A 288,358-nucleotide genomic window follows, 5' to 3' on the forward strand; every position below is an offset into this window, starting at 1 on the left:
CACAAGACACTACTTTTAACTTGTGAATGTACTGCCCTACTCTAAGTTTTTGGGTAATTCCTACACTAACCATGAAACCATATATATGTCAGTTCCTAGAGAGACCATAATTATCTCAGCTGGTGATCCTGGGTTATGTCATTTTACAGTCTTTTGTTTCTGTTATAACTTAAAGAATAATTAACCCTTTCCCATTAGATAACTCTTAAATGTTAACTGCTGGTTTATTAGATTGCTTAGAATTGTTCATTATTTGCACAGCTGAGCTATGCATCTCAAGAGAAGAAAAATAAATACGCTTTTCCTGGGTAAAGTCAGTGACAGCCTTTTAGCCCTAGTGATCAGTTTGCTTTGGTTTGTATCATTTTAACACTTTCAAGGTTGTTTTCACCAAATGGGCTAGACACTTGCTTTTTAAAAGGGAAGCTGAGGTGGTTCTTTATATTTCTAAGTTATTCAATTCAAGAGTGCCAGTGCTGTCTCTAAATGCCATGTAGGGGGAATGGAGATCAACAGAAATCAGGGGCTTGTTTTGTATTTTTTACATAAAAATTCATGATACAAAGGATGCAATAAACTAAAGCAGCTGGAAAATGTTTAATTACAGGGAGGGCATGTTAATGAATGAGACCCACAAAGAGTTTCAGTTGCTAAAAAATTATATTCTAGGCAGTGCAGGTAACTACACCTGTAATTAAAGTTGCCTAATGCTTTCCATTATAAATCCCTCTTTTTAATTGCTTATAACATTCCCAAAGTTTTAACTGTTGACACTGAAATTTCCCATGCTGGCTTGCTGCCTGAGGCTGAATTATTTTTTATTTATTCTTAAATATGTTCAGCTAAACCAGGTCAGCCAATTTTCAGAACAAACACAGTGAAAAAATAAGTTCATGTTAAACAATCCTTACAAACATTTCATTCAGAAGCTCCAGCCTCTCTCTGCTTTGGAACAGGGACTTGGAATTTTCCAGGGAGACTGACCTGATGTCACAGAGGTGATTTTTGTCATCCTCTGTAAATCCACCCAAATTTGGCCCTGATAAGCCTCCAGAAATTGCAGTTCAAACTTGCTCAATAGAGACTTGTTAGAGTTTGGAAACTAAATTCTCCAGAGATTCTTTGTGCCCTGAATGTGCTCCAGCCCAGGCTGCAGGAGCTGAGCAGAACCATCCGTGCAATTGCTACCAGAGCTGCTATGGAGCCAAGCACAGGAACTCAGAGTAGGAAGACCATCTTTCCTATACTCTTAATGCTCCCTCTGCTGGCACCCAGGCAGTGAGGAGGAAAAGGAAAAAGCAGCCTGATTTGAAAGCACAGGGGTGATAAACTGGGCCTGAGGATGGAGATAATGAAGGGAATAGGGCTAGCCCTAGACCAAATTGCACCCAGGCGAGAAGCATCTTCGGCGCCCCCTCTATTTATTAAACTTGTGAATACCTTTATTTTTTTTATTGCATTTGGAGCCCATTTCACTAATTTCATGCACGATTTGCATGCATGATTTATCCCTGTCATATAAGATGATAAATTTGCATGTTAGAATCTGTACATTTGTATTTATTCATGCTATATATAATCAAATAAAAAAAATTGTTTCCTCTAAGCTTATATAAACTTTAAAATTTTAAGAATAACTGAAATGTACTAACATAAAGAAATTGAACTGTGCACCAATTTATCCGATGAGCCCCAGAAAGCCAAATTATTCTTTGCAAGGAAGAGGGTAATTGAGATCAGATGCTCAAGCATGTTCCTCCAATGCTGGTTTCTACATTAATAATGAGCTGGTTTTCTGCATCTATGCATTTATTCAGCTTGAGCCTGGACTCGACCTCCATCCATTTGGGTAGGCAATAAAATGGCTGTGATTTTTTTTTTTTTTTTTTTTTATGTTGCAGAGCATCAGGTAAGCTATGCCAGTAATTGTACCCAGAAAGCGCAAGCAACGATTTGGCATTCTTGTAAAATATTTTTCAACAAAACCAGAACACTTTATCGGTTGATTTCGAGTAAACTAGCCAAAGCCAATTCAGTTTCTTGCCATCCTCAAGCACTCTTTCACAGTGTGACTTTGAGAAGTGTTGTTTCTGCTCATTTACAGGAAACGTCATATCCTCAATTTTGTCCAGTGAATTCAAAATTGTATGATCGGTATTGGCAGAGTTTAGGATCACCGGCCATAAAGCAAGATCTGATATATTGATTTGTGGTGTGCAATTTTTCTCACTGCTGTTTCTCTGATCATGTGAGGCTGATTTTTCTTTATCATTTCTCTCCTTTTCACGTAAACCAGATTTTTCTTTGCCAATACTCTCCTTTTCATGTGAGTCACATTCTTCTTTATCATCACTCTCTTTTACACCACTAGGAACACTGGACGATTGATTCTCCATCACTTTCCTCACATTTCCATTCCTTTATCTTCAGGTAAATCTGCTAATTCCTTAGTAGTAGGATTTCCATCATTTACACGCTGCTCCTCAATTTCTTCCACACTGGGACGATTGCTATTGCCGAAAGCCCAGTCTGTGTTATGCTGTTTCAGATATTTTCCCATCAAATTTTCCCCTTACTGAAAACTAGATTGCTATTGAGCTTTTTGCTTCCTATCCTGAGCTCCTGAAAGCTTCTTTGGGGGCATCTTTTATTTTCTACGAGGGAAAACAGACAGTATTAGGATGAGAAAGTCTATGTTCTGCAGTTTTAGAAAGTCATCAAACATTACATGTTAAGCATGGCAAAAGAATTAACAGTATTTCTTTTATGTTGTGTAGCTAGGAGTTCAATAGATATCTCTGGTGTCTCATTAAAGATGTCCTTTGTTAGTTGCTACTTACAGTCTTCAGGTCTTAAAATACGAGTACATTTTCACAATTACACAATAAAACAAGGTTCACGATATCACAGCTGGGCTCTCACTTCATTTCACTTCATTCTTATAGCTCATTGACTGACTGGCAATGCGCTGCCCCTTATATACCCATGAGGGTATAGCTGACAATATTCTAGGAGGTTCAAGGAAAATGTAGTGCTCAGAAAAAATCTGGAAGGTTCCACAAGATTCTACAAAAGTCCAGAACATTCTAAGAGGTTAGTGAAAAAAGAATCCACGTATGTAATACCTCAAACATTTTATTTTCCCTTTTGACGCTAACAACAAAAACAGCTCCCCAAGCCTGGCACCACAGGTGGTTGCCTGCCCCTAACTCAGCCCTGGAGGGGAAGACTGTGTCCAGGACCTGGGTAGGACTGGGGGATAGTGACGTGGAACCAAGATGGTGATGAAGGTGGGGAATTGGGATGTGGATCCAAGGAGATGCTGGGCTGGGGAGCTGAAGGGGTGTGGATGGAAGAGCCTGTGACTGGGATGAGGACCCAAGTAAGGGTGAGGGGAGAGACTGGGACAAGGACAGGCTGGGCAGAAGCCTCAGGTTTGACTGTGGCAGGAACAGAAGGGTCTGTAAGCACTAGATACAAGGCCCTCAGAACCCGAAATAGAATCCAGGATTCCTGAGTTTCAACATTGATCTGCTGGCATCAAACAACTGTGAAATCCACTGGAAAATGTGTGCCTCATTCCCCTCCTCTCTGCACTCCCCACCTCCCCCATCTAGTGGCTGGTCCACACAGAGGATAACAGACAACTACTACTATCAATTACTCTGTTACCACAGGTGGCCACTACTTGTATATTTCCATAAGTCCTGAGCACTCACAACTGCAACTGAAATCAATTGGAGCTGTGCTTTGGACATAAAACATGCTATCAAAGTGCTAAGTACTCTGAAAAATCAGGCCTTGGGAATCTCAAGTTGGGCACTTGAGATTAATGGACATCTTTGATAATTTTGGCCTTAATGGCTCTGGACCTCAGTTCTCATCTGTAAAATGGTGATAATACTATCACCTAATTTCACATGGTTGTTGTGAAGAGAAAGTAGCTAATGTCTGTGATGCACTCAGATACGATAAGAACACCATAAACACCCAGGAGGAAATTAATATTGCTTTATTCAGTGCAAGGTTTGTATGGTATGCAATAAATAGGCTACACGCTGAATGAAGACAATAAAAAGAAATATTGAATAACTACCAATTCACTGAATGAGGCTGGGATCCTGAATGAAGCTGGGGAAAAAACTAGTCCCCATGCCCCTGCTGCTACCCAGCTCTCTCTCTTGTCCCCTCTGCATTCAAATCTCCACACTGCCTGTGCTCAATAGGGGATCACAGAGAGCACAGGAGAAAGTAAATAAAAGCAGGCTCCTGAATGTAAATAGCAGTATAACAAAAGGAGAAGCTGGAATGCATCTTAGCAAGGCAGGTGTGTGTCTGAGAGAGTGGAAGAAAAGCTTCTAAAGTGGAGCCATGAAATAGGAGAAAATGTAGATGAAATAATTTAAAATGAGATTGGGAAAGCCCTGGAAAATATGCTGTAAGCGACAATACATTGGCAGGGAGAGGGGCTGCACAACAGGACATAACAGACAAACATTTCAGTAGGCATATCCAAATGCAGCGGCAAAATGTGTAGGTACTTTCATTTGCCTATGGTTTGTGCTTGCAAATGTAGGTTTTTGGGTGTGCAGATTGTGGCAACTGTAATTTTGTGGCAAAAATAATTTTGCAGACATATTTGCTGATCCCCTACTAAAAATTTCCTGTTTGGTTCTTGTCCAGTGCTTCTCCAGCATCTGTAGGCTGCTGATGTTATTCTATAATCCTCACCTGATGCTTTCTAAAAAAAGGTTTATATCATTCAGACACATAGGTCCCAGTTCTGCTCTCAGTTACACTGGGGTAGTTAAATGTTGCTACCCCAGGTTGACAGCAGTATAAAATGAGATCAGAATGTCCTGAACAGTAACCAACTTCTGCTCCCAACCCCACAAAATGAGCCACCTTCCACTGCAGTCAGGCAACAGGGGGACCTGGGATTCTAATCCAGATGGTGATCTCTAACCTGGCTCTTGATATGTTGTGCAGAGGGAGAACTGTTCCATTTTCCAGAAACTGTATATGCATTTTTCCAAAAGGAGCCCCTCCTTTTCTCTTTTCATCTCTTTCTCAGTCAATGCTACACCAAGACCTCCTCCCAATCAGGCAGAGAAACTGCTCTTGAGAAAAGAAAGAATCCTCCCCTCTGCTTACAGCTGCTGCCCCCTGAATGACATGCACCGTCTGTTCTGAAAGCTGCAGAAAGCCAGTGGCCCAGGCCAGTGCATAGAGGCGCCTGGCGCCTGAAAACCGACTCCCTCCCTGTCTCAGTCTTCCTCCTTTTGGTTATGGCTTGTGGAGGGGGCAGGGAGGAGCGAGCAGGAGATGAGGGAAGGTACATTTCTTCCAGTTCACATCCTCTTCTGGGACTTTAGTTCATAAAACCAGATGATGTATTTGTTTTGGAAAGACGTCAGCTATTTACAGCTCCTGTTCCATTTGGGGTGAAGGCCCAAAGCCCCACAGGAACTGCATACATACAGATAGACAGTGATCTAGAGGCAGATTTGGTGTCCCCTCGTTACAGTCAAGCCTACTGTATTCTAGTGTCAGAGAGTCCTCTGAAAAAGCTGTGCGCCTGCAGTCACGTGCAGCTATCATGCTCTGCTTCCTCCCTGTGCACACCGGGACCTGCTCTCTCCTGTTTTGAAAACAGGCCTTGTAACACTTTCAGATCTATCCCATAAGAATCCCTGTAAAAACCAGAATATCTTTTTGAGCCTTTGCCAACATAAACTGGAGTATTTTTCTGGCCCCTAAAGCAAAATTTCAACAGGATTCTCCTCATAAAAATACATTGACTAGAACAGAGGCTTTATGATTACAAGTTAGGTTCAGAGAGTGGTGAATTTTATGAGCAGCATTAAAACAAAAAGGGCATATTAGCCACCTCTTGAACAAATGTTTTGACACCCAAGAAATATAACCTAGGGGGGTTGGTTTGCATAGATTAAAATAAAGATCCAATACAATTTTGTTTTGTTTTTAAAGTAAAACTCTACCAGTCTAAAAGGACTAGGCGATATCACTATTTAAACAAAAACCAGATGGATATTCTCAATAGGCCTGAATCTCCACTGCTTTTCAAATGGGGTAGTCATGTATGGGCCTGAGTCTTCACTCACGTAAATCAGCATAACTTCACTGACTTAAATGGAGCTCTGCCAGTTTATACCAGCTGATGATCTGGCCCTTATATATTTGCACATTGATTGTAAATGCCATTGTTCTGATTTGGTGGTGTACTACACCCACTTTGCATTGTGCATGGATGTAAATAACTTTACAAGAAGCAGGGCAGTGGAGAATCAGGTCCACTATGTTTATATAAATAAATAACAATAATTTTCTGGACAGGCTTACAAGAGGTCAGCTACTGAAAAGTCACTGAAAGATGGAGGGCTCTCACCTGAGATAAATCCTCTCCTTTTTAAGCTACTTTTAAACCCAGATCTATCTGTTATTTCTATGTATGTATTTTTTCTCTTTTTCACCCCAGTAAACTCAGTGAATTTACCAGATTCCAGCTGTGTGGACTGTGTTTTCAATTTGAAGTTGTAGTTCTTTGATGATAATTTCTATGACATAAGTGCAAAGCTAACCAAGTACACAGTTCTTAAAAAAATCTGTAATAGCAACTTTCATCAACTCCCCATAGACCATACCTAGCACTACAAAAATCACATTCCTTTTGAGTTATGGATAAGGTGTTAATATTCTTGGCTGAGTGGAAACCCAGCAAATACCTTTTGATATCTACGTTGGCTGAGTTTCTTGTTGGATTTGCCAAGCATTCTTCCTATGTCAAGCTCTAGGATTTATATGCTGGGAAACACATAATATTTTGAGGTTGTAGAATTAACCAGTTTTGCACAAAGTGCACTAATTACATAATGGTAATTTTTCAGTGAATTTAGTGCTTATGGAAAACGCTAATGACAGCACTGGAAATGGAATGCCTCTATTTATCCGTAGAATTTGTACAGGGTGTGCAAGGCAAGTTTCCCCACCCTAATGTGATACTGTGCTTCAACCCTGACCTGGAGGGCTCAGCTGGAAGTTGAATGGCTAATTGGATTTTTATGTCTACTTTGCTAACAAGTGTGTCAAGCATTTGTGGTGGTGGGTTTCTTTGGGTGTTTTTTTTCTCCTCCATATTAGATGCTTGGTTAAAAATGTGGTTTTCAAAAGCTTTAAACAATTAAATAGCACAAAAACTTTACATCTTAAACTAGAACACTCCCCATTTCTCTTCCCTTGATCAACTCAAACCAAAATTCCATTTATTTTAGTAACCTAACTCGGGTGGGGACTTGTTGTGACATGGCCACCCGACCACTCAGAACTACACTAACGTCGCCAGTGCAATGTTGCCAACCCCAAATGTTAAAAAATCCCCTCAAAAATGAAACTGACTTAAAAATTATGGGATTTTTTTTAAAATAAAATTGGGGGGAGGGGCTCTCTTTAATTGCCTTTTAGTTTTTGAGTCTCCAGAGAGCGCTTGGGACACATTTTCAAGCATTGCTCTGCAACCATGAAGGATAGAACCTAAAAACAAACAAACAAAAAAATAGCTGAGATTCTTGCATAATCATACTTCTCCAGTAGTTTTAAGAAAAATGTTGACCGTCTCAAAACTCGGGTAGTGCTGTCCCAAAAGGATGGGTAGATAGCCTTAACTGCCTCATTACCTGTTAGGTTCACTCCCTCTGGGGTACCTAGCATTGGCCACTGTCAGAGGACAGGATACTGGACTGGATGGACCTTTGATCTGACCCAGTGTGGCCATTCTTATGTTCCTGCAAAATGACTGACTGAGGACTCTTGCTTTATGCATGGCAGCATGTTCCCTGCTGGTGTGGAGGTAGTCAACACCAATCAGGAGTGGCAGTTGGGGTTGGTTTGTTTTTTTGGTTCACTGATTGGAGATTTGGGGGGGGGGATTACTAATATAATCCCCCAAAGTGTTAGTGTGAATTTTTAAAAATTAGAGAGATGGAAACTTTAATTATGATAACAAGCTCAGGAAATTATTTTTTTTAGAAAACTACAGTGCAAGGCCAACAGCATATTGGGCTGTATTAGTAGGAGCATTGCCAGCAGATGGAGGGAAGTGATTATTTCCCTCTATTCGGCACTGGTGAGGCCACATCTGGAGTATTGCATCCAGTTTTGGTCCCCCCACTACAGAAAGGATGTGGACAAATTGGAGAGAGTCCAGCGAAGGGCAACGAAAATGATTAGGGGCTGGGACTCATTATTTACGAGGAGAGGCTGAGGGAACTGGAGTTATTTAGTCTGCAGAAGAGAAGAGTGGGGGGGATTTGATAACAGCCTTCAACTACCTGAAGTGGGGGTTCCAGAGAAGATGGAACTAGGCTGTTCTCAGTGGTGGCAGATGACAGAACAAGGAGTAATGGTCTCAAGTTGCAGTGGGGGAGGTCTAGGTTGGATATTAGGAAACACTATTTCACTAGGAGGGTGGTGAAGCACTGGAATGGGTTACCTAGGGAGGTGGTGGACAAAGCCCTGGCTGGGATGATTTAGTTGGTTTTGGTCCTGCTTTGAGCAGGGGGTTGGACTAAATGACCTCCTGAGGTCTCTTCCAACCCTAATATTCTAGGATTCTTTTATATTGATAGGGTCCCATTCATTCTAGTATAAATACCCTGTGGCAGGCTCCAGGAAACAATCTGCATGAAAGTGAGCAGTGCAGACCCAGTTGCAGATGCTGTGGCTTGAGGAAGATGTGAGCCTTTTTCAGGAATGCGATTATTTCAGAAAACAGCTTCTTCCAAGAAGTTCAGAGATTTAGAGTTTTCAAAACATTGCTCATATCAGGGAAAAAGACAGCATTTCGTCTCCTGACATTCCCCAGGGGTCTTTTGTATCCCGCTGCGGTAGGGATTTCATACAAAGTATGAAATTAATGAAAATACATATTTAGATCATGGAAAATAACACAAACCAGTCCTGTATTTGTTTGGAGAGGAGCCCTGAGGTTTATTGTGCTAATAGGTATCTAGGCATTCTTTCAAACACCGCAGTCTTTATGCACACATAAATACTAATTTTGGAATGGGTGCTCTGTGCACAGTTACATCTGACCCCTGTGAGAGCAGACAAGTGTGGGAGGGCTCAAGAAGATTGCCTTCCCATTGTTTCTCCCCTTCACAAAGATAGCTCCCTACTAGTATAATGACACACCCCATGGGTCACAAGCAGGGCTTTGAACCTGGGACCTTCTGCACCAAAAGCACAGGCCTCAACCAAAAGAGCTAAGGGAGTAACAGCTATTAGGAGGCAGCAGTGGTCTGTTGCTCTCTATGTGGACTAGCTACAAGAGGAAAATGTGACATACTTTTGCCTAGTGTGTTATAATAGTGTCCTCTGGGCATTAGCCACCCTAAAGTGGATAGGAAATACGGGAGAAGAAAGAGGACCATGACCTTGTCCTTGTTCTACACTGTTAGCATCCAACAGGGCGGTGCGCTTTCTCTGCCCTTTGGTGCGCTCCAGATGTCATTGTGCCTCCCAGAGCTCTCTATGCCTCTAAATGCCCCCCAATATATGCTAGCCCTTAATGTGCACAGGAGCTACGAATGCTGATCAACAATCATGCCATGCAGACAACTTCCAATGAAGCCAAGAAGAATTTGGCATGAGACAGGACTGAGTAGGAATAGCATGTAAATTTATATTTTTTGAGTGGTTGCTATGTGACTACTTTTCAAAGTGAACTGTCTCAGCTTTTTATAGTCCTCCCCCTCCCATCTAGCGAAGAACGCCATTGTGAGCTAATCTCTCATATCTGTGAGAGAAGACTATGATTCTTTTTTAATTTCTGGAAGAAAAAAAACCCACTGAAAATATGCCAAGATTCAGACAAGAGTGGGATTTTTAAATAGCTGTTATAAACCTCTTAAAATAGGGGTTTATAGTGGACCAGACAGACCCTTAGTGGCATTGCCAGTTGTCACTAAAGTGTATGTAAGACAAAGGAAAGAATTTTTCTGACCTTTTTTATTTTTTTTATTTTTATGAAGAACAGCTTATTCTCTGACAGCAGCTAGGGGAGTTGACATGGAGGGAACCGTTCTTGTCATACACTTCTCTGAATTGGGCTGAGGATCTGACTGCAGTCGTTGTTGAAGTGGAATTTAAAAACACAATGTACGAATACATCCCTGCCTTGAAAAAACAGAATTGAAATATTACTAGACAGTTTCCAAAGAGGAAAATCTCCATTTTTAGCTGGATGTGGCCCCACCCTGTATGTATCATTGTTTATTTGTAAGCTTGTTTCCTTTTCTTCTTATCAGAATCTTTCAGCTGTAAATTAAAATAAAGATCCAAGCTATGACGCAGTTACAGGGCTCTTGACTAAGTGATGTGAGGAGTTCTTCATGCAGAGCTTTGAAGTAGGTTTCATTAGATTAATAGTTGGATAATTAGTGACAAAAGATTTCTATGGTTTTGTGGGATAGTTTAATCTTGGTGTAACTCCACTGAAGACAGTGGAATTAGACCAAGGATGAAGTAGGCCCAGTTTACAGTAAATAATTTTTATATATTGCATTGCTAGAACACCCTTCATGCTTTGGACGTGAAAGTGATGTACAAATGACGACCACCCCCACGCTCACCTTGAGCAGAGATGATTCTGTACTCATGGTTTGTGGCTGGGATGTAGGTAGGCATCAGGATTGTTTCCTTTCCCTAACCCCATAGACATCTTCTTTTGGTGAATCCAGGGGGTATAAGATCTACATATTTGGAGGTAGTGGGGAGGGCAAAAGCTAGGGGCAGGAGGGTGCAAGCTAGGAGCTTGGCCAAGCTCTGCCAGATCTCACAGCCGAGCATATGGGCCTAAGAAGGATCCATTATTGAAGTCTACAGTTTGTGCCCTCTGGGGTTTGTAACTCTCCTGCACCCACCAAGCTAATAAATGGGTTGAGGGGGATTCTGAGACTAACCAGCTCTTGGGGAGTCAGGCTCCTGCAGAATCTGTGCTGTGCAGGGTAGTACAAGTGAGGGGCTGGTTGGCAAAAGAGCTTCCATTAGTCTCCTGGGGTATGTATGGTTCTCGGGGCTCTGTACATTTGAAGGTTGGAACCTTCAGCTTCTGTGAGTGGGATCAAACTCCTGCACCTGACAGGAGACTTTGTAGGCTACAACTCACTGTGTGCCCACTCCCCGATGTGGGTTGTGTAACAGGCTGACCGTGTTTTCCTGATACATTGCACTTTGGTAGCAGATGTTCAAAAGGATAAATGGGTTCTGCTTACTCACTGAAGCAGTGGCTTGATTACTCCACTTGGATATATGGTAAGTGGGCATGACTTGTGGGGGCGGAGAGGATCTAGGGTGTGGGCAGAGCAATTCTGAGCAAGGTACTCTATGAGCAGCCAAGTGTGGAAGAGAAGATTAGAGCTAAACTTTGTTATCTTATTGTTGAATTCTTGATTAATAAAGGCAAACCCCAGTAAAGGGTCAAGTTTGTATTTATCTAGTGCACAGGAATCTGCTTACAATACAGCACAATGGAAGCACAGCCACCTCTGGGGGGGGAGGCTGGCAATCAACCTATGCCCAACAGTGCAGGAGAGGAAACTTGGACTGAAGATGCTGGGGTCAACCATTAGACTTACTGAAAATGCCATAATGGGATCTTCAAACCCTTCATTTTTTAAGAGTAACCTCGCTCAGATTCAGTGATCACAGATAAAGATGGAATAATTTGAAGGAATCATAGGACTGGAAGGGACCGTGAGAGGTCATCTAGTCTAGTCTAGTCTCCTGCACTCATGGCAGGACTAAGTATTATCTAGACCATCCCTGACAGGTGATTGTCTAACTTGCTCTTAAAAATCTCCAATGATGGAGATTCCAGAACCTCCCTACGCAATTTATTCCAGTGCTTAACCACCCTGACAGTTAGGAAGTTTTTCCTAATGTCCAACCTAAATTTCCCTTGCTGCAATTTACACCCATTGCTTCTTGTCCTATGCTCAGAGGTTAAGAAGAACAATTTCTCTCCCTCCTCCTTGTAACAACCTTTTATGTACTTAATAACTGTTATCATGTCCCCTCTGTCTTCTCTTTTCCAGACTAAATGGTAAGCATTTGCTCAAGATACCCGACAACTTGGCCAACACAAGCAAAGCGTAAGCAGACATACAAGTTGAAAATAATTCACAAATTGACCCTGTTATTGACCATGAGATTAAAAAGTCTGTTACAGACAATCCAGAGGGTTTGCAATATAGCAGATCAGGAAAATTGCTGAAATGCCCTAAGAGACTGATTGAGATGTATTATGGTTGTATTTGAGCAATGTGAAGGGTTGTTAAGTCAGTTATTGTATTTGTAATAGTTTATTAGTTTAATTTAATAGTGTTTTTTTTAGTTTAGTCAGGAAATTTAGAAAGGGATCTAGAAAAGGGAAGTTGTAACATAGAGTAAGTCCTCCAGGGAGTATAGAGATGCCAAATTTCCTGAACACTCCAGGTGCAAACTCTGGTTTCAGGTGACACATTTCCTGCTGAGGCAGAAACAAAGAAGCCCAGGACAGGACAGTTGCAGGCTGCAGCTACACAGAGGAGTAGTAAGTTTTGTTAACTCATTTCTGTGCATAGCTCCTGTTCATGATAAAGGATTTATCTTGACACCTGTTTGATCATCAGTAAGATACTTCAAGGACCATCCCCACGGAGCTCTGTGCCTCCAAACTGGCTGCCAAACATTTGCAGCCTCTTCTGGCCATCCATCAGCATAAGTCCTGCAGAAGTATCCTACACAGGCTGTACTGTTGACCTCTCCTCATATGAGGTTAGTTGATAGCAATGAGGTGATAAACTATTAATGTATCCCAAAAATTCCATGAGATTATTATGGAGGACAATGCCACAGCTGCAGAAGTTAAAGAAACATTGCAGTCCTGTGACTAAGAGAGAATCTGGTGCACCATTAGAATTATGCATCAGAATATGTCAATATTCACACAGAGCAAAGAGGACCTCAGCTTTGAAAGCATCATCCAGTGATCCATGTACAGTGAACACCTTGGAATTCCATCGATCTACTTGGAGAATATAAAGGGCTGAGTCAACCCGGTAAGGACGTGAATCTATGGTTCCTGGGACTCTAGACTGAGTGACTATGAAGGTGTTTCATAGATTTTAAGGCGAGAAGAAACCATTATGATCATCCAGTCTGGACTCCTGCATAACATAGGCCATACAACCTCATCCAGTAATTTCTGCATCAACTTCGTAACTTCTGTTTGAGCTATAGTGTATCTTTTAGAAAGACATCCAGTTTTGATTTAAAGACTTCAGATGATGGAGCATCTACCACATCCCTAACTAGGTTGTTCTAATGGTTAATTACCTCACTATTAAAAAGTTGTACCTTATTTCTAGTCTGAATTTATTTAGCTTCAGCTTCCCAACACTGGATCTCATTAGGCCTTTTTGTGATAGATTAAAGAGACTTCTGCTATCAGAAATGTCTTCCCTCTATAGATACTTGTAGACTGAAGCAAGTCACCTCTTTACCTTCTCTTAGATAAATGAAATAGATTGAGCTGCTTAAGTCTCTCACAGTAAGGCATGCTTTCCAGACCTCAAAATCATTTTTGTCTTTTCAGAACCCTTTCCAATTTTGCAACATCCTTTTTGAAATGTGGACACCAGAACTGGACACAGTATTCCAGTAATAGTCTCATTCGTGTCGTATACAGAAGTAATACCATCTCCTTATACTGAAAAACATGTGGAGAGTGGGGGATGGAACTGACCCTGATTCTTTCCTTTATTAAGTTGCAAGTGCTGACAAGGTTTGTGAAAATACTGTGATTTGTGATACATTGTGATTTTCCTACCTAAAATAATGGGGACAAATTCACTGCTGTATTAGGTCAGCACTGCTCCTTTGATTCCACTGCTTATGGCAGTGATTATTTAGGCCCAGGGGCAGTGTTCCCTCTAATTTTTCCCACCCACGTGCAGAATGAATTTTGTTCTATGTACCAATATGGAGGTGATATGTGACACATCACCTCCATATTGGTGGACATAACAAAATTCATGTGGCGGGGTGGGGCCGAGGAGTTCAGAGTGTGGGACAGAGGGTTGGGGTGCAGGGGGGTGAGGGCTCCAGATGGAGGTGCGGGCTCTGGGGTGGCGCCAGGGATGAATGGCTCACGGGTGGGGCAGAGGGTTTGGGTGTGTGGGGGAGTGAGGGAGTGAGGGCTCTGGCTGGGGGTGCAGACTATGGGGTGGGACTGGGAGTCAGGGGGTTGGGGTGCAGTGAGGCTCCCCGGGGCTACAGTGGGGAGAGAGGACTACCCCCAGCAGCACCTGGGCTGGGGGGGGAGAGGCACCTCTCCCCCGGCCGCAGCAGGCCTGGGTTGGGGGGGGTCAGGGCTGGGGGAGGGGCGTCTGTCACCCTAAGGAATGGTTCATAGGCGGCCTTTGTTATGTGGAAACGTTCTGCAAATCAGGACTCCTGTGCCAATAGAGACAACAGTTTTTCCCCTTGTTGATTTTATACCAATTAATACCCATCACATTTTACACTCTCACAGCTGTCCGATTAACATGCATGGATGCACGTTAGCCATCCTTTGCACACCAGGACATGAATTGGATGCCCCATAATTAGAGAAATCTGCTATCACTTTAAGAGTATCACAGATTCTGAAGTTTGTTCCAATTGCTTTGCTAGCACTGGCTCTCATAAAACAGTTTATTCCAATCAGGGAAGCATCTAATGTGGCTTCATAAACCAATTTGTTCAAGGTAGTGAGTAAATAATATCAGACATATGCATTTCTCATCCTTGGGAAGAACAGGCAAGCTCACTGTAAGCAGGGCGCACACAGTCTGACCAAATCACAAACCGTCATCTTCCCTGTGGGTAATTGAGGGATTTATGAGTTATTGACATCACTACCACTGTCGTCCTGTCTTCCTGACAGTATAGCCTAGTGATGATGTGAATCATGAGCCATGGAAAATGGCAGAAGTGAGGCACTTCTAGCTACACAAAGGAAACTTTTATCATCCCAGCTGGATCTGGTCCTCACTATGGAATTGCTTTTCCTGGCAATCACTGGGCTAGATTGTGGCTTGGCATGTGTGACCACAGGAAGGAGTTAAGGAGCTATAAAGCAACCCGTTACTCTGTTGTGCTAGCTATCCAGATTGCAGGTAGCAGGGTAGGGAGTAAAGCAGCTTCTGTGGGGCTGCTGCATTCCCCCAATGTTCAATTGGAAGGGAGAGGACAGGATGGGGTGAGTGATATACCTATCTCATAGATCTGGAAAAGACCCTGAAAGGTCATTGAGTCCAGCCCGCTGCCTTCGCTAGCAGGATCAAGTACCGATTTTGCCCCAGATCCCTAAGTGGCCCCCTCAAGGATTGAACTCACAACCCTGGGTTTAGCAGGCCAATGCTCAAACTACTGAGCTCTCTCTCCCCCAGAAAGTGTTAGCTAATGTAGCTATACTGGTGCTCTGGGGGAAGTATGCCGCACCAGTACAGACCAGGTATAAACCTGGTGCAGACTTCTTCCTCCTAGAAGCAAGGGGGACCTTGAAGAAAACTGAATCACAGTCTGCCTTCTGATCTGCTCCGGTCACTACAACAATGTGCTACCACTTGCTCAGGGCTCATGGCAAAACCATGACTGAGCCCATAGTGAGTGCAAAGGGATCTATTTCCAGATATCCAGGTTGCTGTTGAAAACTATCCATTTTGAGGAGCTAACCACTGACTGGCATTGGTTAGGTGCCGCACATTGCATTTGTTTTAGCATTTTGGCTAACCCTAAAATATACCCTTACTAACTGGACAGAGTGTTGCAGGTAGAGTTACTTCATTAGCAGAAGCATCAAGAGCCCTGAAAACTTGTAACGGTGGAGTGCAAACACATGAGGCTGAAACCTCTTTTGCCTGAGTTTTGATTATAACCCCTCATATGCGCCATGCTGGTTTCCCCCCTCCTTTTTAAGAAATGGAAATGACTGAATTTAATGCTGGTTAAAGATGCTGGCCTGACAGCCTTGGAGGTTGAAGTTCAGAATATGCTGTGGCAGTCCAGACTTCCCCGCTCCTTCGCCAATGTGCCTCAGTCCTACTCTGAAGGGAGCACTCTAGGAGCAAGAGACTAGTTCAGTCACTGGCCTCCCTGCTCAGACTGCCTATAATGCTACTAATTAATGCCAATAGTGATGGTGCACACTGTGACATGTACACCTGGGTGCTAGGAACTGGTCTGTGGCCATCAGCCTATTTCACACAAACCACCAACTAGTAACAGCTTCCATCTACTTCTTATTTAAGCCAGGTTAGAATCTTTTTCCTAGAGGTGAAAGGCTTTAGAGCCCATTACCAATCCCCTGAGCCTTCTAATTGCTGAAACGTAATGAAAAGTGATCTCAGTGTAAGGACCATGCAAGCAAGAGAAATACAGAATACACAATAGTACTTATCATGAGCTTATTAAAGTATATTTTTATTGTTGGCTTACACTGCACTCATAAGAGTAACAAATATAAGGCATCTGCATGCCCAAAAGCATAATGTACAGCTATGCATCAGGTAGTCACCATTTCTATTATTTGCGAATTTACTTTTTTCCTTTTGGGTCACATGTCTGGAATAAGGTACGGCTAGTACATTTTCAGTCATAATAAATAAATACAGAAATATACAGAACAAAAAAGAACAACAAATCCTGAGGACAAATCCCACCAAACAACGTTCTCAAGGGACTTCCCTTTGTCACCTTTTTTGACATTTAGAGTCTTTTACTGTTCCATTTTATACTGTATTGCCTGTATGTATGTTTTCTCCTTGACTGTTCAGCTGTATATTCCAAAAGAGAAGACCATGCTGAATAAGATTCCTGAGATTTAACCGGAAATGCATAGATCGTTTTCCCTATTATCACTGTGAGCCTGATCCATAGCCCAGTGAAGTCAGTGGGAATCTTTTAATAGGTTTTAGATCAGGCCCTATGTGCCATACATATGAGAACTGATTTGCGTGTGCTGGGAACATAGAAAATTCTATTCCGTTATTTTCCTCTTTTAAAAGGGGATATGGTCTGTACCAGGTTCCTTTTTAAAATTGTTTTTACAAAGTATATCCTAAGTACAATTTCCTCTGCTGTACACATAGCTGGTGTTTGTTTCAATATTCTTTCAACAATGTTTATAATGCTGGGGGCAGAGACATAATATGTTCCTATGAACTCTTTCTTTTACTCTCTTCAGCAATTTTTGGCCAGATTCTGATCTCAGATACTTCTGGAGTAACACCACTGAAGTGAAGTTGATAGATTTACTTCAGATTTGCATGGGTGTAACTGAGTTAAGAACTTGGCTCCTAAAAGTCAACCTTGTCCTGTCCTAGTCTCCATGGACAGGACAAGGTTGGAATGTCTACATGATCATGTATTAGATTGTTATAAGCTGTGTTTGCATACATATAAATAATTTCTTACATATAGTGCTATATATTTTTAGTCATTCCTTTAATTCTAACTGCATATTTTACATTTCCCCACATCGGGGAAACATCTTTTATGTAACCCAGTCTTTTGGTTTTACTCAATATTGGATCAAACCCCTAGATCTAATCACCTCCAATCTATAGGAAATGTCTGTAAATGGAGCCCATCACAAATGCAATATATATTTTAAATAACCATATGAAATCTTCAAGTGAGTTTCAGACACTTGATGTACAAGTGAAATCCACAAATGCCCCCTCACCATCCCGCACACCTGATTTCCCATCTTGAAATACTGGTGTCAGATTCTTTCATCATGTACAAAAGCCACTCTTCTATTCTAAGCTTCCATTTACTGGAGATAATTGAACCACTCTAATGCATTGATCTGTAAAGTGCTTTGCAATATCTTTGGTATGAAAGGAGGCAAAAACCAAATTCTGATCTATAAACTACTAAAAAAGTTCATCTCTTTGGTGAGAGAATAATGATTCTCTCACCAAATCTCAGTTTTCTTGCCAGTGTCTTACACATGGTAACACATGGGGGCTGGAAGGATTTTTGGGACTGGAAAAAACATCAGAGACTAAGCTGGCTGAGAACCCCCAATTGACAAGATATCCCTTTCCCACCAATCATATCTCCTTTTAAATATTTCCTGATACACATCTCGATCCGTTCCTGAGAGCAGATGCCTTTTAAAAAAAATGGATTATATTGCCTGCAAAGTGAGGAAGGCTTCTGTGGTTTATTATAAAACCCAAACTCTTCTGCATTGCTTTTACCACAGAGGTTTCCTGATGGATTTGGAACTGATCCTTGCAGAGGCCTAGCATACAGCATGGTATTAGCCAGACAAATAAGGACACAGATGCTGCTAGCTCTCCCACCAGCAGTCACGGGTTAGAGAAATTTCAAAAGAAAACATATAACATATGCAGGTGAGATGTCAGAATCTGGCTTGCTGAAGGATTTTCCATTGGCCATTGTTATTATGGACCCTGAGATGCAAGGCCCGATTCACTGCTTCATTACACAAGTAAGACACCACTGATTTCAATGGGTATAACGCAGGAGTGGGCAAACTATAGTCAGGGGGGCCACATCTGGCTCTCCAGACGTTTTAATCCGGCCCTCGAGCTCCTGCTGGGAAGTGGGATCCGGGGCTTGCCCGGCTCTGGCGCTCCAGCCGGGGAGCGGGGTCAGGGTCTTGCCCCCCTCTGCATGGCTCCTAGAAGCAGCGGCATGTCCCCTCTACAGCTCTAACGCATGGGCAGCCAGGGGACTCCGCACGCTGCCCCTGTCCCAAGTGCCACCCCCGCAGCTCCCATTGACCAGGAACCACAGCCAATGGGAGCCGCAGGGGCAGCACCTGCAGACAGGACAGTGTGCAGAGCTGCCTGGCTGCACCTCTGGGTAGGAGCCGGAGGGGGGAATGCCACTGTTTCTGGAAGCTGCTTGAGATAAGCGCTGCCCGGAGCCTGTCCCCTGATCTCCCTCCCGCCCTCCGAGCCCCTCAGTCCCAGCCCAGAGCACCCTCCTGAACCCCAAACCCCTCATCCCTAACCCCACCCCAGAGCCCGCATCTCTAACTGGAGCCCTCCTGCCCTCCCGCAACCCAACCCCCAATTTCATGCGCATTCATGGCCCACCATACAAATTCCATACCCATATGTGGCCCTCAGGCCAAAAAGTTTGCCCACCCCTGCTATAACGGACTGGTGAACCAGGCCTATAGCCTTCAAATCCTGAGACGAATCCTCCAGGCATTCTGAATAAAGCAGCCTTCCAGCAAGTGGATTCCTGGAGGGTCAATATGATCACTGTGTGTATCTTGCTTGGTTGTTGATGCTTTTTATTTTTCAGAAGACAAGTGTATTGGGCTAGAGAGTTCTGAATTGAGCTACGCTGTGGTGGGGCAGATCCCCAGCCACATCAGGAAGGCATTAAAGGAGAACAATCAGCCCCAGCCCAGCTTGTTGAACTTGGAGGTGGGCAGGTTCTTAGGCAGGAGGATCCCTGCTCAGTGCAGGGTAGCACTCTGAAGAAGCAAACTGCAACTGAGAGCTCTCTAGTTCCCAGCTCCTGGAAGAAGGTGTTGCTGACTGGTGATATAGCTTGAGAGCCTTGTCTGCCCAGGCCCTCTCAGAAAGGAGGAGGGCTGGTATTTTTTTTTTTCTTTCTTGTGTGGCTTCCTGAAGGCCCAGGACTCTCCTTTTTATGGGTAGTGGCAGCATATGGATGCCCTCAACCCCAAGTCAAGAGCAGTGCCTACCCTCTCCTCAAGAGGGTGCTAGAAAGGTACATTATAGGAGGTTTTTGTAAAGCCATATGTTCCCTAAGGTAGGAATAGAGCATTGTGGCCTGTTACTACTCCAAACTCTTACCTTTCAAAATGATAGTATCTGCAGAAATTAACCCCACAATTAAGACTTAATTATGCAATGCAATAGCTCACTTAGCCTTGTAATGATGATATGTTATGATGAAAGAGTTCCTAACAGATGGCTTCAATTCTCCAAGCTCTGATGCATTGTTAATTTCAGACGGCTTCCGGAATTTAAAAGCAAATGTCTCCCTACCTTGGCAAGTCTGATAAAGCAGTAGCAATCTGCCCTCAAACTATGGCAGGCAGGATTTGTGACAAATCCTATGCACAAAGTGCTGCCAAATGCACAAACGGCTAAAGTGTGACTTAGACTTTACCCTCACGCCAGGGAGTAAGAACTGTTTACTCCTGCTTGGGATACCCAGACCTGGGATCCAGACACACAGGAATAAATTGGGCTATTGCCCACTTATGCCTTTCCCTGGAACAGGTGGATGGAGAGGATCAGCAAATGAGTGGACTGTATTCAGTAACTCCTCACTTAACGTCGTAGTTATGTTCCTGAAAAATGCAACTTTAAGTGAAACAATGTTAAACGAATCCAATTGTCCCATAAGATTTAATGTAAATGCGGGGGGTTAGGTTCCAAGGAAATTTGGGGGGGGGCAGACAAAAGGCATTATACTGTACTGTGGTTGGGAAGTGCCCCTGGCTTACCCCACACAGGCACAGCCCGCTGAAGGCAAGGACGCTAGTAAGCACCTTTGCAGCAGCAGCGGCAGCTTCCCCGGAGAACAGGCTCGGATATTGCCAGGAATGCTCCAGGCCCGCCTCTTCCTGTCCCTGCTCCACTCCAGGCCCACCTCCTCTCCGGAGCACGCCACATCCGCGCCCCCCCCCCCCCGCCCAAAGTCCTAAGCGCCGCCAAACAGCTGTTTAGCGGTGCTTAGGATTTTCTGGGAGGAATGGAGATGTGGGGCTTCCCTGCTCCTCTCCCTCCCTCCCAGCACTTCATGCTTAGGACTTTCTGGGAGGGAGGGGCAGGAGCGGAGAAGCGGAACTTGTGCAATGCTCCCTTGTAAAGTCACTGCTCTTCCACAGAATCTTACAAGCAGGCAGCCAAACGACGTTATAAGGGAGCATTGAACAACTGTAAATGAGCATGTTCCCTAATTGAGCAGGGACGTAACATTGAAACAACGTTAAGTGGGACAATGTTAAATGAGGAGTTACTGTATTTGACAGAGGGTCCTGTGGCACCTTTGAGACTAACAGAAGTACTGGGAGCATAAGCTTTCGTGGGTAAGAACCTCACTTCTTCAGATGCAAGACAGAAAAATTCTACCCTATGATGAGCTGGGACATATGAATTTTCAGATCCACTAACGTATGTGTCAGGGCTGGCACTTTAAAATGTATAATGGGATGTTAGGGCTTGTCTAGATGGGGACATCCAGAAAAATTTATCTGAATTAACTAAGGGTGTGAATTTGCACCAGATTCGTTAAACCACATTAAATTCCTGTGTGAACACCCTCATTTGGAATTAACATGGCCTTAATCGGGTTTATTTTAAATTCAAGGCTATGTTAATTCTGAAGGAGGGTGTGCACACTGGGATTTAATGTGGTTTAACTAATCTGGTGCAAATTCACATCTTTAGTTAATTTGGATTAATTTTCCTGGATGGCCCCGGGGATGTAAACTCTTAGTTTCAAGCATCATTTATGGAAGGACTAGCTTCTCTCCTTTATGCCGGAGTTTCTGAAACTGTGGTCCATGTGATGATGTGTGGAGCACTTGGTGGTGGTTTGCAAAAAACTAGCTGGACACAGGGTGCTGGCTCTCCCTCTTATTCCTGGTTGCTAAACTGTTTTCAAAGGAAGTTAAAAACAAATTGTGTACACTGGTAACATTATTTTTTCATGTTAGCAAATGCTGTATGTACAACAGTGATATTGGGTAAAACTTTAAAAAGTGTCAGTGACGTATGAACCCAAGTCCCATTTTCAAAAGTGACAGAGGAATCAAAGTCCCATTCACTTGTACGTTGACCTAAGTGCTTAAGTCACTTTTGAAAATGGATTCCTAAGCCACATAAGCACCTTTTTGAAAATTGTACTGTTATGAGATTGCAAATGGGAGAGGAGTTTGATCACTAGACAATCTTTGTATGAAAATATGGCTCTGTGGTGTATTGAAAACTATTAAAGCTACCAGTTTAAGGGCTTTCCTGGTCATGATGGCATGCTGTAGAGAAGCATGTGATTTGCATCTTCAGCCATCAGTCTGTAAACTCTGGAGCAAGATGGAGTGAGTTGTGCCTTAGATAGAAAACTACACTCTCTCTCTCTTTGGCGATTGTGTGTTAGAGTTCTGTATTCTTAGAAATAAAGTAGTTTACCTTAAAGCCTTTCAGGAAGCATGTTTTGTTTTGTTTTGTTTGTAACTCTGTGTGTCTGCCATGAACATAACAGGTTCAACTATTTCATAAAAGCCTGTGAGGGATCTCTGCTAATTGAGGAGATGGGACTTTTCAGAAAGCCTCCCTCAGACTTTAAGGCTTTGATCTTGCAAACACCTAAGTTTGTGAGTAACTTTCTTCATATGAGAAGTCCCACTGAAGTGTGTCAATGTCTGCAGGAGAAGAACCTTAATGTGATGACATTAGTGATAATGAGGAGCTTGCATGTTGCATCTCAAGTGAAAGCTCTGAAAAGCAGACCAGCTCTTTTTTGTGTGTGTCTTTTAAAAATCACTTAAATAATCCTTACCTGTGTTACTAATAAATAACACTCATTGGGCCCTGACTCTGCAATCAGGGCCGGCTCTAGCGTTTTGCCGCCCCAAGCACCAAAAAAAAAAGAAAAAGCTGCTATCGGCGGCAATTCCGCGGTAGGTCCTTCGCTCCGAGAGGGAATGATAGCCTTGCCGCCAAATTGCTGTCGAACGGCCGGACGTGCTGCCCCCCCTCTTCATTGGCCGCCCCAGGCACCTGTTTGCTACACTGGTGCCTGGAGCCATCCTGTCTGCAATTGGTTCCATGCATGGGCTCAAGGGTCCATACACAGAGCTCCACTGAAGTCAAGTGGGGCTCTGTACAGGCAAAAGGGTCCAGCTGTGTGGACCTGAATGCAAGATCAGGGCCTAGATGATAAAAACTGATGGCATTTAAAAACATTAATTTACTTTTCTAAACTGCTTATGCTCTTTATGCCAAATCCTGACATCCTTACTTGGCTCATACTCATCCACAATTTCCATGAAACAAACAGGAGTTTTGCCTGGGTAAGGACAGAATAAAATCTGACTAAGGTGCTGATGTTTTCATTCATTCTTTATTTCTTGTTTTTCACCTGATGAGGATGATTGAATCACGGTAGTTAAAGTTTCATTTTTTAGCTCTCCTGTACCAGCCCGGTGCCATAACTTTGTTTTTTCCAACACTGTAGTAGAAAGCTTAAAACCCCCGCAAAACTTTTCACATTAGTTGCGTATCTCCACCTGCTTCTGCTCCCCTATCTGCTTGTATGTGTGTGTTCATTTTTTTTTTTAACAAAGCCTAAATTTGGGGCCAACAGCTATTTTTAGGTGTTAGTCCCACCACTTTTAGCTGACAGAAGTCTAGTATGGCCAAACACAAGAAGAGAGAGAAGTTGCTGGACAGCAAAGGAAAGCTGCACAAAAAGAATCACAGGGACTTCACATGGAGTCAGCCAAGTGCTTGTGTTTTGTTAACTCACCTCACAATTTTCTACTTGGAGCATATGAGAGAAAACCTTGCTATAGTGGCACTTCCCTGTGTCACTTTATCTTCCATAATGTGGGGTCTGATCCAATCACAGTTGCCCAAGAAAGGATGTTTTGAAGGATGAACATTATAAGATATCTGGCCAGAAGCATTTCTCATGAAATACATAAGATATTAGACCCATTCATGGAAGTCTAAGACAGGCTTCTTTACCACTTGGGGCCTGTATAACACCCAGGTGGGACCCGGAATGCTTGCATTACCTTTTTATTTACAACCTTGAAAACAAGTTAATGCAATGACTGCATGGGATTTTCAGTTAGATTCTCCATATGTTTGTTCCAGCTCCAACTAAAGTGTCTCTCATCCACTCAGCAGGGCTGCAGGAACATCTCCTGGCACAGAGAACACAAAGACTCCTGCACTCTCAGTGCTCCCCCAATGACTGCCAACCTGTGTGGTGCTGGAGGGAGAAAGCAGGAAGAAGACGACTGTGTGCCTCTGCGTCTCCTTGCTGAAAGGTGTAGACGGGCATTTCCCTGAGAACAGGATGAGATGGAGAGAACAGGTTCTCTTGAGCCCTTTTCCCACAAGCCTTTTTCCCCAGAGTCCCTGTTCCCTTGTCTGGACTCACAGGACTCTCACAAATGTCAGTCCAAGGCACTCTTTATATACAAAGTATAACGGTGGATACTTTAGTAGTCTAGTCATTCGCCAGTAGCTGATGTACTTGAACACTATCTCTAGCACATAGGCTGGTGGGCCCTTAGCTCAGTGGGGCCTTACTGTCGTAAGTCTGAAAACCACTGCACTAAGAGGCTGATTCCACTGTGTTCATTAGACCAACCTTCATGCGGCACAAAGCTGGTGATAAAGTTCTGGGTAAGGGCTGGTTTAGGGAAAAGAATGAGATTGACGATCCTTCCCTAAGGGAGGGCAGGGTGTCCATTTCTGTCGAACAAGCTGCTGTTAGGTCAGTGTGTGACAGTTTGTGACCTTATGTTTACCAGTTTTACAAGACTATGATAAATTCTGCCCAAAGTATGCCTGGTGAGGTATCACTTGAAAACTTATAATCTGCTGAACATTCTTCTCCTGGTAAAATGTGTGGCAACACTGTATGTAAAGTGTTAAGATTCTAGTGTATGACTTTATGGAGACATATTCCAAGTTTAGAAAAGCAGGTACAGACCAGTTCCTCAGAGACAAAAGGCAAACTGACACCTCAGCCAGGTGTCCGCACAATCAGATGGACTATCACTGGATTAAGTGGCCATTCTTTGGCAGGAAGAAGGGTGGAGCAAGAGATTTATGTCTTGGAAATGGAACAGCAGTGGGTTCTCGTTTAAACAGATTGGCTGTCACTTGAGCTGGAGATTTTCAAAGAGGAGGAAAAGATATAAAAATGAGGAACAGAGGCCCCAAATCACCTCTCGCCCCTCATCTCTACTCATGGCATCAAGGACATTTGAAAGACAAAGAACGCATCATTGAACTGGGGGAGGGATCCTGGCTGAACTGTAAGCATATGGAGAGAGAAATCTTTTCGCTTTGAATTCACTTAGGTTGATAAGTTAGGTTTTAGTTTGCATTTTGCCTTTTATTTCTTTGTAACCAATTCTGACTTTTATGCCTCATTACTTGTAATAATTTAAAATCTATTTTCTGTAGTTAATAAACTTGTATTGTTTTATCTAAACCAGTGTTTGTTTGGACTGAAGTGTTTTGGGAAGCTCCATTTGAGATAACAAGGTTGGTGCATATAATTTTCTATTAATGAAATGATGAACTTTCTATCAGCTTGTGTTGTCCAGGAGGGTGCTGGGCAGTGCAAGATGCACATTTCTGGAGACAAGTCTGGGACTATGAATCTGCTGGTGTTACTCTGCAATATAATTCAGGAGTGGCTAACCTTGAACACTCCTATAACTCAACTGGGAGTAATTTACATGCTAGACGGAGTGTGAGCAGGCCAGCCATGGTAGTTCTCACAGCAAAGCAGTGTAAAAGGCACCCCAAGTTGGAGAACTGAGAGGACACAGCTGTCAATCAATCCAGATTGTACCCAGGGTAATGTCACCGTCTGTGGTCAAGAAATGCCCTCCTGATATTGTCTGTCACTTTGCCTCTAATCCATCCATTTCAGACAAGATAATAGACAATGGTAGCAAGGCAGCTCTGGCATGATCTGGAATCTCTGGGTTTCTGGCTTGGAGATAATATGGAGACAGTGTTAGTTTGTGTGGTTGTCTATTGCTAGGAGATAAACACAGACCGATGTTTTTGTTGATTTTTACATTTGCCAGCAGCCTTTGATATCACTGACTGCAAGGTTTTGGTGAGTTGACCCTGAAAGGTGTGGATAGGATTGCGCTTTTCTGGTTAACAAAGGAAGGGTGGCCTTGTAGCTAAGCACTGCACTGGAACTCAGCAGTTTGGATTAAATTCCCTTTCTGCCAATCAGTACCCATGTGACTTTGGATGATTTATCTGGGTGAGATCCTCATCCCTGCTCCATATTCTTTGTACCATGTAAAAGAGCCAGAGTGGTATCAAGGGGCCTGAAAAGCCCAGTATCCACCAAGGGAGGATTTCTGTTGGTCAGGAACTGTGGAAGACCGCTGTAAGGCTGCCTCCCAGGAACCCTCTGGCAAACCCTAGTGTAGGGGGTGTGACAGGAGTGAGAACTGGACCTGCAGCCTGGAAGGCTATGATGCTACTGTAACTTAGACTGGGGCAGTGCCATGGGACAAATGGCTCTTTGATGGGAAGAAGGGCCTGGTTACTCATGACAACCATCTGAACTTCACCTTGGAGCAACTGGGTACTCCAGGTCTAAGTTCCCTCTAAGCTACGTGGCCATGCAGCTGTCTATTAAGCCCCGTGCAGGGGCTCAGGGATGCGGTGGGGAGAGATGCCTGTCCCCCAGCACAGACCTGTCGCGGCGGGGAGAGGCGCTCCTCCCTGCCGGCCCCAGCACAGACCTGCCCTGGACTTGCCACGGCCAGAGGAGAGGAGCCTCTCCCTCCACCCAGTCCATCCCAGCCAGAGCTGCTGCAGCCGGGGAGAGGCGCCTCTCCCCCGGCCCCAAGCTGCTGCGGCGAGAGAGGGCTGGGGGGAGTCCTCTCTCCCACTGCACCCCCAGGGCAGCCTGTACCCCAAATCCCTCATCCCTGGCCCCACCCCAGAGCCCACATCCCCTCGTACCCCAACCCTCTGCCCCAGCCCTGAGCCCCCTCTCACACCCCGAATCCCTTGGCCACACCCCACCACATGAATTTTGGTATGTGCACCAATATGAAGTTGATTCTGCACATGGATGTAAAAAATTAGAGGGAACACTGCGTCCAGGTGGTTGTTTATTGGCCAGTTAGTAGTGGAGTGCCTGATCCCTCTAAGAAAAATATTTGAGCAGTCTGGGGGCAGGGGAGTTCTCCAGGGAGGAAGTGCCTTTAGAGTAAGAATAGGCCTGGGTGAAAGAGAAACTGAGGCACGATCCCAGGATGGGCTCTTGGACAGGCAGAGACATACCCTGAAACAGCCCTGGTTATGTCTACATTGGCTATCTACTCATGTTGCTGAAACCCGTGCTGCTGTATTTTCAGTGCTATCTGTAGCCATGCTAGCTTGGGTAAAGCTAGTGCAGGTATGCCTACCCGAACTGCAATCACACTAAATTATGCTGGGGGATGCTGCAGCCCAAGAGGGGGCAAGAGTGGCACAAAGGCACTATAGGCATGGCTTCCCCTGGTCTGAGTTTATTGAATAGCACCCTCTGTGCCTAAAATGCTCCCCTATTTGACAGGGTACTGGATGGAATATTAATTAATTTACACTGGATTATCAAATGCTATGGTGTGGGGCCTGTGTAAGTACATAGAGGGAGATTCACATTGTAGGGGTATTCCTGGATCCCTGATTGATCCTACAGCCCCAGGTGGCAACAGTGGCTAGAAGTGTCCTTTTTCATTTGATTCTTGCTCAAAGACTGTAACTATTTCTCTTTTATATGGACCTTGCCTGTGTCATTCAGGCCAACGAGATTAAATTACTGATATGTACTCTACATGGAGCTATGCTGGAACAATACTTATTAGGTGATGCTGAATGCAGTGGTGTGTCATCTTAATGGCCTTGCTTTAGGCAGATTGTTACACCAAAGACTGCATTGGTTCTTATTCACTTCTGGGTGTAATTTAATTCAAACGTTTAAAAAACAAATTGTAAACAATGAGTGGGGAACTCATTGCCACAAGATACTATAGCAGGCATAAGCTTAATAGGTTTCAAAAAAAGATTAGACATATATATTATAAGAACAGCTGCAACTACATTAGACTGGATAAAATATTTGAGAGATATAAACCCTTATGCTTGAGGCATAAGTCAACCACTAACTGATGAGGTTTAGGAAGAAATTTCTCCTTTGGGCAGACTATTCCATAATTGTCTAGAAGGGATTTTACTCTGAAGCACTGGGTACAAGCCACTGTTGGAGACAGGGTACCAGCCTAGATGGATCACAGATCTGATTTCTATCTTTCTGACTTTAAAAACTGGGGTGATGAGCCTACATACAAAACTAGAGTCTGTGGTAGAGAAAGGAATCTTGTGGGAAGTATGAGCCACTCATTTGCAATGGTGACACAGACTGTCTACCCATGGGCATACTGAAAACCCAGTCAACAACTTTCCCAACAGTCATCAGGCACACTTGGTCAAATTAAGACTATCACTGGTCATTTTTGACTGTTGTTATTCTCTTAGTGCAAAGCACCATAAGGTCACAGCACCATGAACAGTAACCACAACACATGGGATTCATTGGCCAGCAATCTTCCTCCATGCCTTGCAATCTTTGCACAGCTTTGAGTTGTGTGCCATGCCACATCCCATCCAGTCAGCCACATTATCAAACCACACTTGTTGTGGGAACACCCTGCTGCTGGCCCCTGGCCCCAGTCCCTACAAAACTAGCTTCAGCAACCTTCCTCTGCTCATCCAGCCCACATATCCCACAAACTTTGTTTTCTTTCTTTTGGTGATATTGGATATCACTCCAGTTATGCTGTAAATTCAGGTGATTACCTATTTGTTAGTCATGTGAAAGGTATAGCTAATGCTCAGCAAGTGCCTGTAGCATTTCAATTTGGTAGGGCCCTAGACATAAGACATTCACCTCTTTGTGAGTGCCTCCTGTTGGGTGGGTCTGGTGCTGCAGTCTTTTTTTTCTCCTGACACCCCCTTTACGTTGTCAGCCTCATTAGGCAGATCTTCAGTGGCTCAGTCCTTCAGCCAAGTGAAATCAGAAAGCCTCTTTTATGTCCTGTTTCCTTAGTGTCCATGTCTTGCTTGCCTATAGCAAAATGCTGAAGACAAGAGAGTGCATCAATTTCATTTTACACTTCACAGTAATACTTTTGCTTCTGCAAATTTGGCTGACTGTTGCTGGAATAGCAGTCATGAGTCCAATTCTACGTCAGATCTCTAAGTGATCTTTAGTGTCACTTGTAGTCCTGCTACCCACATATTTGAAGTGCTCAATACACTTCAGTGCCTCTTCAGATTTGGGTTGGTATACCTTTGCTATTTCAACAGACTTAGATGTCACCATTGTAAATTTGTGTTTTTGTGTGATATCTTTAGATCTAATTTCTCTGCTTCCATTGCTACTCTTTGTCGCAATTTCTGTACCTCTTCTTGCAACAGTCCAATCAGGTCAATATCAAAAGTACAGATGACTAATTTTTCATTCACCAATGGGAACACACTCCTGTAGGATTCCATTAGTGGCTGCTCTTAACATTCCTTCAAGATAGCAGTTGAAGAGTCAGTGAGAGCATGCATCTCTGTCTGACTCCGATCCTCAGATCAAACCAATTATTCTGCTCACAAACACTGAAGCTGTCATGCTTCTGTAGAGGATTTTGTCTCAGCCTTATTACATTTTCACTTGCTCTGACCAGCCATAAGATTGCCTAGATAGATTTGTGCCATATGCTGTCAGATGCCTTAACAAAATCCACAAAGACATGCACCACCTTCTCATCATTCTCCACACTTTCTCACCTAGCGCATGCAGATTGAATATTTGCTCCACCCATAGTTGAGCTATGTGAGTTGAGAGAAACAGAATCTTGAAATGTGCTGGATGCTCTTGCCCACTCTCTTTCATAGATTACACATTCATTTTTTTTGCACTGCCTACCGGCTTGGGAGCTCCCAATAGCTGGTTATTAACATTTTAATCTCTTATCCTTTAAACAGTAACAAACATTATTACATCCCTCTATTCGGCTTGTGCTGTTTTATCACACAAATAATACTAACAACTTCCTGGCTAAAATCTATGCTTTATGAATTACTGAACAAAATCCAACTAACTGAGTTCACACTGATGCCTGGCAAAGGGATATTAATAAACCCAGTAACTTGTATAAATACACTAAAAGTGAAACTCACAGGCTCTTGCCCCCGGATTGTATATGAGGTTTAGCATTATAACCCATACATTGTATATAAAATGGCCATTAACCTAATGCAGGGGTTCTCAATATTTTTCTAACCTCCCCCTCCCCCCCCCCCCCCCCGCAACATGCTATAAAACTCCATGGCTCACCTGTGTCACAATAATGGGTCTTCTGCATATAAAAGCCAGGGCTGGCATTAGAGGATAGCAAGCAGGGCAATTGCTTGGGGCCTCATGCCACAGGAGCCACCGCAAAGCTACATTGCTCAAGCTTCAGCTTCAGCCCAGGTGGCGTGGCTCAGGGGCCGGGCTTTAATCCCATGCGATGGGGCTTCAGCTTTCTGCCCTGGGCCCCAATACGTCTAATGCTGGCCCTGCTTGGTGGCCCCCCCCTGAAACCTGCTCATGGCCCCCAGGGGCCCTTGGACCCCTGGTTGGGAACCACTGACCTAATGGACTGTGTCCCTGATCCTCAAAGGTATTTAAGCTTCTAACATTAATTTAAATCAATGGAAGTTTGAGGATCTGGGCCTGTGTGGTGGAGGAACTGTGGTCAGGCTGGTAATCTGATACATAGATGCTGGAACGGCCCAAAAGTTAGAAGATTTTGGCTTGTTGTAGAAAGGCAATGCAATTGAATTATAAACTAATCTTGAGAAATCTCCCATGTTAACACAGCTAGTGGGCAAAATACTTTATTATATCTTTTTGGTCATTAGTTCTTTGAATTATTATTCCTGATGACTGCGGTAAAAGCAATGCTTCAGAGTCTGGACCAAAATTTGGGAAGCTTTAACCATGTAAAACAAATCAACAGACTAAAAGGGGATGTATGCAACAAGTACTTGAACATGTGGTTATCATGTTATAATAACATCATTATTTAGGGTCAGATTCTTCAGATCTTAATGGTGCAAAACTCCCATTAAGCTGACGGGGAATTTTGCTTTGTCAAACATTGTAAAATTTAGTAGGGCTGTTAAGCGGTTAAAAAAAATTAATCTCGATTAATCACGCAATTTAAAAAATTAATCTTGATTAATTGTGTGATTATTTGCACTATTAAACAATAACAGAATATCATTTATTTAAATATTTTTGGATGTTTTCTACCTATGCAAATATACTAATTTCAATTACAATACAGAATACAAAGTGTACAGTGATCACTTTATATTTTTGATTACAAGTATTTGCACTGTAAAAAAAACAGAAGAAATAGTATTTTTCAATTCACCTAATACAAGTACTGTAGTGCAAACTCTTTATCATGGAAGTTGAACTTACAAATGTAGAATTATGTACAAAAAAACTGCACTCAAAAATAAAACAAGGCAAACTTTTAGAGCCCGCAAGTCCACTCAATACTCTTTCTTGTTCTGCCAATCGCTCAGACAAAAAAGTTTTTGTTTACATTAGCAGGAGATAATACTGCCCACTTCTTGTTTACAATGTCACCTGAAAATCAGAACGGGCATTCTCATGGCACTGTTGTAGTCGGGGTTGCAAGATATTTAAGTGCCAGATGCGCTAAAGATTCATATATCCCTCCATGCTTCAACTATCGTTCCAGAGGACATGCGTCCATGCTGATGACGGGTTCTTCTTGATAGTAATCCAAAGCAGTGTAGATCGACGCATGTTCATTTTCATTATCTGAGTCAGATGCCACCAGCAGAAGGTTGATTTTCTTTTTTGGTGGTTCGGGTTCTGTAGTTTCCGCATCGGAGAGTTGCTCTTTTAAGACTTCTGAAAGCACCTCATCCCTCTCAGATTTTGGAAGGCACTTCAGATTCTTAAACCTTGGGTTGAGTGCTGTAGTTATCTTTAGAAATCTCACATTGGTACCTTCTTTGCATTTTGTGAAATCTGCAGTGAAAGTGTTCTTAAAATGAACAACATGTGCTGGGTCATCATCTGAGACTGCTATAACATGAAATATATGGCAGAATACGGGTAAAACAGAGGAGGAGGCATATAATTCTCCCCCAGGGAGTTCAGTCACAAATGTAATTAATGAATTATTTTTTTTTAAATGAACGTCATCAGCATGGAAGCATGTTCTCTGGAATGGTGGCTGAAGCATGAAGGGGCATACAAATGTTTAGCATATCTGGCATGTAAATAAATACTTTGCAATGCCAGCTACAAAAGTGCCATGCAAATACTTGTTCTCACTTTCTGGTGACACTGTAAACAAGAAGAGAGCATTATCTCCTGTAAATGTAAACAAACTTGTTTGTCTTAGCGACTGGCTGAAGAAGAAGTAGGACTGAGTGGACTTGTAAGCCCTGAAGTTTTACATTGTTCTGGTTTTGAGTGCAGTTATGTAACAATACAAAATGTACCTTTTATAAGTTCCACTTTCACGATAAAGAGATTGCACTACAGTACTTGTATGAGGTGAATTGAAAAATACTATTTTTGTTTATCATTTTTACAGTGCAAATATTTGTAATAAAAATAATTGAAATCACAGTGTATATTACAACACAATTGATATGGCTACTTCCACCTTTTCATGTTCTGTATGTATATATATCTCCTTACTATATGTTCCATTCTATGCATCTGAAGAAGTGGGCTGTAGCCCACAAAAGCTTATGCTCAAATAAATTTCTTAGTCTCTATGGTGTCACAAGTACTCCTGTTCTTTTTGTGAATACAAACTAACATGGCTGCTACTCTGAAACACAGAATACAATATACATGAAAATGTAGAAAAACATCCAAAATATTTAATAAATTTAAATTGGTAGTCTATTTTTAACAGTGCAATTAAAATTGTGATTAATCCCAATTTTTGTAATCTCGATTAATTTTTTTTTTAGTTAATCGTGTGAGTTAACTGATTAATAGACAGCCCTAAAATTTAGTCCTTATATTGAAGGAAATATGGATTGGGAAGCTCTCTCTTCTGTTCAATTTTTTACACTGAGTCAGATTCTGTCAACCTTACTCAGCTTGACTAGCATTTTACTCGGCAGGTATTCCATCTGATTTCAGTGGGACTAGGTGGGGGATGAGGTTCTATTTGGCATGCAGAAAGGTGGCAAAACTCAATTCTTAAACTGTACAGTTTATTTCACTTTATTTCCTTTCACTATATATGTAAACTTCTAAAATGCTCTTTGTTCCATGTGACCTATTCTTTTTCATAATGGTCAGCAGGTTGTGAGCTAAGATTACTGCTTTTTATGCACAATAGGATCATTTTATTGTTACCTCATCTTCCCCTTTGCCTATTTTATACATCTGTTGTGTCTTGTCGCACAGTCGGCTTGTCAAATCTCTGGGACAGGGATGATCTCACTACGTGTTTGTACACTTCATATCATAACAAGGCTCTTGGGTTGCCAACTTTCTGATTGCAGAAAACCAAACACCCCTGCCCCATGCCTTCTCTGAGTCCCTGACCCTACCCCGCCCCTTCTCCAAGGCCCCACCCCTGCTCACACCATCCCCCCTCCCTCCGTCGCTCATTTTCAGCTTGCTGGGGCAGGGATTTGGGTACGGGTCGGGGTGCGGGCTCTGGGCGGCACTTACCTCAGGCACCTCCCAGAAGTGGCTGGCATATCCCTCTGGCTCCTAGGTGGAGAGGCAGCCAAGGGGCCCTGCACACTTTCCCGGTCTGCAGGTGCCACCGCTGCAGGTCCCATTGGCTGTGGTTCCCAGCCAATGGAAGCTGCAGGGGTGGCGCTTAGGCTGCAGGCAGGGGCAGCGCACAGAGCCCTCCTGACTCCACTTGCACCTAGGAGGTGGAGGTGTGATGGGAGCTGCCACCTGATGTGTCAAGACTACTTCTGCCCCTGCTTCCCTGCCTTGTCAGCTTAGGACTTCAGACTAGCAAGTCTGGCTCAAACCAGGCAGGGCAGTGCTGCAAACCCAGACCCAGGTGTGAATCACATCCCCTAACACCTGTAGGCTTACCTGAAAGCAGCTAACAGAAGTGTTCTTGTCTTTGATACTCAGATGCCCAACTCCCAATGGGGTCTAAACCCAAATAAATCCATTTTATCCTATATAAAGCTTATACAGGGTAAACTCATAAATTGTTCACCCTCTATAACACTGATAGAGAGATGCACGGCTGTTTGCCCACCCAGGTATTAATACATACTCCAGATTAATTAATAAGTAAAAAGTAATTTTATTAAATACAGAAAGTAGGATTTAAGTGGTTTCAAGTAGTAACAGACAGAACAAAGTAAGTCACCAAGCAAAATAAAATAAAACATGCAAATTTATGTCTAATCAAGCTGAATACAGATAATCTCACTCTTAGAGACTGGGTATCTTCCAGGCCTGGGCACAATTCTTTCCCCTGGTACAGCTCTTGTTCCAGCTCAGGTGGTAGCTAGGGGATTCCTCATGATGGCTCTCCCCGTTGTTCCATTCCACCCATTTATATATCTTTTGCATAAGGCGGGAATCCTTTGTCCCTCTCTGGGTTCCCACTCCCTCCTTCTCAATGGAAAGACATCACATTAAAGATGGATTCCAGTTCAGGTGACATGATGACATGTCACTGTAAGACCCAAAGCCTTCATTCCTCCCAGCCTGACTCACAGGAAGGCTTGCTTGCAAACAGAGCCATCCACAGTCAATTGTCTTGGTTGATGGGCGCCATCAAGATTCCAAACCACCTTTAATGGCCCACACTTTGCATAATTACAATAGGCCCTCAGAGTTATATTTCATATTTCTAGTTTCAGATACAAGAGTGATACATTTATACAAATAGGATGACCACACTCAGTAGATAATAAACTTTGTAATGATGCCTTACAAGAGACATTGGAATATGCTTAATGCAAAGTTACATTATATTCGCTCATTAGCATATATTTATAAAATCATACAGAGTGCAACATCACAGGAGGGACACGTTGGCCTCTTCCAGGAGCTGTGTGGAGCCAGCTGCTGTGGCCAACCAGACTTTTAGCGGCTCAGTCAACAGCACTAACCAGAGCCACCAGGGTCCCTTTTTGACTGAGCGTTCTGGTCAAAAACCAGATGCTTGGCAACCCTACAAGGCTCTCACCCCTGACATGCTACTGTGCTGTAAATAAAAATACTTAGTTCTGATATAGTACTCTAGTTGTTGTTTTAAAATATTCCTGTCTCACCAGAGTTCCTTCCCCACATTGTCTGTGGGGCAGGGCCCAGCGCTCCCCCTGCTCTGCGGGGATAGCCAGGTATTTTTCCCACTCCACTTCCACTCCTAAGAGGCTCAGCCCTCCAGCTGGGCCTGGATAGTCCACTCTTCTGGGGTTGGAAATGAACAGAACAAAAGAGTAATTAATACAAGTGAATCATCCCCAAACTGGGTAAAAGAAGCTCTCTTCCTTCAGCGGGTGTTCAGCAGGCTGCAGTCCTAAGCTGAGTTCACAAGTAAATAGGAGGGTTTAGTCCCCACCCTGGGAGAGTCAGTCTCAGGTCTTCCCTTCTTTCCTGAAGAGGCCATTGGGCAGTGGTCCTCCCAGGTGCTCCTGCCTTCAGCTAACCCCCTTTCCAAGCACTGAGGACTGAATTCAGCTCTCCTCTCATGTCTGCCTGAGCCCAGAACCCTTTTATGCTCCTCCCTCCATTTCTGACCTCTCTTACAGGAGTGATGGGGCAGGGCCAGCTAAGCCCCCAGTGGCTTGTTAACCCTGTTTTGCCCAGCATGGGGGTTGCATGTCCCCTCACACACCTTTCAAGGAAAATGATGGCCAGCTTGTCCCATGCCAGGAGGCTTAGTGGTTTAAGATAATGTAATTTCTGTTTGGTTCAGACAATTAAACTCCTTCCAATTGTGGCAGAATTGGTGAGATCTGAACACACATCTCCCGAGATACAAGTGCTTGCACAAAGTCGCTGTGCTCCCAGTCCCTCCGCTAACCACTTGCCCAATACAAAAACAAATACCACAGGCTGATGCTCTGGCTGCAGGTAAGGAAATTCACCACCACCATCACAAACCTGGGTAAGATGCATACCTACCACCCAGCAGTGAGGTTTGCGAAATTGCAACTCTCCTTGCCTGAGTCCACAGAGTGTATGCCCTACATGCCAAAGCATCTCACTGAAGAAAAAAAAAAGCATCCTTGTGGCACCTTAGAGGCTAACACATTTATTTGGGCCACAAGGACTCCTCCTTGTTTTTGCTGATACAGACTAACACTCTGAAATTGTCACTGAAAATCAGTGTCCCCTGTTGCAATGGCGCTAATTAAATTACCTTTAAATTCCCGGTGACCTCAGCCATTGCGAGGGAGGCCAATGCACAACCTGTGCCTCGGAGCAGCAGCCCCACGCCTTCTCGCTCTGCCTCCATGTCAGGCAGGTTGTGAGATATGTTCGTGTGCCCTGTTCTGCTTGCATCACCTCGCGGCTCACAAGGAAGGAGAGGGAGGCCCGGACACTCGGGTGCGGTGCGTGTCACGCAGCCAGCGCTGCAGCAGCGGGGCTTGCGGTTCCGCTTGGCCCAGTGCAGGGCGCTGGATTTGCTGGGGAGGGGCAGCGAGAGAGGCGGGCGCTTGCGTTCCCACCCCCTGCCCGCCTGAGCGAGCGCGGGGCGGTGGTGTGCGCGCGCTCTCCCCGCCCCCTGGCTCCCGGCTCAGCGCAGCTGTCGCTGTGCAGGCGGAGGGGGCAGGCTGCGGATTCCTCCAGTCACTCCCTTTCGCTCCAGCCACTGCCCGGAGTTGCCAGCTCCGGCCACCGCTGCTGCATCTCCCCCCCACTCACCGCTGCGGAGCGGAGCCCTGAGCTTCCCGGGACGGGAGCGGCTCCCCAGCCAGGAGAGGTAGGGGCTCTCGGTGCGTGCGGACAACATGGCACAGCCATGATCGACTCCCCCGGCCCCCAGTAAGAGTCCTGCCCCCTCCCCACAGGCAGCAGGGAGGCATGGCAAAGGCCGGAGGTCGGGGGAATGTCACCCCCCATCGGGAAGAGCACAAGGAGGGGACAGTAAGGCTGGGAAGGGGGAAGTGTGTGCATCTGATGGGGTGGGGGACTGCAGAGAAAGGAGGCGACGGCCTCTGGTGCACCCAGCTGAGTCTCCCTCTGCAGAGAGAGGGGAGTGAAAGGCTTTTCCCCTACCGGGGCGGGGGGGACGAGGCCGTGGGCTTGCCAGCCCGGCTGGAGATGGTCGGTGTGGGTGCGGGCTGCGCGCACCCAGCACCATAACAGGCTCCATCATTATATTGCAGTAGGATTATTGTGCCTCCTCCTCGGGCACTAACGCTGTCTGGTTTGTGCGTGGACAAGGGGATGAATGGGTCCAGCAGCAAACTGGGCAACGACGGGGGGAGCGGATGACAGCAGGTGGCTTAAAACCCCCACCCCACCCCAAATCCCCGACCGTGGGAGCCTGACATAGGTGGCTGCCTGTAACGGTACTGGGGATGCAAACAGGCGTGGTCGGGAACTAGCTGTACTGCTGCTGCCTCTCCCCCGCCGCCCTTCTGTCTTCTCTGGAGGAGACCGGTCAATTTCCCCTCGCTCCTTCCCTCCCCCCAGTACTTCAACAGGTTTGTCTTTTAGGGTTAGATGTGGATCTTCCAGGTTCCCTCTGTTGGTATAATTGGCATCTTCCTTACGTATTGGTTAGATTGCGGTAAAAGTGCCTTTCCAGACAATGAAACCTAATCAGATTTGAATTTATCTGTGAGAAATGATAGGGAGGCGTTTGCTCTGTTGCAGTATTTATATTTGGGAACTATGTGTGTGTAAATCATGCCTGCGTTATTTATTGTTATGGTTTTCCCTTTCCTTTATGCCTGAGGAGAAATGATGCAGCACAATGCAGTGATCTGACAACCTTTATTCGGGTCTTTCCGGCTACATTTTGCATGATTCCCTTATGCACTGTCAAAACCCCACCCAACAGGAAATCGAGATTGTTTTTTTTCCCCGGGACAAACGCAATCACGGCCCTATCATTCTCATGCCTTTTATGTTGGTTGTTTGTGACTCCGATCAGTGTGTCGTGGAGGTGCAGATGGCAATTGTGCGTTTAGGGTGTGTGTGTGTTTGCTTGCTCTTGGTCTCTGTAATGAAGGGGGAGTTATGCGATTGCAGTTCTGCAGCTCTAATGCGGTCTGATGGAGTCCAGCCTGCAGCTGTGGAACATTAATCTGATACTACAAAAGTAGCAGCATTAGGGAGGGGTTAGAGGAAGAATGTTATTGTAAATGAGAGGAAACGGTGTACATTTATATTGTACGAGATAGGCACCTACTGTTCATGCACCATTTAAACGCAGACTGTATGTAAATCAGATGGATATAGTCAAACTGGTTGTTGATATTAAGTGCCCTTTCACATTATGCAGGAGAGCACGTTAGACCACCTGGTATTTCTTTACCTTATACCTGAAAGGTATTTGTGCTGTCATCACCCTTAAATCTTTAAATTCTCATACTGTACTTTGCAAAACACTAACATTTAGTGATCTAAAAATATTTTCTGCTCTTTGAAACGAATTGCACTCCAATCTCTATTTAATTGAAATCTACAGTCATGGTCTGTTTTTTGCAATTTCATTAGTCTCTGTTCAGATTGTTACACTATTCTGTTGTTTATATTTACAGAAGAAACATTTGTTTTATTTGAGTGTTTAAATTCTGACTTTTAAATGATTAGCCATATAAAGTTCCAACTTATTGGTTATGAGGCTTTGGCTTAATTTTTTTAATAGGCTGAAAGTTTTATGGACCTGAAATGCCTGTATTACTGAAGTGAACACATAACTAAAAAGGCATAATGCATGGACTTAAATTAATTGTCTTCCAGATCAGCAGAGTAGTTTGATGTCTACAGGCCTGTTGTAACAAAACAAAAAACAACAAAAACAACAAAACAAAAAAAAGGGGGGGGGGAAGCAAACTTCTGCCAAATATTGCAAGACTGCAGTATCTCTGAAAAAATCCATCTTTCATAGCAGTGGAAAGTGGCATTTTAAATGATTCTTTTAAAGTCATCTTGATTTTAAACATAGATCCTTTGATTTTGAAGTACACGAAACATTAATCTATTATAAAACTTAACTTTTACGCAAAAATGGAGTGAGCAATTGAATATAACATAAATTCCATTCCAGTCCTCTAGTTCTGAGGAAATGTGTATCCTTACAGTAAGAAGAGTGGGGCGGGAGGAAGAGATATTTCTTTCTAGATAATGTCTACAGAAGATTCTATGCTTTCATCATGAGCTTGTCCATAGACATAGATTTTGAATTATCAATATCAAAAGAAAAATTCCTGTAAATGAAAAATAAAACTACCAAGGTTTGAGATTTCTTGAAACATTATGTACAAGGGTTTGTTGATAGAATTGTGGCTATTATGAAGCCTGTTCATTGAGCTAGGTGACTGATTTTTTGATTATTTCTGGCCTGTGAGTGAAATCATGTGTTGCATAAAGACATACTGGAAACATTATTCCCAATAGTCTTGAAGATTATCTAGGCAGTTGGTGTTTATTACTTTATTAAAGAAATATCAGCAGTGTGGAAGCATCACAGGAAACTTAGCCATTTTGATTTGTCAGCCAGTGTGCAAAACTTCCAGCCAGAAAAAGGACTTGAATATACTGTGAAGCCTCTAGAGCAGTCATATTTACCATTGTGGGCTGCATCCACACAATATATATACTAGCTGTATGGGCCTGAGGATGTCACATGGGCTGCAACTGTGTGCTGATTGGGCCGAAAGTGGCCCGCGGGCTGAGAATCACTGCTCTAGAGTGAAAGATGTAAGTTTATGATGGTAATGGTGATAAAGAGCAGTAGGTGGCCAAAGAATTAGTTGCTTTTACTAAATTCACTTCTACTTTTCAACAGTTTAGTTGTCAAGATGGTTGACTTTTCTGGAGAAAATTTGCAAAAATGGTTGTTGTGATTCCAGTGTGACAGCAATTCTTGGTGATTCGTGTTTGGTGGTTACTGTGTCACAACTGATACTAGGAAGACACTAAATAAAATGAATAAACTATAGTATTTTTGCGATATTAAACTACAGTTTATTTTCATAATGTAACAAAGTTGGTACTAAATCTGGTAGTAGAATAGTAGCATTTTTGCATCTTGCTGTAGAACAAGTTCAGTGAAGTAACTTGTATATGGTAAAAAGTAAAGCTTTTGATGGAACATAAATTAGTAGTTATGTGTCAAAGTATTGTAGAATCCTATTTCAGCTATAGTGTGGGATGAATCCAGAAAACCTTGCGATTACTATGTGCCTGCTCCCAAGGATGGACCAGACTGACGATGAAACATTCGTGCTCACACTGGTCATGTTGTACACAAACCAAAGCACTACCGCATGATCTAATTTAAGGCCTACCTGCCTTTAAATTGGACATATACCCTCAAAAGAAATGTGGTGAAAGCCCTTTTTTCATATAAATACTTATAGAACTAAGTCTCTTTTATCAGGGGCCTCCACAATGCTCACTGACATTACATAGGCCTGGGGAAGTATTTTATATGGGTCAGTGTGACATGAGTAGGGCCCTACCAAATTCATGGTCCATTTTTGTAAGTTTCATACTGGTAGCATTTTAAAAAATCTTGAATTTCACAGTTTCAGATATTTATATCTTAAATTTCATAGTGTTATAACAAAACATGAATATGTATTTTAAAAAGGCAAAATATAAACATGTAAACCCCTTAAGACTGTTTCTCAAACTGGGGGTCCAGGCCCAAAAGGGGGTCACAAGGTGATTGTAGAGGGAGTCACAGTATGGCATGAGAGAGCTGGGTGCCCAGCTCTGAAGGCAGCACCACCGCCAGCAGCAGCATGGGAGTAAGGGTGGCATACTTTGATACCCCTGCCACCCACAATAGCTTTGTGACCCTCTTTTGGGTCGGGACCCCCAGATTGAGAAACGCTGTGCATTTTTGTTTACTTTTTACCCTATAGTATAGGGTACTTCTATAGTACATAGTAAAAATACACAAAAGACCAGATTTCACGGGGAGACCAGATTTCATGGTCCATGACACGTTTTTCATGGCCGTGAATTTGATAGGGCCCTAGACATAAGACATTCACCTCTTTGAGAGTGCCTCCAGTTGGATGGGTCTGGTGCTGCAGTCTTTTTTTCTCCTGGCACCCCCTAGAAGTTGTCAGCCTCATTAGGCAGGTCTTCAGTGGCTCAGTCCTCCAGCCAAGTCACACAGTTGATATGAATGAACCCCTTCCAGGGTAGGGAAAGTCCAGCAAAACTATTTGTCCTCACCAGGGTCTTCTGCCCTGTCTCTGGGCGTTTACATCCCAACCTTCACTCAGACTTCTAAGCAAGCCTTGTCTCCTTTTCAGGGCCTTACGCCGCTTTCGCAGGGGCTGGTGTGGGTGCAGAAAAGGACCTGGAGATTACAGTGGACGAGACGCTGAATATCAGTCAGCAGTGTGCCCTTGTTGCCAAGAAGGCCAATGGCATATTGGGCTGCATTAGTAGAAGCATTGCCAGCAGATCGAGGGAAGTGATTATTCCCCTCTATTCGGCACTGGTGAGGCCACATCTGGAGTATTGTGTCCAGTTTTGGGCCCCCCACTACAGAAAGGATGTGGACAAATTGGAGAGAGTCCAGCGGAGGACAATGAAAATGATCAGGGAGCTGGGGCACATGACTTACAAGAAGAGGCTGAGGGAACTGGGCTTGTTTAGTCTGCAGAAGAGAAGAGTGAGGGGGGATTTGATAGCAGCCTTCAACTACCTGAAGGGGGGTTCCAAAGAGGATGGAGCTCGGCTGTTCTCAGTGGTACCAGATGACAGAACAAGGAGCAATGGTCTCAAGTTGCAGTGGGGAAGGTCTAGGTTGGCTATTAGGAAAAACTATTTCATTAGGAGGGTGGTGAAGCACTGGAATGGGTTACCTAGCGAAGTGTGGAATCTTTATTCTTAGAGGTTTTTAAGGCCTGGCTTGACAAAGCCCTGGCTGCGATGATTTAGTTGGTGTTGGTCCTGCTTTGAGCAGGGGGTTGGACTAGATGACCTCCTGAGGTCTCTTCCAACCCATATCTTCTATGATTTTACTCGGGCCCTCCTACTTCTCCAGGTACCAATCCAAGGACCCTATAAACAGCAGCCATGTATCACTGCCTCCAGTTTGCTCTGCTATTACCTGGGCCTTTTTCCACGTAGCCCCTTTCTCTTCACCTGTTACCTTAGGGTTACAATTCTCAGGTCCAGCAAATGCAGCCCATTGAACTCCTTTGGCCAGCACAGAGCACCCATCATTGACTCTCTGGTCTCATCCAGGAACTGACCTGTTCAGGCCCTGCGTCTCCTTTTAGCTGAGCCTGCTGGCCTCTGATTGGCTGTGTATGTGCAGCCATTCTAGGCAAGCCTGGAGGACATACCTTCACTGCTCCTTTCCTGGTGTGGGGAGGGGTAGGACCATCGGGCCTTCAGCAGGCGGCCTCAAAGGGCCTGGGACACCCGGTCACCATCAAGTTACATGAATATACATGTGTGCAGTTTGATCATTTGTACAAAGTATTGTAATTCATTTGTGGGAAGCCTGTGCTACACAGCTCAAATGAAACCATTTATTTATTCAGATTTGTGGGTACTACACACAAATTAAAAGCCGGTACAGTAGTTTACCAATGGCCCAAACATCTTCCAAATCTAAGTCCCAAGCAGTCTCTGGCCCCCAAACTCTCCACTCCATAATTGTGGGAAAACCTTTGCAAAAAGTTGTTGTATTTTGGGATCAGTTGGACCAAAGTGAGGAGCCAATTCTGGAGCTGATGTATTGCCCCAGATAGTGCCCTATACCTGTCCTATTCCCATTTAAACCAGTGAGCTGTACACGAGAGCAACACAGATAGTCACAACTGTTGCAATATTTCCTGTGGAGAAAGGCAACCTTTTAGGGCCTGATCTCCACTGTGCAATCAATGGGAATTTTCCCTACAGTACCCATGACTCAAATGATCAGGGATATTTTTAAAGTCAAAACCAACCCATAGGTCTCCTCCTGTTCCTAAATAACAGCAATGGGAGCTTTGCCTCTGATGTAGATAGGAGCATTACCCAGATGTGTAGCTCTGTCTAGGCCCAGCTTGACTAGATTTGACATCAACAGTTAAACCAGGACTGACTTTGGCCCATTGGTTTTAAAGTTTATTTGACAATCTAATGCCATCTCCTTGTTTTTGTTGTAGATTTATCAATTCACTTTAAAAATCCTCTTGTGGTTGTTTGTAATCCCTATATAACAATCAACGGTTGCCTCATGAGGAGAGTGCTAGACTCTGAAGGTGGAGTGTATGTACTATCTACTGTTACACAGGTAGAATCAACTTTCTGCAGATATGTTGCACCAAAGATGACCTTCTCCTGTGTTAATTTTGTTTCAAATATGATTTTAATTTGTCAGATTTTATTACAACTCTTTTAAATGATCTGTTGTGAATTTATTTTTCTAATGAACATGGATACTGTGTAGCAGCAATTGCTTCTGGACCTAACAAAGTTTTACTTTTCTTTAATGAAAAGTAGCGTTACATAGATTTCACACATGCAAAATTTTTATTATGCATAGCTATATCCCATCTGATTTACATAACATCATTCTTGTTGCTGTTTAACTCATCCTATGAATTTAAGTAGTCTAATCTTTTTAACAATTTTGTTGAGCTTTGGCTATTTTTAATTTATAGTTAAGTGCTAGAATGAATTGCTCCTGTCAAATCCCCATAGAAAATGCATAGTTTTGCTGCAGAAAATCCTATGTACAATTAAGAAATGGTTGAGTTTATAGCAAACATTTTTAGTTTTTTTTTACCACAGGTTGAGAAGGTGGATTTTTGATGTGTGTTTGTCTGAAAGAGCGTGATTTCTATATGGCATTTAATATACGCTATAGGAAAAAGATCTACAGTCATATGTAATCTTTGCAGTCCATTGGTGTCTAGCTTACTGTGCCCAATGACAAATTAAGGCTGAAGAGTAACTTGAGCTGTGTTCTTTTAGCGCCATTGACTGTTTTTCTCTGACCATTCCCCCTTATTAGTAATTTTTTCTTGCACTGATGACCTTTCAGATGTTTCTGCATTTATGTACCTTTTGTTTTCCTTCCATAATTTTCTTATCTTCCACACAAATTTAGATTTTCCTTAAGATCTCTATATTTTTTCATTGTACACAGGACTTCTTTTGACTTGTAACAATCGTCACTAGACTGGAATGCCTTATGCTAATTTATAGTCACTTTTTTCATTAATTCCTTTGGAAATGTGTCAAGCATTGGAACTTTTATTTAAAACATATATTAGTTTGACTTGTTCAGCAATCTTGGCACATCAAGAAAACAGCATGAACTGAACAAAAGGGCCACTCTGTGTGAAAAATTTAGGCCAACAAATGCTAATTCACACCTGTCAGCTACCACAAATAGATTAGTGGCTAATACCAATTATGCCATTGAACCAGAAGAGGTGTGCCATTAATCTGCAGTTCAGAGACACTAACTGCACTGCAATCAATCTGTTCACAGGTAAATTTTCCAAAGTAAGTGGATTTTCCATTTACTGGGGCCCTAGTAGATCTGAAAAAACTGCCTGGGTGCAAAGTTTATCTGGTCAGATCCTGGAGCTACACCTGTTTATACCAGCTGAGGATCTGGCTTGCCATCCACAAAGCATAATCACCATTTGTTCTGTAGAAGATATTAAGCTCTGGTAATGTGGGATTTGCCTCCTGTTCTGCCCCACATAGCCCAAAGCTCTGGGCAAGAATGTTCTCGGCTCTCATCTTTGTTTATATAGTGTTTTTTTCAGTTGTAACCTGAAAGAGAAAATGCTAACCCCAGCCCATGGAGAGGGTTTCTTCTTCACCCTCAGTAGGAAAAGAGATGGATAAAGAAAAGTTAGAAAAATAAAAATGAATAGAAGCCAATTCAGCTGTCAAATATGCCAGTTTTAACATGATATAACTCTATTAACTTCAATAGTGCTAAAAGTGATTTATGCTGATATAAGAGGATAAGACTGAGTCCTACTCAGGGATTGTCAGACAGAGATCTACTGAGTAACTAAACTAGTTTATTTTAGGATTTATGCAGCATATTCATATTTTAAAGTAGAATATGCAGTTCTGGAAGAACAGTTTATGACTGATGAATCAGTGGAAGGGATGATCAAAAGTGGAAATATTTATTGGAATTTTTTTTTAAAAAAAGGTCTCCCTCTGTCTCTTCATATTCCAGACAAACTAAATAACAGACTGGTTAATATATTTGTTTAATGTTGATACATAAAGTCCATTGATAACAGGGCTTTCTGTATGGCATTTAGGTCTATGTGCACCATCTGTTAGGTAAATCTTGTAGAAAGCAGTTGGAGTACATTGATGTGCAGCTCCTACATAGGAATAAGTCACAATTTAAGACCTGATCTTGTGAAGTATTGAACATCCTCAATTCTCATTGACTTCAGTCCCAACTTCCCATTGACAAAACGGGTCAGACAACTTCCCATTGTTTTCACAGGGGATTGAGAGTACCTCAGCACCTCACAGGATGTATTCAGCACCTGGCAAGATTGATACCCCAAACAATATTACTGTCCCTTGTCAATGGTAGAGATATTTACCTGTACAATGCACTCTGAAGTACATTTCAGGTTCTTCGACAAAAAATGAACTAGTGTCATATGGTAAATTTAGACCCATCTGTACTTCCTATTACAGCAAAGATGCTGACATTCGCTAGTGAGTTAATGTTCCCATCATATTAACTATTTTGTATTTCTTTGAGGAGGGAGCTTAATTGTCTTAATCACCACTGGGTGGGTTCTACTGTAGTATGTTACAAATCACCTGCTTTATGACACTTGTTTCTTACTGCCATGTTGGTAAAGTGGAACCTTGTTTATAAGATGATGATAGACCTAAATATGCCAGCTTCCTACAGCACTGAACAAAAAACCTAGATTGACTAAATATGCCTAAAAACTTAATTAGAATGGGCTAATTTATGATCATTGTGGCCATTAATGTAGAGTAGGAAATATAGTTTTTATAAAACTTGATTGAATTTTTATTTTTTCCAGCTGTAAAATGTAATTTTGTTAGTGCAGCGATGCACACCGCAAACATTCCATTTAATTATGTCAAGTGATTCCTTTGTTTTTACATTAGAAGTCAAAGAGAGCTATGGAGGCTCAACACCTCACCTTGAATATGAAGACACTTATTTGGGTGCTTTAATATAGGTTTAGGTGCCTGACTTCATGCATCCATGTTTGAAAATGTTATATGTAGCCTGAAGTAATTGAGACTTGTTTCACAAGGACTGTCTCTGACTTTTCTTTTAATAAACAAATACACCTCTACCCCGATATAACGCGACCCGGTATAACACAAATTCGGATATAACGCGGTAAAGCAGCACTCCAGGGGGGCGGGGCTGCGCACTCCGGTGGATCAAAGCAAGTTCGATATAACACGGTTTCACCTATAACACGGTAAGATTTTTTGGCTCCTGAGGACAGCATTATATCGAGGTAGAGGTGTGTCTAATAAATGTATTTAAAAATCTATTGTCAGTATCTGCAGAGGGAATGCCGTGCAGCAGTGTGTAGTTGTGGAGCAGGTATTCTGCTTAAGTATGCATTTATAGCAACAAGTGGAATACGGCATGAGGTTAACCGTTCTAGTTCTTGAAGAAAGCAGTTTTTGCCTTGACTAGTAAGTTATTGATTGCAGTGGTTTTGGAAGGGCACATTGGATCTGAGGGGCTCTAATGGAAATCTAGTGGGTGTTTTAATACTGAATTCAAGAGGATCATTAGCAGGTGCTGAGCCCTTTATCAAAAGCCAGTATCATCCAGTAGACAGGGCGCTGGAGTGGAAGCCAGGAGATCTGGGTTTGGTTTGTAGCTCTCCCACTGACTTACTGTGTGACCCTGCACAAATCAGGCCAAAGTTTTCACAAGTAACTGTTGATTTTGGATGTTTCTGTTTTTGGGTGCCCAACATTAGATGTCTTAAAGGGGCCTGATTTTTTTCCAAAATGCTGAGTACCCACCCTCTGAAAATTAGATGTCAAGTTGGGCTATTAGAATCATTATTTGCTCTTCAAAGTCCTGGCCTTAACCTGCTGTGCTTCATTTTCACTTGAAGATAACCATAGAATCATAGAATCATAGAATATCAGAGTTGGAAGGGACCTCAAGAGGTCATCTAGTCCAACCCCCTGCTCAAAGCAGGACCAATTCCCAGCTAAATCATCCCAGCCAGGGCTTTGTCAAGCCGGGCCTTAAAAACCTCCAAGGAAGGAGACTCCACCACCTCCCTAGGTAATGCATTCCAGTGTTTCACCACCCTCCTAGTGAAATAGTTTTTCCTGATATCCAACCTGGACCTCCCCCACTGCAACTTGAGACCATTGCTCCTTGTTCTGTCATCTGCCACCACTGAGAACAGCCGAGCTCCATCCTCTTTGGAACCCCCCTTCAGGTAGTTGAAGGCTGCTATCAAATCCCCCCTCATTCTTCTCTTCTGGAGACTAAACAATCCCAGTTCTCTCAGCCTCTCCTCATAAGTCATGTGCTCCAGACCCCTAATCATTTTTGTTGCCCTCCGCTGGACTCTTTCCAATTTTTCCACATCCTTCTTGTAGTGTGGGGCCCAAAACTGGACACAGTATTCCAGATGAGGCCTCACCAATGTCGAATAAAGGGGAACGATCACGTTCCTCGATCTGCTGGCAATGCCCCTACTTATACAGCCCAAAATGCCGTTAGCCTTCTTGGCAACAAGAGCACACTGTTGACTCATATCCAGCTTCTCGTCCACTGTGACCCCTAGGTCCTTTTCAGCAGAACTGCTACCTAGCCATTCGGTCCCTAGTCTGTAGCAGTGCATGGGATTCTTCCGTCCTAAGTGCAGGACTCTGCACTTGTCCTTGTTGAACCTCATCAGGTTTTTTTCTGCCCAATCCTCTAATTTGTCTAGGTCCCTCTGTATCCGATCCCTACCCTCTAGTGTATCTACCATAACGATACTTTCCCTTGTTTGTAAATTGCTTTGAGATCTATGTATGCTAAGTGCTAATTGTCATTTTCACAAGGATGATGATACTGATGCTTATTACAATTTTTTTTGTTTCTATGCTGAAATAATTAAATTAACTCGCATTGGGTTTATTTTATAATTTAAAATACTGTAATTTGCTGGGTATAATAAAGCTCACTGTAAGATTCCCATTTACAACAAACAGTTTTGACCATTTCACAGTATCCTCCTTTTGGAGTAAAATATTCTTATTGTCATAGTAAGCACATTTACAAAACCATATTCTCAGGTGGTATAAATCAGTATCTGATTTCAATGGAGCTAAGCTTATTTATACAAGTTGAAGATCTGGCCCAGAGCCTATAACTTAATGTTAAAACATTTGTTGGAATCTATTTTAATTATGGTCTTTATAACTTGGACTTTCGGAGGAGCTTGTTCCAAATGTTTTTCTCATTTGTAGGCTAAGATTGTGCAAAGTGACCTCATGCTAGTAAGGGTGGGTCAGTTATAATGTGGAAAAATCTTAGTCAATGTGTCTTAGAGATAAGTGGGACTGAATCCCAACTAGAGCTGTGCATTAAATACTGGAATGTGTTGGAGACGTGCCAGCAGTTTGGAAGCAGGACTGTGTGACAAGTACTAATGCAATCACACTATACCTTAAAATAGTACCCTGGATAACAAAAGATCGGGAAAGTGGTCACTTTACCTCATTTTAGCACAAATTCATTCCTTAAAATAGATTAGAGAATGAGTATATATTTTTTCTAATTTATGCTCTGTTTGCTTTTTATAATTTACAGGTCCTCAAAAACCTTTAACACAGGGCAGAATTGCATTGCAGGAAAGAAGGAAAATAACTATAACTTTAACACTGGGGCACAAGTCCTTGATTAGGTAAAACAATCAACCGATACCTGAGTAAGGACTAAATAAGGATCTAAACCTTTGCTAGGAACTAGTGTGGTTTTCTCAAATTTGTCTTCAACTGTAAGCAAGTATTGAGGCAGAGATAAGTCAGTCACACTGGCACAGAGTTACATGGAGGCAGGATTTGGACTCAAAATTCTGGATGTGAGCAAGCAATATTTGAATATTTAAAATGAATATTGGTTTACCACCAAGCTTTGTTCAACAGTAAAAATAAGTTTATAGAATTTTCAGCTCCATGTCAAATTTGTCAACAGAACAGTTTGATCCTGCTTTTTATTCCTTGGCATAAATGTTTTAAAAACTTAAAACCTGTGATGCCTAAAGTAGTTTGTTATGGAAAGAGGATGAGTTTGCTTCTAAATGGGCACTAGGGAGAAAACAAACGTGGGGGGGGGCTGCTCTTTTGGAACAGCTTGTGCTATAGAGCCAGTATGTGGTTCTGGTTAGCGTTGGTGAGAATCAGCTGTAGAAAAGCATGGAATGAACCAACCATTCTCTTAACACATATTTGTGTTACTGTGGGGACCAAAACAAGAAACACTGTAATAGGAAGAGGAGAGTGGAAATAAAATGGAACAGTGAGGATACAGAATGAAAAATACATATGTAAATCGTGACCTTTGGATTTGTGCAGGTCTCAGGACTAAAAATCTGAGTTGCATTTTTTTTTAAATGACACGGCTTACTTCATTTGGGGAAAATATACAGCACTTTTGATCTTGTTTCATATTTGGAATCAAGGCGACAGCTCTGGCTGAAAAGGAAGGGCCTGCTCCTTCATTTTGTTCACCCGCATTGAAATCCTGGTCCCAGGACAACGGTCCTTTTGAGCTGGGCTCAGGGCAGGACTCAAGTGTTGGGAAGAGGCAAAAATGGCTTTACACCACCCTTGTGCTCCCACCAGTGGTGGTGCTTTTTTTAGGGTGGGGGTTTCATTCAGCATGTAGTGTAACTTACAGAACCCTCAGGGCTGCTTTAAGTAATGCTAGCTGGTAACAACCCCCTAAGGGTCATTGCAGCAGCCAGGCATAGGTTGGAGCAACAGTGGCACTATGACTATGCCTTCTCACCTCCAATGCTGGTTCTTGGAGGGGGTGTAGTCTACCAGCTACACCAGTTCTGCACTACCTGGGGATTCCCCAATCCCAGCTGGCCAGCTAAAATAGCTTTAAGGATTTGTATTGTTGGAGTGTTGCTAAGCATCATTGTTACGTTTGTATAAAACGACTATAGTGGAATGGAGAATCAAATTCAAAAATTTCACTCTGAGTTTCACTGAACTTTCCATTTTCCCAGTCTTGTGGTCTTTCAGAAATTACATTATTTAAAAAGCTATTTGAGTCATGACTAATAAAATATTAGGTGGCACTGAGTTAAAGGAGCAAGTAAATGATGGTAGTGGATTATTTTCAGAGAGATACTTCAAAGGTATGTTTAGCCAAACAAGGATAACATAAATTCTGGGTAAATGAAGCATACACCGAAGAGGATTAAACATATTTGACCCCGGCAGGTATTTAAATAACACCAATACAATAAAGAATATCTGCTAGTTATTAATGAAAGTCTCAGCTGGATTCTTAAATTTATTTAGTCATGGAAGAAAAGAATGATGTTAAACCTAATGTTAATAGTAGCCTAGCTGCAGTGGAGTGATTTTTCTTTTCCTGCTGGGCTTAAAAAATGAATTGGACAGATCTTCAGCTGGTATTAATCTACATTGCTCCACTGAAGTCAGTGAAGCAATGCTGATTTCACCAGCTAAGCATCTGGCCTGAGATTTTTAATTCTCTTGGTATAAAAAATGCAAATGACTTTATTTGGGATGCACATTGATCAGTTAAATTTTTAACCAGTGTAAATAATCTGAATCAGGATAGGAAAAATTTGTTAACAAAAGTGTCCATAAATCACTCTTGTAGATGATGATAACCTCTGTATGGAGAGGTTTGAGTGACACAGAGCTCTTATCTGTGTTTTGAGTCTAAAACAAATAATCCTAAAGTGTAGTAAATCCTGTGTTGGATTATGCTACTGAAGTATGTGAAACAAAGATCAGCACTGATATATCTTAGAGAAGAAATAGATTCTCAAGATGCTTGCTTAGGTAATACTTTATGGTGACAGGGCAATGTAAAACTAGGAGTTTAAATTGCTTTGACCACCATTTTCTTTTAAACAAGCAGATGAGACATTATGGAAATCTAAGGAGCTGCTCACTAAAATGGAACTGACAGGTGAGGACCACATGGACATACCAACAGTAGGTGGAGCAGTGAGTTGGTGCATGATACGCCAGCCATTTTAGAGATGTTTCTACAGCTGTTGTCAACTAGCGGAAAATAATGTGAATCACTTGGGATTGCTGTAGCTGGGCTTGCTGAGAGAGTTCAAAGAGTCACAGAGTTCCTCAGATTCCTGGCATGGTTCTGTGAACTTACATGTCACTTTAAGGGCAGTTTGCAAAGTCACATGTTCACGTTGTTTAAGAGCATCTTTAACAGTAGTTGATATAGTACAGCTGTTTTCATTTTTAACTTCTGGGTGTCATAAGCAATGGCAGAAGGCCAATGAGCCATTGAAGGGATTTGGGATTGAAATTAGTTTTAGCCAAACTGGATTATAGTGGCATCTACTAGTACTCTTTTATAGTTAAAAGTTTTGTGCATATTTCTCTGTAAAACACCAGTCCTTTGTAGAGCGTGGTAATTTGCCTATTAAATTACTCTGTGCTGTAATTTGGAATATTAGGTAATACAAACTTTTGATTGTTTACAATAAGTAGAAAAATGCATCTCAAAAAGAGTTTTTAAAAAATAATTTAAATGTTTTGGGTTTAAAATATTATTAGCACATGATCAGTCTGTAAAAGATTAATGTATCAGATGACCAAGATATTAATTTTGGAAAGTGGCTGTTAGGCAGGCAGCATTACTACTTTATTAGAAAGATGTTTACAAATTGTATTACAAACATGTTTTTTTGCAGCATTAAAGTGACCAGGGATTCACCTGTGGTCTAACGCCACTGAAATTGTGTTTATGTTTATGATTGTTGCAGCTCATCACTTCTGTACATTTACAGAAATAATTTCTTATCCCAATAACAAAACAATTTGAGAATCAGGTAAAAGGAAAAATAACAGAATCAAGCCCCGATCTGGCAATTTATTCTGGATGGCCACAGGACACAACTTGCAGGATTGGAGCCTTAAAAGTGAAACTCTCTTCTACTGCTTTGTGCTTCAGCATTGTAGTGCCTATAAAACAGCCCCCAGTGTCACATGCTGTTCTGAAGCATTTGTAACACCAAATTAAGAGCTCTCATAGCAAGGTATGTGTTTGTACTAAATTCTTGTGCTCCTTCCCCCCTCTCCCCCCCGTTGTGTTTACGCATTAAGCTGATGTCCAAGGGTCTGTTTCTGCAAAGTACTGAGCACCTCATGTGGTGAGAGCTGGGAGCAATCAGCACCAGTCAGAAGATGCTCATTATCTCGCAGGCTTGGGCCCCAAGAGCTCAGAACATATCTGGAGACTGTGTGACTTCACAATGCAGAATGCTATCTGCTTATAATAATTAGTTACGTTATTGTAACAAGTGCCCAAATTCCAGCCCTGGTAATTCTGCAGGATGATCTAATAATCTTCATCTGCAATCAGGTTCTCCTGTCAACCCATATTACCGTAACAGGAGTGGGCTGATGGTGGAAGTTGGTCCTTATTTTTTTTTGGCTCTTATCAACATAAATAACTCTGACAATCTATAAACCATTACACATGTGAGTAGTCATTGGTGACTTCAGTGGGATTACTCATGTATGGGTTTGTAGTATCTGCCCCAGTATTACAGTTTACGGCATTGCTTCACCAAATAGAAAACACCTCAGACTTAAATATCAAAACCAAGTTTTGTTTTCATAGCTGAACATATTCTAGTTTGGAGACTTGAACAGTCAAGGTGATACATATAGGAGGGACACTTCCTCATTTTGAAAGATTTTTTTTTTTTTTAAATCCTGTTACTATTCCACCCTTCCAAATCGTGGAGGTGAGATATATGTGTGAAATTACAGAATCATGAAATTTATTATTTTAATCTTCATCACTCTATTATTATGCTCTCTGCTGCCAATCCATCTCCTCCAGGATTTACTCCAGCACTCCCATCTCCTGAATTGCTTCACAGAGTTGCCCCCAAAACAGAAAAATCAGGCTGCCCCAGAAATATTCCTTTCTTGTTCCCCCCAAAATGTGGAATTACTCCAAAAATTACCCAGGAGTGAGGCCCCGATTGGGCAAGATTTAGTTCTGGATCAGTAACGGCCTCTGTAGACATCAAAATTGTGACAATTTTGACGTTTTACCTCATGACCCTGCAGGAGAAGAAACAGGAGTTTGATATCATTTGGAAGGGTGGACAGATCTGAAATATTCTACTTTGAAGTCATGACTTTTTAATGTATAGAAGAGCTATATTATGTCTTTTTTATGGTTCCTTCTGAAACCGGTATGATTGGACTTCTAAGGCCTGATCTTGCACCACTGAAGTCAATTCCAGTGGGAGGTGGTTTATAGCAACCAAGGTACCTGACATTTGAGGCAAAGGGATATGATAAATAGTTCCAGGAAAAAAGGTTAGAATTCTTTAAAACATTTCTGATTTTATTTTTATTTATTTATTTGGTGACACATACAGGTAGTACAGGGGATGTATTAAGCTTTTATTTGAATGTGTTTGGGGTGGCATGCTAGGTGTAAATCAGGCTTCCCAAATTCATACTGAGAACACCTCTATGTAACATCACTCTATCGTGTATCATGTATATTTATATATGAATGAGAGGAAGGGAGAAAGCATAGTTGTTCTCTCTTGTATTCACTCTTTAGGAGATTTTCAAATGTTTGTTTAGTTTAATTTTTTACAACTTAAATCTTGCTATTAAAATCACCCCACTCTCATTTGAAGTGACTGTGGATAGGGAAATGGTTACATGAATCTGACCAGAGAAGTTCTTTCTTGTGTATATTTTAATATTTCCTTTTGTCCCATTCAGTTTCCATAAAAGGAAAATTTCTGTAAGTTATATGGTAAAACTAACAAGCAGTGAAATGGACATATTGTTTGACAAGCAGCAGATAAAGGCACTTTGTTACAAATATTATCCCCCCCCCCCTCCAAGTATTTGATTTAAATAAAGGGTCAGCTCACCAGGGGATTTTATGGTTGGTGGCCTCATACACATGTAGCATATTTAAATGTTGAAGCTTTTACATAAATAACTGTATACACTGTTTATGCCCAGTAAGACTTTGGAATAGTTCCCTTCCTCTTTTAATAGTGTAATGATGATCTGTAGGTTTCATTGGTGGAAGTTCTTGAAAAATACACTGAAAAGCAGAATTTTCAAGTGGGCTTTAAATAAAAAAACAAACAAAAAACCAATTGCTGCTTTATTAACAGATTTTACACTTGGCTAATCAAAATTGTGGATTGCTGAATGATGATGTTATATCTTGTACAGATTACTCATAGTGCATGTAACAATTTTTTCTCCAAATTGATCTTAATGTATGGCAGTATACGACAGCACTTTCTACTTTGATTCATAGAATTACAAGTAGCTTCCCATTTTTTTTTATTGTCATTGGGAGTGATGAATTCTTGTTCTCTTTTGCAAAGCTGTCCTTCCTCTTTTTGACTTTCATTAGCTAGTGCCTGGAAAATACTGGTATTTCTTTTCAGCTGCACTGGAACTCTGTCAACATTCAACCTGAAGGGCACAGTATACCTTTGGGAAATGCTGATGGAAGATTAGAGCATGCTGAAACTGGAATGTCCACAACTTTAGCACTGTCCAGAGCTGATGTTTCCCAAAATAAAAGCCAGGAAAAAACTGCACCATTTCATTAAGACACTGGATAAAACACTGATTTTTCAAGTCAACAGATTTCATGTGTGCATAAAAATGGGCAACTAGAACTAGTACCATCTGATGATATGTGGTCCTTTTATAGTGTGACCAGATAGCAAGTGTGACAAATCGGGACGGGGGGAGGGTCTAATAGGAGCCCATATTTAAAAAAAAAAAAAAAAAAAGCCCCGAATATTGGGACTGTCCCTATAAAATCAGGACATCTGGTCACCCTATCCTTTTATAGTAGAGCATCTAACAGCTGATGTTCTCAAAATTATTTAGAAAAATCCTTATTGCTCCCCTCTCAGATACGTAAGTAGCAATATCCCCATTTTACAAATGGAATCACAGATGGGTGATATGACTTGTCCAAGGTCACACAGTGTGTATCAGGTAGAGCTGAGGTTACAGCCCAGAATGTCTGACTCTTAGTCCTGTGCTCTAATCCCTAGACAATACTCTATGTTAAGTATAACTAATAGTGTTTGTATTTTTTAGTAGTGAAAATGCTGATTTAGTGATAGCTTTCAAAGATTTCATCTTAGAAGTCAAAACCAGGTGGTCTAATCTTTTGAATAATAAAAAATACAAATGTTGTCAATCTGTTTAATGCTCTTAAGTGCTGATATTATATTAGTGGAATAACCTGAGAAAACAGTGATTGCAATGCTGTTTGCTGAGAAGCAGGGATTTGGGGTTACTGATGTATAGGTGGATGCAGCAACTTCCAGAAAAATGACATGTTCATGGAAATGATGTAGTGTACATGTTTTGGAGATTAGCACTGAACTGCTTTGAGTGTTGATTGTTGAGAGGGTTTCCTGGCCCTTTTGATAACAAAGTGTTATCAAGCAAGAGATTCCACCTCACAGTTTGAACAAGAGTTTCTGTTCATGATAGTCTAGTGGTGATGCAACTTTTCCTTGTGAGAGATTGTAGGAAATGGAATAGGTTTGATTTGCATGGTCAACAGTATAATTGGCTTAATTAGTATTAGCATTGAGCTTAGCAGCATATTGTTTAAAGCTGTAACTTCCTATTAGAAAAAAAAGTAAACTTTGATGGCTTATTCCTGAGTTTCTGGTTTCAGAATGGAGGCCACAGGCCATCTGTAAGATGTCAACTAAAAAGGGAGATGGGCTTGTAACTTGAGAACCCTCGCTCCCCCCCCCCCCCCCCAAATGCAGGGGAGAGGCAGATGAGCGGAATTTTTGTGCCTGCTAGTAGTTAACATTAGCTGTTTTTCTTTCTCTATTTTTTTTTTTAAATTTATGAATGAATGTTTGGTGCTCATAAGTGAGAAACCAATAAGCTTGGCTAGAGACAGGCATGTTGCAAGTTTCCACCATCCAGTTCTACTGTTGTACCTCAATGTTGACCTATAATACCTCTGCTACTCTAGTTCAAGGTTTCTCAAATGTGGCCACCAGGAGATTCCTGGGTGGTGATGGGAGGGGTGAGGGGAGAGGGGGAAGCAGCGGCCCCTCCCTCAGTGCTGCCAGCAGTGGTTTGGCCCTGCCCCTCTGGAGCTGCAAATGCCAGAGGAGCAGGCAGCCGCGTAAGTTCCCCACCTTCCCAGGGATGGCGGGGCTCGGGCTTCCAGCTTCAGCCGTGGGAGGTGAGCTGCAGGCTCAGGCTGCATGGCATCGGGATCTGTCCCCCACCTGCAGCGGGGCTTTGGGCTCTGGCCCTGGGCTCACCACCCCTCCATTGCTCCTGGCCCCCACTGCATCCCCCATCTCCGGTCCCTGACTGCAGGGCTTTGGGCCCCCACCACCTCCCTCCGCACCCCCCAATTTCCCCCAGCATCCCCCTCTGTTCCCTACTGCCTCCCCATCCAGGGCTTAATTTGTCTCCCAGCTTGCCAGGGCTGAGTAAGTCTGCCGTGAAAGTGGTATTTGTATGTTTGTTTGTTAATATCACTTTTCACTGCCTCCCAACTAGCTAGCAAGTGTGCTGCTGTGAAAAGTGATATTAACAAATATCACTTTTCATAGAAGCAGACTTACTAGTTAGCAAGTCAAACAAACAAACAAAAAGCAACCAAAAGGCAAAATAAACAACAAAAAAGTCAAGAACATCAAAGCACCTTATTTATATTTCTCTTCTGTTTAGGTCCAGTAAAGAAGAGAGACAAATTTACATTATATTTAATATTTAGTCTGCAAAAAACCCCAAACCGTACATAAATAAATTACTATGATTTGTACATGTATATGTAAATATTTATTTGTTTTTTCTAAAGTTAATTAAGTATTTTAGGAAAAATTGTCAGAACGGCCAGCAGCAAGAGTTGGCCGCATTCTGAGGCCACCAAAAAAAATTGTTGTGAGAACCTTGGTTCTCTGAAGCAGAGAGACTGTCAGTAGTGACTGACTAATGCTTATGCTGTGTTATGGCCTCTTAGTGAGACTAGACTATTTCTCCCAAACTCTTTCCATGTGTAGTCCAAAATGGGATGTAAAGTCTAGTCATTAAAGGTGAAAAGATGGTGCATCTAACCCACTGTACCACATTGCCTTCTCCTGGCTGTCTCACCTTATTGTAATACTGCAGATGGCAGTCACCCATAGATTTATTTGCATTGGAAATCTAGTATATTGATTTTAAAGATAAACAAGTGCTTTGGTCTCTCTTCATGTGTCAGTCCCTTAGCTGAAGGGGGTCTGCTTTTTTCCTAGCTCTGCAACTGGTATCCTGATACCGTTTAGGTCTTGAATGTGAAATGAAATTCTGGGTCATGGGAAGTGCCAAATGGCAGTGGCAAGAGTGTTCAGTGTCGCAGCAGCTAGTGTAAAGGATTCCTTGCTACATCTCAACAGCTGTACATTGTGACCTGAGTCACAGCTTGTTACTTGAGTCCCTTCAGTTTGGACACAGTTGACTTGTGGAGTCTGAGTGGGTGGGATTGAAAGATGGTTGTAGTTTTGGGTAACTCGTTAGGGAAAGTAGTTACTCGGGTAGGGTGTTAGTCACACTGGAGAGAGAGGGTGAGTAAAGGGACCCATGAAAATAGGGGATCTGATACAGACAAGTTGGGGCAGGCACCTTCTGAAACGTTGTTCAGATGATATTTGTCATGTGCTGCGCTGATGTGGCTCTCCTGGGAAAGTTCCCTCCTGCAGTGATTGAAAGTTCCCTCCTGCAGTGATTGAAAGTTCCATGTACAGTGCAGGAGATGCTACAACCTGGTGAGCTGCTTTGACCCAGCGCATACGCCGATGAGTAGCACACAACAAATACCGTACATTTACATATTGTCTCCCATCTGAGGATCTCAAAGCACTTTACAATGGTCAGCCCTATTCCTGTTTTTCTGATTGAAACTGAGGTATATGGGGTGACTCACCCATCATCAAACAGCAGATCGGTGGCAGAGCTAGAAGTTTAACTGAGGTTTGCCACCTCCTGTTTTCCAGCTGTAATGGTTAGACAGCACTGCCATCATCTGAAGTGTCAAGAAGAGAAAGATGGGGGAGAAGGAGAGAGGAGGTGAATTCAGGGGAAAGAGGCGGGAAGAGAGTAAAAATAAAATGAGGAACATAGGGAGATCATAGAGAGAGAAAAATAAATACATAAAAAAAAATGCATCCTCCCAAAACCAGGGTTGGATAAAGGCAGGGTCCTGGTTTGTATTGTGGTGCTTTGTGCAGATGGAGCTCAGGCAGAGCAATGAGAATCAGAGCAGCAGGCAGTGGAGCACTCCACTAATTGCTATTGGGAGGCCACCTGTTGGGGTGGGTGTGAACTGGCTGGGCAGCTGCACTGGGGAAAAAGGTCAAGAACTTGTAAAATCTGAACGTAAATGAGGAGCCCTGTGGAATGATGCCCTCAGCCGATGTGCTGTGGGATTGAGCAATCCAATTAATGTGGATTATTTAAAAAAAAAATGTTCTTGTAGATTAGCTAAAGGAAAAGTTAATAATAAAAATGCAGTTTCTGGAAAAGGTTTCTCTAAACTTGCTGTGGATAAAAATGTGCTGGAAATGAGAATTTCGTCTGAGATGAAATAGAGAAAAGAAAGTCATACAAACAAAAATGACCAATTTGTATTTAATGAAAGAAAAAACAATTTGCTTTCCCTGTGATTCAAAGGAGCCAAGTACACCTTAGTGTCATCAATGAGAGGAGGGAGGAAACCACCCAGTGCACAACTTTTATTAGTGCAGTGGAGTTCAGAAAGGCTTTCAACAAATGCTGTGCAGCCAAAATGATTTGTCATCTGCTGCTCAAGGAAATCTCAATTTTCCTTCTGATTATGTTGGACCAAGTGAATGATGGTAGTGCTCTTGTGTTTTAATTGTCCTTGAATTTCAAAGTGAAAATGGATCCTTTTTTCTATCCCGTTTTCAAGTTTGACTTTTGTGGATAAGGGTGAGACTAGCAATATTTTGTTTATTGGCTTAGTTTTAAAAACAAAACAATAGCGTTCCATTTGAAATCAGATCAATGTTCAACTTAGTTGACTTGCATATTTAGCTGTAGTCCACTTAAAAGGTAAAAAAACAGAGGAGAGAATTTCTTAGCCGTTCCGCCCCCCCCCCCCCCCCCCCCCCCCCCGCAGATGTTTAGCTGCCAAGAGCACATCAACATTGCAGGAAACTGTAGTAATAATGCCCAGGCCTTACATAGCACTTTTCATCCACGTCTCCCAAATCACTTTACCAAGGTGGGGAAGCCTTATTGGCCCCATTTTGAATATGGGGATACTGAGGCACAGAGCGGCGAAGTGACCTGCCAGGACTACACAGTAAGTTGGTGGTAGAGCTGGGCTCCAAACCTGATGCCCTGTCCACTGGGCATGTGGACTTCTCACTGATAAGTGTGTGACCCTGCAGCTGAAACAATGCCTGGTGCTCCTGACACATTCAGAGATGGGCACTCTCTGGGTAGTGACTGCTGGTAATGTGCCAGATTTGATCCTGAGAACAAAAGGCTTTTAAAAAGGGGGATGAATTCTGCTGTCTGTTACACGAGTGTAAATCCAGAGACTCCTCTCATGTCAGTGGAGTCACTCCAGATTTGCACCAATGGAAACTCATACACCTTTTTAGATGGGATTATGTGCACTTTTATACTGGCCTCCAGCTGCTTGCAAAGGGGCATGATAGGACTATATCTCCAGCCAGCCCACCCATATTCTGTTGGGAAATGGAGCACTGTGGCAGTGCTGCTCTGGTCTCTCCCCTCCCCTTTACCATAAGAGAGCACAAGCACTGGCATTGGGGTTGCTTTGTGTATAAAGTGCACAGGGAAGGAAGGGAAGTAGTCTCTGTCTGTGTCCTCAAACTCAGGCCAGGTCTACGCTACAAACTTACATTGGTATAACAACATTGCTCAGGGGTGTGAAAAATCCACACCCCCACACCCCCGAGCGATTTAGTTATACCTATCTAACCCTCAATGTAGACAGTGCTGTTGATGGGATTGGTTCTCCTGTTGACATAGGTACTACCTCTAGGAGAGGTGGATTAACTGTGCCGATGCTCTCCTGTTGGTGTAGTAGCGTCTTCACTAAAGCGCTACAGTGACTCAGCTGCAGCACTGCTGAATCACTGTACCTGAAGACAAGCCCTCACGTTTCATATCAGCTGAGGAGTAGCAACATTTCAGACCTCTTAGTTTACAACTGTTTGTCTATCAAAACAAAAACCAACAACAACAAAAGGCGGCAGCAGCAGTAGAGCAGGCTCCTGATTGTAGAGGAAAAACAAGCAGGGATGGTGTCATTCTCTGTGTTAGTACAGAACCTAGATAATGGGGCCCTAACCCAGATAGTTGGCCCCAACTCTGCTACCATAACGTACATAATAAGTTCTGCTGTACTTTAAAAATCAATTTATCTAAGTAATGCCAATATCATTTATTTTTCAGGCAAGATTTCCACTTGGTGTAAACAGGTACAGCTTCAATTAATTACACCATCTGTGGATCTGTCCCCCTCCTCCTCCCATGTCCAAATACTTTTGACCAAATTCATCCCAAGGGTAGCCCCCTGTGCTTCCATGGAGTAACCCCAGGGATAGATTTGGGCCGCTAAGTAACCAGCCTTTCATATTACCAATGAACAATGTGGAATTTACTTGTGTAGTAGCCTGCCTTTGGAAGGGAGTACTCAAAACAATAGCTGGTTGATTTTTAAATAAAGTTGATTGTGTAGATGGAATAAAAATCAATATTTCATCATCAATACATCATGCTAAACAAAGGACCAGTCCTGCAAACTGTTAGTAGCACTACAGACATCTTTATTCCCTCCCACATTTAGTTATATGGACTATGTTTTTTGTAATTTTTTGACCTATTAAATGCAAAATTAGCAACTTTAAAAACAGTTCTTAGTTTTTATTTTAATTAATGAAGTGCCTCATTATATTTCAATAATACTTTGAAAACATTAATGTTCCTGCCACTGTAGTACTTACCCAGGCAAAATTCCCATTGGATTATGACTACAGAATTGGATTCCCAAGGAGTTTTTTTTTTTTTTGGTATTTTTATTTTTCTTGTATGGTTGATGTTTTATTTACCATGAAGAAGAAGATGGTTGAACAGGCTTGGCTTTGGATAGTACAGAATTATGGCTTATTCATTTTCATGAATATTTGATGAAACTGTCAAGTTTCATCGTAATATGTCTTCAGATAACGCATCCCATGTGTGTAACCGTTGCACCACTTTCTTCATTTGACATCTACAGCATTTTCTTTTGTATGACTCATTTGAACATTGGTTGTGTTTTGGAGGGGTGGGGGAGGGAATGAGGTGAAAAAACCTGGGACATTCGAGATGATCCTGAAGCCCATAAAGCTGGAGAGCTAGCAGTGTGTATGGAATACCCTTACAGGTTTGCTGGAATAGCTACCTTAAAAAAAGGATGATCTTAGGAAAACTGGACAGTTGGCAACCCCAAATAAGTATGTCTAAGGAGGTTGTATAGAGGAAAATATTAACAGGAACATGTTAAAAGAAAAGATTTTAATAGTTTTATTCAGTTTTACTTTCATAGCTGAATGTTACTTTTGAAAACTATCTGGTTTTATACAATGGTTCTGTACAAATACAGTGGTCATCATTAAAATGTCATCATTTACTCATGTAACCACAGTGATATCTGAATATTGCAGTTTTTCCAATTCTAAGAACAGGAAAAAAATGCATTATCTCAGATCCCACAGGGTGGAATTTGATTTTAACTGTTTGGTTTTCATTGGCAACCACTGTAATTCTGTTAGAAACATTAATAAGATCTTTTTTTTTCTGAGAAGGAGTCTCAATTTCTCCTCAACAATAATTCAATAACAGAAAAACAGTGGAAAGAAATAATCAGATAAGTATTACCTATATTACCTAAATTTTAAATAGTAGTTTCATTCTTCCCACAAGTTTAAGCCGCAGCCTGCAAAGACTTATGCACTTGCTTAACTTTAAATTTTGAACTCAAGACTATTCACATGCTTAAAGTTAAACATGTCTGTAGGTCCTTGTAGGATCAGAGCTTTATTTGTAATTGACTGAATCTGGGGTTCTGATTTATTTTTCCTGCATTTCTTTTAAAAAAATAACAAATTTTTCTTTGATGGAAGCAAAGTCTGTGATTACCTTGAAACCTGCTTGTGAAGGTCATGTTTCTAGCACATTCAGTGGTTTTAAAATACCCTTATTAGTTGTCTAAAGGTACAAGTACAAAAGTAAAAATATCAGTTTACCTCAATGTAGCTGGATTGATACTTGACGGAGAAACTCAAACAGGTGTTGTGAGGGGTGAAAAAAAATCTCCTTTTCACATACCTGACTTTTTCAACTACTATAAAACCAAAACCAGCTTCATGAAGGTGAATGAAAAATGGAAAATATGGTAAATAAAATAGAACAGATTTTCTTTTGAAAGAAATGGGAGGTAGTTTAAGATGCAGATTTGTGCCTTTTTCCAAGACCAACTCATGGGTTCCCTACTCAGTGCTTCCTCAGACAGCTCTCTGGCTGAAGTCAGTGAGAGTTTTGCTTGAGGAAGGACTGAGAGCCAGATTGGCCCTTATGTGGGGAAACCTGCACAAGGGCCAGGAAACCCCACGCTTTAGCTCATATAGTTTCTGGTCCACCATAATTGAGGCATCAGACTAGATTTGGCCATTCAGAGGGCCGGATAGTTCCTGGCCTGGCCTGAGTTTTAGGAGGTAGGAGAGTATAAGCACCCTTCTCCTGCCCTTTGCACACCTCATGGAAGAGGAGGGACAGTCACCGTCCTGATGCTTAGGAGCCACAGAGACTTGTTCCCTACTAGTGTCTGAGGGGTGGGGGTGCACAAGTACCTCTGTGAGGGATGGGGAGGAGGTAGACCCAGTATCTGGTGGAGCTGGCCATGTACACCGGGGGAGCAGGCTGCACTATCCTACGGTCCTCCCGTTTGCACTAGGGAGCTGAGAACCAATCCTTCCTGAGCTCCCCCTGGAGCAGTGCAGCTCTGCACTGTCCCTTACCCAGGGCTGTGGCTCATACCAGTCTGGCCCAGAGTGAGAAGGGGCAAGACCTGCCACACACATGGATCCGGTGGACCATAGAGTGTGAGAGAGTCAGCCATAGAGAAAATCTACCGAGCCAGCCATAAAATCTGGATATTTACTTGTAGACTCCATGCCAGTCAGTTACTCCTTGGGCACCTCTCCCTCATGAGCTATTGCACAATGGCCTTGCTGCTGTTCAAGAAGCTCTCCCCGGTGGAATGGGAGGTACTGTGTATAGGGGGACAGTGAGGAATAAAAGGTTGGTAGGTTTAGCATTATCTTCTGTGAGAAATCTCTGAGTGTTAGGTGGACTAATACTGCAGAGAACCGCCATTTCCTGGCCTCTTAACCCCTCACAGAAGAGCCTTGATCCCGAGGGATTGGAGCACAGAAGGCTTCTGCAGGATCAGAGGGGAAGGGAAGCGCATGCTATAGAGACAATTTTTCCCCTTTCCCAACCTGAAACCATCCCTACCTCCAAGGTAGTTTCTGCCAGGTTAGGTTGACCCACTCAGGTTAGTGAGAGGAAGTATATAGAGAGCAAATTTTGCCTCCTGGGTTTGATCTTCAGAGGTACTGAGCATCCACAAATACAGTTCAAGTAAATAGTAGCTGCAGGTGGCTGACACCTCCTGAAACTCAAGTCCCTAGCATCTGGCTGTTGGCAAAGTGTTCAAATGCTGGTGTCTTCTAATCTATTTCCAGTTTTTGGTGAGACAAAATTAAAAAATTGTGGCTTTGTTTAAACCTGGATGGATTAAAAAAATTGTTTCTGGTGTTTTTAGCCACCACTCCAGTACTGAAAATATAATAATTGTCATGATTTGTAACCAATTAAATGAAGTGGTTGCTGGTTTTGTTGTGCTTTCTGCTCTTGTGCAACCACACAGTAGCTCTTCAGTTTAGTTAAGAGAGTATTCCCAAACACTGTTCCATATACTCCTGCTGACTTCGATTATGCATTTTTGAACAGGTTTTCATTATTATTATTTAATCATTTCATTTAAAGAAAATACAGAGGTAAGGAAAAATGTTCATGGCTATGTTTGTTTGTTTCTTTTCTCCAACAACCTACTGAGAGTTTGATTCTGATGTAAGTCATTCTGACTTTTTAGACTAGTATAACTTTATTTTCTGCAATGGAGTTACTTTTGATTAACATCTGTTTAAACAAGATTGGACCCTTGATCTAAAGTAATTTAAATAGGAGGTAGTGTCATCGTGCACTTTTGGGAATAAGATAGATTATTAATAAAGACTGATTTTTGTCTTATGAAATGTCAAATCCTGTTTTGATTTGTTTGGGAGGTAAGGCTATAGCTGGCAACTATTAATTTATAAAGAATTCTTATGAATGTCGGAGCCTCTCTGTAATTTCCTCCCACTCCTGGATTCCCTTTCCTTTCTGTAACCCACACCCTCACACTTGTTTGTTCTGGTTTCAGTTAGTTTGGAGTAATTCATTATGCTGCATCTAGCATTATACAGCTTTCCTTAATATCTCAAATTCATCCTAGATGTAACTCTGTTGAAGTCAATGGAGTTACACTAAAGTTTAATTGGCCCATTTTGTTTGTAGTAAGTTACAGAAACACTTCAGGATCACAGGCCTGGTTTAAATCAAAGGCCATATTCAGTGTTTTTGTTACTTTCATGTGTATCTGTTCCCAGAATTGTGTCAGGATTGGATATTCCCCAAAAATGTGATAGTAATTGTCTAGTTCTTTCCCCACCCATATGTACTGCAATGGCTTCTTTTAATCTTGTGCTTCACAGGGTTATGAAATAATCTGATAGCAGCTACTAATGAAGTGAACAAGAAAAGCACAAAGAACTTTTGTGCTATGTGCCTTCTGTCATGTGTTTTGGGACATTCAGCAGCTTTCAAGAATGTGGAGCCTTTATTTTAAATTAGTATTTCTGTTTAATCTTTAAATGATTACTTTGTCCTTCCTGGATAAAGTCAGATAGTAACTGATAATTTACATTGGAAGAATCTAGCACCAGGATTAATATTCTTAACCTCTTTTGTGTTTGGGGTGTGGTGCATAGAAATTTATTGTGGTGGGTTCCTAGCAGGGCTGGCTCCAGGCACCAGCCTAGCAAGCAGTTGCCTGGGGCGGCCAATGAAGAGGGGGGCAGCATGTCCGGCCCTTTCGGCGGCAATTCGGCAGTGGGGCTGTCACTCCCTTTGGGAGCAAAGGACCTGCTGCTGAATTGCCGCCATAGAATGAAGCGGCGGTAGAGCTGCCGCCGCGATCGCGGCTTTTATTTTATTTTTTTTTGCGCTGCTTGGGGCGGCAAAATGCTAGAGCCGGCCCTGGTTCCTAGTGGCACCAAGCAGAATTAATTTTGAAAAGCAGTTTCCATTTTGATATACAGAAAAGATGTTTATGTGGTATGCTATAAAGATTTAATTGTCATAGTTCATTTGAGCCTGTGCAACTCAAGTAATTCAGCCATGGCAAACTTATGGTAATAAAACAATCTTTATACTTCATCATACAGTTCACCTAATGTATCCATATTGAATATGGTTTATTTAGTTCTGTTCTTTCTCAGTCTGTTTTGGGTGGATTACATTAAAATTTTTGGTCACTCATAATTCTTCTCTTGATGTTTATATCTTGCATACCAAGCACATCCTTGTTAGCTTTGTAGTTTGTATTTGGTAGAGATGAATATGGTAGTCAGCACAATATCTTTTGTCATGGTTAACCGGACTCTTTTCACAGCCACAGCACTTTTTTAACAGTTAGTGAGTTTAATGCAGTGTGAAACATCTCAATGGAGGGACGGTACTGCAGTCAATTTCAAAGTAACAAGCGCCAAAATAAATGGTATAGTCTTTCTATTGCCTTGTGCTTATTTTCTGTTGACCTACCATTAACCTGGAAAGACTCAGTTCTCTTTGCCTGGCACATGCATCAGTTTTGGGGATCCTTGGAAATGAATATTTAAAAGAATTTACTGACTGATTTATATTTTGTCTCTATCAGTTTGTGTAAATAGTAAACATTCTCTTAACTGTTTGAGGAATGAAAGTGCATTGCAGTAGCATAAAAATAAACTACTTGCGGATTTTGTTGGTAATCTTTTCTGTTGGCATCTTCCCAAAACCAAAATGATGCAGTAAAACGCATTTTCGCAAGTACAAAGGAAACAAATATGACTGTAGCCCTACTTGCAGCTCCTGTTTCAATGGAGCCCAAAATCTTGCGTCATTAACTCTGTATTGTTGGCATTACTTCTAGTTAGATGGATCACTGATTCAGAGCAATCTGGATTGCTTGGTAAACTGGATGCAAGCAAACAATATGCATTTTATTACAGCTAACTGTAAATATATACATATACGAACAAAGAATGTAGCCATATTTACACAATGGGTGACTCTGGGGGGGAAAAAAAAGGGGTTTGTGGTGGACAGTAGGCTGAACATGAGTTTCCAGTGTGATGCTGGTGGCCAAAAGAGCTAATGTGATCCTGGGATGCATGAGCAAGGGAATCTCAAATAGGAGTAGAGAAGTTATTTTACTTCAGTATTTGATACCTGGTGACCACTGCTGGAACACTGCCTCTAGTTCTGGTGCCCACAGTTCAAGAAGGATGTTGGTAAATGGGAGAATGTTCAGAGAAGAGCCACGAGAATGAATAAAGGATTAGAAAACATGCCTCATAGTAATAGTCTCAAAGAGCTCCATATATGTAGCATAACAAAGAGAAGGTTAAAGGAGGACTTAATATTCATAGTCTATAAATATCTACATAGTGAACAAATATTTAATAATGGGCACTTCAGTCTAGCAGAGAAAGATATAACATAATTGAATGGTGGGAAGTTGAAGCTAGACAAATTCAGACTGGAAATAAGATGCAACTTTTTGACAATGAGAATAATTAACCATTGAAGCAATTTACCGAGGGCTGTGGTGGATTCTCCATCACTGACGATTTTTAAATAAGAGTGGATATTTTTCTAAAAGGTATGCTGTAGGAAGTATTCTGGGGAAGTTCTATGGGCTGAGATATCACAGTGGTCCCTTCTCGCCTTGGAATCTATGAATCTAGTTTGCGTATTTGTTTTACAATAGCTCAGTGTCAATGTCTATATCTGTCTTCATTTCATATACATAGATTTGGCTATCTCATCATACAGGTCCCCAATGAGAATTGGTCTGGGAAATCCTGCTCCTTCTCACACCCCTGTGAGCATTAGCTACCTGAAAGGTAGTGGGATGGGGATAGGATCATGCCTGTTCTCCTTGCACAGATAGCACAGATGACCAGGCAAGATAGGAGCATGTTGTGCCTTCCCCAAGAGTGGTGTAGCTGCTGTGCCTGTGTGTATTGTCTGGCAGTCTGGAGGAGGAATTCTGGTGTGAGTCCATCAGAATTGCTCTGGGGGACTTTGTCTGCAACATGGCAGCTTGCGCTCCCTCTAGTGTCCTTGAGCACACCATGGCATGAGAGATACTTATCTGCAAACATAGCTCTGCTGCTGCCGTAGATGCCAACTCCATGGGGGCTTCGGGGCTGGAGCACACATGGGAAAAAATGCTAAGCACCCAGCGGCAACCCCCGGTCAGCTCCCCTCAGTCCCCCGGTACCTCCCACCCGCTGGCGGGCCCTGTGGATCATCATCTCCATCTCTCTCCCCACGCCTCCTGCCTGCCGCGGATCAGCTGTTTTGCAGTGTTCAGGAGGCTCTGGGGGGAGGAGTGAGGACACGGTGCACTCAGGGGAGGGGGAGGAACTGGGAGGGGAAGGGTGAAGTGGGGGCGGGGTCCGGGGCATCCCCCCTGGCACTTTGGAAAGTCGGTGCCTGTCGCTGCTGTGATGTCTTCTCTTTTTATTTATTTTTTCAAATGTTCTGGAATAGTATCATAAGTCATGGGTGGGCAAAAACACTAGCATCCATCCCAGTGATAGTCTATAAAATTCAACACACTAATGTTTTGTCTCCCTTTCCCCCTAACCATTTTTAAGGTCTCCCTACTTTTGCAGCTATATGCTTTAGGCGGAACCATTCCAGTTCCTAGATCAGAGAGGTACTGCTGAATCTGATGTATGTTATCATACTCAGGAGACCAAGGAGACTAGCTAATTCTGGCCTTAAAATGGCTGAATCCTTTTGTGGCTCGGTGGTACTTCAAGATGGAGTCAGCCAAATTGGTCATTCTGGCAATGAGTCTGGGCAATTTTGCTAGCATTGCTGAATTTATCTATTTATTTATTCCATTTGCCTGATGTCAGCCCCACTAGCAAATACTTAACAAGACCCTTTTACCTTCAAAACTGCACACTCCATGCTACTCTGGCATGCCAAAATACCAATAGTATTTCCCCAAATAAAGATTGTAATAGCAGCAGGCTTAGGAAAAGGAGGGACCAAGCAGTGATCTTGTATCTCTTTAATTTTAACCCGTTGGTATTCTCAGAGTGCATGAATTTTTAATGGAGAGGTGCAATTACAAAAAAGCTAACATAACGTAATCCCAGGGTTTATACTAAAGCTTCTTATGAGCGTTTCGTGCATTTCAAAGTACTCAATTAATTTATTTACTTTGGAAGAAGATGCACAGATCCAGATGTTCCTAGTATATGCTGGTACAACTTAGTACCCCAAACAAGGTTGCTTTAATTGCTGTTGACCTGATTAAATATGATTCCATTTAAAGTATTGATTGCCACACACTGGTAATGTTTCTGTTTCATTTATTTAACTGTTACCCTCATTGAAATCTATCCTCAAAACTTACTTCTTTTTTTCTGATGCCCAGAGGAAGGTAGTTTTAATGTATTTATTGGAAGGGAAAGGACTCTAGATTATCCCCTCTTCAAGGTTTCAAAATGTGTCCTGTTTCTCTGTGTCTAAGGCACAAGCCAGACTCTCTATCACTGGTTCTGATCTACTTCCTTATGAGCTGTCTGAACCCAGCTACTATTTCTGAATGAAAGCTAAAATGTGGATTGTGTGCTATTTTTGTGGACTTGAAACATGGAAATTAGTCCTAGTTGGGATTTATAATTCTGGTTAATAGATTCAATCCAGTCTAATATCTTTCTTTTCTTAGTCCTGTTCTGATTCATGTTTGTTTCTACTTTGGATTTTTAAAGTACATCTTAATTGCTTTGCATAAAAGGTGCTTTTATTCTTACCTTGTAGTGCCTTGCATTATATGAGGGTACAACTGACAAATATTGTGTACAAAGTTAAGACAGCGACACTGGGAATCAATTCAAGTAATTAAGAAGTCTAGATCAGGGGTAGGCAACTTATGGCACGTGTGCCGAAGGCGGCACGCAAGCTGATTTTCAGTGACACTCACACTGCCCGGGTCCTGGCCACCGGTCCAGGGGGCTCTGCATTTTAATTTAATTTTAAATAGGGTGACCAGACAGCAAATGTGAAAAATCAGGAGAGGGGGTGGGGGGTAATAGGAGCCTATATGAGAAAAAGACCATAAAATCGGGACATCTGGTCACCCTAATTTTAAATGAAGCTTCTTAAACATTTTAAAAACCTTATTTACTTTACATACAACAATAGTTTAGTTATATATTATAGACTTATAGAAAGAGACCTTCTTAAAATGTATTACTGGCACGCGAAGCCTTAAATTAAAGTGAATAAACGAAGACTCGGCACATCACTTCTGAAAGGTTGCTGACCCCTGGTCTAGATGAACAAACCCACACAAGTTTGTGGAGGATACCAGGCAGGGATATTTGCAAGCGCTTTGGGGGACTGGATTAGAATTCAAAATGATCTTCACAAACTGGAGAAATCGTCTGAAATAAAAAGGATGAAAGTCAATAAGGACAAATGCAAAGTACTGCACTTAAGAAGGAATGCAAAGTACTGCACTTAGGAAGGAATAATCAATTGCAGAAATACAAAATGGGAAATGATTGCCTAGGGAAGGAGTACTAGTGGATCACAAACTAATTATGAGTCAACAATGAAAGACTGTTGAAAAAAGTGAACATCATTCTGAGGTGTATGAGCAAGAGTGTTGTAATCAAGATACAAGAAGTAATTCTTCCACTCAAGTCAGCACTGAAAAGGCCTCAGTGGGAGTAGTATGTCCACTTTTGGTTCCACACTTTGGGAAAGATGTGGACAAATTGGAGAAAGTTTAGAGGACAGCAACAACAATGATTAAAAATAGAAAAAAAATAGGTTTCTTTAGTCTGGAGAAGAGAAGACTGGGGGAGGAAGGAGACACATAGCAGTCTTCAAGTATGTAAATATTTGTTATAAAGAAGACGGTGGAGATTTTAAAGAAAAGGTAAGAGTAGGCTTGTCGGGTGTCCGGTTTTCGACTGGAATGTCTGGTCGAAAAGGGAACCTGGCAGGGTCCCGTCAGCACTGCTGACCAGATACTAAGAAGCCTCTGGTAATTGGCTGAGCCTTAATCAGTGGGCGGGGCATTCACCCAGGCCAGGGCTTTATAAGGCAGCACACAAGCTGCTTTTTAATCATTAAAAAGGGGATAGAGAATAAGACTGAGAATATATTATTGCCCTTATATAAATTGATGATACACCCTCATCTCGAATACTGCGTACAGATGTGGTCTCCTCATCTCAAAAAAGATATACTGGCACTAGAAAAGGTTCAGAAAAGGGCAACTAAAATGATTAAGGGTTTGGAACGGGTCCCATATGAGGAGAGATTAAAGAGGCTAGGACTCTTCAGCTTGGAAAAGGGGAGACTAAGGGGGGGGATATGATAGAGGTATATAAAATCATGAGTGATGTGGAGAAAGTGGATAAGGAAAAGTTATTTACTTATTCCCATAATACAAGAACTAGGGGTCATCAAATGAAATTAATAGGCAGCAGGTTTAAAACAAATAAAAGGAAGTTCTTCTTCACGCAGCGTACAGTCAACTTGTGGAACTCCTTACCTGAGAAGGTTGTGAAGGCTAGGACTAAAACAGAGTTTAAAAGAGAACTGGATAAATTCATGGTGGTTAAGTCCATTAATGGCTATTAGCCAGGATGGGTAAGGAATGGTGTCCCTAGCCCCTGTCTGTCAGAGGATGGAGATGGATGGCAGGAGAGACATCACTTGATCATTGCCTGTTAGGTTCACTCCCTCTGGGGCACCTGGCATTGGCCACTGTCGGTAGACAGGATACTGGGCTAGATGGACCTTTGGTCTGACCCGGTACGGCCTTTCTTATGTTAAAAGTCCAGTTGCCTGCAGTAACTGGCCTCTGCCACTGGGGGGGTGGGCAGAGCAGCAGCTGCTGCTGGAGCCTGGAGGAGCACTCAGGGACGCTTCGGTGGAGGGAGGTACAGGCGTCTCCCACGTCCTGCCCCAAGTGCGGCTCTCCCTGCCCCACTCACCCGTTTCTCCCCCCCCCCACCTCCGGAGCGTGGCTCTCCCTTCCCTGCCCCGTCCCAGTCAGCCCCCCACCCCCAGAGCCGAGCTCTCCTTCCCCTGTCTTGTCCCAGTTACTCACCCCCAGACAGCCGGCTCTCTCTCCAGTGTCCTGCCTGACACCTCTAGAGCCCTGCTCAGCTGGCAGGGGGAGCAGGGCCGGCTTTAGGCCGATTCAGCCGATTTGGCTGAATTGGGCCCCGCGCCAAGAGGGCCCCGCGCTGCAGCTGTCCATCCCGCCCCCAGCTCACTTCCCCCTCCTCCCCTCCCCTGAACGCTCCGCCCCCTCCCCTGCTTCCCGCAAATCAGAGATTCGCGGGAAGTCTGAAAAGAAGCAGGGGCGGGCCGGCAGCACAAGGTAAGCTGGGGTGGTGGGGGCGGGAGAAGGGCTCGGGGAGGCGCGGCCCGTTCCCGCAGGCCCCAGCGGCTCTGGCCCGGCTTGGCTCCAGCCCGGCCCCCGCGGCCCGGCTCTGGCTCGGCTCGGCCCCCGCGGTGCGGCCTGGGTCGGCTCCGGCCCGGCCCGGTCCCCGTGGCTCGGATCCCCCCCCGGCGCGGCTTGCGCGGCTCGGGTCCCCCCGTCCCCCCCCCGCGGCGCGGCTCGGGTCCCCCCGTCCCCCCCGCGGCGCGGCTCGGGTCCCCCCATCCCCCCTACGCGCGGCTCGGGTCCCCCCCACTTTATCTGAAGTGGGGTGTCCCTAATGCTATTTTTTGCCTTACTATGTTATTCCCGGTCTTCATAATTTTTTCTAGGATAAAGGATTCATGGTGTAGGCCAATGAAAATTGTTAATTCAGCAGTGTCAGCATAACTGAATATACTTCCACTTCCCTAGTTGTGGTCACTCTCAAAGATATCCTTAGTATAGCATGTGTGTAAAATAAAAGCCACAACTGAGTATGGAGTTCATACATATGGTACATTGATATTTTGACTGGATGAAAGAGAGACATCCAACTACAGATACCACACACAGAAGCTTGACTTGTGTTCTAACACAGCAAGTATCATTTATAAATGTTATCATTCCCAGGCACTAGGCTACCTGGAAACTCTGGAGTTTTGGAAGGGCAGTGTTATCTGGACCCAGGGACAAAGTTCTTGGCTTTGGTCCAATAAACGTCTCCTTTGGGAGGAAGACAGGTGTGAATGACTTAGTAGACAGCCAGTCTTGTCTGCTTCACTTTTCTTTCTTTGGCTGGAAGTTGGAAGGGAAGAGTTGAGGTTAATATTTGGACATTTCATAACAGAATCAAGATTTGCCTCTCCACAACAAAACCAATTATGAATATTGGCTTCCATGCACAGCTGTATTTGGAGATAGTGGCCAAATTCGGACCTAGTGTAAATAAATTTGACTCTGTTAAGGTCAGTGGACTTGCACCTGCATATATCAGTCTGAACTTTGGTTTAGTGCATCTTAACAAGCTTTTGGGAATAACTAAGTAGCACCTATGGTCCTTAGTTTCTGAGTCAGGGGGTAAAGTCACAAATAATTAAAGTTGTACACTTGAAAAGAATGAAAAATCAAATTGAACATAATGAGGAGGACAGGCCATAAGCCTATGGGTTGGAAACAGAGGAAGCATACCAGGAACTATTCAAGGAATAGAGCCAGCAAGTAGTGAGCGTGATACATGAAGAAACTGGAGAGGGAGTGCAGTCATTTCTCAGAAGCTAAGAACATTTGCATCAGCTCTTCACAATGTAAAATGGAAGTTTTCACTGGTCCTCTTCATTTTTTACCTTCTTTAAATCTTTAGTGTTTTCCTGTCTCCTCAGTGTCTCCTCTCCTTTAGCATAGTATTAGAAGCCATTTAGGGTAGGGTAACTTTAGACAAGCAGGGTAACTTCCAGGACTGTCTTTCTGGTCTGTGTTTGTACAGTGCCTAGCACAATGGAGTCCTGTTCCATGACTAGGGTTCCTTGGGTGCTAGCATAATGCAAGTAATAAATAATAATTAATAATTTTGTGAATCAAAAGGCAGGGGCATCCTTAACTGATGAAATCTGTAGCACAGCTCTGGGCAGAGTGGGATATTCCAGGTCTCTACTAATTCTCTTTGCTGGACCTCCAGATTTAACAGAGCTGCCTTTTTTAGATGGGAATTGGATTCATAACTCCCATAGGCCCCTTTGAAAATCCCAGCCTTTAGATCATTTGAGCTGTGTGAGTACTTCATAGGAAAGGATGAAATCATTTTTCAGGAAGAGTGTATCGGCATGCTGTGGACTGTGGGAAAGATTAAAGAAAATGTCAGGTCCTCCAGCAGAGTCACAAACTGTTCCTGGGGTGATGAGGGAGGGGTTAGAGTGGGTACTGTGTGACTAACCGTGCTACAGCAAATGACTGTGTTCACACAAGTAGTTCGCAGAGACGTTCTCCTGCATTGTATATTACTGTGTTTGATTTTCTTCGGTAAATGCCTGATGTGGGTGTTTGGATTTTTTTGCGAAATATCAGCATCCTATTTTATTACATTTCCTTGCCATTGTATGTTTGTGTAAAGAATTGAAAATATCATTTGAAATGTACGAGGTCCTTGCCACTAGTTATACAAAGTGCCAGCAGACTCTCTTTATATTTTCAGCTTACTATTATTTACTGTGAATTATGATGCACTGAAGATTTCAAAATTCCTTTTGGAAAATAAGTTTCATAAACTAAATATCAGATTTCTAAAACCTAATCTTTTAAGAACTGGATTACTAAAGTAGGCAGATTAACCTGGATTTCATCAGGAAGGCTGAAGTTCAGATATGTATCTGTATGACTACTGGAGAAGTGAAGTTCACAAAATATACTGAACAAATACAGTTCATATTTCAATAGAGAACTTTGTTTTATGCTATGTTATTCTGCATACCATGTAAGGTCACTATAAATCTGTTAAGTGTGTCTGGTGGTGGTGGGGAAACTCCATAATTGTGCAACTAGATGAGCATAGTATGTCAGCACATAGTATGGTTGACGTTTACTAAGCACCCCCTCCTGGCCAGGGTCGCTTTGCAGGCAGTCTGCCTCTTTTAGCCCCTCCTACATGCCCCTTAAGAACAGAAATTATTCTTAACAATCCTCAGGATCGCAAAATAAAGTCCACACTAAGTCCATAAAGTCCAGCACCACACAACAAGTCCATACTAAGCTCTGATGTCTTCTCTGTCAGCTGGAGCTCTTCTTTTGTCGCAGTCTGTTCTCACAGCCCACTATTTCAGCTGGGGAGCTTAGCCTTCTGGTGCTGGTCTCTAGGCCCAAACTCTGCCCAGGATTTCGCCACTGGTGCCTTCTTCTCCCCGGGTTCCTCTCTGTCACAGCTCACTTTGTCTCAGTGTCTTCCCTGCTACACTTTCTCTATGCTTCCCCACTTCATTGCAGTCTCCAGCTTTATAGTGCACCCACCCTCGTCTCTCCCCTTGTGGCTCATTCTGTAATCAAGAATAGCTAGCACTAGCCCTGCAACCCGTAAGGGGCCAGCTGCTCTCTTACAGAGCACATACTAATAAAGTCCATTTAAAGTCCATGCCATTTAAATAGCATAATTTTTGTTTTCAATTCACTGCCTTTGGTGATTTTGATTAGCTGTTTTATCAGGAATTCTAAATAGATTTCCTTTTGAAATGTGATAGGTTTAGTGTTTGGGAAATTAAATAAAATGAAGTAGTGAGGCACTGATTGCTTTCAGAACCTGCCAGATACTGAAAACCAAAATCGAGTTCTTATTTAAATATGGCATTGATAATAAATGATATCTACTAATCCATAAACAAAGTTTGTTACTGAGAGAAAACAAGTGGAGTTGAAAATGTAGTTATTTATTTTTGAATGAGAAATTCTAGAATATTCTTCAAGCATAGCATCCATAGTTAACTTATTAAAAAGTCAGAAAGCAAACAGGTGATAGAAACAATATGTGAGATACTGTCCAGTGAGTAAAGCTTCATAAATCTTAACATCTGTACTCAATTATGAAGCCTCTATGGATGTATTTTTTCCTTAGTCCGCATTTCGCACTATGAACTAATAGTACATAATAATAAAATCTTGGCTATCTGCCAGCACAAATAGATTTTTGGCTAACTTCTAGAGTGTTTGTGGAAGTAGAAAAGCAATGCAGCTGTTGGGTTGGGTACTTTCCAGCTGAGGATACATTTTCCAGACCAAAAAAAATTCAAATCAGAATGGAGTAATACTCTGATATTTTGTGGATCTTGGCTTTCTGTTTCTTTTCAGTTTGTCCTGCGTTAAATGTTATGGCTCTATAGTGTTTGTATTCAAGGTATTTTGCTGTGCTTCTTACAGCCAAGGAAACCAGAGAAAAACTATAAGTGAGTTGTTTATTTTTTCCATGAGTATTTTTTAGGGAGACAAACTAAATGTATTTTGACATCTCCTTTTGTCTTTTGAAGTTTATAGCTTAAGCCTTGTATCTGTGTAAAATAGTCTAGGTTCTAAATATATCACCAGTGTTTTTCTTTGTGTGTTCACTGCAAAGAGCCATAAAACTCAAAAATAATAAACATGGAGTATGTTAGATGAAATATGCATTAATCTTTTTTTTTTCTAGCCTCGAACTGAGTTCCACTTAATCTGTGTAGTCGTAGGTCAATGAAGCAATATTCACTTGTGGTTAGTAGCTGTTTATAGTAAAGCACCATGACATTCCCAATGATAACAGTAGCTAGATATTTAGATAGAGCTTAACTCATTTTGTTTATTTGCCTGTTTTGTTCAGTTGTTTAGATACCTGTGAAGATACTGAACGAAGATAACTAGTCAACCATAGAGGTTTTCTTTGAAATATAACCTAGGTTATGGTAACTAGCCATGAGTTTTTGAGAGAACCTGAGTTCCTAACAGAAGCAAGGAAGAAGTCTGTCACTGTGCTGTCTGGTGTTCCACTAATGGAAGTGGTGACCTGGAAGAGATGCTTTCATGCACAACAAACTAGCAAGGCAACTCCCAGGTCAGCATGGGCTTGAAGCACTGCTTTAGCTCGGGGGGGGCGGCAGGGAGTGGCTTGTTTCACCCTATAGTCACCCTATGACTGTTTCAGAAGACTAAGTACTGCACTCCTCAAATGAATGGATGGCTCTTGAAACACCATGACAGCGAAGAGGGAGGGAGTAAAATTAAAAATGGAGAATGGAACTTGGAGAGCCCTCCAGGATGACTTGGGAAAAGCTAGGGGAAAAATGTCCAAGGCACCGTCTTTCATGTCCGATAAAACTTTGTGGTTTAGATTACTTATGGCCCAGTCACTTTTAAAAATGCATTTATTAGCCTTGCATTGTGTACTTTACAGGACAACACGAAGCATTTGTGGAAACGTATTGTGGTGGCCTTTAAAGACTGGCCATTTGTCTTAGGGTACGTCTATACTTACCTCCGGGTCCGGCGGTAAGCAATCGATCTTCTGGGATCGATTTATCGCGTCTTGTCTAGACACGATAAATCGATCCCGGATCAATCCCGGAAGTGCTCGCCGTCGACGACAGTACTCCTGCTGCGCGAGAGGAGTACGCAGAGTCGACGGGGGAGCCTGCCTACCGCGTGTGGGCCCGCGGTAAGTTAGAACTAAGATAGTTCAACTTCAGCTACATTATTCACGTAGCTGAAGTCGAACTATCTTAGTTCGAAGTGGAGGGTTAGTGTGGACTAGCCCGTAGATACCTAAATACGTTATAAGTGTTCAAGGTACTTCCAATAGTAAGTGTAGGGGAGTACAAGGGAAGGTTACAGATACGATTCTCAGTATCTGTTTATTTTTGGTAAGACAGGCACATTTTTAAGAACCATGTGGTATCATATAAAAAGAGATAAATGCCCACATTTCAGATTAAACTGCAGAGGAGAATAGGTGCAAAAATACCCACAAAAGACCTTGACCACTGTTAAAACACCAGAAAACTACATGATTTACCCAAATTATTTAAGATGTAGCTTTTCTGAACTATTCCTCCGTCTCCTTCACCCTGTCTCCCAGGGTGTTGAAGCACAGTGTGCGTGTGTTTTTCTTTTCAGGCTGCCTCAAACTGTTCACTTATAATGCACTGAAAAACAATTTGACTTAATCTAGATGACATTAAATCTCCTAACCCATCCCAAAGGTCATTGGAGACCTATAGGCGTGCATCTAAAATTAAGGCAGTAATGATATGTATTTCTTTTTCTTGACTGAAGAGGCCTAACTATTTTATCTGTACATCAGATGGAAGTTTAGGGGGAAAGATTTCTGTCAGTCTTGTCAGGAGTTGGCTAAAAGAATGTGAGGAATGTAGAAAGGAATCAGCAGCTGGGGTCCATTAAAAGCTTCAGTATGGCCGAATATAGCCAGTAAGTTTAGTTTTACCTGACATCTTTCTCTGTGAAGAATTAGTTTAGAGAGGCCAAGAAGAGCAGGATGATGTGTGCTGCTTTCCTTTTGGGACAATGAAACAGAGTTAATATTCTTTTTGAGGAAACATTGGGCCAAACCCTGCTTGCCTGTTGACGTCAGTGAGGCTACTCAAGCAAGGTTTGACTTGGGGGTTTATTATTGTTATTCCTGATGCTTTTCTTTCTTATCTGAGGATTTTTTCATAAGGTTCTCTATCTTGCTTCCATTTTTGCATACACACAAACATAACCCCATGTTTTGCAGGCGACACATATTTAAGAATTTAAAAATTCTAAAAACTGGGCATGCATTTTTTTCTAGTGCAGCAGTTGTACACACAAGTTTCAATTCACATCCATGAGCTTAGTGAGTACAAATTGACACTTGTGCATGTAAGTGTTGCTCCAGTGAAAATGTTGCACCTGCAAAGTGCAGACACACGCAGAGGCTAGGATCTGAAATTTTACTTCCTTGTCTAAGGTATTTTTTGGGCCCCCATCATCTCAGTATGTAGGTGCCAGCAGTATCCTGTAGGCTCTTTGTAAAGAGAGAGAGAGAAATTTGTGTTCCTGAAAAGCTAAAGAGAAATTGCTAGTGTAAAAGGCAGAGGTTAAACACTAGAGGAAATGCTGCAAAACAGAGGTTCTTTCTAGTTATTGCACATAAATGTGATGTGGACACTGAAGATGAATACACTAAAGATTGTGCAGCACTCAGATATGGATGTAATGGGGTCATATTTGAAACAGACATTCTTGGCCTAATTCTCCAAAATGCTGAGCACTTGCAGTTCTCATTTTTGTTTAATTTTTCAGTGGTGGGTCCATAGTAACTAGGGTGCGCAAGCAGTTAAAAAACTTAATTGCGATTAATAGCAAACAAATAGAATAAAACTTATTTTAAATATTTTTGGATGTTTTCCACATTTTCAAATATATTGATTTCAATTATATCACCGAATACAAAGTGTACAATGCTCACTTTATATTTATTTTTATTACAAATATTTGCACTGTAAAAACCAAAAGAAACAGTATTTTTCAATTCACTTAATACAAATACTGTAGTGTAATTTCTTTATCATAAAAGTTGAACTTACAAATGTAGAATTATGTACAAAAAATAACTGCATTCAAAAACAAAACAATGTAAAACTTTAGAGCCTACAAGTCCACTCAGTCCTATTTCTTGTTCAGCCAATCACCCAGAGAAACAAGTTTGTTTACATTTGCAGGAGATAATGCTGCCCGCTTCTTGTTCACAGTGTCACCTGAAAGCGAGAACAGATGTTTGCATGGCACTATTGTAGCCGGCATCGCAAGATATTTACATGCCAGATGCGCTAGAGATTCATATGTCCCTTTATGCTTCAGCCACCATTCCAGAGGACATGCATCCATGCTGATGACGGGTTCTGCTCGATAATAATCCAAAGCAGCACAGACCGACCCATGTTCATTTTCATCATCTGAGTCAAATGCCACCAGCAGAAAGTTGGTTTTCTTTTTTGGTGGTTCGGGTTCTGTAGTTTCCATGTCAAAGTGTTGCTCTTTTAAGACTTCTGAAAGCATGCTCCACACTTCATCCCTCTCAGATTTTGAAGGCACTTCAGATTCATAAACCTTGGATCAACCTCGGTCTCGAATGATATTCTTATCGATAAACTAGGCAAATACAATTTAGGTGAGGCTACTATAAGGTGGGTGCATAACTGGCTGGATAACCGTACTCAGAGAGTTGTTATTAATGGTTCCCAATCCTGCTGGAAAGGCATAACAAGTGGGGTTCCGCAGGGGTCTGTTTTGGGACAGGCTCTGTTCAATATCTTCATTAACGACTTAGATATTGGCATAGAAAGTATGCTTATTAAGTTTGCGGATGTTACCAAACTGGGAGGGATTGCAACTGCTTTGGAGGACAGGGTCATAATTCAAAATGATCTGGACAAATTCGAGAAATGGTCTGAGTTAAACAGGATGAAGTTTAACAAAGACAAATGCAAAGTGCTCCACTTTGGAAAAAAAAATCAGTTTCACACATACAGAATGGGAAGAGACTGTCTAGGAAGGAGTACAGCAGAAAGGAATCTAGGGGTTATAGTGGACCACAAGCTAAATATGAGTCAACAGTGTGATGTTGTTGCAAAAAAAGCAAACATGATTCTGGGATGTATTAACAGGTGTGTTGTGAGCAAGACACGAGAAGTCATTCTTCTGCTCTACTCTGCTCTGGTTAGGCCTCAGCTGGAGTATAGTGTCCAGTTCTGGGCACCGCATTTCAAGAAAGATGTGGAGAAATTGGAGAGGGTCCAGAGAAGAGCAACAAGAATGATTAAATTGAGAACATGACCTATGAAGGAAGGCTGAAAGAATTGGGTTTGTTTAGTTTGGAAAAGAGAAGACTGAGAGGGGACATGATAGCAGTTTTCAGGTATCTAAAAGGGTGTCATAAGGAGGAGGGAGAAAACTTGTTCACCTTAGCCTCTAAGGATAGAACAAGAAGCAATGGGCTTAAACTGCAGCAAGGGAGGTTTAGGTTGGACATTAGGAAAAAGTTCCTAACTGTCAGGGTAGTTAAACACTGGAATAAATTGCCTAGGGAGGTTGTGGAATCTCCATCTGTGGAGATATTTAAGAGTAGGTTAGATAAATGTCTATCAGGGATTGTCTAGACAGTATTTGGTCCTGCCATGCGGGCAGGGGACTGGACTCGATGACCTCTCAAGATCCCTTCCAGTCCCAGAATCTATAAGTGCTGGAGCTATCCTTAGAAATCTCTAGGTACCTTTTTTGTGTTTTGTCAATTCTGCAGTGAAAGTGTTCTTAAAATGAATAATGTGCTGAGTCATCATCCGAGACTACTATAACAATAAATATATGGCAGAATGTGGGTAAGACAGAGCTGGAGACATACAATTCTCCCCCAAGGAGTTCAGTCACAAATTTAATTAATGCATTCTTTTTTTAATGAGCGTCATCAGCATGGAATCATGTCCTCTGGAATGGCGGCTGAAGCATGAAGGGGCATACGAATGTTTAGCATATCTGGCATGTAGGTACCTCGCAGTGACGGCTCCAAAAGTCCCATGTGAATGCCTGTTCTCAGTTTCTGGTGACATTGTAAATAAGAAGTGGGCAACACTATCTCCCGTAAATGTAAACAAACTTGTTTGTCTTAACGATTGGCTGAATGAGAAGTAGGACTGAGTGGACTTGTAGGCTCTAAAATTTTGCATTGTTTTGTTTTTGAGTACAGTTATGTAACAAAAAAAACCTACATTTGTAAGTTGCTCTTTCACAATAAAGAGATTACACTACAGTACTTGTATGAGGTGAATTGAAAAATACTGTTTCTTTTGTCATTTTTACAGTGCAAATATTTGTAATAAATATAATAAATTAAAGTAAGCAGTGTACACTTTGTATTCTGTGTTGTAATTGAAATCAATATATTTGAAAATGTAGAAAAACGCCAAAAAATATTTAATAAATTTTGATGGGTATTCTATTGTTTTAACAGTGCGATTAAAGCTGAAATACTCATTCATTAGCCCATTCGTTTATAAGCCGACCCCCCAAAAAGGATAGGTAAAAATAGCAAAAACTGTATGACCCTTTCATAAGCTGACCCTATATTTCAGGTGTTGGAAAACTTTGGCTCCCGGCCCGTCAGGGTAAGCCGCTGGTGGGTTTGGACGTTTTGTTTATTTGAAGCATCTGCAGGCATTGAGCCCCTCAGCTCCCTGCGGCCACAGGCACTTCCCACAGCTCCCATTGGCTGTGAATGGCGAACTGCGGCTACAGGGAGCTGAGGGGCTCCATGCCTGCAGACGCTCCAGGGAAACAAAATGACAATGTATTAGATTATTCAATTCAATGATTCCATAGAGTTTAAAATCATCAAATTTTGGTGTAGACCCGTTTATAAGCCAACCCCCGCTCTTTGAGTCACTTTTTTACCGAAAATATTCGGCTTATGAACGATTATATACGGTAATCATGATTAATTTTTTTTATTGAGATTAATTTTTTCAGTTAATTGCGTGAGTTAACTGCGATTAATCTACAACCTTAATAATAACATGAAAATTATTAAGATTTTCTGATAAATGCAGAAATTATAAGAATAGGTTTTTTTTAACATGTATCTGTGCAAAGGAACCATTTTTATTCAGACTGCCTTGTTCTTTTCTTCATCTTACTTTGCAAAGTGCTTGGATATAGAGAGAAACTCTACTTCCCACTGGTGTTTTCTAGAAAATAATTGTGCCATCAGCCTCTTTGAAGTAAACTTGATGAGGCAAAAATTACACGTCTGTCAGTAACTCTTATTTCTTTGATAAGTTAGTAACTAAAAAATTGTACAGTCCTTGAAGCATGCTGTGACCCTGAGCCAGTTTCAGCCAATGGGCAGTGAGGCTCCCCTGTTTTGGGGCTATCGCTTGGGGTCAAACACCTAGAGGGAAATTTTAAATCTGGAACTGTCTCTGGTGAGCCTTCTCTGAGTTCTGTCTAGGACAGCTTCCTTTACTAGGTCATATCCTGGGCAGTTGTTCATATGAGACCAGATAAATTAGGACCTGAAAATGACCTTCAGGTCTAATGAGCTCAGGACTGGGGCTTGCAGTAGGAGCATCAGGTGCACTCAGCTCAACAGAAGGGACATATCTAGTCGGATGCTTAATGAGGTGCTCTTGAAACTGCTACTGGGCCTGTAGTTACTCCTTCATAAATTGCTGCTTGACCTCTTGGGCTGCAGCCTGGGCCTGCTGCTGCTCAGCTGCCTATGCTTGCTGCTGTGGAAGGGTTGCCAATTTTGCTGGGATGGATTCCTGGAGGTTTCATCACATGACATAATCTTCAATTAATGATTAATCTTTAATTCTTGGAGACTTCAGGCCAATCCTGGAGGGTTGGGAACCCTATGCTGCACTTAAATATTTTAATGTTTCCTCCATTTACCCTTTTTTTTTTTTTTTTAAAGGAAGTTCGCAAACCAAAATCTTACCAGCCATGGATATAGCTGGCTGTGACCCTGAGCTGACATCTCTCAACTGGCCTTTAAATTGCTTCCACCAGCTCTGCCCTGAGTGGTTGCGAAGTCTCTCAAATACACTGAACTTGAAACAAAAACCTTCACAAATTATCCTTTTCTCCCCCCATGCCTCTGCTGGGTGGGATTTCCCATTGCTCCCCCACAATTTGAAGGCAGAATCAAAACAATTCAGGTTCATTCTCCCTGGCCTGGGAGATGTTAGCAGGCAGTTCCTCTCTTATGAGGGAAGAGGCAGATTTTAGGCTATCCTCCTTTTTAGTACTTGTTCATATTGGCTGCCCTGTCCTACACTATAAAACTTCTGGGTTCTTAAATGAACAGGCTGGGTTTTTCCTGACACCAAATGTTACCCTGGGCCCACTTCCTTTCTCCGAGTGTCTGCACCTGTCATTTTCTGGGTCTCTGCCCCAGAATTCCTGGAACAGGGAAGCCTGGCCCCCAAGACTTCTCTTTCTGGTCTTAAATGGCCAGTATACCCTTACAGTCCTCTTTTTCACAACCATAACAGAAAGTCACAGACCAAGAGGGCACCAGGAACAGACAATTAATGATCAATTCTACATACCTATCAGACGAGGCCTGTCTCCTAAATGTGGCAGCAATCCACTTGATGGATGATTGTAACACTACAGCAGAGCTAGTGTCAGGAGAAACAGATGGACTGGCGCTCGCAATGTGTGACGAGGTGGTGGCAATTTGTAGGATTGTGACCTGGATGGGAAAGTTGATTTTTTTTTTTTTTTTTTTTAAAGCAGCAATTGAAAGTGAGTTATGTCTTTCAGTAAAAGAGCCACCCACTGTGCTACAATCCCCTTTTGAGTCTGGGAGTGAGACACAGGCAGACTCAGGCAGGGAATCAAGGGAGCATTAGTATAACTGCCATTAGGCTGGGCTTTTGCCTTCAATTCTAAAGAATTGTGGCTGTTTATCAAAAATGTGTCTGTGTTTAAAAACTGAAATTAAAACTTCTGATTATGAGAGTCAAATACTAATTCTTTACAAAAAATATTCTTTTGTATCCCAGATCCTGCACTCTGAAGGTTATTTGCCTAATGGTCCATTAATCAGTCCATGGTATTGTCCCTAACTCACTCAGGCACACAGCAGGTTATCCATTTTCTTAATAATCAAAGAAAGTTGGAAGAAAAACTTGTAACTCAATTAGGTTGGGGAAGGGTGAGAATTCAAGAGTGGGAGTATAAATGCTAAAACTACAACAATTCCTGAGCTAGCAGAATCCTCAGGCTTGTTTATTTGGCAGTGTTCATATTGCAAGGAGGTAAGAGTTATCAGATTTCAGATTCCAAGGAATTTGACCAGACTACAGGGAATTACACTCTCTAGCTTTAATTCAGCTGATCCCATGTTTAAAACTCCCTCTTACCAGAGCCACTTTTTCATTAGGCTTCTACCAGAGCACACTGGAAAGGCAGGTCTGTTTATCCTCCTTTGGGAAAAGTTATAATAGCCACTGCTAGATTTTCTTGTCAGCTAGAAGAGATGGGACAAAGATCTCTCAGGAACACTCTCATTCCTGCATTTCGTTTCATGAAGCATACTTCAACCTCCTCTCCATTCTCCCCCCCCTCCCCCAGTTCTCCTTCTCCCCTCAGTGATTTTTCTTTAACAAGAGAATAAAATAGTGCTTTAAACACATACCTGCTAATCATAGGAGTATTTTCATTAATACCATGACAGTGGTCACACTATTGAATGGCTGGAATAGTTTGTCATTGGAGTGAAGCTCTTTGTCTTTCATTTCTTCTAAGGAATGACTCTTCTTAGGTTTTATGCCTTACGCTGTAATCTGTGTTGCAGTCTAAATGTTGGGTAGAAACATGGTCCTTAGTGAGATTAGATGTCGCCTTTTGATGCCCTCCATGGACTGCTGCTGAGAAAAGTTCACAAATGTGATCAAGACTTTCTGGCTCTTCCATTCTTCTCCATCTACTCACAAATTTATGCCTTCGCCCATAGAAGAGCTAAACTCCTGGCAGCTATTACTGAAGCCAGTGGGAGTGCGAATGTTCAGCCCCTCTCATGGTCAGTCCTGTAGCAACTCAAGGCCAGTTTTCAAAAAAGCAAGTTAGATGTTCTCTTTTTCATAAGCTGACTATAACAGAATGGTAGTCAGAAAACCGGAACTCTCCTCCAAGGTCAACTGTATTTTATTGAAACCCAGAAGACCCATGAGCTAATGTAGAATATTGAAAGGGTTTTTAATGGTATTGAAAGACAAAGGTTCATACTACTGTAAAATATTGCCCCATATTCTGAACTTCTTTTGGAAGAGCCTCGCTGAGGGACTGACTCCTAAAACAATGAAGTATTAAATGTTGGCATTTAGAGCACTGTGGAGCAGATATCAGGTTTCTCAACATTTTCCCTCATTAATCTTCATCATAAGCAGCTAGTTTACCATTTTACTTTAGCATAAATTTGCATGGGTGCATGAGAAACTCTCTCATTTAAAGTTTATATTCTGTTAATTGAATCAGTTATATTTAGCTCAGTCTTTTACATTTCATATTCCAATCCCTATTTAGTTTTAGATTTATAGAATAGCAGGCCTAAGAAAAGTATAAATGCCTCTAATAAAGGCTGGATAACATAGTGTTTCCACCAGGGTGATGCGTACCATCAAGATGCAAAAACGTTCCATGAGTGAAAAGGCAGTATTGTTTGGACATACTGGAGACAGTGTAGAAGGAATTAATTGAGCAGCTTCATTGGAGGTCTCTTGAAATATTTGTGTGATCACTGATTAGATGTGCCTGCCTGCCTGGATCTCCCCTGAACTGTTTTTTGGCCAAAATGTCCTTTAAATACCCAATGTATTCTTCCTTTAATATGCTCTCAATTGGCTTTAGAAGTGGATGGGAACTACATACCTCATTAATTTCTGAGCATTCATCACAGGGGTAGCCGTGTTAGTCTGTATACACAAACACAACGAGCAGTCCGGTAGCACCTTAAAGACTAACAGATTTATTTGGGCATAAGCTTTCGTGGGTAAAAACCCACTTCTTCAGATGCATGGAGTGAAAATTACAGATACAGGCATAAATCTATATTGGCACATGAAGAGAAGGGAGTTACCTTACAAGTGGAGAACCAATGTACTCAGGCTTTGGCTTCAGACCTGGGTGGCGGGGCTTGGAACCGCAGGCTTCAGCCCCATGTAGTGGAGCTTTGGCTTTCTGCCCTGGGCCACAGCAAGTCTAATGCTGGCCCTGCTTGGCGGACCCCTGAAACCTGCTCGGGGGCCCCCAGTGGGCCCCAGCCCCCTGGTTGAGAACCACTGCTCTAGATCACCCTTTTTTCTCTTTCCATGTGGTGTTCATATTATCACTTGATGTGAAATTTGTGTTGATAGCACCCTTAAAGCATGTCCTAAGTATGTCCACCATCATGATTATACCATGTTTGATGCTTTAGGTTGATTTGGTGTACTTAGAATTTCTGTTTTTTGCAAGAAACTCTTCCCAGTGAACTCTGAAGACCTACAGGCATTTACTTTGGAAGGAGCTGATCTCCTTATCAATTTCTGTTGTAGATTTCCATAGTTGCTCCATAAAGGAGGAAAGACATTATGCTGGTAGTAAAAATTCATATTTTTGTGTTAGTGCCAATCATGCCACTTTTCCAAATCTTTTCAAGTTTATGAAAGTTGTTTGCTGCTTTTGATATTCATTGTGTGACATCAAGCATGTTATCACCATCATTGCTCATCTCATTCAATAGCTAGGTAAAATGATTTACTTCTTCTAGTGTTTCTTCATCTACTCTGATTGTTGCTTTGGGGACCTTGATAGCCATATATTGTGCCTTTCCAGTTTTCACCTTCCAGCATCCAGACAAGAAAACCACAGCAACAGAGCATTTTGAGGCACTCAGGAGTGCAAGACAGGCAGTGACACAACCCCTCACCAGTCTGGATTGCACCCAGAACGTGACAATGGGGTTACCAGTCCCATACACAACCTTAGGTCTGTGGCTCCATATTAATTATTTGGAGCTGACCATAAGTGGATGCTCCCTCATCCTACAGTTGGTGGTTGGGCTTGGTAGCTTTGGATGCCCCCAAACTGACAGTGACTATTTAAAAAAAAAAAAACATAACTGATAAATACTGGAAAAGATGTTGCATAGTCTGAATTTTGCATAAAACCCATAATAAGGACTTAATATTATTCCAGCCCTACTCAAGTGAGAGTATTCTGAAATGGCCTTAATTACATATTTCTTGTGCGGTCTATGTGCATTCATGCATGTGTCAGCATTTGGTGCAAACTGTACAGCTGAGAAATGATGCCTTTGCTGGGATCCCTGTAGATGTTCATGTTCTGTGCAGAGATGGAACAACATGGCTCACTAGAAATGCATTAAATGGCTGACTTGCACAGCTTTCTGTACCTTGCTGCAGCAAGCAGTTAGGCAAACAGTATTTTACTTTAATTTATTTAAAAAAAATGTGGTTAGTGTTTTGTCTGTGTAGAACCATGCTTAGGTTGTAACTATGATAACTTTCCATTCTGAGCCAGATTTTGTCCTCAACCCTGATTAACTCTCTCCCCCCCTTTCCCCCCAAAAGGCTACTTTCCACCTGAAATTTCTCCCTACTGGTTTTCCTAGCTTGAGAGGATTTTTTAAAAAGTGAGTTTACTTGGAAAAGTTGTCTTGTAGATATGAGAGTTTGAAAACTGATAAGCTTCTGTTATTGGAAAAATCTTCATGCATTCTTTCATGCATTCTTTGGAATATAGTGGGCCAGATATCCATCTCACTGGAGCTATGCCAATGCACACCACTTGAGAACGTGCCCCATATCTCAAATGGCTTGTTCTAGAACCTCCAGGACAAAATCCTGAAATCCTTACTGAACTCACTGAAGTCAATAGGACTTTTGCCTGAGTGATGGATGACTCATAGGTGTTTCAGTGCTACAAAAACTGAAACTCGTGGGCTAAAGTACCTAATGTACTATGGTCATTTCCTGGGGATACAATAACAACAAGATTTTCTGAGGAACCGTAACTCTGAATTACCTGGCTTTCAGATGTTTGTGTTTTGAGCCCTGGCATGCCAATTACTTATATGGGAACATATATTTGTAATTTTATGACCTATACACACCCTTCCTGCATGTAACTGGAAGAAGGAGATTTCAGTCCTATTTTGCAAATGTATACATTAGTTAAGTGTTTGTGGTGCATAGGCTGATATCTGGTCTGTACCTAAATCATGGGGTTTCTGAGTAATGCTAGAAAGGTAAATGGGGTAGAGTGAAGTATCCATCTCATGGAGGGTAGTGGATAAAGACGGGGTCTTGTATATGTGGACCATAAGTGGAGGTAGGTATTTGTGATGTAGTGGTATCCAGATTGCACCATGAGGGCAGTAAGGATTCTTATCTCCAGTGCAGAATGCATTCACAGGTCACTATTAATTTTTTTTCTGGCCTGGATAAGTGGGCAGGACTGTTACTGGTCTGTTCAAAATTAAATGTTGCATTTGTCAGAGTAAGGAAACCAAGTTAAGGATGATGTTGGAAATGTAACTGAATCTTTTCAGATTTTGTAGAATTGGTTTTTAAGGTCTCCAGTTTTTCAGGTGCATATGTTAGCATGTAGTTAACTAACTGCCAGGTTGTGGCCCTAAATGTTTATTTTTTTTTTAAAATTAACTGTAGCAATTTTAATAATATTGTTTTTAAATTAATTTAGATCTTTTTACAGCCTCAACTTTCTCCTAAGGTGTTTCTAAATCATTTGGGATCAGGCAACTTATATGTATCTTGCAGAAGTAGAAGCCAGTCTGTGAGAGTGCCAAGTTGTAGAAACAAATCCAACATATGTTTTGTTATTCTTGGATGAAGGGAGCTGAATATTACTCTTTATAAATATAAAGTCTAATTGCTATTCAGCTATTCTTTACAAAAAATTAAAAATGGTAAAGTGAATTTATTGTTAAGAACCAGACTGACAGCCACAGAGGCTGATGTCCTCTGTACATCAACACAAGAGGAACAATATGGGCTAGATAAGTGCAAGCTTCTTCCTGCCATCCTAGATGGACATCCCATAAGCATGCGAGGATAGTTCAGACTCTATGCATATTCAGCCTTTGGCGTCTCTGGGGAGACTGCCAGCAAGAATACCAGTTATGATGTTGTTTGCTGTGACATATACATCTGACATTTAGGAAATGGATGGAGACCACCAGATGTATGATAACAGTTTTTGGTCACAGTCAACTTTGGCTAAATTTATTCTGGTAACCTAGAGGTGGAAGTTTTTGTATCTCATTTCCAGCCCTCTGAGCCATCCAATCTACATAGCTTATTGTAAGAATGTCAAGCAAATAAAATACGGTGAGCAGTGTGTTAGTCAGGGAATAGACAATTTGCATAAGTAATGAGATCATTTGAGATGGTTCTTCAAAAGATAACTAGTTATAGAATAATAGAATCATAGACTTTAAGGTCAGAAGGGACCATTATGATCATCTGGTCTGACCTCCTGCACAACGCAGGCCACAGAATCTCACCCACCCACTCCTGTAACAAACCCCAAACCTATGTCTGAGTAATTAAAGTCCTCAAATCGTGGTTTAAAGACCTCAAGGTGAAGAGAATCCTCCAGCAAGTTACCCGTGCCCCATGCTGCAGAGGAAGTCGAAAAACCTCCAGGGCCTCTGCCAATCTGCCCTGGGAAAATTCCTTCCCGACCCCAAATATGGCGATCAGCTAAACCCTGAGCATGTGCGCAAGACTCAACAGCCAGTACCCAGGAAAGAATTCTCTGTAGTAACTCAGATCCCACCCCATCTAACATCCCATCACAGGCCAGTGGGCATATTTACCGCTAATAATCAAAGATAAATTAATTGCCAAAATTAGGCTATCCCATCATACCATCCCCTCCATAAACTTATCAAGCTTAGTCTTGAAGCCAGATATGTCAGATATGTCCACTACTCCCCGTGGAAGGCTGTTCCAGAACTTCACTCCTCTAATGGTTAGAAACCTTCGTCTAATTTCAAGCCTAAACTTCCTAATGTCCTGTTTATATCCATTTGTTCCTGTGTCCACATTGGTAGTGATCTTAAATAATTCCTCTCCACCCCACCCCACCCCCGATATTTAGCCCTCTGATATATTTATAAACAGCAATCATATCTCCCCTCAACCTTCTTTTGGTTAGGCTAAACAAGCCGAGCTCTTTGAGTCTCCTTTCATAAGACAGGTTTTCCATTTCTCGGATCATCCTAGTAGCCCTTCTCTGTACCTGTTCCAGTTTGAATTCATCCTTCTTAAACATGGGAGACCAGAACTGCACACAATATTCTAGATGAGGTGTCACCAGTGCCTTGTATAACGGTACTAACACCTCCTTATCTTTACTGGAAATACCTCGCCTGATGCATCCCAAGACCGCATTAGCTTTTTTTAACGGCCATATCACATTGGCGGCTCATAGTCATCCTATTATAGTCAATACTCTGAGTTAAATCAAAATCTCTTGATAATCCTTGGGGAATAAGAGTAACTTGAAACTGACTGACTATATAGTTTAGGACATTTTACATAGGAATAATAACTCTTTAAAGTAAAGTTAAAATAAAGTAAAATTAATTTAGTCGTAATAAATTCAAGTACTGTATTAGGAAGTAAATCCGGATGTGGTTATGACAGAATTATTGTCACTATAATCATATCCTATTAAACACAATAGTGTAATTCACAGTGAGTAATCAATGAGTTTCTTTTAAAATTAATTCTTTCCTCAGATCTGAATAAAATTATTTTCTGTTATCTGATAAATAATGCATCGGAATCCAGTATATTTATGAGAGTAAATACAAAAGTTCTTCCCCTTGGAGGAAATAGTCTTTAAAAGCTGTGTGAGAGAAATGCTGTCTGGTAGTTGATTCTCTTTTATAAACCACTTAATCTTTTTGTAGATAATGTCAAGAACAGAGAAACTCTTTTTATACAGTATATTTTAAAGAATGCTTTGAAATTAAAGGGTTTGATCTGGTAATTATGTGAATGCTGGAGTAGACACCATAGTGTTACATTAGATCATCAACTGTTCTGTTAGTGTGGAAGCACTGTACCCTTAGAGTTCTGTGTATTTGGCTACTCACAGTGTATGACAGCTAAACTTGATTTTCTGTTCAGTACACAAAGTCTGTTGCATTGTTAAAATTGCTATTTCAGCTTAAAGCCAGGATATTTTAAGTCAAGTAAGTTGCATTTTTGAGCTAAATCTTTTCTTTATCAAAAATACTTTTTAGTATGTGCCATATATTATATAGTGTATTTCTTGCAAGTGTTTTACCAGGCACCTTACACATGACTGGAGAATGCTACAGTAAGCTAATGATAAACAAAACAAGTGTGTCCTGCTTTGTGCTGACTATATAGTTCAGTAGAGCAACTCTGCACTCACAAAGATCTTGCTGAAATCATCAAGCAGCGGATAACTGAGCAAATACCATTATTGAGCAGAACTTCAGTGAAGGTAACATGCTGTCACTGAAAGACATATATTTAAGTCTTTTCAGCATGCATCTGTGATGTGTTTGGAGAATATTATAGACAATATATCATGCTTTAAGTAATTAATGGTGATCACATACTTCTATTTGGGCATAAGCTTTTGTGGGTAAAAAAACCCACTTCTCTGTGCATCCGAAGAAGTGGGTTTTTTACCCACAAAAGCTTATGCCCAAATAAATCTGTTAGTCTTTAAGGTGCCACCGGATTCCTCATTGTTTTTGTGGATACAGACTACCCCTCTGATACATAGTAGGTACTTTTGCAGCTGTAAAAGTATTGTCAAACATATTTTTCCCATGTTATATTTATTTGTCTTAAAGATACTGTGTCCAGTTTTTGAATAGGGACAGGCATAATTTAGGAACGTGACTTAAGATTTTAGCTAAGGAGAGCTACAGGGATTCCTTTTCTAGAATAAGAAACCTGAAAACTTCACCTGATTCTCATATTGACCTTCCTCTTGCTCCCCCAGAGCCCTTAGTGCAGTATTTTTCAAACCATGGGTCAAGACCCACTGTTGGGTCGCGGCATGTAAGGCACTGAGTCACCTTGCTCTGGTCAGTACCGCCGACCGGGACGTTAAAAGTCCCATTGGTGGTGCTGTCCAGCTAAGGCATGCTAGTGCTTACCTTTTCCGACACAACGCTATGTCCCAGACGCGGCCAGCAGCAGGTCTGGCTTCTAGGCAGGGGGGCCACGGGGCTCCGTGCACTGCCCCTGCCCCGAGAACCAGCTCCAATGGGAACTGGGGGGGGGGACGGTGCCCACGGGCAAGAGTCACACGGAGCTGCTTGCGCGCCTCTGCCTAGGAGCCAGACCTCCTGCTGGCCGCTTCCAGGGTGCAACATGGTCCACAGTGCACCCCGGCTGCACTGCTGACTGGGAGCCGCCGGAGGTAAGTCCGCGCCCCAATCCCCTGCCCCAGCCCTGAGCCTCCCCCAAACCTGGAATCTCTTCCTGCACCCCAAACCCCTCATGCCAGGTCTCACCCCAGAGCCTGCACCTCCCACCCAGAGCCCTGACACCCTACCGTACCCTGAAGCCCTCATCCCAACCCTCTTCCCCAGCCCTGAGCCCCTCCCACATCCCAAACCCCTCATCCCCAGCACTGTTGGGTCACGTGCATCAACAATTTTCTTCAGCTGAGTCCCCAGAAAAAGAGTTTGAAAACCACTGCCCTAGTGGAGCAGTATTGGACCAGGGCTGCAGCTGGAAACACAAGAAGCTGCAGACAAATATACAAGGAAAAACAGGAGACTTCCCTGGCCCTTTTTAGGCAGACATGCCAACTCTCGCAAATTGATTATGAGAATTGTGATGTCTGAGTAAAATTAAGACTCCCTCATGTGCTCCGATAGAACTCTCAAATGTCAGGATTTTTTTTTTTTCAGCTGCAGCACATTCTTAAAATGTGTTTCCAGTCAAAAAGGAGATACCCCACCCTGAACAAAGCAATGTGATTTCTCCACTGGGCAGTTACTTCCAAAATACTTTGAGAGACCATGAGAATTAATTTACATATCAGATAAACAAAGCTATCAAGCCAACAAGTTCAGAGAAGAGACAATGTAGCTACACCCCAGCAGGGAAGAGAAACTTCATCTGCGGTATAAAGAAGAGGGGAAGGGTAGAGCCCTTCAAGGACACAAAAATGTGGATCCGCATCTGATCTGCATCCGCCAGTATCAACCTGCGATCTGACTCTCGATCCTCTAGCTGTCTTCTACCTGTATCCGCACCCGCAGCAGGAAGCCATCTCACAAGGGCTATGGGGAGGGGAGGGAGGAAGGGAGCGAGTGGGGTCTTGCAGGGAAGAGGCAGCGCGAGGGTGGAGACTGGGGGTAAGGGACAGCGCGAGGGTGGGGTCTCGAGGAGAAGGGGCGGCGTGGGGGCAGGCTGGGGGAAGGAGCAGCGCATCGCGTGCTGCTTCCAGGGGCTCGTGAACAACGGTACATGGCCACAGCAGTGCATGCTGCAGCATAGTGGGGCGGAGGGGTGGGGTGCTGGGGCCCCGCCCGCTCCAATCTCTGTGTGGGGGCGGGCCCTGCTGCCCAGAAGCTGGTGAGCTGGGGCCAGGACTGAGTGCGGCCAGTGCTGCCGGGCTATGGTGGGGATGCTGGCGCTACCCGAGGGTCCCAAGCTGCTGGACAGGAAGCGGCGCGGTGAGTGGGTGCTGGACAGCCCTGACTCCGATGTGCCGCCCAGCCGCAGCCACTGGCCCCGAGCGCGCTGCGCACCCCAGGCTGCCTGAGCTGGATGCCGGGGGGCAGGCGCCGCTGGTGAGTAGAGCCCTGTGTGGTTGTATCTGTTGTCAATCTGCTATCCGCAAGAATGGTCTGTGAATATCCCTGGATTTTCATGGCTCTAGGGAAGGGCCAAACCTCAAATAAGCAATTGAATCAACTGGGAAAAAAATCCTGACATATGAGAGCTCTAAAAGTGAGGCTTAATTTTACTAAGCAATCCTGTCCGCCTCCCCGGGCGCAGTCAGGGCTCCAACTGTCAGCTCCAGGCGGCTACTCCCCTGCCAGCCTGGGATGTGGGAGCACTTCCACCAGTCCTGGGGAGGCTGAAGAATCCTTAGGAGCAGAGGTGAGGCTGGGGACTGCGGGGGGCTGGAAGTTAGACAGATGAGGGCTGATGGGGTGGGGGGCTGTATTGATGGTGGGTTCTGAGCAGATGGGGTGCGTGCTGGGAGAGTGAACTGAGGGCAGTGGGGGTTGTGGGGTAAGGGGGCTGAACTGATGGGATGGTGATGATGGGGACTGAACTGGGGGGGGGAGCTGAATTGAGGGGGGTTGGATGGGGACAGAACTGATGGGGGGACTGGGATACAGGATCAATTGCTGGTCCAGAGATGGGCACAGGTGGGGTTGAGAGCTCCTACATTAGGGGCCAAAGTCACCGTATCCAGTTAGGGTTGCCAGGCGTTCGGTTTTCAACCGGAATGCCCACTCAAAAAGGGGCCTGGGTGGTTCCTGTCAGCATTGCTGACGGGGTGACGAAAAGTCCGGTCAGTGGTGCAGCAGGGCTAAGGCGCAGACTTCCCTGGCTCTGCACAGCTCCCAGAAGCAGTGACATGTCCCTGCTTCCCCTAGGAGCAGGGGCAGCCAGGCGGCTCTGCGCGCTGCCCCCACCCGCAGGCGCCACCTCTGCAGCTCCTATTGGCCTCAGCCCTCCCGCACCCCAACCTCCTGCCCCAGGCTGGTGAAAATGAGCGAGTGAGCGAGAGTGGGGGAGAGTGAGCAATGGAAGGAGGGGGATGGAATGAGTGGTGGCGGGGCCTCAAAGAAGGGGCGGGGTAGGAGTGGGCTTTGGGGAAGGGGCAGTGCAAGGGTGTTTGGTTTTCAGCAATCAGAAAGTTGCCAACCCTATATCCAGTAGTTGAATGAGAGTGGGCAATACTAATTGTCACATGCACACACCGTGGGGATGGACAGGGGGAGTTCAAAAATCAAGAAACGGATCTAAAAAACATGATGTACTCTTTTTTTTTTTTTTTTTTTAAATGTCATGATTTTTGGACCAATTTCATGATTTTTTGGAGTATGACTCATAATTTTTGATCGCTTGAAGTTGGCAATACTGTTTAGGTAAGTTCTGTATTTTTTTCTGAAGGATTTTTGTGGATTTGTTTAGAGTGGATATCCTGAAAAACATACTGAAATTCTCTAGAAAGAACTGTGGAAACCTCTAGCTGTGGCTTTGATCTCTACAATGTCTGTTCCCTGGGTCTCTGGCTACAGCTCTGAAACTTCCTGTATTGATACATATGATTAGGCTGACAGTATGGCCTCCTTCTGCTTCATTATTTCATATTTAAAAATTTTAGTGCAAGACATTTAAAAGAAATAATTACTAATAACTTAGTCATGGCTTATGTCAGAGCAAGTGAGGGAAACGATTTCCACGAAAGCTTATGCTCTAATAAATTTGTTAGTCTCTAAGGTGCCACAAGTACTCCTGTTCTTTTTGCGGATACAGACTAACAGGGCTGCTACTCTGAAACCTGTCATAGTTATCAAAGTCTCTCCTGCAAAGCACTTATTTTTTCTCTGCAGTCTCTCTCCTCTACCTGCTGGTCTGCCTGTCCCCATGGTACTCAGTCTACATTCCAGACATAAGCACTTCTTTTAGAAATGCTTATTTTCTACATCGATCTTCTTGGAACAGCAGGAAAATGCAGGTCGTCCAGTCAAGCAGGTTTGAAATAATGGACCAAGTGCATCTTTACCAGGAATGCACCAGGGATGGATTGGGCCCACGGAATTAGAAAGGAGAATAAGGGAATAGGAGGGTTACAGCTGTTTGGTATACACATCTGTAGATATAGATGATATAGAAATAGGTTCCCATAGGCCACTGAGTTCATCTATGAGAAATTAACCGGGTTCAGTCCTTAAGGTTCACTAATTTTATTTTTCCATTCTGAATTGCTTCTTTTCAAAAACTCCATTTGAAACTTCAGGGGGAAAGAGTCATGATTCTTAGTGGATCAGAAGGAATGTTGTAAGTTACACTACACATTTCATATCAAAGACATCTGTGATTTTGCAGTTAAGACTGGTCTAATCTGATGCTGTGTAAAAGATATGAGGCCTGATTCTGGTCACAGTTATGCTTGTTTTACACCAGTGTAACTCCATTGACTTCAGTAGAGTTATTCCTGATTTATGCCAGTGTACAGGTCTGATCAAAAGCATATGGAAGTCAATGGGAGTCTTTCTGTAAACTTAAGGCCTGATCCAGAGCCTACGTAAGTGAGATTAGAATCAGTCCCCTAGTGCTACTGCAGAAATGTTCCTACCATGTAGTGTGAGGACTAATCAGGCTTTTTTCATCCTTTTCTGTGTCTGTTTATTGACGTGGGCAGAAACAGCTTTAAGTTGCTCAGGCTGAAAAATATCTATTTTCAGAGTTTTCTGCTGGAAAGTGTTGGCCCCAAAAGGTAAAATGCCATAAATGAGGGAGTATGATTTTTTTAAAAGGCCTTCCCAGAACAGCTTGTTTCATATTCTTTCATCTGTTGGCAGCTTAGAATAACAGAACTGATTCCTTCCCACCTTTTGTAAAGGTCACATAGCTCACAAACATGCTCCAGTAACAGTATCTTATATAACCACTAGCTATCTCTGTGTAAAATAAGGAGATTGTGCTGGAAATCTCCAGGGATTGGTGGGGGAAATTAACCACACTTTTTATTCTAGGATATTTGGCTGGAAAGCAAGCACATCTCATTCAGAGAACAGTAAAGTTCAATTTGTGTTCCATTGAGATGGATTTTTTGTCAGCTGCAAAATGTAAAATGCTGATGGAATGAACCTGGACTCAGTAAAACCATACATCTATCCTTTAAAATATATATAGCAATAGGTTTTGTAACTTGAACTCAAGGTAGGTTAATAACAGTGCTTTGCTCTGATTGCTATGCTACTGTATTCCATTTTCATTTGTCAGTAGGTGGCACCAGATAGCTAGGCCAAATCCAGACCTTGTCTTGAGTTGCTTTTGCTTTGCCATTAGATTGTTCAAGGAGTTTTTGTTTGCTGTACTGGCCACTGGCTGTAGGTGTTGCGTACTTTATTAATGACCACTATGCTGTTTGGGATCCTTTATTGTGTGATAATGATTTAGCAATAATGACAGTCAAACTCTACTTTGTCATATTTCTCTGTAGAGCTAAATCCTCATATAAACATCCTGATGCCTAATGTTGCTTTTGTTATGGCATGATAAGCTTTAAAAAATGTAAGATATGTCTCTATGTCATAGTCAGGTCTTGTGTGTTTAAAATATTGGGCCTGATCCTGCAATCCTTACTAAAGCCTATTGAAGTTAATATGCAATGCCTGAGAAAGGACTGCAGGCCTCAGTCCAAAATCAGTTTGCTATGTAATGACCTGTCTTGTTTTATAGAATTTGTGGAGGGGAGGGGAATCTTTTTATTTTTATATATATTAAACTAGATTCTTTAAATTTGTTGACATTGTCTATGCCTGTGTAGTACATATTTTATTGTTTGTATTTAGGGTGACCAGACAGCAAGTGTGAAAAATCAGGACGAGGGTGGGGGGTAATAGGAGCCTATATAAGAAAAAGACCCAAAAATCGGGACTGTCCCTATAAAATTGGGACATCTGGTCACCCTATTTGTATTGGATTTCCTCATGCCCTGACCCTCTTTTTCATATTTTTATGAGTATAGCTTTTATCAGTGTCGTTGCTTTATGACGGGAAATGGTGCACTTGATTTTATATTTATTTTTTATCCTGTACATAATTATTTAAAGGCTTACAGCAAATATTTTGGGCCCAGTTCATTAGAAATATTCAGTCCACATATGCACAGTTTGTTTGTAACTGATGTACTTTTCCCTAGCAAAGTACGGTACTTTTCTTTTCTAATCAAGAGCAGATGTTACATCTGCATCTCCCCAGAGGTGCAAGGCAGCACATCCACAGAGAGGCATAAATGAGAAGTAAGAACCTGTTTATATCCCTGCACAGTCTCCCTGGGCCTTAGGTTTGGGTGCACAGGGGTAAACTGTTACTGCAAACTCAGGACTCCAGCCCAAGTAGGTGGGCAGGGGAGTGAGTAGAGCCTGGACTCGATTACCCAACACTGTGGCCACTGACACAAGGTGCGTAATAAATATGCTGTTGGTATAGCACCAGTAGAAAATTATGATCCCGCTCTCCCTCCCCCCGCCTCCCCCCTTGCCTATGGAGGGCTGATTCCTTCCTTACTTTGTTCCTGTGATGGCATCAGTGAGCTTGTGTTAGAAGTATACTGCAGACCTTAGTCATGCTTGTAAAATGTTTTAAGATCCTTGGATGGAACACAGTAGAGATGTGCTAGATACCATCCTGCTGATTGCAGGATAACAGCCTAATGGATTATTTATAGTACGTAACGATTGGTATGCTACCATTTTGTTGCTGAAATAAGTACAAGGAAATGGTGGTTAGTGCTGTATGTCACTGGACAGGATTCCAGGTTAATTCCCTGTGATAGTCATTTGATCAGACTTTACATATGCAGAAAGTAATGTTTCTTCATCTTCATATTAAATATTCCTGCTTGTCAAAACACTCATCTAATGAGTTTACATGAGTGTGTTTTTACTTTTTGACATGAGTCTGCACCTTTTTGGAAATGTGTCTAGGTCTTTTTTTGCACATTAGGTTTTTTGTACCTAACACATCTAGAGTTCATGTTTTACAGTCATGTTTCACAGCTGTAAAATGCAAACAAATTCCCTTTGAAAATAACTATGGAAATATCTTATTGTGCCATTTAGCATGTTCCATTCCCTTTGTTGTGAGTCATGATGACCCTATTTATTTTTTACTGGAAGTAAACGTTATTCAGTGGATTTCAGAAGGAGTGGTAGGCTGCTAAGACTTCTGAACTATATTGGAGCCGTTTCGTCGGTTTACTGAGTGGAAGCCAGTGACTTTGAAGCCGAAAGTCCTGAGTTTGAATCTTATTGCGTCTTTTCAATTTATGCGTATAGTTCTAAGCGACCACCCTATTTTTTCCTTTCTACAGAGCTGTTTAAGGAGAAGCTGATGCCAAGGATAGGTTAAGAAGGTTCAAGATGACAACAACAGTAGCGACAGACTATGACAATATTGAAATCCAACAGCAATACAGTGATGTGAATAACCGCTGGGATGTCGATGACTGGGACAATGAAAATAGTTCTGCACGACTGTTTGAGCGATCCCGTATTAAGGCTCTAGCTGGTAAGCATTCAAGTGATGAGAACTCAGTGCAAGTAGGTAACAAAAAAAGATTTCCATTCAGTAGAAATCTGATGTGATACGAGTGAATTATTGCTTGTTGTGATACTCCAAGGTTTTTAAAATATTCCTCCTTGAATTTTGCATGTATTTGCCCCTGTTAAAAACATTATATTGTCAGCCTGAAAGCACCAAAGCCCAAGACTCAAAACTCTAATATAATTGAGTAAAAGACCTTATTTATTTAATGTGTAGTGTTTTGGGAGGAGAATACTACCATTGTAGGGCCTTTATGACATGCCCTCAGCAGTGGGTCCCACTTGGAACTACAGTTCTTCCTTGCCATGTATGAACCCAGTCCAGTGCTTAATTTGTAATAAAAGAGATGCCAGGGCTAAAGCAATTTTTTTACATTCATAACTGATGCAGCAAGCCCAGATGTGCCGGGGCTATGAACTGCCAAGCCTGGAGGTGCCGGGGCTCAGCCCTGGCAAACTCTGGGACAAATTAAGCACTGACCAGGCCCATTTCAGAACAGTTTCCTCTCCAAATCAGCCCATAAAAGCTGGCATGGAAACAATACCCCTCTCCAACCTCTGCTAGCCTGAGGAGTAGGAGATTGAGATTCAGACTGAATAACTGACATACTGAGGGTCAGATTCTCTGCTCATTTTACACCCATTTAACCTGCTTGATTTCATTGGTGTTGCATGGAAGTAGTTGTAGACAGGTTTTGGCCCTCTATGTACTGGCTTAGTCTTTAAAGTGCTAGATGATAGAATCATAGAATATCAGGGTTGGAAGAGACCTCAGGAGGTCATCTAGTCCAACCCCCTGCTCAAAGCAGGACCAACACCAACTAAATCATCCCAGCCAGGGCTTTGTCATGCCGGGCCTTAAAAAACCTCTAAGGATGGAGATTCCACCACATCCCTATGTAACCCATTCCAGTGCTTCACCACCCTCCTAGTGAAATAGTGTTTCCTAATATCCAGCCTAGACCTCTCCCACTGCAATTTGAGACCATTGCTCCTTGTTTTGTCATCTGCCACCACTGAGAACAGCCTAGCTCCATCCTCTTTGGAATCCCCCTTCAGGTAGTTGAAGGCTGCTATCAAATTCCCCCCTCACTCTTCTCTTCTGAAGACTAAGTAAGCCCTGTTCCCTCAATCTCTCCTTGTAAGTCTTGTGCCCCAGCCCCCTAATCATTTTCGTTGCCCTTTGCTGGACTCTCTCCAATTTGTGCACATCCTTCTGTAGTGGGGGGCCCAAAACTGGATGTAATACTCCAGATGTGGCCTCACCAGTGCCGAGCCCTCTATCTGCTGGCAGTGCTCCTATTAATGCAGCCCAATATCCCGTTAGCTTTCTTGGCAACAAGGGCACACTGTTGACTCATATCCAGCTTCTCATTCGCTGTAATCCCCAGGTCTTTTTCTGTAGAACTGCCGCTTAGCCAGTTGGTCCCCAGCCTGTAGCAGTGCATGGGTTTCTTCCATCCTAAGTGCAAGACTTGCACTTGTCCTTATTGAACCCCATCAGATTTCTTTTGGCCCAATCCTCCAGTTTGCCTAGGTCACTCTGGACCTATCCCTACCCTCCAGTGTATCTACCTCTTCCTCCAGCTTAGTGTTATCCATGAACTTGCTGAGAACGCAATCCATCCCATCATCCAGATCATTAATGAAGATGTTGAACAAAATCGGTCCCAGGACCGACCCCTGGGGCACTCCGCTTGATACTGGCTGCCATCTAGACATTGAGCCATTGATCACTACCCATTTAGTCTGACGATCTAGCCAGCTTTCTATCTACCTTGATACCAAACCTGGCTTTATATTATGTACTTTTGGTCACTGATGATTATAAAAATATTATTACCGTATTTTCTTTTGTTTCCCCATTTCCTCAATATTGATGGCCTAATAGGGATACATTTAGTACTGTACTAAATTTGAAGAGCTCATATACTGTACTATCCTTGGAACAAGCTAGAGAGGTTGATCTGCTAATGGCAGGCTGTGGGTAGCTTCTATTTTGGTCCATTCTGGCCTATTTGCAACCTTATCATGTCCATGCAAAGAGTGTAAAGGAAGAGGCTCCTTAATGCACTTTAACAATACCAACTGCCTCATTCATTGCCCACTGTTGTCAATGGGCGTTCCCGAATACCTTGCTGTGATTTAACTTTCCTTTCCCAGAGCCTGAAAGTGAAAATTTTCAGGCAGCCTGAGTCAGTTCCCCTGAATGATTTGAATTCTTTGAAAAGGAGGGACTTAACCAGTGTGATTATTTGGCTAGATTATACTGTCTGCTGAATGTTATAGGTACACTTTAAAATGTAACATTTCTAATCGTTGTCTTGGAAATACATGTAGATGCTTGATATTTTTAAACAGTTTTTCACATATACCATTGTTGAAACAGAATGTTTTTACCCATTCTTCACAGAATACTTCAATGGGTGAATAAACTTGTCCTGCAACTCAAAATAAGTTCCTATCTCCAGTGTACAGAAGAGAGACACATTATATTTTTGAGAAATATGGACCTACTGCTTAAAAAACAAGACAACAGAAGGCCAAATTCTTTTGTCAGTTACACCAGTATTAAACAAGAGTAATTCCAGTGAAATCAGTGGAGTTATTCCAGATTTACATTGGAGTAACTGATAACAGTTTTTATTCAGTTTGTTTATCCAAATGCACACAGTCAGAGTCCAGAGTGCAGTAGTACCGGTTTCATTCTTACATTAACTTTCTGAATAAACTGTTATGGGGGATGGACCCAAAGGCGTTGGCCAGGTCGAGCCACGCTATCGAGCACTGCTTCTGCGTTCTCCTGGTCGTCTGGATGACGGTCTGGAAGAATCCGAAGAAGTGAGGCTTTTACTCACGAAAGCTTATGCCCAAATAAATCTGTTAGTCTTTAAGGTGCCACCAGACTCCTTGTTGTTTCTGTTATGAAATGTCACTCTTAGCCACTGTGATTTACGTTTTTTACAAGGTAGGTGGTCTCTGATGGCTCATGCACATGCCCTTCTCATCTAGAATATAACTTCTGACTAAATTTAAAGCAATGTTTTGACTAGTCTGCTATGGAAGTAAGTCTAGAAATCAAAACTACTTCAGTTACATACATTAGATGGGAATCTTTACAGTTTTTAAAATTTTGGCTGCATATTCAAATTATTTTGATTCATGGTCCTATAATGTACAACACAGCCAGCAACATTAATTTCTAGATCCTAAAGGAATCTGAAGGACAGTATAACTTTCACAGTTTCACAATCTCTTCTCTTAGCAAGGTTTAAAACACTTAAGCTGTCCTTAAATGGAGAAATGCTATATTTTGAGGCTTTTGCTATCAATAGTAAGTTCTGATGAAGATGTAAAATTATCTAAATTAATAAACGTTTCTAAAATCCATGCTGTCTCCTTTCTAACTACATTCTGATCATCATGAAAATTGTATTTGACTTATTTTATTTTTTGTTTAAAGGCATGTGATTATTGCATATTAAAGGTTACACATTAACCAAGTATGTTTGAGTAGCAAAGATATTATGTCATGCCCTCTTAGCTCTGAGGTACTATACTGCAAAGTAATTTTTATGCTTTCTGTAAATGATTTCCTGAATCCCATGGTAGCATGCCCACATTCCTGACCTCTGAACAAAATGCCTCAGTAGTGTGGGACATACTGTGAGCAGGGAAAATGGCTCAAAATGTGTTGAGGTTCCTGGTCATTGGAATTTTGATTAGAAGAACAATTACAAATATAACAATTGTTAATGTCTTAAAATATTTTATTTATAAAATTTACTTTGGCAAGGTATAGGTACTCTCTGCTTTTATTCATTAGAACCAAACTCCGGGACAAATCCTGAAAGGTGCTGCGCGCCCTCACTCCACCTATTGAAGTCAATGGGAGTTGAGGGCTCACATCACCTAGATGTTTCTAAGTATCGTGCAGGATCAGGCTTAGAGCTAGGTAACAGGAATATGAAATAGTTCATGCAGCTAAATAAAGGCCAGATCTTGCAGCTCTTACTCATGTGATTAACCTGTTGACTTCAGAAGAACTACTCATGAAAGGGATGAAGGACTGGGTCTTAATTCTAAACTTTGTTACTTTCAGAAGACCTGTATTTTTTTTGGCACTCACAGATTACATCAGCACAGTGTGAAATTGAAGTTATAAGGTAAATGTCTGCCCGGAAATGGTGAGATTTTTTTTTTAACTAAATTTTTTTAAAAATTAGGGCCTGATTCTGATCTAAGTGACACTGACTCAAATCAGCAGTGATTCCAGTATGAGATCAGAATCAGGTCCTGTGACCTTTAAAGTTTGACATTACATGAGCAAATTGCATTTTACTACTACCAAGATACAATACTCTGCGTTTTACTTTTATCCGGTAGATTTGATGGTATTTTTCTTACAAATATTACTAGCAGGAATTAGGCACCTGATATAGCTCCCATTGAAATCAGTTGCTTCATTGACTTCCATGACAGCTAGATCACACCCTATCTAAATAATAAATAATAAACATGAAACAATCACTTAAAGGATATATAAGTAGGTGCTTAAATAATTCAGATAATCTAAAAGAAACACCAGTTTCAAAGCAGAGCAGATTTGATATGCAGCTATATTTAAATATACTCACTTCTCTAGTAGGGGAATTGATTAGGTTTTTATGTGCATTACTCACCATTATAATTTTTATACACTTTTACCTCTTTGACTTTGCATTTTCTTGTTGGCATTGTGAGCACCTTGTGGCAAGAGGCTATGGCTACACTAGAGAGTTTACAGCAGCGCAGCTGCACTGATGCTGTCTGTGTAGCCACTTTAAGCCGATGGGAGAGAGCTCTCCTGTTGACTTAATCTACCCCCAGTGAGTGGCGGCAGCTCTCCCACCAACATAGCACTGTCCACACCAGTGCTTAAGGCAGCGTAAGTTATGCTGCTCAGGCTAATTCACACCCCTGAGCAACATAATTTATGTTGACTTAAGCTGTAGTGTAGCCTTAGCCAGAGACTTGGCTTGTTCCTTCCACTGGTGCAGCACTGCTTGAAATACTGGCATCACAGAGCTTTATTTCAGATCAAAGGTTCTAGTTATAGTCTGAACCAATACTGCAGGCACTCTACCTGATGGATGACCTTTCTTCAGTCTCACCAGGCAGACAGGCAGTTTCAGATTTTTAACAGGGGGTGAGGGTAGTTAACTATTGGAGCAGACAAATAAGGCATGTGGTGGATTGAGGTCTTTAAACCAAGACTAGTTCTTTTTCTGAAAGATATGCACTAGTTCAGTCATAAGTTATTGGGCTAGATGCAGGAATCGCTGGATAAAATCCTATTGCTGTGTTGTGCAGCTGGTCAGACTAGATAATCATTCAAGTATCAGAGGGGTAGCCATGTTAGTCTGGATCTGTAAAAAGCAACAGAGTCCTGTGGCACTATAACTTGCTCATCTTTATGACCAAGCATATAGTAATGGGAGCCATTATTGTTGACAACAAGACCCTGCACTCTTGAAAGAAAATACTTATACATAATTTTGCTTCTTCTGATGCAGCAGAATTCACTGTTACCAACAGACAACACTTTGGCCAAAAATTAATCCTCCATCAGTCTAGGACTGTATATCCTCACTGTTCTCTTATTAATCTGGGTAGTATATGGGATGGTTTTGTTGACCTGTTCCTCTTCCATTAAGCCTAAACTTTGAACTGCTAATTATCCACCCAATTTTAGCTATCTCCAGTGATGGAGGAGATGGTGAGGAGAATTCTAGGCCTTTGTTATGATAAAAGTTAAAGATAAGTAAAATATATTCAAATCATCCATTCTCTCCCCACATCAGTTCAGAACCTTTAAATGATACTCTACAAGGTTCAGAGGTGTTCTAGAACACAAGAGCAGGGGTATTCTAGGACCCAATCCAGTGCCCATTGAAGTCAATGCAAGTGTTTCCACTGATTTCATTGGGCTTTGGTACACAACTTCACCAGAGAAAGAGAGTTCTTCTCTTTCCTTTTGTGTTTTTTAATCAAATAATCTTTTCTATCTCTGAAAATATTTCACCCACCTGCTAGCTTCTCACTGTCTGCTAGCAAATTGAATTTAGATGGACACTGGCTCTTTCTGGATGTTCCGGATCAGAGCAGGTCAACAGATTATAAAGCAGGCTCCTTTTCCAATTTGGCCATCTCCCGATGGCAACATTTTTCTTTTCTGAAGTGACACATGAATGACAGGAGCCCTAGATAACTACAGCTAAAGATCACCCAGGAACATGTAGCTTTTTAAAGACATCGCTCTTTCTCTGAAGTGACAGGATAATCAAAAGACATATTTGACTAAGATTTGTACCTTGACACCTTCGTACACAAGGCATGCCCCAGTAGGCTGTCATTGCCAGACAAATGTTTATTAACTTTAGTTCTTCTGATCCTTGTGATAGGATGCTGACACCCTGATCCCTCTTTGGATGGACAAAATTGTATTCGCTCTTGCAGGACTGACCAGTCTGCCAAGTGGTATAGCGCTAGATTCCAACAAAATAAATGTAGGGCCTTGTAACCAATGGTATTTCCCATTATTAAATCTTAGGAAAGAAATTGTTTTCCAAACATGCTCATAGCGCTATGATTTAACGACAGTAGGCTTTTTAGAAACACATTAGATTAAACTTTGGAAGAGATTTCTCGCTTCAAAATTTCAGGTCAAATTAAACATCAGATTAGTGAGAATCTATAGTCTCTCAACCTACTCTACAGATAGAAGTGTCAGTCAGGTAAAAACTTAAAAATCACAAGCACCATATATCAACCTTAGGAAATATATATTGTGTTAGGACCCATAACACAAGGATCCATGAAAAGGGTAGTTTTAGTCAATGTTCCATAAATGGACAATGTCTTTAATTTCCCTTCTAGAGAAATGGAGCGCTTTGCTCAGTTTTGCTGTTAAGAATGGCTTTTCTTCTAAAATGATTAAACAGCTCTGGTTGCTACAACCATTTGAATATGGATACAGGGAGATTCATCATTAAGTCTGTGGAATTTTCTCCTGTCAATATACTGATCTTTATAAAATGCATATCTCCATGTCCCTGTTATCCTACCCTATCACAAAACAGTCTGTTGTGTATCTCAAATCCAGCATTAGTCTTAGAGAACAGATCGTGATTCTTTATGCACCCTTATAAGTAATGGTAGTAACGAGTGGCACTGCTGCAGGCATTAGCGACTGCACAACCCATGCTTCTGTAGTCAGTGTGAATAATCCTACTGGTTCAAATGCCATCTGCCACATAGCGCATTCTTGGGAAGCAGTGTTAGGAAAAGTATGCCACCTCCGAAATACTCCATTTCTCAACTAGATGTTAATAAAGAATTAGCCCAAATTTTTCAAATATGCTTTCCTAAAGCTATTCACCTAACTCCACATTTTAAATGTTAATCTTTGTCCCTCAGGTTTACCTGAGAAAGTAAGAGTTAGGATACTCTATCCTCAGCCCACAAAGCATTCATGTTTAGGGAGCGTTAACAGCCTCATTTGACCTTAAACGTTACGGTTGTGCGTGGGAACAGGAGTGGTCTTTTAGACAGACAAGACCCAAGCCATGCATGGCTCATCGTTCTTTGTCAACAACTTGAGTTGCTTCCATAAGCAAATAGTAGGAAATGAAGTTGTCAAAGAGTTTATCCTGTTCATGTATTTTTCTTTGTTAATAAGGGTAGTATGGGGTTTTTTAGGCTGAAGACAGAAAAATTCATACTGGAGATGTGCTGGGCAGCTACAAAGTGAGTCTGTCCTATGGGTAGATACACTGTAGCCCTTGGACACAATACTTCAGCTTGAATTTGGACTACCCACATTTGTTCTCTAGGCCCCCAGAGAACCTCATACACTGAGTGCATTGTGGTAGACATTTTTATTTTTTACCCAAGAGTATTTAGTCATTTGGATAAAACACAAATAAACAGCTCCAGATCAAAAAAGGGAAAGACTTATCAAGTTACTGCTTACATTACTTTTTAGGCATACACTTGTTTGCCCTTGCTATCTGTCTAACATATCCCTAGTACCAAAGTTTCTGTCCCTTCAGCTTATGAAGTATCCAGTAAAAATATAAGGTCAAAATAAAGTATTGAGTCCAAAATCAGTAACAAAGGAATATAAAGCAATGATGTAAATTTTGCACCCTTATCAAAGCTAAAAAGGCTCATTCATACATTTAAAAGATACTATTGAGATTAATCTTTTCCAAAATCTCTTTCATGAATCTTTGTCAGGTAAGATGTCTGGGATCTTAATAAAAATAAGTACATTGATTTTAAAAAATAAGCATTTAAGTGGAGTGTAGTCTGGATGGATACTTCTAAATAATATAAAAGCGTTCAAGGCCTCACAGACAAATGGAGATCAGGTATAAAGGACATCTGAAGGATTCACTTGATACAAAAGAGAAACATAAAACCCACAGTGCTGAGTTAGCAGATGCACCTCTTTCACTGTGTATTTCGTCAGCTGGAATTCTTAGGGCTGCTCAAAGACTGGAAGTCTTTCCGATTTATTTACTGTAGCAATGCATAACCCACCCAGGAAGACGGAAAAGAAAGGAAATGCATATGATCCATTTCTGGTTGCTGAGATCCCCACAAGCCTCCTTAAAGTCCTATTCCGTTTCTTTTTCCTCTGGTTTTTTTCCTGACCCCTTTTCTTTCCCAGATGACAGCACTATAACAGCGCTAAATCTAGCCTAAATTTTCAAAAATGTGCATTAATTTTTGGTGCCTGAGGTTTGATTTTTCAGAGGTATTGATCACTCATTGCACCCATTGATTCATTTAGTGGTGTGGGTTTTCAGCACCTCTGAAAGTTAGAGATATAGGTGTCTCAAACAGGACACTTAAAATTAATGGGTCCTGTGAAAATGTAGGCCCCTAAGACTAAGAGAAGATACATTTTATTGCCACACACAAGCATATCCATCCATCCACAACCATCTCGTGGGTAGCACCCATACAGCAGAGCAGTTAATTTCCTTCCTCTTGGAGACCAAGCATATCACTACCACTTGCTGGGTTACGCCTCATTTGAAGAGAAGGGACCGTGGTGATCTCCCATCAGGTGTGTGTTAGCACTGTGCTGTATCAGCAGTCTAGCAATTTACAGTTCTTTGCTAATCTGATATTTTGCCCAGTAGTCCTATATTCTGGCAACAAAGTGCAATTAAAACTAATTTAAGAATTTCTACATTTTATTACACCAGGCCGAGGAAATGATTATTTCGCTTACACTTCAAGGGAAGGGGAGAGAGAGAGGGGAGAAAATTGTAGCAGTTGCTCCATTTAGGTTAACAGCTTCGTGGCCAGTTACTAACGTCAAGTAAAACATGACCTTAGTAACTTTTAGTTTTAGTACACTAAAAACTTTTTCTGGTCTAGTAGTGTCAGTGACAAGTATGATTCCCCCACCCGCCCAAACATTTCTGTATTGGCAAAAGCTCTAGTGTAGATTCAGTAATACCAGCATATACTTATAGCTTATTTTGCTTAGGGAACCAGAGCAAAAGCCCTTTTTTTGCCATTTATAAACATATATAGTGTCTACACTAGGAAGGTTTGTTGATATAGCTGTCTCAGTACAGATATACCGGGAGATCTTTTCTAGTGTAAACCTGGCATGACACAGTTAGGGCTCTACTTCTGGAATGGCTTTTTAAGCTGTAGTCTTGGAACTAGTGCCTACTGGAACCAGCATAGAATCAAGTGAGCTGGAGGGAAAATGAGTGATACGTTCTAGTCCCAAAAATCATGGATATAATTTTAGCATCTAACGTGGCATTGAGGGAGGGAGTGTGGCAGAAGAGCTACTGTTACATTTTTGTACCTTACCTGCCATACTCATATAGACCAGTGGTGAGCACTATGCTGTCATGATAATATTTAAAGCTTAACCCCATCTGTCCCTAGTAAATGATTTAGTTGATTTTAAGGTTGTTGAGAGAATTAAAAAACAAACAAACAAAAAACAACAGATCAGCAAGCAAGTAGCAAAATTGTTTATTTTTGGCTTATTTCATTCCTTCCTCTTCCCCCCGCATTTTAAAAAGTCTTAACAGGCTGATGCAGAGGAAAATTACATACATGGTGTGACGGGATCCCTGGGATACAATCTGAAACTGGGGTACCACAGTGCCCACTTAACTCTCCAGCCTGGGCTGTTTCTCACAGTGCTCTGCTAGTGACAAGCAGCGAACCCCTCCAGGTGATGTTATCACTCAGCACAACAGCAAGTGGAGCCCCATGCCCAGCTAGATTGTATGAATGCTCCCTGAGCCACTCACAAATCACACAGGGAAAGGCACCAGCCAATTCCCCCCAGCTCCCCAGCCTTGCACCCCAGAACTGTTCCATTTTGCCCTGGTCAGAAGCCTGACCAGTGGACATTTATTACCCAGTGCACCCTTCTCTCAATGTGGAGAGGACAAACATAAGCCTTTGTAAATTGAGCTGAGATTTCCCAAGCACATCAACCAAACACACTGTTTTAGGTAAAATATAAAACAGGTTTATTACTTACAGAAAGATTGATTTTAAGTGATTATAAATGGTAGGCACAGAAGATCAGAGATAGTTACCAAAGAAAATAAAAGATAAGCATACAGTCTACATCTTAAACCTTATTACACTAGGCAGTATTTGGATCAAGCAGTTTTCTCACCCCACTGGATGTTATAGTTCTTAATACACAGGCTTCCCCTTTTAATCCTGGGAATAGTGTCCTTAGTTGAAGTCTTTGTCTTCCCAGCATTCTTGTTGCGTCCAGCATAGGTGGGGGAGGAGAGAGGCCAAGGTACAGTGCCACTGTCCCTTATTTTATACCCTCAGTCCATGTGCCTGGAAAACACTAGCCCAGACATGTCCTGCTGGGCTTTGCTGACTCATGGAGTTGAGCAATCTCCCATTGTGTGATGCTTGTGCAACCTTCTTACAGTATTGTAAATCCCTTGTTTATAACTCCCCTGCTGATTAATGGTCATTTATCACCCTCCTGGGTGGGAATCACTACCCTTGTTGTCACTGTGGAACTTGCAGTAGAGACTCTCAAACTTACAACGTATTTTGTAACAACCATGCAGCAAAATCTCACAATTTCATATGCACCGATGATATACATATTTGGACAGAACAATAGGTTTCAGCAAATCATGATCTTTCATATGAGATCTTACATGGCATGCTTTGTATGAAATATCTCATAATTATATGACACAAGTGAATATTGGGGTTCTAGGGTGCTGCTTTGAGGTACAGAGTGCCACACATGGATCAATCTATCTATCTATCGTACATACAGCAGTAGATATACAAGTAAATGGTACAAATGATACTATTTTTGGAACAATATCATTATACATAGTTTGGCACATAGGCAATTGGTACAGCATTGTTACAACTCAGAAGAAAAGCATGGTTTTGGTATGGCATAAACACAGGTGTTCATTATGGCCCTGTTATCTCTCAGTAGGTGCAGGAGTAGATGTTGTAGGAATACATATTTTAAATATGGCTAGTATGCAAACAGCCCAGATACAGAAATCAGTTGCTTTCCCGCTGCGATTAAATATCAGATCCATGTTCCTGTATAATTCCTTGATTATAAAACCAGTTCAAACCAGACTGCAAAAAGGACAAATGCTATATATATAATATATATATTACCAGTTTGTTTAAATGATACACCATGGTTTGTTTTAAGGGTAGTAATTAAAATTATCAAATGATACGATGAATTGGTTAAAGGAACTGATTGCTTGATGGCAAGTTAATAGCTGTGTGAAACAGAACACAAATTGCCCAGGTATGACAAGTGTAACTGTCAGAATAGACTTTGATCTCAGGCCTGGTCTACACTGGGGGTCGGGGAGGTGAGCTAAGTTGGTCTAAGTTACGCAACTTCAGCTACGAAAATAGTGTAGCTGAAGTTGATGTACTTAGAGCTACTTACCACGGTGTCTTCACTGTGGTAGGTCGACTGCTGATGCTCCCCCATTGACTCCGCCTATGCGTCTCGCTCCAGTGGAGTACTGGAGTCAACGGGAGAGCGCCCAGCAGTCGATTTATTGCATCTTCACTAGATGCGATAAATCGACCCCCACTGGATCGATTGCTCTAGTGGTAAGTGTAGACATGCCCTTAGTTAAGTATCTTGGGAGTAGTATAGAATGTGAGCAGTTGCTGGCAGCATGTGCTGAAAACTCTGAAAACCATGGTTGTTTTATGCCTCCAGCTAAGCTCTATTGGGGCTGGCAACAGCTTGTAAGAAGTGTCCTGCTTTGAGCAGGGGGTTGGACTAGATGATCTCCAGAGGTCCCTTCCAGCCCCCACTGCTCTACAGCCAAAATGCTTCTGAAATAAATGTAGTCAAACTTTACTAATTCTGGGTCACTGAGAACGAAAATGATGCTTAAAATTGTTGATTGGCTCTAGTTTTCAAGATATGCTATTGGGTCAGTGTATACGACCCTTGACTTGGGAATGGCGGAGGATAAGTGAGTTATAAAGGGAAGGGATCTCAATTTCAACCAGAAATGACTAAAATACATCTTTGATTGGATCTATGAATAAATCTATGACTGGGTTTGGACAGTACTTACTTTTTAGACAAAACAATGAATGATGCAATCTGAAGCTGGTATTGCGTCATACATGATATGAATTGCACCATGTTATTCCTAGAAGTCATGGATGATGCAATCATAACGAAGCTTAAATCACTCTGCTGAACAAATTGCCCTATATCAGCTCTAGAAATCATACAGTGTCGTGCTCTCTTATTTGTCAGTGTTTGATTTTGCAAAGGGACACATTTCTGTTTAGCCAAAGTGAGCAGAGATGCCTCGTACTTGTGTGAACAGTGCAGATAACTTCTGCTATGTTTGTGGTGAAGTGACTTTTGCATCACAAAAGCGCAGTATAACCACTATGGTTAAGAAAGCCTATCACCTTTATTTTGGCTGCAAAATTGGAGATCAGGACAAGAGGTGGGCCCCACACATATACTGCAACACTTGTGCAACAAATCTTCACCAGTGGTTGAACAGGAAAAGGAAATCTATGCCTTTTGCAGTGCCAATGATTTGGAGAGAGCCTACAGATCATACCAGGAATTGTTACTGCTGCATGGTGCCTCCAGTTGGGAAAGGTGTGTCAAAGAAGAAAAAGTGGACTGTGCATTATCCAAACATTCCATCAGCTATACGCCCAGTACCCCAAGGAGAAGGACTGCCGGTTCCTAATGCACCAGAATCATTCTCACTTGAGTCAGACGAGGAAGAGGATGAAACTTCTGGTCCTGAACCATCCATGTCACAGGACCCACATTTTCTCCCATCCTCCTCCTCTGAACTACACCTCATAACACAAGGTGAACTGAATGACCTTGTCAGGGATTTGGAACTACCCAAGAGTAAGGCAGAGCTGTTGGGCTCCAGACTACAGCAGTGGAATCTCCTGGCAGGTGATGTTAGGGTTTCCATGTTCCGTGACCGTCAAAAGGATCTTGTCCCATTCTTCTTCATGGAAGGTGATCTTGTAGCCTGCAACAACATCGATGGTGTGATGGCAGCCCTCAACATCCTTCACGATCCAGATGAGTGGAGACTGGTCATTGATTCATCGAAGATGAGTCTTAAAGCTGTTTTACTGCATAATGGCAATGTTTTGCCATCAATTCCAGTTGGTCATGCAGTCCATATGAAGGAAACCTATGACAACATGAAACAACTTTTGAGGTGCATAAACTATGACCAACATCAGTGGCAGCTTTGTGGCCATTTGAAGGTTGTTGCTCTCTTGCTTGGTCTGCAGACTGGATACACAAAGTACTGCTGTTTTCTCTGCTAATGGGATAGTCGTGCAAGAGATTCCCAATACATCAAGAAAGATTGGCCACTCCGACAGTCATTGGAGCCTGGGAGGAAAAGTGCTCAGCATCCACCACTTGTTGAATCAAGGCAGATTTTGTTACCACCCTTACACATCAAGCTGGGTCTGATGAAGAACTTTGTCAAGGCCATTGACAAAACACAAGCAGCTTTCAATACCTCCGTGGAAAATTTCCAAGGTTAAGTGAAGCTAAGATAAAGAAAGGTGTCTTTGTTGGTCCTGAGATTCATGAACTTCTTTGAGATGATGCATTTGACTGTGCACTGCGTGGCAAGGAAAGGACGGCATGGAAAGCCTTCTAGTTAGTGAAAATAAATTTTCTCGGAAACAACAAGGCAGACAACTACAGGTCGTTGGTGGAAAACCTCCTCAAGGCATACAAAAGCCTTGGTTGCAACATGTCACTAAAGATACATTTTTTGCACTCTCATCTAGATTTTTTTCCACCGAACTGCGGAGCAGTGAGCGATGAGCACGGCGAGCGATTTCACCAGGACATTGCAACAATGGAAAAACGCTATCAGGGCAAATGGAGCCCATCAGTGCTTGCAGACTATTGCTGGACAGTGACAAGAGATGCTCCATTTAATGAATACAAGAGACAAGCCAAGAAGCGCCGAGTAGACACTGAATAGGACTAAACTATGTACATAATAGTTTTTTGCCTTTTGTTTCATAATACATTTTATTTATATAACCCTTTTGCTGATTTTTAAAGTGTTACATAAACAGGACAGGTGAAATATTATCATGGAAAGCAACCATAAACGCATGAAAAGACCTAGGTTTACAATTTATGATTAAAACTCTACTATCTACACAATATACATAGACATAAAATGTAAAAACTTAAATATCTTAGAAACAGTAGCCAATCAGTTGTTTTAATTGTCATATTTGAATTCAGCACATCAAAATACATAATAAATAGCACATTTTATCTCTGAAGCAGACAACTTCTCAAAAATTGTAGACCAGTGTATTCTGTGAGCCCAGCATCTTGCCTGAGACTGTTAATTCCTGTATATTGAGCTCTGGGACTGGAATGCAGGCACCATATTTCCCCCACTTAATCTCACAGAAAGAGCTCCAGGCATGCATCAGTCTTCATGCACAAAGAGGGATGAACTTCATGCTTCTGTGATTCAGCTGAAGACAGAGTGATTTGTAAAATTTGGTGGTTTAGCCAAATGGAAACTTTTCAAAAGTAAGTGTAGAGCATCTAAGAAAGTAAAGGAAGTGATAAAAGCTCATTAATTGTATAACAGAGAGCCATCTTTGCACAGTGGAAAGGAGGCTGGAAACTGCTGGAAACTTGGTATAAATGTAGATGATTATTATTATTATTATTTTTTTTTTTTGCATGTGAAATTCCCATGAGGTAACAGAGAAGTCAGTAAGCCTATGGACCTGATTCTGTTCTCTTACACAGTTGTTCTCATGTTAACTGCATTGACTTCAGTGCAAATGATTCTTGATTTACATTGCTGTAAGTGAGAAGAGAAAAATGTCATAGGACTCCCTGATTGGTGCAGTACAGTTCTATCCGGTCTGTCTTTGTTTTCATCACCCGCTCATCACTATGGTATCTGAAGAGAGTGGAGCACTGTGGAGATGTGCTTGTGGCTGCCTGTGTTGCTGAGTTAAGTGGGCTGTAGCTTTCTGCATCAACTGGAGCAGGACAGGCTCTTAAAAGCAGTAAAGAGAAGGCAGGATATTATTTATGAAGAGAACTAAAATACTTCTGGGAGCCAAGTTGCACAGAGAAGAAAGGAAAAGTGCTCATGATTAGTAAGAAATCTTTCATGGATGACAACCTGAAAGCTAGTGCATAGGTGCTGGAACTAGGGGTGCTGTCACACCCCCTGTCTTGAAGTGGATTCCATTATATACAGGGTTTACAGTTTGGTTCAGTGGCTCTCAGTGCCCACACTCTAAAAATTGTTCCAGAGTCCCTGCACTAGTGAGATGCCCAACTGAACATTGGTTGTATCAGATGAAATCACGCTAAAGCACATGTTTCTGGAGGAGAGCTATCAGTCTAGAATGGAAAACGACCAGAACCTCAGCTGGTGTAAATTGCCATAGCTCCAATGACTTCAGTGAAACTGTGCTGATTTATACCAGCTGAAGAGCTGTTCCAGAACGAGAATCCAGAAGATTTAAACGGCTAAAATCTACTACTTTTGTTATTATTATCATCAACATTTTACATATATTTAACAATTAGCCCAGGCTCTTTTCTGTGCTGGATACTACTTATAGCATTAATTTAGTAAAATACTTAAGCATGTGCTTCATTTTAAGCATGTACTTAAATGTTTTGCTGAATCATGACTTTAAAAAATAGTTTCTTGTTGATAGTTGTCCACACGCCAATAATGGCAGATTTTTTAAAAAAGACTTAAGACTTCCACCAGCGATGAATTTGTCCCATAGTGTTAAGCACATTTCAAAATCTAGCCATGAGCCAATAATTTAAGGGAGAACTGTATGCAAACTCTTAGTATGTAGAAGAAAATATTCTTTAAGCTTCTAACTAGCCAGGCTTCTGTATTTATGGAGCCAAAACTCAATGTTCTTTGAGTTTCTCCTTTTTGTTGCTTGGATAACTCTCTAGTAAAAATAATGTCTAGCAGAACTTATTTCAAAGTAAAATTCAATACAGGATTTTTTAAAATGTTCCTTAATTTCTAATAACTTCAGAGATATTCTGTAGGGGAAAGATTAGTGATCAAAGCATTTCCTGAGACCACAGATTTGACTCGGCCTTCACTCTTCAGCAGGAAACTTACTCTATGTTGGTTTTTCTGATGAGGGTTCAGAGAAGAGCTACAACAATGGTTTAGAAAAAACACCTCGCAGTCAGACACGAGATTAAGAGGCAGCTTGATCATGACCTAACACATCACTCTAACACAAGCCAAAGATATCTAATTTAATGCGAGATGGTAAATGGTAGATAAGATATCTGGCCCTCAATTTAGTGCACAAAAGTATAACAAGATCCAATGGCTGGAAACTGAAGTTAAAAAAAAATCAAACGAGGAATACATTTTTAATAGTTAGGGTAATTGACCACGGGGACAGCTTACCAAAGGAAGTAATAAATTCATCATCACTTGGAGTTTTGAAATCAAGACTGAATGTCTTTCTAAAAGATAAGCTGTAGCTCAATCATAAGTAATTGAACTTTGGGATGAATAATTCTCTCAACTGGAGGACTGGGTGAAATTCTTTACCCCCATATTATGCAGAAGGTCAGACTAGACTGATGATCACAATGTGGTCCCTTCTGGTGTTAAAATTTATGAACTATGTTACTGGCAGCTCTGCATAGACTTCAGAGACCTCATGGCACTTCCAATTTGCCTTTGTCCTTAACAGAAATGTCCTCTTTCCCACATTGTTGGGTGGGAAACAACACTGTAAATCTATACTATTCAGTTTGTTTGAAGTGTTTGGAATCCTTCAGGATGGGAGGCACTATATAAATATGAAATTTCAGGGCAAGTCATGGTATTTACTGTGCTGTTACTGAGCTGGTTGAGTGCTGAATGAGTTTTTCACCCTTTGCTTCACACCAAACACTATGAATGCTGCAGGACTGACACACCTGCCAATGCTGGTGTCAAGTATCAGGGGGTAGCCGTGTTAGCCTGTAATCTGTGAATCTGTTAGTCTTTAAGGTACCACCAGACTCCTTGTTGTTTCTGCCAATGCTGTTGAACACCTTCTGCCAGGAAGGAAGACTGCTTGTCTCTTCCTGTCTATATTTGCTTCTGCAGCATTTATGCATTTTCTCTCTACCAGTTAGAAGGACAAGTGAGGCAACGGTGAATCTGGAAATGTGAAAGAATTGCTCATTTAGCTCACTGACCACAGCCAAGATGGGTAGAAGGGGCTTGGAGGATTTTCTGTGAGGGAAGAGCCTGGGAAAGTGTAAGTCTAAGGTGCCCTATATGAGAGTTTGAGGAGAGAAAATTGATGGTGAGGAGGTAGAAAGACGGACGGGGGGAATGAGAAGAGATAAGAACAGGAGAAATACAGAAGATGGTGACAATCCATTTGGAACAATGTGACAGTCCCTATGACTCTCTGTAGCAATCCAGGGCTCCTCTGTTGGGAATCCTAAATGCAGGTGCTAGAACCATAAAAATGCAGGGTAATCACAGCTGGCTCGTATTGGCAGGGGATGTTAGTTCCAGTCAGGAGGTAAGAAGGATTGGAGTGTTTCTTAAGGGCAGTGGGAACTAAAGGCTGGGCAAGGCCATGTAAGAAAACCCTAGGAATAGTCAAGCTTGAGGTGAAGCTTAGGTTGTGGTTTGTTTGGTTTTTGTATTTAATTACCAGTAAAGCCTTGCCAGTGGGTAAGTTTGGACTATATATATGTGTGTGCACTCTTTGCACCAATTTATACACATAGCACTTCTTGTCAGGCATGAGGCATTATTGGAGTGATAGACAATTCCCAAATCCCCCAAGTCCACCCCCACATTTTCCCTGCCTGTGAAGGAGCTTTTAGAAAATAAGGAAAAGGATAGTTCATTTATTTTGGCATTAAAAGTTAGTTTTCCTGGGTGAAGACTCCACATTTGGGATTTAAAAAAAACCTCCAACAATATTAGGAATGGGCCATAGGGCAGTTTCAAAACGTCTCCAACTTTTATAAGTTACTAAGCAGTAAACAGAAAAAATAAAACACTGACATGTAGCCACTTACTAATCACACTTCACAAGTTGAGGAAATTTTGAAAAATTATTGAGTGGGGGGGAGGGGGAAAGCAAGGGGAAGAAAAAAAGACCTCATCCAGACCTAGATATCATTCATGCTATTGAATTCAGGAGCAAATAAGGAAAAAAGGGATGCAAGGGAAAAAAGAAAAATTAAAAATTTCATTTTTTTTTCAGTTTTCAAAAATCAAATCTAAAAATTTTAATTCATTTTAAAAAAAGTCTCCCCAAAGAAGTGGATGAACATTTTTCATTCAGAATGTCATGGGAAAAATTGGTGTTTTTTTTTTTTTAACCAGCTCTAATAAATAGTAAACTACATTAATCACCTGGTGTAAATGCCTTGGTTTGATAGAGTGGGTGTGTATTTGCCCAAGATTGCTCATGTAAAGGAGGCACGCAAACCAGCACTACTCAACTCTTCTTTGGTCACAAGCTGAGCACAATTGACACTTAACACTCAAGAGAGGTTTTCTTTCTTCCTGGGCTGACAGAAAGTAAAGGTGATTTAAAAAAAAAAACAAAAAAAAAACCCACCCACAACTGGATTTCAGTAGTTTTATAAAACATCAATATTTTTAATATCAGTAACTCATAGCTGCCCTTTCTCAGTGAAAGAGTTCTGTTGCTACAGTCGACAAGGACGTCCTGCTACAATGGTAACATCAACTCTTCTGCTGATACTGGATCTATGCAAATTGTTCTTAGGGGAACCTGAAACCAGGTGCAACTGACCTGATTTCATTACAGAGATCAGGTGGGTGAGGTAATATTTCATTGGAAAGTTGATACTCAGACCAGATTTGTTAAAAGTTTATCAAATGTTTTCTGTAGCTCTGGCCCCTACTGCATTTTAGAACCATGTGAAACTTGCAGGTTCACTTGAAGGTGGCAGTGTGATTTGTATCTAAAACTCAGAGCAAAGCTTTGAGAGTGCCAGACTGGGCAGACTGATACCAAAGCAAATTCCTACAGGAACCCTGGGAAAGCGAAACTGCTGCTTTTTAGTCAGCTCTTTTTTCCTCCATTTTAGTGCTGATAGTCATCCCAAGTGCAAATGCTAACACTTGTGCATGTAGGCTTGTGTTAGAAGCACACAAGTGATTGATTATGTCTTTAAAGTGCAGGCAGGGATTTGTATATGCTCCTGCTCAAATTGAGATTGAGCCCTAATATTTTATGCCCTCTCAGTTCCTTCTTACTGCCCATGATGGTTGCTGGAATGACCCCTCTTGCTGCAGCAAGGCTTCTTTCCCAGTGGTTCAGACTTTCCTTGTTCATATTTTGTATAGTTATTGTAGTTAGTATATATAGCTCTTAGTTAGAGTTAGTGTATAAAGGAGTGTTAGTAGCTGTCCATGTCATCAAGGGACTTTTCGGCCCCAGGGCTGGGCATGTTCCGAGTTCCCAGGCTTCAAGCCGTGTGCCTTGTGCAGCAAGCTGATGCCAGTGAGTGACCTACACTCTGGCTGACTAAAGTGTCTGGGGGAGACTCGCATTAAAGAAAAGTGCCAGATCTGCAGGGACTTCAAACCATGCAGAAGAAAGAATAGAGACATTTGGCTGAAGGCCATTCTTATGGAGGCAGCCCTCACTCCAGCCTCGGAGCTGAGCTGGTCCAAATCGGCACCGAGCACCTCAACATCCATGCAGAGTGCTCCCCTGGCACCGGGCTCTTCCCATCCCTGGTGCTGAGGAAGCGGCATAAGAAACAACACTGCTGACTCCACCTAGCGCACTGAGTCCGGTATGGGACCTGCCACCGACTCCCAGGAGCAGCCGCCGGCTGTCCCTCCTGATCCCGCTGACCCCTCAAGGCTCCTCATCACCCTCATCACCCAAGGCGACCAAAAACTGAAAGGGGTGCGATGCAGCAAACTCCACCACAGCACCGACCGGGGCAAGCCTTCCAAGGTCCCAGTGCAGCGGTCACCACCCTGCTGCTAGTCCCCTGTTCACCGGCACTGCCTGAAAGAGCAAGCGGGTACTGCTCCGCCATGGTCTCGAGGAGAGGAATCCTCTTTGGAGTCTGAAGCGGAATCCTTGCTCCACCCAAGACCTATTGGTACCCAACCTACAAACCAGACTTTGATACCACCCTCCTGCTGGCACCTGGCCAATGCAGTGGTAGTACTGGAATCCTTGGGGGTTTCCCAAAATACTGGGCCCCCCTTCCCATCGGTCATACTCGGTAGTGTCAGAAAGGTGAGCTGCCATCTCTTCCTGTCCGTCACCGGACCCGGACTCTGGTATCGACCCTAGTGCCAACATCCAAGACATGGCTCCAATGAACATGGTGGAGGAGGATGAGGGAGCCCCTCCTCCGGCACAGGCCTCCTTCTCATCATTCCCAGACGAGGCAGTTGCAGGCCCTAGTAACCCGGTCCCACAAGATGATTTCAGGGGCAGGGTCCACCAGGAACACCTGAAAAGGGTAGCTGCGAACTTGGGCCTGGAAGTTGAGGAGCTTAAGGAGTCAGCCCATAACCTAATAGACATCCTGGCTGCAGCTGCTACCTCCAGAGTGGCCTTGAACAATTAACGAAGCAGTGATGGGCCCCATCAGAACACTGTGACAAACTTCTTCTTCTCTGCCCCCACCTCAAAAAGGGCAGAGAAGAAATACTATGTCCCAGCCAGTGGGTTTGAGTACCTTTACTCACACCTCCCAGTGCCTGGGGTCCCTGCAGGTGTCAGTGGTGAATGAGCAGGACCAACAGGGGCAGTTGCATGCTACCCCCCAAAATAAAGAGCCCAACAGACTGCACCTGTTTGGACGTAAGGTTTATTCGACGGGCAGTCTCGTTACATATATCCAACCAGCAGGCCCCGGTGGGGAGGTATGATTTTAATTTGTGAGACTTGTCCCAGTTTAAGGACTCCCTGCCACAAGAGTCAAGGCTGGAGTTCAGAGCAATCCTAGAGGAGGGCAAGACTGTGGCCAGGACCTCCCTCCAGGTGGCTCTGGATGCGGCTGACTCAGCAGCTAGGACTGTGGCAATGGCAGTCACCATGAGGTGCTGTTTGTGGCTCCAGTCATCTGGCCTCCCTCATGAAGTGCAGCAATCCATCCAGGACCTCCCTTTTGAGGACACCTCCCTGTTCTTGGAACAGACAGGCACCCTTTGCTCCTTGGGGCCTTTTACACTTTAGGCTCCAGCAGCCTCCTAGGTTTGCGGCACTTCCCAGACAGGAGCCCTATAAAAGAAAAGGGAAGGGTTATAAGGAATGCCAACCCCTCCTTCCTACCTCAGCCTCTCAGTCAGGCTCTTATCGATATCCTGGAGGGGCCAGGCAGGTCTTTTGAAGGTATGCCCGAGGACAATATACCAGTCTCAACTCCAGAGCCCTCTCCCTTTCGTTTTTGGACAACCTGTCAGCCTTCAGCCCAGCGTGGTCATATATAACATTGGACTGTTGGGTAGTTTTCATCCCCCCCCTTCCTTCCCACCCTTCACCCCATCCCTCTTCAGGGACCCTTCTCACGAGCAGCTTCTCGTCCAGGAGGTGCAAGCCCTCCTACGTGTGGGGGCCGTAGAGGTGGTTTCTTGAGACAAGACTTAAGGGGTTTTATTCCGATATTTCCTAGTCCCGAAGGCCAAGATGGGTCTGCGGCCCATCCTGGACCTGCGTCGCCTCAACAAATATCTCAAGAAACTGAGGGTCTGCATGTTCTCCCTGGCCTCCATCATTCCTTCCTTGGCTCCAGGAGACTGGTACATCGTCCTCGACTTAGAGATGTGGAAATAAGTGTCCTTTATCTTTCACGGTCACAGAAGATTTCTCAGGTTTGTAGTGGGTCAACGCCACTAACAATTCACCAATCTTCCCTGCGGCTTATTGGCAGGCCTACAGGTCTTCACACGGGTAGCCGTGTGAGTCTGAATCTGTAAAAAGCAACAGAGGGTCCTGTGGCACTTTTAAGACTAACAGAAGTATTGGGAGCATAAGTTTTCGTGGGTAAGAACCTCACTTCTTCAGATGCAAGTAAGAAGAAGTGAGGTTCTTACCCACGAAAGCTTATGCTCCCAATACTTCTGTTAGTCTTAAAGGTGCCACAGGTCTTCACAAAGTGCATGGCGGTGGGAGCAGCCTTCCTCAGGCATCGAGGCATGCAAGTCTACCCATACCTCAATGACTGGCTGATCAGAGGTCAGTTGCAAGCTCAGGTGCAGCACAGCATCAGTATAGAATAGGCCACCTTCCAGGCACTCCATCTGTTGATAAACGAGCAGAAGTCAATCCTGGTCCTGGTTCAGAGAATAGAGTTCATCAGGACACTGCTCGATTTGACCTAAGCTAAAGCCTCCCTACTGGAAGCCCAATTCCAAGCTATGTCAGACCTGATTTCCAAGGTCACGATCCACCGAATAACGACTGCTTGGGTCTGCCTCAAACCATTGGGATACATGGTGGCGTGTACCTGCATGGTGCAGCACAAACGTCTATGCCTCAGACCGCTCCAGATGTAGCTGGCAGCTCCCTGGGCAACTGGTAATCTGCGAAAACCTGTTTTATATAATTGATAAATGTGAGAGGTAAAAAGTAGCACGTGTTCACAAAAATCAAAGCCTTGTGTCTCTTCAAAAACAACTTTTGATTTTTAGGAGATGTATTTTTCTTAAATTTTAGAATAATATCAGTAATATGTGTGCAGCAGGACTTTTCAAACGTAGCAGTATTCAACAGTCACATTTGATGCTGTACATTTTCAAATCCCTTCCTGGATAATACAGAAGAAAATTAGCTTAAGTTTTACATGAAGGGTAGAGAGCTTGATCCTGCCAAGGCAAAGGCAAAATTTATATCCACTTCAACGGTACAAGATCAGACACAAAGTTTAAAAAAAACAAACCAGCCAAGCAAAAAAAAATAAATCTTGAAAGCTCCATAGAAAACAAGCCCTGGTTAAGAGTAGTTGACTGAAGAATGGGCCTGTATTAACTAGCACTTAAATTCAACTGAAATGAATGGAAATTGCATGATCAAATGTGTCAGTATATTTATTTTGTTTTCTTCTGATACATCTGACTAGAGGCTAAGGAATTGTGGAAAAATGTGTGAAAATGACATGCTTGTTTATATATTGAACTTATTGGTTCCAATATATTAACACTAATAACTGCAGAAGGTGAGAGATAGTTGAGGTTAGTGCATAGTTTTTTATGATATTGTGTATTTGATTCTTCCTTCCCTGCTCCAGTGTATTAGGTAAAAATTGGAGGGGAAACAGGTAATTTGGAAGATTTAGTTTTAATGTTACATATAGAGTAAAATGTAACACACATAGTTATTTTTGAGATATTGCACTCCAAGTTTCATTGTCTGTGGCAAAGGCAGCTGCTTCCTTATTATCTGAGTAACTATTGTGTACACAGGGCCAGTTTCTGCTCTCATTTACACTGGTTTAAACCTGGAGTAACTTGAGTAAAGTCAGTGGAGTTACCCTGGGTTTACATCGGTTTTAATGAGAGCAAAATCTGTCCTATTCTTGCAGTTGCACTAAATAGGTGTGTTCAACCTTTACCCTTTTTTGGGGAGTAGCAACTCTTATGTGACTTGTGTGGCATTTTAGATTAATAAATCATCCTTTCTTACCTTTCAGATTTTCTCTAGTTAGTTACCAACGAGAGAATTTACAAGAGCAAACATGAGTAAGAAGGAAAGACAGTGATGATGATTAACTAGAAGGTCTGTAATTATTGTAAGCCGTAGCTTGCATACTGCTTCTCTCTACAGAGATTATTGCCTTTCACAGAGTTAGTTTCACTGCTTTGTTTCAGAACACAACAGTGCAAAGAATACGTTTATTTTATAATTTTAAAATAGCTAAGGATACCTTGTGTATTGCCTCTCTGGCTTTAAACATAGGGTGACAGAAAATAAATAAATGTCTTTGATGAATAGGTCAAAACCAGAACATTTTTTCCTAAGCCCTTTGCCCCTTAACCATCTGTCATACAAGTTAACTTCACAAGTGTCCACAGAAAAAATTAATATTGTATTTGAATCCTAATGACTGTGTATGATTGGTTATGATTGTTATAGGGTTTAGAGTTTCTGGTTGTTCGCAAGCTGGCACTAAAGAGGCAAGTTAAGATTTTTTTTTTTTTAATATGAATCGCGCATGCAGCCTTTTGAATGCTTTTTGGAGGAGCATTATAAAGTGGAACCTTAACTTGGAATTTCCAGATTTGCTAATTTTATGTTTTTTGAGAAAATGACAGAATTTTCTCAAGGGTTTTTTGGCTGAAGAAAGTGATATATTTGTTCAACCGTAACTCATTTTTTGAATAGGAATGTCCTGAGGTGTGTTTAACCTGTGACAGCAGTCTGTGAAGACCTTATAAGCTGCTTGGAAAGACTGGCAGATCTTGAAATCCATGCAGGGGTATATCCTATTCTGTCCCAGATAGTCTTTTGCCTCCAGATGTTGTTTTCCCACTCTCATTATTACCATATCAGACCCTTTTGTCTCCCATAAGACTTTAGTCATAAAGCTCCAGTCAGGCCATTTGCAGTTTACAAAGCATGAATCCAGCTGATGCATGCATCTAATTTTGTAATGTGTACATATATTGTTAATGGATACAGTAATCATCTCTGTGTGGTGTTTGTGATAGCTATTATTTAAATGAAGTTACATGAAACTCCAAAGCTACGTGTTAAATACAATGGGGGAAGAGTAATTGGAAATGTGTAGGTAAATCTGTTTCAGAGAGATGCTGAGCCACAAGAGTGCTAGGAAAATCTGTTTAAAAAAAAAAAAAGGACATTGTTTTAAAAAACCCAACGTATCTGAAACTAAGGATGTGATTTGCACCACACTTTCCAAAAATTTCTAACCAGTGATGAGATATGATGTGACATTTCATGTCAATTTGATTTGGTTTTGTTAAAGTTGGGCCTGTACTCAGAAGTTACCTTTAACCTTAATTATGATGGCATTAGTGCCCCTCCATAATATATCACATAATTAATATTTGTTAAGGTTTCTTGGTCAATAAAATGAATAACTGAAGAGAAGTCTAAAAATGAAAAATATCCCAAGGGCTTGGTGCACATGAGAACCTTGTGATAAATTCAGTGCATTGCCACATAGCAGTAAACTAAATATGAGGTCGATAGTTTTGGAGTCAATAGCAAATAAACATATTAGGATTTTATGTTACTAGAGCAAAAATGGGAACTGTCAGGATTCCCATTTGTGAGAAATCTTGATACATCTGGTATAGAGCTTCAGAAATACAGACAGAACCTATTTGCTTTGCTCTTTCCATTGCATTATCACCAAAGTGTCAAGTGCAGCCTTTAAAAATGTATAGTGTGCCCAGGAAAGTATAACTCATAATTCAGCAGCTGAGTCAGCATCACCTGGTGGTCAATGCCATCCAAAATAGCTGATGTGATCATTATGGAAAACTGTCATATCGATCACTAAAAGATCAGTTAGGCTGTCCACATGGCAAGTAAACAGGATGGCAACTACAGCGGGGGCAAAATTCACAGAAAACAAGTACAAGACGTCCTAGTGTACCAATGCGTTTTTTTCACAACACACAGAAAACCCAACCAGATAAACTGTCCAAACACAAAGCTTCTTCCCATCCTCAGCATGCCCCTATGTGGGGTGGTGGAGTAGCATAGAGCCTGCACTGCTCTGTATCTGCTGTAGTTGATCCCTGTTCAGGGCAGTGTTGCCTGACATTGTGGTGGAGAGGCCAAAATCTGGCAACAGGTTCATAATGGGAAGCTGGCTTCAACCTTAACTATGGAGTGGTTCTACAGTACTGCTTGGTATTTTGTGGCAGGTTTTGAAATACCTTGGAATAGTGGTGAAGGGCATTATATAAAACCAAATTCACACTAATATTTGGTCTGGAAAACAAATGGTTAATTTGAGCCTTTTATTTAATTATTTTATTTATTTCATTAAAAAATACAAAAAACAAACACCATCTCCAAGAAATAGAAACAGTGCAGCGTGTGAGACATTTGCATTACCATAACAGTCATTATTACCAACATCAAAATAAATACAAGCCATGAGGGGGCTCTTCACAGAAAATGATTTAGCATTTCATTTGGTGTATTGCAGACATTTTCCTATTTTAAACACTAAACAGTGCAGTTGAGAAAGAATCTCTCTTTCAGTGCAATTTGAGGTGTATTCCAGGGACTTAAGAAATTAATCAACTCAAATTTATCAAATTCAATATTCAGACACATAGGGGACTATCCAGAGATTAAAAGTTCACATTTTGTTTTTAGTGGTTTATTGTCTTAGTGATATTATTCAGATTTTTTTTTTAATTTTAAAGCATATCTCTACTCTATTATCAATCATGTCTATTGTAGTGTTACAGTCAAGACTTGCATAGCAACACTTTGCTAAGGGTGTGGATGCTGTAAGTGAGTTGATATGACCACAAGTATGTGCACTGCTTACCTATTGTTGTAGGAAAAAGCTTTCATATCAATATAACATAGGTCAGACTTTAGAGCCAGAAGGTTAACCGTTGTAGGAGGAAAATTACAAAAAAGAATTCCGCAAGATGGATCTGTACTGGCACACCAGATCCAACCCCCCCTTGACCTTTGGGAAAGCTCAAATCCATATCTGAACATTATAGCCCAGCCAATGTGATTCCAAACATTATTCTCGTTAATTTTGGACCTGCTGTGGAATTTGTATGGTTGGTGCACCTCCCCTCCCCCTACTGGAGATCAGAGGGCTGCAAATGCACTATGTGGATTTCATGATGCTTTCTGTGCATTTCGGAGACAGCTGGTTGTACAAAGATTATCAGGAAAAGGTTTTAGTAGGCACATGGATTTGCCCTACTGGGATTAGAGCCATGTTCTACCAAGTAGAGTATCCTGCCTCCAGCAGTGATCAAGACCTGTTGCTTTAGAAGAAGATGCAAACTTTCCTGAGCCCTTTCTGTCCCCCCTGAATTTATACATACATCCACATGTGTGTACACAGTTACACCAGCCATTGTGCAATACTGCAAATGAGGTGAAAAATCTTACCTGACCCCTGCTGATAATTCCCTAAAGCAGGCCTGCACAACTCGTAAAGCGGCAAGGGCCATATTGCTCTGAAGAAAACAGCTGAGGGCCGAACCCCTCCCCAGCGCCACCCCGCCCCCTGAAACACAACACACACACCCCAGCGCCGCCCGCCCCGTGGAAACAACCCCCCCAGCGCTGCTGAAACACCCCTCCCAGCGCCGCCCACCCTGCGGAAACAAACCCTCCTTCCCTAGCGCCGCCCCACCGAAACAGCGGTATTGAACCTTGGTAATATAATTAAGGTAAAAGAAAACTGTCTTTTTGCTAGAAGTAGAATAAGATCTCCCCCCACTTCGTAATCAATTGCCCTGTTGAATGAATGAGGTGTGAATGAGGAAGACGGGAAGGCAAGCACCTCCAGACAGCTGCAACCCTTGGAGAGGGGATCAGAGCCAGACCAGATCAGTAGAACAGGTCAGCCACCGACTCACCACTCGCCTCCTCAGCTCCCCACTCCCACCACCGGTTCGCCTGCCCCCCCCCGCCACTGCCTGTCCGCTCGCCTCCTCAGCTGCTGGCTCACCTGCCCCCTCCTGCCACTGCCCACCTGCTGGCCTCCTCAGCCCCCCACCCTCCTGGCTTGCCTACTCACCCCCTGCCACTGCCCACCTGCTCCCCTCCTCAGCTGCCACCTCCCCCGCTGCCGGCTCACCTGCCCCCCGGCCACTGCCCGCCTGCCTACTCACCCCCAGCCACTGCCTACCCGCTCGCCTCCTCAGCCCCCCTCCCTCACCCGCTGCTTGCTTACTCACCCCCTGCAGGCCGCACAGTGAGCCCACGCGGGCCGCATGTTGTGCAGGCCTGCCCTAAAGCATGAGATTTGATTGCACTTACATTAGTTTACATTGCTATTATTTAGTAACGGCTTGTCTACACTGGCAATTAACAGCGCTGCAACTTTCTCGCTCAGGGGTGTGAAAAAACACCCCCTTGAGCGCAGCAAGTTGCAGCGCTGTAAAGCGCCAATGTAAACAGTGCACCAGCCCTGGGAGCTATGCCTCTTGTGGAGGCGGTTTAGCATTGCCAGTGTAGACTAGCCCTTACTTAAAAAGTTTTACAGGCATGACTATGTCGGCAAGGGTGTGTGTGTTTTTTCTTACTGCCTAGTAAAAGCCCTAGTAGGGACACAGCTCGACTGGTATGAGGCACTTTAACTAGGGTTAGCTCTATTTCACTTTGCCGAACCTAAATAGCCACATAGGTATGAACATTTTTATATCAGTATAACAGCAGCTATATTAAGAATGTTTTGCTGTTTTATCTGTGCCAGAATACTTAAAAAGCAGCAAAACTTTGAAGTGTAGTCAAGGGCTTAGGAGCACGAGAACTTTTAACTATCGATGGGATTTTGGTCCTGTGTGGCTTTTGGAAATCCCACCTTGAGTTTCTCCTGTGAGGTGCTGAACCCCTTCACGCTTCTTGATATCAATGACTGTACAACACCTCCAGAATCAGATCCTTTGTGCATTTGTTCACAGGTACCTCTGATAGGACTGCTTGAATTTGCACATAACTAGGAGTAGGAGTAGGGTTGCGTCAATCTGTGGGGTAGACTGTGGTTCTCCTACAGAAATTGTCTTTACAAGTACTGTATGACTAAAAACTGGTGAAACTGCAGTGACAAACAAAGGCAACATTTTGAAATAGTAACTGAGGGATTGGAGTGGGAGAGGAAGGGAGCATTGACTCAGATGGAAAGGAATTTGGAAATGCGAGAAATAGGGAAAAAATGCTTGTGCGAACATTATCAGCATTTTTTAAAAAAACAGGCAAACAAGAATCTGTAGTGGGCACATGAAACTGGAATTGAGCTCTGTGAATTTATATTATTGAAAGGAGAGGGCTGGGGAGAAGGATGCTTCTGAAGAAAAACTGAAGCAGTCATATAATTGAAGATCATTTGAGTTTTGATAATTCTCATGCTGCTGCTGTTTATATTACGGAAGTGTTAAAAGGCTCCAGTCAGGGTCAGGGCCATAGAGGGACAAGACATCTTCATTTACATTAACGCTCCCCCTCCCCCCCACACCCCCTGTATTTTCCTCGGAGTGCAGCCATGGAAAATCATTAGTCTCACAGTAATACCTACCATACATGTAACTGAGCAGGCAGAAAAGCACGTGAGAGATCAAAATGTTTAGCATCTGCAATTAAAATTAAATTAAAGGAATTGATATTTAAACAGCATTTTTACAAAGGCATTTGTCCCTAGCACAGTCCATATTTGTAAATGCAGCCTTTGTGCTAAATACTGAATAAGTGCTTCTTGTATGTGAGCGTTACTTTTTTAAGTGAACAATCGTGAAGATAAATGAAGAAAAGTGCTCTCCTTTTCAAGTGATAGTAATCTGAGACTTTTCCGTTACATGAGGCTCTTAACAAAAGATTGTAATTCCACCAGCTTTGTTTAGGAAGGTACCATTGTCTCTAGAGTATGCCTAGATGCTTTAAAAAAGTCCAGGAGGAGAGTCATGCTTTCAGCTTTTCACTTAAGGGCTTGGAATGTATACATTCCATTGAGTGCTTTGGATTGTAAAAGCTGGCTGAATGTTTCAAGATCCTTTTAGCCCTTCCTCTGCACCCCCACCTCCTAACCCTTGGTACAGCCTTCCTTGCTTCTACAATGCTTTATGCTAATCAAGTGACATCACCACTAAGTACACAGTGAGTGGCTACTGATTATATTACAAACCAGCAGAAAGATCTGACTGAGGTGTGTGCTGCTGCTCCTGGAATCTTTGGAAAGGAGGGCAGTGGATGGCTCTATGCTTTTTACTTTGGGTTGAATCTGAAACTTGCTTTTATTTTATAGTTTAATTGCATTAGGGTTAGGTTTGTAACTGAAACCATCTTGAAGCACTGAGGGTCCAATGTAGTAGGGAGAAAAATAAACCATGGTGGTTTAAGTTTGAATGTGCTACTGGCAACTTACCATCAAGCTACACTACTGGATTTTGAACCGAAGCTGTTATTTACTTAAAGTTCAGCCTGAGCATTTTCACTGGTGAGGGGGGCCAACCTTCTGAGGAAGCTGGGATTTGCTTGGATGTTTGGTGGAGAAACCTGTGGGTTTTTTATGCTGCAGTTCGCCATATCATTGAGTTGTAAATGGAATTACAAAAATCAACCAGTATGCCAGCGCCATTGTCCCCGGGTTATGCAGCTCAGGTGCCATATAACTATAATCAGTTAGAAGGAAGATTCAAGCAGTTGCAAGGTAAGCCTGTGACTTTTTTTTAAGTGTTGCTATGATATGATGCCTGTAAACATATTAGCATGAGCTGCTTCTGATGCTGCTGTAACATGCAGAGGCCAAGAGTCCTGCTGTAATAAAAAGCTTTGCATTCTTTTAAAAAATACTGTAAATCCTCTGTTCCTCTGGGAATGCCTTGGTCTCACACAGTATGGGGACATGTTCAGCTTTATAGGTGACAAGAGGACTACCTCAGATCCAGTCATTTAGAACAATAGGAAAGTGGGGGAGCAGCGAGGGAGTGGTCTTTTTGTTCAAAACCCCTCTGCAAATTACGGTTGTAAATATGGTATTTAATCCTGGAATCTTAATTTAGTTAGCAGTGCAGGAGCTACTTCTGATTCCTTATAGCACCTCCTTGTAAAATGTAACCTGGCATTTTCAAATCAAGAATGGTCACTTTTCTTCCATTCATAAGTTTGCTCAAATAGTGAATCTTCAGAATCTGTAGTACAAGGAAACACTCACATATTTTAACAATTCCATTCTCTCTGCAATTAATTTAGTTCAAAAAAGAACTAGATAAGTTCATGGAGGATAGGTCCATCAATGGCTATTAGCCAGGATTGTGTCCCTAGCTTCTGTTTGCCAGAAGCTGGGAATGGGCTACAGGGGATGGATCACTTGATGATTACCTCTTCTGTTCATTCCCTCTGGGGCACCTGACCTGTCTGAAGACAGGATACTGAGCTAGATGGACCTTTGGTCTGTCCCAGTATTGCCGTTCTTATGCCCTTTTGTAGGGAGAGGAGTTGTATTTTTAATGTCTGTTATTTTAATTTCTGTTTTGTGTGAGAATGGGAAAGTGACATTTGTTTCTAGAAATATTCTTGTGTCCTACAGAAAGTAGGAAAGCATCTCTTCTTTTAATATGGCAATACAAGTTCTGATGTTCCTCTGGGTCTGGCATGTCTCAGGGATCAATGAAACTCAGATATTGTAGTTTGAAAATCAAAAAGAATTCATAATCGAAACCAAAATTCTCTTCACTTTGCAAATCCATGTGACTCAATAAATATTCCCAGAAAAATCCAAGTGCAGTGAAGTTTAACTCCACTGTACATGTTTTTTATTTTACTCTCATCTGTGCCACAAGTGTGGTCCTGTGGTTCCTGTCAGAGAAGGAGGAAGAACCGAGGTTAGCACAAAGAATGTTTTTATTTATTGGCTTAAAGAGGGGGAAAAAAGTTCATTCATAGTAATCTGTTTATTTTGTAAGTTAGCTCACAGTAATGACTGCACACTGGATCCGAGGAGATAAAATGACATTTTAAACATTGGTAAACTAGACATTTCTTAGGCACAGCATGAAAAAATGAAGGCTCCAAATTTACACGAGTGCATATATTAAAATCTTTAGCTTACACATCTGTCAGATCATACACTGCAATAGTTACTTTAAAAAAGAGCCAGCCGAATTTGTGACAGAGAGAAAAATATAAAAGCAGCATCTGAAAAAGTGGGTATTCACCCACGAAAGCTCATGCTCCTATAGTCTGTTAGTCTATAAGGTGCCACAGGACTCTCTGCTGCTTTTACAGATCCAGACTAACACGGCTACCCCTCTGATACTAGAGAAAAATATAGGGACTCATGTCTCTTTCTTTGCTGGTTAAGTTAAATGTCTTAACAAAACAGGTTTTGTCATTTTAAGTTACAGCACTTCAGGAATTCATGTCAGTTTATATCCCATTGAAACAGGCAAGCAGACAGCTTGTGGTGTGAACACAGAAAGTGTGTTTTCCCCTTAAAAGAGTATTTCTGTGCTGATTTCAGAAATCAAGTCACTGTAACAGTCTCTTTACTGCAGTTTTCTCTGAAGACTGGACAATTAAAACCAGGGAGTTTTTCATAAGGTGTAGGGAGGGGCTTCATAGCAGATTGCCCATAACAAAAGGTGGTTTATTCGCAATGCAGAGGGGGGAGGCTTGCTTGAAAAAACAGTGCTGACAGTGATCTTGTTCAGGGTGGAACTTAACTACAGGAAATGTCTTAAATCATGCACTAAATACTCCATGAAATACCAAACAATAACACCAAATACTGTGTCTTGCAAAGAGGGTGGGGGCAGTTTAGTACTGCTGACCCTGGCGATCTTTCCTCAGACTTAAAGGCTCTTTGTTTGGAACATGTTTAAAAGTCTTCATTTGGCAGTTGTATAAAATTCTAAAGTAACTTTTGTCCTCTAAGCTGGCTATAATATACTCAGTTCAAAATATTGTGGGTTCTGTGCACTGGAGATTGCTTAGTGTGGCAGTGCTCATGCTTCTGGGCTAATTCAGGAACTGCAATGATGATGAGCTGAAGAAGTACAATATTTGTAAATTACACTTTCATGACATTTGTTCTTTTACCTCACAGAGGGTGCATAAGGAAATAACGATGACCTTGGTTGCACCCTGCACGTCTTGCAGGCTCTATAGAACAACACCATTAAAGTTTTACTGTTTTGGTTTATTTTGAGTTTTAGTCTGGGTTTCCCACATTTATAGCTGTCCTCTGAGTTGTGACTCATTGGCCTGGTGACAGAAGTGATACTAGTCTAGAGGTCCCATAATAAATACAGACTGGAATAACCTTCATTGACCTCTCTACCACCCTGCCCCTGCCCCCCTATTTTTCATAATCCTAAAGGTTTTTGTTTTTTGGCCCTGGATCTGCACCTCTGCACTAGGCCCTGGCAAGGCTCTGTTCAAATTTAGTGCATTCTAGGCTTCCCCTGTAGGAAACACTCAAGAGTAGATTAAACAGAGGAGTATCTAGGCCCAGCACAAAGCTGCATATACATTTAGAGATGAGAATGGCTCTTTCTTTGACCTTGCCTCACAAGAAAAGGAGGCAAGTGTGCTTTGGAGCTGGAAGTGTCACATCACAGGAGAAGAGAAAAGGAGCCAGGAGGCAGTTTGAACCTACACAGCATCCTAAGAACCCAAATGACAACCTCATTCCTCTATAATCCACCTCTTTCAAATGCAAAGAAGTGGCTCTGCTGAGTAGTAAGAGATGCAGCTGATAAACTTGGTGATGAGGCTGAAGAATTTTAAAACATGCCCCCCACATGTCTCATTGGTCTTTTGAAATCTTATATTCTTTGGGATAGTATCTTTTATATAGAAAGCAGTGGTATTCAGTCTGTGTGGCCACACCCACCCTCCAAATGTTTCTCAACTCTGACTTTCACACTAGTCACCACACCCCTGCAAGCCATTTCTACCAGTAGGCAAAATCAAGCAGGAGCTAGTGGGTGATGCCACAGTGAGTTGAGAGCAACCAATCCTATCGCTTGTTTGTGAAAGGATGCCAAACCAGAAGAAGAGAAACTGTATTAAACTGGTGCTAATGGTACAGATGGCATTACACATTAAAAGAAGGTGCATAATGTATGCAGTGTAGTTGTAGCCAGGATATTAGAGACATAAGGTTGGTGAGGTAATATCTTTTATTGGACAACTTCTGTTGGGCAGAGACAAGCTTTCGAGCCACACAGAGCTCTTCTTCAACTCTCTCTACTGGTGCATAAGGACGGCTAGGTCATCTGCTCTAGATTTAGAGTTACGTAATCATCATGGTCACTGTGCAGGTGAGAATGTCAATGCAAGTTAAGAGGCTGAGGGGATTCTTTTGCAAATTCTTTTCACTTTAATAAACCTCACATGAGTTGATTTTTATGGTCACGTCACGCAGTCCTTAAGTGATAAGTAAGGGATAGCATTACTGGCTGCCATAGTCATAATCTGCATATAGGTGGTCCATTCTTTATGGCCATTTGTTCAGTAAATAGAGGCCTTCATTTAGGGATAGAGCAGCTGGCTGCGAATGAAGACAGTCCTCAAAAAGTGGCCTACAGAAAACCTGTTTCACGTGAACCTGCCCAAGGAACTGCTGGAGAGAGCTCATCCAATTTAGTTGAGAAATTAAATGAAAAGCAAAACACAAATAAACTGTAATTATTAACTTAAGATATCATCTTCACTGCACTAACACTGCTGGATCCCACTGATAAACTTGATGGCCATGTAAGAGCTGACATCAAGATGTTAATGTGGTACTGAGAGGTATTTTAAAGTAGATTCTTGCATCTCTACTAAGATCCACAATGAACACCTAGTAATTTCAGTGCTGTGGGAAGGCAATCCTTGATAAGAGAGGAGGCAGCCATCATCACCACAGTGCAGTGGTTTTCAAACTTTTTTTCTGGTGACCCAATTGAAGAAAATTGTTCATGCTCACGACCCAATGGAGTTGGGGATGAAGGGTTTGGGGTGTGGGAGGGGCTCAGGGCTGGGGCAAAGGGTTGAGGTGAGGGCTATGGGGCGGGGCCAGGGATGAGGGGTTTGGGATGCAGGAGGGGACTCTGGGTTTGGGGAGGCTCAGGGCTGGGACAGGGGGTTTGGGTGTGGGTTGGGACACAGGCTTACCTCAGGTGGCTCCTGGTCAGCAGTGCAGTGGGGGTGCTAAGGCGGGCTTCCTGTCCTGGCACCACTGACCATGCTGCGCCTCGGAAGTGTCCAGCAGCAGATCCTGTCCCTAGGCGCAGGCATCGCCCCTCCCTCCGCCAGCTCCCATTGGCCGGTGCTAAGGGCGGGGGCAATGCCTAGGAGCCTGACCTGCTGCTGGCTGCTTCCTGGGAGCAGTGTTGGAACAGGTAGGGACTAGCCTGCCTTAGCCAGGCAGCACCGCCGACAGGACTTTTAACGACCCAGTCGGCAGTGATGAGCAGAGCCACGTGACCCAGTGCCTGACATTCCATGACCCAGTACTGGTTTGAAAACCACTGCCACACTGCATCCTTAAATTCATTCCCACTTAAGCAACAGAACTGAGTAGCATTTATTAAAGTTTCTGCAATTTATAGCACTGTGCCTTTATCAATTTCTGCAATGTAATTACAGGGTTCATTCCAACCTATAAGATTGCACCATAGGTGTGACATTGCCTACAGTCATTATAGTTTTAGAATCCCTGGAGAGGAAGTCAGCTTGATTTGTACTGAGGATGAATCCCCAGAAGAAAGCTTACCCTTGAAAGGATCTGTATGAAGTCCCATGCTTTGGGGTAGATGTTATTTTTGTTTTTAACAACTGAGCTTTGTGCCTTTTTAATGAGAGCCAAATTCTCTCTGTCCCACTTGCCATCAGATTATTATGGAGGTTTCCTTTATGGTTGTTAATTATTTTCACAAGTTCTTTAAAAAATATTTTGCTTTTAGAGATTTAAGGCCTAATCTAACACTCACTGAAGTAAATGGAAAGACGCCCCTCTCCCCCATTGACTTTCTCAGACTTTAAGGTCAATCTTTAACTCTGCTTGGTAGCTAGTTGTAGTGACTTGACTCTAAAGTTTTCCTTTAATGAAATGTTGAGACTGCTAGGAGATGTGTGTCATAAGACCCCTTCTGATTAAAAGCTGGCTGATAGGTCTCAAAATGTAACTTGTAAGAGAGGAATCATCATCAAACGGACGTGTTTCTAGTGAAATACCATAGGGATTGGTTCTTGACCCTATGTTGTTTAACATTCTGAACAGAAGAAAACACAATATCATCACTGATAAAGTTTGCATATGATACACAAATTGGAAGAGTGGTAAATAATAACAGGTCACTGTACAGAGCAATCTGGATCACTCTGCCAGCTGGGTGCAAGGAAACAAAATATGCATTTTAGTATCATTAGATGTAAAGGTATACACCTTGGAAAAAGAATGTGGTCCATACTTATAGAATGGGAAACTATCCTAGAAAGTAGTGACTCTGAAAAAAATTTGGGGATCGCAGTGGGTAATCAGCTGAAAAGGGCTAACGCAATCCTTGGATGCATTACAGAAGCAGCTTTTCCTCTCCTGGAATTGACACCTCCTCATCTATTATTGGGAGTGGACTACATCCACCCTGATTGAATTGGCCCTGTCAACACTGGTTCTCCACTTGCGAAGTAACTCCCTGCTCTCCATGTGTCAGTATATAATGCCTGCATCTGTAACTTTCACTCTATGCATCTGAAGAAGTGAGGTTTTTACCCATGAAAGCTTATGCCCAAATAAATCTGTTAGTCTTTAAGGTGCCACCAGACTCCTTGTTGTTTTTGTAGATACAGACTAACACGGCTACCCCCTGATACTTGATACCCTTAGACAAACCATAATTGAGAGACTTTTCTTTTCTGCTGCATGTATTCAGTTTTAAATCATTATACAGTAACTCAGTAGCAATGGTCTGCATAGCTAGAGCCAGTGATTACTAATGGACCCCTCTACTGTATGTAGACTAACCTAGGTACCAGCCATTACTGTCATGCTCATTGTTACTAGAGGTGAGGCAAAAGGGTGGGACGATGTATTTAGTTTCAGATAAAATGCCACTCAATTTTAATGTAGTTATTTAGGCCCAATTTGAATTGCAAGTATATTCATGCTCTGTGGGCAAAATTTGGCCCATATCTCCATCCTCTGCAACCCACCGATGTCTATGTGAGGGGACAGTTTGGTCCTTGGTCTTCAGTCGACATGCTAACACAAGTTGTACAGCTAGATGAATGGAAATGGTTTGCTGATTCCTAAATGCTTATTTAATCTGCTCTAATGATGTCGTTTGAGTGTTTGTTTCTATGAGAATCTTGATTCTATTCCTCCCATTAAAAAATTATTCTGCAAACATGTGAACACTAGACTTGTTCTGGTGTGGTTGTTTCAGAAGGCTCAGAAGCTGGTAATAGAATATTGTTGAACATCTCTTATGTTTAGAAATTCATTGGAAATATTTATGTATGTGCAGTTGTTGAAAGAAGAGGCTTTAAAAAACAAACCTGTTACTTAGCTGAGTATCTAATTTGGGGATTTAATGCAGAGGAAACAACGTGCTATGGGTTGTAATTAGAACATCCAAGTTCTTCATTAAAGCTGACTTCCCAGCAAAACATCTGCTGGGATTTGTGCTGGATTCTTGTCCGTTCTTAAAATTAGCTGGCGAAATTTAAACCATTCTTGCATTCTTATGCCACCTTTTGTCAGTTTTGTACCTCGGTGTGATATAAAACTGATGCAGAGAAGCTTACAATGATGCAAAATGGCTCAGAATTTTCTTACAAGTTATTGGCTGTTTCCAGAAATGAAAGCCTTCAGTTGCAGTTACATTATAGAAGTTGTAGAGTAGCTCATAGACAAGGCTGTGTTTACTTGCTTTCTTAAATTCTGCAGCAAGGGATCTGGATTCTGAGGCACTCCAGTGCTACAGGCTGGAACTAATGTGGCAGCTTCATATAAATTAAGAATTGGAAGTTTTTAATGAATTCAATATGAAAGTGAACACTATCAATGTAGTATTCCTTGTGGTATTTAATTTTATATTAAATTGAATTAACTCTGACCCCACATTTTTAATTTTCAATGTACCACAGGGGTTTTTAGGGGATATGTGCATCTCCATTAAAGAAGTCATCAAGGGGAGGCTGGAGGCTTTGGGAGCTGGGTGGGGAATAATTGTGGTTTTAGGCACCTGAGAAGATGTGGGAAGCAGTAAGACTGTAATATATACACTAGGGCTGTCGATTAATTGCAGTTAACTCATGCGATTAACTCAAAAAAATTAATTGTGATTTATCACAGTTTTAATTGCACTGTTAAATAATAGAATACCAATTGAAGTGTATTAAATATTTTGGATGTTTTTCTACGTTTTCATATATATTGTATTCTATGTTATAATTGAAATAAAAGTATATATTATTTTTGCTTACAAATATTTGCACTGTAAAAACAATAAATAAAATAAACAGTGTTTTTTCAATTCACCTCATACAAGTACTGTAGTGCAATCTTTGTCGTGAAAGTGCAACTGACAAATGTAGGGTTTTTTTTTTTTTGTTACATGACTGCATTCAAAAACAAAAGATGTAAAACTTCGGAGCCTACAAGTCTACTCAGTCCTACTTCTTGTTCAGCCAATCACTAAGACAAACAAGTTTGTTTACATTTAAGGAAGATAATGCTGCCCTCTTCTTATTTATAAAGTCACCAGAAAGTGAGAACTGGCATTTGCATGGCACTTTTGTAGCTGGCATTGCAAGGTATTTTACATGCCAGATATGCTAAACATTAGTATGCCCCTTCATGCTTTGGCCACCATTCCAGAGGACATGCTTCCATGCTGATGACACTCATTTAAAAAAATAAGTGTTAATTACATTTCTGACTGAACTCCTTGGGGCAGAATTGTATGTACCTTGCTCTGTTTTACCCGCATTCTGCCATTTATTTCCTGTTACAGCAGTATTGGATGATGACCCAGCACACATTGTTCATTTTAAGAACACTTTCACTGCAGATTTGACAAAACACAAAGGAGGTACCAATGTGAGATTTCTAAAGGTAGCTACAGCATGATTAATTGCACTGTTAAACTTATTGAAATTTATTAAATATTTATGGATGTTTTTCTATATTTTCAAATATATTGATTTCTATTACAACACAGAATACAAAGTGTACAGTGCTCACTTTATATTATTTTTGATTACAAATATTTACACTGTAAAAATGATAAACAAAAGAAATAGTATTTTCCAATTCACCTCATATAAGTACTGTAGTGCAATCTCTTTATCGTGAAAGTGTAACTTACAAATGTAGATTTTTTTTTATTACATAACTGCACTCAAAAACAAAACAGTGTAAAACTTTAGAGCCTACAAATCCACTCAGTCCTACTTCTTGTTCAGCCAGTTGCTAAGAGAAACAAGTTTGTTTACATTTACAGGAGATACTGCTGATTACTTCTTATTTACAATGTCACCTGAAAGCGAGAACAGGCCTTCGCATGGCACTGTTGTAGCCCGCATCACAAGGTAGTTACATGCCAGATATGATAAACATTCATATGTCCCTTCATGCTTCGTCCACCATTACAAAGGACATGCTTCCATTGCTAATGATGCTCATTTTTAAAAAAAAAAGCGTTAATTAAATTTGTGATTGAACTCCTTGGGGGAGAATTGTATGTCTCCTGTTCAGTTTTACATGCATTCTGCCATATATTTCATGTTATAGCAGACTCGGATGATGACCCAGCACATGTTCGTTTTAAGAACACTTTCACAGCAAATTTGACAAAACGCAATGTGAGATTTCTAAAGATAGCTACAGCACTCAACCCAAGGTTTAAGAATCTGAAGTGCCTTCCAGAATCTGAGAGGGACGAGGTGTGGAGAATGCTTTCAGATGTCTTAAAAGAGCAACACTCTGATGCGAAAACTACAGAACCCGAACCACCAAAAAAGAAAATCAACCTTCTGCTGATGGCATCTGACTCAGATAATGAAAATGAACATGCATCCGGTCCGCACGGGTTTAGATTGTTATCAAGCAGAACCCATCATCAGCATGGATGCATGTCTTCTAGAATGGTGGTTGGAGCATGAAGGGACATGTGAATCTTTAGCACATCTGGCATGTAAGTATATTGCAACGCCAGCTACAACACTGCCATGAGAATGTCTGTTCTTATTTTCAGGTGACATTGTAAACAAGAAGTGGGCAGCATTATCTCCTGCAAATGTAAACAAACTTGTTTGTCTGAGCGATTGGCTGAACAAGAAGTAGGACTGAGTGGACTTGCAGGCTCTAAAATTTTACATTGTTTTATTTTTGAATGCAGGTTTTTTGGTACATAATTCTACATTTGTAAGTTCAACTGTCATGATAAAGAGATTGCATTATAGTACTTGTGTTAGGTAAATTGAAGAATACTACTTATTTTCTGTATTTACAGTGCAAATACTTGTAATAAAAAATAAATATAAACTGAGCACTGTATGCTTTGTATTCTGTGTTGTAATTGAAATCAATATATTTGAAAATGTAGAAAACATCCACAAATATTTAAATAAATAGTATTCTAGTATTGTTTAACAGTGCAATTAATCACAATTAATTTTTTTAATTGCTTGACAGCCCTAATATGGACATAAGTGGGACATTTCTGTTCAAATCATAGAATATCAGGGTTGGAAGGGACTTTAGGAGGTCATCTAGTCCAACCCCCTGCTCAAAGCAGGACCAGTTCCCAACTAAATCATCCCAGCCAGGGCTTTGTCAAGCCTGACCTTAAAAACCTCTAAGGAAGGTAACCCATTCCAGTGCTTCACCACCTTCCTAGTGAAAAAGTTTTTCCTAATATCCAACTTAAACCTCCCTCACTGCTTTGACAGTGGAATAGTTTAAAATGCTGATATTATATTGTCTTTAAATTCAAGAGTCAACACAATATTGAAGTAACTGGGAAAATTCACAGCACTTGGAGCTGTCATTTCACTCTTTTGACAGATTGCTCTCTTCAGGTTCTATTTAGTTAATGTTTGGAAATTTTGCTTTTAACTGTCAGGGCTAGAAACCTAATTTTTTAAAAAATAATAGCTTAGGCTGTGGAGCATTATGTTGCTGAAAGGCCATTCTTGTTCAGATTTGGTGGTCCTGCAGTGGAGTAAATGGGGCTCAGAAAAACAGTACTTTTTCATATATAACCATAAGCCAGTCTTTGAGCACTGGGGGTTTGAGCTAGTAGCATTGAACTGAATTTCCATTGTTTTAGTTGGGTTTGGGAAATGTCCTCCTGTTCTATAGGTTAGAAGAGGGGGGAAAAATGTGTGCAACATCTTCAGCTGGTATCAGTCTACATAGCTCAATGGAATATACTGATTTACAGCAGCTGAGGATCTGGCCCTTTGTATATTATACAGATAATTTAAATTACGGTAACTAAATTTGATGGAGAATCCAAAAGTCAGCTAGCCACTTTAAAGGTATTTAGGAAGATGGTTTCTGTTTCAAACAGGCTTTTATCTTAGGGCTGTATCCTGTTCCCACTCAGGACAATTTACACTTTTGCCACTGACTTCAGTGGAAGCAGGAGTGAACTCTAAGTAAACCACATTCAAATGACGGTATTGGTAGAGAGAGGCAAAACCATAATGTGTTTTCTGTTCTGATTTCTTTCTTAAATCTATTTTATGCTCTTTCTTTCTTTCCTCCAGCCCTTACTTGATTATTAAACTTGTACCCTAAACAATGAAAATCTGTCCAAATTAAGGATCAGGAGAATGTTGGGGGAAGAATAAATTACAGATTTGCAGCATGATTCACAGGAGTCATGTTTCCTGTACTGAACTGCTTTTCTCTTTATATTTTAGTACAGAACATAGTATTACGTTTAATAAGATGTACTACAGATGTTCAAAACTGAATTTAACGTGTGAAAATGCAGTAGCGTTTTCCTGCTGCTGATCCAAGCCAAGGCAGTGCATGATTATTCAATTACTAGCACCTCTGAACTGTTTTGTTCCTTTTTAAGTTGAATTGAAAAGTACTAAATATCTGCAAAAAGAACAGGAGTACTTGTGGCACCTTAGAGACTAGCAAATGTATTTGAGCATAAGCTTTCGAGGGCTACATTCGATGAAGTGGGCTGTAGCCCACGAAAGCTTATGCTCAAATAAATTTGTTAGTCTCTAAGGTGCCACAAGTACTCCTGTTCTTTTTGCGGATACAGACTAACACGGCTGCTACTCTGAAACCTACTAAATATCTGTTATTCAATAGTGCATGGTATTGATACATTTTCCCGTATGAAAATGAACGGAGCCTGTGTACTAAATAAGCAGCTTTAAGGAAGTTATTCAACAAAACAGTAGGATCAGCTTCTCTGAAGGTTAGAAGCGGTTGTAAGGGAGATGATCAAGGGAAGAAAAGAACTGAAGAGGGTGGCTAAGAATCTGCTTTGTACTTCAAGCAAGGTGGAGCAGGAATGCTGTTTGGGATTTAACCTAAGGGGCTGCCAGGTAACAATCCATTCCAGAGCATCCCTTGTTCCAGCTAACTGCCTTGTTGACTCTAAAGCAACAAGGTTATTAAATGGGTCTGAGGCGAAAAGCTCTGAAGTTAGTTAGTTCTTTTCAAGGTCAGGGTTAAAGGCCATTAATGGACCAAATTAGAAACCTGTGAATTACTCTACATTACTACTAATCCCATATTGTTAACAAGTTCTAAATTCATTACAGCAAGAAAGAAACCATGAAATAGCACGTAAAAACACAGAGAGCCCTCTGTCTCCTATCCACTTGCATGAGAGTGCTGGTATTTGGGGAATCTTACATTTTCTCCAATTTGACTGTATTGTTAACAATACATGTGAGATCATATAGTGAATGTAGTTAGCATTAGTGCAGAGTATTATTTCCCCTTCTTACATCCTTGCATCCTCCAAGCCCATACTAAGTGTCATTAAAAATGACATTCCAGGACAATGTTCAGGGCTGCTGAAGACTTGCATACCAGAACTCTTCTGTTTCTCTCTGCTGAGAGAATACAAGATGGATAATGATCACTCATGCTTGTGACTTTTGATGTAGAATCTAAGGTCATGATGGCAGTGAGAATTCTCATTAACACAAAGGACTTTGTACAGTTGCTGCTGGAACTAGGGTATCCCGAGCTGAGAGCGTCCTTTGTAAAAGAAAACCACTGTAGCCAAACTAATATTAACCAGTCTCCATAGATATGCTGAATGCCCCACTGTGTTTCTCTTAGAAAAAAACAAAACTAAAAGGCCCTTCAGTTTTAAGGGGAACAGAACAGTTAAACAGGCACATAGTAATCATGGCACAGTCTACTCTAGCGGCTGCATTTATGATTTTTAAAAGGTCTTGTGAAAGATCTGGCATAGTGAGTTGTCTTTTAATCCTAAAATGATGTGACTGGAAATCCAGATAATTCAGTGTTCCCTGACATTTGTTTTATTCATAGAAAATATGAAGAGGAAATCAACATAGAACCCAGACACAGCAGCTAATATAAGGCTAACTTACATTTCACAGACTTTATTATGTAATTGTTATTTGGCTGAATAAAATATATTTTTACTAAAGAATGGTGCAGGATTGTGTAGTAGGCTGTAAGTGTGTGTGTGTGTCCGTCCCTAAACATGATCAGTCAGTTATCTGTTCTGCATGTGCCCTTTAACTGGAAACACAAAAAATAATCCTTGTGGAATACCATAGCATTTTATGTAAATCATTCTCTAACCATAAAGATCCCAAACACCTTCCTCAGAAAGGTATATCTGGGTCACATGCACCTGTAAAAATGGCAGGGCAAAGGTTTCTAATGAATTTGGTTTTTAATAGAGTGAAAATGAGAACACTTCAGGGTTCAGTTATGAAGAGGAATAGATAGAAGTTCACCTGCAAGGAGGATTATATACGAATGAGATGCTGTACAAATGTATGCAGGTAGCAGCAGGGTACAGAGGTTATCTGCTTTAAAATTGTATCCTAATCATAAACAAGGGAGACTCCTAGGTCTACAGAAGTGTAACAGCACAATGTAAAATCCATTACATCTGAGTTATGCAGACATTGAGTTTCTCTGCAGATCATCGGCCTAACAAAACGAAATCCTGGCTGCACAGATTTTTGCAGGAAAGTGCCTTGTTATAGAAAGATATTTAAGTAGAATAAAGCCGGAGATTGTTAGGAGTCAGATGATACAACAGCTGAGAAGCTGGTTGTGTAAATTGTGGTAGCTCCTTTGAAGCTAATGGAGCTACAACAATGTATGGAGCTGAGGATCTGGCCCACAGTTTATCTCTGCGATTCAGGCCTAGCTGTCTACTCTTCTCACACCCCTACCTCTCTTTGGTTGCAACTTCTTTGCATTGATATTGCATGTTGGGTTCTTTTCCCCTAAAGTACAGCAGACTTCTTTGTGTCTCTTTTGTGCTGGTAACACTGTCAGCTGTTGAGTATGATTTGAGCATGATTCAATTCCAGGGGGGAAAAAAAGGGAAGAGACCACATGTCCATGGTTTTTCTTATTTTTTGGCTGCACATAGGAGTCTTCTTACCTGCAGTAACCTCTGCTCATAGTTGGGAGAATAGCTGTTTTTTTGTCTCTTAAGTGAATATCTTTCAGTGATAATTTCCAGGGAAGGTGGAGTATTCTGTTAATGAGGAGGCCATTATTTTTCAGGGTTTGTACATCTTTCAGCTTTAAAGATTGTCTGCCATTGTAACAAAAGTGATTACATTGTAACATGTGACTGCCCTTTGTCTGCAGTTTAACATGAGTAGTACTCATTATGATATGGCAATTAAATCAAACTATGAGAAAGTAGGGGAGGTGTCTCAAGAATTCCAGATGTTAGTTTCATGTTGAACTTTTTACCTTTAAACTATAATTACTCATCAGAGAAACAGATAATGTTGGCTTAGGCTACTTCTGGTTTGAAGTATCTCAGGTTCTTTTGAACCAAGGAAATTCATCTTGAGCATCTAGACTGTTCTCAATGGTAGCAGATGACAGAACAAGGAGTAATGGTCTCAAGTTGTAGTGGGGGAGGTTTAGGTTGGATATTAGGAAAAACTTTTTCACTGGGAGGGTAGTGAAACATTGGAATGGGTTACCTAGGGAGGTGGTGGAATCTCCTTCCTTAGAGGTTTTTAAGGTCAGGCTGGGATGATTTAGTTGGGGATTGGTCCTGCCTTGAGCGGGGGGGGGGGGGGGAGGGGGGGGAGGTTGGACTAGATGACCTCCTGAGGTCCCTTCCAACCCTGATATTCTATGATTCTGTGATTCTATGTGAGCCTGCATGAGTACTCTGGTGAGGCTGCCTAGTCTAGAGTAAGCCACCAGCAGAGTGGCTATGAAGTGGTCTCCATGCCATTCCCACAAGCACCTGTGCAGAATGCGGTGAGAGGGGCAATGAGCCAGGAGAAAGGCCATGGGATCATTGTTGAATCCAGTAACTCTTAACACCACACATAGGTGACTTGAATGGACTGTAGCCGTGGTCATGGGGACTACGCTCCACTCTATGGGGTGAATTTCATCCCATCACCCTCCCCCCCATGTGCTTCATTTACTCAGGATTTGTGTGGCTGATGTAAATTGCTCTCCGTGCACATTGCCTCATCCAAAAGAGAAAGGTTTGTGTTGCTTTTAACACAAAAGGAAAAACATTCTTTGAGCAGCTGTAGCACCACCTCCAACCAGATCCCTAGTTATTACCCAAGTATCTTTTTGGAATCTTGCCATTTTCACAGGTGTGGTGATAATCCAGTAATACCATATTATTATGTTTTAGATAAATCTGGATGTGATTGACCACAGCTTTTGCTTAGGTGATTGTTATAAGAGTTCACATTGTGAGATGTGAACTGTGAAATGGAAGTGGTGGCTTTTTTCTCCCTTAAATCAGTTGTAACTTCTGTATTGCTAAAGTCTCTCTTTTTATATATAGTGGTGCCTGATGGGACTTTCGTAGCATTTCTGTTATATAAATCCTTATCTGTGGGGGTTTGTAACTAGGCTATAAAAAGTTGCTCCAGTCTGGGAGAGTTTTTGAAATTATTCTCAAAAAAGTATGGGTATCCATGTAATTAAAAATAACATATGGAACCCAGCTACATTGTGTTGAGTCAAAATCTGTGCAATTTTATTTTAGTGGTGATGCTAAGGGTATAAATCAACCTAGAATTTGGCCCTGTAGGCTCAGCAGTAACATGTTGGACCTGATTCAGTTATGCATGTTTTATATTGATGTAAGTGTATTGACTTCAGTTGAATTAAACCTGATTTGCACCTGGGTGTGAGGGAAGAATTGGGTTTATGGGGCCTGATTCTCAATTGTCTTGTGGTTTGTGTAGTTGTTTACACCTGTGCAAAGTTGTTGTTTTATCAATGAAAAACGCAGGTACTCAGTTCTTCTGAAAATCAGGCCACTAGGATTTAGCACATGAATTTTGAAAATAATCTTTAAAAGGCCATTTAAAAGTGTTTGATTTAACATGTCCTTTCTTGCCCTTTCAAGAATGACTTTCTTTTCTCTTTTTCTTTCAAAATTTAAGGCAGAAAATACCTTAACAATAAAAAGAGCCGGATTTGTTGATTTTTGAAAATGGGGGAGGGGGGGGAGATAAAACCATGACATTTAAAAAAAAATTACACATTTTTTTTTAAATAGACAATTTTTCTTAAATCTTACTAGTAAAAAGGCCATTCCACCCCCCTCCCCTCCAATCTTTTCATTCAAAAAGGTTTGGCCAGCATTGGTTAAAAGTGGAATTTTGTCCTTATCTGCCTTATGCTGACATCTGGCAGCAAATCCTTGACTCCAGCTGACAAGTGCAAAACCCAGCTCAAGAGCGGTACACCAGCATGGCCTATGCACTCCTGGGTCAGTTGTGCGTTGCATTGCCCGAGTTCCGCTCTAAATAACTCCAGCAGTCAATGGCCCCAGAAGGCTCATGGCAATGCCTGGGGTATAAGGACATTTTGGCCATGTCCTATTTCCCTAGGCTATGTCCCCCAGCAGGGAGGGAGCGTAGTATATTGGGGATTCTCCCAAAACTAGCTATGCTGGCGTTAAGACCAGAATCTACCAGTGGTGAAAATGCCACACTGCAGAACTTGAGCCAAGGTGAGTAAAATAACACTATTGGATGATGCTTGCAATGGCAGGAACTATGGGTTGGGTAAAGGGCTGCCTTTCATCCTTATCTCTTCTGAATTGCACGGATGTGCTTGACTTCAAACATTTGTTAGCATAGTTTTAGTATGTCTCTGTACGAATTACTTAATACCAAAATGGCTTTTGTTCTCTGATTTACATAAATAAACCCTCATTTCTGGTTTAGCTGCTGTTGCCAAGTTTGAACTACACTTTCCCAGCAGCTGTTGCAAGTCACTATGGACCAGTTTTTGAAAAGTGTATACACAGAGCATTTTTCACATCCCCGAGCTGCATATGTGCTTGAGTCAGGCTTACATGAGCTCATAGGTATGTGCACGTGAAAATCCTTGTTATGTGGGTGTGCATCAGACATGGAGCATACACAGAACACACACATGCAAAAGTGCATATAAGTGCTCCTTCAGAGCTTAGGAAGTCTATCAGCCTATTTGATTTTCTAATTTTTCAGCTACTGTATTGACTGAATTTTATTTTTTACTCTGTGTGTCTGTATGCCTGACTGTGTGTGTGTGTGTGTGTATATATATATATATATATATATATATATATATAAAAATGCATTATGGATTCAGTTCAGCAAGGTACTTCCTGACTTTAGTCCCATGAGTTCAATGGGACTGTTCACTTATTTATTTAGATGCATGCCTAAGTACAATACCGTGCTGAACTGGGGATTAAATGATTTATATATGTTATATAGCACCAATGCACCATTGTTAATGAGTAATCAAACACCCAACTTTTGGAATTTCCTGAGTTTTTATGATGGCACCAAGAAATTAAGCTACATTGTATATCTTATGGTATATATTTATAACAAAATAATACACTAAGGTTTATATTTGAAAACAGATCTAGAATATGCTACATATATGCCACATGGCCAAGGCAGCAGTGTTGGAACAACCCTCCCTGTGGGAATTTCCTGAGTTTTCTTTATTCTCTTCATATTGTATTAATATTAGGTTTTGGCATTTAATTTCCCTGCTTTTTTTTTTTTTAAAGAAAAGGGGAATGAAAAAAGAAATCTGAAGGTATATATGACTTGGTGAGCTTGGTAGACAATTTGAACTGGAGCTATCATTCTCACTAATTCTGCTTTCTATAAGTGAGTTCCCTGATGTGGAGATTTTCAACCTGTGAAGTTTATAAACTCCGTCACCAGACTACAGCATCCTTAATCAGAGACTCTTACCAATTAATTTTTCAAAGATTAGAAAAGTTGAAGTATGCATGTATGAAACTACCGACAGGTATTTTACATCTTTGGAACTTTATAATTATTGAACCAATTTCCTTCAAATTTGCCTTGTCTTTTATATCTCAATGAGCTCTATAGAACAAGTCAAGTTTGGATACTAGAAATTTCAGTCTCTTTCTTCAGCCATTTTGGAGTTAATTATCTGAGCAAAGCCATTTCTTACTGGAAAAGGCTATTTTGAAGTGAATTTGCTTAAAGGTCCCTACTCATCCTGCGCAAAACCAACCAAACACAAATCAATAAATAAAATCGTCTTTGGGCTGGAATTAAGTACGGAAATTTTCACACCAAAAGGAAAATTCTGAAGTGAGAGATTAGAATGAACGTTGAAACTCAACCTTTATATCCTGGAGAGCAGTTTCTAGAGAAGATTCGAGGAGGTGATGTCTTTGAAATGAAGAAAATGTAAATAAAGTTTTGATTAGCTGTGTCCTTTTTTTATGGTTGAATTGTTATGTACATTTTGACTGACTGATAGAACGTTGAGATTGGGGTGTAACATACAGTGGGGTGTAATTTTTTAATGCAGGTTTTTCTGGAGCATTTCTTAACTACACTGACAGATTAAAGGGCTCAGTTCTGCAAGACTTGAGTTATGTGAATATTGGGACTAATGGGAGTTCTCTGTATGGCAGGCTTGCAGAGCTGGGCTTGTGGAGAAGACAGGTTTTCCTTTTAATGCTTCTTATTAGTAATCTGCTTCAAATCTCATTAAATATTATTAATTTTAAATCTCTTTTTAGAAATAACCTTATGTTATAAATTGTCAATAGATTCCTTCAGTTACTACAAGTAACTTTTGCTGTGACCCTAGACAATTTTTATTGCCAATTTTCATTCTGCTTTAATCAAGGGAGAGCTTAGGGGCCATTTTAGCTCCAAACCATAGCACATGCTGATATCCAGCATTATTATCTGATTTGTTACTGTTTTTATTTGGCAATCTCACTGTACAGAACAGAATATTTCCATATGTACAATATACCCTGTAATCATTAGAGGTAAATTATTCCGTGACCATGAAAGCAGAATGAGCTGAACATATCATGAGCAAGGTTATTAAATCAGCCCATTAAACTGAAAATATTATTAATCCCCAATTAATACAGTGTTTATTTAAATATATGCTTGTCAATTTAAAATATTTAATCTAATAGTACAAATATATAATTTAACCCCAAATCATTTTAAACTTAACTCCCAGATTTTATATTTCCAAAGGATTAAATGCATTCATGATTGAGTGTGAGCTTCTGTCTACCATGGCAGTATATGCCCACTTCCCTGCCTTAATGGTGAACATGAGGCTGCACTGAAAATTATAATCCCAGTGGACAGTTGTGTACTTCATATTCTAGAGCATCTTGACATGTACGATCTTGGAGCTCCAGGATGTGGAGCACTCCGGGTTTCCCTGTGCACCAGTATGTACACCCAGCTGAATCAGAGAAATGGGCAGTTAGTTGCATCTAGGCCCAGTCACAGACATGTCTGAGCCCTGAGTGCATCATTAAGGTAAGGAGGGAGTGGGGAACCGGAACCGCAACCAACAGTACTGCATCTGAGAGGGAACTGAGAGGAACTGCATCTGAGAGGGAATTTCACACCCCATTCCGCCCCTCCCCTGCCTCTTCCTGCCCCTGCTCCTCCCCTTCCCCCAGTGCCTCCTTTGCATGCCACTGAACAGGCTTGGGGGGAGGGTGAAGGAGGGAGGTGGGTGCTCCAGCCCCGATGCTTTTCACTTATATGTCCCTGTAGTATTTTTTTCAGGATATAATTTCTGGAGCTAGGAAAAAATGTGACTAGGCCTTAGTCCTGCAAATGCTCGTGCCTATGCTTAACTTCAATCATGTGAGTAGTCTCATTGAAGTCAATGGGACAGCTTATGTGCTTAAAGCTAAACACAGGCATACAGATTTGCAGGCGTGTCACCTAAGGTGTAAAATGGTTTTAATTCTCCATTATGACAGTTGGATTTCAATGGATGTTCTTCAATTTATACCAAATAATTTAACTATGGGTTCCCATAATACAGAAATAGGGTTAAATATCTGACTCGCATAGTTTAAACCAGTCTAGTGAGGATAGGTCAAAGCATATTCCTCTCTGTAAATCTGCTATGTGATTTGTCCTCTTTAGAATAAAAATAGGCAGAGATTTTCTCTCTGTTTAATCTTTTAACCCCAGATGGCTTTTATGTTACATTTATTGGAATGTGAAACCTCCCAGTGATTGTCACATATGGACATAGTCATTCTAGTACGTAGTATACTGCCTTTCTCAATCTTCTGATGGCATCTTTTTATATTCTAGCACCAAACATTTATCAACCTATGCAAAAATAACGACTATGAAAATACCTGCCCTCCCAAACTCTGTACTACTTGGCTGACTACTCAACATGGTTTTATGCAACATTTTATCTTCTGGGAAAGGTTTAGCGACATCAAAGAGAAAATATCAGAACGTTTTTTACGCTGATAGCCTTGTGCAGCTGTTTTCCTTTTCTCATTTTAAGACATTTTAGGCAATCAAACTATATATATGATATATTGTTTATAATATGTGTGTTGTGATATAGGACTTAAACTCCCTTTGGTGCTTCCCAGTAAATGAGGAAGAATTGTGAAATACACAGCATTGTTTTGAAGTTTTGGAACATTAAGCCATTGTGGTAGAGTAGAGGAGACATTAGAGGCATGATCCTGCTCCAAATGGAAGTCAGTGGCCAAACACAATGTGAGCAGAATAATTTCTTACCTTTTTAATCTTTAATGGGTGAAGTTCAAACACATGCATGTAAAACCTTGGTTATAACACCGTTTTCTTCAGTGGAGTTAATCCAATGCAACAAATTCATCTGTAGTGTGTTTTGTGTAATAAAATAACCCTTTTGAGTGCACTAGTTTTACATTGAAAACATCAGTTGGCGCCACTTTGCTGTGTTAAACTACCTGAGAGATTGAAATAAAGTAAAAATAAAGTAGTAAAGTAAAGTAAAAATAAAGCAGATGGCCATTATTTTAGAAGTTCATCCAGCATTATTAAATATGGCACATACATGAAATAATGTTCTCAGCCTTGGAATGCTCACTTTGACTTTCTTCACGTTTCATTTTTATTTTGTAGCTTGCATGTGTCTTTATTGGGGATTTTTGGCTTCCAGGTTAAATACCTTTCTTTATCCTTTTATCAGTCCATATTTTCAGTACCAACATCTTGTCAGCAGATGGAAAACCAGCACAATGCTAGAAGACAAGAAACTTTTTGCTGTCCAGTTTTATTTGCCTTGTTCTTAAAGGGAAATATGGATACAGTTTTAGAATGCAGTAACGTTAGGAGAAGCTGTGTTTTTTGTGTTCATAATAGTGACCTTTTTCTAATAGTGTCTAGTAATCTTAGTTCCCACTTGATGACATTTTTTTTTTCCTTTTGGTGGATTCTGAACATTTTAAATTAGTCTTTATTAGCATAACAGACTTGATTTTAGTTTGAGTTAGTTTTATGTTTTAGAGCAGATGACATAATGAGTTCATGAGTTTTATTCTCTGTGTTTTTAATAACAATAATCATATTTATCTGATACTTGAGCCTGTTTTTCACTTGTGAGCTTTGTCTGAAGCTGGAGCTGTGGGTGGTGGGGCTGGAACCCAAGTCCTGCCCCCCAGGGCTGAAGCATGTAACTTAGCTTCACAGAGCCCCCTGTGGCGTGAGGCCTCGGGCAATTGCCGTGCTTGCCACCCCCTAACGCTGGCCTTACTCTTGCCACCACCCTGGGAGTTGCAACCTCCAGGTTGAGAAACACTGATCTAGATGAGTTGAGTATCCCCTAAAAGACCTCTGTGTAACCCAGGGGTACACGTACCTCTGATTGAGAATCCACCCTAAAGGACACACTTTTGTTCCATCTTAGAATTATTGTACAGTAGCTGTTGCTGCTGTTAAAGATACTGGGTGAGAGCCTCACCCACACTCTGGCCCCCTTGTAGCCCCATAAAGGCATCTTAAAAGCCCCAGTTCTAGCTGTAGGAGGATTACACAGGAACTCTAGAAGTCAGGCATAAGACTGCCCACAAAGATCCCTTCACAGATCCTGGTGTAGATGGTATGTTGTCGGGCAGGCCCAGAACTGTGTAAGTTGTACAGAGGGCCCCAGAGCAGCCCTAAATAGGGAGGTGCAAAGGTGGCTGAAAGCTGCATTATCTGCCCTCCACCTGGGTTGCAAGTTCTGGGATGCAGCACAGAATTTCACCCATTATATTTATTAACTGGCTCTTATAGTTATAAAGCAGTGAAAGCTGTAGATTGTCACAGTGAATATGTTCATGTTTCTTCACGATAAAATCTGCACAGATCAAAACACAGTTGTCCAGATAACCATTCATTGTTTTCTCAGGCATCCTCCTTAATAGGAAGATCTTCAGGAATGGTTGGAATTTGTGAAATCATCTATTATTGGCAGCCGAATTCCGTATCTTTGCATCTGTGTAAAAACATTAGACCAGAGTAATATCCTGCATCCTGAAAAGCCGAGAATAGAGTGACCATTGGTCTGAGAAAGAAAGTTCTGTTTTCCTCTCTGCACTGTTGACCTGAATTCTTACGATTCTAAGAGTTCTGGGAAGCTGTTGATGTTGAATATCGTAAGCAAAAGCCAGGAGCCTAAATTTGATCTTTAAGACAGTGTATTTAGCAGAGTTTGATGGGAAGAGTATACTGTCTATATTTCTTTACTGTACAGTAAAAAAATATATATATTTTTAAGCTTCAGAAATTATATTCAGCTTGTAAAAAAAATTTAAATATAAAGAAGCTGTTGCATTCGCAATTAGGAAAGAAAAGGTGTCCTGCGTTCACCTTGGTTGAAGTATTGCACAGGTCTACAACTGGTTGTGTATAACATACAATACACTGTTTATTACCTGGGCACAGCAGGGAAGACTTGAAATGAAGCTTCAGCCCCGGGTCTGAATATTGTGTTCCGACAATACTGCTAGTCCAGATTGTAGGTTAAACACCCTGCAACTAGTATTAGTCAGACACTTAATGCTTCTTGCATGGTTTCTTTTTCTGGTTTAATTTCCTTGTCTTTTTTTCTGTATCATTTGTGTTAATTTTAGAACCCTCCCTTTGCAATTTATCAGATTGAGCATAGCGTCTATTTCCAGTTAAGTGGTGGTTATACCTTTTAGGCATCAACTGTCAATGTGATTTTGACTCCTAAATGCCTAAATCTCTTTTGAAAATGAGCTTTAGGATCCTAAGTCTGTTAGGTGCCGCAATACTGAGTGCAGCAGCATCTAAATACCTTTAAAAAGCTGGGCCTAAAATTCTTCTGCTTTTGTTGGGCTGGGTACAGTGCTTGCTGAACAGATTAAAAACCCAGTTTGAAATGGGTTTGGGCTCAATCTGTTTAAAACAAGCATTGGTCAATGTGGAAGAGGGCAAACAATCTTTAAACTGAGTTTAGAAACGATCTTCCAGTTCAAGTAGCCTTTGCAGCCACAAGATTTGATTGCCTTTGTGCTAAAGGAATGGTGCTGATTAGGGATGTAAATAGTGCTTTAAAAATGTAACGGTGTAACCGACTAAAATGTATTGGTTACACATTTAGCTGGGAAACTATGGGTGGAGTAATGTTTTACATGGGGCCCCGGCTGCAGGCCCCCGCGCCTGGGGATCCCCGCTGCCGGTGTCCTGGCTGGGACTCTGCTGCCGGGTTCGCACCTGGGGTCCCTCCTGGCTGCCACCGCCAGTGCAGCAGCAGAATTTAACTGTTAACCGAAACCGATAAGACTGCTTATCCCTTCATCGGTTAACCAGTTAAACTTTTACATCACTAGTGCTGATATCACTGTTCTGCACACTGCAGGGAGGGCTGTGTATGTTTGTGCTTGTTGGCTGGATTTTCGTACTTCCCACTTCATCTCCTGAGCCAAATTCTCCATTATACTGGTGCAAGCCCACTGAGTTCATTGAATTCAATAGGATGGCACCGGTGAAATTGACGGCAGAATATGGTTCATGAATTTTTATCCAGAATCCTACAATCCCTTTAATTTTAATAAGAATTGGGCATTCACATTCCTTTGGCAGCTTTGAAAATCCCACCCATAATATTTCAGAATGTTGCTAAAATTGTAAAGGAAGAGTGTTTGTCAAGGAAAGTTTATTACCTAACTCCTGTTTACTTACTAAGCAACTAAACCAAGTCAGCCACAGTAAATTACAAGCACTAAGCATGAGCTGCAAGTCCACCTGCTAATCGTATTGTCAGAGGAGTTTCCGTCCACAGGAAATTTCCTTCCTAATGTTGCCTCAAGATAAGTTGGAGTCTGTATTATCAATACAGCTGTTAAGAGTTACTTCCCTTTTCCTGCTGTGCATGTTTTGCATGATGCTCGTTTGTCTTTACCCCTGGGAAACAAATGTTTTCACAAGCTAAAAGACATTGGCAGCTCCACCCATATCCTCTGGTTTCAATTAGATTTTTCAAAATCTAAAATTATCTCTTTAAAGATATGAAGGATATTTGTCAAAAGTGTCACATTTGTTAATGTAAACTTAAAAGGCCTGAGTGACTATAAATGGTGTTCCCTTTCCCACTATTGATATTAAATACCCATAATTAGTTATTAAGGTGTATTACCATTAATATACTTTACTTTTGTGTAATAGTATATACATGAATATAGCATCAATTAGTTATTTTCCATGCTTTGTTGCATTTTCTAAGCTGTCAGTGCAATTCCTGGCTTAAAGTAGATATACAAATAAAATTGATGGTCTTTAATTCTGTGCATGTTTTAACTTAAAAGACCTGAATAAAAAATGTACTTGTAGTTTATCAGTTTGAAGGTAATGGTGAAATCTGTTGCAAAAATCTGCCATCATTGTGAAATGCCAAGCAGAAATAGTCAGTAGAGGTTTTAAGACTACATGGCACACCGCATTCAAATAAACGTATCAACAGTTTTAATCTTGTTTTCCAGTTACATATATAAAAACATGTATAAAGTGTATGTATTAGATGCTGTACTACAGGGGGTATACATGACGTGGTGGTAAAAACGCCTGCACTCTGTCTACTCTGGTGTTTGCACCGTTGCTACTATCAGTGCAGAATTACAGAGCTGAATTTTTCCAGCATAGCCGCACCCAGTGAGACAGACAGTGTGCCCTCAGGTGGGTAAGGAAAGTGGGAGTCCAGAAAGGGCTGCAGAGCTGCATTCCTGGGTATCTTTCACTGTCTATTTGCTGGCTCTCCTGAAAAGCTGGCAGTCAGTGGCATGCCACAAGGCTGTGTGGGAGCCTGGCTATTTACTATCAAGCAGGGTTTTCTCAGTGCAGGCAAGTGGATGCATTCGGCCAGTCAGTAATTTGACTTTCCCCATGGCAAGCTTATTCATCCATCCTTACTGCTCAATCATAGTGGGCAGGAAGAAAGACAGAAACATCCCCTCTCCCTGTCCCTCCTCCCCCCCAAAAACCCCCCAAACCCAAATATGGGTTATAACAAATAACTGGAATGTACAGGGATTGGAGAGACATAAGACTTAGAGCATGGAAATTAGAGAGAAAGAGATTTCATGTCTGAAAACATCACATTTGCAGTGACTAGAATTTGTATTGCCTCCATTTCTATCTTTAAGTTAGTGTAAACAGTGGGGAGAGGAGGAAGGAACCACCAGGGGTAGGAGGAAAAGGGGTGGAAGCCGAGCAAGAGGGGTGAAAACAAGACAAAGGAGGATGGAGAAACAAAGAATCTGAAAACAACCCATACCAATGCATAGGAAATAATGGAAATCACAAAGGACAAGACAGAGAGAGAGAATAGGTAAAATGAAAGGAGCAGCAACTGTATTCGGACATGACTGGAAGAGAGTAGCCAGCCACTGATCTGTCAGAGGGGTGGTAGGGTCTCCATGTGAAAAGGATAGTCACTACTTAAGGAAACAGAGTTGGCTTCCTGGGGATGGATTAACTGAAATACATTGTTGTTTGACCCACACAGCTGTTTTCCTTCCCCAGACAATGGGCCAGATCATCAGCAGGTGGTTGAAGTAAACTCAGGTTTATGCTGTCTGAGTATCTGGCCCAATGTATCACCATATTTTTTCATATAACATCCCTACTCTGTTTTACCTTTCCCTGATTAGTCCATATGTCTGACTCCTCAATTTCCACTTGCTAAAACAACATGGTATCAGCTGGTTTGCTTTCACCATCCAGTACATTTTACCTGCACCCTAAGGAGGACTGGAGAATGGCTGATAATCATGTGTTTATTTTAATAGGTTTCATTACAGATAACTTCGTAACTAGATTTTACAGCTTTCTTGAAGCTATAATGCTTTGAACATCTGAACTATAATTCTGTACCAGTATCTCTCTATCTGTAGAGTAAATATAACAGGCATCTCTTAATGTTGCATTGCTATATAGAAACTACAGTAGTTAGATAAATATGCGCTATGTTGTGTTTTTGGACACATCTGGATCACAATGAGCTTTTATGTAGCTTTATGGGGAAGGGAGAAGTGGTAATTATTGTTGGAAATTTTTTAATAGATGTAAAATGTTGCTAGTTTTCTAACTGTTTTCTGTGACTCGCTAGTTAAAAGGAATCACTTTTGACTTGAAGCATGAATTAGCAGACATGCAACTGTGCAGATAAAGCATTCTAAGGAATTCACTATAAGTAGTTCTGAACAGCATGTTTAAGGTTACTAAAGAATATATTTAAATTATTATTTGGATAGACTAGTATTTCCACTAGCCAGATATGATGGGATTTTTTCCTTTGGTGCAAGATTGAGCAAACTGCTATTATGCTGCTGGAAATGAGGAGCTGCTTGGGTATGGGAAACTGTATCTTTTGACTCTCTATATTTATTTTTGTAGTATTGCTTTGCTAGAACAGAGTCTGTGCTTTCTAATGAAGTGGCCCACATCCTGTTCACACTGCTTATTAACGATATATATCTTGGCTTTGTATTGCTGACGTTATGATGTAATAAATAATTGGAATGAAATATGTGGTCACAAAGCAGTGAGCATTTTGTGGGGAAAAGTTGCAACACAATCAGGAGTAGATAGCTCAGTGGAGCAAAGGTCTGCAGCATGTAATAAACTAGGGTTGGTTACTATCCGGGTATCAGAAAGCAAGCCTCAGTTACTGCTAACTTCCTGTTGTGTTGCCATGTCATTGTAACACTGTACTTTACAAAGAGAGAACCACTGCAAACTGCACCATGGGCTGTCAGGCTGTTGAAAACATATTGGTGTAATATAACACAAACACCTTTGAGGGTCAGTTCCAATGCATTAGCCCTCTCACAAGGTACTGCAAGAATAATTTCAGAAATACATGGGAGGCACTGAGATATTGTAGTGACAGGGATCATATAAGTAAACAAATATCTACTGTCATTGAGCTGCTGATAGTGCGCTCTCTCCTTTTCAGATTCCTCCTTCTGTTTCCTTCCCTTACCCACCCACCCCCATCTCTATTGCTATTTATTTCTTTACTTTCTGTGTTCTTACCCCCTCGGCTTCAGTTTTCTTCTCCTCTTTCCTCCTATCCCATGCTGGGACTGAAAAGGAGAGAGAAAGCGCTATCAGCAGCTCAGTGACAGCAGACCTTTGCCCCATTGAGCTATCTACTCCTGATTGTGTTGTAACTTTTCCCCACCAAATGCTCAATGCTTTGTGACCGCATATTTCATTCCAATTATTATTACAACATCTCACCATCAGCAATACAAAGCCAAGATATATATTGGTAATAAGCAGTGTGAACAGGATGTGGGCCACTTCATTAGAAAGCACAGACTCTGTTCTAGCTAGTTTTAAGAGAATATAGTAAAACTAGCTATGAATATGCCAGATTCATGCACCTGTCCATGCTAGAGAAGCGCTGTCTGTAGGAAAACAGGCACATTGCTCCTCCTGGGAAATTCCAAAAGTCCAAAGAGCATGGGAAACATCAGACAGATTCAGTTCTGCATGAAAATTTAACCCTCCTACATTTCAAAAACTTTTCATATATCTAAAATAATGTGTCCAGAGTTTTTTTTGTGTGCCTAAAATTAGGTTTCTAAATCATAGTGGCCTGATTTCCAAAAGCACTGAGTACCCACAGATCCCAATAAAGTCAATGAGAGTTTCAGATGGTCAGTGCCTTTGAAATCAGGCCTCTTATTTAGGTGCCTAAATGTGGATTTAGGAACCTAACTTTGGACACTTAAGTTTGAAAAGTTGGGCCTATCACTCTTCCAGAATCCAGTGAAATCACTGGGTTTCTTTTCATAGTGTAAGGCCTGATAAATAAGGTCCTGATCCAAAGCCCACTGAAGTCAGTTAAGACCCTGAGTGACCAAATGATGCAGCGTTTTCTGGCTAAAAGTCATTTGATACTCAGCAGACTACTTCTTAAGAGTTTCTGAATTAACGTAGTTTATAGTGAGCATACACATTAAATGAACTATGACTTTTGCCAATGGTTATCTGTACAAACAGTTATGAAAGTGCCTGGTATATGTATGCCGAAAAAAAATCTGTTTTTCTATGGTTTTATGTAAATGCAGGCCGACTTCACTCTTGCAGTTTTGGAACAATTCATCCTGCTCTTACATAAATATTTGTGAAATCTTTCAATACTAAAATAAATGCTATTATGAGGGGGAAGGAATAAAATAAGTGAGAGGCATTGGACCAAATTCTGCTCTCACACCGTTAATCCTGAGTAACTCCATGGATTTCAATGAAGTTACTCTGAATTTACACCAGTGTAATCAAGAGCAGAAGTTGTCTAAAAGCTGCAAGATAACCAAGATTAACAAGGGCAGTTGGATAATTCACAGACACTCTTTAGGTTATTCTTTAGTCACCTATTCGCGTCTTAAGAAACAGGTTCTGCTGCCAAATCCTGAAGTCCATAGTCCAGATTTACTTCTCAAACATTGCTGAGGCAAAATTCCCAATGAAATCAGTTCTCTTGACTTCATCAGAAAATACTATAAAATAAGAAAGTTGGATTTTCTGTGAAATGTCCTGATAAAATAACTCCTCTGGAGACACTAGCAAGCCTCTTTATTTGAGTATATTGGAACACGGGTTTGAATATCGTCATCTTACGTCTGTGCATAAGCTTTGATTTGTTTAGAATAATCCTGTATTATTTCTTTGCCTAGATGAACGAGAGGCAGTTCAGAAGAAGACTTTCACAAAGTGGGTTAATTCACATTTGGCACGTGTATCATGTAGAATTACAGATTTATACGCTGATCTTCGTGATGGACGGATGCTTATCAAACTGCTGGAAGTTCTTTCAGGAGAAAGACTTGTAAGTGTCTATATCTTTATATTCTTTTTGTCATCTCTTCATTAAAACCATAGGTGAAATCCTGGCTTCATTGAAGTCAGCGGCAAAATTCCCATTAATGTCAATGGGGCCAGGATTTCACCCCATATTTTTAAGATTTTTTAAAAATTGTATTTAACGTAAGTAAGGGCTTGATTCACTTCTCATTGAAGTGTCTTTCTATTGTCTTCAGTAGGAGTTAGAACCTTTAGAGTCTCATCTATCATGTGAGGTGCTGAGCACTACCAGGAAGGTATTGAGCAGCCTCAACTCCCATTGGAATCATGAAGGCTCTGAAAGCACCTTGCAGGCTGTGGCTGTCTTTGATTAGAGGTGTAGGCCACATGAACTAGAATCCTCTGGGTGACACTTTTTCCTCAAGTATGTATGTGAGCAGTTCTCATTCTCATCAACGGGAAATGATTGTCAGTATCTGTGGGAAGAAATTGACCCTGTGGACTGGGTGTAATAAAACTCCAGTGGTAAGAAGTGGTGCTGTATGACTATTGGAAGTGTATTTTGGGGAATGGTGAGGTACTAGTTTTTCCACACAGATCATTTGATGATGTCCCTGCTCTTAAAACAACCTTATCAAAGGAATACAGGTCTTCAGCTGTGATGCAAGGCTACATGAGGTTGCAAATGTGTAATCAGGTGTCATCAACTGGTCTTATTAATGGAAGCCATATGGGTTTAGACCCTGCATAGAAAATTGGACATATGCCCCACAATGCTGTGTTAGTACAACAAAAGTTGATATAGGGATTTCCAAATACTGTTGATTATATAAACTCTGAGATGCATATAAGTACACTGTCCCAATATTCTATACTAGGAGTTAAATATACTTAGTATGTGTTTCAGGGTAGCAGCCGTGTTAGTCTGTATCCTCAAAAAGAACAGGAGTACTTGTAGCACCTTAGAGACTAACAAATTTATTAGAGCATAAGCTTTCGTGGGCTACAACCCACTTCTTCGGATGCATAATGCGAAGAAGTGGGTTGTAGCCCACGAAAGCTTATGCTCTAATAAATTTGTTAGTCTCTAAGGTGCCACAAGTACTCCTGTTCTTCTTAGTATGTGTGTGTATTATATTTTGCTCAAAATAAATTCCTTTATGCTGAATAATGTATTTGTGTGGTATTAGTGTTTGATGTACTCACTGCAAACAGTGTTTATTCCAGATACTGTGTTCAATTACGGTGGTGTAGCTGAGATCAGAGTTGGTCTTTATTGTAAAATTTAGACTATTTCAGGTATCAAGTCTGCAAACCCTTCAGCGCAGTTTCACCCCTTAATTTCAGTTTAATTATTTGCTCTTAAGTGAGTTTTGATGTCTCATATTACTTTATCTATGGGGAAACTCAGACCAGCCATGCAACTTTCTCAGTGTGATTTTTTTTTTTTTTCTCACCAAGGTTTGAAAAATGGATGTTGTATTCAAATAGAACATATGCAGTTATATTGGGAGTAATGGTGCCAAGCCAGCAGCATTCTCCTAGTGAGAATGTTAAATCTGTGGTTACATCACCATTAAACTAGCATAGCAGTGGTTTGCAACACTACTACAAATTCTTATTTTAGCATTGTTATCTCAGCTTTAGAATGTGAGTACAGCAACCTTTGTTTAAACAGCACATTCTAGCATGCCTTCCACTGCAAACACGGATATAGATAAGGTAATTCATGAAATCTTGAGACAGTTATGCACAATGAAGAGTATATTATTATGATCATCTTATGTGGCTTACTTGCTGAAATTCTGTTGTTCTTTGTAATTACCTTTATTTTTTATTTGTTGTTCACTGGCACAGTGTGTTTAGTGCTTCATAAGACCCGGATATCGAGACAATCTCTGCTCAGAAAAACTTACCATCTAGAGAGTAAACCTAGAAAGTCAGGACAACTGGGATAACTAGAGACAGAAGCTATCTTTGTTACTTTTAAATTTTAAATTCAATTAATATTCATTCAATAAAATATATAACAACCTTACACTCCTGTTACAAATTCTTACCCTCATCCTGCAATGGAAGAACAGTCCAGTGGTTAGGACACTATCCTGGGATGCAGAAGAGCGGAGTTCAGTTCAGTGCCATGTCAAAGACTTCTTGTTTGCCCTTGGGCAAGTCACTGAGGCCTAAATTTTCAAAAAGGTGTGGTGATTTGGGATGCCCCAATCTTCAGGTGCCAAATTTATACATCACTGAAGATCCTGAATTTCCAAAAGTGCTCCTAACAATCCATCCTCTGAAAACCTTTGAGGTGTCTCAAGTTGGGAACCACAAAATTAAGGTACCCTAAATAACTTCAGTTATAACAACTCTTTAATAATAATTGCATCCTATTTACCTGAAGGTCAGACTCACTGGTCTATAATTCCTGGGATCACCCTAGTATCTTTTTTAAATATGGGTACAATGTTTACTACCCTCCAATCTTCAATAGACATGATTTTCAGTCCAGTTTTCAGTCTAGATCTTATTACATAAAGTCTTGACTATTCCAAGATTTTGGAAGCAACAAGACAGGATGCCAAAGTCCCACTGAGCAAAGTGGGAAAGAATCCAGTCGGGATGAAAAAAAAATAGTAATTTTGGTTCCACATACTGTTAACCAGCTTCTTCCAAACAGAGAAATAAAACTAAGTATTGTATGTTGCATAAAACAGAATTTAGCTCAGTTTCTCCTTTAATTAGATAACTGCTCAATAATTACTTCAGAATTTCTGAAAGCTCAAAGGTCAAGCCATTTAAGCAGACCAAATCTCAAATCATCCTTGTAACTCTTTTTCAGAACCTTTTTCAAATTTTCAACATCCTTTTTGAACTGTGGGTGCCAGAAAAAACACAGTACTCCTGTGATGGTCTCTCTAACGATGTATATGGAAGTAATATCACCTCCATACTTCTACTTGATATTCCCCTGCACATGCAGCCATGCGTTCACCTTCTTAGCTACAGCATCACAATGAGAGCTCATGTTCAATTGGTTGTCTACTATTAGCATTAATTATACTACCATCCTTTAACTTTTTTACTGATTGCATCCCATATTACCCTATCCATGAATTTGCCTGTGGTCAGTGTCTCGCTAGCTGGCCTAAGTCATCCCATTTACCACTTTTAAGTTATTGGTATGGCAATAGTTGTTTTCCAGTCATGTGAAACTTCCCCATTGTTCCAAGATTGTTAAAATATCAATACTAATAATTCAGTGAGCTTCTTACCTGATCCTTGTAATACTTTTGTGTTCAAGTTATCTAGTCTTGCAGATTTAAGACATTTAATTCTAATAGTTGCTCTTTAACATCCTCCCTAGTTACTGATGGAGTAGAAAGGATTTTATGGTCACTGTAAGATATGAATATATTATCAACTGGAAACACAGCAGATTTCAGTCAGGTGATTCCAACACTGGCATAAACTGGTGTAAAGTCCACCATGCAGAGATTGTGGCAGTAGAAAAGAATGGCAGCCTCTCCTTTGCCATGTAGAGAAAAACATCCTCTCTGATATAAGGGCCCAGGCTTGTTCTGGGAGATGTATTTTACACCACAATGAGCTACCCTATGTGAATCTGGCCCAAAGCTTTGGAAACCTTGGAATGACCAATCCCTTAGGCTCTCTGTTTGTCTCTGGAAGAGATGACACCCCCACTCAACCCCCCTCACACGGGGTATGGAACTTTTTTTTTTTTTAATTTAATTTTTGTTCATGATCAGGACATAGTTCTTGATAAAATGAAAGAAGATAAGGAATGGTTTGAATGAACTAAATACCCTCTGATGAATGAGGGATAGTGAACAGTTTCTTCTTCTGCAGCCTGCCTCCTGGTGGACTTCCCACCATAGATTCTCTGTGCCTGAGATTAAACTGGCAGACATCAGTGAAACCCTGGGCTGAATCCTGCCAGTCAAAAAGTGCAGTCGGGGTCAGTTAGACACTGTGGAATTTGTCCATTTTATTAATCTGAGTGGTCCTCTGGGTCTAACTCATTCAGATTTATTATGTCTTCTTGTATTTCACATGAAAGCTTTGTGTTTAGGAGTCAGAAAGTCTTGCCTATAATTTGCCTTCTTTGAAGGTTATATTTCCGGTATTCTTATTTTTGGGATATGTGTTCAACTGTAGTTTGAGAATAAAGTCTCAGAAACTAATTTGTTCTATAACACACCTCTATGAGTATGTTGTTTTGATTTAGGAATTTCTGACACTATTAGCTAAATGAGATATTTTCCCTGTAATTGTCTTGAGACATTAGAGCCCAGTTCTGTTCCCATTTAGGTAAATGATACAACTCCTACTGAGTTGAATGAGAATAGCATCTGGTCCTTAATTACCTATTAGAAATCTTCAGGATAGCACCAGTATACTTTTTGTGGAAGCGTCACAATAAGGTCTGCATGCACCTTGTGTAAACTGTAAATGTGAGGTCTTGTGTACACTAAAGCCTCTTTGCCCTGCTCTGACAGTGTGTGGAAACCTCAGAGTGGAAATGTAATTTATGCCCACTTTGAGGGCCTGTTACATAGCCAGGGTGGTGTAAAGTAGCCGTCATGTAAGTGAGAATCAGGTCCCTGGAAATTTACGCCCTGGATCAGAATTAATGCTGACTTAGGCCACGCTGCGCCCAAAAGAGAACTTGTGGTCACAGAAATTTGAAGTGAAACCAGTGATTGCTGACACTTTAGTGTCCTTAAGAATATCAATTTTTAGCAAAGCGTTTCATGTTTATTACTGAGGTTGTTCAGTCCAGTGTTCCTAGGATACATAACAGAACTCTGTCTGAGACCTTCTGTCTTCTGAGTACAGTCTGAAGAAAAGATTTTGCCTGAGCTATTTCAGTGGCCAGTTAATTACATTCACTGAATAAAACAAAGAAAACAGTGTGGATTAGCATTTTGGCTGAATACCCTCAAAGGTATGTCAGTGAGCACTGAACTTCATATTCACCTGAAATGTTTGTCTACAGAACAAAGTTTCTTTAATTTTATTCTGTTTTATACCTGACTTTCAAGTGATGTTATTGCGTTCATGGTTTTGCCTGGTTACGTTGATCAAAAATGTTACTTTCATGTTGCTGTCTTCCTTTTTTTTTTCTTTTAAAGAAATCAGTTGGAATAAATGTATTCTGCTATTTTGAGAAAATCTGCCTGTCTTTAAGGGTTAAAGAAGTTTTGAAATTTCCTTTTCATGGTGCCTCATCGGTTTGTTTAGGGACCAAATCTGAGCTGCCTTTAAAAGAGTTAAATGTTGGCAGGAGATGTCCTCTGGAGTTAATCATTTCTCTTTATTGTGTTCATGCATTGAGTTTGCTTATTTAATATATTTCCCAATGCAGCAAATATTACTTTAAAAACAAATCTGGACTGACTGGTAGAGAAAGGGGTGTGTCAGTATAACATACCATTATACACACACAGCAAAATCACTAGTCTTTCAGATAGCAAATGAAGATAGTGGATTGAAAAGGATGAAAGGAGGATGGTGGCAGCATATTTTGACTGGGAGGTGGCGGTTGGTTGGGGATGGATGCACGGGTCCTCTGACTGGTTTGGATACATGTTTCAGCCAGAGATGACCACACAGCAACATTATCCTTTTAAAATGCGTTTTACAAGGAAAAGAATTTAAAGAAAGACGTAAATAAACCTATTCTCTCAAGGAAGAAATGCTTACCTCAGATTGAAAGGGATTAATGTGGGTCAAAAGCCTGAGATGAGACTTAGCCCCTAAAAGTGGTGTGTGACCACAGATCATGAATTGTGTTTTTAATTTTGTCATCAGCATTAAATCCCATCTGGAGAGCAAATATATAATATTGCCAGACGGAGAATGGAAATTGTAGATGACTGCACCTGTTTAGACTGAGTGGTTGAGAAACATTTTTTGCAGTTTCAGTAATATCTTTTTTCCCTGTCTGTGTTTTGCCTTGTAGCCCAAACCAACCAAGGGAAGGATGCGCATCCATTGTTTGGAGAATGTTGATAAAGCCCTCCAGTTTCTGAAAGAACAAAGAGTGCATCTAGAAAACATGGGATCCCATGATATTGTGGATGGGAATCACAGGCTGACTCTTGGCCTTATTTGGACCATTATTCTGAGATTCCAGGTAAACAAATTACTTTTGAGTTCTACATGTTTATTCTCAGTGGGCCTGATCCTCCAACTTACTGGGGACCTCCTGAGAAGTGCTGAGTGCCCCTGACTGACTTCAAGGGGAGCTGAGGGTACTTAGTACTCAGCAGGACATGTTCAGGAGCTTACAGAAATGTACAGCAGCTTGCATGATTGATGCCTAAGTTGTGCTACTGATCCATAGCAGGAAGCAAATGAGAATTGTCAGCCTAGGTTTTCTGTCTATAATATAGATACTATTTTTTAAAACATAGGAAAAATACAAGGCACAGAGAACAAAATAAACTATTTTATTTTCATTATCAGGGTGTTTCAATATATGATATATAAACACTTAAAATCACTGCAAGTGATTTGTAGAGGTTTCAGTTGAGTTGTAACCCATAGTGTAAATGTATAAAGCTTATTTCTCTTATCTTTCTACTCTTGACAGCCACAAAGTTGTTAAAACTTAATATTTTTGCCTTTTATGGCTTTACTTAAAACCATGCAAACAATGAGTGGGAGTATTTTTGGTTCTTTGAATATGTATGAAATACAGGAGAAAAGTTCCCATCTCCGTGGAGTAGAATGTAATTTTGAAAAGTAAATGTCTCTTTAACTTTTAAACTGGTCTGAACTAACAGATAACTCACAATTAACTTTTATGGCAGTCACAGTGCTAGTCCCTTTTGTTTCTTATATGTAAGGAAAAGATTTATTCTGTGTGTTCTACAGCTATCCTGATACAAAGTCAGTGTAAAATATAGCATTGCAGTATATCCAGAAAGTCTGACATTTTTGAAGTAAAATATTTTTGGTTTACTTTGTCTTTATGAGGCGAAAATTGTCAACTTGCTCATAGGTTACCATCTTTATTTAAAAGTGAATAAAATTGTAGACTTCAACATACTCGGTTGTGTTGCTTCTAAAGCCAAAACTCTGGTTCCACTGAACTTAGTGACAAAACCACATTGACTTCTAAGTACCCAGGATCTGTCCTTAAGGTTTCCATCTCAGAAGATGCTGAGCGCTGCCTGTAGGCATTTGAGCGTCCTCAACTCCCACTGAAATGAGTTGAGAGTACTCAGAACGCTGCAGGAAGCACAGAAAACCTTTCAAGATTAGACCATAGCTTTGTTTAAAACCGGGTTTGTTTTGACAGTTTGAATCGGATGTTTCTGGTGAATTTTAAATTGTTTGTCCATGAATTTTAAAAAGAAGAACAGGAGTACTTGTGGCACCTTAGAGACTAACAAATTTATTAGAGCATAAGCTTTCGTGGACTACAGCCCACTTCTTCGGATGCATATAGAATGGAACATATAATGAGGAGATCTATATACACACATACAGAGAGCATAAACAGGTGGGAGTTGTCTTACCAACTCTGAGAGGCCAATTAATTAAGAGAAAAAAAAAAAACTTTTGAAGTGATAATCAAGCTAGCCGAGTACAGACAGTGTGATAAGAAGTGTGAGAGTACTTACAAGGGGAGATAGAGTCAACGTTTGTAATGGCTCAGCCATTCCCAGTCCTTATTCAAACCGGAGTTGATTGTGTCTAGTTTGCATATCAATTCTAGCTCTGCAGTCTCTCTTTGGAGTCTGTTTTTGAAGTTTTTCTGTTGTAATATAGCCACCCGCAGGTCTGTCACTGAATGACCAGACAGGTTAAAGTGTTCTCCCACTGGTTTTTGAGTATTTTGATTCCTGATGTCAGATTTGTGTCCATTAATTCTTTTGCGTAGAGACTGTCCGGTTTGGCCAATGTACATGGCAGAGGGGCATTGCTGGCACATGATGGCATATATCACATTGGTAGATGTGCAGGTGAACGAGCCCCTGATGGTACGGCTGATGTGATTAGGTCCTATGATGATGTCACTTGAATAGATATGTGGACAGAGTTGGCATCGGGGTTTGTTACAAGGATAGGTTCCTGGGTTAGTGGTTTTGTTCAGTGATGTGTGGTTGCTGGTGAGTATTTGCTTTAGATTGGGGGGTTGTCTGTAAGCGAGGACAGGTCTGTCTCCCAAGATCTGTGAGAGTAAAGGATCATCTTTCAGGATAGGTTGTAGATCTCTGATGATGCGCTGGAGAGGTTTTAGTTGGGGGCTGAAGGTGACAGCTAGTGGTGTTCTGTTATTTTCTTTGTTGGGCCTGTCTTGTAGGAGGTGACTTCTGGGTACTCGTCTGGCTCTGTCAATCTGTTTTTTCACTTCAGCAGGTGGGTATTGTAGTTTTAAGAATGCTTGATAGAGATCTTGTAGGTGCTTGTCTCTATCCGAGGGATTGGAGCAAATGCGGTTATATCTTAGAGCTTGGCTGTAGACAATGGATCGTGTGGTGTGTCCTGGATGGAAGCATTCTTAAAACTACAATACCCACCTGCTGAAGTGAAAAAACAGATTGACAGAGCCAGACGAGTACCCAGAAGTCACCTCCTACAAGACAGGCCCAACAAAGAAAATAACAGAACACCACTAGCTGTCACCTTCAGCCCCCAACTAAAACCTCTCCAGCGCATCATCAGAGATCTACAACCTATCCTGAAAGATGATCCTTTACTCTCACAGATCTTGGGAGACAGACCTGTCCTCGCTTACAGACAACCCCCCAACCTAAAGCAAATACTCACCAGCAACCACACATCACTGAACAAAACCACTAACCCAGGAACCTATCCTTGTAACAAACCCCGATGCCAACTCTGTCCACATATCTATTCAAGTGACATCATCATAGGACCTAATCACATCAGCCATACCATCAGGGGCTCGTTCACCTGCACATCTACCAATGTGATATATGCCATCATGTGCCAGCAATGCCCCTCTGCCATGTACATTGGCCAAACCGGACAGTCTCTATGCAAAAGAATTAATGGACACAAATCTGACATCAGGAATCAAAATACTCAAAAACCAGTGGGAGAACACTTTAACCTGTCTGGTCATTCAGTGACAGACCTGCGGGTGGCTATATTACAACAGAAAAACTTCAAAAACAGACTCCAAAGAGAGACTGCAGAGCTAGAATTGATATGCAAACTAGACACAATCAACTCCGGTTTGAATAAGGACTGGGAATGGCTGAGCCATTACAAACGTTGACTCTATCTCCCCTTGTAAGTACTCTCACACTTCTTTCAGAGTAACAGCCGTGTTAGTCTGTCACACTGTCTGTACTCAGCTAGCTTGATTATCACTTAAAAAGGTTTTTTTTTTTCCTCTTAATTAATTGGCCTCTCAGAGTTGGTAAGACAACTCCCACCTGTTTATGCTCTCTGTATGTGTGTATATATATCTCCTCATTATATGTTCCATTCTATATGCATCCGAAGAAGTGGGCTGTAGTCCACGAAAGCTTATGCTCTAATAAATTTGTTCGTCTCTAAGGTGCCACAAGTACTCCTGTTCTTCTTTTTGCGGATACAGACTAACACGGCTGTTACTCTGAAACTTGTCATGAATTTTAAAAATATCTTATGGTAAGTTAAAGGCAAAAGAAGCTGTTCATCTTATTTTTCTTCCAAATGAATGAATATAAATGACTTGTGCACTGCTGCTCTTCTGCTTTGCTGTTCCTTGGTTTTCTGTGTTGCTTTTGCTCTGGTATTAATTTATTTTATTTCTTTGGAAATATGCAGAATTGACTGAGAAATGACAAATTGATTTCATTAAAACTGATTTGTGACTCTTAGATCCAAGATATCAGTGTCGAAACTGAAGACAACAAAGAGAAGAAATCTGCTAAGGATGCTTTGCTCCTGTGGTGCCAGATGAAGACAGCTGGGTGAGTGTGGATTAAAAGATTATCTGAAAAACTCTTCTTACAGCATTCTGAGTTTTCACTGAAATTGCTTTAAATGTATAAACAGGTATCTTCCCTTAAGTGGATTGAACTAAGACAAGGTAATCAACAGAAATGGACGAATTAATAATATTAAAAGCTGATATTTACATGTCAGTGAACTCTGGCTTACTTATGTTTCTTTCACGTGTTCTACATGCTAAATATCAGAATCTGAGAATTCAGGAAAGGTTACTAGCTCAACACCCCCTTTCCATTCATATCGTGAGATTGTGATGACACTGAGGCATGTTTGTGACCAGATTTTTTCCCTTAATTTTTTGTGTGTGGTTCTTCGTGTTTTGTTTTGGAAAATATACTAGGAACAAAGAGCTGTTTCCGTGAAAGTCAGTGTCAATTTCCCTTTGACTTCAGTGGGAGCAGGCCAAAGCGTAGGTAGTTGAAAATTGATGCAATCCTTTTGAGTTTGTGTGTTTGTTGACTAGGGATGTTCCGTATCCTTTCCTAGAATATCTTTGGAACACAAAGAACTTTGAATCCCGCTCTCCTTTCAAGGAAGAATCTCTGAAGACTCTTAACATCTAAATAATATATAATTTGCCCTCTTTCTGGTTATGGGGTGGTTGTTGTGGGGTTGCATTTTGGGGCGGAGAAGTTGGGTGTTGTTTTTTTGTGGATGGCGTAGGGTGAGCAAAAGGATTTAATGAAACAAAGATATTCATGGTAGTCTCGAGTGGTATAATTCTGAGGACTACAATTCTAGTCTTCTGAAAGTCCTTTTAACCTGCAGAAATAGTGTATTGCTTTTCATAGGAATTCAGTGTTATGCAATGGAATTCACCCTATATAATGAAAATAGTTTTAAAGGTCAAAGGACTGTAGTTTGTCTTGGTTAAATCTTGTAGTGTATGCTAGATTTCGGTGGATTTGGCCCACAGGATATTTTTTGAGGGCTTCAAGGAAAAAGAGTATCAATGGGAAGACTGCTGCTGCTTCTCTGAAACAGACTTGGTGTCCTGCTGCCAATGAGGTAGCCACACACATTATTTAGTGCAGGTTTGAATTTGTTAGGCAATTAAAGTTTTGATTTCTTTCACATTCAGAAAGAGGGCTTACCTAAACAGAAGTGCTTCCAAAATGCCTTTCACAAATAGTAGCATTCTTGCTATTAACTAGCTATCCATTATTTATAGAAATCCACTATGTTTCTTTCCTTCACAAAACTTGAATGGACATATAGCAAATTGAGCGCAGTTAAGTAATTCTAGCAAAACATAGGCCTCCCTTTCAGAGAGTTCACCAGAACCAGAATTTGCAAACAACCTGAACATTTTTCAGAGACTTTGGAAGTCCCTGAACCACTGATAAAATAAATCTTGAATCTGCTCAATCCATTAGGCACAAATTTAACCATCACACTCATAATCTTGAGCACTTGATTAAAAGCATTTGTGGGGAAAGGTCATTCCTCTTAAACTTTCCGTTCTGCTTCTCCAGCAGTTCCTATCCCTCTCCAATATTTAATATTTCAAGTACCCGAAAATAATAATTTTTCAGCTGCTGAGTCAAGAAGTGACTTCAGACTTGAAGAGATCGGAAAAATACAGGCTGCAGACTGGGCACCAAAGATTAAAACTACTTTTCTAGCTTTAAAAAAACAGTTGGTTATTATCACACACGTAGAATGTATATCCTTTCTTTTAGTGTTACAAGGAAAACTGAGATGTTCTTGCCTCTTGCTATTGACATGATTAGAAAACAGTCATTATGATTGTGAAACTTTAGTAGCTGGTTGAGAACATCGCTCCCTTACGTTCAAATTGTCATTCCTACAACCAGTTTCCATTGACGTAATATGCAAAGCCAGAGCAGGAATGCTATATTGATTATGCTCTTTCTGGTTTTTGTTGTGTCAGTTATCCCAATGTCAACATTCACAACTTTACAACTAGCTGGAGGGATGGGATGGCTTTCAACGCACTAATCCATAAACACAGGTATGTCCTTGGGATATTCTTTATTGATTTAGAAAGATGAAACTTTTGCTGTGTACTCACAATTTTGTAGTATAGTAATTTGCTGTTTGATTTTTAAATCTGTGAGAGTTGAAGATGGTTGCAAGAACATTGCAGAGTCCCGTGGGCAAAAGATGCAGCAAAATAATCAGACTATTGTAGCTCTTCATGTCACTGCCAGTTCACCCCAGTGCTAGTGGCTGGCGTTGCACATCAAAATGGCTACATTTGTATTCAGGTGAATATGTGATTGTATCACTTTGTGATTGACTACTTTCCTTGCAATGTCCATGCAGTACCTAAATAAACAGTTACTCTTTAGGAACCACTTGTGCTACTCTTACTTATGCTGACTAGTACCATTGAATTCAATGGGGGGCTACTTGTGAAGTATGGTGATACTCCATGTTAATAAGGTGGCAGAATTTGGCCCTAGGTTAAATGTTCATTAGGAGCTAAACTATGCCACTTGTACTCACATTGGTGACTACTTGCACAAGTAAGTGCTCACGAATGTGAGTAAAGGCTGCACAATCCTGGCTGTAGATTATTTGTTTTTTCTTATTCACTTATGTCACATTCATTCCTGGTAAATTATCCCCATTTTTGTCATGGGCCAGATTGTTCCACCCTGGCATATTCTGTGAGGTACCTTACTCCTTCAGTGTCCCACTGAAAGGGGTATGACTACTTGAGAAGTAAAGTACTGGACAATACGAGTAAAGATGTCAGAATCTGATCCAAATTAATCCCTGGTGAATTTGGCTCCATAAGTCACCACTGCTCTTTTGGGTGACTCGGATTTATTTTTATTCATTTATTTTAAAGTAACGTGCGTGTGTATTGGGGAAATCAAGGAATGTTCTTATTTTTTAGGCCTGATCTGATTGATTTTGACAAGCTGAAGAAATCAAATGCACACTACAATCTGCAGAATGCTTTTAACCTGGCAGAGCAACATCTTGGTCTCACTAAGCTTCTGGACCCAGAGGGTAAGAATTCCTACCCTTATAGCATTGACTGGCTGTATGTGGAGGAATGTCATTCCTTTTTTACAACCCTCCATGCCCCAAGGTGATGTTTTGTGGCAGCCTTTTGTGCTGAAGGGCAACTGGATGCAGCTGTCTCTCCTATCAGTACCACTCCCTGCATTTTCCTGAGGAGGAGTAGGTAGGACATCAGAGAAAGATGCTCGATGTTCTCTTTGGCAAGGGACCTTCAATCCCAGTTCCCTTCATTCCCAGTCAAGGATCCCAGGACTTGAGCTCTCATTCTCTCAGGTGGCAGTGTTTTGCTGTAAATAGACCACCATGCTGGCCTTGTATATGAAACATAAGAACATCCCAGTGAAGAGGCATCTCTATCATCTGTATGGTAAAACTTTTTCTTTAAGCTAAAATATAGATGACACATTCTTCATAGAATTGTTAGCAGCATTTTTTCAGCCAACAAATGAGTATTAGTGTTCATGTGCAGCAGGCATATAGTTTCACGTGAAGGTAACATTAGAATAGGGAGTTTTAGTGTCACAGGACAGATAAAGGTCATGTTGTCACTGGGCAAGTTTCTTGTTGCTGACTTTCCAATACATCAGCACTTCTGCAAGGATAGGAAATAATTTACTCTCCAGCTGCTCTCATTAAAGGATTCTCCTGAACCAATATCCAACTGGGTTTGCTTACCTTTGTGAATTCTAAATATGACTGTGGATGACAGTCTATAGCTCCTTGGTGCTGGACGTTGGAATTTCCTCTCTGTAATACTGTCATAACATTCTTCTTCTAAGCATTTGACAAACGTGCCTCATAGCATCCCTGTGAAGATAGGTAAATATCAGCCTTACACAGCAGAGGTTGGAATAGAACCAAAAGGTCATGACTCCCTGTCCTTTACTTCAATGACAGTTTGCATTCTCTAAGCCTAACACAAAATATAGCACTTATTAGTCATGGAGATCTATACTTGCCACTACCAAAGAATTTGAGACTAACTCAGAACCACTAAATGTATTTTAGTTTAGGCACATAAGGCTAGACTTCAGATAAAATCTGGAAAGCTGAAAGGCCACTGAACCCACATCTCTGAGTCTTATGTAGTGGATTGTCAGCACTGTATGCATTGTTTCAAACTACATATCCCACAGTATACTAAAGTAACTCTTATTTGGTTTTCAGATATCAGTGTTGACCATCCTGATGAAAAGTCAATTATCACCTATGTGGTGACATATTACCACTACTTTTCTAAGATGAAAGCGTTAGCTGTTGAAGGAAAACGTATTGGAAAGGTTTGCAAGCTAAGATTTTATATGTGATGCAGCAAACTAAATATTCATTTCTAGTGAGCACTTCAGCCCATTGTATATGTTAGCTTTTAATCGTGGACGTGAACACTATATAGTCCTATAAAATGTAGGAAATGGTTAATCTTTCCTGATATTTCCATCCATATCTTAACAAAAACCATTTAGCTGATATTTTATTTTGCTTGTTAACTTTACGTAGATGCCGCTTTCTCCTGCCCATTAACTGGTCCCCACCGCCAAGAGTTTCTCTCTCCCCCTCTTTGCAGCCTTGAGGAGTCCCTTGTTTAAAAAAGGACACATGCTTTCTCTCCCACTTTGCACAGCAGCCACCATCCTTGCACTTGAGACAGACTGAATGGGACTCCTTTCTCAGTCAATCAGTCACCACATCCTGCCCCTCAATTTGCCTGGGAACATGGGAATTCACTGCAGAGCAGTGCAGGGTCCCCACTCCTCAGTTATCCTATCCCCTGTTGTACTCCGGAATTAGCCATTGATTTGTAAGCTAAGTCCCCCTGCACAGTCGCTTTTACATAGATGTAGGATTGAAATGCGTCTGAATTGGTCTGGCCTTGTTCCTCAGTTGTTTTGTGCTGTTTGTTACAGGTGCTTGACAATGCTATTGAAACAGAGAAAATGATTGAAAAATATGAATCGCTGGCTTCTGACCTTCTTGAGTGGATTGAACAAACTATTATCATCCTGAACAATCGCAAATTTGCCAACTCGCTGGTTGGTGTGCAACAGCAGCTACAGGCATTCAACACTTACCGCACAGTGGAGAAACCACCCAAGTAAACTCAATCACTCTGCTTTTGTTTTTTATTAATCTCATCTTAAGAAAATAGCTTAAAAACCTCTGGTATCTTATTTCTACTTAGTCCTGATCTTTATCACTCAAGATTGGCTTTTTCCCTTTCACTCACCCACACATATGGTAGGAACAAGAAAATACTGTGCCCATTTGCAAGATCTCAGATATGAGGAGATACTGCCTCACAACAACTACTCATAACTACTCCTAGTAATGTACAGCAAGGAGCAATAGCCTATCATTATCAGACAATAATGCCGTATTTATGCATGTCAGCACTGTATCATACAAGTACACAGCTAATAATAGGATTTCATTATTTATCCCAGATCAAGAGCAAGTGTCTCTGGTTTTACGAAACATAACTTTGAATGCTAAAAGCTGATGTAACAAGAAACTAAGTTCCTCTAGTCTTGTAAACTGCCATGTAAGACCCTATAAATATGTATCATCTGTTAATGCAGTTTTCATTAATAATAATAATCACCGTCCAGATGCATTACAATTGCGGTTGGTTTCATAGTGCCTATAAAATGAGTGTATTTTCTAAGAAGTGCTCTAAAGGTCTGATTCAAAAGAAAGGGTCTCATTGACTTCAATGGGCTTTGGATCTAGCCTTAAATTCCTGTGTGAGTAGATTAACTAGGTCAGTTCATGAAATAAAAAATCTGCCTCCCCCCTGCCCGATGGATTTCAATATATAAAAACAAATCGGCTGACTTTGTGCAATCATTGTGACATTTGAACCAGTTGGTTCTCATGGGCACTACTCCTGTCCTTCCTGCTTTCACACAGAATGAAACAGAAAAAAAGGACTAATAATAATTGTATTACTGAGCTATGGACAACGTTAGTCCTTCAAGAAAGCACACTTGAGTTCATTAGAAGTGATGAAATATTCATTTTAACCCTGTTTTCTTTTGGGAATTTCTGTCTAGATTTACAGAAAAAGGAAACTTAGAAGTACTGCTTTTCACCATCCAAAGCAAAATGAGGGCTAACAATCAGAAAGTGTACATGCCACGGGAGGGCAAACTCATCTCGGACATTAACAAGGTGAAAGCATTATCTCTGTTTTTCCAGCTCTTTATGTGCATCTCAAATGTTTCTTTTCTTTTAATCTCACTTTCAGCTTGCTAGGGAGAAAACTGTCCCCCGCACCAACCCCACGACCCCTGGCTTGACTCAGGGGATCCTAAAGGATTGAGGGGGTAGAACGACATTTCCTGCCGGCCACACTGGGTAACCACTAATGTAGCCTCAGGGCTGCAGCAGCATCTGCAACACTTGCATACGCTCCATCTGCTGGGGGAAATGGTGACTGGTGTTGTGTAGCTGTGGATCCACTGGCCTTGCCCTGCTTCTCCCTAGTCCCGCCCCCTAGAACTCCCTGGGTATATCTATGGAGCAGCTGTGATTGTGCTTCCCAGTGCAGGTAGACAGACACGCACTAGCTTGGCTCAAACTAGCACGCTAAAAATAGTAGTATGGCCCTGACAGTTGGGACTAGCCATCCGCGTATAGGGGGTTGGGTGGGATTGTACTTGGGTGGCTAGCACCCTCCCAGTTGCTGTATAGGCATGCCCTCTGACAGAAAAGAGAAAAAAACATTTAGTGATTTCTCCCCCCCCCCCCCCCCCCCCCCCCCATGCCCCATTTTTCAGTGCACTCTACCAGCCATCAAAGCCCCCTGGCAGCTAAAGCAGAACAGAGTTCCACAGTGAATCAAGGGTCTTTCTTGGCCACAGAACAGGGACCTGAATTTGCTCCATAAGCTTCTCTGACCTAATGTCCACTATGCGAGAGAGTTAGGAAAGGAGAAGATTTGTGTGGAGCCACTGGGAACAATCTTGTTGGTTCCCAGTCAGAGTTTATACAACTAGCTGTTACTCAGCTACAGCTGGCTGAACAGCAACAGGTCTGACAAGATCTCTTGGGGATAACAAATGACTTCAAACTGTGAGCCTTCCTAATTCGCTTTTTATCATGCTTGGAATTCCCAGAGCAGCTGTTGCTGGTGTCTGCGCTTTGCTCTGCATCCGGGAGAGCAATAAACTGCACAACTCCCCTGTTTATGTTATGCTCCTGTGCCTGTGAAGGCCTAAAATACTTTGGTTTCAGGCAAAGTCACATCTGTTAGGATTTAGAGGAATCTAATATAGTGTCTGATTAACTGGGGTATCTTTGTTTTTTATGAGAAGGATCTGTAATGATGATTAGCTTGATTTTAATTTGTAATTTTTATGGCAATAGCTTAATGTACATGAACAGCTTTTTACTTTTAAAAAAAGATCTCATGCAACAAAAGAAATAGACCCCAGTGTTCTGCTCTTTTTCTAAAAGTCAGACCTTAAAAATCTATGTGCAGGAATGGTTTAGGAGAGAGAACGTGTGAATCATACTTTCCTTCCATCTTTTGGGAAAAGATTAAACACATTTGCACATAAAATTCAAACCAATTGTTTTGCTTATAAAAAAAAAAAACAGATTTAAAACAAACAAATAAAGATCCTCACATCAGTCCTGTGAGGTAGGCAGGTTTTATACACAGTTCATAGACAGGTAAATTGAGGAACTAAAAGTTTAAGTAGTTCTGCCTTGGCCACATATTGGCAGAGCTGGGTATAAAACCTGACAGTCCTGTGCTCTTTCACTAAACAATATGGACCAAATTTGTCCCTTATGTGACTGCTTTGGCCACAGCGAATTTACATCAGGAATTAATTTTGGTCCACAGTATTGATTTCATGCAAAGTTGATGTGATTTCTCAAAGTTCTTTAAAAATGTGAATCTAAAGAATATGATGCATTTTTTTCATCTCTTCAGGCCTGGGAAAGACTGGAAAAAGCTGAACATGAAAGAGAACTGGCACTGCGAAATGAGCTCATAAGACAAGAGAAACTGGAACAACTTGCACGCAGATTTGATCGCAAGGCAGCTATGAGAGAAACATGGCTGAGTGAAAATCAACGACTGGTTTCTCAGGTGGTGCTTTCAGAACTATTTGTATGACTAAACTTATCACCGTGAGTAATTATGGGATACAGGTTTTGCGCGCAATGTGTGTTCCCTCCTTCATGCTAGGTGTCCTACAGTTTGTGCTGTGTGTGTTAGAGTCCCTCTGAACTAATTTGGCAAGTATATACTCAGTAGAAAACCATGCAGGAATGTCTCCCCAATATTCACTATTTCCATGAAATGGTAGGACCAAGTAAATGGCTAGTGAATTCAGTGGAATTACACCAGGGATGAACTTGATTCATTGACATTAGAGACAGAAAATGCCTATAAAGTCCCCTTGCCGCAAGGCCAATTTATGATTTTCCCAATAGTATATCTGCTGTTTTTATCAATGGATGTATTTTCAGAGTATTTTGAAGCCACAGTTGTTATCAAATTTGTTTTGAATAATCAAAAGTAACATTACACAGCTTTGTTTGAGCAATAGCATTTTTGATGCACAGGCATTACTAAAATGATTTCTGTGCATTTACAGGATAACTTTGGTTTTGACCTTCCAGCCGTGGAGGCTGCCACTAAAAAGCACGAGGCCATTGAAACAGACATTGCAGCATATGAAGAACGAGTTCAGGCAGTAGTTGCTGTTGCAAAGGAACTTGAGACTGAGAATTACCATGATATCAAACGCATCACCGCAAGAAAAGACAATGTTATACGCCTGTGGGAGTATCTGCTGGAGCTACTCAGGGCACGTAGACAAAGACTGGAGATGAACCTTGGTCTGCAAAAGATATTCCAGGAAATGCTTTACATTATGGACTGGATGGATGAAATGAAGGTAAATGTCACCAAGATAAGATGATAGCAGGAAACTGCTGCTGATTAGAGATTGTGCATGTCCTTTATCTGTTTGAATTATGTTTGTTTTAAACATAATGTCTCTATAACCAAATGTCCAAAAACAGGAGCTCCCCATTCACGTACGTCAATTCACTTCTTGATACACAATGCTGGACTCTTTAAAATATAAAATTAAAACAGCTACAAAAACCCCCAAGACTCTCACCTTCTAAACAAAGTAATATTTTATTTTTGCTTGTCTCTGCCTGGGGAAGGCAGATTTACATTCACTACAGTACTCATTCTGGGCCAGACCCTTTACACAGTGCACATGTGGGTAGAAGGGGATAAGGACCTCTCTTCCTCAGCTGAGCAGCTCCCATGAGGGCCAAGAAGACTTGCAGCTGCTGTGCTCAAGAGAACACGGAAACTGCTTCCCACCTGTCTTTGGGCTGAGGAGGAGGGCAGGGCCAGGGCTCCATCCATTCTTCCTTACCTGTCAGCCAGCACAGCTGACTGGATGTGCAGAGGAATGACACTGCACCCCCCCTAAGAGCTGCAGTAGCTGTGTGCAGTGCCCGGGAACTAAGGGAGGCAGAACGTCTCCCAGTGCTCCCCTAGGCAACACAGCTCTGCACCCTCCCCAACACAAGACCGTTTCAATGACACAATGAAGCCCTTTTTGTGTAACAGAGTTTTGAAAATATTGGCCAAAATATATTGTCACCAGTGTAAATTTGTAGTGGCTCTACATAAATAACTGCTATCACTCCAGTTTTAAACCAGACTACTGAGAGCCGAACTTGGCCCATCATATGTAAATATTGCTCACTCTATGCTTATAAGTGGCATAAAAGTGCTTTACTGGCTAAATAAAGAATTTTAAAAAAATGAAAACCCAGTCATGAATATGCTACTTGATGCCTGGGGTCTTGTAACTGTAAAGGAAACCTTTGCCATATAGCCAGTTGCACTGTGGTGAGAATCTCTAATTCTGTGCTTTTGGGAGGTGCATAAAGTAGGTTGTTTTAACAGCGACTATCTCAACACTTTTTACTTGCTTTCTTTGAGCAGGTGCTTCTGCTATCTCAAGACTATGGCAAGCATTTGTTAGGGGTAGAGGACCTGTTACAGAAACATGCGCTAGTGGAGGCAGACATTGCCATTCAGGCTGAACGAGTGCGGGGAGTCAATGCATCTGCTCAGAAATTTGCCACAGATGGAGAAGGTAAGTTGTAGTTTTACATATGTATTAGGTTCGAAGAGACAATAATTTTGGTTACATATTTATTGAGCTTCATTAGCCATATAATACACATTGGGCTAAATTCACCAGCATAAGTGGGCCCAACTCCATTGATTTAAGTTGGATTTACTTATGCCAGAGGTGAATTTGGCCAGTTACCTTCTCAGAATTCATCATGGCACTGTATTTTGCATGGCATTTCACACTAGTAGCTAGAAGCTTTTGTAATTTTTTACCAGTTGTTCCTTTGGCCTTACGATTTCCCATTTCACCTCTTTCTAATGGTTACAATTCAAGTTATTGGATCTGACTCTGATCTCGGATGCATTAATGTAAATCAAGGGGAATTTCACTAAGTTACACTAAAGTAAAACGTGCCCGTTTTTTGTACTGCAATTTTGCTCTTTGAGTTCAGCAGAGTAAATCCAAAGTAATTTTTTTGAATTCACTGAGAATACTCAGGATTTACACACAAATATACTTAGTGAGGTTTGACCGGTATTCCCTTAAACACTGGTCTTTTACTGCACTCTGTTACTCTGTGATGGAGACCTAATAAGTAAGCATTAAGAGTCATAGGTGCTCTGGCTTTACAGGTAAAAATAAGTGAGATTGAACTCTAATACATTTCTGTCTGAACAGGTTACAAACCATGTGATCCACAAGTGATCAGAGATCGTGTAGCTCATATGGAGTTTTGTTACCAAGAGCTGTGCCAGTTAGCAGCCGAACGCCAAGCTCGCTTGGAAGAATCCAGGCGTCTGTGGAAATTCTTCTGGGAAATGGCAGAAGAAGAGGGCTGGATCAGAGAAAAGGAGCAGATCTTGTCATCTGATGACTATGGGAAGGACCTAACTAGCATTGTCCGTCTCTTGAGCAAGCATAAGGCGTTTGAAGATGAAATGAGTGGCCGTAGTGGCAACTTCCAGCAGGCAATAAAAGAAGGTGAAGGTATGATTGCTGAGGAGCACTTTGGGTCTGAAAAAATTAGAGAGAGAATAAAGGATATGCGAGAGCAATGGGCTAACCTGGAGGAGCTGTCTGCCATTAGGAAGAAACGCCTGGAGGAAGCCTCTCTTCTTCATCAGTTCCAAGCTGATGCTGATGATATTGATGCATGGATGTTGGACATCCTCAAAATTGTCTCCAGCAATGATGTTGGCCATGATGAGTATTCTACTCAGTCCTTGGTCAAGAAACACAAAGATGTTGCTGAAGAGATTGCAAACTATAGGCCAACCATTGACTCACTGCATGAACAAGCAAAAGCTCTGCCTCAGGAACATGCCGAATCTCCAGATGTTCAAGGCAGGTTGTCTGGAATAGAGGAAAGATACAAAGAGGTTGCTGAACTGACACGGCTCCGTAAACAGGCTCTGCAAGATACCCTTGCTCTGTATAAGATGTTCAGTGAAGCAGATGCTTGTGAACTTTGGATCGATGAAAAGGAGCAGTGGCTTAACAATATGCAGATTCCAGAGAAGCTTGAAGATCTGGAAGTGATCCAACACAGGTGAGAATAGAATTGCGAGGAGGTCCTGTTGTACATCAGCTACCTATGTGCCTCACTCTAGTCTTATCTTGTCTGTAACTGAGGGTCCCCAATGCCTTTGATTTTTTTTCAGATTTGAAAGCTTAGAACCAGAAATGAACAATCAGGCATCCCGTGTTGCAGTGGTAAATCAAATTGCTAGACAGCTGATGCACAGTGGTCATCCAAGTGAAAAGGAGATCAAGGCTCAGCAAGACAAACTCAACACAAGGTGGGTTAATGACAGTCGACATGTGGAAACTTGAGATTTGAGGAGATGGTTAGCGTTGTTTCTTTTGTGTTTCTGTATATTTTATATGTATGTTTTTGAAACTGTCAGGGTCTGATTTTCACCTAATGAAAACTGACGTAGTTCTGTTTTTTTGTTTTTTTTTGTTTTGTTTTTTTTAATTCTGCCTCTCTCTTAGGGCCTGATTCAAAGCCAGAGTTGTTGCATTGACATCAATAGACTCTGAATTAGGCCCTTAGTACAGTAGCTATAAATCTGTGATAATATGAAGACTTACTGTATTAAATATTTTGTTGTAAAAATAAACTGGTACAGCACATTTTACAAACCTGTCTTAGATTCTTAGTTTTAGTCTTCATGTACATTCATGCCATGCAGAAAATCCAGAGAGTTAGAGTGTAACCCGCAGAAAATATTTGACCCTGCAAAAAGTGAAAATGTTGAGATCCAGTCCATTGCTATCTGGTGTTTTCTAGTATACACTGTAGCTCACTGTGGGGGGGGAAACAAAAACAAAAGAAACAAAAAGAGGTTATTTAAAAGTTCAATAGGCTTACTTCAGCCATTTTCCTCATTCAGAAATGTTGACATTAGACTTTACCATTATTATATATTACCCTCAGTTTCTCTGCTTTTCTCTCCTCCCCATTTTTAGGTGGAGCCAGTTCAGAGAACTGGTGGACAGAAAGAAAGATGCTCTTATCTCTGCTCTAAGTATCCAGAATTACCATCTTGAGTGTAATGAAACCAAATCCTGGATCAGAGAAAAGACCAAAGTAATTGAATCCACACAAGATCTGGGCAATGATCTGACTGGAGTAATGGCTCTTCAGAGGAAGTTGACGGGTATGGAACGTGATTTGGTAGCCATTGAGGCTAAGCTAAGTGACCTGCAAAAAGAGGCTGAAAAGTTGGAATCTGAACATCCTGACCAGGCTCAGGCCATCCTGTCGAGGCTTGCAGAAATCAGCGATGTGTGGGAAGAAATGAAAACCACCCTCAAGAACCGGGAAGAATCCCTTGGAGAGGCAAGCAAACTACAGCAGTTTTTGCGTGACCTGGATGACTTCCAGTCCTGGCTATCCAGAACCCAGACTGCGATTGCCTCAGAAGATATGCCAAACACACTGACAGAGGCTGAAAAGCTGCTCACTCAGCATGAGAATATTAAGAACGAAATTAACAATTATGAGGAAGACTACCAGAAAATGAGAGACATGGGCGAGATGGTAACCCAAGGACAAACTGATGCACAGTATATGTTCTTACGCCAGCGCCTGCAGGCTTTGGACACTGGGTGGAATGAGCTTCACAAAATGTGGGAGAATAGGCAAAACCTCCTTTCACAGTCTCATGCCTACCAGCTATTTCTCAGAGACACTAAGCAAGCTGAAGCATTTCTTAATAACCAGGTAAGTGAACCATAATTTAGTTCTTTGCATTAATCTCACACAAATTGACACCACTTATTGCAGTCGCCTAGCTAAAGAGATCAAGCTTTTTTCACAAAAATGATCTTTTGCATCAAGTTGATATCTACCAGTTCTTGGCAAACACTCTCACGTTCATGGTATGGGGAAGCTGTCTCCGTCAAGCAGATAGCAATTAACATGTCTTATGCTTTTTTGTCTGATATATTTTTCTTAAAAGGAATATGTTTTGGCCCATACTGAAATGCCCACTACCTTGGAAGGAGCGGAAGCTGCTATTAGAAAACAGGAGGATTTCATGACCACAATGGATGCCAATGAGGAAAAGCTCAATGCAGTTGTAGAAACTGGCAGGAGGCTCTTTAGCGATGGGAATATTAACTCTGACAAGATCCAAGAGAAAGTGGACTCTATTGATGACAGGTAAGGTTTGCTAAGAGTGTTAGTGACTGTTGTGCATCAAACTTCCCAGCCTGCTCACCCAGAACTTGATTTCTTTTCTGAATTTGCCTTTATCCTTTGGATTGTTGAGATTTCCTAGCATGAAGCATCGGTACGGTTGGATTGGTACTGAGATGTAGAAAATCCCAGCTCCTGGGAGCAAGGAATTAAGCTGAAGTATACTGGAAAGTGGGTTTGCTTCTCTCTCTTCCATCAGTGTAAACAGGGAAGAACTCTACTGGAATCAGTAGAGTTACACCAGTGCGAAGCTGACCTAAGTGACCTGAAACTCAACCCTTGTATGTTTTAATCCAGTTTTCTTGTAGATGATTAAGGCAAAGGGACTTATTAGAAAATCCTAATATGGTATGTTTTCTTTGTCTTATAAAATCATTAGGAACCAGAATGCTTCAAAAATGAGAGAGGCTAATAGTAATCAAATATGACTTCTGCCTCCTTCTGGAGACATTTGAAATAGTGAGCTAATAGTAGGATTTGGCTGTGAGACAGTTGCTATATCATTGTATCAGAGCATTCATAGACTGTTTATACTATGCATTGAGGAAGCCTGAGAACTAGCCTTCCCTGGTTCCACAAGTCTAAAGTTTCCCTGCTATCACCTGGCTAATTTAATTAGATGCATGTATTCCTGTCCTTCTCCAAAGAAGGAAGGTGGCTTCTCTGGAGTGCAAGTGAAATTGTACCTGTCCTATCCACTTGGCTTTGATCATGATTCCCAAGGCATAACTGAGGTTCCCTGCCCCTTTTTGTGAAATCAGATTAGAAGACATTGGTAAAAATGTCTCTCTCATCCTAAAACAGGCTATTTTTTTGTCCTTATTGCTGGGATGTGGCAGCTGTAGATTTTAAGCACTTCTTCTTTTGTAAATTCAGGATGTTTAATTTTGATGGGAATGAACCTAATGCCTTTGATGCACTTTTATCCTTAGATCACAAAGCACAATAATAATAATAATAAATAATAAACTTATGTAGAACTTTTATGCCAAATAATACTTTTGATCCTTATACCAGAGATTCATCTTACCCTAATTACATAAGTTTCTCCTTCAGAGAAGCTCAGCGATAGCCAATTGCTCTTCTCTCTGAGGATAAACCTAAGTGAAATACTGTAGCATATTCCATTTATTCATTTGCCTTTCTTCTCTGTGCGGGTAAAGCAAATACCTCTAGCCTGTATGCATTCTGCCTCAGTTATGGTCCACCAAGATGCCCTCACAGAGAAAGGCAGAATATTTCTGTTACCGGTGATTCCCGGGGATCTCTTTCAAAGGATTCCCTTAGCCCTACACGTTTCAATGATCCTCTATCTGCCCAGAATGGAGTGGATATGGCTCCCTTTAGATCCCAACAATGATGCTCCAAGTACCAGAAAGATGGGATCCCTTGAAAGTGACCCGAGGCTCAATTTCATTCTAGGGCCCAAGTGTGCTGACTCTGCAGAGCTTCCCACTTCTCCAGCAAAGAACCTGAACTGAGATACACAGCACAGTGGCCATTAGAATGGGCCTGCCCGCCTGTCCTTATTGTACAAATATAAGTCTCTGCTCTATGAGGGGCTATTCAACTTCTCCTAGAAGACTTTGTTTATAATTAGGGAAGGCAATAACAGTACTAAATGTCACACTGCTGCCAAATTATCTTTTAATCAACACAAGGACACAGTGTATACCCAGCCAGCACCAGCTCTGATTTCACTTTGTCTGCCTAGGCCTGAACAGTTACAACTATACAGTCTCTAGCAATGTAGGGATCTTGCTTCCATACTCTGTTTATTTCTGGCACCATATATATTAGAGGAGAAGCAGAGGATGTATTGGTGGCATGGCAAATTGGGCACTGGCATTACCACAGAATTTTAGAAGTTCCAGGCTTTCAACCCTCAAACGTCACTAACTGTCCTCAGGTGATGACTAGTTTTCATGAATACCTGCTTCTCATTCATGGGTCCTCCAATAAGAGAAGTGGAAAATAAAAAGAAATATTTGGAAACACAGAACAAGGCATTGTTCTCTTAATAAATAAGGCAATCTCTCAAGCTTCCAAACCTGCTTATGATAGCATCTTCTGACTTGATTCTGACTTAGATTTTGCAAGGTAAGATTTTGTTTCTTAGGCAGAAATATAACATGATCTTTACACCATTTTTATTATACTGCTTGAAAGGCCAGCACTAAATATATTAGCATGAGGATAAAAGTTCTTTCCTCCCACTCATCCGAAGCAAACAAAGCAGGTAACACCAAACTTTCCCTCTCCATCTTCTCTGATTTTCTCTCTCCTTCACCTTAGCTTTTTCCTCTCACTTGCTAAGTCAGGGAACTTGTCTTCTGGTCAGCCAGCCTTTTCCTACAACCTCTGTCATTAAGGGTGGATCCAGGAACACAGTATCTTCTGGTCAGCTTCTCCCTGAAGCCCATGCTATGGTAATAGGCAGTTGAAGTGTGGGGATATTCTAGGCCTGACTAGACCACCTTCCATTTCCTATGCTTCAAAGAGATTCTCCCAAAACTCAGGGGTCTTGTTGTCAAGTGACTCTTTGCTGCAGTGGAAACCTCCTTGTTATCTGTACCGTTTTATGGCACCCTAGATGACTGCCTTATAGACCTTAATTGCATGACATGGGCTGTACATGTTCCTGCTTTGAATGCAAGGCAAACCTTAGACACAGTTTTTTATTTCATTTTACATCAACACATTTCCTCATTTCCAAAGCTATTTATGTGGAAAACTGCAAAAACCCACCCAGTGTTATACTATTAAGGAAATACGCGCAATTGTGGTTAAGTTTCTAGGAGTGATAAGCCTCAAAAACAAAGTGTAAGGGCTTGTCCTCACTACTGGGGAGATTGCTGCTGCTACAATTGATGCAGCGGGTGTCAACGCAGCGCAGTGAAGAGACTGGGGTAAGTCAACCTAAGCTATGTCGACTCCAGCTACATTATTCATGTAGCTGGAGTAGCGTAACTTAGGTCAACTTACCCCAGTAGTGAAGACAAGCCCTAAGTTTTGAGTGTTGTGAGAATGTGTGTAAAGGAGGCCTCTTGGTTTAACAGAAAGTATATCTCCCAGTCAGGTTCCATCTAGGTGTACAACGAAGAACTAGGGCTGTCGATTAATTGCAGTTAACTCGCGCAATTAACTCAAAAAAATAACTGCGATTTAAAAAGTTAATCATGATTAATTGCACTTTTAAACTTATTGAAATTTATTAAATATTTATGGATGGTTTTCTATATTTTCAAATATATTGATTTCTATTACAACATAGAATACAAAGTGTACAGTGCTCACTTTATATTATTATTTTTGATTACAAATATTTACACTATAAAAATGATAAACAAAAGAAATAGTATTTTCCAATTCACCTCATACAAGTACTGTAGTGCAATCTCTTTATCGTGAAAGTATAACTTACAAATGTAGATTTTTTTTGTTTTTGTTATTTTATGACTGCTCTCAAAAACATAACAATGTAAAACTTTAGAGCCTACAAGTCTACTCAGTCCTACTTCTTGTTCAGCCAATCGCTAAGACAAACAAGTTTGTTTACATTTACAGGAGATATTGCTGACTGCTTCCTTATTTAAAATGTCACCTGAAAGTGAGAACAGGTGTTCACTTTTGTAGGTGGCGTTGCAAGGTATTTACATGCCAGATATGTCCCTTCATGCTTTGTCCACCATTCCAAAGGACATGCTTGCATGCTGATGATGCTCATTAAAAAAATAATGCATTAATTAAATTTGTGATTGAACTCCTTGGGGGAGAATTGTATGTCTCCTGTTCTGTTTTACCTGCATTCTGCCATATATTTCATGTTATAGCAGTCTTGGATGATGACCTAGCACATGTTCGTTTTAAGAACATTTTCCCGGCAGATTTGACAAAATGCAAAGAAGTTACCAATATGAGATTTCTAAGGATAGATACAGCACTTGACCCAAGGTTTAAGAATCGGAAGTGCCTTCCAAAATCTGAGAGGGACGAGGTGTGGAGAATGCTTTCAGATGTCTTAAAAGAGCAACACTCTGATGTGGAAACTACAGAACCCGAACCACCAAAAAAGAAAATCAACCTTCTGCTGGTGGCATCCGACTTAGATGATGAAAATGAACATGGGTCGGACTGCACTGGTTTGTATTGTTATCGAGCAGAACCTGTCATCAGCATGGACACGTCTTCTGGAATGGTGGTTGAAGTATGAAGGGACATATGAATCTTTAGAGCATCTGGCACATAAATATCTTGTGATGCCGGCTACGATAGTGCCATGCAGACACCTATTCTCACTTTCAGGTGATGTAAACAAGAAGCAGGCAGCATTATCCCCTGCAAATTGTAACCAAACTTGTTTGTCTGAGCAATTGGCTGAAATAGGACTGAGTGGACTTGTAAGTTCTAAAGTTTTACATTGTTTTATTTTTGAATGCAGTTATTTTTTGTACATAATTCTACATTTGTAAGTTCAACTTTCACGATAAAGAGATTGCACTGCAGTATTTCTTTTAGGTGAATTGAAATACTATTTCTTTTGTTTTTTTACAGTGCAAATATTTGTAATAAAAAATAAATATAAAGTGAGCACTGTACACTTTGTATTCTGTGTTGTAATTGAAATCAATATATTTGAAAATGTAGAAAACATCCAAAAATATTTAAATAAATAGTATTCTGTTATTGTTTAACAATACGATTAATTGCACAATTAATCGTGATTGATTTTTTTAATCGCTTGACAGCCCTATGAAGAACCTAAACAAACAAGTCCAAATCCCTGACTTTGCTCAGTGCTTGGCAAGCATAAGAAGCGGAGTTCTTTGTAGTAAAAAACTTTTGACTTTGGCTATTTTCTATTGGGAGGAGGTAGAGGACCTCATCTAATCTGGTTATGTGGATGATGAGCTCCTTATTTCTGAAAATAAGTTCTAGTTTTAAAACACCAGCATGACTGACCCAGGTCACAATGGAACTGTTTTTGCCAGGTTTTACACTCATGAAAATCCTATAGGCAAAGTGGCTGTGAGTAACTTCTTCCAAGATTATTGTTGTCAATTCAGGGAAGAGAGTGTCTTTACTCTTTCAGTGGAAGAGTTGCACCTCCATGAGAAAAAAATTGAACAGCATAAGCTTTGTTGAAACAAACAGGAATGGTAGAGCCAAACTAATAGATCTCTCTCAGCAGGCAGTTACCTCCACAAGTGTTTAACAGCCTTGCTTTAATGATGTCGCAGGGCTTGGCTACACTTGCAAGTTAGAGTGCATTAAAGCAGCCCCAAGCACCCTGACTCCTGACCCGTCCACCCTGGCAAGGCACTTAGAGCACTCGGGCTCTGCAGCTGGAGCACTCCTGGTAATCCACCTCCATGAGATGCATAATGCTTGTTGCACCTCAGCTGACACGCCCCAGCATCAGAGTGAACGAAATGTTGCATTACTGCGCTGCGATCGGCCTCTGGAAACGTCCCATAATCCTCTTAAGTCAAGTGGCCACTCTTGTCATTGTTTTGGAATCGGCTGTAGGAATGCAAATATCCCCGTTCAAAGCACCGTTTTTGACAGCCAGCATGCTTATCTGCTCCAGGACAAAGCAAGCTATTAGTGTGGTATGTTGCTTGCTGTGAGTGTGAGAGAGCGGGGTCTGAACTTACAAGACAGCATGCTGAGACACTCCCAGCATGCCACAAAGCCACTCTCTCTCTCCCCCCACATACACACAACACACTCCCTATCATACTCCACCCCACCCCCACATTTGAAAAGCAGGTTGCAGCCACTTGAACACTGGGGTAGCTACCACAATGCACTGGTCTTTGTGGTCTTTGTGGCGTTGCAAGAGTTGCTAATGTGGCCACGCCAGTGCGCTTCCAATTGAGAGTGTAAACATTCGTCAGCATTTTCCCCGCTGCAGTCTCTGAAGGCTGGTTTAACTCCCAGCGCTCTACATCTGTAAATGTAGCCATGCCCTCAGTTTCTATTCCTGTTCAGGCTCTGTGAAACCCACAGATTAACCGTTGAGCTACCATGACTTTGTTTATCCATTTTTCTGACTCATTAGAGTTCGTAGGTGCTTTCATATAGAGCAAGTATCAGTAACACTGTAGCAACCTTTTAGCACTCTCCTTTCTGGGTAATTTCATTTAGATATCTGATAGTGATTAATATCTCTACCATTCCTATTTCACGTCCTTCATAATTCTCCTACAAAGAAGAGACTAAGATCTTGGGGTCATTATACGAGTGTACACTACCTAATACAATGGGGCCCAATTTTTGATGGGACCTCTATGCACTATTGCAATACAAGTCATAAATATTAATACATTTATGAAAAAATCTATTGGGCATATACACAAGTGTTTTAAAGAATTGAAGGCTGAAGGGGAAACTCTTTCAAATGTGTAAATGTTGAATCCCCTTCAGAAAATGATTTTAGCTCGTTAATAAGATCTTTTTCCACTCTGAGTAGCAAACATGTATTGACTTGAGCGTAGTGGAGGCAGAAAGTTTTGGTTGTTCTTGTTGTTACAAGCATCATTAATGTTACTAGAAAACCACGTGTTATGGTTATGGGGCTTGTTGAACCTCTGTCCCCTTTCTGGTCTCACTGAGGGCACCCACTCAGGCTTCATGCATTTACCTATCTTATCTCAAAATGTCACTCTTAGCGCCCAGGGTTACAGTACCATGTATCAACCTTTCTTACCTCCAGGTGACTGAGTTCAGGAACCTGTGGTTCTTCCCTTTGTGTGTCTGTGACCACTGCTATATAGTGACTTGAGAAACTTCTTAAAACAAAGTAGTGTTTGTTTAAGCAGCAGGAACAAAGCTTTTAGAGAAAAAAGAATTTGAAAACAACAGTTTACACACATCTGTATCTTACCTAAATCCCTAACATCCTGTGATGGTGATCTAAGCATGGGAACCTTCTCCAGACACCCCCAGCAGACAGGGCCGGCTCCAGGCACCAGCCGACCAAGCACGTACTTGGGGCGGCACCTGGTAAGGGGCGGCCAATCTTGGAGTGGCGGGGGGCGCTCAGGGTTTTTTTGGGGGGGGGGGGGGGTCGGTTGGGCGGCGCTGAGGGTGGGGTGCGTTGTTTTTGTTTTGGCGGCTGGGGGTGGATTCGGCAGTGGCGCAGCGGCTGGGTGGAATGCTGAGAAAAATAATTACACCATCATCTGCTTGATATCCATACATGCTTTCCCCTCAAAGGCCCTGATGTTAGTGGCTCTGTTACTCTTTTGTTTTGTTTAACCCCAGATTCCCCTGCCCTACGATCTCTGCACATTTAACTTGGTTCAAGTTAATACCTTGTAAATTCTCTTTTTAATTTTATAATTTATTTCACTATTGGCAACAGGTCACTTTTATCTAGTGGGATCACCCTGCAAATTCATTTCCTGATTTTTCTTTTTGTTTTGACTTCTTAAAAATGTGTGCCTATCCTGTCACCCTAGGAGCTTATACAGTAAAACATGAACAACTATGCAATACATAACTAACATATTCTCTCAACTTCTGCCTGTCAGATTTAATAGATATCATTCCCATTTAACCCATCTCCTTCTCAAAAGGGAGGGGGGAAAAGAGAGGTCTCAGAAAACAAACCTAACTGAAGTGCTGAGAGACCCAAATTCTTGTCTGAAATGTCTTGGGAATTAATTCAAAAGCTTATGTGGCCATTTGTAAATAAGCAGTTGTGTGTGGCTGAGAATAGGGTCTTTTTCTGAGAACCTTATTCATGGCCAGATTATCTACCAAAGTCTTTCAGACCTCTACCCCAACCCAGAGGAAGTCAACCCAATCCTGCCGTGCGCAAATGCAGTTATGAGGGGGGGAATGGAGTTTCCTGAGAAACCTTCTTTTCTTCTAAACCATGTTTGATCTTAAACTTTTTTCTCAAATAAATAATGTTTCTGGAAATCCAAAGCTTCTGTTTGCAAGAATATATAGGTGTGGCCACACATAAATTGGTTCTTAAACATAGCATTTTGAGGATTATGGAAACCACTGCAGCATGGTTCAGTAGGAGCAGTTCTAATGGTGCTGCGTCGTAGTGAAAAATACATTAAAACTCCTTAGAGCATGTGTATGCTTTGAATTAGTTAAGTAATATGTGATTTAATCAAGACTTTTTAAGGTTTTTGTCAAAGTCTTAACTTTCATGTGGTCTTAAAACTAGTAGGCCAAATTCTGTACTCCGTGACAACCATAAAATCTGACTGACTACAGAACTTGGCCTTGTGTCTCAAAACTAATCCAGAGTAGGTCACAAAATGCATAGGAAAATTAAATAAGCACATTCGGTAACAAGCATTAATAATGTCTTCCATTTAAAAGGCAATAAAGTGAGGCTGCCAGCACACACACATTCATAACAGATATTCCATAAAGGCTGCAAAAAATGATAAAATCATAGTTTTATTTAAAGGGCCTATGTAAGTGTTGTTTTTGTTTTTTAAATAGACATAGGAAGAATCGTGAGGCAGCCAGTGAGCTTCTGATGAGGTTGAAAGACAACAGAGATCTTCAAAAGTTTCTTCAGGACTGCCAGGAGGTAGGTTGTGTCACTTGGCTATAATCTTTAAAAACCTCAACCTGCAGCATTATAAGCATCTCAACTTGCATTCAGTGGGAGCTGAGGGCTCTCAGAATCTCACAGGATCAGGTCTTAAATGCACATCCGATATGTATTAAATGATCCCGACATCTAAGAGTGAAACAAATGGTTTCTGCTCTGTTATTATTGAGGGCTCCATCATATTCGTGGTCTCAATTTCCTCTCGATCATATTAAGTTAAAGAGAGGAAAAAAGGTTGCTTAAAGACGCACAAACTTGAAGCTATGGTTAAATTTAGTCATGGAATCTGGAAGGGATTAGCACTGGGTTTCTGTATTAAGAATTGTTTCACCTGTGCATTGTGTGTCCTGAAATATGACTTATCCACATGGCTTCTACACGACATTAGTAAAAGGAACACAAGGCAATAAACATGGGCTGAGTAGGAATAAATTGGATTGTTTCTAATGTGGTGTTTATCTGATGGTTTGTTTTTTTTTATTGGAAAGCATTACAGCATTTCTTAAAACATTTCTGTCCAGATCTCCTATCATTGGACATGTGCCTTTTGCACTGCAGGCAATATTTAAAATTGGAAATAATCTTTCTCTTAACATGTGGAATTAGTCCAGTGATTATCAGGTTATTTCATGCATCGCTAACAACACATATTAAAATTAGCTGTGCAAACCAGAGACCCTCAATGAGGTGGTTGGGAAATAGCTGTTTTAAATTTTAAATTTCAGTTTATCAGCCATACCTCTCAACCACATAATGCAAAACACAAGCCACAAAGATGGTGTTGTACAATAGTTGGAAATAATTGCTCATTCCATAGGAGAAACATACAAAATATCATTCATAACCTGAACAAATGATGTTTACTGAAGGCAGTGCAGTTGCATTCGTGCAAGTCCACAGCTGAGTGGCATTTTCTTGTATAGCCATGAATTTTGGCCCAAATAGTATTACCCCATTAATAAAAACATTACAAATTAATAAAAATTCTGCTGGTATTGGCAGTTTGTTCTTCCCTCCTACAGGGTACTAATAATAACAAAGATCCATCTGGGTCTCTGGACTTTGGCCTTCGTGTGAATGTTGATGTGCTCTCCAGATTCTAAACCTACACCTGGTCAACAGGAATTTAGATTTTACATTAGTGTCAATACAAAATCTCTCTTTAGGTCTAGTTCAGCCTGTTAGAATGTGAGTAGTGTAGGGGTGCAAGGAGCCATTCGCAGCTGCAAGCTCTGGGCTCTCTGGAGCACAATAATCGCATCTTAGCTCCCCTCGTGCACAAGCCATCCTGAAGGGGTGGAGAGGAGACAGAGCTATTCCTCACCCCCGCCCTGCACTCCCTTCATCAGCTAATGGAGTTTGTCAGGGACAGAGAGGTGAACACAATGAAGGGATAGTTCAGCATGTACACCCCTCACCCCACGCTCTTTAGTGCTCCTGAAGGCTTTGTGTCTTCCTGAAATACACTGCCTCCCAGAGCTGCCCCTGAAGTGATGCTGCTTCATGTTGTTCCCAACTTGCGGCTAAGAATGGGTTAGCAGACCTGATCTGATCCCCAGTCATCTGCTTCTATCTTCCTATGTCCCCAATTGATCCCTTTTCTTCCCTGCATACTGCCCGTTACGGATGTATCCCATTTCATCACTGTCAACAGTAACCTAAGAAAGTTTTTTGAATGGTCAGTTCCTTTCACAGTACTATCAGTCTCATGATTAGTCACCCAATATAGCTGTGGCACTGTGCTGAGTCCAGCCCATGACACACAGTTCTTCCTTTCCATGACTCAGTGCCGCACAGGAAGAAAACAGGATAATGCTCATAGGGACAGCTCAGTTATAAGAACTAAAGACATATCTTTTCTCCAGCCCATAGGGAGTGGACAGGTTTTCTTCTTTAGCAGCCAGGTATACTGCTACGTTGTTAATAACTGGGCATCATTCTTTGTGTCTCTCTCTCCCATTCATAAACATGGATGTATCAAATAAATCTACTGAATGAATGAAATTAAAGTATGACACCAGTGAAATCCTAGCAGATAATGGTAGAATTCCTAAATTTTGTACCTTGAAAGCTTAATTTTGCCATTTCATTTCCTTTATATCCTCGTTCCTAGGTAGTCTACCCCTGAAGAATTTTGTAAAGCTGAATTTCCACTGTTAATGCTTAGAAGTCCTAGCACTTTCTGGTCTGATTTCTCTTGAGAAGTCAGAGTTAAAGAAGGTTTTGGCTGGATTCCACATCAGACGTGCTCCATCTGTTCATTTAGTGCCAGCAGGTTTTGTCATAAGTTTTAGACATTTATGAACCTTGCGCTTCCAGATAAGCTTTGGCAATCTGCATATTTACTGTGTCTGGGAAGAGTAAGGAAAATGATTTCATGTCCCAAGAGTCAATGGTGGAAACTATGTTATGAGACACAGGTGCAATAAGTGGGAGAATATCTAGTATCCAGCTCCCTTTGGCATTAAGGACCAGTTCCTGGTTTCATTGAAGCCAGTGGCAAAACTCCCATTGATCTCAGTAGGACAAAGATTTAGCCTTACTAGAATACATACATCTTTTTTTTCCAAGGCAGTATCTCTGGGAATGAATTGCTGAAACATCATTGTGTCTGTAGCAGTACAGAAAATGCTGGCTTGCAGCAACCAATACCTGTCTCTCCTGGTTTCAAAGACAAGCTTTTAATGCTGATGCCTAAAAATCCTGTCTTGGAGCTCCTTTGTGAGTCAGAAGAGGTAAACAGGGAACTGGGAGTCAGAAATCTGGGTTTTATGCCTTACTACCACTGGCTATATGACACTTCTCTTTGATGTGCCTCAGTTTATCCCATCTGTAAAGCAGGGATAACGATACATTCCTTTGTGAAACACTTCAGGATCCCCAGATGGGGTTAATGTTACCATTGAGAGAAAACAGACAAGTGGGAGGCAAGCACTGTAATTACTGGAGTGTAACACCTGTCTCTTTTCTGGAAAGTTAAGTGTACAATTACTGATTTAGAGCTATATAATAATGTATTTCTTAATATGGACTCTGACTGTTAAATCTTCAGAGTCCATATGTTCCCTGCCAATATGCCTATTAGAACTGTAACCCCCCTTACACCTGTTATAGCTGTGTTAAGATGGGCATTGTTTTTTAGTTAGATTCAGTAAAAAGATCAGATGAGTATTTTTCTGACTCTGTTTATATGTTTTCTATTTTTACAAAGATTAACCATGCTCTTTAATGACCTTTTAAAAATGTTCATGAATTGTAAATGGAGTTTGTTGTCCAAGAACTCTGACTGAGTAGTGGTGATCTGGCAGATTTTACTGATCTGTTCCATTACCCTAGCCCACATAGTGTTTTATCTGTAGAATGGTGCATATTGCAGAATTGGCCTTGTTAGTAGCAAAACTTAGATTTTGTTTACATATATTCCTCTTGGATGGTGCCTCTAAAGATGCAGAATGCGCATCTTCTCATGAGCTTTTGTAAGTGTTCTGTGCTGCATTTCTTCATAATTAAAAAAAAACAACCAGGTTTGAATGAGACCACTCAGATGTGAGCTTCAACAGAGGAAAGATTTTTTTTTTTTTTAGTGTTAGTAGCGAGCATTGTTTTTGCTATTTCTCACTATCTCTGCTATTGGCCAAAAGGATATTTTTAAAATTTTACTTGTTTCTTCAGTTTTGGTATGAAAATTCTCATTGTTGATATATTTCAGGACAATCAAAGCAAAAAGGAATGAATTGTATTTATATAAAGGGAAATGGAATTCTGGTTTTGTTTGAATTGTAGGAGTATGTTTAATGAATCTTTGGAAACAGCATTTAAAAAAAAAGAGAGAAAGAATCCTTGAGTATTAAAGAACCTAGTGAAAATTAGACAAAGAAAGAGATCTAATTTAGTACAATGTAAATTAATATTGTGTGTACACGTGCGTGTGTGTGTATTCATATAATGAGAGTGACATAGACATAATGTGAAGTTCCAACAAAAACTTCTTTGTAAAATTCTGCTTTGATATAGGTCTAGGGATAGAACTTCTGATTCAATGCAGATTTACCAACGTAGATCTCTGCACTTGTGTAATTCACATTGACGTCAGTGGAACTTCACACAGACGAGGGGTCCACACTACAGTATCCCAATATAGGGTCAGGGTTCTAAGTAGAACATTTCTGAGAGAATCTTAAGACTGTGTTGGTGGCATGTGGGTCAGACTTCTGCCTACAGAGAAATAGAGGAAACGTACTGTCAACGTTACCAATAACTAGAATGCTTGTGCCTGACCCGGCTCCCATTGAACTCAGTGGGAGCTTTGTAGTTGACTTCAATGGAGATGGGAGGTTGGGGCCTTTATCACTGCACTGAGGGATGGCCTCTGTAGTAGTGCCAATAACACATTTGATGGAGTAGTCACTTTTAATACCCCGTGTTAAAATGTTAGAGATGTTGAGTTTTCATGACAGGGACATGGTGAGAGAATGTAAACTGGCAGGGAAGATGGTGAGGCTCTCCTGTGGAGGACATTTTGAAGGGGCCAAAAATTCATCTTCCAGTCCACCCTCTCAATTATTTGTCTTTTGATGGATGGAGCTGTCTACGTATGTGCAAGGAAGGGTAGCAGACATGCAAGTTTTCCTACACTGCCCTGAAAATGTATTTTTGTCTCTCTCTGTGTGGTGCCTATATGGTGCTAATAAACATAATATAGAGGTGCCAAACACATTATTAAGATAAGCACAAAGGTGAACTTCCACCCTGGCCCAGAAGTATCCCTTCTTGAGGGGCTCGGGGAGCTCAGTATTCATAACCATTGAATGTGTTGCCTCGTTACTGACACTGTCAAAAGGCAAGCCAACCAATAGCTAAGGGCCAAATTAAAGCCAGGCAGTATAAGAGTTATACAATATTTGGATGTTCGGTAATCAGCGTTAATCAATGTTATATTTAATTGTGTATCTGCCACAGTTTTCCCACGTGTCAATCAAGTACAGTCTAAAAGAGACAGAGGTGTTTTGATCTACTGCAAGTATTAAACACATAGGGCCAGAGCCAAAGCTCATTGGAATCAATGGGAGTCTCTCCAGTTTCTTCATTAGGCTTTGGATTAGGCCCATACCATATAATACAAATATTGGTTATTTGTATATTGTAGCTGTTGTTAACATTTAATAGAGATTGCCCCAGACAAGAATCCTGGCTTCAAACAGCTCCCAGATCTGATCCAAACATCTTGCCTCTATCTTTGGAATGGGCCAGCCTAAACCCTGCTTCTGAATACCCTCAAACTTTCTACCCACCCCTGATTCCGTACTACAGACAGTTTAAAAAATGTCAAACAGTCATATTCTTTTTCACATTTTTTCAGCTGTCACTCTGGATCAATGAGAAGATGCTCACAGCCCAGGATATGTCTTATGACGAAGCAAGGAATCTGCACAGTAAATGGCTAAAACACCAGGCATTTATGGCAGAACTTGCATCCAACAAAGAATGGCTGGAGAAAATTGAAAAGGTAAATAAAGAACATTTTATAAACTTCCTCTCTTTTTAAATCCTGGTTGTCTTCAGAGAAATGACAGTAAAAATGGCTTCTCTTTACTCAACAGATGAAACCCCTTTTGTCTTTGAGTCATCTATTCAATGTAAACCAAAAAAGTTTTTATCATTGCTGACCAAATACAGTTATGAAAAGCAAGTGTGTCCAGTTTATCTTTGTGGCTGTCTCTCAGTCTGTTTCATCCTCTGTGTAATCCAATCTATTCTGTTCTATTTCTCATCAATCTAATCTTTTTGATATTTTCTGTCAGTTTAAGCTATCCAGGTTTTTGTACTGCATGCACTAGCCAGTTTGCCAATTCCATCCAATTGCCAAGTCGTCCTTACTTGTAATGATGTAAGGAGGAAGACACAAGTTGATTTTCAGATGCCAGGGTTGGAAAATACAAAAATCATCATTTTGATTTATAAACTGTACACAGTAACTATGTGGATCGTGGAAAGAAAATAACGATATAACCCCATGGTGCTATTCTGACTGTCCCTGTTTGTGTAGTATAATCGCAATACTAATCAGAAAACAAACCTCATGTGAGAAGTTAAAGCTCAGCCTGATTTGTGAACAAATAACATCTCCATTGAGCTAGATCAAGTGATTTTAATGGCTTCAATGTGCTGTACTATTTTTTCTGCTTTCTTATTTGAAAGAAAGAACACTGGAACATTAAGAAATTCTCATCTTTAGCTCTGACAATGGGTTTCTGTTCACTGTAAGTTAGCATAATTGCTCATTTCCTTCCCAGTTTGGCACTCTTTGTATCCCATTAGTGGTTTTTCTGTGTTTTGCAAACAGTAATAGTTTTCATCGGTGTAACTGAAACACTGCTCTCACCAACAGCAGTACCTTTTCAGCGATGCTAGTGCGTTCCCATCCTCTGTCCCGGAAAAGTCAGATTGCGACAAAGGATAAAATACCTGCACCAAAGTTGTATGTTGAACCACGATTGCAAAACATTGTATTCTTATCGGGATTTGTTTTGTATTAAATGTGCAGTGTTGTGTACAGAGGTCACCATTACAAAGCATATTCTGTATTGAGAAAGATTACCAGTTCTAGGGGTATAAGCATACTTTTAAATAGAGGATAGGTCTCTCAAACTGGAGCAAATCTTTCCAAATGAAGAAATATTTTAAAGTCCAAGCATTCTGTTGGTGTTTTCCTTAAATATAGGGCGCCTGCTTCCCTATATGTTGTTCCCATTGGAAGGAGAACTAGCATACAAAAGAAGCTAGGGGTTCAGCACCGTAAAGCTGGTGACTTTGGGAGGGAGCCAGTGCGGGCAAAGTATAGTTATAGAGTCTCCTTGCCCCTACAAAGTTGCCTGGCAACACCCATCCTCTACCGCAGCATCTTGATAGCACAGTCATACTGCACTGTACTCCCTCTGCCGTCATTACCCTTGGTCTCCCTATTCCCCAAATGTTCCACAGTATCGTGAAGATCCTGCACAAGTTACGGCAGGTTTGTTTTTCAATAACTTGCTCCACTTTGTCCCACATGTTTGTGGGTGAGCACGTCCCACCCCCACAAAAACACATCTGGATCCCCGCAGAACCCACAATGAGAAGGGACTTTCACAGGGTTTAAATGAAGGAGGGGAGCAAGGTATGCAGCCGGCACTCTCCACCCTTCCATGTCCTCCCAGACCTGGGGTACAGGAACCTTGCTCCTTGTGGAAGTGGCGGGACTGTGGAGCCTTTGTTTTGGAAAGAATAATTGAGATGTAATTTTGACAGACCTTTAGTGCTCTTCCCTAATGTCATTATGTTTGCCATGTGCTTTGCAGGAAGGGATGCAGCTCATTGCAGAGAAACCAGAGACTGAAACCGTAGTGAAAGAAAAGCTGACAGGCCTGCATCAAATGTGGGAAGAGCTGGAATCTACTACCCAAACCAAGGCTCAGCGACTCTTTGATGCGAATAAGGCTGAGCTTTTCACACAGAGTTGTGCTGATTTGGATAAATGGCTGAACAGCTTGGAGAGTCAGATACAGTCTGATGACTATGGAAAAGATCTCACCAGTGTCAACATCCTGTTGAAAAAACAACAGGTAAACAGACTGAGCAGCAAGTCTAGAATAGAATAGAAGGAAGGGCAATTGTAAGTAGGGTTGCCAACCCTCCTGGTTTGGGCGGGAGTCTCCCGGCATTGGGATCGATTTCCCGGAGTCTACTGAAGCCAATCAGAGAGATTTTAGGCCACTAAAAGTCCGGCAGCGCAGCAGGGCTAAGGCAGGCTCCCTACCTGCCCTGGCTCCACGACACTCCCAGAAGCAGCTGGCATGTCCCAGTGGCTCCTAGTAGGCGCGGCCAGTGGAGTCTCTGTGCGCTGCCCAAGCACCAACTCTGCTGCTCCCATTGGCTGGGAAGCGGGTACCGCGTCCTATTGGAGGTGCGAGGGCTGTGCTTGCAGGAAGGAGCAGAGCCGCCCGTGAGCTTAGGAGCCACTGCCAGACATGCCGCCACTTACAGGAGCCGCCTGAGGTAAATGCTGCCCGGCCGGAGCCTGCACCCTAAACCCCCTCCCACACCTCTGCCCCAGCCCCCTCCTGCACATAAACTTCCTCCCAGAGCCCACACACCAAACCTCCTGCCGCAGGTCGGAACCCCCTCCCACACCCAAACTCCCTCCCAGAGTCCTCACCATGAATCCCCTCCTTCACCCCAGCCCTGAGCCCCCTCCTGCACCCAAACTCCCTTCCAGAGCCCGCACCACAAGCTCCCTCCTTCACCCCAGCCCTGAGCCCCCTCCTGCACCCAAACTCCCTTCCAGAGCCCGCACCACAAGTTCCCTCCTTCACCCCAACCCCCTGCCCCAGGTTCAGCCTGGAGCCCCCTCCCATACGCCAAACCCCTCAGCCCCAGCCCAGGGCCCGCACCTCAACCCCCTGCCCCAGCCTGGTGAAAGAGAATGAGGGTGGAGGAGAGCGAGCGACGAAGGGAGGGGGGCTGGAATGAGTGGGGACAGGGCCTTGGGAAAGGGGCAGGACAGGGTTTTGGGGAAGGGGGCGGGGCAAAGGTGTTTGGATTTGTGCAATTAGACAGTTGGCAACCCTAGTTGTAAGCATACCAAGGAACAGATAAAGGACCCTTTCAGTTTAGATTAAGATTTAACTTGCTCTTCTTTCTTCCTGTTTGTCCATTCTTCTTTTAAGGGAAAGCAGCAGCCATTAGATACCCCATCCCCACATCTCTCAGTGCAATCTGTCCTCTTCCCCCCCAGTTCTTTCCCTCCAGTTGATAATTTATTTCCCTGGGGGGATCCTCCAGTAATTGGCTGCCCTCCCCACCCCACCTGTGAGTGGCTCCCTGATTCCCAGTAATTACAGCAGTGAGTAAAGTGACTCTGCATCTGCTGTTACACTGAACAGTTTTGGAGGAGAGTTAAGCTGTGAGCAACTAGTAAAAGAGTAAGAACTGGGGACCAAATGCACTACTTTTGGAAGCAGGCACAACTCCCTTGACTTCAGTGATGCTGAGTCCAGCAATTCAGCAGTGAATCTGGTCTTAATCCTGCTTCCATGCACTGGCACTCCCTACCAGGAAATGGATCCAGTCTATTTCATATACTGTCGCTGCAAAACATGTCACAGTCATTATAAATATGGTGAATTCCTAGTTATTGTGATTCCTCCTTTGTTCTTGCCCAGGATTATGAAGCTAATGACATTTTTTTTAATATTACAAATTGCTTCTATACAAATGCCCAGTTTTTCAAGCTGTCTTGGCACTTCCCCCTACTTAGATGCTTGAGAACCAAATGGATGTTCGTAAGAAGGAGGTAGAGGAGCTGCAAAGCCAGGCCCAGGCTTTGAGTCAGGAGGGCAAGAGTACTGATGAGGTAGATGGCAAACGCCTTATTGTACAGAAGAAATTTTTGGAGCTACTGGAACCCTTGACTGAAAGGAAGACGAATCTGCTGGCCTCCAAAGAGGTCCACCAGTTCAACCGGGATGTGGAGGATGAAATTGTGAGTACAAATCACATTCCCCAAATGCTAGAAAATTTTCAGCCCCATCAAGGGGACTTGTGTGAATTAATCTCTCACTAACACATTAGACTACTGCATTTCCCAAGACATCTCTCACAGCCTCCAGCTCCTCTCCCATCAATATGACAGATGTTTCATGGGGCTTTTCTGTAATTTCTCTTTCAGCTGTGGGTTGGAGAGAGGATGCCTATAGCAACATCTACAGATCATGGACATAACCTCCAGACTGTGCAGCTACTGATAAAGAAAAATCAGGTAAGTAGCTGCTCTTAGAGTTGTTTCTGTCCCTGTTAATTAATGGTACCCAGTATCTGCCAGGAAAAATGTTTGAGGAGGCTCTACTTGAAATGGGTCTGTTTGCTGTAAATGCTTAGGGCTGAATTATGGATGCTTCAGTGCATATGTGCTGAAGGCTGAGAGAACTCAGGGAGCCCTTTCCTGCAGTGTACTCATGCAGGAGGCAGCCATAGCTTGTCCACACAAACTGTTATGGTGTGTATTGCTGTGCCTGCTACCCTTCTGCCTTAGGTGACAGCCCTGCCTGGCATCCTCATTTTGTAACAGTTTGTTCAGATGCTGTTTCTAATTAATATGTTGCTTTCCCATGTAGACACTTCAGAAGGAAATCCAAGGACATCAGCCTCGTATTGATGACATTTTTGAGAGGAGCCAAAACATTATTACAGACAGCAGCCTTAATGCTGAAGCGCTTCAGCAGAGACTTGCAGACTTGCAACAGCTGTGGAATCTCCTAATTGAGGAGACAGAGAAACGCCACAAACGCCTGGAGGAGTCTCACAAAGCACAGCAGTATTACTTCGATGCTGCAGAGGCTGAGGCGTGGATGAGTGAGCAGGAACTCTATATGATGTCAGAAGAGAAAGCCAAGGTGAGTAGCTTTATAGTGAAACAGGTTTGCAAGCACTTTGGAGGACAGGATTAAATTCAAAATGGCCTTGACAAATTGGAGAATTGGTCTGAAATCAACAAGATGACATTCAATAAAGACAAGTGCAAAGTACTTCACTTAGGAAGGAAAAATCAAATGCACAACTACAAAATGGGGAGTGACTGGCTCGTGTAGTACTGCTGAAAAGGATCTGGGGGTTGTAGTGGATCACAGACTGAATGAGTCAAAAGTGTTATGCAATTGTGAAAAAAAGCCCAATATTTTGGGGAGATATATTAACAGGAGTGTTGGATGTCCGATGTGGGAGATACACCTCTACCTCGATGTAACGCTGTCCTCAGGAGCCAAAAAATCTTACCGAACTATAGGTGAAACTGCATTATATTGAACTTTCTTTGATCCGCCGGAGCGCGCAGCCCCCCCCCCCCCCGAGCACTGCTTTACCGCGTTCTATCCGAATTCGTGTTATATCGGGTCACGTTATATCGAGGTAGCAGTGTAATTGTCCCCTCTGGTGAGGCCTCAGCTGAGTACTGTGTCCAGTCCTGGGTGCCGCACTTTAAGAAAGATGTTGACAAATTGGAGGGAGTCCAGAGAAGAGCAACAAAAATGATCTAAGGTTTAGAAAACCTGACCTGTGAGGAAAGATTTAAAAAACTGGGCATGTTTAGTCCTGAGAAAAGAAGACTGATAAGTTTTCAAATATGTTATGGGCTGTTATAAAGAGGGTGGTGATCAATGGTTCTCCATGTCCACTGAAGGTAAGTCAAGAAATAATGGGCTTAATCTGCAGCAAAAGAGACTTAGTTTAGATATTAAGACATCCTTTTTAACTCTAAGGATAGTTAAGCCTTGGAATAGGCTTCCAAGGGAGGTTGTGGAGTCCCGTCATTAGAAATTTTTAAGAATAGGCTATACAAACACCTGTCAGGGACGGTCTAGGTATACTTGGTCCTGCCACAGCACAGGTGGCTGGACTACGTGACCTCTCAAGATCACTTTCAGCCCTACGTTTCTCTGATTGTGTAATTTAATATGTCACAAATACAATGGGGACATAAATGAACTAAATTCACTCATGAGATCCCAAGTCAGTTCACAAGAGATCTCTGTTTGGATAGTACTACCCACAAGTTACTGTTTTCCTATGGAACACTGGTCTTACAGTACCAGGTCATGTTAACAGTGCAGCATTACCAGACAATAACTGTACCACTAACACACAACACTAGTGCTTTACAAGAAACCTTGTTTTGGCATTTGGTGTGTGCCATACATGTATTTTCCTGCTTGCTGATAGAGGGCTAGATTCACCAGAACCAAATGGATGTTCGTAAGCCAAAATTTCCAGCTGTTTTGCATCACTGGAGCAGTGTAAAACAGCTAATCTGTACTGGTGAATCTAGCTCAGTACTTCAGAATCCAGGGCATTCTGTTAAAGGCCTGCTGCTGCTCCCATTGTAGTCAAATCCAAACAGGATCAGACCACATAAGGGAAAACAATCTATTCCTTCCTCTCTGCAGTATGGAGGGGAGGGGGAGTATGCTATATAGGTTTTTTATTATTTTTTTTAAATGATCCAGGGCAATAAATAACCATTTCACACCCATGTAACAGATTCCAGGGGCATTCAGTGCTCAGCTAACAAGTGTTTTGCTTTCCTTTGTTTCCCAAGCATAAAAAATGAAAGAAATCTTAAAAATGAAACCACAATCAGTCCACCAGAATGTTTAAGGGAGAAACACTTATAGGTGATTTCAAGTTACATAGTCAGCCGTGCTTTATTTTACTTAATTTTAGCTGCATATTGCAAGTTTTGATCAAAATTACTTTTCCAGGCTCCTTAGAATTTCTTATCTTTGACCAAGGGTGTAATTGCAAAGCCTGACCAGTGATATGTCAAAAATCTTTTCTGTTGTCATGGGCCCTACACATCACCAGTGTTCTATAAATGCACAGAGCTCTTCACAATCAAGGAAATTCAACATGCTTGATGCACAGCTGATTTAATCTTGCTCTGGATATCAGAGGGTTCCATTTATTCACCCTTTCACTTGTTTTGTCACTGTGTATGGACACCATTTATCGTAGATTTAACTAATATTTATATACCATAGTCAGAACAACTTTTCTTCAAGTTGCACTTGAGAGCAATCCTTCGTAAATCTTTTAAACTGCTGTCAAGTTGATTGCTCTTATTTCACCCAACCTGGTGAGGTTGCCATTGCTGAGTTTCTCCAAAGGGGAGGACTTGACTGTATTGTTCTGTCCCTGTTACAGGATGAACAGAGTGCAGTGTCCATGCTGAAGAAACACCAGATTTTGGAACAGGCAGTAGAAGACTATGCTGAGACAGTGCACCAGCTTTCCAAGACTAGCAGAACTTTGGTTGCAGACAATCATCCGGAAAGGTTAGTATTCCTTTACAGTTGGATTTTTAACTGCCTTTGACAATTAGATCACTTCATTGATGCACCGTGAAAGATAAAGACTAAGACAAATTGTAAGTAACTCAGGAAAATATGTCCAAAGTGGGGCCAAGTTCTGTCCTAGCCAGACAACAGAGGTATGGCTTGGTGCATCCTTGTCAGGGGGGAATTTCACAGGGAGAACCAGTGCACTAGGCTGCAAGGTGCAGTTTGCTGATGCCCTGATCAGGATCAGTGTACACAACTACTGATTAGTACTGGGCATGTTGCTAAACCCTTTGGGGATATTGCATGGGCTGGTGCATTAACCATAACACCTCCATGTGCATTCCTGTGGAAAAAGGGAATACAATCATGCTGCTTGTATAGGGGAGGAGTATCCAGATACTCTTTCTTTCCTCCCATTGCACATCAACTGGGAGCACTGGGCCAGTGAGTCAGAATCACCCAAGCCCATTCACTTTTGAATGTCAGGGGAAGTGCACCCTGATGGAGGTGTTACTGCCCCACCTTGGGGTTTCTAGTGAGGAAGGGCAGCTTTACTTTCTAAGGATGACAGAGACTTGTCTCTGGAGACTGCTGAGGGTTGCACAGAATCAGTGCATCTCCTGTCTGTACTAGCCATCCCCTCTCCATAGCTAGAACCTCCCACTTTATGGGCGTGGCTTGCTTCTACAAATACACACGGACATCTCCTGTGTTGACTCACTATACAATGTATCTATGCTTACACATCCAGCTTTTCACTCTTAACACACATGGAAAAGCACCATGCTCATAAAGCTAGTATTAGGATACTCTGGTGTCTTGGTAATTGTAATAGACCCTGTGGCACAGGAGACTTCCAACTCCTCCACATTTGGTCTGTCTCAGAAGGAGGGAAGCCTTGTTCATGAAGACAGAAGGTTAATACGTGAAGAAATATGGCCCTCGGAATGAAGGAAATAGGAGATTCTTAGGCTATTCCAAAGAGGCTCCAAGTGGCTAAATCTACTTTATTAGATCACATGGTTCAATGGAATGAGAATGGAAGGGACACTATCAGAAAAAAAATTTGTTAAATCCAGAGTTACATACTATAGGAGAAGCCAATTTTGTTATGACCTTTACCAGAGATTGATTTCAGGCTACGTATCACTAAGAGAGCTTTAAAAAGTAACTTTACCATGGTATTTATAGCCACGGGGACTGAATTCTCCATTGGCAATATGCTGGCTATATTATAAATTTATTTAACCTACCCCTAGTCTGGCTGGAGCTGGGAGAGTCTTGGAGATGACAGTCTCCACCTCTATTGGAAGGGTGTGTGCTGCATATTTTAAAAGCACTCACTAGTGGTCAGTTTAGCGCTCTTATGGCTCAACTGATTGAATACTGCAATAACATGGTAACCTGTATATATGGCAGAGGAAAGGCAACTTTAGAGGGGGTTATGCAGCTCACAGGAAATAAATCCAAGAGATCTGGTAAATGGAACGATATTAGTTTCCTTTGGATTATTGAGCCTTAGACTGAAGAAACCTGTTAGTGCTGTTGACCATCAATTTAGCATTAACTTTCAGTGCTGAAGGAAATTCAGACTGCTAGAACCAAGGGAGAGATAGTCCAGGTCCTTTCTCTCAGTCCTAGGACAAGTCCATTGTGCGATCTTAACCTCAGTAAATGGGGTTCTTTGTTCACATTTACATTTTCCACAGTCAATGGGTGTGGTCTATATTTGCATGGTGGACCAGGTCCTTGACTGGTGTAATTGGCATCACTCCATTGACTTTAATGGAGCTAGGCCAGCTAAGGATCTGGTCTGAATGTTTACAGGCAAAGTTTTAATCACTTCAGAGACATGTGTTCTATGGGCTAAATATTCTAACAGTGATTTTTCTTCTTAGATTTTTTTGACCCCTGATGTATAAATATTTTATTTTTTTAAATCAGTGGTGACTCCGTGTTCTTCTTGGGGTTTTTTTTCAGTGAGCGCATCAGTATGCGCCAGTCCAAGGTGGATAAGCTATATGCAGGCCTGAAGGATCTAGCTGAAGAGAGGAGGGGCAAACTAGATGAGAGACACAGGCTATTCCAGCTCAATCGTGAGGTGGATGACTTGGAGCAGTGGATTGCTGAAAGGGAAGTGGTGGCAGGATCCCACGAGCTGGGACAGGATTATGAACATGTTACAGTAAGTTATTTGGCTATAGCTGCAGACAAATCTGATTTTTCTGGGAATTGTACACACTAGCTGGGTAATATAAATCAGTGGCAGGTTTTGCTTATTTGATATGCACTATAGTTTTGAGGCTGTTGGGTCATTTGCATGTTCTTTGGCTCTTCACTACAACATAAGCGGGGGGAGGGATAGCTCAGTGGTTTGAGCATTGGCCTGCTAAACCCAGGGTTGTGAGTTCAATCCTTGAGGGGGCCACTTCGGGATCTGGGGCAAAATCAGTACTTGGTCCTGCTAGAAGGCAGGGGGCTGGACTTGATGACCTTTCAAGGTCCCTTCCAGTTCTAGGAGATGGGATATCTCCATTATTATAAGCAATATATTGTGGGTTTCCTACAGTTGTCATAAACTATTTCAGGTTCCTGCTTGTGAATTATATTGCATGTAAGACACTCCAGTATAGCATTCCTGGTGATCTTACACAATTTATTTCAAAAAGTCATGTGCTACCCATCGCATTTGCAATCCCAAATGATAGACGTAAGTAAAAAAAATATAGCTTGGGCACTGCTGACTTACAGCTGTTTGTTCACATTTCAGATGTTACAAGAGCGATTCCGCGAATTTGCCCGAGACACTGGAAACATTGGACAGGAGCGTGTTGATTCTGTTAACCACATGGCAGATGAGCTCATCAATTCTGGACACTCTGATGCAGCCACCATTGCAGAGTGGAAGGATGGTCTGAATGAGGCATGGGCTGACCTCTTGGAGCTCATTGACACAAGAACACAGATTCTAGCAGCCTCCTATGAACTACACAAATTTTACCATGATGCCAAGGAGATCTTTGGACGTATTCAAGATAAACACAAGAAATTGCCCGAGGAACTTGGTAGAGACCAAAACACAGTGGAAGCACTGCAGAGGATGCACACAACATTTGAACATGATATTCAGGCTTTAGGCACCCAGGTGTGTATTACGCAAGCAACTTTTCAGTGGGTGCCCGGATTTAGGAATCTGGGATGACATCAGACATCTGCCACCACGTGCTGAGAGACAAGATTGTGGATTGCTATTCAAAAAATTTCTATGTGAATAACATCACATGGCTTATTTTACTACTTGTATTTTTAATTTGCTTCTCTAATTGTATAGTGTAGCTCTGTTAGTGTCTAGAGTGTTAGAAGTCACTCTAGAAGTCCACAGCCTTCTATATATACAGATAATCGTTTACTGAAAATTTGTCATCTGCTGCACTTGATTAGAAAAGAAATCATAAAGTCAAAGGGCTTGTATATTGCTTATGATGACAGGCAATGAAGGTAAGATTTTCAACCCCAGCTAAAGGAGCTAGCTATACATTTCCCGTTAGTACTGGGGTGCTGCCTACCAATATAAAAACATGGAGGGAAGGGAGGATTGTTGGATAGGTAGGTAGCTCAATCTGACTTCCCAGAGGACCCGTTTCAGATAGGCATATTTAGTAGTGCCAGCATTACGTTGTCTGGTGTATGCAGTTGGAAGATAAATTAGGAAGAAAAAAAGGTTAATTTGCATTAAATAGAACACCTATTAAAGCAGTTTCAATGAGGCATTGAGCTGGTATTAAATCTATCAAGTTTTTTTTGTATATCAGTGCTAATATATAAACACAGATTTTAGCTTTTTCTGTGCTCCTAACACAATCTTGGGAAGATTAGTAGTAATTATGCTAAAAGGTCACCACTGAAATTTTCTATGCCCCAGTGCCCATATTTGCTCCGTTTGTGATCATTGCACAAAATAAGCTGTCCGGTGGAAGGACAGATGTTCCAAATTGTATGCGGACGGGGAAGCAAAAATTAAAGGAAATTCCTTAATCTTCTCCAGATTTTCTCATGCTTGGTATTCTTGTTTGTAGTGGCTGATACAGACCTTAGATCTTTAAGTGCAGTTACTCTACCAAATAGCTATTTTTGTTACGCATTTGGATATTATAATTTCACCAATATTGCTTCTTGTGTTAGTTTCTGGAAATAGTAAATTAGGACATTTAAAATGGTAAAACTCCCATTGACTTCTATGGGAGCAGAGTTAGGCCAAGACCAAGTGCTTTTGAACATTTCACCCCTAAAATTCAGAAACTGTTCAGATGATGGACACAATGCGCTCATTCTGATTTGCTTTTATTCCACGTTCTGTACTTATGCATGCACAATATAAAGATTAGTAGAGTTCAAAATGCAGTAACTGTCAGAGTGGTTAATTCATTAAACATTTAAACAATCTGAAATGTCAAAACCACAATTAAAAAATGTATTTTCTTAAGACAGGTATATTAAATAGACAAAAAAGAGAACAGCTATTAATATATCATACTAGGAATTATAATCCCTACTAAGGCATACAGCTGTTTTTAAAATGAATATTTCAAATGGAAGAAATGCAAGTGAACTCGGTTGCTATGAGCTAGTGTGTTTCTTCATTGTTTGGAGTTTCTGGGCCAATTCACAATGGCCCTGCAACTTGAGTAGTCATTTACGCTAGTGCAAAGGGAAAACAAAGTGGATGTAACACACTATCATCATGTTCTGATAATGTTTTGTACCTAGAAACTAGGTCACTTATACAGGATAGGAGATTATATCCTGGAAAGAATTGTCTCTGAAATGATTTGAGAGTCATGGTGGATGACTAACTGAACATGAGATCCCAGTGTAATGCTGTGGCTAAGAGGTTTAACATTGTCCTTGGAAGCATACGCAAGGGAATATCAACTAGGAGTAGGGAGATATGTTACCTCTATATACTGCATTATGGAGACCATTACTGGAATACAGTGTGTAGTTCTTCCAAAAGGATGTTGGAAAAATTGAAAAGGATTTAGAACAGAGCCACAAGAATGATTTGACATCTGGAAAATGTGTTTTGTAGTAGAGACTCAAGAGAATGTGCTCAAGTCACTTTTTAACAATCTACAAGGTCCTATATGGAGAAGAGATTTTTGATAGTAGTAGGCTCTTTAGTCCAGCATGCCAAGGCATGACAAGATCCAGTGACTGAAAGATGAAAATAGACACGTTCAGACTGGAAATAAGGTTCACATTTTTAAAGTGAGGGTAACTAACTATTGGAACAACTTATCTAGGGATGTGATGGGTTCCCCATCACTTGAAGTCTTTTAATCAAGACTGGCTGCTTTTCTAAAAAAATATGCTCTATTTCAACCAGAAGCTCTGGGCTTGATGCAGGAATTATTGGATGAAATTCTATGACCTGTGTTATGCAGGTGGTCAGACTTGATGATCATAATGATCCCTTCTGGCCTTAAAATGTATGAATCGTTTTGCACTGGTGTAAATGATCACGCAAGATGCAGGCAACAGTGAATTGATGTTTTTTTCTTCTGAGGCTTGTTAACCAGAGGTCTCTACTTCTCTAGGTATGAGAAGTTCTAAAATGAAAGGCTGACAGGACACCAGGAGTGAGGCTTTCACAATGCAAAGTTCCAACTCTGAAAACTTGCAACTTACAAAAGTCTTTAAGGAGAAACTCAAAACATAAATTAGCATCTGAAATTTCCTTATGCTGTCGATTATTTTGACTAAAAAGCATACACGAGCTGAGGTACAGTTTTGTTGTTTGCTTTTTAAACACATTAGGTGAGACAGCTGCAAGAGGACGCTGCACGTCTTCAGGCTGCCTATGCTGGGGACAAGGCTGACGACATCCAGAAGCGAGAGAACGAGGTCCTGGAAGCATGGAAAGCATTGCTGGACGCCTGCGAGGGACGCAGAGTTAGACTGGTGGATACAGGAGATAAATTTCGTTTCTTCAGCATGGTTCGTGATCTCATGCTCTGGATGGAAGATGTTATCCGGCAGATCGAAGCCCAAGAGAAGCCAAGGTAATGTGAACATCTGCAATGGAATATTATAATATTATTATGGTAAGGCTGCTACTTTTGCTGAGGAATATAGCAACCTGTTTAAAGGACTGAGCCAAGATAATGGGACCAAAGTTATCTAGATAATTTAGATCCCTCCAACCAGGTGAAATAAAATGGCTGTCTAATCAACCTTTCCATATAGACAGAGGAAAAGCAGACAGTGGGTGGCATTCTGGCCACCCATACCACAATTAGGAATGGCAGCTATGCTGATTGACAGATGGAAGGAGCTGCTGAGCTGGCTGGAGAGAACTAGTAAAAAAGAAAGATTTCAGTACTCTGGGAGGGTGACCTCACCGCACTTTAAGTGGTATGGGTCATTGTCTGGCTCGTAGGAAAAGGAGAGTGGCCCTGTTAAGGGCTAGATGGACAGAAAATGACTTGCTATGGCAGCTTCAGAGCAGATCAGCATGGGGATTCAGACCCATTCCCCGCCCCCCATCTCCCAGGTGACTGGAAGGTGGGGGGCTACTCATGTCCACACTGGTGCAGGAAAACCCCTCTTTTCCCCAAACCAGGCAAAGCAGCCTCCACCCTCCATGGGAGTAGTTCAATACCAGGTCTCCTCATGATCTGCTGTGGGCATTACACTGGTCAATCCTTTCTTGGGGGGCTGGAAAGGAATTTTTTTCCTCGCTGCCAGATTGGCCAAAGTGAGGTGGGGTGGAGTTCGCTTTCCCCACAGTAGGTTGGGAGCTTAGTTGGGACAGACATGAAATGGCGAGGAGGCTGTGATGTCACAACTTACTATGTAATCATGGATGTCCAGCACAGGTACTCTATAGGGAAGTAATATGGTGATCAGATAAAATGGAATGACAAATGGATTCAAAGGCAGTACTCTTTAAAGGAGTGGAAATGGGGGGATTCAGGACTCCTGTGACTGGTACAGAAGGGAGCCAAGCTCCCCCTTAATCCTCATTTGAGGGGGCAGGTGGGTCACAGCAGTGAGTTGGCTGTAGAACAGGGTGGGTAAAGGGGTGGGGGGGCTGACAGCTGCAACTCCTCCTACCCCCCCAATATATAAATGCTTATGGAATTACCTGCACTGAACACTTTTATTTGCCAGATACTCCCTGACATTTAGGAATAAAGTTGCAGCCTATTTAAACCCCATTCAGTGTCTCCTGTCCAATGTTCCCTCTAATTTTTTCCATCCATGTGCGGAATAAATTTTGTGATGTGCACCGAGGTATGTGCATATGTGTGCTACCAGTGAAACAAAAAACTTAGATACAATATATATTTTTAAAAGTTACCATAGGGATAATTACTTCAGCCAGAACAAGTTAGGCATTTTAGAACTTACTGCTAAAAGAATTAAATTTAAGTGTAAGAGAAATAAAAATTATAAATGCATAGACCAGTCAAAACACTAAAATAACACACTTTGAAAGAATAAAATTACAGAGAATATATGTGCATTGCAGGAAGTACCAAGAAATAATGAGTGTGAGAGAGAGAGAGAGTGTGTGTGTGTGTGTGTGTGTGTGTGTGTGTGTGACACACAGACCGTGAGTGTGCTGGCTGCTGGGGACATATCTGAAAGACACTGTGTGCTGTCTCTTTAAGACACGCACTGAAAGCTCTCCTGCTCTGTCCTGAGCCCTGTTGTCTTCCCTCCCCTGCTCTGTGGAGATGGGATATGTGGGTGGGGGAAGGAGAGAGTCTGTGTGAGCTGACTGCTGGGGAAATCTCAGAAACAGTGCACTGTCTCTTTAAGAAAAGTACTCAGTCACTCATCATTTACAGTAGAGTCCTAGCCAGGCTATGTCTCCTCTGCCCTGCTCTGCGGAGATCGGGTATGGGGCAGATCGGGTATGGGGCGGGAGGAAGGGGGACACCCTGACATCAGCACCCTCTTTCCCCACCCCACCCCCGCTCTGCACAGGTAGCAGGAGGGTCTTGGGAGGGGAGCAGCTGCAGGATGGAGTAGCGTGGGGGAGGGGCACCTGAACACATGCTACTGTCTGTGCGTGCTCCGCTAATCAGCTGGGCACCATTTGAATCTCTCCTGAGCAGCCAATGGCCGCCCAAGCGCATAGCTTACTGGGAACACCGCTCCTGTCTTTCCGGCATACCCGGACAATTACAGCTCTTTCTCATACAGACTCTAGAGTAAAGCATAGGATTAAGGAGTTAATGTCAAGTCCTTCACTCACTTCATGTCTGTTTCAGATCAAAATTGTTCCATCTTAATGCAGCTGTTGCTTTTTTGTTTAAAGAAAATAAATAGACGAATAGCTTAAAAAAAATCCCTCTAGCCATATCAATTCATCATCAATCCCTTATACCATTTCTCTTTTATAATGAGCCTTTCAGCCTGTTGATTTCAAGAAGACAAATCATACTCTCTTGTATGGTCGTTTCATTGAATATCTACTGAATGGTAATTCTTGGCTCTTTCTTGTTAGATTTAAGGGCTGTTAGATGCATTTAGATTCTTTGTGCCTATAAGGCACAGCCACAGTGCAGGCTCCAGGAGTGACTGTTGTCATGGTGCTTCAGGGTAGCATGGCCATTGTGCCACATGTGGAGAGGAAGCAGTGTCTAGTTCCAGTGCAGAGGGGGAGTGGGCCTGCCTCTTCTCTCCCATTTTGGAGAGGCAAGCACTAGTAGCAACACTAGTTTCACATAGCACTTACTCTTAGTACTGACCACGATATAGATGTGTAAGGGGGATGCTCCTTGTATCCTGACCCCAGTCATGCACATCACGCAGAGGCGGAGTACAATCTTGCCTCTTGTGTATAATGACAAACTGGGAATTAATAAATTCTAGATTGTGCATTTCTGTTGTAGCTTATTTGTCTAAAAGAACAACTATGTGGTACCATTGATTTTGGAGTATACATTTCTAAACCACAATTTGTCATTTTAGGGATGTTTCATCGGTTGAATTACTAATGAACAATCACCAGGGTATCAAAGCAGAAATTGACGCCCGTAATGACAGCTTTACTACGTGCATTGAGCTTGGCAAATCTCTTCTGGCAAGGAAACACTATGCATCAGAGGAGGTATTCTGCCTGCCGACTATACAAGAGCTGCAGTGCAGCTGAACTATGGATTTTGTTTTGGTTAGAGAAGGCTTGCATTGTGTAATCTGCTGATTAATGAGGTGTTCATTTATAATGACTGCATTACTTTAGGGTCCATTGCACTTGTATTGGTGAGATTACTGTATTATTTCTAATCGAGGGTCAGTTCAGTGGTACCACTTTGTATATCCACGTGGGGGATCAGTTTGGCACCTAAACTTACCTTTTGGTCCAGGTAGCATGCAGAAGTGACACTCTCAGTTCTGATGTGGAGGAGGGATGTGCACTGTTGGGATGATGAAACCTATGAGCAAAAAGGGCAGCCTTGAGTCTTGTTAAAACCAAGGGGAGTGATGTATTACAGAGCCTACTTGAAGAAGGAATAGAAGTGGTTTTGTGCCTCGCTGCTCAAGAACAATCTCTAGCTTGTGGGTGGTGGAATATTAAGGGGGAAAGTGTCCTGTCCTGAAGTCATAAGGGAGAAATCTCTGACTCCCTAGTGCTTAAACCCTGGATTTTATTCCTAATTTATCCTGGTCAGTTTGGGACCCAGTTAGGGAGGCCCTAAGGAAAGACGCACAACCCTCATTTCTTCCCTGCCACTTTTGGGGGGGAAAAGCCTTATTTTATAGCAAAGTGACTGTCTATCCAGGGAACTGATGATTTCTGTGTCAGCATTACAGATAAACACAGTGCAGTCTCCCTAAGGAGGCATTTAGTAGGCACCTTGAGAGGCTTTTCCAGCCACTGTTCTTGTTGAGAACAATGTGGGGTTCATGTAGGTGTGTCAGTGGATTTGACTCTTGTCATTATAGACTGCTACTGACATTTGGTAACGTCCATGGGTTAAGTAATGTGGATTATCTGCTAGAAAAAAGTGGTTGCATCAGTCAGACTGGATTGGCAAAAATAAGCCAGGTCCGATTTATATTTCTTACTAATTAATCTACATGTTGTAGTTTTAAAGTAAATGTTGTTCTATCAAGTCATGCAAATGCTGTATTTTAACTGCAATATTGTACTTACAATCAGGATTCAGAACATCAGTGTGTCCTCGCCAAGGGTTACTGCTGACAATAATCAACTGCACCCACTTCCATTTTAAATTCGCCACTGACAGTTTTGCACAGTGTATCCTGTTTCTGAAAGTCAGCGCCTTTTGTCCGGCCCTCCAGACATTTTAATCTGGCCCTCGAGCTCCTGCCGGAGAGCGGGGTCGGAGGCTTGCCCCACTCTGCACAACTCCCAGAAGCAGCAGCATGTCCCCCTGCAGCTCCTACACATAGGGGCAGACAGGGAGCTCTGCATGCTGCCCCCGCCGCAAGTGCTGCTCCCATTGGCCGGGAACCACAGACAATGGGAGTTTCAGGGGCGGCGCCTGCGGACAGGGCAGCACACAGAGCTGACTGGCTGCACCTCTGGGTACGAGCCGGAGGGCGGACATGCCACTGTTTCTGGGAGCTGCTTGAGGTAAGCGCTGCCCAGAGCCTGCCCCCTGACCTCTTCCCGCGCCCCTGCCCCAGCCCTGATCCCCCTCCTGCCCTCCTCAGGCCCAGCCCAGAGCACCCTCCTGAACCCCCAACCCCTCACCCCCAGCCCACACCCCCTGCTGGAGCCCTCCCGCAACCCAACCCCCAATTTTATTAGCATTCATGGCCCACCATACAATTTCCATAGCCATATGTGGCCATTAGGCCAAAAAGTTTGGCCACCCCGGCTTATACAGTGTGGTTGGTGGTGTTGAGTTATTTGGTTCTTATGTAACATTGGTCCATTCTCTTAAACTCAGATCAAGGAAAAGTTATTGCAGTTGACAGAGAAGAGAAAAGAAATGATTGACAAATGGGAAGACAGATGGGAATGGCTGAGACTGAGTAAGGATGCATTTAAATTGCTTATTAGCTGAGTGAGATGTAACTATTTCTGCATTGATATCTTTGGCTACTGCAAGAACACACAAGTACTTATCTGTTAACTGTTGCTCGTTGGCGTTGAGATCACATTGGAATGATAACTGTAGCATCTGCTACAGCCAGTGGTACAGCAACTGGGTAATGGCTGCAATGAGGGCCCAATCCCGCAGCATTAAAGATCAACTGGGCATTTTGCCATTGACTTCAGTGAGGGCAAAATTGGACCTCTAACTACCTAGATACACAATACCTTACGGATGTAATTATTTTCATTTTTTTTTTACAGTTTATTTTTATTGGGTTTCCGCAGTAACAAAAAGACATTCGAAAGGGCATTCCAAGCATGCTACACATATGTGCAGTATATAACCTCTACCTCGATATAATGTGACCCGATATAATGCGAATTCGGATATAACACGGTAAAGCAGTGCTCCGGGGGAGGTGGGGGGGGGAGGGCGGGGGGGAGGCTGCGCACTCCGTCGGATCAAAGCAAGTTTGATATAACGCGGTTTCACCTATAACGCGGTAAGATTTTTTGGCTCCCAAGGACAGCATTCTATCGAGGTAGAGGTGTACCTGTGTTATCTGATATAACAGAGTCCACATGTTTGGAAGTGCATTGGTTCATAAAGTGTATATTTTTAAACCTGTAAACCCATTAGGTTTCTTATACCAAAGACAAATAGACAATAACCACAATATCTAGGGCTGTCGATTAATCGCAGTTAACTCACATGATTAACTCAAAAAAATTAACTGCAATTAAAAAAATTAATCACAACTAATCACACTTTTAAACAATAGAATACCAATTGAAATTTATTAAATATTTGTGGATGTTTTTCTACATTTTCAAACATATTGATTTATATTACAACACAGAATACAAAGTGTACCGCGTTCACTTTACATTATTATTTTTGATTCCAAATATTTGCACTGTAAAAATATAAACAAAAGAAATAGTATTTTTCAGTTCATCTCATACAAGTACTCTTTATCGTGAAAGTGTAACTTACAAATGTAGATTTTGCAATGTAAGAGTTTGTTTCTTAGGCAGAAATATAACGTGATCTTTACACCATTTTTATTATACTGCTTGAAAGATCAGCATTAAATATATTAGCATGGGGGTAAAAGTTCTTTCCTTCCTCTCATCTGAAGTAAACAAAGCAGGTAACCCCAAACTTTCCCTCTCCATCTTCTCTGATTTTCTCTTTCCTTCGCCTTAGCTTTTTCCTCCCACTTGCTAAGTCAGAGAATTTGTCTTCTGGTCAGCCAGCCTTTTCCTACAACTTCTGTCACTAAGGGTGGATCCAGGAACACAGTATCTTCTTGTCAGCTTCTCCCTGAAGCCCATGCTATGGTAATAGGCAGCTGAAGTGTGGGGATATTCTAGGCCTGACTAGACCACCTTCCATTTCCTATGCTTCAAAGAGATTCTCCCAAAACTCAGGGGTCTTGTTGTCAAGTGACTCTTTGCTGCAGTGGAAACCTCCTTGTTATCTGTACCGTTTTATGGCACCCTAGATGGCTGCCTGGCAGACCTTAATTGCATGACATGGGCTGTACGTGTTCCTGCTTTGAATGCAAGGCAAACCTTAGACACAGTTTTTTATTTCATTTTACATCAACACATTTCCTCATTTCCAAAGCTATTTATGTGGAACACTGCAAAAACCCACCCAGTGTTATACTATTAAGGAAATATGTGCAATTGCGGTTAAGTTTCTAGGAGTGATAAGCCTCAAAAACAAAGTGTAAGGGCTTGTCCTCACTACTGGGGAGATTGCTGCTGCTACAATCGATGCAGCAGGTGTCAATTTAGTGGGTCTAGTGAAGACCCGCTAAATCGATGACAGAGTGCTCTCTGGTCGACTCCAGTTCCCTGAAAAGAGTAAGGTAAATTGACTGGAGAGCGTCTCCCGTCGACGCAGCGCGGTGAAGAGACTGGGGTAAGTCAGCCTAAGCTATGTCGACTGCAGCTACATTATTCACGTAGCTGGAGTAACGTAACTTAGGTCAGTTTACCTCAGTAGTGAAGACAAGCCCTAAGTTTTGAGTGTTGTGAGAATGTGTTTAAAGGAGGCCTCTTGGTTTAACAGAAAGTATATCACCCAGACTGGGTGTACAACGAAGAACTAGGGCTGTCAATTAATCGCAGTTAACTCAAGTGATTAATTAAAATTAACTGTGATTAAAAAAATTAATGGTGATTAATCAAACTGTTAAACAATAGAATACCAATTAAAATATATTAAATATTTTTTAATGTTTTTCTACATTTTCAAATATATTAATTTCTATTACAACACAGAATACAAAGTGTATAGAGCTGACTTTATATTATTATTTTTGATTTCAAATATTTGCACTGTGAACATTCACCTCAGACAAGTACTGTAGTGCAATCTCTTTACTGTGAAAGTGTAACTTACAAATGTCGATTTTTGTTTTTGTTATATGACTGCTCTCAAAGACAAAACAATATAAAACTTTAGAGCCTACAAGTCTACTCAGTCCTACTTCTTGTTCAGCCAATCGTTAAGATAGACAAGTTTGTTTAGATTTACAGGAGATACTGCTGACTGCTTCTTATTTAAAATGTCACCTGAAAGTGAGAACAGGCATTCGCTTTTGTAGCTGGCGTTGCAAGTATTTACATGTCATATATGCTAAACATCATAAGCCCCTTCATGCTTCGTCCACCATTCCAAAGGACATGCTTCCATGCTGATAATGCTCGTTAAAAAAATAATGCATTAATTAAATTTTGATTGAACTCCTTGGGGGAGAATTGTATGTCTCCTGTTCTGTTTTACCTGCATTCTGCATATATTTCATGTTATAGCAGTCTTGGATGATGACCCAGCACATGTTCGTTTTAAGAACACTTTCACAGCAGATTTGACAAAACGCAAAGAAGATACCAATGTGAGATTTCTAAGGATAGATAGAGCACTCGACCCAAGGTTTAAGAATTTGAAGTGCCTTCCAAAATCTGAGAGGGACGGGGTGTGGAGAATGCTTTCAGATGTCTTAAAAGAGCAACAGTCTGATGCGGAAACTACAGAACCCGAACCACCAAAATAGAAAATCAACCTTCTGCTGGTGGCATCTGACTTAGATGATGAAAATGAACATGGGTCGGACTGTGCTGCTTTGTATTGTTATCGAGTAGAACCTGTCATCAGCATGGATGTATGTCCTCTGGAATGGTGGTTGAAGTATGAAGGGACATATGAATCTTTAGCGCATCTGGCACATAAATATTTTGCGATGCCGGCTACAGTAGTGCCATGTGAATGCCTGTTTTCACTTTCAGGTGATATTGTAAACAAGATGTGGGCAGCATTATCTCCTGCAAATTGTAACCAAAGTTGTTTGTCTGAGCGATTGGCTGAAGTAGGACTGAGTGGACTTGTAAGTTCTAAAGTGCTACACCGTTTTATTTTTGAATGCAGTTATTTTTTGTACATAATTCTACATTTGTAAGTTCAACTTTCATGATAAAGAGATTGCACTACAGTACTTCTTTTAGGTGAATTGAAATATACTATTTCTTTTATTTTTTACAGTGCAAATATTTGTAATCAAAATAAAGTGAGAACTGTCCACTTTGTATTCTATGTTGTAATTGAAATCAATATATTTGAAAATGTAGGAAATGTCCAAAAATATTTAAATCAAAGATATTCTATTATTTAACAGTGCGATTAATCGTGATTACATTTTTTAAATTGTTCAGTTAATCTTTTTAATCACTTGACAACCTAATAATATTGTAACATCGCAATACACAGTGACAGATAGAGGTCACATTTCATAAAATCTTAAATACGTCCATTGACAGTGTAAGGCCCAGCCAGCAATCCATTATCTTCTTATTAATGTATGGTTAATGCATTATTTGCACCAAAGACACATGCTTTGCATAGTTCTACCACTCGGTTGGTTCCTGAGACACGAGCTGCACTCCTGGCAGTGTTACTGTAGTAGAGCCCAATTCAACTTCATCTGAACTCAGCAGATGTCTCTTCATTTACTTCTACAGGAGCTGGGTCAAGCCCATAATTAGGAGTTTAGGTGTTGATTTGTGTGTCTTATTGCATCTCAATATAAGCATTGCTCAAACTACCTCAGCAAAACTAGAACATCAGAATTACAGTTCTAGTATAATTCCATTCAATTCAGTTGACTTTGTTCAGAGATAAATTCAGCCAAAGACACTTAAATCCCTCCCTCCCTCCCCCCCCCAACCCTTCTAAAAACAAGAACTAAAGGCACCTGACTATATTGTGCCACTTTTGATGTCACTAAGCACTGACTGCCTTATATTTTTGCTCAGTTCTGGAAGTACATCAGTTCTCAAGGGATGCTAGTGTAGCTGAGGCCTGGCTGCTGGGACAGGAGCCATACCTATCCAGTCGTGAGATAGGTCAAAGTGTGGATGAAGTGGAAAAGTTAATTAAGCGGCATGAAGCGTTTGAAAAATCTGCAGCTACTTGGGATGAAAGATTTTCAGCACTGGAAAGACTGACTACAGTGAGTACTCTTTATGTCCCCAAAGGGCTGCTTTCTTGGCTACTTTCCCGTGTTTTGTTCACTGCAATATTTACACTTTCCCTTCAGTTTATTCAATCAAATTGACCCTGTCACTCAAACACTACATGGCTCTCCCACTAATGCTAATACCTTCCCCCCCCCCCCCGCCTCCAGAGAGACCCTAGGTGAATGAATGGCCTTTGCAACAAATTGGAGCTGTGTGAGGCCAGAGAGGAGGAGAGAAAGCGTGTTCCAGAGTTGAGGGGCCCCTCTAGCCCACTGGCATACAAATTGCATTACTTGCCAGGGCTTTAACAGTTTAGGATGTTTTCTGTATATTTAATATAATGTGTTTGTTTTGAAGATACAATCACAATCTGTAAATTACTGAGGAAATGCTCCATTAGTTGCTAGTGTAGGAGATAGTAATTAGGGCCCTGATATTGCATGTCCTTCCTTACATGGACTGCAGTGTGACAACACACTTGTGTGATAATTTGCAGGATTGGGCCCAAACGTTTTGTTTCAATAAACTTTAATTTTAATGCTGTATCAGCAAAAGCCCTGAGTTATAGGCATCTTCTAGAAATGCTTCTTGAAAACGACTGAAGTGTGAGTTGTTACCATTCTCCAATATTTTCCCTCCCTAGCTGGAATTACTGGAAGTACGTCGACAGCAAGAGGAAGAGGAAAGAAAGAGGCAGCCTCCTTCCCCAGAGCCAAGCCCAAAGGGTCCAGAAGATGCAGATTCACAACAATGGTAAGCTCAGACCAAAGAAGGCAAACTGCACATGAATTACTCCCCACTGGGCCCCACAAGTAATAGTAAACTTACCTTCAGACAAAAGGCATGTGGTGCATGCGCATTTCCAGATTAGAGACAGTAATGACAAGATGGCAGATGCTAGCACCCTGCACAAAGGAGCCCTGCTTCTCTGTTGAGCCATAACTCTGCATAAAGATACAGGATATTTACTAATGAGTCATAGTGGAAAGTGCATTTTGTTAACTGTTACCAGGATACAAGAGGGGCAGGATTGTCATTCTGAGGCAGAGGGAACTACCGGTTAGGAGCAAAGAACTCTAGGAACAACCAAGTTTAGGAAGAGCTTATGTTCTGTTGTAGTTTGAGTTGCCAGCAAAGCCAAATGCAAGGAATGGGATAAGTGTGCTCTAGTACAGTGTGTCTATATTTTGCACAGAGGAGGGTTGGAACTTCATCTGTCTGATTAAATGAAAACAGTTGTCCTCAATTACCTGCTCAAACAATCTTTGATTCAGAACTAAAGAATGAGGGGGAATCTGAGTGTAGAGAAGAAGGCCCACAAACAAGATATTTGATGCTGACAAAAGCCCAGTTTCATTTAATTAGCCTGCAGGGAGCTTGGTTCCCCTCCTTAGGTGAACACACTGAGGACCAAACCCATTGAAGCATGGGCGGCGCGCGAACTGCCAGCTTGGGGAGACTGGCCTGCCCCTTTCCCCCGCCAGAGCACTCCCCCCCCTCCCCCCCCGCCATCTTCCCAAGGTTGCTGGCGGCCTGCCCCAGCCCAGGGCCACCCAAACGCCTCCAGCTCCAGAGCTCCGGGAGTCCCTGGCCACAGGCCGGGCCCCCTAATCCCAGCCCAGGGCCCCGGCCACAGGGGAAGAGCGCCGATGAGAAGCAGGAGGGGTCCTGGAGGCTGAGCGTGGGCAGGGCCACACCGGGCTCTATGGGGAGCCTCAGCCTCCCCCATCCTGTGATACCTGCCGCCCATGCATTGAAGTCAGTGGACAGATTGATTTCGTTCTCAGTGTAAGGACATGTGAGTAAAACTTTCTAGGTCTGCACATTTGAGGAAGTTGCTCAGTGTGCACCAAATACAGTTACAATTTAAGTCGCACGCAATTTGCAGTTATTTTCTATGTGATGAGGACAGAATCCTAGTTAGGTTATTATGATATAAAAGACTCAGGGCCTGATTCTGCCTTCACATTATTCCATATCAGGTGTAACCCACAGAACTCAATGTACTTACACTTTTAAAACTGATGTAAATCGCAGGAGATTCAGGCATTTGTATAACAATTGCTTCTATTTCTACAGTGCACAAAATTCAATAGAAAAGTTTGTTTTTTGTGAGGAAGGTTTTGTGACTTTCTAGAATTTCATGCAATTTTGTTTTCTGTCTCCCAACAGGGATGGTACAAAAGGAGAACAGGTTTCCCAAAATGGTTTACCATCAGACCAGGAGTCTCCACGGGTTAGTTACCGCTCCCAAACCTACCAAAACTACAAAAACTTTAATAGCAGATGGACAGCCAATGACCGGCCATGGTCTGGACTGTGACATGCAAAACCAATTGCAGCGAAAAACGTCTTTATTCAGTATTTTATTGGTTTTAATCTTTTGGCTTCAAATCCCCTGCTGCTTTTCTCCCATCCAGTTGACTTTTATTTAATTAGTAGCCCTCTTGGATATATATTTGATTCACTTTAATCCTTGTTTATTTGAATCCCTTGACTGACACTCAGTTAAGTTAAAATGATACTTTTATTTCCTGTTACTTATTTTGAGTTTTTCATGTCATTAATAGCATTAAGATTTTACAGCTAAATCATCCTTTAGATGAGTAATTGAGATTTAATGAGATTACATCATAATGAAGAAGAAAACTAAAATCTGACAGGTATGACGCATTCAGTTATACTAACAGGTTTCAGCGCGGCAACATTATTAAATTAGCTGCATTAGCAAGTGAGTTATTTACGAGGCTGAAGATAATCTATGCAAATGAGCTTGGCAGTACCGGCTGTGGGGGAGAAAAGAGTTATAACTACCAAAAATAAAAGCCTAAAGGTTAGTTGTGTAACATTCCATGCAGAATTAACTTTTTAACTGAAGATAAAAATAAACAGAGAACCTAGAATGCTAAAAATGAGCAACTGGTTTTTTGATATTCAATCTTTATAAGGAGTTTTAGTCTTACCGCATAACGTTTAGGGCCAGATTCTCCCCTGATTTCTGCTCAGTTTACACCATAGAAACTCCATTGAGTAAAATAGACACACCCTGGGTATGGTGTTGTAACTGAGAGCAGACACCAACTCTGAAAAAGGAGCTGCAATGCTTTCTTTAAAAAAAAAAAAATATACACATAATTGTATAAGACCCTGAATTTTTAACTGAATACAGGCTAAATCATTCTTGCTTTATTCATGTGAGTAATCCTTACCAATAGAAGATGTCCAAGTGAAGTCAATGGGAGTGTGCATAAGAATAAAGCAAGCAGGAGTTAGCCTCATATGTGCAGACTTAAAAATTACCAATAAATACATTTATTTATAACAACAGAATAGTAGAAAATTGATTTGTCTCTGATACCATTCCTGCCAAGGCCTGAAATCAGGGTCTGTTTCCCCTGCAACTTTAATTGCTGCATGCTGTTGCTCCTTGTTATGTCTTTGGATCTGATCCTGTATGGTGCTTAAAGTCACCTTAAATAACCTAAATGAGGGGCCATGGGCTATTAGAGTTATCATTTTTGCAATGGAAATGCAAAGCCCTGTATGACGGGTTGTCACCCCCAGGATGCAGTCTGGGAGCATGGGAACCTCTTTGCCCCCAAACCATACAGCTGGGCTGGTCCTCCTCACACTGCTCTGCTGGTAATTCAGCCAGTCTCTCCAGGCCTTGTTATCACCAAACACAACAGCAGGTGGCACCACACACCCAGCTGAGCTACCTGAGTGCTTTAACTAAGCCACCCAGCTCCCCAGCCTTGCACCCTTGCTGGAGTATAAACTCAGAATTATACCATCTTGCTCCACAGGGTTCTGTACAATGCAAGCTCATTAATATATTTGCTTCCCTCTCGATGTGGGAAAGATATGCAACAGCCTTTGTTTACAGAACTGAGATTTTCCCAGACACTTCACTCAAAACACCCTGGTTAAGATAAAACATAAAACAAGTTTATTAACTACAGAAAGATAGATTTTAAGTGATTATAAGTGATAGGAAACAGATCAAAGCAGATTATCTAGCAAATAAACAAAAAACCACAAAGTAAGCCGAACATACTAGATAGATAGTATTTGAATGAGCTATTTCTCGCCCTGACTGATGATACAAGCAGTCCAACAAGTTTCCATACACAGGCTAGAAATCCCTTTAGCATGGGACTAGCACGTCCCCCAGGATACTTGCACGCAAATAGGATAATCATATTTTGGCAAATCATAACTTTTCCAATGAGACCTCACATGATCCGTCTTGTACAAAATGCATCATCATTATGCCATAATCATATCACCATGATGAATATGGGGTGCAGTGTGACACCCTGAACTCAGACTTTGGCAGGAAATGCATTTCAGCAGTTCACCTCCCAAATACCTATCCCTAGTGCTTTTGGTTCTGCACATATATTCTGTAAACATTCTGGGGTGTCAGACAGTTTTTCCATGTTCCTTTCTCCAATAAAGCATTTCAATTCATCTTCAGTATTAATATTAGAATGATGAAAACTAGATTGTTTTAAATGCCAGAGCTTTGCAAAAGTAATGCCACAAGTAAATGTGATGAGGAATTTGAGAGCGGGCCTGCAGTAGCACCACAAAATTTTTCCATACAGCAAATCTTCTTGGTTGTTACCATAACCTTATTCAACTTTTCTTTTCTTTTCGTTTGTTTTTGTTTTTTTTATTATGGAATCTTTTTATAACACATCTTATTAATCTTCACCACCTGCATGTTGATCTCTTAATGAGAGCTTTCTAGCCTATAATTTAATGAACCACATGTTGCAATACATTAGACATACACCACTTTTGCTATTTGTAACAGAGTTGATATAAGCTGCTGTTGATGATCAAAATTTAGATTTCAAAAGAATATCTTAGCAAAGGTGACTGATGGACTGTTCTCCAACAATTGTACTTTTATAATAACTTAACTTTCCACTTCATGATGCGTGTCTTTTCTTTTCTTTTGTCAGGATAACAACATATAGCTTCTTAATCTTTTTTTAAATTTCTGTATACAAATATACACAAATGTTCTGGTGGATTCCATGCACCAGTATTGGGTCTCTGTGCCTTTAAAAGTATTATAGTACTCATAAAGCTTAGTTGCGTCTTTAGACTTGCCAGACCAGGAAGCCTTTACATGTATTCTGGCTAACAATAAGTTATTTAGGTAGATAATAATTTTTAGTTTATATTATTAGGGTTAAATATACAAATTTTGCTTTACTGTCAAGAAAAATGATTAAAATCATAATGCCAGACACTAAGGGAGTATAATATTTTTACCTGTTAATTATGACTAAGATCTCAAAATTATATCTTTGACAGAACAGTTTATTGGCTGTAATTTATTTGTCTTTGAGTTATAGTGCAGAGACTCAAGTTGATGAACTGAATGTAATATTGCTTCATGCACTTTGAAAATCAAAGGGTGTTTCTAATCATGTCACCAGCTGTCATGTTGCATGTCACAGTTGTGATTTAAATACCTCATGAATAGTAGCTAGCCACTAAAGTACTTGCAACTAACCTCCCATAAACAGTCACAATGAAGAAAAATGTATTCATGTGTGTTAACTGTTTTGTTATTGTAACAGTACAGTTTGCTATTAATGTTTGTCCTCTGTTATGTTGTTTCTGCATGCTCAAAGCATGTTTCCATTAAAGTTTATTTAGCTCCTCTTTTTTTTTCTTATTTTCATGGCACATACTTGGTATAAATATTTGTGGTCCATGTGCAGATTTATTTTGCTTGTCTTCTGTTCATTGTGGATAACATTATAAAAAAGAAAATTATGCTACAAAAATTTCCATTAGCTTTTCATAGTCCTAGCATAACTGTAGTGTTTTAGTTTGCATATGCATTTTGGTTTTTATTGCAATCCAGTAATTAAAATCAATAGTTAAATTGTAAGTGGAAATAGAAGTTCAGGGACTGATTATGTAATTAAAATTGGCAGTTATTTTTTAAAACAACAGGTTTGCAAATCTCAGCAGTGAGTTATTTTTTTTTATCTCTTCCATAAAAACATTCTAACTAGATGTGCAGTGGCTGTACTGAAAAAGTTCTCTGTTTTACCTACAATGAGGAGATATGGGTACCTCCATATTTGTGATAGTCTCATATCCTTCCTATACTTACTATGGAAAATTAGTTGAATCCTTCAAATAATGAGGTTAGCTTACAGGTAGTTTTACGTAGTTAGATAAGGCTATTGGCAAGTATTTAAGTTACCATCATCCACTGTAATGTACAGTTTACACACATGCCCAGTAATTAATTCTTGTTCTTCATTTAAACTTCATACAGTCTCACTATATAGATCTGTCAATTTAGAAATAAGAATTTGTTTCAAGTACAGTAATTAAGCTGTCACTAGCCAAGTAGCTTTTTGCTTAGGCCCCCACACACACACTTTTTTTTTTTTTTTTTTTTTTTAACATGATGAATTGGGATGTTAGCTTGCTTTTTTATAACATCCATTTCCTGGTAACCATGCTGGCAGCGTTAGGATACTCATCCACCAGTCTTTTTTCCTGTAGCATGTTTTGTTTTATTTTGATGTTTGGTTAAAAGTGGCAGATGTTAATGGCCCAAATTTCACATTCCCAGCTTGTGTACACATACTTGTGCTAGTTCAATGTAGAAACAGTCGTGTAGCCATGGTAGCACAGTCAGCAGCCACATGGCTTAGCTCTGCTGAGTACAAACCTGTCTGAAATGGGTGAGTACATATTCCGCACAGCTTAGCCGTCTTACCCCTGCCCATGCACTATGGCTGCACTACTACTTATCCTCATGCTAGTTCTCATTAAGCTAGGCATGTGTATGCGAGCTGGGAATCGTACCCTTAGCTCATAATGTAGACGTAGCCTAAAGGTGTAAAATACCAACAGGAAATAGATAGAACCATAATCCAGGATGGACATTTTCAAGTGGCACTTGTTTTCCAATAAACTAGATCAGCGGCTCGCAAACTGTGGGTCAGGACCCCAAAGTGGGTCGCAACCTCATTTTAATGGGGTTGCCAGGACTAGCTCAGACTTGCTGGGGCCCGGGGCCAAAGCCCGAGCCCCACCACCTGGGACCAAAGCTGCAGCCTGAGTACCACCGCCCAGGGCTGAAGCCAAAACCCAAGGGTTTCAGCCCTGGGTAGCAGGTTTCAGGTTACAGGCCCCCTACCTGGGGCTGAAGCCCTGAGGCTTCAGCTTTGACCCTCCCACCCAGGCCGGTGGGGCTTGGGCTTTGGTCCCCTCTACTGAGGTTGTGTAATGATTTTTGTTGTCAGAAGGGGGTCTCGGAGCAATAAAGTTTGAGAAACCCTGAACTAGATTGTAGGGTTGTACATCTTTAGAGGTATAGTCCTATTAATTGAATATGCCTGAAATGTAATGTGAGTTGTGATTCTTTCCCTGTTTCAGTGATGTAATGTATATACTCTGAAAATTTAGTTTGTTTAAAGGCAGTTAACCAATCCTTCCCATATTCATAACAAGTTTATACTTGAATTTTTCTAGGGTACAATATATGATGTACAATGATCTAAGATATAATAATTCACAGTTGACAGGCATGAAAAGTTCTAGCAAAGGGAGGTCTAATTTGTAGTTCATTGCCTAATAATTCTGCTGCTTTTGACTTGTTCAGCCGCTGTGCAACAGTGGGAATGTCTTTTAATTATTGTGCCATTTGAAAATACTTGCTTGCATAAAAATGGTACAGAATGTTTGTAATCTACTAGAGCATTAGCAGCTATGAGCTTTAGTAACTTGCTAATAACAATACCAGACACTCATTGTGTAACCTGTGGGCTGCTACCAAAGGCTCTACACGTCAATGTAATGGTACAGGAAAAAATAAAACTGGAACCAAGCTGCATTGCAAAAGCACACTAGCCATTAGGATTCCAATTTAAATGATTTTTGGATGACTGGCTCCTGAAGACGTCGACAGCTTGACCAGTCAGAGCTGCTGGAAACCTGGCTGCTCTCTAGGCTATCTCGAACACAGTGCAACAGGCAACGCGATCAACAAAGCAAGTGATGGGCAAGGCCTTGGTTCTGTCTTTGTTTGGGGGTAAATAGCTGTGTGATGTTGAGTGACTGTGGTGGTTTCCAGTTCCTTTAACATAAATCCAATCCACCTAATAATGAAGTCTGCAACAGACTTTGATAAATTGACATTTGACCTCTCACATTTTCCCTGTCTTTAAGATCCAAATCCTAACTGGGATGATGGACATGAAATGCATGGTGTAATCTTCCTAATTTCTGCATGTTTTGATTATGTGCTATCTGGGACCTGGGGAGAAAGAGCATTTACAGAAACCAAGCAATTTTGCAACATACATTAAAGTTGTGTTTTTGTGAATGCTCCTGGACAGTTCTGATTGTATTTTCTGTTTACTTGCAATTTAATACATGTTTATAATTTATATTAAACTTAAAACAGTAAAATTATAAATATATGTAAGGTGGCTGATGTCTATAACTTTAATTATTCCTCTAATGTTTACAGAAGTGTGATTGTTACTGTTGCAAGTCTTTGAGTACTTAGCAATGGGATGAAATGCTCTCATTTTAGGATTGACAATATATAAAACAATATGGATTGATTAACAGAACAAAGTACAGTAAAACTCACACTGATGTTTAGCTCCTCTTATTTTTCCTGTTTTTTTTTTCCATCTGTAAAATGGGTACTAATCCATTCATAAGTCTAATTTCCTTGGCCTTCTGTGTCTCCATGGGGGTGTGAAAGTGATTTTACTGGACTGTCTTACTCTATAGACAAAGTGTACACTCAGCCACACTGTGCAAGATAGAAAATTAACTCTAAGATGTTGTAGCTTTGTGTGGCCTCTAGCTGAATGTTTTTTCCACTGTTCCTAGGTGGCGGAAACTGTGGAAACAAATGAAATGGTCAATGGAGCTGCAGAACAGAGGACAAGTTCAAAAGAGTCTAGTCCTGTTCCTTCCCCAACTGCAGACCGCAAAGCCAAGACCGCCATTCAGGCTCAGACTGCGGCTACCCTACCAGCCAAAACACAAGAGACTCCTTCAGCTCAGATGGAGGGCATTTTGCATCGTAAACATGAGTGGGAGACACATAACAAGAAAGCCTCAAACAGGTAAAGTAGCCAACATTTAATGTAAATAAGTTTTACATTCAAATATACATTAAGACTACTAAATTTGTAACTACTCATTATTTGTACTACATGGCCCCTAGAAGCCTCAGTCAACATTAAGGCCCCATTGTGCTAGGTGATGCACAAACACATGGTAAAAGATAGTACCTACTTGTAAGAGCGTACAGGCTAAATAGACAGAGAAGACAAAGGATGGAGAAAGGAATTTTATTGTTCTCTTACAGATGGGGAATCGAGGTACAGGGAAATTAAGTGACGTGCCCAAGGTCACGCAAGAGGTGTGGGGCAGAGCTGGGAATTGAATCCAGATCTCCTGAGTCCCAGTGTAGTACCTCAATTACAAGCCCGCGGGAAAAGAAAAATGTGCAAGTGTGGTATTAGAAGCATCTACGTTTTTAGTTGTTTGTAATTAATACCTTCCATCTACACTGCAATCTGCTCAAAGTGTGGGTTGAAGTTAGATTTGTATGTACTGGTTGATTTAATTTCTAAGGGCCTTACTCTGCAGTGCCCATACATGGAACACTCCCATTGAAGGTTTTTATCTTTGTGAGGAAGCAGAATCAGGTCCTATATGACCATTAAGGGGAAGCACTGGGAAAGCCATAACTATAATTTGCCTGGAAAATAAAGTGTTGTCTGAATCCTGCTCTAGCTCATCACTCCCTACTACTAATGGAGTGAAGTGTTGGGTTGCAGCCAAGGGGGCAAAGATTTGAATTACAGTAAAATGCCTGTCTTTGTCCTCTTGTCTAGAGTTCCACGTCACATGGAAAAACTATATTTGTGCTGTGACTACTACTGAGGAAAAAGTTTTTCCACCGAGCTGAGATTCTACAGGAATGTGTCAAACTATAAAACTTGATGTAGATAGTTAGGTCAGAGGTATTAATATTCAAGGAGACCTGCTTCTAGTATTCCTTTCTTTTTACAACCATGTTACAGAAGGAGGTAATAATTACTGCTACAGAGGGTATACAAGAGTCAAGAATTTTATGCACAATTCATCCATAATCTTATAATACAGTGAAAAATCCCTCTACAAGAACAAGTACTCATTAAAAGGTCAAGCAGTTTCTCTCTCGAATATGTAAACTGCCTATTTTCCAAACAGTACTCCCACTCTTAGGGTATGCTAATGTTGTATAAGAGAGAGCTCTAGAAATCTCTGTTCCATTTGGCACAAGATCAATACTTTTGTCTTGAAACAGCACTTGCACGAGAAAATTCTCAGCCTGCAGTTATGAGGGCGATACGTGTTTTGCTACCTCCCCAGACTGAGTTGTTGTTCATTTTATAATTGTATAAAGATAATTGTACTTGATTCAGTCAGATTCATGGTTCATTGAAGAGAATTAGACTTACACATGCTTTGATTACTTTCCCTTTCTTGAAGATCCTGGCACAACGTGTACTGTGTTATAAACAACCAAGAGATGGGCTTCTACAAAGATTCCAAGGCTGCTGCTTCTGGCATTCCCTACCACAGTGAGATCCCCATCAGCTTGAAAGAAGCAGTCTGTGAAATAGCGGTTGATTACAAAAAGAAGAAACACGTGTTCAAGCTAAGGTATGATTGTTGGAGCACCGTTCTGGGAAAGGAAAGGTTTTATTGCAGAGCATGTTCTCTCCCTGACAGACAGCTCTCAATCCTACAAGGTGCTGACTACCTTCATCTTCCATTAAAGACAAAGGGATTTGAGGGCATTCAGCCACCAACCCAGAATCTGGAAACTGGCCCTTTAACATGTAGAACAAGGTTTATTTTTTTAGTTCCTTAATAGGCAGAGAAGCTAAGTTCAGCTTCACTGATAGTTTAGTTCATTATTTTGGATGAGATTCTGCCACCCTTACTCATATGAGCATTCACTAAATTTCTACTCAAGTGAGTCAGTGCTACCCAATGTAGAATAACTGGGCATCTCTTTATTTAAGTTAAACGGAACTATGACAGTGCAAGCTACTTTCTTACGTGGGCCCAGTCTCATCAAGGTACTTTAGCATGTGCCCAACTTTAAGCAGGTGTCCACTTTATAGCATTTAATAAAGGTGTTAACTAATGACCACGTTGCTGCCCTGCAGATCTCTGTAGTGGAAACACAAGCTCTTTCCGTCCATGATGTCACCATAGATCTCATGGTGGTTCCATGATGATGTCTGGAGCAGGAGAACCTGATACCATGTATGCCTCTACGATGCATAGCTTGATCCGTCTAGCTAGTGATAGCTTGAGTACCCTGAGCCCATGGCGCTTCAGTTGAAGGTAGACAAACAAGGAGTCTGATCGTCTTTTGATTCAGTCTGCGTGATATAGATCTTCAGTGCTCTTTGAACATCTAAAGTGTGTGACAACTTTTCTGTTGGGTACTGTGGGTTTGGACAGAATGAAGGGAGGATGATTTTCTGTGAGGCATGGAAAGATGAAATCACTTTAAGCAAGAATGATTCTTGGATTCTTAGCACTGTCTTGTCATCAAGGAACACACAGTGGGGTTCCTGCATGGATAAAGCTGCCAGTTCAGAAATTCATCTAGCAGCCATTATGGCAACCAGAAAACAGGTTTTGATGGATAGATAGAAGGAAGATATTGATGTCAGTGGCTCAAAGGGGTGTGTGGTTAGGGCTTTTAATACCAATGGTAAGTCCCACTTAGGAACGATTGGTCTGATCACAAGTTTAGCCAGTCTGATTGCTCTGACAAATCTGGATACATTGTTTTTGTCAAGGAACCAGAGAATCTTGTGACTAGGATACTACTTGTAGCTGGTGTGCTATAGTGATGGGATGAATTTCTTGTCTATGCCTTTCTGAAGAAAATCCAGGATAACTGGGATAGCAGGATCCTTGGGATTTTTGTTGTGCTCTTGTCACCACAAGCTAAACCTAATCCAGATGGAGGAGTAGACCTTCCATGTTGAAGCTAACCCGGAGGATTGTAGAGTTCCAGTCATTTTGAAGGATAGTCGTAGCTCAGTTAATGTTTCCCTCTCATTAACTAGGCAGTCAGCTATAGACATTCTGGGTCTGGATGGAGGAATGGGCTTTATTAAAGGATCTCTGGGCCTACTGGTAACTGGGTGGTGCTAATTTCAGTTCTGTCAGATTGGAGAACCATGGTCTGCTTAACCAGTGCAGAGTGAGGACTATCACCTTTGCTTCTTCTCGCCTTATCTTCTTGATGACCTTTCCTAGAAGTGGAAAGGGCACAAATGCATGTATCAGGCCTTGTGAAGGAGCATCCATCCCCATTTGGGTCTGCTTCCCTGGTGAAATACTTCAGTCTCATTTTGTTTTTGTGAGTGGCGAACAGGACAACTGCCAGAAGGCCAAACTTGTGCAAAATCAGAGTGAAGGCATTCTGATTTGACACCATTCTGAGTTGTTGACTGTGCATCTGCTAGATCATTCTGTCTTTTGGTTCATCTCTCTTTTTATATGTATTGCTTTTATGGAACGGAGAATTCTCTCTGCCCATTCCATTGTCTCCATTGTTTCTGCATGTACGGTTATACTCTTGATTGTTAATGTACACCACAGTGGTCATGTTGTCTGACTGGACCAGAACACGTTCATCCTCTAGGTAGTTCTGGAACCTCAGTGGGACTAGCTTGACAGCTCTGAGCTCCAACAGGTTGATGCTCTGGTTCCTTTCCCTGAGGTTCTTGGCACCTTGCACTGTTCTGTGCCCCTGATGCACTTCCCATCACACCAGGCTGACATCAGTTGTGAGTACCTGTGGATCTGTTAGACAAATAGGAAGACCCTTACAGACATTCTGCGCGATTGTTGAGCACCTGGTTTGGAACCATGACCGGATCTTGGCTGCGTTGTGGTGAATGGCTCTATTTATTCAGGAGAGAGGCCTAGAGGCACTTGATATGGGACTTTGTCCATGGGTGGTTCCTATCCATGAAACCAGAAGGGGACATGGCTAGCATAGGCTGTGCTTTACCTTTGAAATGCCTCCAGAAACTGCAGACAGGAAGGGAATAACCTATACATATCAGAATTGTGGGAGATGCTAAGTTGCAGAAAACTACAATAAACAAACATTTATGCATTTGAGTCTTCATTGTCTGCAAAATGTCTCAGCCCTTTGAAAACAGCTGCAGCCAAGTAACACCAGCCGAGAGGCAGAGAATACATCACAAGGCTTAACTGTCTGAGATGGCCGCATTATTTTTTTATTTTTATTTATTCTTGCACATTATAAAACTGCAAACAGTCATGCAGGTCATCACAAATGTCTGCATATAGAACCTTTATATAATAGGACAGTTTCACATGTTCTGTACAGAAAAATACCTTAGAAATGTTTTTGAGTTTTATAAAATTCTGTTGGGACTGTTTTTGGTATCCCTTTAGTTCCCATTAGTCCCAACTGTGGAAACATTTCTGTACAGATAAATACAAATATTACATGTTTAAATCTCTAAACTATACCTAGGATAGGTTTTTTATATGTAAAATAAAACAAAGTTCAATATCTCTTGGTATAGAGTGTCCATTTATAACCCCAGTAGATCATGAGATATTGAACCTTAAACCTGTCACTAGCGCAGGTTTGAATATTGCCCATCCTGCACGTCAGGGCAGTTGTTTTTGTTTTTAAATGACAGCTTCTCCGAATTAAAAATGTTGGTAATGATCCCAAGGAACATGGATTAGTGGGCAGAGTGCAGGCCAGGTGATTACAGATGCATGGAAAATAGAGCTTATCACAAGGTTGTGTTATTTATCACTCTGTCATGTAGTCCCATTTACCTCAATGGGATTGCCTGCTTGAGAAAATGAAGCAGGATTTGGACCCGTATATTATTAGGCTAATATATGTGGTGGTTGTTTTTAATTGCAGATTAACTGATGGCAATGAGTACCTCTTCCAAGCCAAAGATGATGTAAGTTTCTTTCAGTTTTTGTTTGCTGGTTTTAAAGGTATTGCTGTCATATTCTGGTATACTGACATATGCTAAGAAAAGAGAAATGGTTTAGATATTAAGGGGTACGTTCCCAGCCTCCGTATTGCATGCATGTCCATGTACTTGCAGGTCCGCAAGTGGTGTTGGAATTTGCTCCTTCAAAACCCATCAAGACAGAGGGACTTTCAAGGTGCAAGTTCTAATACTGGTATCCATGCAGGGGTTAGGTTTTTGTTTGTTTTTAAAGCACACAGGCATCAGCAAAGTGCAAGTGCAAGTGCATGGCACATGAGTGGCAGCTGAGTAAAGGCCTGGTTGGAAAATTGATGCTAAATTATGACTTGGGATCATGTTCTCTTTAATTTTCTACTTCTATATCAATTACCTTTTTGAAATGTTGTTTGAATGATAGAAAACAGTATGAGCTAACGTGTTGATTCCTACATTTTAACTTTGGTGTTTGTTGAAGGAGGAAATGAACACATGGATTCAGGCCATCACATCAGCTATCTCCTCTGACAAAATCGAATTGTCTCCAAGCACACAAAGCACTCCAGCTTCTAGTCGTGCCCAAACCCTGCCAGCCAGCGTTACAATAACCAGCGAATCCAGTCCTGGCAAGCGAGAGAAAGACAAAGAAAAGGACAAAGAAAAGAGATTCAGCCTTTTTGGCAAAAAGAAGTGAATTCCGTCTCCACACACTGCACTTCTGACCTTTTCAGTGGAATTCCAGCATGCAAGCTCAGAACCAATACATTACTCTCTGTGCCTAATGTTCCTCAATATGATTTAATTTTTATTATTTATAGAGCATTAAAAAACCCATTACAAATGTATGAGGTGCATTGGGCAGCTTCTGTATGAGAGGGAGGACCAGGTTTTGGTTTTGTTTTTTTTAATGGAATTAATGTAGATTAGATCTTAATATTTAAACTGTTCCTCAATTTTGTGAGGCTGTCTTGGAAAAGAACCCACATCCTGTGCTATTGGTATGCAAGGCAGCGGTGCTTACAAATTTACTGTGCACATCAAAGACAAATGTACACATTTTCAAACATGTTCACTTCCATTTAAGATTGTTATGCTGAGTCTTGACTAATAGAGCCTCCCATTACAAGTCTAACTTTATTAAAATAGTGTATTATCTTTGCTGTAACAGAGTGCAGATACGCATTAACTTCCAGACAAACCATTTGTATCCTGGCATCAGTTATTAACACAATGTGAAGCTTTTCTGCATCAAGTACAACAGTTAAGAATGTTGGTATACAAGAAGGTTTTAGCATACTGATACAGTTTTAAATAATCTGAATTTCAAATTTTTTTTTGCTGAAATACATTATATTGTATGCTTCAGATAATTCTAGTACAAAGTATAATAAGACTAGATGTATAATAAACCCTTTAAAATCATTGATAAGTGTAAAAGTGGAACTGAAGCATTTACTGGAAAAAAAAAAAAGTAATGTTACTCAAATGGTTACTTGCTTGTCAGCTACAGCACTGTGTGTTATAATTTTGCTACATTACCTTGCTATTTGATACATAGTGTGCATTTCTCTGTCACTGTAACTATTGTAATGAAAAAAAAAATCATCTTACTGCACAATCAAAAATTACATTTAATAGGAATGAACTTTCAATGACTGGGCCTGTAGTCAGAGTAGTACTGGAACTGGCTTTCAGTTGTATGGAACTGTACCTCTAAGACTTTTACCCTATCTGTTAAATATATGCTATGTCATTAAATGCTTTTAAAACTAAACATCTTGGTAGTTTTTTATTTCTTTTCAGAGCCTGACAAATAGTAATTCTGAGATATGAGCAAAAGTAAAAGTAATTCAAAATAACACTTTTCCTTTGTAGTGAAGTTAATGGGCTTTTTAAAATAAATATTTTATTTCTGTTGTGTGTGTGAAATTCCATATAGAATAATTCTCATGGAAGTACAACAAAGAGCTCAAAGGAGATCCAGGGGAAAGGTGCTGAGGAGGGGAAGCATAAGGAATAGCCCTTTTACAAAATACTGGACAATTTGTTTCATTTATTAAAGTAGATCCATCAGAATCAATGTGACTATGCTTAGTAAAACAGGCTGTAATTTAACTACTATAATTTATTATTAGATCCATTCCATTTAATTTCATGTTCCTCAATGTCAAACCTTTTTCTAAATATAGATTCTCTTGAGAGAAGGTCATAATTAAATTTAAAAGTCCTTTCAAGGCTCTGTGTTCAACACAGTACATAAAACAAAACAAAAAAATCATCTAAAATGTGTTAAATATTGATGATATACTTCTAATGCAATTGGATCCAAAGCTAGGTATTTCTATTGATTTATCATCTGTATATATACAATGTGGCATTAGCTTTCTCAGTCTTCTTTTCTGGTGAGAGAGACTGATACCTCCTGAGTTATTAAGGATATTCATGAAGTTGGAGGCCATTCAGAGGAGCCAGTTAATCCCAGCAGATACTAGGGGAGAATTTTTAAGAGCTCAGTGAAAAACAAGGAATCAATTTTTAAATCTTCAGGATTAATAAAATGCATTTTGAATGTCATTTTGGACAGTAAACAAATTTAATGTAAAACACCCAGCAAGGTGTTTTCAAACCTAAATCTCCTTAACACGCAGGTAATATAATGTCAATGTCTTAATCCCTTTCATTGAAAACTAGTGTATCGTGTTTATCTATTTTTCTTTTGTTTTTGTTTTTTAATTTCTGCATTACGTTAAATTTTGAGACTTATACTCACAAATTTGTACTGGTATAATATTGCACTGTTTTAGTTTGAAATTAGTGACACGTGGATAGGAGCTAACACCAGCAGTCGTGTATATGTATAACTGAATACAAAAAAAGCAAAGGTTTACTGTGTCAGAATAAAACATGAAATATTATTCTTGGTTGATTAAAACACACCAGAATGTTTATGACTATCACATTTGTCACTTCTTTATTCAAGCTATGACTGCCAGGAACTCAACACTGTTGTGGGGGTGCATGTTGGGTGTGATGCTGGTGTGGTTTGTGGGTTTGTAACGGGGTGTGTGGTTTGACTTTAGTGGGAGTAACTTCGGAATTATACTGATGTAATCAGTCCAAACCCTCAGGATTTGGTGCCTTGTTAGATTCAATATATCACTTCTGGCTACCTATATTGAAGAATTTAGGGTATTTGTGGTTTCTTAACACTGTATTTATTTTATTCTGCATTCCTGTGTTAGTAGACATATCCTATCTTTATGCTATTCATGTCTCCTAAGACACTTTTAAAAGTAACACTTCCTTCCTTTAACTTGGGAAAGACAATGATTTAAAAACCAAAAACTTTTAAGCTAAAATATTGTAGCTGTTAGGAAGAAGAGTGAGATTCTTTCTGCTATTCAAAGAACAGTTCGGATCCATCTTTCCTCCAGATGGGAGCCCCAAACCCAGTTCAAGAATATAAAAGAAATGGGGCCTCAAGTGGATCTGCTACGTTCTGGTGAATTTTGGATTAAGAACAATGAGAAAATGTGCTTTAACCATTGGGATTAATGATCTCATGGGTGGGACTAACTTCCTTTCAGACTGATGCAAAAAATCTTTCAATCCAATGCATTTCTGCTCAATGTGGAGAAGCAGGATTTATGATACATTTAGAGAAATATATTATGCTTATGGCTAATATTCTTGCATCACTTTGTTCTAGTAAGTTTTCTTCTTTGTTGTGTTCCCTTTCAAGCTTTTATTTACATTTGATGACTTTGCTGATAATGGTCTTAAAGTGTGGAAGGCGCTTTAATATACTTTTTGTAATAAACTGTTTGCATGCATGATTTCATGCTGTCTTTTGTTTATGGAACTTTTAGTTTTCAAGCTTGGCTAACAAGGTGGCGGTTGAGTATAAATAGAAATTTAAATTACATGGGATTGGAACAAATTTTAATTGGCATTAATTCCAAAGGGAGCTGTGAGTGTGCAGCACCTCTGAACATCACTGTAAGTGACTTGCTCAAGGTCAAACAGTGAATCATTGAGAAAGCAGAATATGAACTCAGATCTCCTGACTCCCACTCTTGTGGCCTGTCTACTGAATTGAACTGTCTCCTTACTGGAGACTGGAATGAACTGGCGCACTCAGCAGAGATGGGTAGTATCACCAGGTTTTGGTTTAGTTTGGGATCCTGTCTCCATTTGTAATATAATACAGTCTGTCCTGGGTGATATATAGGACCAAGAAAAGCCTGATTGTCAGGTAAGAAATTATCCTTAATCCAGCACAACATTAACATCTGGGGCCAAGTTCTGACCACAGCTAGACTTGGATAACTTCTTTGGTTTCAGTGTGGCTGCACGGGTGTAGCTGAAATCAGAATTTGGCTCAGTCAGTCTAATGTCCTGATCCTTCAATGAACTCCATGTGGGAAGACTTCTGTCTCCACACACAGTCCCAGCATCTTCAATGGTGCTCCACAATGGTCCAGGGGCAACCCAAATGGATTTTAGACTCCAAGGGTAAAGTCAGCAGTAAAAATGTAGGTGCAGAAAGGTTGTGATATCCATGAGAGGCAACTTACGTATGTGAATAATGGAAGTGCAGCGTTTGCAGTGTAATAATTCATTTAAGGATTAAAGCTGGTGTTTATTTGACTTGCACTTATGGAAGCCAGGCAGAAGATGGCTGAAGATGCCTAACATCTGACAGTTGAAGCAGGGTCATTGTAGTTTTCATACTAAGTTGCTATTCATTGCCCATGTTGAAATCTGTATTCCTATTTAGAGTGATTTTTTTTTCATACTTACCTGAGGTTTTTAGACTCCACTGACCTTGTCAGCTCTTGCAGATTTTGAATGTGGCTGTGATTTGTTTTATTAATGTTAGTAACATGAGTGCATCTGGTTGAGTCCTGATAATGTTGTCCCTCTTAACCACTGCTCACCAGCAGTTTCTTGAAGCCTACTTCTGATAGTGCTTTCTGTCAGCTTGTTGGATGCTTTTCCCCTCCCCCCCACTCCACCCCAGTTATTTTATTTGGAAGTTGTGTTGTTACAAAATAAGTAACTGACTGTTAACATTACATATCGGTGACCACTGGGCTATAAAGAGAAATCCAAGAGCAGGGGCAACATCTCTACACCATCCCCATGCCAGCCCCATTGTAGAGAGATGCTGGGGGAGTGGAAAGGGACAGGCCAAGGGCATAAGACCGGCCATACTAGGTCAGACCAAAGATCCATCTAGCCCAGTATCCTGTCTTCTGACAGTGGCCAATGCCAGGTGTCCCAGAGGGAATGAACAGAACAGGCAATCATCAAGTGATCCATCCCCCAGTGCCCATTCCCAGCTTCTGGCAGCAGGGGTAGTGACCGGAGCACAGAATTGTGGGCTGCGGGGCAGCCCATTGGCAGCTGTGGACAAGCTACCGTAAGTTCTTCAGGTGATTGCTCATGTGTATTCCACAGTAGGTGTGCATGCTCGCCACCTGCACCGGTGCCGGAAGTTTTTCCCCTAGCAGTACCCGGAGGGGGGAGCGCCCCCCGTGACCCCTGGAGTGGCGCCTGCCTGGCGCGGTATAAGGGGAGCTGCATGCTCCCCCCACCCTCAGTTCCTTCTTGCCACCAGTGAAGCTGCTTCAGAACTGCTCTGCTCTGCTCCAGCTTTGCTGTAACTTGTCCCCAGAACTGTTTGTTCGTTCAGCGTTAGTGCCTGTAGTTAGTTAGCTGTTTAGTTAGTGAGCCCAGGCCGGGGCATGCCTCGCGCTCCAGGATTTAAGTCGTGCAGCTGTTGTAGGTGTTGTATGCCAAGGAGCGACCCACACACAGACTGTTTGCGCTGCTTGGGAGAAACCCATATCAGCGAAAGGTGCAAGATTTGCAACTCGTTTAAGCCTTGGACCAAAAGAGAAAGGGACATTAGGCTCCAAGCCATCCTGATGGAGTCGGTGCTGACCCTGACTCTGGCACGCTGCTCCAAACCGGTACCCGGCACCGTGGCGGTGGTACGCGGCGGCTGTCCGGTGCCATTGACCAGTCAGCACCACTCCCCATCCACAGGGCACACCAAGAGGGCCAAGAAGACTCCCTCTTCACAGCAGCACCGAGGGAAATCTGGGACAAAGCGTAGGCCCATGTTGGGCAGTCCTTGATCCCCACCAGGCCCCAGGCCTCTGACTCAAGTTGAGCGGAGTAGCCCGGCCCCTTTGGAACAGGCCTGTCCGGATGTTCAGATGCCTTCCACCCCTGAATCCCTCCAGGCGGCCTGGGACGTCATGTCCATGCCGGTACCCGAAGCACTGCCGATGTCGGCCCCACACTCCAGAGGCAAGTCGCTGCTGGGATCTATGCAGTCGCCTCCGGCCCGGTACCGTTCTCGGTCCAGGGAATGTTCCCGACGCTGATCACCGCACAGCAACCGCTCAGGGCAGAGTCCAGGTGGATCGCCCTTGACACCGACCAGACTGTCTGGCTGGGTTTCGTCCAGCCAGGACTTGCGGCACCGCTCGTCCTCAAGGAGCGAATATCAACTGGACCGCAGCGGGCATCGCTGTAGGTCCTTGTTTCGGAGAGGGTACCGCAGTTGGTCACGTCACAGTCATTGATGCCGTTCCCGCTCAGACTCCCGCTCCAAGTCTCCGCCAAGACACTGCAGACCCAGGTGTCAATCGCCGTCGTCTCCCCGTCGCAGGTCCACCTGTCGAGGCCGTTCGTGGCCATTGTAGATCCCGGCATCGCCACTCCTCCTGGTCCAGAGACAGAAGCGGATCTTACACCAGCCCGGTCTTCATTCATAGCTGTCCTTTGATGGGCCAGGCCAGCCAACTCGGACAGCCGACCCCGTCGGTGCCACAGCAGGTTCCGTTGGTGCCACAGCAGGTGCAGTGGCACCGAGCCTTTGTGGCCGACCGAATGGTACCAGTAGGCACCGTGGCTTCCGGCGCAGCCCCCGGTGGCAACTCGCTCGGTGGCCGGAGCTTCGGAAGCACTGTCAGCCTCCCTCTCCAGACCCCCAAGAAAGGAGTCGGTGGGACATATGTCCTCGGCACTGTGCCCGGAGTCCAAGCAAGTGGTGGATTCTCCGGTGCCGGTTGACACCCAGAACACCGCACCGGCCTCTTTGTCCCGCATATTCGAGGGTCACAGACGCTTCCTCTGTTTCATGGTGAGACAGAATCATTACCAATTCACGGTCCTCCCGTTGATCTGTCCACTGCCCCCGGGGTGTTTACAAAATGCATGTCAGTGGTAGCAGTCTACCTCAGACAGTGGAGTGTCCAGATATTCCTCTATCTGGACGATTGGCTTGTCAAGGGCACCTCCCAATTGCAGGTGAGGGATCACGTGGCGCTCCTCCTGTCCACATGCACTGCCTTGGTAAACAACACCAAGTCCACATTAGTTCCGGTCCAACGCATAGAGTTTATCAGGGCACTCCTGGACGCAGAGTCGGCCAGGGCCTCTCTCCCGCCAGACAGGTTCGAGACCCTGAAAGGTCTCATCGACTCAGTCACAAGGTTCCCGGTGACAACAGCCAGGGTTTGCCTGCAACTCTAGGGTCACATGTCGGCGTGCACATACATGGTTCATCTCTCCAGACTCAGGATGAGGCCCCTCCAGCTGTGGTTGGCCTCGAAGTTCTCCCAGGCCACAGACAGGATGGACAAGGTCCTCACCATGCTGGACTCTGTGATCACCTCCCTACGGTGGTGGTCCACCCCAAACAACATGCTCCAAGAGGTCCCATTCAGGGACAGGGCCCTGTCGTTGGAGCTGGTGTCCAATGTGTTGGACCTGGGTTCAGGGGCCCATGGGGTAACTTTCAGACCCAAGGTCTGTGGTCGGCTCAAGACCTGACCCTACATATAAACGTCAAGGAGCTCAGGGTGGTGCGGCTGGCGTGTATGGCCCTCCACTCGCACCTGGAGGGCAACATAGTCAGGGTCCTCACAGATAACACGGCCTCAATGTTCTGTATCAACAGGCAAGGCGGGGCCTGATCCTCTGCCCTCTGCTGCGAAGCCCTCAGGCTGTGGGACTTCTGTATAGCCCACATATCCATCTGAAGGCCTTCCACCTACTGGGCACCTGGAACGAGAGGGCAGATCACTTGAGCAGGGACTTTTCCTCGCAACACAAGTGGTCCTTCCACCCGGAAGTGGCCCACTGGCTCTTCCGAAGGTGGGGAACTCCCCAGGTGGACCTATTCGCGACTCGGCAGAACCGGCGATGCCCCAGGTTCTGCTCCAGAGGGTGCTTGGAGAGGGGTGCTGTCTCCGATGCCTTTCTCCTGTCCTGGTCAGGCCGGCTTCTCTATGCCTTTCCCTCGTTCTCCCTAATCAGCAGGGATCTGGAGAAGATAAAGCCGGACAAGGCCCAGGTCCTCCTACTTGCTCCGGCGTGGCCCAGGCAGCATTGGTATGAGACCCTCACAGGCCTGGCGGTAGCTCCACCATGGCCATTGCGGCTCCACCCAGACCTGCTCTCAGGACCAGGGCCGCCTCCTCCATCCCAACCTAACGGCTCTTTGCCTCATGGCGTGGATGCTCAGTGGTTAGGTGGAGAGGAAAGGACATGCTTAGAACAGGTTCAGTGCATCCTTCTCGAAAGTAGACGGCCCTCCACTCACCATGCTTATTTGGCGAAGTGGTCCCAATTTTCTAGGTGGGCGGCGGACCAGGGCATCTCCCCGGTGACCACCCCAATCCAGCTTATCCTTGATTGCCTCCTCCACCTGAGGACCCAGGGCCTGGCACCCTTGTCGGTCAGGGTGCACTTGGCAGCCATATCGGCCTTCCATCCGCCGGTGCAAGGGCACACGGTATTCTCCCATGCTATGACTGGCTGGTTCTTCAAGGGTTTGGACTGTCTTTTTCTGTATTCTAGACCCCTGGTCCCACAATGGGACCTAAACCTGGTGTTGGCTTGTCTCACGGGGACCCCATTTAAACCACTGGCCATGTTCTCCTGGTCTCACCTCTCGTGGAAGGTGACCTTCCTGGTTGCAATCACATTGGCCAGGCGAGTCTCGGAGCTCAGGGCCCTGATCTCTGAGCCACCGTACACGGTCTTTCGTAAGGACAAGGTCCAGCTCTGCCCACACCCTGCGTTCCTCCCGAAGGTGGTCTCTGCCTACCACATGGGTCAGGACATTTTTCTACTGGTCCTGTGCCCCAAGCCTCATGCGTCCAGTGAGGAGCGCCGTCTCCACATGCTTGATGTGCGGTGGGCTCTGGCTTTCTACCTCGAGCCGACTAAGCCGTTCAGAAAGTCCTTGCAACTGTTCATCGCCTCGGCTGAGCGCACAAGGGGCCAGCCGATTTCCACTCAGAGGCTGTCCAATTGGATCACTTTGTGCATCCATTCCTGTTATGAACTGGTGGGTGTTCCCCCGCCGCCCATTGTGAGGGCACACTCGACTCTGGCGCAGGCCTTGTCAGCTGCCTTCGTGGCCCATGTCCTCATCCAGGACATTTGTAGGGCCGCCACGTGGTCTTCGGTTCACACGTTCACCTTGCACTATGCGATCATCCCCCAAACCAGGGATGACGCGGGGTTTGGCAGGGCTGTCCTCCATCCTGGGAACTTGTGAACTCCTACCCACCTCCAACAGATATAGCTTGGAATCACCTATTGTGGAATACACATGAGCAATCATTCGAAGAAGAAAAGACAGTTACCTTTTCCATAACTGGTGTTCTTCGAGATGTGTTGCTCATGTCTATTCCACATCCCGCCCTCCTTCCCCTCTGTCGGAGTTGTCTGGCAAGAAGGAACTGAGGGTGGGGGGAGCGCGCAGCTCCCCTTATACTGTGCCAGGTGGGCGCCACTCCAGGGGTTGCGGGGGGCGCTCCTCCCTACGAGTACTGCTAGGGGGAAAACTTCCGGCACCAGTGCACGTGGCGAGCACACATACCTACTGTGGAATAGACATGAGCAACACATCTTGAAGAACACCAGTTACGGAAAAGGTAATTGTCTTTTAAAGCTGCTATGGGGCCATATTGGTCCCAAGAATTTGAGAAGTACAAAGGTGGCATAAAGGTGTGAGGCACCATACAGAATCTGGCCCATTGTCTCTATCAGAGATTTCCCAAAAGGAAAATGAAATAATATAGCACTCAAATTATAGTGTTTTACATTCTTTTAATAGTTAATGTGCACTAGTCCTTTTTTCATCTTTGGTGCTGTCCCCTTTTTATTCATTGCCTTTAACAAAGCAATTTTAACCTCTACCAAGGAGAGAAAAAAGGCTGGTGAAAAATACCTTTTTAATATGACAACTAAGGTAAACAACATAATTGTTAGTGATCCTTGCAATAACAAATGTGAGTCACATCTCCCCAGGTGTGCTGCAGCTGTCCATCCCCCCCCCACTGGAATTCCCTGCCAGTGCTCTTCAGAGACAATAGGTAAAATAGGAGCAGAGTTCTCAAAACAATTTGAGAAGTGATTTGAAATCATTAAAAGCTCTTCAGAAAACTCTAACATTTATCTAAACATTGGGTTTTCATGTTTATTTGCCAAGTAATAGTAAAAAAAAAAAAATTAGAAAAATATTCTGTGCTCTTTAATGTAAATAATCACTTTTGTTGCAAATCTGAACCATATGGTGGCTTAAAACTTGTTTTGAAATTTGTTATGTTTAAATCTGCAAAGAGTATTGTATATTTACTGAAATATTGAGACTTAGATTGAATGAAATGTTGATACTGTTGCTCATTTAAGTTTAAATGTTTTACAGGAACCCTGCCAACTTCATTTTTTTAAATTTCTAATATTTAAAAATTCCAGTTTCTGGTGAATCTTTTTTTTATATATATATATATATATATATATATATGCTTTTCTGCTCCCCTGTTGATGTTCATAAGGGTCTATTCAGCAGGAGAGAAACAAAGGCTTTGATCCTTCAGGCACTTACTCACAACTTTACTTGCCTGAGTAGTGCCACTGAAATGCTCCAATTTTGAAGTTCCTGATCATGCAAACAATCAAATGTGAAGCTGTATTCATGTGTGTAGTCTCAGTCACTTCATTGAGACAGGTTTCAGAGTAGCAGCCGTGTTAGTCTGTATCCGCAAAAAGAAGAACAGGAGTACTTGTGGCACCTTAGAGACTAACAAATTCCGAAAAAGTGGGCTGTAGTCCACGAAAGCTTATGCTCTAATAAATTTGTTAGTCTCTAAGGTGCCACAAGTACTCCCGTTCTTCTTTTTTCATTGAGACAGCTCACATGAATAAAATTATGCATGTGTTTTAAGTATTCGCAGTTGAAGACCTAACTGACTATACAGAAGAGAAGCTAATGCAGTAAGTAAATTGGAAAAATAACAGAAAATATCATTTTTTAGATTATCAGTGACAGTAATCTTAGGTGTTACTTGTAACAAGAGCAGGTACAACGTTTTTAGGCAGACAAACAGAAAAGTTGATTTCCACGTTAAGGAAAAACATTTTATGTCCTTATATGCCTAGTCCCAATTATTTTTAATGGAAGTCAACAGCTGTAGGTACAAGAGGTATGGGATCAGTCCATTAATGCTGGGACAATGTTATTCTTGTAAGTAAGATGAACTGTTACCCTGTTTAAATATCCACATAAATCTATAGTACCACACCTATGTTCCTACCTGTAAACATCAGGTGTCAAATTCTGGTAGTTTTTCTGCCTTCATGTAACTTAAACTATGGGACAGGCAGTGCTAACAAACCTTTCTTACATAAATAGTGATAGTATAACCTGGCCATTTATTTCATTATTCATTTTGATAGGCCTAAGAAACAAAGCTGCCACAGGACATTTCAATTTCTTTGAAAATCTTAAACAATTTCATTCTAGGCCCTGATGATGCTCCCATTGACAGAACTGCAGTGTCATTGACCACTGCTCCCCCCCCCCCATTTACATCATTGCTCGCATGCCTAGACCTATAGGCCCCACTCCTGCATACAGCTCAATGCTAGTGGATGCTCGCCCCACATAGAGCCTAATTGAAATTAAAGGAGAGACATCCACAGGGAACGTCTCAGCTCATTCGGCCAACACTGAAGGTCATTTGCTCTCTTATTTGCACACTTATTTCAATACACTAAAGCTACTAGAATTAAAAGGAGTCTTTATTATTAGACAGCTATGCAGTCAGCCAGCTATGCATTAAGCATATGTAAGAGAGTTTGTTGCTAGGGGAGATATTAATGCTGCATGCAGCTATGTGAGCTACCTGCAATATCTAGCCAATACAGCGACCACAGGAGGTTAGTAATTTTACATGATGCCATCACAATTAACACACAGCAGACAAGAGGGAGTAATAAATATTGAATTGTTTAAATTAATGGACAAGATTTCAAATTGATGGTGTCCTTTTAAAAATTATGTTTTATTTCATTTAAATAGGTAACCACCATGGTCTAGAAAACATTCTGTTAGAGAATGTCCACTTTTTTAACCTATATTAGACCCTGTTCCTGCAAATATTTATGCACATGCTTCACTTTAAACACAAGGTTAGTCCCCATTGACTTCAGTGAGACTAATCATATACTTATAGTTAAGCATGTGCACCTTTGCAGGACTGGGGCCTTACTTTTCACTGTCCACTTAATGTTTTGAACCAAACTAACCAGCAATGCTGTATCTTTAAATCCTGTGTACAAAAAGCAATTATCTTCAACAGCCAATATACCTGAGAATTAGAAACTAATTTGCAGTTCAAAAGCCATAGATAGGTGAATCCATATATTGTACTTCATTTCCTCTGTGATGTCTGGATCACAGAAAACAATGTTTTTTAATTCCTTATGTTGATTTGCATTTGCTTTCAGTTCTTATATCTCTCAATTAAATTACTAAGAAAACCCCCATATGCCCTTCAAACTGTTTTCTCTGCTAATGTTTGGGTCAGCATTTGTTTTATGAGGGTGTTATTAGCAAGTCCGTAGTTAAGGGTGGATTCGTTTTTTTCACTTAAATCAGGGATTGAGCTTTTTTATTTAGTATGAATACAATGCATCTTCCCCAAACTACAACAAAGAATATGAGGGTGAAGAGTGAGGGCCAGATTCTCAGTAGTACAACTTGGCATTCTGTAGTTCTAATAATTTCAGTGGAGCTATGCCAAATAAAGCAGCTGTGAATCTGACCCTGATTTTTGGAGGATTTTTAAGTAAATCAATAATTAGTTTATAAGTTAAAATTAATTTTTAAATTGTTTGTCTTTTGTCTCATTTTTTGGGTCCCCCTAGTTAACAAATGGCTTGTTTCTAGTGTCAATATTGTTAAAACTCCTTGAAATCTCTGGGAATAGGCACATTTGATGTATATTACTGTTTATCTTTAATAAATGTCTGGCATGTACTGAGTGGGTCACATCATGCCCATTCCTGCCCAGTTGTACAAAGGAGGGGCAAAGGCAGAGGTGAAAGTAAGCCGGTCTGGTCCGGCGTACCGGCAAGAGCCAGTACGCTGTGCCGGACTGCACCAGCTTCCGCAGTGGGGATTTAAAGGGCCCAGTGCTCCGGCCCGGCTGCTGGAGCTGCGGCGGGGATTTAAAGGGCCCGGAGCTCCGCAGCGGCCGGAGCCCCAGGCCCTTTAATTTGCCCCTGAGCCCTGGGGGCTCCCAGCCACCTCTGCAGCTGGGAGCCTGAGGTGATTTAAAGGCCCTGGGGCTCCCAGCCACAGCCGGTGCCCCAGGGCCTTTAAATCTTGAGAGGTCCCTCCTCTTCCGGTTGAGGCCACACCTCTTCCAGATGAGGCCAAGCCCCCGCTCAGGACTCCAGCCATACTGGTAAGTCCTGTAAGTTACTTTCACCCCTGGGCAAAGGAGTAAGAAAACTTTGCTCCCTACGCAGGTGCAAGGCAGCCAATCGCAGTCCTTTTGTTCAGGAAGACCAAGGACTGCGAAATGCAGGACTGACTCTTCAAAATGGGTGGGGAAAAGGTTTATCCCCCTTCAAAACAGCAGAGGAGCTTTCCCGGGGGAGGGAGCTGAGAACACACACTGCACACTCTGTCAAAAGCTGTGCTCCCAGTGCATGCTCGGAGGCATTTTGAGATATCTTATAACACTGCTCTACAGCCAAAATGCTTCTGAAATAAATGTAGGCAAACTTTACTAATTATGGGTCACTGAGAACGAAAATGATGCTTAAAATTGTTGATTGGCTCTAGTTTTCAAGATATGCTATTGGTTCAGTATATACGACCCTTGACTTGGGAATGGCGGAGGATAAGTGAGTTATAAAGGGAAGGGATCTCAATTTAAACCAGAAATGACTAAAATACATCTTTGACTGGATCTATGAATAAATCTATGACTGGGTTTGGACAGTACTTGCTTTTTAGGCAAAACAATGAATGATGCAATCTGAAGCTGGTATTGCATCATACATGATATGAATTGCATCATGTTATTCCTAGAAGTCATGGATGATGCAATCATAGCAAAGCTTACATCACTCTGCTGAACAAATTGCCCTATATCAGCTCTAGAAATCATACAGTGTGGTGCTTTCTTATTTGTCAGTGTTTGATTTTGCAAAGGGACACATTTCTCTTTAGCCAAAGTGAGCAGAGATGCCTCGTACTTGTGTGAACAGTGCAGATAACTTCTGCTATGTTTGTGGTGAAGTGACTTTTGCATCACAAAAGCGCAGTATAACCACGATGGTTAAGAAAGCCTATCACCTTTATTTTGGCTGCAAAATTGGAGATCAGGACAAGAGGTGGGCCCCACACATATGCTGCAACACTTGTGCAACAAATCTTCGCCAGTGGTTGAACAGGAAAAGGAAATCTATGCCTTTTGCAGTGCCAATGATTTGGAGAGAGCCAACAGATCATACCAGCAATTGTTACTTCTGCATGGTGCCTCCAGTTGGGAAAGGTGTGTCAAAGAAGAAAAAGTGGACCGAGCATTATCCAAACATTCCATCAGCTATATGCCCAGTACCCCACGGAGAAGGACTGCCGGTTCCTAATGCACCAGAATCATTCTCACTTGAGTCAGACGAGGAAGAGGATGAAACTTCTGGTCCTGAACCATCAATGTCACAGGACCTACATTTTCTCCCATCCTCCTCCTCTGAACCACACCTCATAACACAAGGTGAACTGAATGACCTTGTCAGGGATTTGGAACTACCCAAGAGTAAGGCAGAGCTGTTGGGCTCCAGACTACAGCAGTGGAATCTTCTGGCAGGTGATGTTAGGGTTTCCATGTTCCGTGACTGTCAAAAGGATCTTGTCCCATTCTTCTTCATGGAAGGTGATCTTGTAGCCTGCAACAACATCGATGGTGTGATGGCAGCCCTCAACATCGTTCATGATCCAGATGAGTGGAGACTGTTCATTGATTCAATCGAACACGAGTCTTAAAGCTGTTTTACTGCATAATGGCAATGTTTTGCCATCAATTCCAGTTGGTCATGCAGTCCATATGAAGGAAACCTATGACAACATGAAACAACTTTTGAGGTGCATAAACTATGACCAACATCAATGGCAACTTTGTGGCAATTTGAAGGTTGTTGCTCTCTTGCTTGGTCTGCAGACTGGATACACAAAGTACTGCTGTTTTCTCTGCGAATGGGATAGTCGTGCAAGAAATTCCCACTACATCAAGAAAGATTGGCCACTCCGACAGTCATTGGAGCCTGGAAGGAAAAGTGTTCAGCATCCATCACTTGTTGAATCAAGGAAGATTTTGTTACCACCCTTACACATCAAGCTGGGTTTGATGAAGAACTTTGTCAAGGCCATTGACAAAACACAAGCAGCTTTCAAGTACCTCCGTGGAAAATTTCCAAGGTTAAGTGAAGCTAAGATAAAGGAAGGTGTCTTTGTTGGTCCTCAGATTCATGAACTTCTTCGAGATGATGCATTTGACCATGCATTGCGTGGCAAGGAAAAGACGGCATGGAAAGCCTTCCAGTTAGTGGCAATAAATTTTCTCGGAAACAACAAAGCAGACAACTACAGGTTGTTGGTGGAAAACCTCCTCCAGGTATACAAAAACCTTGGTTGCAACATGTCACTAAAGATACATTTTTTGCACTCTCATCTAGATTTTTTTCCACCGAACTGCGGAGCAATGAGCGATGAGCACGGCGAGCGATTTCACCAGGACATTGCAACAATGGAGAAATGCTATCAGGGCAAATGGAGCCCATCAATGCTTGCACACTATTGCTGGACAGTGACAAGAGATGCTCTATTTAATGAATACGAGAGACAAGCCAAGAAGCGCCAAGTAGACACTGAATAGGACTAAACTACATACATAATAGTTTTTTGCCTTTTGTTTCATAATAAATTTTATTTATATAACCCTTCTGCTGATTTTTAAAATGTTACATAAACAGGACAGGTGAAATATTATCATGTAAAGCAACCATAAACACATGAAAAGACCTAGGTTTACAATTTATGATTAAAATTCTACTATCTACACAATATACATAGACATAAAATGTAAAAACTTAAATATCTTAGAAACAGTAGCCAATCAGTTGTTTTAATTGTCATATTTGAATTCAGCACATCAAAATACATAATAAATAGCACATTTTATCTCTGAAGCAGACGACTTCTCAAAAATTGTAGACCAGTGTAATTAGTGCTATTGAAGCAAATTTTGAATAGTTACATGTATGATCACCTGACATCTTAGTCATTAAGTATCCTAATCATCCAAGCGTGCAGCTTCAGTAGGATCATGTGATCACATCTGCAGTGTGTCATAATGCAGGCATACAGTGTGCATCCAAGAAGAAGAGTATTAAGGCAGGAGGAATGGATATTACACACTCCTAAATGGCAGAGAATCTTAAGTATATTCTTCATCTTAACTGTTAGAAGATTAGTAGTAATGTGTGTGTGATAAAATATCTGTTTTATTCTGCAAGGTGGAAATGCAAGACGTTATGTACAAATTATAATTCATAGTAAGTCCTCCTTTGGTTTCTATCTATGCATGCAAATTAGCCTGGTTATCGTGAGCACCAAGTCTAAGATACAATTTCAACAGCTCTGGTTGTTCTTTAAGCTTATAAAAGTATAATTTTATGTCTATTAAAATCATACATTTTACAGAATAAACTAATTCTTTGAGATCATCTGATGCTTTTTATATTACAGCTGAAGAAATTCTCAGTATCTTATTTGAGTTGCATAAGTACAGTCTTATGAATACTACAATTATAATTTGGTTGCTTGGTTTAGAAAGTAATTCATCTTGTTCACAGAGTACCAGCATTATCCAGCAGATGTCACCCTTATCAGTGCTGTCCTCAACAATACCATATTCACTACACTAGTAATATCACCTCAAAAAGAAAATGCAGGCATTTTTGTGTGCTTGCCTATTTGTCTCAAATGTAAAAAGACTTTTAATGTCTAACAAGATCTTATAATGTTTTGTTCTCTTGCAAGTTATGGATACATAAATTGGTGGATGGATGAAATACGTAAGATGATTATTCATGTCAATAATTTATTTTGTTTTAAAGCAACTATTTAACACAGTTGAATAATAGAAGGAAATTACATTTCAAAAAAGTAAAAGCAGATGAAATGTCAAAAAATGGTTCAGAATAAATTCTTATTTTACATTTTACCTTTACCTCCCGGACGGCGATTTAAGAACTAAAAAGCCGGACATGTCCGGGAAAATATGGATTTATGGTAACCCTAATGAGGAGAGTCAGAGGACAAGAAAACTGGAGAGACAAAGCTGCTGCTCTTGCTCATTTATTGAAAATGTGGGGAATTGTGCCCCACCTCCTTCACATGCGAGTTTTCTCCCTTCGGCATGGAAGTCAGCCACTTCTACAACAATACCTCCTATGGCCCAAGACCATGGGCCCTCCACTGATCTGGGAATCTATTCAGGGTTGAATGAGGACCGGATAGACAAGCCAAGGGTAATGCACATTATCTTCTCTCTGGTCCCACAGAGATTACAAAGGAAATATAATACTAGTCCAGCCTGTATTATCTTTTTTGTGGACATGCCATGAAAGAGTTCTTCCTTTCAAAGACCCAGACACTCCCTCCATCATTTCATGGTCCAAAAAAAAAAAAAAAAAAAAATGTTTCGAACGGTCAAGCTTGTAGTCAACAAGACACAAGCTAGTGAGACACTGGATGAGAGTTCTGGTGCTTTGTTAAAATCTAGCATAGCCATTCCAATGTTATGTGGATGATGTGGCAATATTTAAACACAGCCTGAATGTGAGTATAGAGGGAAGGCTGAGTCAAAGATGGTGCCCATGTTACAAGCTTGAGTGACTGGGAGGATGATGAAGTTGTCCACAGAGACAGAAAATGATGAGGGAGGAAAAGGCTTTGTGGGACAGATTAGGAACTCTGTTTTGATCAGGTGGAGTTTAAATTGATGCCTGGATATCCATGAAATGATGACCGAAAGATAGGCTCAGATGTGGGATTGGATAATGGAGTCAGTTACAGAGTTTAACCATAATAGGTCATCTGCAAATCAAAGAACTGTTGGGGAGAAAAAGCTGTTCTTCTAGTGATGGTCCCTATTTTATTCTACTGAGGGTTACCTTGTGCCCAAAATTGGAGAATATGAAAGTAGGGTAAGCAATGAGTTATATTGTCTTACCAGGGCACAATCCACAGCCGGAGAGCATTCTACGTCAATAATTATAGGCTTGTCAGCCTGACATCAATCTCAGGCAAGATAATGGAACTGCTGATGTGGGACTCAATTCATAAAGAATTAAGGGAGGGTAATGTAAATCAACATGGGTTTATGGAAAATGGATTCTGTCAAACTAACTTTTTTTTTTTTTTACACAATTTTGGTTGATAAAGGTGATAGTTTTAGACTTCTGTAATGCATTTGACTTAGTACCACGTGACATTTTGATTAAAAAACTAGAAGACTATAAAATTAACATGGCCACACATGAAATGGATTAAATACTAGCTGATAGTTTGCCCTAATTGAGCCACCTCAGTATGGCCCCTTTCTGGGACCCCAGTCACAAGGATTTTACAGACTTTATAGTGGAGGAGAAGCTGGATCTCTTGGCCTCTCTCCACCTCTGCCTAGGATACTGAACACTGTATTAGTTTGTCTTTAATGTCATGGCGTTCCATGGCAGAGGTGGCTGCATTTTAGTGAAGACTGCAGTGATGCCTCATAGCTAGACTTTAGTCTACGTAGGTTGTTGTGGGGCTTACATAGCATTTGAAAATTGTGCTGTGATCCTTTAAGGAAAGATGCTTTAGAAGTGCAAAATATTCTTTCCCCCCTAAAATACATACAAATATCTAAATAAAATAATAATAAAAATATTAACTACATTTTTCTTTCAGTTGTGCAATTTTGAAAGCATTCTGAAAGCATTGAATGCATTCAGATTGTTCCTTTGGGACACTATTGCTTTTCTTTTACTGAGATCCAGGTTCTTTCTACAATAGAACTATATAAATATGTCAATCATCTATATTAAGTATACATTTGAGTTACACCTCATGTATGGGAGGGGAGAGGAAAGCCCAGGAGAAATACTTTAAGGGCAAAGGATCTGGATGAATTAATGGGGTTAAAATAATAGTTGACATTATAAAATAAAGTATCATATCATCAGGCCTCTATTTCAAGTATAATAGTTAATTATAATACTAATGCTGACGTAAAAACATGAAAGCATACTCCATGCTGTACTGATAATCAACTGTAGGGTGCAGTGTTTATGTAGGTATATTCTGCAACATGTCTAATCCTGAAGGAAACTGAATACCTTTCTAAAAAAACCCTCAGAAATAGCAATATTAATATTTACTCCCCAAAATAAGCTGCAGAAAGCCCCCATGCACACTGATCGCAGAAAACCCCCATGCACACTGATCACAGAAAAGTAGAAGGGATTCTACTAGCAGAACCAGTTGAGGATTTTTTTTATGTCATTTGGGGTCCTGGTCCATGACTAGGGCTCATAAGTGCTAAGATAATAAAAAACATCAATAAAAATAAATTGCAATGACTAACTGTTTAATATTGCAAGCACTCACTTTCTCTCAAAATTATGATTTGACTACTATCAGCCATGACAACTGCTTCTGATCTTGTTCTACTTACAAAGAATTTATACCTTTTTTTGCAATCCAATGGTCAATGTATGTATTATTAATGCTCAGTGCATCCTAAACTCATCATTATGCAATAAGCAAAGAGCAAACTTATTTCTCTAATCAGTCTCTAAGTGTCTAAATTATTTTAAATCAGGGGTTCTTACAACAAAATTTTTGGTGGCCTCAGAGTGCGGCCACCAAATCTTGCTCGTGGCCGCGCTGACAATTTTTTCTAAAACACTTAATTAACTTTAGGAAAAACAAATATATATACATATAGCCGCTTCCCACAGCAACCATGGGGTGGGAACGGTGAATGGCAGCTAGTGGGAGCTGCGAGCAGTCGTACCTGTGGACACTCAGGTAAACAAAGTGTCTCGTGGACCGCCAGGGGCTTACCCTGAACAAGCCGTGAACCAAGTTTGGGAACCCCTGGCCTAGACATATATGGTACACCCGCAGACCCCATTACACACTGAGGCCTAGTCTACACCTAAAACTTAGGTTGACCAAGCTACGTTGCTCAGTGGTCAACAGATATATTTTCCCATTATGTAGCTACTGCCTCTCAAGGGAGTGGATTTACTACAGTGATGGAAGTACTGGTGCTTGGGTCGAACTGCTATAAACTCCAGGGCCACAAGAGGCTGCTGGATAATACTGGTGATGGGGAGAGCAGGAAGGAAGGTGATGTGGCAAATAGAAGCAAGTTGCAGAAAATTTATTGAAATAATTTGTTTTCTGGAGTTCTACTGCAAAAATGTCAGTTACTCAAAGAAACAGAAAAGTACAGCATCCAACCTGGCTAAACACTGGAGCCACAATGGAATAATGGCCAAGATAACTGCAAACCAAAACATAAATAGCTACTGACTCTCACCTGAAAGGGTAATCTGGAGTCACTGTCAGAGCTTTTCTTTGCCAGTCTTCTTCAGCAGATTACCTAGCAGTGGGTTAAGGTTAGGGTTCCTACCTGTATGATGCCCAGCCCTACGGTTAGGGTTCGTATTGGTAGGCCACAGGGGGTTAGGGTTCCTATGAGTGGGCCACTTGGGTTTCTATGTGTAGGGATCACCTCTAGGATGAGCATTTCTATGGGTAGGCCACTTGGAATTCAGGTTAGGATTCCTATGAGTATGCCTCTTGGAATTAGGGTTAGGGTTTCTAAGATTATGCCACTTGGATATATGGTTAAGGTTGCTATGGGTAAAGCTCCCCGCCCTAGAGTTAGGGTTTGTATGCGTAAGGCTTCCGCTCTCCAGGGTTAGGGTTCTTAAGGGTAGGCCACATGGTTTTAGGGTTACGGGTCTGAAGTGTAGGCCACATTGAAATAGGGTTAGGGTTCCTTTGGGTAAGGCTCCCAGCCCTAGTGTAATTGTTCTTATAGGTAGGCCATTTGGATTTAGGCTTTGGGTAGGCCACTTTGAGATAGGGTTAGGGTTCCTTTGGGTATGCAACTTGGAGTTAGGGTTATGGTTCATGAGGGTAGGCACTTGGAGTTAGGGTTTTGGTTCCTACAGGTTGGCCACTTGGAGTTAGAGTTACAGTTTCTATGGATAGGCAAGTTGGAGTTAGGGTTCCTATGAGTAGAGTGCCCCAACCTAGGTTTAAGGGTCATATGGGTAGTTCTCCCCCCAGTGTTAGGGTAGGCCACTTAGAATTAGTATTAGGATTCCTATGGATAGGCCACATGGAGTTAGGGTTAAGGTTCCTATGGGTAGGGCTCCCAACCTAGGGCTAGGGTTCATCTGTGTAGGTAACTTGGCCTTAGCATTGCAGTTCCTATGGGCAGGGCTCCCCACCGTGCAGTTAGGGTTCCTATGTGTAGAGCTCTCCATGCAAGGATTAGGTAGTGTAGGCTACTTGGCATTAGGGTTCCTATGGATGGGACACTTGGAGTTAGGGTTGCTATGGGTGTGAATCTTGGCCCTAGGATTTGGGTTCCTATCAGGAGGGCACTGCGCCCTAGGGTTAGGCTTCCTATGGGTAGGGCTCCCCCTTCGGGCAAGCCACATGGTTTTGGGGTTAGTGTTCCTATGGGTAGGCCACTTAGAGTTTGGGGTAAGGTTCCTATGACTATACCACATGGCGTTAGGGCTCCTATGGGTAGGGTTCCCAGACCTAGGGTTAGGATTCATATGGGTAGGACTCCCCACTTGTGTGTTAGGGTTCCCATGGATAGGCCACTTAGAGTTAGAGTTCCATTGGCAGGGCTCTCCACCCTAGGGTAGGGTTCCTATGTGTAGGCCACTTGGAGTTACTTACAATTTGTAATCCTAGATGCTTAGTTCAGGTATGGCTTTAGGCGATGTATTTTCCTCTGATTTGGAGAGAACAACAGAGAGAGACAAAACAAAAACCTTCCCCCACAGATTTGAAAGTATCTTCTCCCCTCATTGGTCCTTTTGGTCAGGTGCCAGCCAGGTTATTTGAGCTTCTTAACCCTTTACAGGTAAAGGAGGGATTTTATGCTACCTTTAGCTGTATGTTTATGACAAGGCCACATGGAGTTCAGGTTAGGATTCCTGTGGGTAGGTCACTTGGAGTTAGGGTTAAGGTTCCAATGGTAGGGCTCCCTGCCCTAGAGATACGGTTTGCATGGGTAGGGCAACCCCCTCTCCAGCTTTAGGGTTCCTATGGGTAGGCCACGTGGGGTTAGGGTTACGGTTACGGTTCTTAAGGTTAAGACACACTGAATTAGGGTTAGGGTTCCTATGGGTAGGGTTCCCAGCTGTAGTGAATGGCTTCTTATAGTAGGCCACTTGGAGTTAGGTTTAGGTTTCCTGAGTTTAGCCCACTTGGACTTAGGTTCACGGTTTCTATGGGTAGGGATCCCCACTCTAGGGTTAGGGTTTCTATGGGTAGCACTCGCCGACCTTGGGTTTGGGTTCCTATGGGTAGGACTCTACGCTGTAGGATTATGGTACCTATGGGTAGGGCACTTGGAGTTGGGTTAGGGTTCCTATGGGTAGCCACATGGAATTAAGGTTAAGGTTCCTATGGTTAGGGCTCCCTGCCCTAGGGTTTCGGTTGGTATGAGGAGGGCTCCCACCCCCTAGTGTCAGGGTTTCTAAGGGTAGGACCCTTGGAGTTAAGGTTAGGGTTCCTATGGGGAGGCCATATGGGGTTAGGGTTATGGTTCCTAATGGTTGGGCTCCCAGCCCTAGGGTTAGGGTTCATATGAGTAGGCCACTTGGCATTTGGATTACGGTTCCTAGGGGTAAGCCACTTGGAATTAAGTTTAGGGTTCTTATGGATAGGACTCTCTGCCCTAGGATTTGGATTCCTATCTGGAGGGCTCTCCTCCATAGAGTTAGGCTTCCTATGGGTAAGCCACTTGGTGTTGGGATTAGTATTCCTGTATGAAGGCCACTTCGTGTTTGGGTTAGGGTTCCTATGGCTAGGCCACTTAGAGTTAAGGTTAGGATTCCTATGTGTAGGACTCTTCACCAGAAGGTTAGGCTTCCTATGGGTAGGGCTCCCTGCCCTAGGATTAGGCTTTCTATGGGTAGGGCTCCCTGCCTGAGGGTTAGGCTTCCTACGGCTAGAGCTCCCTGCCCTAGGGTTAGGCTTCCTACAGATAAGGCACTTGGTGTTGGGGTTAGGATTCCTATGGGAAGGCCACTTGGAGTTAGGGTTAGAATTATTATGCGTAGGCCACTTGGAGTTAGAATTGGGGTTCCTCTAATTATGCCACTTGGAGTTAGGGTTATGTTTCCTATGGTAGGGTTCCCTGCCCTAGATTTAGGGTTCCTATGTGTAGAGCCCCCCCGCCTTAGGGTTATGGTTCCTATGGTTAGGGCTGCAGGCCCTAGGGGTAGGCCACTTGGAGTTAGGGTTAGGATTCATATGGGCAGGCACTGTGAGGCTGCGGCTTGCGCTAACCCCTGGAGGGCTGGAGGCAGGCCCTGGTGCTGCCTGGATGAGGGAGGGGGAAGGTGAACCCAGAGGAAGGGAGATCAGCCATCAGGGAGGAGATTCTGAGTCCAAGATTACTGCCCTGGCAGCCTCAGGACTTAACCCCATCATCCCAGCGTTGTGGCACCTTGCCCTCTGCTAACCCCCCGGAGGACTGGAGGCAGGTCCTGGTGCTGCCTAGCCGAGGGAGAGGGAAGGTGAACCTGGAGGAAGGGAGATGAGCCTCCAGGGAGGAGATTCTGAGTCGGCGACTGCTGCCCTAGCAGCCCCGGTACTTGACCCTGTCATGGTGGGGAGCCCTACCCATAGGAACCCAAACCCTAACTCCATGTGGCCTACACATAGTTATCCTAATCTCAAAACCATGTGGCTTACCCGAAGGAAGCCTAACCCTTGGGGGAGCCCTACCCATAGGAACTGTAATGCTAACTCCCTAACCCTAGGGCTGGGAGCCATACCCATAGGAACCCGAACCCTAACTCCATGTGGCCTACCCATAGGACTCCTAATACTAAGTGGCCTACCTATAGGAACCCTAACACTGGGGGAAGTGCCACCCATATGAACCCTAACCCTAGGGTGGGGAGCCCTACCCATAGGAACACTAATCCTAACTCCAAATTGCCTAACCATAGGAACCCTAACTCTAACTTCAAGTGGCCTGCCCATAGTAACCCAAACCCCAGGGTGGGGAGCACTACTCATAGAAATCCTAACCCTATGGTGTGGAGCCCTACCCATAAAAATAGTAAGCCTAACTCCAAGTGGCCTACCCTCATGAACCATAACCCTAACTCCAAGTTGCATACCCATAGGAGCCCTAACCCTATCTCAAAGTGGCTACCTATAAGAACAGTTACACTAGGGATGGGAGCCTTACCCAAAGGAACCCTATTTCAGTGTGCCCTACACTTAGGAAACGGAACCCTAAATCCACTGGCCTACCCATAAGAACCCTAACACTGAGGAGCGGGAGCCCTACCCATATGAACCCTAAATCTAGGCCGGGGAGCTTTGCCCATAGGAATTTTAACATGAATTCTAAGTGGCCTATCCATAGGAACCCTAACCCTAACTCCTGGTGGCCTACCCATAGGACTCATAACACTAATTCCAAGTGGCCTACCTATAGAAGCCCTAATCCAGGGGTCTCAAACTCAAATGACCAGGAGGGCCACATGAGGACTAGTTCATTGGCCCGAGGGCCGCATCACTAACACCCCCCTCCCTCGCTGCCCCCGGCCCTGCTCCCACTCCACCCCTTCCATGAGGCCCCGCCCCTGCCCCGCCTCTTCCCACCCCTTCCCTGCCCCCATTCCAATCCCTTCCCCGAAGTTCCCACCCAACTCCGCCCCCTCCCTGCCCCCAGAGGGTGCAGGAGGGGTGTGGTGGAGGCTCAGGGCAGGGAGTTGAGGTGCAGGGTGTGGCAGGGGGCTCAGGGCAGGGAGTGCAGGAGGTGTTCAGGGTGCGACAGAGGGCTCAGGGCAGGGAGTTGGAGTGTGAGGTGCAGGAGGGGTGAGGGGTGCAGGGTGCGGCAGGGGGCTCAGGGCAGAGGGTTGGGGTTTAGGGTGTGACGGGGTCGGGGTGCAGCGGGGGCTCAGGCCAGGGAGTTGGGGTATGGGGTGCAGGAGGGAGTGCGGGGTGTGGCAGAGGGTTGGGGTTCAGGGCAGGGAGTTGGGGTGTATCAGGGGGTTGGGGGTGCAGGCAGGGGGCTCAGGGCAGGGGGTTGGGGTGCAGAAGGGGTGTGGGATGCAGCAGGGGGCTCAGGGCAGGGAGTTGGGGTGCGGGCAGGGGGCTCAGGTCAGGGAGTTGGGGGGCAGGGTGTAGGAGGGCTTCGGGCTCTGGCCCGGAGCCGCTTACCTAAAGTGGCTCTGGGGTAGCAGCGGTGCACACCGGGGCCAGGGCAGGCTGCCTGCCTGCCCTGGCCCCAGCCCCACTCCACCCCGAGAAGCAGCTGGAACCATGTCCCTGCGGCCCCTGGGAGAGGGGGGACGCAGGGCTCCGCATGCTGCTTGCCGCTCCTCCAGGTACCTCCCCCGAAGCTCCCATTGGCCGCGGTTCCCCATTCCTGGCCAATGGAAGCTGTGGGGGGGCGGTGCCTGGAAACCAGAGCAACACATGGAGCCCTCTGCTCTCCCCGTCTCCCCCCGGCCGCAGGGACGTGATGTCAGCTGCTTCAGGGAGCGGCGCAGGGCTCGAGGGGGGCAATCCTGCGGGTGTAGTTTACCCACCCCTGGTCTGGAGGTAGGCCGGGGGGGGGGGCGGCGGTGCGTGGGCCGCTTGGCGTGCCGCAGGAAATAGTCCCGCAGGCCGCGTGTTTGAGATCCCTGCCCTAATCCTAGGGTTGGGAGCCCTACTCATGTTGATGAGGCTTACTCTCTAACCATTGTCCTTTTCCTTAGAAATCCTTTTTCAATTAGAAATAATGTTGTCTAAACAGTTATCCTAGGAAAAAATGAACTTTTTGCAGGAAAAATTACCTTTTTTGGATGAAAAACTGATTTTCTGTGCCAAAAGAGTTTGTTGATATTTTTTAACGATTTTTAGTTGCAGAAACAATTTCGCGTTGAAAACTGTTGATGAAAAAAGGACGTGTTTAGTCAAACTACTTTTTGAATGTTTTCGATGAAAAATAGAGACTCTTGGTGTTTTTCCAGTGAAAAGGGAATTTTTGAAAATATTTTTACTTAGAAATTCAATATTTAGGAGAAAATGATTAAGTCAGTTTGTTGATGAGACTTACTATCTAAACATCGAAATGCTTTTGCAATGAGAAATAATGCTGTTGAAAATGTTTTCCTAGGAAAAAATGAAATTTTGGCAGGAAAAAATATCTTTTTGGATAAAAAACTGATTTTCTGTGCCAAAAGAGTTTGTTGACTTTTTTGATGACTAAAACTGCTTTTTCTTCAAATGAAAAATCTGTTTTCCCAGCTTTCTAGTTGCAAAATGAATTATTCTAAGACAAAATATCAGTTCTGATGAAATTTTCTCTTGAATAGTTTTATGAAAATTTGTTCTTTATAGCTTTTTCTTTATATTTTCCTTCAACCAAAAGGATTTTAGGCTGAGAGTTGGATTGGTTTAGTAAAAAAAAAAAATTTTAAAATGCTTTTTTGTTGCAGAAACAATTTTGCGCTGAAAACTAACTCCAAGTGGCCTAACAATAGGAACACTAACCCTTCGGCGTGCATCCAAATCTAGGGTGGGGAGCCCTACCCATACGAACCCTAACTCTACTACAAGTGGGGTGGATCGGTCCATGAAAATTACAAAGCAAGAGAAAGTCATGACTGATCCTTGCATGTGACAAGTTTCTTGCAGAATCTTTATTTTAAAGCAGTTAGGATTGTATCCTAATCATTTGGAAGAGACCGGATCGTGAAAATCACAAACAAAGCAAAACTCATTACTAATCATTGCTGGGGACAAAAATTCTCATGGAATCTTCATTTAAAAGCAATTACAAGACTGTCCTGAATATTTGGGTTAGTGAAAATATTTGAGAAAATTACAAACAAAGCAAAACGCATTACTGACCATTGCGGGTGACCAATGTATCACATAATCTTCATTTTAATACAGTTAGGCTTCTGTCCTCATCATTTGGAAGAGATCAGTTTGTGAAAATTAGAAACAACAAGAAAGTCATTACTGAACAGCACTTGTGACAAATTTCTCATGGAATCTTCATCTAAAAGCCATTGGGAGTCTGTCCTGGTCATTTGGAAGAGATTGGATCATGAAAAATTACAAAGAAAGCTTTCAGAGTAGCAGCCGTGTTAGTCTGTATCCGCAAAAAGAACAGGAGTACTTGTGGAACCTTAGAGACTAACAAATTTATTTGAGCCTAAGCTTCCGTGGGCTACAGCCCACTTCATCGGATGCATGTAGTGGAAAATACAGTAGGAAGATATATATATACACAGAGAACATGAAGCAATGGGTGTTACCATACACATTATAAGGAGAGTGATCAATTAAGGTGAGCTTTTATCAGCAGGAGAGAAAAAGAACTGTTTGTAGTGGTAATGAAAATGGCCCATTTCCGGCAATTGTCAAGAAGATATGAGGAACTGGAGGGGAGAGGGGGGAATAAGCATGGGGAAATAGTTTTACTTTGTGTAATGGCTCATCCACTCCCAGTCTTTATTCCAGCCTAATTTAATGGTGTCCAATTTGCAAATTAATTCCAATTCAGCATTCTCTCGTTGGAGTCTGTTTTTGAAATTTTTTTGTTGTAATATTGCGACTTTTAGGTCTGTAATTGAGTGGCCAGGGAGATTTAAGTGTTCTCCAACTGGTTTTTGAATGTTATGATTCTTGATGTCTGATTTGTGTCCATTTATTCTTTTACGTAGAGACTGTCCGGTTTAGCCAATGTACATGGCAGAGGGGCATTGCTGGCACATGATGGCATATATCACATTGGTAGATGTGCAGGTGAACGAGCCTCAGATAGTGTGGCTGATGTGATTAGGTCCTATGATGGTATCCCCGGAATAGATATGTGGACAGAGTTGGCAACGGGCTTTGTTGCAAGGATAGGTTCCTGGGTTTGTGATTTTGTTGTGTGGTGTGTGGTTGCTGATGAGTATTTACTTCAGGTTTGGGGGCTGTCTGTAAGCAAGGACTGGCCTGTCTCCCAAGATCTGTGAGAGTAAAGGATCATCTTTCAGGATAGGTTGTAGATCCTTGATGATGCACTGGAGAGGTTTTAGTTGGGGGCTGAAGGTGATGGCTAGTGGCGTTCTGTTACTTTCTTTGTTGGCCCACAGATCTTGGGAGACAGGCCAGTCCTTGCTTACAGACAGCCCCCAAACCTGAAGCAAATACTCACCAGCAACCACTCGTTCACCTGCACATCTACCAATGTGATATATAAAATAAAATGAGCAAATCTATGTCTAATCAAACTGAATACAGATAAGATCCTCACCAATTCCAGAATGCTCCCTTTTACAGACTAATCTCCTTTTAGCCTGAGTCCAGTAATCACTCACACCCCTTGCACACTGTCCTTTGTTCCAGTTTCTTTCAAGAATCCTGGGGGGTGGAGAGGCTCCCTCTTTAGCCAGAGGAAGACAAAATGGAGGGGGTCTCCCAGGGGTTTAAATAGACTTTCTCTTGTGGGTGGAGGCCCCCTCACTCCTATGCAAAGTCCAGCTCCAAGATGGAGTTTAGGAGTCACCTAGGCAAGTCACATGTCCATGCATGACTCACAGTTTTTACAGGTAGCATCCATTGTTTACATGCTACCTTGAACGTCCTCAAGTAGACTCCTTATATGGATTGGAGTATTCCAAGATCCATTGTCCTTTAAGTGTTTCCTGATTAGGTACTTAACTTCAACATTCCTTTCTCCAGGAACTGACCAAATGCTCTACTAAGGTTATTTAGAAATCAAGCCAGCACACAGCCAACATTCATAACATTCATAACTTCAAATACAAAAATGATACATGCATACAAATAGGATTAATACATTCAGTAGATCATAACTTTTACGTAGATATGTTACGTGGCATATGTAGCATAAAACACATTCTAAGCATATTTCCATAAAGCCTTATGGGAGGTACCGTCAAACCCCACTTTAGGTAGTTGAAGACTGCTATCAAATCCCCCCTCACTCTTCTCTTCTGCAGACTAAACAAGCCCAGTTTCCTCAGTCTCTCCTCATAAGTCATGCAGGGCCAGCTTTAGGACCTGCGGGGCCTGATTCCAATACCCGGCGACGGTCTGGGTCTTTGGCGGCACTTCGGCAGCGGGGGTCCGCTCCGCAACTTCCACAGCACTGAAGGACCCCCTGCCGCCGAAATGCCACTGAAGACCCCGGAGCGGACCCCCCTGCCACCGAAATGCCGCCAAGGACCCCAGAGTGGACACACACACACCCCCGCCACCAAAATGCCGCTGGAGCGGACCGCCGCCGGGTGAGCCTAAGGCACGGGGCCCTTTTACCTGCGGGGCCCTCTTACCCGCTGGGCCCAATTCCGGGGGATCGGGAAATCAGCCTAAAGTTGGTCCTGAAATCATGTGCCCCATCCCCCTGATCATTTTCATTGCCCTCCGCTGGACTCTCTCCAATTTGTTCGCATCCTTTCTGTGGGGGGAGGGGGAGAGGCAAAACTGGACACAATACCCCAGATGTGGCCTTACCAGAGCCGAATAGAGGGGAATAATCACGTCCCTCGATCTGCTGGTAATGCTCCTCCTAATGCAACCCAATATGCTGTTAGCCTTCTTGGCTATAAGGACACTGTAGCAGGGTGGTCACCCCGCTCCGGCCCTGAAGGAGTTAAAGCAGCCCTGGAGAGGGCTGCAGATGGAAAAGGTAGGCTGATGGGCAGGGCCGGCTTTAGCAAGAGCGGGGCCCGATTCCTGGGGGCGGGGCTTGCTGCAAGCCCCGCCCCCAGGACCCGAGCCGCGCCGTGGGGGGGGGGAGACGGGGGGACCCGAGCCGCGCAGCGGGGGGACGAAACGGAGGGGACCCGAGCCACGCCGCAGGGGGACGGGGGGGACCCGAGCCGCACCGCAGGGGGACGGGGGGACAGGGGGGACCTGAGCCGCGCCGCGGGGGGACGGGGGGGGGACCCGAGCCGTGCCGCGGGGGGGGGGGACCCGAGCCGCGGGGGGGAACAGGAACGGGGGGACCCGAGCCGCGCCGCGGGGGGGGGGAGACGGGGGAGACCCGAGCCGCGCCGCGGGGGGACGGGAGACGGGGGACCCGAGCCGCGCCGCGGGGGGGACGGAGGGACCCGACCCGAGCCGCACCGCGGGGGGGACGGGGGGACCAGACCCGAGCCGCGCCACGCCGTGGGGGGGACGGGGATGGGGGGACCCAAGCCGCGCCGCGGGGGGGACGGGGGACCCGAGCCGCGCGGGGGGGGGGAGGGGAGGAGGGGGAAGTGAGCTGGGGGCGGGGCGGACAGCTGCAGTGCGGGGCCCTCTTGGCGCGGGGCCCAATTCAGCCGAATCGGCTGAATCGGCTTAAAGCCGGCCCTGCTGATGGGGAAAGCAGCCACAGCTGTGGCCAGCTTAATTGGGGCCCAACTGGCCCTTATAAGAGGCAGTGGGCCAGAAGCTATTACAGACACACTCTCTAGCTCCTAGAGAGAGAAGGACCTGTCTGCCTGGGAAGCTGAGGAGGGTACCTAGGGTGAAGCAGTGCTGGGGAAGGGCAGAAGGAGCTGGGGAGCTCCAGCCTAGCAAAGCCCCAGGCTGCAGGCTGAGTTAAGGGCCCACAGGAGGGTACTAGGGGTGCAGAGGGGCAGTTGGTCCAACCCTCCTTGCTGATGATGAGTGGTTTACAGACTACCGTCTGCCCCAGTGAGCAGACTGGCAGTAGCCATTGAGGCAAGGTGGAGATAGGGGGTTGGGGGTTCCCATGGGTGGGGAGACCCAGATGGTGGGTTGCTGTGGTGGGCAGAATCCCTGGGCAAAGGGTCCCGGGGTCCTGGAGGGACACGGGGGGCCAGCGGCAGGTGAGACGTCAGCTGGCAGAGGGTGCTCCGGAGCTGGAAAAGAGCTAATTCCCTGGACAACCAGCAGGAGGCGCCGCACCAGTGAGTCTTCGCCTCGTCACAGGCACACTGCTGACTCATATCCAGCTTCTCGTCCACTGTAATCCCCAGGTCCTTTTCTGCAGAACTGCTGCTTAGCCAGTTGGTCCCCAGCCTGTAGTGGTGCATGGGATTCTTCCATCCTAAGTGCAGGACTTTGCACTTGTCCTTGTTGAACCTCATCAGATTTCTTTTGGCCCAATTCTCCAATTTTTCTAGGTCACTCTGGACCCTATCCCCACCCTCCAGCATATCTACCTCTCCCCCCAGCTTAGTGTCATCCTTGAACTTGCCAAGGGTGCAATCTAGCCCATTGTTCAGATCATTAATAAAGACGTTGAACAAAACCGGCCCCAGGACTGACCCCTCAGGCCACAGCTCTGAGAGAGAGGGCAGCCATTTTCACTCTGGCCATTAGGCCAAACCTCCCTGAGGCTAAGTCCCTGAAAATCTAGGCCAGAAGCTGCCGATCTCTGGAGCTCAATGTTTGGTTGGCCGGCAGCATCGCCCTGGAAGTCCCAACACAACACTACATGGAACAGGCCGTTTCGTTCCAAGGATATGTTTTGCAGAAACCATGGCCTAGATCTTCGGGCTATACCTATTCTGATTGCTACAGGTTTCCCTTCTGAGGCAGCCTAAAGGGGGGAAGTGAAACCCTTGCCAATTGGTAGAGGGCGGTGTGGGGACTTGGTCAAAGCCCCTCTCAGGGTGGTCCTACAGGGCTGATGCCCACTTCAATTGGTAGAGGACAGTGGGAGGAGTTCTCAGAAAGGACATACAACCCACTTCCATATGGGTCACCCAGTCACAGAACTTCCCCCAATTGGTCAAATCTGCTCTCGGGGTAGTCCTATGGGACTGAAACACACTGTGATTAGTAACCTGTTCTATTCACCATGATATTTATGACCCCGTGTGTCATAGGGAAGTAGCCCTGGGATAATTATAAAGATTTTGATTTAAAATGGGCACTTGTAGTTTACAGACAAAGAAGGACAACTTTTCAAATTCACTTTGTTACAATGTGCAGAGATATTGTATGTACACTTAATTTATTGAATAGAATGCTTTTATCTTTAGTCTGCTTATTAAACAAAGACATTCTTGCAATAAAATTTCATGTAAAAATGGTCACTGTAAATGAATCATCCGCACGTCTTTATCAATAAAACTAACAATATCATTGCTGTAGACCCTGCTTTGTTCTTGACGGGTTTATTATAAAACTATAATTTAGGTTGAAAATGAGGTTTTGTGCACTCACATTTTCCATCTTGCATGGAATTATATATATGAATGTAGAAAAATGGTTTCTTTCTCCCCAACTAGACAAACTCTTGCAAACGGGTTTGGTAGAGGTGTCTCTCAGCATACCTTATTTGTAATACTGTGCAGAGGTTACTGCATGAGGTTTTGGATGGTCCATGGAGATAAAATGACTAGACAATTCCTACAAAATACATTAACTCCTTCACTGCCTTTAACCTAATAGTAAATTCAGTCTTCCTCAGGGCCTTGTATTTATTAGGAAGGTGTGAGAGTAGAATCCTATTATAAACCCAGCATACCCTTTCTCTAACGCACTACTCTGAAGGCATTTTTTCCTAAGATAAACCAAGAATGTTTACATAGTGTAGAAATATGGAAAAAATGGTGAAGTGGGATAGAAATAGTCTGTAGAATTTTTACATGTAACTTATTCCCCCTCTTAACAGTAATGATTTATAAACATGGTTTAGTGTCTCTTAATCAGCTAATTTAACTGAGAGCATTCAAGGATCCAAGGCTGGGACTAGGAGCTTGCGGGTGTGGCACTCTATGTAATTCATGAGTGACTAGTCAGAGTGCTCATGTACTTAGCAGGGAGTGATTGCACGTGCTAAAGGCTGTGTGAACAGGCCAGAAGTTGGTATTCTGACAGTAAAGCAGTGTCAAAGGCACGCCAGGCTAGAGAACTAAGAGGACATGGCAGTTCAACAGTCCAGACCAGATTGTACCCCGGGAATGTCCTGGTGGCTCAGCCATTAGCAGGGTATAGGCACAGCTTGTTCTTCCTAGTGAAATTTGCACTTTAAGCACTGGTGTAGTGATTTGAAGTGAAACTCAAGTGTGGTAGCTGAAAACAATTAGAGCTTACAGTTTTATTCTTTTCTGTTTGCTTCTTTTGGTAGAGGGAAATAGAAACAGAAAAGCATAAAAATGAGCGATCATAAGGCACAGCTAGAGCTGGACAAATTGAAGGAAAAGGTGGGAAAAGGGAGGAATGTCAACATCAGAAGTGGGTAACTGAGAGGAGAACCAAAGAGAAGGAGTTGGAGCTGGGAGAGAATGTAGCAGCAGCTGCATTGGAAGAAGCAGCTGATAACCAAGCTGTGAACCTTCATGAGAAAATCATGGAGCTGAAAGCCAAAGATGCTGGGAGAAGGAGAGAGAGTGGAAAGCACCAACTGGAATGGATAGAGAACAGAAACAGATCTCAGCGCCACATCTCCCTTCACTCCAAAAGTTTCCAACCAAGTGTGCCCTCCAGACAAAGACAGTCTGCATTGACAAGCACTTCACTGCTTTTCAAAAACTGTGTGTGAAGTCCATGAAATGACAGAGGACCAGAGAGTCCCCACCCAGACTGCAAAATTGGCTGGGCAGGCTCAAAATGTATTTCATGAAATGCCAATTGAGGGAGACCTGGTATATTCTAAGTTTAAATAAACTGTTTTGAAAAGGTTCCAAATTACTCCTGAGGTGGACAGGGCGAAATTCAGAAATATTAGGAATGTTGCTATGAGTAAGCATGAATATATTTCCGGGTAAGGAAATGGGTTAAGGGAAAAGGTGTTGAAAATTTTGAACAACTGCTTGATCTCATTGATCAGGAACATTTCTTGAGTATATTTAAGGATGATGTGAAGCACTATCTGTGGGATAGATCTGAAAGTCTGTGACAGAAATGGCTGCTCTGGCAGATGTTTTTCAGTAAGCTCAGTCATCTAGTGAGCGTAAGCCAGAGAAAAAGGGGTTTTAACCTGGTGGGAAGGGGGGATCCTGTTTTACCCCAAGGACAAAGGAGGAGGGTTGAGAGACTAGGCACTGACCTCCCACAAATCAATCCTCTCCGATTAATTCCCATGACAAATCTCCGTGAAGGAAGAGCCCTAGGGTTTTGTACCTTGAGCCATGGTGCATAGAGAAGATGATGGTTTACAAAGTGATTGACAAGTTGGGGTGCTGGACAACTCCTCGCTGACATGCTTATTGGGAATTATTTTTTTATGTGGCTTAGACTGTGGATGTGGTAACTCGCAGCAAAAGGCAACTTTGTGCTGAGATCCCAGAGAGAAGGGGGGAAATCCCAGATCTACTAAGAGAGACAGAGAAAGTCTGTTTGACACCCCTGCAGCAGAGAGAGGCAGCGTGTCTCCATCAGCAAAGGGAGGTGCTGAGCTGAACTCCTGCCACATAGCAAAAGGCAGCCTGCCCAGTGCCCTCAGAGACAAAGAGGGTCGAGGTGGTGCCTGTCACTGAACAAGCTGTTCCAATTGTTGACTGCCAGAGTTTTGTAGGTGAGCAAAGCATAGACCTCGCTCTAGAGAGCACCAGGGATGGTGTCTTAGAGAGGGCCCCAGGAAAGGAAAACAGGGAAAGACCTTTTGAAGAAGCTGGAAAATTGTCAAGGGGAGCTCCTGTGGGAGAGAACCAAAGCCCTGACCAACCCTCTCAGCAGTTGGGTGTGCCTAGCCAGCACCATGGGGAAGTAATGGTGTTAGCACAGGAATGTCCTCATGCTGGTCACTTGGGGGTGGCTGCCCCGCACAGAGGGGCTGACTCAGCCTCTGCCCCCTCCAGGTAAGCAGCCTGGAACTCAGACTCAGAGCGCGAACTGTGTAGCTGACCTTTTGGAGGAAAGCAATCACACAGCCAACCCCTTGGGGACATGGAGTGGTGGCAAATGGGCTCCCACTCCAGGCCCTAGTGCATATGTCCTGTTGTACCATGCTGGGCTCAGGCACATCTGATCCCCAGTGGGAGCAGGAGTTGGGATTTACCAAGACATCTGTTTTGATATACTTATGGAAAATGACAGTATCTCTTTAAGACAGAATTCAGCCCCTAACTCTGCAACAGCTAAGGATGAATCCAAGGAGCCTTCAGGCTGAACATGCAGGTGTCTGTGAACGTGGAAATGACCTGGCTGGCTGGGGTGGGGGGTGTCTTCCCCTTGGCCGGTAGTACAAAGAAAAGAGTGGAAAGAATGTTGCTGGTATCAGGGACGCCTGGACAGAGGGAGGATTCTCTTAACCCACAGAGCCCACATCCCAACCCTCCAGGATAGGGGGCTGGAGAAGGACTCAGTCCTGGGAGTGAGGATCTCAGGTTGACCCCAAGAGGGGAGATGGGCTTGTTGCATATGCGCAACCCTGGGGTTGTGAGATAGCTCCAGACAGGGCCTGCCAATGTGTAGGAGCACCCTGCATCCTCACCTTACCAGACTCTGGGACACCGCAGCCCCAAGATTCTGACTGGATGAAGGATCCGTGCTGAAGGGAACCCTGAGGGAAAGAAAGAGCCAATAACTGAATACAGACAAAGGTTCAGGAAGGAGTTAAAAGTCACAACAGGGATTGTCCAAACCAACCTCAGAGATAGAGGATCTAAACAAAAGGGGTAGGATGACATAAATACCTGTGAAAGCTCTTCTGCAATGAGTGAATTGATGTTAATGTTAACCCCTTTGGAAAGGTACAAAATGCCAAATTCTTGGGAAGGACCCTTTGAAATGATAGAAGTGGTAAATAAAGGCACATATGTAGAGAAGCCTCATGGAAATGCTGTTTCACAGCTAATACATGTAGACAGACTTGAAAGTATCACAGCAGATAAACTATAGTAAAAATTATCTTCTGTGTAGAAGGGGAAACTGAGGTATGCCACCTCATTGATTTGATGACTGAATGCCAAGATAATGTCACACTAGAAAGCATTGATATCTACAGTTAGCTAAGACCAGTTGAAAGGGCAAAAGTGTTATCAGGGTTGCCAAGACACACAGAGATGTTTTCTGACAATTCACTTGCTAACACTAGACTGGTTCACAAAGTGTTACCTGGTCCACAGAACGTTGCAAAAGCATATGTGGCTAACATTACAGGTGGTGGACTCCATTTTGGAAAAAGGAGTGAGATTGCTGCTTTGAAGCTCTGTCCATACCAGGAGATGCTGCTAGGAAGCCAAAAACTGTGGGAGCTTTGATCAGGCAGGGAGCCTCAGAGGCTATTGGTGGCTTCACTGGAGCCAGGGCAGAGACTGTTGCTGTGCCTGGAGCTGACTGAGGTGGGCCTGCAGTGAAGGCAGAGTGAGTAATCCTCACTCTGGTTTGGGAAAGTACTTGCTTGGGAAGGGGCACAGCAGAGAGTCTGAGTCTGAGGAGAGGCAGAGTGATCTTCCTATCGAACCAGGACCCAGAGCTGCTGACATGTGGTGAAGCCACCTCCAATCGTCAGAGGGGTTGTCTAGCTTGTTGCCTTGGCTGGACTGATACACAGAACTAACAGAGTGCTGTCTCCAGCTGCAGGTCTCCAAGCGCTCCCATGCAAGCAAGTATCTAGGACACTGCGGGGTGGGGTAAATGGTGGCAGTGCAAATGCCAGTTACATAAGATTAATTTATTACTGTATATTATATTTGTTAATTGATTTTATTCAGCTGCCCCCTGTGTATTTAAATTAGTAGTAACATATCTTAGACTGTTATACCCTGATTTTTTAAGTTAAGTAAAGGCTTGTTAACTCTAAATTAAGTATAGTGGATGTATACTATTTATAATTGGTATTTTTGAGTTACACCCCCATGCCACAGATTATATTATTATTATTTATTATTAGAATAGCTTATTCCTGGTGGTTTCCAAGGCACACCATTGAGTGTGTACAGGGGCCAGCCAGGTGGAGGCACCACCAATTTTAAATTCCTTTAGGAGTAAAGGGACTGCAGCAGAGAGGTGAATAGAGGATTCTCCCCTATCCAACAGCACCCCTGGGATAATCAGGATCTTTTTTAATGTCAACATCAGGCACACAGGTGAGTGTTGCCTGCTCCCGAGTAACCCAGGGAGGAAAGGGGGATTACACTTGCACCCAGCTATTCCAAGTCAGGCCCTGCCAGGCATGTCAGTTTTCAGTCTTTGAACAAGAAGATTTGTGATTGAAGCACTGAAGCTATCAGACAGCAGGGAAAGATGCAGCACTAAAAGAGTTAATCAAATTGCACTTACCCCAAACTGCTGATTTTTGTAGGACACCAGCACATCTCTGACTTTCTCTAGATACAATTACATGGTTCAAACCACAGGGAATGAGGATCTAATATAACTCCTATTTCACGCAGAGAAATGGAACCTTCCTATCTTGAAGGAGTTATCCTCTCCAAACTGCCCCCCTTGGGCAAGCCATCTACATCCTGCTCAATGCTTACTCCAGACAGAAGGCAGACATCAATCCATACTGGCAGTTCTTTTATTATATTAGATTAGCCGGTCTCAGTCTCTTCAATTCAATACAGGAAATGCCAGACTGGATCAGACCAGTAGTCCACCCAATCCACAAGTTTGTCTCCAACAATAACCACTTCCAGATGCTACAGAGAAAGGTGCAAGAAACCCTGCAGTAGTCAGTTATGAAATAGCCTGCCCATGGAAGACATCTCTTCCTACACCTGACAGTTAGTGGTTGGCTTATGCCCTGAAGCATGAGGGTTTCTATCCCTATCATTTTGTTTTAAATGCTAGGTGATGCAACTTTTGATATTTACTATTCAAATAAACAGCCAATCTCTTTTGTAATCCTATTAAACTCTTGGCCTCAAGAGTATATTGTGGCAACAAGTACCACAGGTGAATTACATAAATCAAATAGCATTTCTTTTCATCAGTTTCACATTTTTGTCTGTCTCTGAACCTTGTCTGTTTCCGTAGTATCTCTGAGACAAGAAGCCCACAAATGAAGATGGTGTTCTGGCTGAAGATCTATCACTAGGTTTTATCTGCCATTGGGCTGGATTAATCATATAGACCTGGGGCCTGATTATGTTGTTTTTACTATTCTTTTGCACACCAAGTCAATGTTGTTACGTCAGAACTGAGCATATCCTTGGAAGGAATCACATTCCAGGGCTTCTTGGGCTGAGATCATTATAATCTGCAGGTGAGGAAAAGAAGTTTGTGGAGGCTAATTAAATATTTTGCTAAAGCCAGGCACACTTTGGTGAGAGTAGCACATTAGCCAGGGCTTGTTTCTAGCCAAATGTGTTCTTTCTCACTGCTCCATAGTAGGTAGCACAGCCTGTGATTCAGGGAAAGATGGCTAATGAAGTGAGCAGGGCGGGGAAGGCAGGTTAGCCAGCGAGGAGAACCGCACGGATGGAAGGTGGGGTGGGATGAGACAGAGCCATGTGCCGCAGTGGGGCAGGAAGCACCGTGCCTCCAGGGATGAAGCTCTTACTAACAGGATCAAAGGTGGAGCTAGCTTGATTTCAGCTCCCCTTTACTCCTTCCCCTGGGTTGGCCTGGGGTTAGCTGCCCATTTGATTTCAGAAATCAAATGCTGGAAGTGGGGGGGAGGGGATTGGGAAGGGGTTTGGCCAGTGGATTTTTGTTTTTAAATCTACTTTCCTAGCTCCTTGCAGCGCTGAGCTCAGCTCCGTAAACTGCAGCCCAGCACGGCTGGGGTTGGTTAATTTCAGCAGAGCCTCCCCTTCTTGCCGGCCTGGATTTGAGCTGGCAGGTTAGTGAAAGAATTTGAGACTAGTGTTTGCCACATGGCCCTACCAAGAAAAGCGACAATCATGAGTTCAGTGACTATGACGCAGCTGACCTAGCATTGGTTGAACAATCATCATGATAGCACTTAGAATGCTGATGTACTTTCCTGCTTTACTACAGGAAAGAGTTTGCATAATACATCTGTGGTGTTACTGCAGGTCACATCTTGCTCTCATTTAGTCTGGAGTAAGTTAGCTGAAGATTTCGGAGTTACTCCAGATTTACAGTGATATAAATGAGGGCAGAATCTGGACCATAAATAATTAATCTCATTAGCCTAGAATCCTGTAAAAATGATGATGAATGAGTTAAAATCTACCTACTTTTGTCAGCACTTTTCAAAATTGCAGGTCAAAACCCAAAGTCCTTCTGTGGTTTTTATTCACAGGCAAAACTCCCATTGGATCTGAATCTCCTTACCCAGTGGTGTGAATCGGGAGAAGCACCATGGAAGTCAATATAATTGACTCAGTGTAAAATCAGTGTCAAAGAGAGGAGGATCCATTCCATTTCTGTCAATAGTTTTGCCTATGTATGGGCTCCGGGATTTGACCTGGCCAGTTTTCAAAAACTTGAAATGCTTGTTTTTAATCAAGTATAGTCAAAACACACCACACAATAAAGGATCTGAAATGTTACTAATGTAGAGAGCGAGTAACCCACTTTAAGATGAAATGATAAATATTTGTTAAAAAGCATTGACAATTGATGCTGCAGTTTAAGGCAAATTTAGAGATTTCACTATCTATAAACCTGGCCCACAGAATTTTTAATTCAAGAATCAGGAGAGAAAAATTTGACCACCACCAGCGGTTTTACAGAAAGTTAAAAGAAACGCAAGTTCTCAGTAAATGACATATTTCAAATTTAGAATTACAGGTATAAAATTACTTAAAACACACAACTCAGAACTACAGTGAGAATTTACTCTGATTCCAATGGATTGGGTGGCACATAGCTACACTCCAATAGCAGCATCTGTGGGAAGGTTTGTGACTCAGAGACAGCCTCATGATACAATTCCTCCAGGGATAGTGTTACACTCTGGGGTGAAGAGAATATGCTGTGTCAGCCCACTGCCAGATGCAACACACTTCCCCTTCTCGTATCCAGCTAGCACAGTAATATTTACAATACAAGGTTAATACTACGAATAGACTATTGATTAGAAAATGTGCATGTAATATTGTTATGAAAAATGAAGTTGCATTCAGCGATGTTGGGCCTGTTTTTCAGAGGTGCTTTTTCAGAGTATTCAGTTGTAAGTGCTCAGCACTTCTGAATATATCACCCATTATGGGCATGATTCTCCTCTCTGAGTCACAATGTGGATCTCTTCTGTGCGTTACTGATCTGTACTGCATAATATGTAACTCCCATTGATATCAATAATAGCTGTGCATGTGGCTATAAAGTGAAAGCAAATGTGAAAAAGTTAAGAAAAAAAAAGTATACATGTTGCACTAAATCCGGCAGGGACCAGGTCACTCTTCAATTTACTTTTAGCAATACTCTACTCCAACACCAAAATCAGTCTGGCTACAGACAAGCCCCAGAGATCTTCTCCAGCTCTCCATATATCTAGATATGGGGCTGAGGAGGCAGCAGTCAAATCTGGGTTTGATTTAGGCAAGTGTTTGGGGTTCAATTCCAAATCAGGGCCAGGATTTGGGTTCCTTGCTGCCAAAGTCTTGCAAGCTATTCTTGAAAGATTTTTGCTCCTTCTGAACTGGAACTGCAAAACAGATCCCTTCTGATCCTGTATCAGCCCAGAACCAAAACAAGTGGTGGATTCCCATCCAGAGATTTGAATCTGAACTCCACCTGTCAAAATTCAAAGGGGTTTGGATTGGTGGTTCTAGCTGTGGCCTCTCTCTTGTTTAATCCCCCAATGGCAGATCATTTAAAAGTTAAAATCCTCTTTAATCAATTGACCAAAGTTCTTTCAAGGAGAGCGTGAGACTGTTATTTCAAAGTCTTTGCTACTTGTTTTGGCCAGATTTTGGTACTCTTACTCACCCCTTGAGTAGTGCCTTAATCTGTGTGAAGTTCCACTGAATTCAGGGGTAGAATCTGTGTCTTAAGAGTCTGTGGGAGAGGGACTTAGCACTAAAAAACGTCTAGGGGCATAACTATGTGTAATAAGAAATGTGATTTGTACTGCAGTGTTTCAAATTTTGTCCTGTTGGGTAATAGCTCAGATTAACACCTTCTGGAGTTTGTTTATTTTGGGACATGAGACCTTTACCCAGCCGAGATTCTGTGTGAGAAAGCACAATGCATCTACAGAGACCAACTGAGGTTTTGCCACAAATAATAAGGTGCGTCCCAGGAGCAGACACAGAGCATCAATCAACCTGCTTCCTGGTTTCTCCTGTCCCAAGGGCTGAGGGGGGATGTACCCCGTGACAGCCCTATACCTGGTACTGGCTGGTGGGTTGGCGGCTGGAGTCACAGCTCTGCCCTTTCCCCACCACTTCTCTCCCACATATATAGAGACACATAATGGCCCCACAGAGGCTGCTCCCTGAGGCATGGTTAATTGGCATAGGAAAGTAAGAGGGTGGCTTACCCCCAGTTTGACTCTTTCTGCCTCATCTCTTCCAACCTGTGTCTGACCTAGTCCTGTCTCTGCTAGTCCTAATCAGTCCCAGTCTCCATTCCTCAGGCTTCTCATCCCAGGCCCAGTCTCCTTGCCCAGAGCATCCTTGTTTCACCCCTCCAGACTCTCCATCATAGTCTGAGTCTCTCTCCCCCTCCAACAATTCCCACTCTCCTTGTCCAGCCATTCCCAGTGTTATAGTGGGGCCCCGTCCATACTGCCTGTCTCTCCTCTTTGCCACTCTCTGCCTCTCCAGCATTTTTAGAAGGCAGAAGGAACATCACCGTGCACCCTTCTTTGCAGTTCAAAATGGACCCTCCTCTCTCTGCATCTCTCTAGTCTGGCCTTGTGTTTACCTCATTACCCACCTTTCCTTCTGCCTCCTTCCTCTGCTACAGACACATTTGCAATGAGAGCTTGATGCAATGAGCCATTTCTAAGCACAGAATTTCAATTTAACTGCTCGCAAAGGTTCCTGCACTTGCAAAAATATACGGAATATGCTGGCTCAGATCTCAGTGTTTCCTTTTTCAGTGCTATTAATAGTGACCCTGATGAATGCAGGCAAGCTCAGAGTGAAAAACCAAATGTGGCCAGATCAAGAGCAGAAATCTCTCATGCTTTAAGAAGTGTATTTGTTCCCTTGAGCTCACCGCAGAGCTGTGTGGAAGGGTAGCAAGGAGGGGTAAGATCGAGCTAAAAATTGGGGCATTTTCAAGGATTTTTTGCTAAAATAGTATCACAGTTATTTTTAAATCATTTTTATTATTTTTAAATAATATGTTATCAGACTGATTCAACTGCCTTGCACCTTGTCTAGGAATGTGCAAAGCTGTTGTAAAATCTTACCCTTCTGATTGTTAGCATTTTACATTTTGCATCAGATCCACAAAGGGGACTTATATGTTACAGCACTGAACCCATAGACACCCTGCTGCCCATTGGAATTCACAGCTCTGAGTTAGTCTCCCAGGCTCCCCATGCATCATATGGGGAGAATTAGGGTATGTTGGCACTGCATTAGTGAACCAATGGTCAGACTCTCAGATTTAAGACCACTCAACCTCCCAAGTCCACACGTAAATCTGTTTGATTTGGGCCATAAATCCCTCAGGACTCGGAACTATGGACCCACCCAGGGATATAGGTCCAAGCCCGAGTCCTGCTATGGCATGGGTTCAAGCCCAGGCATTTTACAGTGTAGATGCAGCTCAAGCGCAGGTCGCCACATTTATATCTGGAGAGTCTGCCAACACTATTCCACAGGCCTGTTTCTCCCAGCCTTTCCATCCCCAGACTTCCCACTCTAAGGAACTGGAAGCAGCCTCCTCATTCAAATTCAACTGCTTGGCATTTAACCCTACATTTACACACAAACTGCTCAACTAGAAACACAGCTAGCCCTCACATGTGTTAGCTATGGCTAGCACTAACAAAAAAGTCTTGCATGCTGCTAGCTGTCTGGATTCTGGTTAATCTTTGGCGTGAGGCAAGCAAGACAGACTTCAGCAAGAGCACGAGAAATAATCATGTCAACAAACTATATCTGAGCATCTGGTGGTATTGGGATCAACTGTACAATGCAAAGAACAATTGGGTACTTCGCACCTTCCCCCTCAACAAAAAAAGTTTCCCCAATCTGATTGACCCTGCTGTCTTTTGGGCAGGGCCTCGTCCTGTGGGTGAGACAGGTGGCAGGGGAATGCCAAGTTTGAGAATCCTGCCAGGGTTGAGGCATGAAGTATTATGCTGAGCAGCTCAGTGGCATCAGTACTTAAGTGGTTTTTCACACATCCACCAGCTAAAACTTAGGTTCCTAGGGAATTTAGGCACCTCCAGGGTAAGACAACAGCTGAAGGGAGTGTTGAGGATCTTAGTGGCACCTAAATGTTGGACCACGTCTACACTACCACTTATGGTGGCAAAACTTATGTCATGCAGGGGTGTGAAAAAACACACCCCGCAGCGACATAGTTTTGCTGGCATAAGTGGCAGTGTGTACAAGGCTATGTCGTCGGGAGAGCTTCTCCCGCTGACTGAGATAATTACCGCCACTCACTGGCGGTAGTTTAATTATGTTGACAGGAGAGCTTTCTCCTGTTGACATAGGGCAGCTACATGAGAGAACTTACAGTGGTGCAGCTGCATCAATATGGCTGTGCGGCTGTAAGGTCTCTAGTGTAGACATAGCCTTAGGCACCTAAGTCCCTATGGGGATCTCACCCTTTGCATTCAATTTGGTTAGGTGTAAATGACCACCCAAGGGCTAGGCAGTGGAGAATCAGGTCCTTCATGTGTATAGGCTTACATGGATGTCAAAGCACTTTATGGACCAGATCCTTAGTTGGTGTAAATCCATAGAAGCCAGTGGAGTTATGCCCATTTATACCATCTGAGGATCTGGCTCTATGAACACCAATAAATCCTTCAGAACACTTAATGAAGTACTATAGGTGAACACCAACCATTCTGCAGCTAGACAGTGAGGTACAGTGGGGCTGACACCAATATTGGACACGTGTAGTTAAGGACCTGAATTTGTACTTAGATGCCTAAATAAAAGTGGCATGATTCTCAAAGATGCCAAGCACTTTCAGCTCTTATTGACTTCAATGGAAGTTGGGTATGTTCAGCACCACAGAAAAGTTACTAAATATATACTCAAATACCTCACTTAAACCTGTGGAACTCATTGATACAAGATATTATTGAGGACAAAAAACTTACCAGGATTCATAAAAGCTTTAGTCATGTATATGGATAATGAAAACATCCACTGAAAAATTAGTCAGGCTAAAACATTATAGAGGAATATAAATCCACATGCTTCATGGAATGAACCAATCACTAACTGATGGGGAGTTAAGAGGAAAACCTTCCTCCAGGCAGTTTATTCCAGAATCACACCTTTCTCTGAAGCAGCTGATGTTGGTCACGGACAAAGACAGGATACTGCAGTAGATGCACCACTGGCTTCCTGCAGCGTAGCAATTCCTGTATAGCTAAGTGTGGCCAAAGTGTCATATGGTGACTCAGTGATAGAGTCCGGAACTGAACCTAGGAGTCCTAATTCCCAATTTCTCCTGCTGTAAACACTAGCCAAAAGATATTACATTGTGAATTATGCAGGTCTTCTGTTGAACTATTGCTCCTTTTATTGAACATATCCCCTTATAAGTACAGCAGATGTTTTAAGGAAATTCATTAGGACTGACAATAACTATTTCTAAAATGCTCTAAGATTTCAATGGGCAGAAATGAAGAATATTTATTTCCACAGAAGCTGTATGTAATGGAAAAGTCAAAAATACAAGGACCATATGAATGAATTAATAAAAAACCCCAAAGAAGCCATTAGCATGACAGATTTTCCCTCTCCTTTGGAGCCATTATAGAATAGTGTCAGTTGTCTATGTATCAAAGGCTCCTTGACTATGCATTAAAATGAAAGACCTGATTAGCTGTTTAATGGTGTATTGTGACAATTATGTCAGGACTCTATAATACATGTTAACATGATGCGTTATATTCTATTGATTACCCACACATTAAATACTCCCTAAAATAAATGCATGAGCAATTACAGCCTATCAGGTCAGTCATTTACAGATTAGGTGTTGATTAAATATGCCATAATAGAATAGACTTTAATGGATCCCAAAGGGATAATTATATTTATTATAAACATCACTATATTCAGTCTATTTTAGCTTGTCAATGATTTATAGGTGGTGGAAGTGTCATGTGTACCTCCAGTGAAGTCTTGCAATCAGTATAAAGTCTCCCTAAGGAACTCTCAGATAAGAAATGAAGCAATTTTAATGGGAATGTTTCTTCAGTATATTTCTACTCTTTCTGCTAACTTCAATTGGATTGCATTGTCTATAAATCAGAACTCAGGTTGGCCATAGACTCAAGCTGTTTCAAATTTTAATCGCAACAGAAAAGCCTTAATATTCCATAGCAATTCATGCCCTACACAATAAGATACATTTTGCCCATTGCCTTTTTTCATATTGCAGTAATCTATTCCTGCTAGGCATGGGAGGATTTAGCTTCTGGAAGCACACAACATTTCCCCATTAATTACAAGCAATGGCGAGACAAGGAGTGCAATTCCTTAACCTTGATCCCAAAGTATCGGAAAGTTCGAAAAATTGGTTGCAGTTTAATACCTTCCAATGTAAAGGTATTAAAAAGTAACAGATATTGTGTAGGAATAATTAAAACCCCTTCAGCTGGAAAAAATAGACTTTATTTCTGATGCAAATGTAGCTCAAACTCCACTTTCAGTTCTAGATTAATAGATTTATAAGGTTAGAAGGGACCATTGGATCATCTAATTAGGAAAACATTATTTGCTTTAAATCTTAAACTCTTACTTTCTGTGTTATTTTTCGTTCTTGCTCTCTATTTTTCTTGTATGTGTAGGCACTTGATTAACAACTGTGTAGATGGCTTTCATTTATGCACAGAACTGGTCCAACAGTGGCAGTGGCAGCCCAAGCTTTCCTACCAAGGGCAACTGCAACCAATTATTCTTACTTCCATATATTTTGGGAGACTGAAATTCAAGGTTAAGGAATTGTACTTTGTCTAGCCATTTGCTTGTAATTAGTGAGGAACTTCTGTGTGCTCCCAGAGGCCTTGATTTGAATATCAAGCAATAAGAGATAATTTCTGTTCACTCCCACCCCAGCCTTCATCCCAGACATTCATTTTAATATATAATTAAACTGAAAACAACCAAATAAATTGGTTCTAACATTACTATGTTCAATATCTTCATCAATGATTTAGCTAATGGCATAGAGAGTACACTTATAAAGTTTGTGGATGATACTAAGCTGGGAGGGATTGGAAGTGCTTTGGAGGATAGGATTCAAATTCAAAATGATCTGGACAAACTGGAGAAATGGTCTGAAGTAAATAGGATGAAATACAATAAGGACAAATGCAAAGTACTCTACTTAGGAAAGAACAATCAGTTGCACACAAATGGGAAATAACTGCCTAGGAAGGAGTACTGCAGAAAGAGATCTGGGGGTCATAGTGGATCACAAGCTAAATATGAGTCAACAGTGTAATGCTGTTGCAAAAAAAGCAAACATCATTCTGGGATGTATAAGCAGGAGTATTGGAAGTAAGACACTAGAAGTTATTCTTCCGCTGTATTCCGTGTTGATTAGGCCTCAACTGGGGTATTGTGTCCAGTTCTGGGCGCCACATTTCAGGAAAGATGTGGACAAATTGGAGAAAGTCCAGAGAAGAGCAACAAAAATGATTAAAGGTCTAGAAAACATTACCTATCAGGGAAGATTGAAAAAATTGGATTTGTTTAGTCTGGAGAAGAGAAGATTGAGAGGGGACATGATAACAGTTTTCAAGTACATAAAAAGGTAGTTACAAGGAGGAGGGAGAAAAATTGTTCTTCTTAACCTCTGAGGATAGGACAAGAAGCAATGGGCTGGAGCACAACAAAACTTCTCCTTTTCCCTGATCATGCCATCTGTGCTGGGGACTGAGGAGATGTCAAGCAAGCTATGGCCTGGTACACCACCTGAGGATTCGCTACTCCCATCTGTGTGGCCCCTTGGTGGTACTGAATCAGTACAAAAAGGCTGTAGTGGAGTCCAGGATCAGGCCCATTGTTTTTCCACACAGAAAATAAATGAAATATGTTTAGTGCAGGACTGTGCTTTTCTCTCCTACTGCTGAAATCTATTGTAGAGTGGATGGATGAAACATCTGCTTTTGATACAGATTGTCTACATCTAGGTATGCTATGATAAAACCTGAACTTTGCCATATCTCCACAAACTTTTCCCTGCAATTTCTCTTGAGTCTGCTTGACATTATGTGTAGTATCAGGGAGCAGATTCAGTTAGATATGTTCTGCATCCATGCGGTTATTAACAATGACAGTCATTCCCATAGCATTTTGTTAAAGTTCTTATATGGCTGTGACTTGGAGATTATTCCCTGGACTGGTGGGGATTTTTACAGAGACTCCTAGAGAATGCGATATAATTATTAATGTGTTGGGATATATATATAGTAATATACGCTGTCATATGCTATAGGCCATTGAGGCCTAGTATGAATGCAATGTGCTTGACACGAGTACGTGAGTTGTGTGTTGGCAACTGAAGTGAGGATTTAAGGTTATGAGCGTCAAGAACTGTTCTTGACAAACCACTTTGTTGTGTCCATGGGAAATATGAAGAATCAGCAAATAAAGGAATAACATTGGCTGTGTTGTCATGACACTGTATCTGTTTCAGTTGTGGACAAAAATTGGGGAACATGGAATGCCTTGGATTATGGCGGCCTACTGTTTTCCTGAAGTTATGGGTGAAAGGCCTAGTAAATGGACAGAAACAGCTGATGACATGATGGTCTATAAATAGTTGCCTGACCTATTTGAAATTTGAAGTCAGACACAGATCCAGAGCCCTGATTTTGAAGAGATGTATAGTGCCTATTCCCCATGCCTTACGATGGGAGTGAACCTCTACTGGCCATCGGGACTTCATTCTAATCTTCAGACTCTGGTGCAGTATGTTTGGGGTGTGAATGTGGAGTGAGTGGGGTTTATATTTTAATCAATAAAATAGTATTTAGAGTATTATATACCAACACTGTGTTCAATATCTGCCTGCTCCCGGGTCCCACAGGGAGGCCTCTATCAGAGCCTAACATTTGAGAAATGAAGATCCGTCTGTTTTCTGAAAATTCTTCTCTTTAGAGAAGTTTTGGGCTTCAGAGAGAATTCTTTTTCGAAGCTCCATTGATCTGTGCCCGTGTAGTCATTTACATCCATGCAAAGTATGTATAAAATTCCAGTATTTTCATGTGGTGGCATTTCACAATTACTTTGCACTGATTTTGCATAGTTCTAAGGTCCAAATTTTTAAATGTATTTAGGCATTGCTTTAGTCAGCATTGACTTTTATCAGGGACGATTCTAGGTTTTTTGCCACCCCAAGAAAAAAATTTGCTGCCCCAAGCTCCAAGAGCACAACTGCTCAAGCAGTGCCTAGAGCTGGTCCTGACTTTCCTTGAGGCTTAGGTGCCTAAGTCACTTTTGAAAACAAGACTTTCAAGGCCTAAGTGACTCATTTTCAAAAATGACTTAGGCTCCTAAGCCTGACTGAAAGTATCAGGCCTCGTAATGCTGAGCAGAGCAATGCCTAATTACCGTTAAAAATCTGGGCCTAAACAACCACCCGAGGTGCAAGAGACTAGTGAATCACATTCCCAGTATGTGTCAGTTAAGCTCAAAAGACACACATACACACTTCCAAATACAGTTGATGCACTTAAAAATATTCCACAGTTTTGAAAAATTCTTTCCGTTCCAGAGCGGTCCTCTATACTTACAATGGTGAAATTCATTAGAACCAGTAGACTTTTTCATATTGGTAGAACTTGTAAAGGCACCCATTGTAGCAGTATTATGATACTTATCATTACTTGTGGCTGATGTTTATCATAGCCCGAAAGACAAGCTATCTGACTAAACCGGGGTTGAGAAAAGTGATGGGCAGACTGTTCTACATAAAATATAATTTATTCTTTCCTGGTGCTTTCAAGCTGTGGCACCAGGCTGATTAGTACATTCCAAGACCTACATCTCTCTGTGAAAGGTACACCCCAGGCTGTTCCTCAGCTTTTTTTGCTCACTTTGCAGTGACTCTTCAGCAGTGTCACCCTCAGAGCTGGGCTAGCTGTTAAAGCTGCATGTGTGCGCCATGTATCAAGGTAGGTAAGCAATAGACAGGAGTTGGTTGTAATGAATAGAGAGAGGTCTGAGGCTATTATGCACATACAGGACCTTGTATTTCTCTCTAATTCCCTGACTAAATGCAGTCTGTGCTGTCTAGCATCACTTCAGATGGTTTCCCGGGGCCTGCCCTGACCCAAGCAGCTGTGGAAAGGACAGCTGACACGGCTAAAGCACACAGCTCATATTTTATGAGCTGACCGAGTTGTCTCCATCTCTAAGTGGTGAAAGGCTCTCGACAGGCAGATGGACCACAGCAAGAAATGGTTTTCTTCACTAAGAAATCAATACCACCAGCTTGCTCCTTAGGTATCTCATCTTTGAATCTTTCAAGCCTGCTGTGTTCAGCCAGGGGTTGGAAATACTTAAAGCACAATGGCCCAACTTTTCCATTTCTTTGCACCTTGTGTGGTTGCTTACATCAGTGCAAAGGGAGTGAATAAAGCCGCCATTCAGATCAGGTAGCATTTTGTACTCACTTTGCACAGGTGTAAATGGCTACTACAGAGGATAATCAAGTCCAGTGTTCTCAGTCCCAAATTATATTTCTCTCCATGCTTAGGTGCGTTTATTTCTGACATGGTTTGCTAGCTGTAAAATGTACTACAGTACCGCTAAATGCTATTGTGGCATACTACCTGAGCTTCGAAAGGCATAATGTTTCAAATATCATATAACTGACAGAATAATTTTCTTCCTGCTCAGAGGAAGGCATGATTTTACTTATCAATGAAAGAAAATTAATGTCACTTATATATGTCTTCCTTTTAATTTTAAGTCCTCAGTAATGACAAGGAGAGAAATGCTGGGGATAGAAAAATAGACTCAAGATTAAAATTAAATAAAATAGTCCATGGTACAATACAGAATGCTGATTTGGGGAGCTAGAGAGAGTCCTTCTGCTACCAAAGAATATGATGAGGCTACATGTTGTATCCTTTGTAAAGAAAGACTGAGCAGCTATCTTCAGAGTGAACCAAAATGGTTACATTTCTATGTTACCCAAAGAGCAATGGGAGATGGAGATTTGAGTCAGAGACTTGGACTTGTTGCATTTTCAGATATACAGAGAAAGGCTCTGTTCTAGGCTAATGTCATGGTTACATTGTGGATTTTTACTATTCTTCCAAGTATCATAACAACTATCTTGAGGAATACGATAAGTCTTCTCACTGGTCCTGCTTTGAGCAGGGGTTTGGACTAGATGACCTTGGCAGTGTGACAGTTGAGAGTGGGGGCCCCACCTGAGATCAGGGCATATGTGTGAACACAATGAGACAGCTCTTGCCCCAGAGAGGTTATATAATAAATGTACATGCCAGGCAAAGGATGAGAGAAAGGTAGTATTGTTGACCACAATTTACAGCTGGGAAAATGAGGCACAGATCTATTGAGTAACTTGCCAAATTTCACTAAGAAAATCTGTAAATGAGCCAGGAGTTGAGCTCAGGTCTTCTGCACCCCAGTCAAGTGCCTAGTCCACATGACTATTCTTCCTCTGACCTGCTTCCCTGGCAATGGGTTGAGGGAGTCTCTGCAGAACTAGAAGTACTAGGCTCCATGAAAGCAGTGGGCAGTGGCATGGCCCAGCTCCCCATTCCCTACCAGCTGTCAGACCTAAGTTGGGCAGGGGTGACTGAGGGTATTGCACACTTTCAAAAAGATATAGCAGTTGCCACCATATGCCTCCCCACTGGTCCTACAGGCATCTTCGGTTGCCTCCACCCTGAGGAGTCCTGAACAACTCCAATACATGGGTTTGCTTCTACCCTGTCCCACTGTGTCTGGTGCTTGAAAAATCACCATACAATCTTATTATTAGCATTTTCCTCAGGACTTGATCCATTACTAATATTGATTAAAGATAGTGGGCCAGATTCTGTGGTCACTTAGGCCACTTTATGTCACACAAGTGGTCTTAAAGCAGCCAGAAATATCTATGGGAGAATTCCTCGGTACAGGAGACTTCTACAGCAGCAGAAAACCAGTGATCTCACCCATAACCATAATAGACAGAAGGAAGGTACGGTGTGGGGAGGCCATTTGTGGGACAGGAGGAAAAAGAGGTATGGTGAGACAAAGCTCCTTGTTTAGTCCTAACTTGCCCAGGGCACAGGTTATGCTGAATCCCAGGTCTGCAACCGATCCCTGAATCCCCTCCACCATCCAAGGAGAATCAAGGCCTTTGGCTTTGTGAAATAGTATTCTTAATGCTATCGGCACTCAGCATTAACCACATTGTTACTATTTGGGACACCCCAGTATGTATCCTTTGTGTCACAGTGAGAGAGCGAGATGGGGTTTTCAGACCTATTCAGTATTTTTAAACTATGCAGTCAGTTCATGTGGAAAATAAAATCAGAAGATCAGACTATAGAGTTTCACACTTATTTAATGCCCGATTAAGCATGGAACAAATGCATCTTCATTAAGGAGAAATGTTGCTATTGTTTGATTAAACAGGCTCATTAACATATGCTGTTGCTATTTGTCAGAGGGGCAAATTTAGGCCAAACCAGCCCCACTATGCCAGCCTTCCCACTGAAGCATGTGCTTCTAAACAAGCAGTATTAGTGATTATAATTCTATATTTTGGCTGGCAATCCCAGAGCCAGAGAAGCCTAACAACTAGGAGATATGCACAGAATATGCCATATGTTTTATTTTGATTAATTAGTTAATGTTGAAAAGCACTTTTTGAAGAAGAAAAGTTCCAAGTATGATCATTATCACCACCAGCCCTGTCAGTCTCTGAATTTTTGCCAATAATGCTTTTAGCTTTTTCAGTGCAAAATTAAGTAGCTTTGTAATTTTATTAGACTACGTGGTTAGGGCAGCCAAGTTGTCTTGTTTTTAAGCTCAGGGGTTCCCAGTTTTCTTTCACAGCAGGCTTCATCATGATAAAGTAGCAACTCAGTCTCCCCCCACCATAATTTCCTTGCCCCCATGCTCTGGCCCTGTAGCCACATTCATCTTTTATCCTGTCTATTTTCTGCTCTCCTCCACTTGGACACTGCTTTCACCATTTTAGGGTGGTCTTCATTGCTTCAGTGTAAGCATGAGGTATAGCTCGAGTCTTATCCCTCTCTCTCTCTCTCTTTCTCTCACACACCCCTGTCCTCCAAACTCAAGTTAAGTCATGTTTTATTCTTGAGCTAGCTGGTCATCAGGGGTACACCCGTTAAAGCTTGAGTGCTGGATTCTCAAACTAGGACTGCAGTGGGGATGTGGCTATAGTGTGCTGCAAATCCAATCATGCTGTTTTGCAGTGACACTGCTCTCACTCGACTGAGGCTAACCATAAGAGGTGTTATAACGCAAGCTAATACTGCAGTGAAGACAAACCCTTACCAAATGAAAACAGTAGTGGTGCTAAGTCTCACCCTTTTATAAGGGGTCTCAATGTTTGGTGTTTTTCTTAAAGCTTAAGCTTCTGGAGTCATGAGATTACATAAAATCTCAGCTTTTGTTAAAAAAGTAAGCTTGAAAACATGAAAACCAAAGGCTCATGAACCAGGAGGTAAATTTAAAGAATGCAAAATGTCAGCTCATTATTTTTGAGTCCTTGAGGTTAGCAATAGTCATACAACCCATTGTAATCAATAAGCTAGGGATTTAGGGTAAATATATATTTAAAACACTAGAGGCTGGAGGAGGGAACTGATTAAGAGGAATGGAGAAAAGGAGAAAGAAAAAGAGATAAGAAAGGCAGAAAGGGAACAAATAGAAAAGGGAAGAGCTGGTAGGTCAGGGGTCCCAATTTCACACATGGTATGTGAATCATACAAGAAAGAGCCTGGCTTAAAGGGGTGGATGACAAAGCACTGTGATATTGCCATTCTAGGAGCTGAGAGTGTAATGGTTGCTATGAGGTT

General features: G+C 42.0%; 1 protein-coding gene across 2 annotated transcripts; it reads left to right on the forward strand.

The window, feature by feature from the left end:
* The first annotated feature begins 36,689 nt into the window (after positions 1 to 36,689).
* Positions 36,690 to 237,649, forward strand: SPTBN1 (spectrin beta, non-erythrocytic 1). Of its 2 annotated transcripts, XM_054021962.1 has the most exons (36): positions 36,690 to 36,862; positions 99,389 to 99,585; positions 159,602 to 159,753; positions 165,712 to 165,885; positions 169,596 to 169,687; positions 171,622 to 171,702; positions 172,597 to 172,712; positions 173,895 to 174,007; positions 174,632 to 174,819; positions 175,778 to 175,895; positions 177,667 to 177,825; positions 178,337 to 178,639; positions 179,716 to 179,869; positions 180,530 to 181,400; positions 181,513 to 181,650; positions 182,324 to 183,080; positions 183,319 to 183,521; positions 192,033 to 192,123; positions 197,507 to 197,653; positions 199,485 to 199,748; positions 201,443 to 201,667; positions 201,854 to 201,943; positions 202,299 to 202,577; positions 204,880 to 205,010; positions 206,997 to 207,201; positions 207,787 to 208,161; positions 210,834 to 211,078; positions 214,002 to 214,140; positions 215,951 to 216,035; positions 220,426 to 220,622; positions 221,273 to 221,382; positions 222,802 to 222,865; positions 229,525 to 229,763; positions 231,181 to 231,354; positions 234,641 to 234,683; positions 235,174 to 237,649. In XM_054021962.1, exons 2-36 carry the CDS (start codon positions 99,438 to 99,440, stop codon positions 235,387 to 235,389), a joined length of 7,086 nt encoding a protein of 2,361 aa, XP_053877937.1. In that variant the 5' UTR covers positions 36,690 to 36,862; positions 99,389 to 99,437; the 3' UTR covers positions 235,390 to 237,649. The 2 variants fall into 2 exon arrangements, with proteins under 2 accessions (XP_053877937.1, XP_053877938.1); XM_054021963.1 differs by lacking the exons at positions 36,690 to 36,862; positions 99,389 to 99,585 and adding an exon at positions 130,108 to 130,590.
* The last annotated feature ends 50,709 nt before the right edge of the window (positions 237,650 to 288,358 follow it).

This window comes from Malaclemys terrapin, chromosome 3 (genome assembly GCF_027887155.1).
Source record: "Malaclemys terrapin pileata isolate rMalTer1 chromosome 3, rMalTer1.hap1, whole genome shotgun sequence".
Taxonomy (NCBI): Eukaryota; Metazoa; Chordata; order Testudines; family Emydidae; genus Malaclemys; species Malaclemys terrapin.

Coding starts and splice junctions, on each gene's coding strand:
- SPTBN1 (XM_054021962.1), top strand. CDS start 99,438: ATGACAACAACAGTAGCGACAGACTATGACAATATTGAAATCCAACAG. Junction 159,754..165,711: donor TTCTTTCAGGAGAAAGACTT/GTAAGTGTCTAT, acceptor TTTGCCTTGTAG/CCCAAACCAACCAAGGGAAG. Junction 177,826..178,336: donor ATCAACGACTGGTTTCTCAG/GTGGTGCTTTCA, acceptor GTGCATTTACAG/GATAACTTTGGTTTTGACCT.